This window comes from Syngnathus leptorhynchus, chromosome 15 (assembly GCF_054491065.1).
Source record: "Syngnathus leptorhynchus isolate UIUO chromosome 15, UIUO_Slep, whole genome shotgun sequence".
Lineage (NCBI taxonomy): Eukaryota > Metazoa > Chordata > Actinopteri > Syngnathiformes > Syngnathidae > Syngnathus > Syngnathus leptorhynchus.
The window spans coordinates 2,805,001-3,042,926 of NC_141209.1; the positions used below are offsets into that span (position 1 = coordinate 2,805,001).

At 46.0% G+C, this 237,926-nt stretch overlaps 28 protein-coding genes across 54 annotated transcripts; 11 read left to right on the forward strand and 17 right to left on the reverse strand.

Annotated features, from left to right (window-relative positions):
- Positions 1–3,707: 3,707 nt before the first annotated feature.
- Positions 3,708–11,920, reverse strand: paplna (papilin a, proteoglycan-like sulfated glycoprotein). 2 transcript variants are annotated; one of them, XM_085931229.1, is made up of 22 exons: positions 11,766–11,920; positions 11,152–11,215; positions 10,963–11,066; positions 10,293–10,353; positions 10,112–10,214; positions 9,869–9,999; positions 9,634–9,757; positions 9,472–9,552; positions 9,192–9,364; positions 8,918–9,041; positions 8,706–8,832; positions 8,384–8,579; positions 8,029–8,155; positions 6,586–7,954; positions 5,424–5,585; positions 5,221–5,348; positions 5,106–5,160; positions 4,882–5,028; positions 4,605–4,732; positions 4,341–4,449; positions 4,067–4,242; positions 3,708–3,976 (listed from the first exon to the last, which is right to left on the reverse strand). In XM_085931229.1, exons 2-22 carry the CDS (start codon positions 11,200–11,202, stop codon positions 3,822–3,824), a joined length of 3,831 nt encoding a protein of 1,276 aa, XP_085787355.1. In that variant the 5' UTR covers positions 11,203–11,215; positions 11,766–11,920; the 3' UTR covers positions 3,708–3,821. The 2 variants fall into 2 exon arrangements, with proteins under 2 accessions (XP_085787355.1, XP_085787356.1); XM_085931230.1 differs by lacking the exon at positions 3,708–3,976 and having other exon boundaries at positions 4,072–4,242; positions 4,361–4,449; positions 11,766–11,919.
- Positions 11,921–14,066: 2,146 nt separating this feature from the next.
- Positions 14,067–21,339, reverse strand: psen1 (presenilin 1). Of its 3 annotated transcripts, XM_085931231.1 has the most exons (11): positions 21,230–21,339; positions 20,294–20,391; positions 19,669–19,946; positions 19,296–19,437; positions 19,117–19,184; positions 18,826–19,046; positions 18,666–18,764; positions 18,101–18,196; positions 17,850–18,026; positions 17,140–17,258; positions 15,816–16,976 (listed from the first exon to the last, which is right to left on the reverse strand). In XM_085931231.1, exons 2-11 carry the CDS (start codon positions 20,327–20,329, stop codon positions 16,821–16,823), a joined length of 1,392 nt encoding a protein of 463 aa, XP_085787357.1. In that variant the 5' UTR covers positions 20,330–20,391; positions 21,230–21,339; the 3' UTR covers positions 15,816–16,820. The 3 variants fall into 3 exon arrangements, with proteins under 3 accessions (XP_085787358.1, XP_085787357.1, XP_085787359.1); XM_085931232.1 differs by lacking the exons at positions 15,816–16,976; positions 17,140–17,258 and adding an exon at positions 14,067–14,356; XM_085931233.1 differs by lacking the exon at positions 17,140–17,258 and having other exon boundaries at positions 15,816–16,066.
- A 362-nt stretch (positions 21,340–21,701) lies between these two features.
- LOC147045099 (enhancer of rudimentary homolog) lies at positions 21,702–22,836 on the forward strand. Its single transcript, XM_085932014.1, has 4 exons — positions 21,702–21,849; positions 22,225–22,312; positions 22,391–22,511; positions 22,594–22,836. The coding sequence occupies exons 1-4, from the start codon at positions 21,847–21,849 to the stop codon at positions 22,694–22,696; spliced, it is 315 nt and encodes a 104-aa protein (XP_085788140.1). The 5' UTR covers positions 21,702–21,846; the 3' UTR covers positions 22,697–22,836.
- A 1,555-nt stretch (positions 22,837–24,391) lies between these two features.
- On the forward strand, positions 24,392–29,208 carry LOC147045100 (BRD4-interacting chromatin-remodeling complex-associated protein). The gene is made up of 13 exons (XM_085932490.1): positions 24,392–24,459; positions 24,795–24,837; positions 24,916–24,981; positions 25,126–25,404; positions 25,486–26,688; positions 26,943–27,113; positions 27,172–27,577; positions 27,674–27,795; positions 27,878–27,936; positions 28,020–28,168; positions 28,239–28,333; positions 28,407–28,509; positions 28,619–29,208. The coding sequence occupies exons 1-13, from the start codon at positions 24,392–24,394 to the stop codon at positions 29,206–29,208; spliced, it is 3,354 nt and encodes a 1,117-aa protein (XP_085788616.1).
- Positions 29,209–30,802: 1,594 nt separating this feature from the next.
- On the reverse strand, positions 30,803–34,866 carry exd2 (exonuclease 3'-5' domain containing 2). Of its 3 annotated transcripts, none has more exons than XM_085931534.1 (10): positions 34,717–34,866; positions 34,288–34,352; positions 33,818–34,176; positions 33,486–33,736; positions 33,306–33,408; positions 32,880–33,217; positions 32,668–32,774; positions 32,435–32,570; positions 31,982–32,350; positions 30,803–31,920 (listed from the first exon to the last, which is right to left on the reverse strand). In XM_085931534.1, the coding sequence occupies exons 3-10, from the start codon at positions 34,157–34,159 to the stop codon at positions 31,704–31,706; spliced, it is 1,863 nt and encodes a 620-aa protein (XP_085787660.1). In that variant the 5' UTR covers positions 34,160–34,176; positions 34,288–34,352; positions 34,717–34,866; the 3' UTR covers positions 30,803–31,703. The 3 variants fall into 3 exon arrangements, with proteins under 3 accessions (XP_085787660.1, XP_085787659.1, XP_085787661.1); XM_085931533.1 differs by having other exon boundaries at positions 30,804–31,920; positions 33,282–33,408; XM_085931535.1 differs by having other exon boundaries at positions 31,778–31,920; positions 31,978–32,350; positions 33,282–33,408.
- Positions 34,867–35,006: 140 nt separating this feature from the next.
- numb (NUMB endocytic adaptor protein) lies at positions 35,007–48,667 on the reverse strand. Of its 3 annotated transcripts, XM_085931530.1 has the most exons (11): positions 48,471–48,665; positions 43,785–43,921; positions 41,349–41,423; positions 39,468–39,500; positions 38,978–39,052; positions 38,735–38,875; positions 38,464–38,668; positions 38,071–38,367; positions 37,859–38,002; positions 37,218–37,397; positions 35,007–37,105 (listed from the first exon to the last, which is right to left on the reverse strand). In XM_085931530.1, exons 2-11 carry the CDS (start codon positions 43,908–43,910, stop codon positions 36,423–36,425), a joined length of 1,959 nt encoding a protein of 652 aa, XP_085787656.1. In that variant the 5' UTR covers positions 43,911–43,921; positions 48,471–48,665; the 3' UTR covers positions 35,007–36,422. The 3 variants fall into 3 exon arrangements, with proteins under 3 accessions (XP_085787656.1, XP_085787657.1, XP_085787658.1); XM_085931531.1 differs by lacking the exon at positions 39,468–39,500 and having other exon boundaries at positions 48,471–48,667; XM_085931532.1 differs by lacking the exon at positions 37,218–37,397 and having other exon boundaries at positions 48,471–48,666.
- A 311-nt stretch (positions 48,668–48,978) lies between these two features.
- On the reverse strand, positions 48,979–57,245 carry galnt16 (UDP-N-acetyl-alpha-D-galactosamine:polypeptide N-acetylgalactosaminyltransferase 16). The gene is made up of 15 exons (XM_085931536.1): positions 57,030–57,245; positions 55,744–55,916; positions 55,371–55,469; positions 55,226–55,293; positions 53,852–53,917; positions 53,322–53,443; positions 52,676–52,763; positions 52,413–52,497; positions 52,135–52,238; positions 51,612–51,738; positions 51,446–51,538; positions 51,138–51,221; positions 50,305–50,431; positions 50,124–50,240; positions 48,979–49,457 (listed from the first exon to the last, which is right to left on the reverse strand). The coding sequence occupies exons 1-15, from the start codon at positions 57,219–57,221 to the stop codon at positions 49,314–49,316; spliced, it is 1,689 nt and encodes a 562-aa protein (XP_085787662.1). The 5' UTR covers positions 57,222–57,245; the 3' UTR covers positions 48,979–49,313.
- Positions 57,246–59,916: 2,671 nt separating this feature from the next.
- Positions 59,917–65,936, reverse strand: vps39 (VPS39 subunit of HOPS complex). 2 transcript variants are annotated; one of them, XM_085932607.1, is made up of 24 exons: positions 65,369–65,936; positions 65,238–65,303; positions 65,052–65,116; positions 64,939–64,981; positions 64,768–64,862; positions 64,595–64,693; positions 64,436–64,528; positions 64,168–64,351; positions 63,987–64,107; positions 63,803–63,923; positions 63,594–63,720; positions 63,352–63,494; positions 63,148–63,288; positions 62,938–63,079; positions 62,591–62,677; positions 62,109–62,182; positions 61,824–62,040; positions 61,616–61,744; positions 61,446–61,548; positions 61,322–61,367; positions 61,106–61,255; positions 60,912–61,046; positions 60,742–60,833; positions 59,917–60,610 (listed from the first exon to the last, which is right to left on the reverse strand). In XM_085932607.1, the coding sequence occupies exons 1-24, from the start codon at positions 65,439–65,441 to the stop codon at positions 60,532–60,534; spliced, it is 2,625 nt and encodes an 874-aa protein (XP_085788733.1). In that variant the 5' UTR covers positions 65,442–65,936; the 3' UTR covers positions 59,917–60,531. The 2 variants fall into 2 exon arrangements, with proteins under 2 accessions (XP_085788733.1, XP_085788732.1); XM_085932606.1 differs by having other exon boundaries at positions 63,594–63,723.
- Positions 65,937–66,117: 181 nt separating this feature from the next.
- On the reverse strand, positions 66,118–84,380 carry LOC147045105 (Golgi-pH regulating cation channel-like). 4 transcript variants are annotated; one of them, XM_085931217.1, is made up of 25 exons: positions 84,044–84,380; positions 83,862–83,931; positions 83,721–83,781; positions 74,646–74,691; positions 72,249–72,347; positions 70,857–71,063; positions 70,292–70,349; positions 70,102–70,199; positions 69,922–70,038; positions 69,778–69,825; positions 69,649–69,690; positions 69,447–69,573; positions 69,309–69,370; positions 69,005–69,188; positions 68,817–68,916; positions 68,637–68,730; positions 68,267–68,340; positions 68,070–68,176; positions 67,884–67,942; positions 67,701–67,804; positions 67,567–67,640; positions 67,299–67,363; positions 67,154–67,206; positions 67,023–67,053; positions 66,118–66,927 (listed from the first exon to the last, which is right to left on the reverse strand). In XM_085931217.1, the coding sequence occupies exons 6-25, from the start codon at positions 70,962–70,964 to the stop codon at positions 66,886–66,888; spliced, it is 1,647 nt and encodes a 548-aa protein (XP_085787343.1). In that variant the 5' UTR covers positions 70,965–71,063; positions 72,249–72,347; positions 74,646–74,691; positions 83,721–83,781; positions 83,862–83,931; positions 84,044–84,380; the 3' UTR covers positions 66,118–66,885. The 4 variants fall into 4 exon arrangements, with proteins under 4 accessions (XP_085787343.1, XP_085787342.1, XP_085787344.1 ...); XM_085931216.1 differs by having other exon boundaries at positions 74,470–74,691; XM_085931218.1 differs by having other exon boundaries at positions 70,857–71,082; positions 74,470–74,691.
- On the forward strand, positions 70,642–77,856 carry ganc (glucosidase, alpha; neutral C). 2 transcript variants are annotated; one of them, XM_085931212.1, is made up of 23 exons: positions 70,642–71,519; positions 71,628–71,690; positions 72,049–72,151; positions 72,415–72,542; positions 72,634–72,813; positions 72,888–72,909; positions 72,991–73,051; positions 73,177–73,273; positions 73,775–73,946; positions 74,269–74,389; positions 74,477–74,712; positions 74,967–75,173; positions 75,299–75,442; positions 75,750–75,846; positions 75,914–76,015; positions 76,127–76,301; positions 76,384–76,452; positions 76,610–76,674; positions 76,756–76,832; positions 76,897–76,971; positions 77,122–77,235; positions 77,391–77,503; positions 77,571–77,856. In XM_085931212.1, the coding sequence occupies exons 1-23, from the start codon at positions 71,491–71,493 to the stop codon at positions 77,791–77,793; spliced, it is 2,673 nt and encodes an 890-aa protein (XP_085787338.1). In that variant the 5' UTR covers positions 70,642–71,490; the 3' UTR covers positions 77,794–77,856. The 2 variants fall into 2 exon arrangements, with proteins under 2 accessions (XP_085787338.1, XP_085787339.1); XM_085931213.1 differs by having other exon boundaries at positions 77,574–77,856.
- On the forward strand, positions 78,642–85,344 carry capn3a (calpain 3a, (p94)). Of its 2 annotated transcripts, XM_085931214.1 has the most exons (22): positions 78,642–78,893; positions 79,177–79,246; positions 79,535–79,653; positions 79,725–79,858; positions 79,938–80,106; positions 80,281–80,364; positions 80,434–80,528; positions 80,603–80,680; positions 80,977–81,137; positions 81,201–81,370; positions 81,574–81,585; positions 81,683–81,891; positions 82,054–82,134; positions 82,628–82,664; positions 82,922–83,002; positions 83,127–83,188; positions 83,247–83,331; positions 83,740–83,808; positions 83,885–83,963; positions 84,098–84,214; positions 84,291–84,349; positions 84,471–85,344. In XM_085931214.1, exons 1-22 carry the CDS (start codon positions 78,642–78,644, stop codon positions 84,495–84,497), a joined length of 2,250 nt encoding a protein of 749 aa, XP_085787340.1. In that variant the 3' UTR covers positions 84,498–85,344. The 2 variants fall into 2 exon arrangements, with proteins under 2 accessions (XP_085787340.1, XP_085787341.1); XM_085931215.1 differs by lacking the exon at positions 82,054–82,134 and having other exon boundaries at positions 83,127–83,184; positions 83,258–83,331; positions 84,074–84,214.
- A 64-nt stretch (positions 85,345–85,408) lies between these two features.
- On the reverse strand, positions 85,409–95,139 carry znf106a (zinc finger protein 106a). Of its 2 annotated transcripts, none has more exons than XM_085932599.1 (21): positions 95,028–95,139; positions 94,164–94,244; positions 94,028–94,089; positions 92,644–92,841; positions 90,547–92,082; positions 90,070–90,451; positions 89,932–89,992; positions 89,700–89,857; positions 89,539–89,599; positions 88,587–89,451; positions 88,416–88,453; positions 88,200–88,315; positions 88,007–88,141; positions 87,828–87,944; positions 87,563–87,754; positions 87,443–87,505; positions 87,258–87,377; positions 87,100–87,171; positions 86,950–87,021; positions 86,731–86,871; positions 85,409–86,657 (listed from the first exon to the last, which is right to left on the reverse strand). In XM_085932599.1, exons 2-21 carry the CDS (start codon positions 94,224–94,226, stop codon positions 86,604–86,606), a joined length of 4,506 nt encoding a protein of 1,501 aa, XP_085788725.1. In that variant the 5' UTR covers positions 94,227–94,244; positions 95,028–95,139; the 3' UTR covers positions 85,409–86,603. The 2 variants fall into 2 exon arrangements, with proteins under 2 accessions (XP_085788725.1, XP_085788724.1); XM_085932598.1 differs by having other exon boundaries at positions 88,587–89,454.
- A 149-nt stretch (positions 95,140–95,288) lies between these two features.
- Positions 95,289–98,361, reverse strand: pacc1 (proton activated chloride channel 1). Of its 2 annotated transcripts, none has more exons than XM_085931958.1 (8): positions 98,078–98,361; positions 97,543–97,645; positions 97,256–97,465; positions 97,029–97,183; positions 96,824–96,963; positions 96,616–96,757; positions 96,299–96,406; positions 95,289–96,067 (listed from the first exon to the last, which is right to left on the reverse strand). In XM_085931958.1, the coding sequence occupies exons 1-8, from the start codon at positions 98,105–98,107 to the stop codon at positions 95,906–95,908; spliced, it is 1,050 nt and encodes a 349-aa protein (XP_085788084.1). In that variant the 5' UTR covers positions 98,108–98,361; the 3' UTR covers positions 95,289–95,905. The 2 variants fall into 2 exon arrangements, with proteins under 2 accessions (XP_085788084.1, XP_085788083.1); XM_085931957.1 differs by having other exon boundaries at positions 96,824–96,966; positions 98,078–98,360.
- Positions 98,362–98,788: 427 nt separating this feature from the next.
- nusap1 (nucleolar and spindle associated protein 1) lies at positions 98,789–101,740 on the reverse strand. Its single transcript, XM_085932074.1, has 10 exons — positions 101,129–101,740; positions 100,959–101,021; positions 100,559–100,874; positions 100,368–100,466; positions 100,187–100,293; positions 99,946–100,106; positions 99,720–99,850; positions 99,527–99,637; positions 99,353–99,458; positions 98,789–99,180 (listed from the first exon to the last, which is right to left on the reverse strand). The coding sequence occupies exons 1-10, from the start codon at positions 101,201–101,203 to the stop codon at positions 99,093–99,095; spliced, it is 1,257 nt and encodes a 418-aa protein (XP_085788200.1). The 5' UTR covers positions 101,204–101,740; the 3' UTR covers positions 98,789–99,092.
- A 63-nt stretch (positions 101,741–101,803) lies between these two features.
- fbxo30a (F-box protein 30a) lies at positions 101,804–106,589 on the forward strand. Of its 2 annotated transcripts, none has more exons than XM_085932072.1 (4): positions 101,804–102,018; positions 102,756–103,167; positions 103,250–104,788; positions 104,866–106,589. In XM_085932072.1, exons 2-4 carry the CDS (start codon positions 102,799–102,801, stop codon positions 105,067–105,069), a joined length of 2,112 nt encoding a protein of 703 aa, XP_085788198.1. In that variant the 5' UTR covers positions 101,804–102,018; positions 102,756–102,798; the 3' UTR covers positions 105,070–106,589. The 2 variants fall into 2 exon arrangements, with proteins under 2 accessions (XP_085788198.1, XP_085788199.1); XM_085932073.1 differs by having other exon boundaries at positions 102,771–103,167.
- Positions 105,810–108,192, reverse strand: stx11a (syntaxin 11a). Its single transcript, XM_085932075.1, has 2 exons — positions 108,148–108,192; positions 105,810–107,512 (listed from the first exon to the last, which is right to left on the reverse strand). Exon 2 carries the CDS (start codon positions 107,509–107,511, stop codon positions 106,624–106,626), a length of 888 nt encoding a protein of 295 aa, XP_085788201.1. The 5' UTR covers position 107,512; positions 108,148–108,192; the 3' UTR covers positions 105,810–106,623.
- A 412-nt stretch (positions 108,193–108,604) lies between these two features.
- On the reverse strand, positions 108,605–110,614 carry marc1 (mitochondrial amidoxime reducing component 1). The gene is made up of 7 exons (XM_085932027.1): positions 110,302–110,614; positions 109,992–110,162; positions 109,755–109,917; positions 109,539–109,682; positions 109,337–109,398; positions 109,104–109,175; positions 108,605–109,028 (listed from the first exon to the last, which is right to left on the reverse strand). The coding sequence occupies exons 1-7, from the start codon at positions 110,550–110,552 to the stop codon at positions 108,902–108,904; spliced, it is 990 nt and encodes a 329-aa protein (XP_085788153.1). The 5' UTR covers positions 110,553–110,614; the 3' UTR covers positions 108,605–108,901.
- Positions 110,615–110,772: 158 nt separating this feature from the next.
- kcnk3b (potassium channel, subfamily K, member 3b) lies at positions 110,773–113,124 on the reverse strand. The gene is made up of 2 exons (XM_085932044.1): positions 112,827–113,124; positions 110,773–112,717 (listed from the first exon to the last, which is right to left on the reverse strand). The coding sequence occupies exons 1-2, from the start codon at positions 113,107–113,109 to the stop codon at positions 111,873–111,875; spliced, it is 1,128 nt and encodes a 375-aa protein (XP_085788170.1). The 5' UTR covers positions 113,110–113,124; the 3' UTR covers positions 110,773–111,872.
- Positions 113,125–113,665: 541 nt separating this feature from the next.
- ezra (ezrin a) lies at positions 113,666–117,740 on the reverse strand. Of its 2 annotated transcripts, XM_085931527.1 has the most exons (12): positions 117,614–117,740; positions 116,570–116,653; positions 116,251–116,346; positions 115,875–116,149; positions 115,724–115,807; positions 115,487–115,633; positions 115,190–115,286; positions 114,826–115,120; positions 114,606–114,766; positions 114,434–114,526; positions 114,130–114,360; positions 113,669–114,066 (listed from the first exon to the last, which is right to left on the reverse strand). In XM_085931527.1, exons 1-12 carry the CDS (start codon positions 117,623–117,625, stop codon positions 113,902–113,904), a joined length of 1,740 nt encoding a protein of 579 aa, XP_085787653.1. In that variant the 5' UTR covers positions 117,626–117,740; the 3' UTR covers positions 113,669–113,901. The 2 variants fall into 2 exon arrangements, with proteins under 2 accessions (XP_085787654.1, XP_085787653.1); XM_085931528.1 differs by having other exon boundaries at positions 113,666–114,360; positions 117,614–117,738.
- Positions 117,741–118,038: 298 nt separating this feature from the next.
- On the reverse strand, positions 118,039–119,250 carry nenf (neudesin neurotrophic factor). Its single transcript, XM_085932237.1, has 4 exons — positions 119,101–119,250; positions 118,970–119,030; positions 118,451–118,554; positions 118,039–118,274 (listed from the first exon to the last, which is right to left on the reverse strand). The coding sequence occupies exons 1-4, from the start codon at positions 119,242–119,244 to the stop codon at positions 118,098–118,100; spliced, it is 486 nt and encodes a 161-aa protein (XP_085788363.1). The 5' UTR covers positions 119,245–119,250; the 3' UTR covers positions 118,039–118,097.
- A 285-nt stretch (positions 119,251–119,535) lies between these two features.
- On the reverse strand, positions 119,536–121,544 carry ndufaf1 (NADH:ubiquinone oxidoreductase complex assembly factor 1). 4 transcript variants are annotated; one of them, XM_085932256.1, is made up of 5 exons: positions 121,293–121,544; positions 120,360–120,872; positions 120,086–120,271; positions 119,933–120,007; positions 119,536–119,846 (listed from the first exon to the last, which is right to left on the reverse strand). In XM_085932256.1, exons 2-5 carry the CDS (start codon positions 120,846–120,848, stop codon positions 119,706–119,708), a joined length of 891 nt encoding a protein of 296 aa, XP_085788382.1. In that variant the 5' UTR covers positions 120,849–120,872; positions 121,293–121,544; the 3' UTR covers positions 119,536–119,705. The 4 variants fall into 4 exon arrangements, with proteins under 4 accessions (XP_085788382.1, XP_085788381.1, XP_085788380.1 ...); XM_085932255.1 differs by having other exon boundaries at positions 120,360–120,875; XM_085932254.1 differs by lacking the exon at positions 121,293–121,544 and adding an exon at positions 121,086–121,286.
- Positions 121,545–121,564: 20 nt separating this feature from the next.
- On the forward strand, positions 121,565–126,671 carry rtf1 (RTF1 homolog, Paf1/RNA polymerase II complex component). Its single transcript, XM_085932252.1, has 18 exons — positions 121,565–121,744; positions 122,684–122,794; positions 122,873–123,023; positions 123,095–123,293; positions 123,409–123,526; positions 123,664–123,775; positions 123,844–123,988; positions 124,069–124,246; positions 124,326–124,408; positions 124,499–124,586; positions 124,673–124,780; positions 124,865–124,942; positions 125,008–125,129; positions 125,209–125,266; positions 125,341–125,418; positions 125,500–125,601; positions 125,671–125,785; positions 125,865–126,671. Exons 1-18 carry the CDS (start codon positions 121,661–121,663, stop codon positions 125,969–125,971), a joined length of 2,037 nt encoding a protein of 678 aa, XP_085788378.1. The 5' UTR covers positions 121,565–121,660; the 3' UTR covers positions 125,972–126,671.
- A 198-nt stretch (positions 126,672–126,869) lies between these two features.
- golga5 (golgin A5) lies at positions 126,870–131,248 on the forward strand. The gene is made up of 13 exons (XM_085931845.1): positions 126,870–127,239; positions 127,791–128,408; positions 128,481–128,687; positions 128,768–128,987; positions 129,059–129,182; positions 129,256–129,459; positions 129,530–129,700; positions 129,800–129,928; positions 130,011–130,109; positions 130,282–130,504; positions 130,583–130,682; positions 130,755–130,818; positions 130,900–131,248. The coding sequence occupies exons 2-13, from the start codon at positions 127,799–127,801 to the stop codon at positions 130,978–130,980; spliced, it is 2,232 nt and encodes a 743-aa protein (XP_085787971.1). The 5' UTR covers positions 126,870–127,239; positions 127,791–127,798; the 3' UTR covers positions 130,981–131,248.
- Positions 131,249–131,376: 128 nt separating this feature from the next.
- trip11 (thyroid hormone receptor interactor 11) lies at positions 131,377–141,635 on the forward strand. Its single transcript, XM_085931844.1, has 19 exons — positions 131,377–131,828; positions 132,358–132,434; positions 132,677–132,787; positions 132,874–133,176; positions 133,291–133,359; positions 133,447–133,612; positions 133,699–134,066; positions 134,128–134,223; positions 134,303–134,500; positions 134,580–137,393; positions 137,467–137,607; positions 137,688–137,881; positions 137,953–138,116; positions 138,199–138,302; positions 138,371–138,470; positions 138,970–139,051; positions 139,124–139,238; positions 140,286–140,408; positions 140,486–141,635. Exons 1-19 carry the CDS (start codon positions 131,690–131,692, stop codon positions 140,819–140,821), a joined length of 5,700 nt encoding a protein of 1,899 aa, XP_085787970.1. The 5' UTR covers positions 131,377–131,689; the 3' UTR covers positions 140,822–141,635.
- Positions 141,636–141,773: 138 nt separating this feature from the next.
- On the forward strand, positions 141,774–146,279 carry fbln5 (fibulin 5). Its single transcript, XM_085931875.1, has 11 exons — positions 141,774–141,919; positions 142,009–142,063; positions 142,316–142,364; positions 142,480–142,803; positions 143,885–144,007; positions 144,268–144,384; positions 144,644–144,760; positions 144,880–145,002; positions 145,112–145,238; positions 145,308–145,503; positions 145,843–146,279. The coding sequence occupies exons 1-11, from the start codon at positions 141,867–141,869 to the stop codon at positions 146,002–146,004; spliced, it is 1,446 nt and encodes a 481-aa protein (XP_085788001.1). The 5' UTR covers positions 141,774–141,866; the 3' UTR covers positions 146,005–146,279.
- Positions 146,280–146,590: 311 nt separating this feature from the next.
- Positions 146,591–152,131, forward strand: tc2n (tandem C2 domains, nuclear). The gene is made up of 12 exons (XM_085932007.1): positions 146,591–146,664; positions 146,924–147,001; positions 147,482–147,661; positions 147,944–148,084; positions 148,255–148,325; positions 148,425–148,488; positions 148,688–148,782; positions 149,014–149,130; positions 149,494–149,685; positions 150,645–150,759; positions 150,834–151,036; positions 151,111–152,131. The coding sequence occupies exons 2-12, from the start codon at positions 146,926–146,928 to the stop codon at positions 151,213–151,215; spliced, it is 1,359 nt and encodes a 452-aa protein (XP_085788133.1). The 5' UTR covers positions 146,591–146,664; positions 146,924–146,925; the 3' UTR covers positions 151,216–152,131.
- A 1,190-nt stretch (positions 152,132–153,321) lies between these two features.
- uggt1 (UDP-glucose glycoprotein glucosyltransferase 1) lies at positions 153,322–236,328 on the forward strand. 6 transcript variants are annotated; one of them, XM_085932130.1, is made up of 44 exons: positions 153,322–153,816; positions 167,351–167,510; positions 195,837–195,884; positions 203,613–203,712; positions 222,685–222,765; positions 224,972–225,088; positions 225,797–225,938; positions 226,036–226,112; positions 226,226–226,359; positions 226,432–226,544; positions 226,612–226,786; positions 226,859–226,955; positions 227,017–227,095; positions 227,176–227,276; positions 228,215–228,314; positions 228,386–228,446; positions 229,222–229,313; positions 229,464–229,614; positions 229,699–229,818; positions 229,893–229,978; positions 230,363–230,498; positions 230,584–230,715; positions 230,785–230,949; positions 231,230–231,350; positions 231,436–231,534; positions 231,633–231,730; positions 231,857–232,063; positions 232,147–232,278; positions 232,344–232,474; positions 232,577–232,672; positions 232,740–232,842; positions 232,925–233,004; positions 233,112–233,301; positions 233,376–233,534; positions 233,609–233,694; positions 233,790–233,874; positions 233,972–234,063; positions 234,207–234,396; positions 234,472–234,654; positions 234,774–234,934; positions 235,006–235,120; positions 235,209–235,325; positions 235,441–235,594; positions 235,716–236,328. In XM_085932130.1, the coding sequence occupies exons 6-44, from the start codon at positions 225,058–225,060 to the stop codon at positions 235,733–235,735; spliced, it is 4,611 nt and encodes a 1,536-aa protein (XP_085788256.1). In that variant the 5' UTR covers positions 153,322–153,816; positions 167,351–167,510; positions 195,837–195,884; positions 203,613–203,712; positions 222,685–222,765; positions 224,972–225,057; the 3' UTR covers positions 235,736–236,328. The 6 variants fall into 6 exon arrangements, with proteins under 6 accessions (XP_085788256.1, XP_085788261.1, XP_085788258.1 ...); XM_085932135.1 differs by having other exon boundaries at positions 231,636–231,730; XM_085932132.1 differs by lacking the exon at positions 195,837–195,884.
- LOC147045124 (heparan-sulfate 6-O-sulfotransferase 1-A-like) lies at positions 155,503–188,949 on the reverse strand. Of its 2 annotated transcripts, none has more exons than XM_085932138.1 (4): positions 188,217–188,949; positions 159,087–159,309; positions 158,730–158,978; positions 155,503–158,654 (listed from the first exon to the last, which is right to left on the reverse strand). In XM_085932138.1, exons 1-4 carry the CDS (start codon positions 188,714–188,716, stop codon positions 158,343–158,345), a joined length of 1,284 nt encoding a protein of 427 aa, XP_085788264.1. In that variant the 5' UTR covers positions 188,717–188,949; the 3' UTR covers positions 155,503–158,342. The 2 variants fall into 2 exon arrangements, with proteins under 2 accessions (XP_085788264.1, XP_085788263.1); XM_085932137.1 differs by having other exon boundaries at positions 159,087–159,312.
- Positions 236,329–237,926: the final 1,598 nt, after the last annotated feature.

Genomic DNA, 237,926 nt, shown 5'->3' on the forward strand with positions numbered 1-237,926 from the left:
AGTTGAGCATTTTGTGATGTTTTCTTTGGGGGGGGCAGGAACAAGGTTAGCTGTTGTCATAAAAAGTAGCATAAAACTTAAATGAAACCAAAAGAGGCGATAAGGTGGAGCGTTGTTTGGTGCACTGTTCACCCGCACTGTGATTATTATTCTGATCCTGCTTACTTCGGCGCCGGAACAAAGTTAACCGTTCAAGGTAAGACATCGGAGCAATGTCAGGAATATTGAGTTTATATAAAAAGAATGTGGAGGAGAATTTATCATTACTGAGGTGCACTGTGACACTTTGGATTATACGCCACTCTTTGGTGCAGGAACAAAGTTAACAGTTCAAGGTAAGGCACAGGAACAAGCTTTTTTTTTTAAAGATTTTTTTTAATGAAACTCAAGTAGCAGAAAATGAGAAATTGTCGCAGTTTGTTTTGCATACCGGATGGTTGCGTGGCACCATCTTGGCTTTTCAGACTTTCTCTGTCGCAGGAACAAGGTTGATGTTTCTAAGTATGGCAGAGGAACAACATGTCAGGAAAGGAATTTCCCAGAAAAAAAAGTTTTTGTATGATACTAAAGCGGTGGAAAATGAGTCGCCGATTAGTTGTTGTTGTTGTGGGTCACTTTTTGTGTGCTAGACCGCAACAGTGTGGCACTCTGTTGCAGTTTTTGGCGCAGGAACAAGGTTAACACTTAAAGGTAAGCGACCCAAATGAATGTCTGTAAAGTTGGCTTGATATGAAACTAAAGTGGCAGAAAATGAGCAGTTGTGTTTTTTTTTTTTCTTTTCCACAAATTAAAGTGTTGCATTGTCACTGTTACTTCTGCGATCATTTTTTTTTTTTGTTGGCGCGGGAACAAGATTGACTAGCGTGTCAAAAGTTTTATGTTTGTCACAATAACAGCTTTAAATGAAACTAAAGTGGCATGCCGTGGTTTTGGGTGAGGGGAACTTAACAGCAGTTTTCTTGAGACAGTCAGAATTCATCATTTCCTCAAGTGAAAATTTTCCGTTATGCTGATAAAATAAATCATGAGGTTCATTTATGAAAATACGTCAGTTCATTGAGGACAAAAATTATATTTGATGTATATGTAAACGCATACAAAAGTATTTTAAATTTTGTTCAACACTTAATTGTCTTTGATATTCCCAAAAAAACGTTAATTTGAAGACTACATTGATTTTGCTGTTAATAAAAATGTACTGCAAGCAAGCCGTGTCAAACTCACCAAACTAATGAATAAATAATTTTGAAATCAGATAGCAAATATTTTAAAAAATGGATGGTGATAACATTTTTTAAATATATTTCTATTTGTAATTTTAGTATTGACACATCAAGTAGACGCACAATTTGTCTTTGTGGGCCACATAAAAAGATGTGGCGGGCCGCATCTGGCCCCCGGGCCTTGGGTTTGACACCAGTGCTTTAAGGCCTCCATCAGACTGAGGTTACTTTCTGCACGCACAAGTTAGAGATGAAAGCTGAGAGGTTTCTGTGCTAGCCCGGCATCTCTGTGCTCGTACGACAGAGCTTTTTTTGGTGCAGGAACCAAAGTCACCGTTTTAGGTAAGCAAAATACAAACTCACAGACTTTTATTGAGCAAGCGGAAGTGTTGTGTGTTTTTGAGGGCTTTTGTTTGGATGACTGTTGATTTAAATTGAATCAAGATGTTGATTTGGGTTAGGTTGGAATTGAGCTCGGTTAAATGGAGGTTTTCTTGGCTCTGAGCCTCTTTTTTTTTTTTTAATCTGCTCATGTGAGAATTTTGCAGGTGCAAAGATATTGTGAAGAAACGTCTTCCTTTAGATGTCATATCAAGTATTCCGGAAAGTTGAGTCAAAATCTTTGACTTTGTATTGGACCAAGTTTTGAAAGTAGAAAAAAATGAACGTATCAATTTTGCATTAACTCACTAATTATTGGCAACAATTATTTTATCGCCGTTGGTATTAATTCCTTTTATTGTGAAAGTCTACATATGACAATTGAGTTATATTTACATACTATAAATAATTAACTGAAAATATTTTTTGTAAAAAAAAAAAATGAACTGAATTCAAAACAGAAAAAAATGCTACATAATTTAGCAAGAATCATTCCAGGTAATTTACTTTTTCCCTGGCCATATAAAGACCACTTTTTTTTTTTTAAGTGTTATGTCATATTTTTTCATGACTCATAACAATATCAACCAATAATCATATTGATTTGTGTGTTGGCTCCATACAGAACCAAACATGATGATCACGCCGCCCAAAGTGACGTTATTCCCGCCTTCGCCTTACGAGTGCACCAACGAGAAGGACAAAGAGACCAAGAAGAAGACGCTGGTCTGCATCGCCACCGACTTCTACCCCGACCACGTCGACGTGGTCTGGATGGTGGATGGGAAGAAGAGGGTCAGCGGCGTGGCTAAAGACCCCGAGGCCCTGCGGCGAGGGGCGAGCTACAGCATCAGCAGCAGGCTCAGGGTCCCGGCGCACGAATGGCGCAGTAACAAGGAATTCACCTGCGTGGTGACGTTTTTCAATGGGATGAACTACGACAACTATACAGATTCCATCTCCGGAGAAAATGGTGACTTCATCACATTTGAGCCTTGATGATAATCAATGACCTGATTACTAATCTTGTCTTCTCTTTGTTGCTCAGCTGAAGAAGACAAACTCACCCGAGGTGATTTTATTTTTCGTATCGTCGGCGCGACTTACCATACGGTGGTGCTCAACGCTGTCCCGTCTTTTGTCTTCCAGAGAGCTTCCTGAGATTGGCGCAGAGCGCCAGGCTGTCGTACGGCGTCCTTATCGCCAAGAGCTGCGTCTACGCCGTCTTTGTGGCCTTCCTGATGTGGCGGCTCAGGATTGTCGTGCTTAGCCGGGAAAAGGAACAGGACAGGAAGGACAGGAACAAATCGTACTGAATTGTCTTCAATATTTCGAACATCTCAGTTAATGTGAATGTTTTTGGTATGTTAAAGCACTTCAGTTTGCTTCATCAAAGACCCCAAATGGCCATTGATGTGAAGACAAACATGCTGAAGTTTGATTATTTGTTGTAGGTGACATCTAAAAAAAAAAAAAAAAATCAAACTGAAGGAGAAACTTTTTTTTTCCCCCCTGTGTTTTTCTGTTTTTACTCACTTTGTCCAAAAAAAGTCTAGCAATAAGTGTGCTTTGCTTGCCTTTTTTTTAGGAATTGACTTCTTGTAACGAAGCGCTAAGAATGCATTTGAAACGCGTTTCTGTTGTTGAGCCGAATGAGGTCGCACAACAAGAGAGGATGTGGTCACATGCGCGCACAACTTTCCACTGACTTCACCGCAACCTCCATCAGGCACCTGTGTGTGCATGCACAGCCAGGAAATGAGAAACAAAGCGACACATCAAAACAACATCATGTTCATTTTTGCTCCTTTTGGAAGCATATCAAGAGAATTTAAATTCAACTCACTCCGTTTGTGTCATTCTGAAATCAACAAGAACAAATTAAATGTTTACTTCCAATTTTGACATATGGAATAGAAATGAATCAACTAATCCAATACACAACATACCAATAAAAAAAAAACTATTTCAAATAAATATTCAAATCAATTAATCCGTTATATTTTCAAGTGTGCATTGATGTGCTCATTTTCACCAATAACTCGCAGTCGCCCTCGTGTGGCGCAAGTCGGCATTGCAATCAGCACACACACTGTGACATCATTGTGAACGTATTGGTTTTATTGTGAACGTTTTAAAAATAAAACACGATGATGAAATGACAAGAAAACATCGGCACAACGTCGTAAAGGTGACGCGGCACACGGAAATGAAGTGTCACCGAGCTAACCTGTCACCGCTCCGTGCTTGGCGGGCACAACTGGCACAACAGAAGGCAGCGTAGTACTGGTTGGCGCACAGCCGGGCGTAGACCACCAGCTCGCAGTTGGCCAGTTCGGGCTGGTCCGAGCAGGGTGATGTCATAACCCCGCCTGAAATGCACAGCCAGTCATTAGGTACATTTGAATCGGAAGGATTGGTCGTGGGTGTACCTAATGAAGCGAGCGGTCGGGCTCAGCTACCTGTTTGCACGTTTTTGAGGAGGCGCACGTCAGCCGAGGCGCTGGCCGAGTAGATGCCGGCGTAGGCGTTGCACGTGTAGGTGCCCTCGTCGGATGCCTGCACATTGTTGAGGATCAGGCTCCCGTCGGAAGATACCTGGACCTTACGTCCGTCCGGACGCACTGGGACGCCGTTCCTACATCAAATGCCATGATGATGAAGATGATCACAGGAAAAAAAAATCAGTCCAAGGTTTAAGGTACCACTGCAATTTTAAGGGTGGCTTTAGATCACCTGGACCAGCCGATGCTTACGTCGACTCCCGACGCCACGCAGGGTAGCAGTGCCGTGCCGCCTTCAGGTACTTGGATGTTGTCGGGAGCTTTGGTGATCCGTAAGGCAGCTTGCCGAGAATAAAAAAAAATATATATAAGCCAGTGATTCTTGTTAAATTGTTGGTCTACATGTGTTGCTGCAGCATTTGTGTTGGAATCTCTGCTTGATAAAGAATGAGGACATTTTGACGTGGGCTGATTGCAAGTATGACAACTTGTTCACCTTGAACTCGGAGATGTACGCGTCTCTGTTCCAGCTGATGCTGCGTGGAGGCGGAGCAAGTGTACACACCGGCGTCCTCCATCCGAAGCGACTCGATGAGCAATGTGCCATCTAACTGCTGGACAAACCTTCGGCACACATCTTTCATAACTTTATGAAGGATTGAAGATTGTTTGAAGTCATTTTATATAGAATACATCCACGAAGGTCCTAAAAATGTGACTGTTTGTGGAATATCTTGAAAATGGACATCTTTTATTTCAAATGTGGAGCTCACCTGGAATCGCTGAGTGCGCGTCCGTCTCGGCTCCATTGTACGCTGACGTATCTGAGTGAGGACGCGGGTACGACGGTGCACGGCAGTCGGGCCGCCTGTCCCGCTCGGATCTCCAGCGAGGACGGGGCCGAGCGCTCCAGGGTGAACCTGACAGGAAACACAACGCACCGGTCCGTACGCTTCTTCCTCCTCGGCAAAGCTTCAAAATAAAAGTTTGTTCTCACCCCGGCGAAAGTTGATCCGTCGGCAAGGGGGTGGGCTGCGGCTGGGACGCTCCGTCTGGTCCCAGGTTATAGATTAGGAACACATCGATGACACCGGCAGGACGTAAGGCTTTACCTGAGACAGTCAGGTAAACGTAGCGGTGGTCTCTTTCCTGCTCCTTGGTGGCCACGCACAAGAACCAGCCTTCGTCCGACTTGCTGACAGGACCGAGCAGCAGCGAACCGTTGGGCTGCTGTTGATGTCTAAAGACAAATTGTGACATGTTTTGGTGCATGAAGAAAATGTCAGAGATCTGATTTTAGAGCGTCGTGATTGACCTGCGTGACGTCAATGCGGCTCCGTCCTTGCTCCACTGGAGCGCCACGGTGGAACTGGGCGGTGGGCTGACTCTACAGGGCAGCACCACCGTCTGGCCCGCCAGAGCCTCTACGGCGGACGGGTCCGACTGGTCAATCTTGACCTGGGCTGGCAAAGTCAAACTGGGGCGAGCAAGGAAAAAGGTCACTTTACGTTCCACTTTGATGTGGGTGGAAGTGGGCGTAAAGAGTGCCACACAAGCGGGTGACAAAAAAAGACGCATGCAGACGAGACAACACCAACACAAAAACAGTGCAACCTTGACTTACGATTTCTATTAGTTTTGTAAATATGCTTGTAATAAGTAGCGTTCATATCTCAAGTCAACTTTTCCCATCGAAATGAATGCAAATGCCATTATTCCGTTTCTGCTCCTCCAAAAACATTTGCCAATTTTTATAGGAAGAATGGCACCCTATAGTATTGTATGGTAAATAAAAGAATATTACAATAGAATGTAAATAATTAAATATAGAGGGTATAGCTCAACTGCAATAATTTTATGCAAAATACAAAGAATGTAGAATATGCCTATAAGTATTGTTATATTGTCTGTAAGTATCTTCATAATTTTTTTTTATAAATGCTGTGACACTGATGCTAGTTTTGTTAGCATGCAATGGCATTTTGCATTATGTGTTAGCATTTAGCTAGCAGACAAAGGTATGTGGTTTTACATGTAATTCATTTTAAGATTAGATTTGGTCAAGTTTAACAAGAAGTGACATCTGCATACGACACGCTTGTAACTCAAAACAACTCTTGAATTGAGCCGCTCGTAAGTCAAGGCAGTGCTGTATCGTTTCCTTGAGGTTTCTAGTGACCACACTCGGACGAGGACTGGTGAGCATCACAGCGTGTTTTTATTAGTTGAATGGTGGCAACACAGAGTGAGATGACAGACAAACACAAACAAGTGAAGGCGGGGGCTGGTGAGCTCATGTCGGGTTGGTTATGGGAACACAAGTGGGGTAGGACGGGGCGGTGTCTACACATGTTTTGCAATTTGGTGGTTAGAAAGGCTTTGTTACTGGGGGAAGGTGGTGACTGGCGTGGGTCATTGGTTGTGGTAAGGGGGAGTCAGGTTACTTTGGGGCGCAACCCCCCCCCAAAGGTTCTTACCTGGCCGCGGGGATGAGGTGCTTTTTCACGGTGACAAAGTAAGGCTTGCGGGCCTTCAAGAGGACGCGGGCCTTGTGGGCAGTATGGGCCACGCTGGATGCTACCTTCTTGGCGTGGCCATTGGAGCGGCCATTGCCGTTTCCGTTGTAGTGGCCGTTTCCACCGTTTTCACCGTTTCCGTTGTAGTCCTCGCCATTTCCGTTGCCGTTTCCATTTCCGTTGGCGCGCTGTGCATATCCGTTTGAGCGACCGTTTCCGTTGGAGTGGCCATTTCCGTTACCGTTTGGGTAACCATTTCCATTACCGTTTCCGTTGTAGGCTTCACCATTTCCGTTTCCGTTGGCGCGCTGTGCATATCCGTTTGAGCGACCGTTTCCGTTACCATTACCGTTTCCGTTGGAGTGGCCATTTCCGTTACCGTTTGGGTAACCATTTCCATTACCGTTTCCATTTCCGTTTCCATTACCGTTGGAGTAACCATTACCGTTGGGTCCGTTACCGTTTCCATTTCCCTTTGTGTGACCGTTGCCATTTCCGTTGGTGTGCCCGTTACCGTTGCCATTGCCGTTGGGGCGGCCGTTACCGTTACCATTTGAGTAACCGTTACCATTTCCATTGCCGTTGGTGTGGCCGTTACCATTTCCATTGCCGTTGGTGCGGCCGTTACCATTTCCATTTCCATTTGAATATCCGTTACCGTTGCCATTGCCGTTGGGGTGGCCGTTACCATTTCCATTGCCGTTGGTGCGGCCGTTACCATTTCCATTGCCGTTGGGGTGGCCGTTACCGTTTCCATTGCCATTGCCGTTGGGGTGGCCGTTACCGTTTCCATTGCCATTGCCGTTGGGGTAGCCGTTACCGTTTCCATTGCCGTTGGGGGGGCCGTTACCATTTCCATTGCCGTTGGGGCGACCGTTACCATTGCCGTTTGAGTATCCGTTACCGTTGCCATTGCCGTTGGGGCGGCCGTTACCGTTTCCATTGCCGTTAGAGTAACCATTACCATTGCCATTTCCGTTGGTGCGGCCATTACCGTTGCCATTTCCATTTGAGCGGCCGTTGCCGTTTCCGTTACCGTTACCATTGCCGTTGGTGCGGCCATTACCGTTGCCATTTCCATTGGCGTGGCCGTTACCGTTTCCATTTCCGTTTCCATTTCCATTGCCGTTTCCATTGCCGTTTGCTCTGCCATTAGGCTCGTGGCAGACCCTGTGGCACTCCTCCTGTGTTGCAAAGTGATTGCTGTTGCCGTGGCAGCCTCCGTACCAGAACTCGGTACATTTGCCGCTTAGAACATCGAAGAAGTAGCGCGCCGTCCAGCTGGCGCAGGATCCGGCAGCCTTAGGCAGTGAGCAGATGGAGCGCTCGACTGGAGAAACAAATACATTTATTTCCCGAATGACTATAGGATGAGCGGTCGGGATTGTTTTTGTTGACACTCACAAGGTGCGGGTGGGTCATGGCAGCCCTCGCCATTGGGCCCGGCAGCAGGGGTGGTGCGGTCGTAGCAGCACCCGTAAGTGGTGGTGCGGCACTGAACGGCGTTCTCAGCGGGGATGTAGGAAATGATCTGAGCACACACAAAAAAAAAAAAACATCACTCATATCAATAATTGACCCAGTTCCATAATATTAAAATTTACATTAGCAATTCAATATACAAAAAAAAGTCATTCACTAAATTCTGCACTTAAATGTTCAAGGAGGTCTGTAAATTCTACCTAGCAACAACTGACTGTGCAAAACATTTGAAACAAATAAGGTCAATTTTGTCTTGCAGGTTGAGTGGTTGGCTCACCGCACTTGCGGGGTAGTCGGGGCAGCGCTGCATGTTGCATTTCTGCTGGTCGGTGGGTGCCTGAGTGTACTGAGCGCAGTAGGCGTCCTCGACCACACGGGGTCCCGACTCGTCATTGTAGAGACAGTCCACACCGCGATACTGGAATCCGCCGCCGCATGCCACGTTGCAGTCGGTCCACTCGGCGGTTCTCCAGCTGTGGGGAACCAAAAGTCAGTTGCTTGGGAAAAAAAAAAAAAAATTGGATTGTAGAGGATGGAAAAGGAAAATGTCTATGCATGATCAAATTTCATGTTTGTTTACATTAAACTGTCTCACTCACGCATAGGTGACAGGGCAGGCCTGAGGGTTGCAGGTTCTGTTGCTCTCGGGCCGAGCATAGTACGCGCACAGGTAGTCGGCCACGGCCTCGTTGTCGATGGAGCAGTAGACGGCTCTGGACTGGTAGCCTGGTGACGGCGAACACAAAGCGACATTTTCAAACATGAAAAAAGACACGGAATGAAATCTGTGCCCGGAGTTCGGATTTCCTACCAACTCCGCACTCTTTGCTGCAGGCGGACCAAGATCCGAAGCTCCAGGCGTATCCCTCTGTGGGGTGTCCCACGGGAAGGTAGTACTCGTACTCCACACCCTGGTTGGGCTCCTGGCTGATCAGCTACGAGAAGAGCATTCAAGAAGTTAACCATCTGGACGGCCACTGGCAGAGCTAAACAGGGGGGCCCGCGGGGGCACTGATCCCCCTCCCTGAAATATGCTTGGGCATCATGTTACATGGTTGGAGACCACATCAAAGACGCATTCTCACCTCCACGATGAGGGGCTCTGTGGTGGGTCCGCGGCCGATGATGGACTCGGGAATGTTGTCGCCCTCTACGCCTCGTTGGTAGTACAACTTGGTGCCGGCAATTTGGGCAGCACTGGTGAACTCCAGAGACCAGTGACCGTTCAGGTAGTAATCTCCTTGCAGGTTCTTGACAGCTAATTGCACGGGAACAAATTGCAAGTGAGTATTTTTAACAAGAATCTTTGAAAAGGACTATTATAAGTTCTGATCGCCATTCATTTGTTGTGCAAATTCGTTTTACCGAGGTAATTGCGTGAGGGGTGTTTCTCTCTAATGCTGATGGAGGTGGCTCCAGCGGGGATGGTGAACATCTCGTTGTAACCTGCAGACATGGAAAGCGAGCTTCAGACTTTGCAGATGTTATATTGAGGGGGAAAAAAAAAAAGTGGGCCGAAGACCGTACCGTGACCAAGACGCTGTGTGCTGAAGGTGTTCCTGACCAGCGAGCAAGTCTGTCCATGGCCTCCGCACTGCAGGCAGGGGTCCTCCTGCACGTGGGAGTCCAGATTGTTGTCGCAACCCATGCGCTGAAAGATACAAAGAGGGTTTGGCATTTGTTATTTTAGTAAAGGATGTTTCATGATGCAATAACAATAACATTAATGGTTTGGGTTCTGGAGAGCATGATACTGTCCTACCCTGCAGACTCCCTCCACACAAATGTCCGGGCGTCCAGGGTGGCAAGGTGTTCCGTCCTTCACGGTGGCACTGTGGCGGTAGACAAAGTTCTCTCCCTTTGGCACGCAGTTCAGCTCGCAGGGGTTCTCGGCTGTCACCAGGAAAAATATATAGATAATGTGTTCATTCTCATATTTTTTTAATTTTCTATTCAGGGATTCCTATATGATTTCTTTATTATTAATGATTGAGTGTGCAGTTACCGCCGTAATAAGGCACCCAGCTGTAGTGCGACCCCTTGAAGTCAGTCCCATCGAACTGGGCGCACTGCTCCTCACGGTAATCCTTAGTTCCTGCTGGACACTCCTGAATAATGATATTGATCATATCATATAATCCAATCGATTGATTAATGGCTGAATTGATAAAAAGGTGTTTGTTTACCTGGGTGTTACAGGCCAGGTAAGACTTCTCAGGTCCAACGCAGTTGTAGCCTCCGTCATTTCTGTTTAAAGAAAGGGGAGACCAATATTTATTTTAGATAATCATAATCATTTCCAATTTTTTTTTTTCTGAAAACAGAAATCTATTATCAAAAATGCAATGAAATAAAATATAAAAAAAATGAATGTCTCTTAATATCAGAAGGTTCAAGCCAAAGACAAACACAATTTGATGTACCGAGAAGGCAAATGAGTTCATCAGCCACAAATAAAAATAATTGAAGAGCACAAACCAAAATGATGATGTGCGACTTTTCCATATAGCCCCTCTGAGGTTTTTATCCGGGGCCAAAACTGAAGGAGTTAGAAATAAAATCTAAAGAGACGACGCTCCAAAAAAAGACGCTTGTTGTTTGACTTGAAGGTTCTTCCTGCCAAAACGCACAACGACCGCGCCAACTCTACACGTACAGTGTGTGTGTGTGTGTGTGTGTGTGTGTGTGTGTGTGTGTGTGTGTGTGTGTGTGTAGGTGCAGAAACAAGAAAACGTCTTGTGCCCATTCAGGTATGGCCTCTTGAGACTTTTTTGTGGGTTTATCGTAAACTTTTTTTGAAAACACCAGAGTGAGCTATTGAGGCCACTTCAAAGCAAAGTGTCAGACTTCCCATACCTGTGGGTGATACAGCGTCTGCTTCTGACCATCACACCACCGCCGCAGGTCCGACTGCACGGTCCGTATGCACCCCACCTGTCCCAGTAGTCCTCAGCGGACACCTACGCACACAAACACAGACAGACACATAAAAAAAAACCCACTATTTCTACACACTTTATATGTGAGCTATCATCTAAGTGTTACCAAAAGGGCTGGAGCCAGGACCAGCTGGAGGAGCAACAGAGGCAGCATCATTGTCGTGAATTCCCTGGAGAAGGTCAAAATATGCAGTTTAAAATGTCAATTCAATAGAATCACAGTTTGAATTATAAGACTGCAATTTAAAGATAAGAAAATGTCCAATTTAATCTTCCATTTTCTACTTTTCTTCCTTAACTGTCGTTTTTTTTCAACCTTTGATTTTCGACCCTAGTGTTCTTGTTTCTATTCTTTCTTTAAACATCTTCTAGTTCCTTAAATCATTTTGTTCTTCAAACTTTATTTATTTTATTATAACTGTATTTTATTTTTCAACGTATTTTTTTTCCCTTTGAACTTTTCTAACTTTTTTTTCTAACCATTTTTACAACCATGCTTAAACGTTTCACTTTTATAACCGTTTACTTTCTTAAACTAACTTCCTGTTTATTTGTCTCTTTTACTTTGTACATTGTTGACGTTTTACTTCCGTTCGTGATGGTCACGTCGACTTGACGCCGTTAACCAAGTCGTAAATCGGCCCATTTCCTTTTCCTCCACTTTACTTTTTACAACTTCCCAAACAAGCGCTCTCCGAAGAAAACACGGTCGGTACTCACCGGGCTCGGTGCAGTCAAACTCGGTCTGGTTCCGAAAGGTTCCTTGCAGCTGGACTCAGTCCGACAGATGAGTCCCAAAAGCGCCGTGTTGCCCTCATATATACGGGGGGAGTGGGATGAAGAGGTGATGAGGAAGGACGGAGGGAGGGGAGGGGGGGGGGTGGAAGAATGGTGGGAGGACGAGGATGTTTGGTTTTGCGCATGCGCATAAAGAGCTTATTTCATTCCCCACCAATTTGGTCAGGAGTGGCAAAAGAAGTCACATTGTGTCATTAAAGTCCACTAAAACCCACGGTGTGAAGTAAAAGAGTAACAATTACTTTGTTTTTGTGATGTTTCAAAATTTTCTACTTGATTTGTGCATCGTTTTTGCTCAAATGATAATTGAGAAGGTCACATTAATGGAGAAAAAAGTAATTGAGATTCCTCTTGATTTTTTTTTTTTTTAGCTTTACAAAAATTGACATTTGACTTTTGATACCCACTACAGGTAACTGCCCTATTGAGAAACCAGAACTACTGGCTGAAAAAAATGCGTTTAAGTATTTGTACTTAGTTACTTAATGTTTTTGGGTGCTTATTATGGCCCACACGTAATAGCAGGCTGACACTACTCCAATTTGGACAGGGCCAGGATGATGAGCACATCTTATACAAGAACTGCATGTACTGTACTATCATTTATTCGCGCCCACTTTGTCATTTGATTACAAGTTGACCAAAAGCCTCACTTTCTATTTAAACGCCTGGCTTTTTATATTTCAAGTAGCGGGCTCTTTAGTTTTAAAAGGAGCGCAAACTACTAATTGGGTCGAGGCTCTCTCTCAAGGCACCAGTATTTATTTTCAGACTGGACGCAAACAAAACAATAGTTTTGGAATTGATATGCATTCATTTTCAGAAGCGCTTGTTATGTCAAATGGGTGTGGGTTGTCTAAACTTCGAAACATCGAAACTTGATACCCTACTTTGAGATGCTAACTTGATTTGAAACTGCTCTGCTCTTTCATTTTCTTTTCTTTTCGTTTTAATAAACTTTATTTATGAATGGCCTAGCCCATGTGTGATTAAAAAATAAATAAATAAAAGTTCATCATGTTGGCTGCAAACGATGGCCGCCGGGTGATTTACAATGGGAATGGTCCGAACTATAGCGGGAGGGAATTTTTTATTTACGATGCTCAGATGGTGAGGAAATGATGCATACATAAAAAAGTCACAAAATGTCTTTGTAAATTCATGACATGTAACAAACAAGTTCATAAATAAATGCCGAATGTCCACTTTCAGCGACGTCATGCACAAATATAATGACATTGTCAAAGAGATTATGGCCTCAAATTGTGATGAGCTCACGCGAGAGGCCGGGACGCCAAGACCACCAAATACTTCCCGCCCAGAGTATTGTATGTATTTTCGGGGTAAAATATATACATATGCATTCATACTGCTGTTGTACTGTACACAATTCATGGGCGGAGCTAGGAAATTTTGTTTGGGGGGGGCAAGGGGAGCTCAGTGGGTTTATAAAACAAATAAAATTGTTTTATAAATCCAAAATATTTTCCAGAAAATGCTGATAAACATGCAATACATTCCCTTGACAGGGGACAGGAGGAAATGTGGAAATAAATTCCCGGGAAATATCAGAAAACATCCAGAGGTCAAAGAGGGGCATGCCCCCCCAGAGCTCCACTAGTGGTCCACATCCTGTGATTATATTTTCCACAAGTTCTGAATTTCCTCATGTTGTCCTAATTTGTAAGACGACGTGTCGCGATGAAAAGTTTAGAATGTCGTTTATGAGTGTGTTTTTGAAAAGGCTTTCCAACGTGACAATTTAGTTTGGCTTTTTATAATCAAGCGACATTAAACCTTAAATCGGGCCTTTAATTAGCAGTATTCCATAATAAAAATCAAAGGAAGGCTAAATTTCACTGGCGACTTTGACTCAAACGTAAACAAAAATAACAGCTAAACAGGATTATTTGGGAATTTTAAAGAGGAAATGGCGAGTGTACACCCTTCACTCATTAAAAAAAAAAAAAAAAAAACAGAAAAAGAGACTCAATGAGGTATATAAATAAACATTGTCTGTAAAGTATAATTGTCACATTTTTTTTAAGGATACCGTTCTCTTGACAGGATCATTACCAGTGTGACTAGTCCAAACCACGCGTGTGTGTGCGTGTGTTTTATTTGCATGTGTATGTTTACGCCATGCACTTCTCAGCAAAATAGTTAAAACCCGCACTTTCCCCAAGAGACTTTTTTTTTTTTTCTTTCTTAGGGAGGTGACTCGGGGCCAACATTAAGCCTCCCACGCAGTAGCCAGTGGTGGCGCGTGATTATAGCACACAATGTCAAGCGGGTTTTTTTATATCCCAGCTGATTGTATAGCGCAATATCCCCTCGTCAGCTACTTTAGTTATAACGTGGAAAGAGTTCAAAGAGTTGATGATGGAAAAAAAAAAAAAAAAGATTTCCATCCATGCAGCCATGTGCTTGCAGCCACAGCATAATATTTGGGCGAGAAGCAATTTGGTGCCATCTTAACTTCATTTTTAGAACAACCAGGCTGTAACAAAGTGCTGTGGAACATAAAATATAGACATTAAAGTATTACAAAAAGTGATATTTTGGGGTAGAGTATCACAATACAGCCACAATTTGGTGTACTCTGTTTTTTTTTTTTTAATTCTTTAATTTTTTAAAAAAGATTAAAAGTGGCATTTTGATGCAAAATATCACAACATTGCATTATTTTTGGTGTGAAATATCCAAGAGTGATTTTTTTTTTTTTTTTTTAAGTGTGCAACTTTACCACACCTCCATATTTTGGTCCAAATTTGTTTTGGCAAATTTCTTTCATTTTTACATTAAAATCCCAATTTGATCACATTGCAGTGCGACGAACAATTTCACATTAAAACGTGAAAACGATCACGATACAATGTGACGTTTTCACATTATAATGTGAAATTTAAGCTAAACTGTGAAAGTACCACAAAATGTGAATTTTAAAAATTGTTAAAGCAATTTTTTTTCCAGTAAATGTGTACATTGTCATTTTTTGGGGGGCCATGTGTGCTGTAAAAGACAAAGACAAAAACCAAGCATATTGGAATTTAAGTTTATTGCCTATGACTTCCTAAACGATTCTAGACATTTCCTTCAGTCCAATCCGCTCGTCTTAACGGCCGTGCGGGACCACGTATTTTTAGCTCCGTTCCCCAAAATAGCCGACCACCAACTTCCCTTGCAGGACGGCTACAAAAAAAGTCTTTCACAAGACCCGGCCGGCGTAGCTTGTGCCATCTCCTTTCGGGTTTCCTTCATTTCTCTTTCCATCCTCAGAGTTGTCGGCTGAGCTTTTGGGCCTGGCGCTCCTTGGCATTGAAGGCGTACTTGGTATCTTGGAGCTGTTCAATGACCTCGCGGGCCTGCCGCATGTCTGCGGCCAACTGCCCGTACTTTTCCACCAGCTCTTGGTTCTCCCGCCGGAGTTCCACCACCAACTGGCTCAGCTCGTCGTTCTGCCGGCCGCAATGCGCCTTCAGTTGCTCCATCTCGGACAGAGTCTCCTCCATGCGGCGAACCAGGCTCTCCAGTTTGTCCTGTGACATGGTTGTCGTCAAAGTCCCCCCGCTTTGTCTTTCGCTCTTTCGTCTCTGAGACCGCAGGTGATTATTCTCACCTAATCCTTCTCGTTCTTCCCCTACGAGCTAATCCCATTAGTTGGTCTATCCTGGGTGATGCCAAGGCCGGGAGACGCCACATGGAATTAGTGCCTTGGTGAAATGGGTGGGTACGCTACATAAAAGGCCTTGGCGGTTAAAAGAACACAGAATAATTCAACATGTCTTGTGCAAATAGACAAAAAGCCTTCCAAAAGTCAGATTGTCTTCCATAAATCCCCAAAACGAAGTACAAAATGCCTTCAATTTTTTTAAATGGATGTATTGAACCAAAATCCTTTCAATTTCCCATTGATTGGAAGGTGAAAACAACAACCCGCATCCATTTCTTTGTTTATTAAAAAAAAAAAAAAAAAAAAAAAAAAGAAAAGAAAAAGTGAACACATTTGAACTTGCAAAAGACAAAACGCATGTTAAAAAGACACAAAAATCAAGCGGACTGTTCGTCACACAAAAAATGTGTGGAAGAAAAGAGATGACGTGGTGTCGTACTCAGTGCTAGTTATTATTCATATTCAAACCGTTTCAAAACTTTTGCATCTTTTCGTCCGGATGTGTGATGGACGCAGTGCGATCGGGCGTCCTGAGCAAGCCGTCAAGCTTCTAAAAAAAAAAAAAAAGGTCATATTGGATCCAAGAGAAAACGCAGAATTTTTTTTTTTTTTTTTTGCCTTCGATTTTTTTTTACATGGAGAAAACATCCGCTAGGCCCCATTCTATGTCGGTTTGAACAATCGAAGAAGCGATTGGACACAGCTAGACGCGTTTAACGTACAGAAATTCCCCTTTCGACTTTACCCCCTCGGTGTCGCTACGACTTCAATGAAGTTGGAATATTCCCGTGGCGAGGCAAAAGATACGTGCCAGATAGTGACAAAGGTAACACGTAGGGTCTGACATTGCAGAGGACCCTTACGTGCTCGTTTGGGTTCTGATCCTACCCCCCCGGAGTCTTGTCCATTTCGTTCAGTGAGATGTGGGAAAGTGTAAAAATGTCTTTTACAGACAGTGTGAAAGGGGCCGAAGATCCCGGCGTCGCTGGCCAGGAGCGAGTAGGAGAGCTTTATCGACTTCCCTGGTGTCCCTGAGCAAGGCACCCGCTGCCCCGGCAGTACAAGAACCGGGAAGGCTCAGTCTCGGCATAAATTAAAAAGGTGGAAAAACATTCTCGCTGAGAGTCAGAGTTTTGCGTTGCTTAGCCTGAGGCAGGAATTGGAATACCAAAAAAAGAAAAAAGAAAAGAAAAGCAAGGAACGCCCTGCCCTGCCCTCTGTTCCTCTCAGCTGGAGAAAAAAAAAAAAAAAGTCATCCCTTCCAGTCACAAGGAAGCTTTTCCCATAGGAACAAGGTGTTCCTGCTATATGTAAAACTGGTGCAGCGCCAGCTCATCCATGAAGGGGCGCACCAGGTTGTCGGTGGCAAAGTAGAAGACCAGCCCGAAGAAGATGGAGATGGGCAGTGCCGGGAGCGCCTTTTTGAAGATGGCCAGCAGCAGCAGCGTCAGACACAAGCCCTGCGGGAGGGAGAAACCACAGGCCACACGAGGGAGGAAGGGGGTGTGGTGGTGATGATGGAGGGGGGGGGGGGGGGGGGGGACGGTTACGTCAAGCTGGCAAGCGAGCGGCTTATTTACGACGGCGCCGTCGGGGGTGGAGCGCGGCTTTGCGGCGACTCACAATGAGGATGGCGACGAAGCAGGCCAACGTGGTGTTCCAGTCGCCGCTGGCGGCGGCCGAGGCTTTTCCCACCAGCATGCTGTAGAAGATGAAGTCTCCCAGTCCCAGCTTGACACCCCCTGGGGATACAGCAGGAGGGGGGCGTATGTGACCATCGCACGTGGATCCCTGCCCGCCCCTTCTTTGGGCTCATTAGTTCCCCGTGTCCTTCGTGAGCGTCCTGTTGTCCCTGTCGCCCCTTGTCCTGAGGATGGCTGACTTGCATCCAAGTGGAGACCGCAATGAAGTAGATTACGGTTTTCAAATTGCAAGTCCTGCAATTGAAGGAGGACTGGAGATACGGCCGCATACAGCTCAATTTGCATCTGGTGGGAACACGCCAACAGCGGCACCGTGTCGCTCCAGGCTTTTGCCGCTTCCTGTTCTCGGGGAACGCATTTCCCGACCGCCCCCTTGTGAACACCTTGACATGATGTCCAATGTGTTCATCCAGATCTGATCCAGATTTTGTCGCAATGTAAATACGATATGGACAATCTCATTGAACCTGTTTACCTCTGTCGCATGATATCAGAACTATTAAAGTTTTGGTGTGTTTGCGTACATCACATCGTTGAATGAGTAAAAAAAAAAAAGATCAGCGTGCATTTTTTTTCCCGTTTCCATCAACTAAAACTATTTTCGCTTCAATTAAAAGGTCAAACACTCACGCTCCTCGTCGTCATCCTCGACGAATGGCCGGTCCGAGGGCATCTGCTGGATCTCCCGTCGAGAGTCATCCGTGGACTGCAAGTGTCCCAGCTGGTGCTCCTGGTCGCTCACCCAGGACGTGGTGAAGCCTCCGTTGTCCCCCGTCGGACTGGACGACGACACCGGGGACGGCGCCGCTGCAACGTGGGAGTCGGTTAGCGCGTCAGGCTAAAACGCAGACGCTTCCGATTGGATCGGAGGCCTCGCTCACCTTCTTGAGGCTCGGGCTGAGGCGACGTGGCGTCGGCGGGGCTCCTCTTGGGCACCGTGTCCGTGTCGGCCATGTTGACCAGCCACACCATGGTCGCTGCGAGAGAAGTAAAAGTTCACATTCTTCTTGCTTTTCTATATGACGCCTATGTGGTCAGCCATGGTGGCTGACTTCAAGAATGTCTCATCTGGGGCTTTTGTGTGTTCAATCCTGTGTTAATATGGCTTCCTCCCACATGCCAAAAGCACGCATGAAATGTACCCGAGGCTGCTTCACAGAAACACATGTCCATATGTGTTTTAGCAACATCCCCAAACGATTGTTAATGTTTACAAGAACACGTCTGAGGTTACGGGAAGGCGCTATATCAAGCGGGGTGAACTTGCCAAACGCAGCTCACATATATAGCCCAGCGAGACCAATTGCATAAGATAGGTCAGGAGGTACGTTACACTTTAGCTTGAAGCGAGAAGTGATCCCAAACTTTACCATTGTCTCTTTTACAAAACTGTTGTGTTTAGTCATTGTGATATCAAAAGCAATAAAAAATAAGAACTGTCCGTACATGAATAGATGAGAGCAGGGAAAATGGGCTCGTTCCTTTCCTGAGCCGTCTCCACCAAGATCCTCAGCGGGCCTTTGGGACACAGCACCGCTAACAGATCTAAACACAGACAGGAACATGAGACAGGGGAGGGGGGGAGATGTCACAGCAGGCGTCTCACCGTAGACGGATATGACAGCGAGTATGAGCCAGGCGGTCCATTCGGGCAGGTACTTGATGAAGACCAACGCCATCAGAGCACTGATCATGATGAGGTAGGCCTGCTGGAGCCGCAGCGGGCCCTTCCAGTGGATGCACATCATTCCCACCACGCCAAAGTTCCACACGACGACTAAGAACGTGATGTAGTCCATGGCCACGTTGTAGGTCTTGAACACCTCCCTGGCAGTGCACGGAGGGATGAGATGGAAGAGGGAAAAAAGGGGTAGGGGATGGGGAGGGCGGAGCTTACTTGAGGTAGATGTAGGAGAAGAAGAAAAGCAGGAGCAAGGAGGAGATGAAAAGCCAGCCTTGAATCACCTGAACAAAAAGAAAAGTTGTTGTTGTTTTTTTTTTAAACTATTCTGATGAATCTTTGCGTGAAAGGAACAAACAACAAGAAGCAAGACGGGCGCGGCAGTCGTGACGCACCCGGTAGCAGCGATACTTGTAGAGCAGCACAAGCACCAGCGTCATGACGATGATGACGGTGATCATGATGGTGGCGTTGAGGATGGAGTTCAGCGCTCGCTGGCCCACCGTGTCCGTATCCTCTGGGAACGGCGTGTAGATCCTGACAGGTATCAAAAAGTCAAAATCATACGGTCAGCAACATGAGTTGAAGATGTCGGGCTCAACTGTTTTAAAAATATATTATTTTTAACAATGTATTGTTGAAGGAATGATTTTTTTTCCTTTAAATTCCCCCCACCTGCACCAAAAAAGGTTGGAGATGGAATAGTACTGTACATGTAAAACGACAATGGCGCCACCTAGTGGCCAAAGCAGCATTTTGTCCACTCACAGCCTCTGTCCGTCATTTTGCGTGTAGAAGCTGACCGACTTGATGGTGGCCACCACGACAACCATACACAGCGTCACGGGGACAAAGAGCATGATGACGTGCTTGGCGCCATATTTGAGCGTCAACTCTTCGTCGTCCTCCTCGTCGGCTTCCGCCACGCGAGGGGGCCTGGCGGAGGGGGGCAGGCCGTTCTGCTCCGGACCTTGGGATCCTCCTCCATCTCTGGTGGAGCCGTCTCCTTGGTGCGGCTCAGTGCTACCGTTGGCTTCCTGTTGGTCCTGGAAAAATGGTACAAGTACAAAAAGTACAAGGCAGATATGTTTGAACTTGATACTGCCGACAAATAAACACATCAAGCGAAGGTTGATCTGCGAGTGTTTATGTTCAAGACACTCAATTAGATTAGCCTAGAATGGTGGTTAGAAGGTGGACTTTGGCCAAACCTTTGTTTTACGAGACACACGGGCACAGTGTCGTGCAAACATAGCCACACAAAGACGCAGAGACACACACACACACACACACACACACACACACACACACACACACACACACACACACACACACACACACAGACACAGAGATACATGCTAACACATGCTCATTCTTTTGGTATGCAACTCACCACATTGTTTTCTACGTCTTGCGTCTCGTTGGCCATGTTGGGGCGTGCCCGCGCTGGTCCTCACATGCACGGCGAATGATGATGAAGTCGGCGTTGCCCTAATGGGAGGAGGATTGTGTCAACGATGATCAGTCATGAGAGTTTCACGAATCATTAACACTGAATATGGACAAACAAGTATGAGGAAGTAACTAGAGGAACTAACTAGAGGAAAAGACCTAAATTTAAGAGAATAATGTCGAAATTTTCTGCAGAAAAGTCAGTTTTAAATGTACAACACTGTCTAAAAAGTATTGTGAAAATGTCATAATTTTATGGAAATTGATTACATTGTAATTTACTGCAAAAAAACCTCAAATATTCACGATAAACAGGTTCAAAACAATAAACAAGATTTTTTTTAAATACATTTTTACGAGGTATAAAAAAAATCACAATTTTATGTAACGATAGTTGTAAATTTTGGACAAAATAGTATTATTTTCAGGAGGAACTTTTACACTTTTAACAACATTTTATTCTGTTGTGATACTGCTGCAACCTTTTGAAAGCAAAGGTTAATAATGCAAAAACAATGAGGAAAAAAATAAACAATATCTATTTGATTTTTTTTCTGTAAGCAATGAGGGAAAATTCGATTGTATTGGAAGCCCATTTAAAGACAAAGCCATCCCTAATTGTACTTATATCAGTATAGCACCAATACTAAAGATTCCATAAATGCAGTGTCGCTTCTGAGCTACTCATCACCATGGGGACGAAATATTTGACACAAACATCTGTTTATGTTATCATTTAGCCGAGGCGCTAATGATAGCTAGTTAGCAACAATGACATAGCGGCACAAGAACCAGCGGTCACACCCAAATATTTACATATATGCCGTCTCAGTGACAATGTAGTTGCTCAAGAAAGCATCAAATAATTCAAATTTACCGTCAACAAACGGCGAAGAACAAAAAGGGCGTTGAATGCCTACTGGAAGTGGGCAGTGAACCGGGGTACTTTCCTTTCTTTGTTCTTCCTGTTCGCTCAGCCAACTTCCGGGATGCGCTGTCGAAATCTGCCTCGTTCGCATTTAGCTTCCGTTATTTTGTTCCGCACAGATTTTTAATGCTAAAAAACAAACAACCGAATAATAATCCCCAAAATGTACTGTACATCACTAACCATCCATATGCGACTAAAATCTAAAATACAGACTCAAGAATGTTTAACTATTGTATTTGTATGTTGTTTCTTTAACAGAAATTTATGATTCCGGTTCATAGGTCAACACGTTGGTGTCCACCGATGGCATTAGGAAAAACATCCACACAAATGTTTTCTTATTCATTCATTACTGAATATATGAAATATTAAAATCGTTTGCACAGAATTAAATTTAATTTAATATTGACCAAAAATTGAATTTCAATTGTGTCGCCTTTTTCTTCCCCCTACACTATACTTCCGGTTTAAAGGTCAACTCGTCCAGGCAACAGCGGCTAAAACGCGACACGGCAAAAGCGACAGAACCTTTTTAAAACCCGACTCCAAACCACATTTCAAGCATGGTAGGTGTGATGTTCACAATGAAAGTTTTCATTTCAAGTGGTAGCCGCGAATGTGTTACCCGGTGCTTTATTTTCATTATGCTTTATGAATGAGTGAAATCGATGCCGCTTGCTAGCTATTGGCTAAAAGTTAGCATAAACATGAGCAAGTGAGGCGGAAACGGTGATGAATTAACAACAAACCACTTTCTCTTTTGAAGAAATAACCAAATAAAGAAATAATGTTCCTCACAGAAAGTCATCTTACCATTAAAGTTGATAACGTTTGCCAAGTTATTTCTTTCTTCCGTTTTGTACTTCAGATGCCAACTTACTTGGCCATTTCTGAATGTTTTGTGTACATTTGGCTGCTAAACATATTCTTAAATATTGTAGTCTCACACCATCCTGCTGGTGCAACCAACCAAGCGGCCCGAGGGAAGAACGTACGCCGACTACGAGTCTGTCAACGAGTGCATGGAAGGTAAAGCGACTCTCATGGTTGTAGCGTGCACAAAACTAATCGCGGCCACTTTTCTGTCAAATCTGTCTTGTACAAAAGGTGTGTGCAAGATGTACGAGGAGCACCTGAAGAGGATGAACCCCAACAGTCCATCCATCACGTACGACATCAGCCAGCTCTTTGACTTCATTGACGATCTGGCGGATCTCAGCTGTTTGGTGTAAGTGCCGTCATCCTTTTTTGGCTGTAATTCTAAAAGGAAACACCAAGAAAACACCATCCATCCCTATTCTGTCGGCCAGGTACCGCGCTGACACGCAGACGTACCAGCCCAACAACAAGGACTGGATCAAGGAGAAGATCTACGTGTTACTGCGCCGTCAGGCCCAACAGGCCGCCAACTGACGAGAGCCACGTCTTCCTCTTCTTTACCTATAGCCCAGTGTGCATTGTTTCCATTTGATGTTTGTTTCCCGCTTGAAGGAAGGCATATTTTGTATTTTAAGGTCTGCGTTACAAATAAAGACTTCATTTACATTATGAAAATAAAAAGTCATTCTTTTGCAATGGTTTGTTTTGTAATTGCCACTGGGTTGAAGATTGGATGTTATTTGAACCTTGGATTAACCTGGTAACCCATTTCTCATTAGCTTTAACTCATTATAGGTGATTTTTTTTTTACCCCAGTTGGATTCAAATCTTAACATGCTGGTTAATTAATTAAATGGGTGCTGTATAAATATCTCAGCACTGGCTGGGTTAACTTTTTAACTCATTTGGGTTACCTTTCCGGGACGGGATGTAAGAAGGGGGGAGTGGTCTTACTCATGCCATTCAGAAGAAATCTGAAAACAGGTTATGAGTGTAGTTACAAACAATATATACAGATAATCCATAGTTGTCATTTCTATATTTCTTTTCATTTTAAGAAAAGTTGAAAAACTATTCGTAGCTGGAGTTGTCAACAAAAGATTGCATTATTTCTCACTATTCATTGAAGTTAGTGTAAAAAAAAAAAAAAAATGGAAAGGGAGCTCACTGCCAGCGTCATCCGACTGAAGATGCTTAGGAGACGGCCGCTGTTTGCCCTGCCTCCCGCTGATGTTCACGGAGGCTACATGTACCCCCCCACACACACACACACACACACACACTCCCCCTTTCTCTCTCCCTGCACCTTTGTGTCGTGCGATCGACTCTTGCCGTCTGTTTCTCACACACGCACACACACACCCTCCACGCCCCCCTCCTCCTGCGTTTAGCATCTGAAAGGAGCCCTGAGTGAGAATCGATGGCGCAGAGACCCGCTTGACAGGACAATAAAGCACAAAGAAGGGGTGAGTCTTCTCCTTTTTTTTTTTGCCCCTTTTTTTTCCCTCCCCATCTTCACTCGCATCTTTACCAGAAGACGACGAGCGAGCGAGCGTGCACGCGTGTTTCGCTGCTCCGTGGGGGCCGCGACGCTTCCACGCGCCGCATCTTTTGTCAGCATCACTCCCTTTTCTCATATCACAACATCCCCATCACCCCCCCCCCCCCCCCCTCTCCCCAAAGTGGAAGAAAAAAAAATCTAATTTTATTCTCAAAGCCATCATTATTATTTTAAGATGAGGGGTCGTTTGGGAAAGGTGGGGGCGTGATGTCCTAATGCGGTTGTCGGTGAGGTAAACAACCCCCCCAGCAACGCCGCCGCCCCCCCCCCCCTTCCATTTTTTTTTTTAAATTCAGGGGTACATTGAACTATGTTCTATTTCCAGAGCCTCCGCAGCAGTCATGCTTCAGCAGGCGCCGTCTCCCCGCAGCCGTCACATCCTCGTCGGCCCCCCCTTCCTCCCCCTCTCCTCCCCCTCTCCATCGTTGTCCAGCAGCCACCGATTCCTTCAGACAACCAAGCCCGGCCGGCGCTCCCCATGAGGCGGCCAATAGCACTCACACCGACCGCTCTGTATGGAGCCTCTTGCCAGTGAAGTAGGTGCAGTCGTCGAATAAATATATTTGAGCTTCAAAAGTGTAATAAAAATATCAATGGGCAATCTAATAATAAAACACATAATGAAATTTAAAAAACACATTTTTACAGACCTGTTTGTTTTTTCCAATATGCGACATCTCCCTCTTGCAGTGGACATGGAGGATGAAGACGGGACTTGTCTTCTTGATGTTTTGTGGTGAGTTTGTGTCCTAAAGTGGGTCCGAAAAAAACCAAAGGGATTATTTGGTAAATAATGTAATTTTATGTGAGAAGAAGTAGCTGAAACACTAGTGGAAAAAAGTGTTCATCTTACCTGAGAAGAGAAATAATCATTTCTAAGAATGTGTTCTGTATTACAAGAACAAAGTGAAATTTTCAGGGACTAAATTTGCAGTGTAACAAAAACTGCCAGAATCAAGTTTTTAAAAATTGTAAAGTTGTCGATTTTACTTGAAATGTTGCAATTCCTCCAAAAATGTGACAGTGCCAATGAAAAGTGAGCATTCTCAGATGAAATCTTTTGCATTTCAGTGACCCCCAAGCCTTAAACGACTTCCTTCATGGGACGGCTGAGGTGACTAAAACTCTCACCTGCTGCTACTTGATGGCTTCTATTTATGCTCTAAAATATTTCCTCTTGTCCCATGGCCAGCTGCACAGCGAAGACCTGCTCATTAGCGCCTCCTCTGGAGATACGTCACTTTTCGCAGATGCCCCGGTGAGTGTCGATTGGCAGGAATCGTCGTGGGAAGTGAATATTTTTTTACGGCATCTGCAGTTACTTTAAACTCGTATTTATTTTCTAATAACAAATGTTGCCTTATATTTCTCACTGCCACGAGTGTGTCTGTGTGGCCTCCAGAGTCCCGTCTCGTTGCTGGGGGATGACGGAGGTTCCCCGAGTACGCCGCCGTCTGGCTGCGTGGATCTCTCATTCTTGGAGGAGGCCCTCCTCTCGTCACCCGAGGGTGCAGACGACCTCGGGCAGGTGGAGGTGCCGCAGGGCGAGCCCCTGGTTGAGCCCCCGGTTGAGCCCCAGGTTGAGCCCCAGGTTGAGCCCCCGGTTGAGCCCCAGGTTGAGCCCCCGGTTGAGCCCCAGGTTGAGGCCCCGGTTGAGCCCAGATGCCAGTCGAAGGAGGAGGTGAGGAGTCAGAATCTTTATCATTCTGCAAGGTGCAAACAAATGGAAAATGAAATGTGTTAATCAGGTTTGGTTTTCCAGGTGGCGGCGAAGGAAGAAGAGGAAGTGGCCTGCTGCGACATCCTGCAGCTGAGTCTGAAGGAGGCCGATATCACGGAGCAGACCGTCGCCCAAACGGGAGACTCGCTTTACCCGCCCGTGCTAACTCCCCCCGCAGTGCCGTTTGTAGCAAAGCCGGGCGTGACGGCCTTGCCCAGAGACACTCAGGCGGCGGTAGAGCCGCCGCAACCCTCCCTGCTGGCCGTGGGGCCGGGGTGCCCCTCTCTAAAACCCGCCCCACCTCCTCAGCTGATGGGGCTTCTACCTGGAAACATTTTCCCCGCCCCCTCACCCGAGACTTCCTTGGTTCAGGGTTCCGGTATGATCCTCCATAAAGCCGTGAGCTCCCGGCCTCTCGTCGCCCCGGCCCCGGGGATCGTCCTGCAGCGGGCCCGCCATCCCATCCAACCCAAGCTGCCTATCAGCATCCAACCAAGACTGGTCCAGATCAGCCCAAAGCCGCTAGGGCAAACACCCGCGCCGGGTCTTACGCTGGTTTCCGGGACGGCCTCGCCAAATATTCTCCTTTCCCAGAAGCCTTCCACGCCGGCCCCCGAGCCGCTCCCCAAACCTGTCAGCCTGCAGCTGCTCAACCAAGGCGGGTCCTTCATGCTCCAGCCTCAGGGACTCTTTCAAAGCAAAAATCAGTTCCTTCTCCCAGGTCAGCCCCAGGTTACCATCACCCAGCCCACTGGAGGACCTCTTCTGACCGCCGCCCCGCCAGTCCCGCAAGTGTCTCCCTTCAACGGGCAGCTCGTCGATGGCTCGCAGATATTAACCATGCCCCAAAGACAGCTTAACTTCAGCCCCGTGTTCACCACCACGGGGCAGATCGCCCTCGGCCAGGCTGCCATATTCTCCCCTACCGTCTTCCAAATGCCGGCGCAGCTCACCGGGAGCTATGTGAACGGCGGGCAGGGGCAGAGGGCCGCCCTGGTGCACGGACCGAGCCTGGGAAACCACATCACCTTGATCAACGGCTCCGGGATGCTCCCCTCGGACCTGGCTGCCATCTCCATTGTCAACACGCCCTCAGTGGTGCAAGGCCTGCCTTTCGCGGCTCAGCCGGCCCAGGCGGCCGTGACAGACGGCCATCTGGGCCTCCAGACGGCTTCGGTGGTGCTTTTACCCGAGAGAGGTGTCCCAGAGGAGAGGAATGCCTCGGAGGAAAGTTTCCATCAACAGGTGACTTACACAATTATGCTACAGTAGCACTTGAAATCTTTTCAAATGACCTAAATTGACTGAAATTTACATTTTGGAATATTGGTGGAATCGAGTAAGTAGTTTATGTAGTATTTGAAGAAAAAATATTTCAAATAAAAACTGTAGAATGGAATCACAATTTTGCAAAATTAATATATTTGTAATTTTATCGGGAAAACCTCACGAACATGGATTAAGTCAGAATATTACCTTGTAATTTTCCACCCATGCAGCGCTTAGGTCAGGTGATTCAGCAGCAGGTGTCGGTGCAACCCGTTGCCCCCTCGCCACCCGTCCTGCCGCCCCCACCGGAATCACCTACGACTCCCGACGTAGTCCAAGTGGTGGAGGACGTGGCCCAGTCCCTGAGTCGGAACCAAGTCTTAATGCAACAACTAAAACAGGTCAGAACTTGAGTCATTGTCTGTCGTGCAGTTGGTCATCTGTTTGTTTGTACCCCAGCAAGCGCTCGGCTCTCCTGTCACGTCCGACCTATTGGTCGGAGTGGCGCCGGCGGTCCCGATGGACTCTCTGACCCCGCCGGTGGACCACGAGCAGCAGAGGCAGCCAGAGACCACCATGTCGGACCCGTGCGGGGATGTCTCGCCGCTCCCCTCCGACTCAGAGGACACGCTGGGCTCGTCCCCTTCGCTCCAGGACTCTGCCGCATTTCCCGACCCGACCCCCCTCCCTGAACTAGAGGGCTCGGAGGCTTTGTTCATCCACGATGGAGGTCCGCTTTCCTTGCCATGCCAGGTCCTGCCCCCTGAACCTTCTTTGGCCCCCGGCCTCCCGGTGCCTCAACAGCAGCCGGAGCCCTCAGTTGGAGAGCGGGTGGACACTCCAGTCCAACAGCACACACAAAACAGTAAGTTTCTCCATCCTGCTACTTGGAAGGAATTGTTGGTTAGGAAGACAGACAGCCATTTTGTACACAAATGAAAAAAAACATCTCTCCTGCCAGCACCGACAGCTGCCTTGGTCGTCGAGAGCGACGTACCGACTCCCGATATCCGCTCGCCATCTCCCAGCATCCGGGAGCATCACCCGGACGGACTGCCAACTCCTCCGGAGGGTGGTCAGCAGGTGGGAAAATAAAAACTAGCGTGACATTTTAAAACTGCTGCCGTACTTATGATTTTTTTTTTTTCTCATTGGCGCCACACAGCTGGCAGGCGTCGAGCTGCAGCCGGAGGAAAGTTTAACACCAGCAACCCGACAACACAGGTAAGGATAGTTTCGTCAGACCACCGACAAGACCGGCCTGTGGTATTGTGTTCACGACAAAACCGCCTCGACTCCTTCCTCAGGTTCCAGCAACTGCTTTGCTCGGACCACCTGGCGGTCCAGCTCCCGTGTACCGGCCCTGCCTTCTGCACCCTGACGGATGCTGCCCGCCGCCTGTTGCCGTACCACGTCTGCGCCGGACACCCGCCCTCTCAGGAGGATTTAGCTTTAGGTTGGCCGATAACTCAATGTTGTAGTCATCCCATGCCAGACTCTGAACATCACTGTGGTTCCTCCTGTAGTGGACCAGGAGTTCGACACGGTGTCGGGGTTCCTGCTGAAGCGCACTAAGGATATGGTGAACAAATACAGGCAGCTGCTGGTCAAGGAAACATGGGTAAACAAAAAGAATACAATTTTTGAGAGTGTGCCCTGACAAAAAAAATTAATGTGTGAATTATTTCCTGAAGCTGGAGAGTCCGTCTGCTGAGATGGTCATGCTGGAGCGTCTCTTCCTCCAGGCGGAACGCTCTTCCCTGGGAGAGGACAGACGGCGGGCACACAGAGACCCGGGTTAGCCATACACAAACTTCACCAATACATAGTCAGGTTCAAAAATATTGGGATTATTCAAGTGTGGAGCCGCATAAGAAAAAAAAAAAAAATCTAAATGTTGTTTCAGAGTCTTTCCTGATGTCCTTGACGTCTTCAGCATCTTCCTCGCACTCCCCGGGGACCTCGCAGCCTCCACCGCCTTCCCAGGCCCCAACCTGGACCAGACTGTCAGAACGCCCACCTGGACTGAAGACGTACCGCTCCAGCTCGCGTGGGGCTCTCAGACTCACCATCAAACAGGAGTGCGGCTCTCGCAGTGTGGTCCACAGTTCCGTTGGAGAGTCTGGGGTCAAGCGGGACCACGCGGGGCGCCTGTCCAACGGCGGAGCGACACGGCATTCTCGCCGTGACGACAAGATCCCCAACGGAGCAGAATCCAAAAAGAAAAAGCTTCTTTCAGCGCCAACCCCGCGGGTGAAATGCCTCAGGCTGGACGCCGCACCGCCGCCGCCCCTTAGCCCGCCTCTACGGGAAGATAGCGTGCTCAGCGAACATCTGCAGAGCGCCATCGACAGCATTCTGGAGCTACAGCGCCTGCAGGGACCGCCGGCGGGCCCTCTTCCCAACATGGCCCCTGACCAGCCTGTCACCAGCGCCTCAACTTGTGAGGCTCCACGAGGACATTGGAACTCCCAGCTGAGCCAACCAAAGGCTTGACTTTTGTCTGTTGCTAGGAACAGTTTAATCCGTGTACCATTCATTTTTCATTCTAAATTGGTAATTGACTACATTTATTCAATTAAAAAAAAAAATATATATATATATATAAAAAAATAAAAAATAAAAATTAAATTATTCTAGTTCAAATTGCGCTGAAATTGAAAATTGGTGAAAATTCTAGCTCGGTTTTGATATTTAAACGAGTGACCCAGAAGTCTGGAAAAGAGCATTGAGTAATGATCCCATTCACAATATTTTTTTAATTGCCAATTGAAAATGAAAGTATGATACATGGATTGATTCAATTGCTTGTTTGGAAATGAGGAAGTATGACAAAGAAAAAGCACTATGAATAGTTAGCTTAGGCGTTAGCTACATTTTAGTGTACCTTTGTGGTGAGAAAAAAAAAAAAAAAGTCTATTTGGATAGGGGCTCTATGCTTTCCGTAGTAGTTTTAGTTTATTTATTTATTTTGAAAGAATTCTTTCCCAGCAGTGCCAAGCTTTCAGGGTATTTATTTTGATAACACGTACCAATGTTTCAAGTCAAAGTAACTCCAAAGAACTCGTTACACCCCCAAACACACCAGCAACTTTCGGGTCCTTTCGGGAAATCCGGGACCACTACGAGACTCGCCGTAGCTCAAACTGTGAAAAACAAAAAGTTCCCGCTCTTCTGTCCCAGCGAGAGAGAGGAGAACAATGTTGGATGGTTTTTGTAAAGCAATAATGTCCCCAGAAGGATGGAGAACGCAGAAGGAAAAGGAGGATCTCGCTTACTTCAGTTTTTGTAGAGATGTGGACTTGGACTTGCATGAAACAAGTAACCTGGGAATTATTACAGACTTGGACCAAACTTGAGCCGTTTAACTCCTGAGTTTCTCTGGATTAAACCATTGAGGAGACTGAACCAAATCACTCTATGCTTCTGTTGACCACTTGGGAGCTTTTGTTGACATGACAATCTTTTTTCATTCATCCATAAAATTTCCCCCAAATCAGCAATTTACTAGCAAATACATGACAGTGACTGAATAAGTTTCTCACAACCACATGAGACTTGGACTCAACCCCTTGAGGACTCCCCATGACTTCTAACATGTTTGCTCCTTGAATGGTTGCAGTAAAAAAATATGCAGTACTTTACTTTAGCACGCAAAACCTTGGGTGGAAATGTCATCCAAGGTTTTAACTGGAGGTTTTCATGGGAATGCAGTTTAAAAAAAAAAAAAAAAAAAAAAGATGTCAGAGTGACTTTTCACTCCTTGCTACCGCCACTTTTATAAAAACGAAAATGGAGTCAGATAAACGGAAGGAGCCGCCTCGTGTGCCATTGTCGCAGTCGTCCGTTTCCAAACGATCCGCCCAGTCCTCTTTGGGTACGAGTTCCAGGGACTGATCGTTCTCATGCCAAAATCGAGAGGCCTTAACCCAGCATAGCTTGGATTGTAAACAACGATACGTGTGATCGTCTCAAAACGATTGATACCATTTTTTGGGGTTTATTTTTACCGCTTTTACAGACTATTTATGAAAACTGTGATTTTGTACAAAAGAATTAAAACAAAGTGAATGTGTTTTGTTGTTTTTGAATTTCATTACAAACTTTATTAACATCATTGACATTTTACAAAGACAACCATTTTCTGTTCACTTCCGAGAGTCGTTTTCATCGCGCTAATCGAGCTCGCGGCGCATTTGGAGAATATCGAGACTAGGAGGTCCACTAAAACATGGTCCTCGGAAGGCGTCCCGCATCGGGGAAGGGATGCATTTTACGCGCCAAGTAGCTGTTAGCGTTGCTCTACCCACTGCTGTGTAAACTGCTCAATATCTCACCTTCAAATAAATTAAACGGAACCCCAAAACAGCAGATGATATTTATAACGAGCGCAACATCAACTATTGATTAAAATGAACAATAGTCGAGAAAAATAAGTGGGTGGGAGCGACAATAAATATTAAGCACTTAGCATAAGTGTCGTCAACTCTCGCCTAGCCCGTCCCACGGAAAAATTTCATCTTGGAAAAAGTTAAAAAGGATCAAAAAAAAGGTGAAATTTTTAAAGTGATCTATTGACTGAAAGGACAATAGTCAAGGGACGTGGACAGGGAGCGCGACATTAGCATGTTGCTCCGATTCATTGCGAGAGCTGGTCAAAATCTCATCTTGAAACTAATTCAGGGGGATCCAAAAAGACAAAATGTTCAAAGAGCACAAGTTAGTCTACTGAGCCAGACGGCCAATAGAAACAAAGTGGGCGAGAGCAACAAGAAAACATTAAGGACGACCCTCGTTAGCATTAACCGCTAACCTGCAACGTGTTAAGATTAAAAGGCAGGCTGCTGCGTGTCCATTTTAAAATGTTGATTTCACCAAAAAATTGCTTTCTCTCTCTCTTTTTTTTTTTTTTTTTTTTAAAAAAAGAAGAAAAAAAAAAAAAGCCAAGTCCTACCACGGCATGGTGATTGCCAAGCAGTGGTCGCCGCCGCTCAGTCGACTTTGACGGGGAGGTCATCGCCGTACTTGCGGAGCAGCTTTTGGTGGTTGTGCTGCACGCACCAGAGCTTCGGAAGGTGTTTGGGGCGCATGGAGGACAGGAAGTGCTGCCTCCAGCGCCGCTCCAGTTCCATCAGGCCGCGCGGGCCTCGCTCAGTGTAGGCGCGCACCACCTTCAGGCCGTGAGGCACGTGCGTCTCGTTTGAAATCCTGAGGAGGGAGAGGAACACCTTTGAGTGCTTGAGATCACAACCGTAAATTCCCAACTCACCTAGTCTCCAAGGAGGCAGCCTGCCGAAGTTGGTCCTCCGTCAGCTCTCGCTCCTCGCTCACGTGCAGGAAGTTGCGGAGGAGCGTCCGCAGCTCGTCCTGGCGCCACTTGGGCAGCCCGCCGCTGGCGATGAGGAGGGCGCGGGCTGCTGAGCGCACGCGGCGCCGGTCCGGGTCTTCTAATTGCCGCACGCCCTCCTCGCATCCCTGCGGGGCGGCAAATTCGTCGGCCAGCTGCTGCTTGAGCGAGGCGTCGTGCACGTTGGAGGCGGCGTGGCAACTGGTGCACAGCAGCAGGATGTCGTGAGAGTTGTGATCCTTCATCTCGTTTGGGAAGTGCCGCCGGTACTCGTGAGGGACGATGTTCTTCCTGGAGGCAGGGGGAGGGGGGGGGGGGGCGGAGAGACTAACCTTAAAAACCTTGTTCGAGCTCATTTAGGTAAAAAAATCTGACCTGATGTAAGAGTCTGCTCTCCCGCAGACCACGCAGAGGTTCTCCTTGGCCGTGAGGTAGTAGTCCTGATGGGAGTCGGGACGTCCTGACGGCTCAAACAGAAGCCTCACCACAAACGGGTCCTCACTCTGGAGCTCTGCAACGCAAGTTCCGTATTTCCAATGTGACACGAAGGTGAAAAAGAATTGGGTCACCGTTCCCTGTGTGGCAAAAAAAAAAAAGACAAATACTACCTCCTATTCCTTTGTCCAGGTACCATTTGGCTTTCTTCTTGTCACACGTGCAAAGCGGCTGACCGTCGGGGGCGTGCAGGTAGCAGTTGTCGTACAGCGGGGACTTCCTGTGACACGTTTTTAAGTTCACTTCAATGGACCTCTTGCCAGAATAGTGATGGCAGCAAAGCTAGATTGAGACACCAAAAACGGCGGCTCGGACTCCAGCTCACCTTGCAGAGTAGCCCACGCCCAGTGGCTTCCTTTTGTTGTTCTTTCTGGGGTCTGGGACTTGCTGATCTCCAGACACTGAGCTCTCGGGGCTTGAGGATGTTCCCATCAGAGTCCTGCGCGTTCGCCGTGTTTTCTCTGGGCCGCCATCATCGCTATGCTCGTCCACCCCGCCGGCCCCCCGGGCCCTGAAGGGCACGTCCAGCAACCCCTGACAGTAAGCAGCCAACGCGGCGTAGGAAAGCCGGTCGGCGCAAGTGGGGTGAGCTTTGAGGTGTGGGCTGAGCAGGTGGAAGAAGAGGGCGACGGACACTTGAGCATCCCTGGCGGCGTATGTTATCTAAAAAATATATATATATTGTCATGAATCAATTGGTAGAGATAGAAACGGAGTGTGGAAGAACCTGCTCCGGCGTCAGCTTATTTGCCTCCCAGTCGCTACAGCGCAGTTCTGCCGACTTGTCCAGCGAAACGTTCAACACGTCGGCTGCCAGCGACTTCAGGCCGAGTCCGTTACTCAGTGCAACTCGTCTAGGATACCCCCCAAAAAAAAGTCATTAACGCATGAGCGGCGGAAAAAAGAAAATAAACGACAACAGGGAACTCACTTTTGTCGGAGGGCGAGGTGGCGCAGGTCCACCGCGCAGGTCAGCGAAAGCCCGTAGTCATGAGTCAGCCTCTTGCCGTCGTCGTGGCAACCCACGCCCGCCTTCAGGACGTGCGGGTCGCGCAGGACCTCCACCAGATCCGGTGGGAGCTGCGCGTCGCTGAACGCCTGAAGCCGTACCAGCACGCACCGCCCGGAATAAGATGCCAGCTGAAGCAGAGAGACCACCTGGGCACGGCCATTGGCTGACACCTAAAAAGCATTATGTGATGTAGAGATTATTCCCCTGGCCATAGTCTCATTTAATCCTTTGTAAAATTCTTTGACGTTTACCCATTCGCAGTCGAGTCCCAGTACAGGGACCGCAGACAGGTCTTCCCGCATTGATGGCCAAAAATGGCACCATTCCTCCTCGGAGCTCACAGTCGCCGGCCTTACCGCCAGCAGCTGGTCGGAAGTCGGGATGGACACAGGAGGTGTCTTCTCGCACTCCACCACCTCAATCTCCTCACGTGTGGGGCGCCGGTCGGCTTCCGCGGCGACAGGAAGCGGCGTTTCCCTCTGAACGGAAGGCGGCCGCTTCTTTTTGATGCTAAATGCTCGCCACACGAGAAGACCGCCAAAGGTGGCGCCCAGGAGTGTGATGATGGCGACGAGTGGCCTTTGGTGAGCCATCACCAGGTGAGTAAGAACTTGAAAACACAAAATTACATCCTTGAGACATTTGTACTGCATGTAGAGTAACTCCACACATGTGCGCTGTTTGTTTTTGACAACGATGCCCAGTATATTTAAATGAATACCTGTCCTTTGTCAGTGGACTTTCAGCTGGATGCACTTTGGGAACGTGGAGCCACACTGCATTTCTCTGCAAACAGAATGAATTAAAAAAAAAAAAAAATAGACCTCAACAGATTTATATTAAAAAAAATAATAATTGATTGACAAACAACAACACCGTGGTTGATTGTTGTGGGTAATAAATGTCAAATGTTCGCCATTAAAATAAAGTTATTAAAGACACAAACTTCTAAAACGGGAGCAATATTTAGTCACATTTTTCTCAAGACAAACGCAACTTTATTCACATTTATTTAGCGTGAAATAGCATCTCTCCGTTTACGTTTGGCGACCAATGTTGCTCACGAGCTAACCAAGGCTTTTTCCAACGCAGCGATTTAGTGTCACAACAAATTAATACCAAGCGTCGCTTTAAAATCAAACTTTCTTACCTCGTTGCGTTTCGTTGAAGATTCCACCTGTTCCGGACACGCGTACATTTACCTTGTTGTTTTTTGTTTTTTTTAGTGAACGAGTCGGTTAGCTTCCAGGTGCCATTTATATCGGCGACGGAGCTGCTGCACCGCTGCGCCAGGGTCTGATTAGCGCCACCAACAGGACAGGAGGACTAATAAAAAACAACATGTATGGAAGACAAGTACCAGTACTTTTTCCTGAGAAACATTTCTCCATATCCATCCATATTCTACATGGGCACATAATAATGACAAGCAAGAACACATTTCTCTGCCACCATCATTTAATCAACCTTTTAATTTTAACTTCAACATTTCTCCAGACGAGTGGAATAAAGTCGTGAAATAATTACAAAATGGAAAAATAGATCAGACAAAAGATTATATTCACAGGTTTTGATTTCAAAATAATAATAATAATAATAAAAAAAAAAACTACGACAGCCAGGAAATAATGGAAAACGTTTCAGTTGTCATCTCCCTGTAACTCTTTACGCAGTGGGCTGATGGAGGAGATCCAATCCATCTCATGTTATTAGTGCTTGTGCAAAAGCAAAACATGAGGAATCCACTACGTTTGGAGAAAACAAAAAAAAAAGACACATCCCAAAAACACGCATACTAAAGAATAAAAATATTGCCGATCATTGCTGCCGTTGTTGCTAGGTCCTTGTTGATTGTTACTGCAGTATTTACAGTCGACCACCAAGACTAAAAATAAAATAGAATATGCAAAATAAAAATAACACAGTAAAGCAGCTGTCCCTTCACAAAATCTCTTTACATCACATTAAAAATTAGCACTGCTGTGTGTGATACTTTATATATATTTATATATGTAGTTAAAATATACATATGTATAATATACACATATGTAACACATATTACATATGTAATATATGTGTACATATATACAGTAAATATACATATTAGGGGTGTGGCAAAAAACAATCGGAATCGAAAAAACAGTTTTGATTTAAAAGGTGAGTGCATTAAATCCAACCGAATTGTTCCATTTTAAAATATATTGAGATATGATAGAAATCACCTTTGTAGAGATATATTGGAAGGAAATACCACATTTACAATCACTAAGTCCGTTCATTTCGTAAAATGACAGTCATGACATCATACTTTCTCGAATTCAGCAGTACCGCATGCATCGAGTCGATTCGTAATCCCACTGAATCGGACCGAATCAAATCGTCACACTTGAACCGTAAATGAATTGTATCGCACCAGATGTATTGGGATACATACCAAATTGTGTTTTTTTGTTTTATTGGAGAGATGCACATCCCTAATATATAATTCGTGCCTTTGGCAAGATGACGGTTGAAATCCGTAGCTATTTAAAATATACTTAATGCATAAAAATAAACATTTTGGCATTGTCTTGCTTTATTCTTCCAGTTGGGTGAGGTTGGTGGGCATGAGGTGGTTGAGAGTTGAGCGGGTAAGAAGCGGTTTACAGAGTGGCGGCGGTGGTAGGAAAAGTGGAGTTCCACAGGACGATCAAACGAGCACAGAGAATGCTGATGGAGAACAGGAGCAGGGATTTTTTTTTTTTTTTTTGGAAGTGGGGTCTTAGATGACAACGCTCCGGCTCTACCCCCATTTCCCCGCCACCGCCATTCCCCTTTGGAGATTTTCCCTTCCTACCCTTTCCTCAGGCACAGTCATCAAAGCTGGATCTCAAAAGTTTTATGCAGCTCGGTGGAAAAGGGGTTGGTGGGCGACGGCGTGGTACGTTGGTGCGAGCGCCCCTCCAGCGCCACCCACTGGGCCTCAAAGGCATCTTCCTGTGGCTCTTGCGAGGCGGCGTTAGCCGGCGAAGAGGTGGCGGGCAGGTGGGGCGGAGTAGCCCAATTGTTCGCCCCGTTGAAGCTGCCGCCTCCGTTGGCGGGGTGCGCGCGGGCAGGGCTAGCGGTGGCGGGCGATGGCGGGGGCTTGATGAAGGGGCCCGGGATGACAACACTCGGGGGCGCTACGGGCGCCGGGGCGGGATAGGGTTGGGCGACCGATCCAAAGACATTGGCTACCATTTGTGAGGGGGTGATGCCCACCACGGGCACGCTGGGCTGTGGGAAGGACAGCCCGTTGGACATGGAGTGGAAAGCAGTCTGGCGCGGGGGCAACAGGGGCACGTACGCCATCGGGGGTGAGGGTGCCACGGGGGCCACAAAGGGCAGGGCGGGCTGTGGTGCCGCCGCCAGGATGGGCTTGGCCGGAGGAGCCCGGACAGACTTGGAAACCTCCTCCAGCCATTTTTCTGCTTCGGAGGGGGTGCGCTTGTGCGAGGACAACGCCGGAGAAGACGTCGGCGGGGCGATGATGACGGGAGTGGACGACGACCAATCACCTCCTGTTTGGACAGAAAAAAGAAAAAGTGACATTGTTCAAGAGAGTCAATAAATTTGTTCTCAGCCTATTTACAACATTTGTATTGAGTTAATATTTCAAAAACATCCTCTTACCCGCCGTGGAAGGGGCCGGGACCCCAGCGGGGGTCTTGGCCCAGGGGTTAGTGTCTCGAGCGGGCAGAGCGGGGGCCAACGCTGTTGAGCTCGGAGCGGCAGCGGTAGGAAGGGAGGGAGGAGGAAGAGGATGGGAGTGAGGATGAGCGGAAAAGGAGGCGATAGCGGCAGAGCCGTTGACTAAGAGCATGAGGACAAAGGGAAGGAAGAAGAGGATGGCTTCATGTTAGACATGCCAGGCGTGCAATCGAGTGTGCAAGAAAATAAGCACATACGCGGCGGATCTAAAAAAATGTGAAAGCTTTGCATTCACCATCAGAAGGGATCGCTTTACTAAAGTCACAAAGCAAAGACGGTGTCAGATGCAAGTTACGCTGCTGCCAAACATAACGGAAGAAAGCTGAGCTCACGGTGAGATTTCATAACATCTCGGTATAGTTCATTCATTTCTTTACTTCACTTGAGTATTATTTTTGTGCCTTTTCATCTATTTGTATATTCTTCTTTATTATCAGATATTAAATATTTTCATCTAATATTTAATCATTTGTTCTGTCTAAATTTTTTTTTTTTACCATATTGGGTATTTATTTTACTTTGTGTATTTTTTTTATTATAAAACTTCATGATGGGATGGTTACCTGGCGCTGCGGGCGACTGTGGCGAGGCGAGCGCTTTGGGCATAGGCGCTGAGGAAAAGGGGTCCTCGGGAGGTCCGCTGAACGCCGTGGTGATCTGAGTACACAGCGCGCTTATGCTGTCGTTCTCTCCTTCCACCTCGGGTACTGCATGGGGGGGAATAACATCAATTAGTGTGTGTCCACGTACGTGTGGCCTTAATTCCTCGTCTCACCCGCGTTCCTGATGGGGAAGTCCGACTTGCGCTGCACGGTGGAGGGTAGCTCGTTCATGCGCAGCGACAGCTGGCGCTTGAAGGGCGACGTCTTTTGGCTGAGCACCGGGAAGCCGCGGAACGAGCCCTGCCTGGCCATCACCTCGGCGTGGGCTTGTGGGCGGGGGATGCCCAGGGTGCCCAGCGAGAGGGGCGGCGAGGACGTGGGCGACGGAGAGTTTCCCGACTGAACGGCGGAGACGTTGATCACGCCGCCACCGCAGGACGAGTTGCCCGCGGCCTTTGCGTCGCTCTCGCCTGTCGAGGATCGACATGAATGACGTCTTTTTGAGCTTTGTGATTATTTGAGAGCTTAAAATGGAACATTTCCCAAGAGTCACAAAAGTTTCTTACTTTTTTTAGAGTCCTGCAGCTGCCTCATGACTTCCTCCCGTTCGGCCGCCTCTGTGGCCGTGGTGACCCGGAAGGAGCCCTCGCGGGTGAAGGTGGTCCGGTTGGCGTCAAACGTGGCCGTGACGCCGCACTCCTTCTCCCGCTTCTGCTTGCGTTCCAGGCAGGCGGCAAAGGCGCAGCCCACGGCGTGACTGAGCCGCTCTCCCTAAACATACGGCATCGGCGGTCACGTTTGAGTCTTTGTTGACTTTTTTCTTCCTCGGGTTCTCACAGAGTCTTTGACGGCCATGAAGCAGTGGCAGATCCAGCGGCGGGTCGTCCCGTCCCGGCAGATGTAAGAAAAGGCTCTCTCGAAGTTCCGGTCCGGCGCGCAGAATGACACCTTTTCAATGGTCTGGTCGAGAATCAGGTCCTGTGGAAAAGAAGCTTCATCAACTTAAATTTGCTCAGTAAAAATAATGGCTGTTCCCCCCCCCCCAGTTATAATAATCGACATTGCGCAGTGTTTCCTTACCTTAGTTTTGTCATCAACCACGCGGAGACCGTCCGCCGACACCCATAGCACTGCTCGCACTGCCTTCTTCCCAGCCTGAGTAAAGTAAAAAAAAAAAAAAAAAAAACAACGAGAAGAAACATTTCAATCAACAGAAAAACAGCTTGCTGGTCCATCATAAAGTTGCAGTGCCATTCAAGCCAAACAGAAGGAGAGGAACAAAAAACGTTGGTACTCGGCTGCCCCCTGGTGGTTAAAACAGCAATGTGTAATAGACACTCATTCACACAATTGATTCCACTTCATTGATAAGGAAGGAGGTGTTAACGTCACTCACACACAAACAATATAGTGCCCCATCTTTATCTAAACCCTTGCCCACTTGCTCAGGCACATGCATTGAAGTTAAACGTGTGTGTTTGTGTGCGTGATCTGGCCTTCAAAAAAGGGTGACTTGTTAAACGTGACAGAGTGAAAAAAAAGTGGGAAAAACACTCGGACTGGAACTTACTTTGGAAAAGAATCCTTTGAAGAATTTCCTGTCCTGGAAGGTTGTTTTAAAAAAACAAAACAAATAAACGGGGCAGGTGAGAGGGATCGGGGTGGACAAAAGTATGACAGTGGAAGAATCGTATGAGGGGAAGGGAGGGGGGGGTTGATTGGGTTGTTTTATTATTGATTAACCATTTATGGGCGATACTGATTGGATACTAATCGTGGTCAGTGTTAGTAACACTCCATACAGTACACCCCTCCCCACACACACCCAGTTAATGCACACATTTCTCAATTACCCCAAAAAAAGACAAAAAAAACAGGAGGTTTTCAAAAATGGCGCCTCAACACAGCGCTAAAAAAATGAAACCAACCTAACCAGTTGTGACGATAAAGGTGTTTGTGCCGTTTTATTAGAGACCAGATAGACTGAGTTGGACTCTTAAGACAAAAGGGGTGTGAATCTGATTTGGAGGGGGGGAAGAGGTCAAGTTGAGGCTGCCGAAAAAGAAACCAGATGCAGGCTAGTCTTTGCTCTTAATCCCCCTTTCCCCCGCCCCTCCCGTCTCCTCCCTCCTTGTGCCCCCGCCGGTAAGCCGTGGAAAGGCGTGCCACTCTGCTCCTGTTACACGCCGGCCGGGCCGGAGACGGTTGAACGCATGAGTTAGCACGTTAGTCGACAAGTCAGTTTCGTTAGTGGCGCATGCAGGTCGACGATGGGGACGGGTTAGCAAAGCTGAGGGTGGGAAAATGATTCAGAGGAGAGGAGGACGGGGGGGGGGGACGGGGCGGTTGAATTGAAGCGTTTCAGCATGGCAACGGCACAATTAATCCTGCTTCAAAAGACAAACAAATATATGACACCGACAAAAAAAAAAAAAAAAGCAATACAATCTCTCTGTGCTTTTTTTGTTTTGTTTTCTAAGGTATGAAAGTTGGAAAGGAAAGTGGAGATTTGAGAGGCAAAGTAAACCGTTTAAGATTCTGAAAATGATTTGATCAAATTGCGAGTTCGGAGCGAGGACCAAATTTAGCTTCTCCAAACGTGAACCCTAATTACAAACCAAGTCCGGGAAGTGACATCAGAGCATCAGTCTCAGAACGCCGAGTCGTGAGAACCGTACCGGCGCTCCGGGGAATACAATGGAGTCGTTGGGAGGCCAGCTCGCAGGATAAGCAGTGATTTAAGGACTGTTAGCATATTAGCCTATTAGCGCACCAACCAGGATGATAGAATTACGCATTCGCCAACACCTCCTCTGAATACATGCCTCTTATTTTTAAACGGGTAATAGTGGCAATAACTGTAATGGCCTCAGTTACACACAACACAACACACACAAACGCACAATGCAAATGTCACGCCTGTACAGTTCATCCGCTGCTGCGCTTCGAGGCCCCCAGCGCGAGCCAAAGAAAATGTCATTAGGTTGAGGGCAGCGAGACGGTCAGTGGGCGCCGGAGGACGGGAGGCTCCGCGTTGTCAAACGACGCCGAGGCGTGTGGCCTCGGGTCCGAGTGACCTCATCAAGCGTCACGGGTTAATCTTGGGTAGAAATCATATGCCTGCCAGTGTGTGTGTGTGTGTGTGTGTTACTCGCTGGCACGCACGCACAGGATCTCTTCGGGCTACACGACTTCGTGTTTGCGCTCTGACAGTTACGGACGTTTATGTGCGCCGCTGTCCCTTTAAAGAACCGAGGTCAAGGATCTGGACCGAGCCCTTCCCCCCCCCCTATAGAATGAATGCGGCGGGCGGAGCGAGGAAAAGACACTCGGAATGTTGGAGCATCTCGCGAGTTGACGAAAAACAGCCTCTCAAAGCGGGAAACCCCAGGAAAAGGAAACCTGGAGACAAAGGCGGGATTTTTTTTTTTTCCCGGGTTGGAAAACCTACCGTCTTGAGCCGCTTGACGGCTTCCTCGCAGATGTGCATGCCTCGCGACTCTTCCACCTCCACGTGTCCCAAGTACTGCGGGAAAACAAACACACACCCAAGTGAGTGATGGTGCATAAAAAAAAAAAAAAAAATCCCAAGGCACACAGAGAGAGATTAAATAAGGTCACGATAATGAAAGTGTACCACGAGGTTGGTTATTTGAGTGAGTGCCGTATGGCCACCGGGCATCTTGGCGCTGATGATTTATACGGATCATTAAATACAATCGCGAGGTCATTCGCAGTTCAGAACCATTTCTCGCCGCGACCGGAAGTCGGCAGACTGGCCTGAGCACAATAGGTAAAAGAACACGCCGTCTCATCTTGTGTTCTCCGCCCCAAAAAAATATGATTAATCCTAATCCCAGATTAAAAGGCAATATTCTCTTTTGCATCATGGTCGGAAATCTCCGCACTCGGAAGAACGCGCCTAATACATCGTGACGTGCGCTGTCTGTTCCACTCCGCTCGTAAAGGTTGCAGTTTTTTTTTTAACCGCAGCTACATCTGCTAAATCCGTTGGGTCACTTGGCCTGCTTCGTCTCAGATTTTCACAAGTGAAAGTAAACATGGGGAATATTCCTAGATAGACTCATTTATCTGGATCTGGGACTAAATTCTGCGCCTGATGTCAAATATTTGCGAACGAGCTAAAATAACCAACAATCCAGCTGAGCAAAAACACACACACACACACACACACACACACAAAATAAAAGAGACTATTTTTGGTGTGTGTCACTCGGGGAAGGCTAGAAGCCATTGTGTGAGCCGAGAGGAAGTCCATACCCTTTCCTCGCAGATACACGACGAGTGACGCAGACCCGTGTCGGACCAACCTGCCCCGTCTGCGCTATTTGTAGAACTGGTGAGTCACGGTTTCTTTCACATTTATCACGTGAAGGGATTGCTGGCAAGTAAAAGACAGGTTCCACGCGTGACAACCAACCAGAGAACAAATATGGCAAACAAACTAAGCAACTAACCGTCAATAAACTGACGACCTACAAAGGAACGAATTAAAATGCAGACATTTCTGGCAAGTAGGGCACAATGAATAAAAGTCATCAAAGAGCTTTTCAAGCAATATGAAAGCATGTTTGAGCATTTTCAAGAACTTTAAGCGCTCCCAGGAAGCCCGATAAATGCAACAATGCCGAGTCTGTCCGGTATCGGTTCCACTTGGCAGTCAGCCCGGAGTGGGCAATTTATTAAAAAAAAAACCTGCCGCGCGGTTTGATTCTACGAAATAGTCACGAATGGATTCCGATTTCCGTTCCCCTGGGAACAGTTGATTTGAGCAGATGAGCAATTAAAAGCAATTGACTTGGAATGGCTTTCGACGAAAGACATTTTTCTTAATGGCCTCGGACGGCGAGCGAGATGTCGAGCGAGTGTCAGCGTGACTGTGACGCATGAAACACTTTTTTCTTCCCACTTCGGTGCGGCAGTCGGGAGATGATTCCGCTGCGACTATTCCGACCCCAACACACACACAGACACACACTCAGCGTCTCAGCGTGACTGAAAAGAAAATGTAAAATTTGACATTTTCATTTCTTTTCTTGAGGTTCAAAGCGACCTGCTTCACTTTCTCGTTGTGAGTCACGCGTTGTATTGTCTATTTTGTGGTTTCTGACGTGCCAGATTTCATTTCCGTGGCGTTGAGAAGAAGCGAGTTCATGCGGTCCTGTTTGACCAAGACAATTTTGTTGCCGAAATAGTCGGCGCTCACCGTCCACGCCCGTCCGTTCACCTGTGAGGGTTACGAGACTAATGAGGAGCGCTTGCTAAATTAAATGAATTTTTCTTCAACAGAAAGTAAGAGTAATTTATTCTGGCGTGTCTTTCGGCAATAAGTGTCATCATGAAGAAACAAAATGTAATATAAATCTCTGGTAATTGAAATAAAATTTTGAGAAAAATAAATGGAAACTAATGTAGCAATTACAAAAAGTCTGACGTTTTTATATAGTTCTTCAAGAATTAAAAAAAACATCTAAATAAAATAGAATAAATGTATTAGATTTTATTTCTAAGTCTAACTACATATTTTCATGTTAAAGCTTTTATTATATTTACGAAATATTATATAAACGATAACACTAAAATATATATATTTTTTAATTCTGAACAAACTCCTTCACTGACTGAGACAACAACATGAGCAAAGAGAACAGCACAAAAAAATAAAAATTAAAAACATTTTGTTTTCCCCCTTTTAGCTGCAAGCCTGCATTCATCAAGTCAAACAAAAACAGGACAATCGCATCATTGTCGTGCGCTTACACAACGCAACGTTTCTGAAGGCTCGCCATTAATCACACGTTACGTCCTCCAGCCGAAAAGCATCGCTTCCGGCCGAAGCGGGAATTTGTGTGTGAGCGAGTGTCACCTTGACCGCAAAGCTGCATTTGCCGCTGCGGACCGTCTCCTCATCCGTCTGCCACTGGTGCGGCCGGCTGGACTCGGGCACGTAGATGTCCTTCTTCCGCCGGAAACTCTGCCGTAGCTTGTTCATGGCGGCGTTCCCTGCAGGAGGTCACAAAATCGGACGCTTAGCAACGGAATGAATCACGATTATGATTTGGAGTCGATTCATATTAGTTGCGAGATGGGACAGCCGTGTTAAGGCTCATATAACTCATCTTTGTTTTTTTCGTTTGAGAAGGAGCGCTCGACGTGATTGTCATCTCAAGTTTGCCGGGAGATTAGCGGGCACCAAAGAGAGCCAATTAAAAAGCCGCTGATCCAAACGAGAAGTGAGAGGTGCGGCCATCTTTGAAGGACCGGCTCACGTCCGGCTCGGCGACTCGTAACCGAAGGAGCAGAAGTCGGCGAGCCGTAGCATTCCCGCCGCTTACTTTTGGAGCGCACGGGGGATCCGATGAGATTAAAGAGCTCTTTTAATCCGGGGCGATCCGACTGTCTGCGTCCACACTTGGTAGTAAACGACCCGACGAGTCTCTTTGTATCGTGAAACTGATTTTACCGGCCCGGGCTGTGGTCATTTGGAGAGTGCTTGAGGTGAGGCGCTCGCTCTTATCTGCTCGGACCACATTGGAGCTCGGGACAATAGAGCGTTCGGCCTTGACGCACAAACACATCAAACATCGTAATTCCAAGGTTGGACAGCGGACTAACGGTCTCGACAGACCAAATGGTGCTATTGGGTTGAAACGGGGAATTCGAAACTATCGCTGCAAAGGGAAGTCATGCGGCGGGTACGGGCACATGTTACAGTCCGGTGTTTGTAAACAAGATGGCTCCCTCGTGACACGGTTATTTGGGTCGTATCGTATTAGCGCTTTGTGCGGCGGCGGCGCTGACGAGCTGCCAACGTGCCGGGCTCAGTTTGCGAGCCGCTGCACTTAAAAATACCGCACGCCGACACTTCTAAGTATGTCTGCTAGAAACTGGATGATAGTGCAATGTGCGCTCTAGTTCTGTGGAAAAATGAAGACATGCAGGAGGACAAAAAAAAAAAAAAAAAAGATTGTGTGTGTGGGAACGTCGGCCTTGGCAGGTGGATAGGAATGAACCGCTTGAGGCGCTTTGGCTGTCGGCCATGCGGCGGGAGGACCTGTTTAGTCACACCGGATGGGGGAAAAAAAAAATGATGAAACTGAGATAAATTGTGATAAAGAGTTTCAGCTTAGGCTTAGTGTTTAATTAATAGGGGAAGATCTGACTACTTCACATTTCTTTCGAAATTGATTGTTTTTTTAACTGAAAAATTAGACAAAAGTATCAATATTTGTAACGGCAATATTTTCATTTCCAATTCTGGATGTAAGACTATTTGAATAATCTCTCTAGGAACGGAAGGCTGATTAATCCTGGCGTAAGAATGCCAGGGATGAGTGCAAGATCACGAGGTTACGGTCTTGGCCGGCCATGTTTCTTTCTTTTTTTCTTTTCTGGGCGACAAGACACAATCCACATATCAATCTTCTTGTCGTCGTGTATTTCTTCGCTCTGTAATCTGCGTGGCGTGCACAAATTGATTACAGTTTCCCGCAGTGACACTCCAGGCAAAGGGCAGCGGGGGATTTGGACCGCCGCTGTGTTGTCACTCCGACTGGGGACAAAGTACATCTCGTGAATTCTGACACGAGTTAATATAAAATTGAAATACTTCAAAATGGTGCTAGAAAATTTATATTCTGCCTCTCAAGGCCTCTGGCCAAAAACTCTCTCTCTCTCTGCTCCGTTAGCTTAGCACTGACCCAGAGGAAACGGAGCCACGGTTACATATTGACCAGGTAAAGTGCGGTTAATACGTGATCTATTGAAGCCGCGCCGGCCCGAGCGCATTTTATAGAATCTCTCAGAACGAACGGCCATGCGAGACAAAGGTTTACGATCCAGGTTAGATCGCTGACTAGCACAGGGGCTCTAAAAAGTGACTCATCGGCGCACGTGAATGGGCGAGCGGGAGGGAGACTGACACAATTTAACTTCCATGCGTCAGCATTCGAGGTTAAAATCGTGTCTCGGAGAGTAGCCATCTTTCGAGACGATATGAATGAACTGTTTTAGCTCTGATAAAGCTATTTTTTTCGGGGGGGTGTCTTTGCCGGAAGACGTTGCGGCCAGCGTGTCAAAGGCAGAGATGACGCGGCGGAAAACAAGGCCTGCGTGCATTATCTGTCTAAGCAGCGGGAGTGATGAGAAGATGGTAGAACAGGAAATTCACGCTGAGCGAACAGACTTGCAAACTCCACCCCCCCCCCCTTCCTGACCTGGCAAAGACTCATGAATACACACACATTGCGACTGTCATTTGAATCTCCGCAAACTCGTCACGACGTCAAAACGATTGCATGGATGAACGTGGAAGAGGAGGGATTTTTTTGTTGTTGTTGTTGTTGTAAGAGATGTATGGAGTGCAGCTGTTGTGCCGCTCGCTCATGTATGTCAGGAATGCCGTTCACGTAGTTGAGCTCTGCTCTGATCCCGGCCGGGCTATTTGTCAAAAGGACGACGTTTGGGGAATTTAAACGCTGCAGCAGATTTACGCCAGGCCGCCAGCGCTACCTGGCCGAGCCACGTTTTACTCCCGAGTGCAACATGGAGGAAATTCCACTGAGAGCAAAGGACTGTCTTATCTTCGCTCAAAAGCGCCGTGAAATTCAAAAAAAAAAAAAAAATCCAAGCCCGAGGAGGGGACGGTTTGGAAAACCACCAGGACGGCACAATCTGCAAGGTCACCTTTGTTCTACCACAAGCCGGCCCGCCAATTAACGAAGAAGAATGGCCGCCCCCGGGGCCCCGGTGGGCAGGAACGGTTCGGAGACCGGCAGGCACCGGGCCCGCTCATCAACACGCCTCGCCGAGCAAGAAGCCGGTGATGCCTCTTGCTGTAATGCGCCTCGAAGGCGGACAACCGGACAGTGGGCACAGCGAGGTCATTGTTCAACACTGTCACGGGCCAAACACGCCGCCTCTTTGCTCTGCTGCCAAGCAAAGTCTTTAAGAGACTGCTTTGGTGACGCGAGTGTCTCGGCGTGAGCTGTGGGCGACGGCAGCGTAACCTCGGTCATTAAAAGATACATCATTCTATAATCACTGCGTTCCCACGCAACAAGTGGCCCGGTAACACAAAAAACACAGAAGGGAACAACAACCGTGAAGCTGCCAATTGCCTAACGAACCCGACGTCCCTTGCGAGCTGACCGAGTCGTCTTAATTACAGATTGGCGGGTATGAATAAAGCATGATGAGGGCTCCGGTGTCGTTCCATGTAGGGGGGCTTGCCGAGGACCCAAAAGGAGAGACGCCTCGGCCTCCTTTTGCACACACTCTGAAAAGCATACACACACACACACACGCCTCACAGATTTAACTAGCGGCGACATAAGAGGAGCTCAAAGCCCCTTGGGCCTAATTAAGAGCTAAAGATAAAAGTCCCAAATGGGCGCTCATAAAAACGATGCACCCTCTTCTGCTGACTGGCTTTCTCGAAACGAGTACCGTCCAAAAAAAAAGTCCACAAACAACGGGAACCCGCCAATGCGTTCGAAAGCGGCGCGTTCGGAGTTGGACTCTGGCACCTGCAACGTCGATGCGTTCTCCTGCTTGATGAACTTGTATTGAAATCTGAGCAGAAAGAAGAGAAGTGCTCAGAGCGGCCTATTCTGAGCTGCTCGGAAGCGCGGCCAACAGAGTTTTACAATCAAGATGACCCCGATTGGACGCCGCCGGACCAAAATAGGCTCAGTTCAGCTGCACTTTCAATGTTTGTGTGCAGCAGATGAAATTTGAACATGGTAGCTACAGTGACCAAAAGTGAAGTATCAAAAGTATCGATATTCAAGCAGCGACATTTCAGACAGGGTCAAAAGTGAGGCCTTCTGATTGCTTCACTGCTGTTGCACAGCGAGTTTATCAACCTGTGTTGCATCACAGCTCGGGCAGCGTTCAACATGTGCTACCAACCATCGAGCCTCTCCCTTTATGCTGATTGTTTTCACCTATTTAGATGACGCTGGCTCACCGGCAGCCACACAAATAGATCTTGTATTTATAAACCTCAACATCTACACACAGCAGTGACACACACATCAATATACATATAAAAAAAACTGTATACATAATATTACGCAGTTTATTGTTTATATATAAACGCAAATGTACTGGCACATCAATTTATATCTAAACAGACACACACTCACGTACACACAACACACTTTCAAAACACACAAGATACTACAACTACCCCTTCACGCACGGCTAGTAGTGACGTCACACAACCCGGAAATCAGGTGATAAGCCTTCACTTCTTCATTTCTGCCCCATTAAAAAGCTCACCTCATCCAGGTAGATGACTTGGGGCAAACTGTGCGGCAATACACAATCACCTTCAAACCACTTGGAGATTTTAAAAGTCAAATCAGATGGTTGAGTTTGTCATACGGGCGAGTCTGAAAGCCAAATGTGTGGCGTCGTTTGTTATTAGAGGTTTGGAGTGGAGCTAACGTAGCCGCATCGGGAAAACACAAGCTTAGCTCGACGGGCTAGCGAGCTAATTGAAGAGACAGCGAGAGCAAAAGAGAGGGAGGGTAGAAATACACCTTACCTGTGACCACCAGGCCGTGCCAGACGGTATGCCGTCACGTATTCCGCCCCCTCCCCGCCGCGGAGCCGCGCGTGTCGACCCCCTCCGAGGAAAATAATTCAAATTCCACAGAAAGACCTGCGAAAGAGTCACGCAGCCCAATGGCTTCGGCCACTGCCGCTGAATGGCTGCGAGTGAGCAGCTCAACCAAACCTACTCCCTAGCAACGCACCGCCCTCTTGCCCTCCCATTGGCTGAAAACGGAGGTTGCAAGGTGATGGACAGGTAAGGGAGCAAACCTGGAATCGAACTTGATGTGCCTGTGAAAACAGTTCACACACGTGTATGTAAAGCTATACCGCCCTCTAGTGCATTTGACGCGCAATCGCATCACCGCTTGGTGCAGTAATGGCAATGGACCAAACTTCACCGACAGGGACCACTTAATTTATCCGAACCAATGAGCGAAGAGGGAAAATGACCATGGGAAATTTTCATGATGTGTATAAAATTAGACAGCTTTCTTTGTTACAACATTTTATTTGTCAGTCGACTTTACACATTCACACACATTCAACAAAATATCAAGCAAATGTACACTTTTGAGTATTTTTGCGGCATGATGACAGAACAGGAAGCAGGAAAAAAAACATTCTCTAGGTGCAAACATGCCGAACAATAAATAAAAAAAAAACATCACCCAACCAAAGCTTTATGCCCCTCTTATTAACATATACATGTAAAAAACAAATAACAAGTTTAGGTTAAAAGAGCTGCAGCCTCCTTTAAAGATGGAGCATCCTACACTGCTCTAGAAGCAAGGCCAAGACAATCCTTCTGTTTTGGGAACCTTCCTTTGGTCCTTCAGTTGATGATCTGAGGCTCCCAGGCCTGGCTGGCCACCAGGGGGCGACACTGAGCGATGACAGGCGGCCCGGGCGGGCTCTGACTATCCAGACACAAGCCACTGACTGTGTGCTGCAGGGCCGAGCCTTTGGGCTTCCATTTCTGAAGAGAAAAATATAAAATGCCATGAATCAGTTCCAGCCATTTAAAATCTTGAATTGAATTTGTAAATTTCATTGCAAAAAAAAAAAAAAAAAAAAAAGCAATGTCGCTCAAACATTACACTTCAAACCCTAATTTGAAACCTGCTAACAAAAACAAATCCAAGATTCTTCCACGTGGAGCCAAAAATGGCCGCCAACGAATGAAGGAGGACGCGAGTGGCGGCATCCCACATGTGCTTCCACTTAATTGTGACTCTGCTCTCAGAGTTGTAAATCACCAGGCAAACACGGGTCCGCGTGGAAAGACACGGTGCGGGGGGGCGCAAGGTCACGATGAACGCCGATGACCGAGCTGCACTCACGGCAGCCATTTCATGTTCATTCCACACTGACGTTAAATCCATTAAGATGATTGAGAGGAAACCCAAAGCGTTGCATTCAAAGTCTTTGAAATCACATCTTGTCTTCTGTGTATTTTCTATTCAAAGGGAATCAATCTTTGATTGATTCTGACTTTTATATCCTTGTCACTTTAAATTGGACGCATATGTAGACGAGTGCGTAAAAAATGCCATCGATGAAAGATGGATGATCTTTGCTTGAATCCGGATTTGAAACTCAAATGTTTTTGTTTGAAACCCAAACCTCGCGTTGATGCACTGACCTGTCGAGGCTCTTTGGCATTGCAGGGCTCCATGGTGACCTTTGACCCCGCAGTGAAGAGCGTGATGGCCAAGCAAAGGTCGTGCTGGCGGATCAGCGGCTCAATTAACTCCCACCTCTGAAACCCAAGCCTGGAGTTTAAGCCCCGCCCCCAGCCGGTCCCTCAATGTCCAAGCCCTGACCTGCGCTTGCGGTCTGCTGCCTCTGACCACCTTGCACTCCGACAGGCCGAGTCCGTCCGTCCCGCGGGTCTCCAGGCACAGGGTTCCCTGTCTGAGAATGCTGGACACGGCCTCCTGCTCGGGAACCCTTGAGTGAAGGATTTAGGCTGGTCAGTATTCTAATCGAGCGCCACTGCTTCGGCGGATCATTTAAGGTTGGATTTATTGGAATTCATACTTGAGTTCAGAATTGTAGTCATAATTCAGCTATTCGGTATGATTATATAAAATACTGCTCAATTATTCCAGGCAAGATGTTAAGGGGTAGGGAGGGCAGACGCCCCTTATCCCCCCCCCCCCCCCACTCTAGAGCCGCCTCTGTATTCAATTTATTTTATTCATCATTTTATTTATAATTGAATTTTATATCTTGAATTGAATTCCTCAGTGTATATTATTTCACCACGGTTTCATCTACCCTTAATTACATTTGTAAAATTCAATTTGTGAATAAAAGCCGAGCTGCCGATATATTCCAGCATGAATCATTAACTTGATCCTTTGTGATTCAGGGTGCCATGACACCACGTGTGTGTTTATTCTTGCTTGACATGCCAAGGTGGAGGGGGGGGAAATTAAATTTACAACCTGGCACCCCCTGAGTTTATCTTTTTGGTGATTCACTATTTTGGCCTCTCGACTTAATTGATCCAATGTGTGCGTCCGCGAGGGAATTGTGCGACGGTGATTCCCAGCGTGCGTCACAGCTAAACACACTCATGAAAAGCAATTATTAAAGAAGTTTGGAGAAAACCAACATGAATTTGGAGGAATTATGAAGAGAATAAAGGTACCTTAGCTCAGGGTAAACATTCTCCATGTACCAGCGGAAATGTTTGCAGTTGAGCTTCCGTCGCAGCGTCACACGGTCAGTTATGCTGCACGGGGAAACGGCGGACATTTTGTTAGGTACGAAATTGTTAAACACATTTTTTTTTTTTGTCTCAAAACTTTCCAAAGAAACATAGATATGATAAATATTACATTTAGTGCCAGCCCAGTTCAAATTAATATTTGACGTCTATAGCCGTCATTGGCAGTGAATGAGTGAAAATCTTTTATTGAATGTCAGCAAAATATATATATATTTTTTTGTACAAACCTGCCAAAAGCTTTGCCCTGCGCCGAGGGCCTAGCCGAGTAGTAGTACTGCTTGTACTCGTCCATCCACACCTCGGCGGCCCGCCGTGTGTTCCTATATACACAGGTCGGAATTTTTTTATTTTTTCAAAAGTGAAGCACTGCAAATTCTTCCGACATGAACTCACTTGATGTAGGTGAGAGCGTTGCCTTCTGGGAAGTCGTACGGGTGTCGCTTCCGGAACACGTGACCCACGCGACTGCACGGCAAAATCTCCAGGCTGCCGCCGCACATCCATACGCGGAACGACAACTCTGTCCATGATAAGAAGAAGAATATTCTTCATCCTCCTCCTCATCATCATCATCAAATGGACATTTGAAACGTGTCACTGCGCTTTATTGAATGCTCCAGCGTCACACAAATGGCAAGAACAAGATTTTTTTTTTTGCACTGTGGGATAATGTCAAGTCCAAGAGTGTCGGGAATGCGTCCAGATGATGTCATTTTAAAAAATGTGTTGAGCTGGTTATGTTACGCTCTCAAAGGTTTTCTTGTTGGCGGGGAGAATCAACTACTTGGCTGCAAAATAGATGGGAGGAAAATATATATTTTTTTGTAATTATAACTAATTTATTTACATTCAAATACAATCTGTAAAAACAAAAGAAAGTAAATGAGGAAAAAAAAAAAAAGGGCTGGTATCTCACCAAAGTTCTCCCCACCCCAAATGTCCATGTGGGTGTCGTATTGTCCAAGATGGTTGAACCAACTCTTGTCCATCGCAAAGATGCCACCCGCAATCACCGGGGTCCTTCAAAAATAATCATAATAATAATTAATAACTGCTATTGCCTTGGTAGTGAATGAGTGAAATCAACCCGGAACCCGCCCATGTTGTTTTTGACAAAATCATTTTTTTTTTCCACTAAGCATGTTTGGAAACACAAGAGTAAACATTTAGCTTCCAACAATGACCCCATTTGACCTGATTGGCTGCGTGGGGTCACTCCTGGCCATTTTCTGCTCAAGTGGAATCTGCTCCCATTTAAAATGGAGACTCCAGTCGAATCCTAGCGAGAAACACACAAACAAACGTTATGCTATCCTTTTAATTGATCATCTGGGTGTCACGGGAGGGAGGATGCGGGATAGGGGGGGGGGCTTCCCCCTCTTCTTCCTCCTCCTCGCCAGCTGTACTCGCATCTGTTCTCTTATCGCGTTTGGGGGGATTTCAACGTATTCTCTCACCTCCTCTCAAATCGGCCGACGCTGCCAAGTAAGCAAAGTTGTCCAGGCTGATGACATCGATGATGGGGCTGACCACTCGCGTATGGTCCTGCAACAACATGGGCGCTTAAATAGCTGTTCCTAATATTTGGACCCAGCGCACCCGTCTGTACTTTAGGCCTCCGCCTGTGCTATTGTTCGAAATTTGTGTTTGACGCGGATGACATGCGGCGCTCTGCTTCTCGTTAACATTCCCTTTTCAAAAGCGAAACGCGTCAAGGGGAATAGATTGACATGGGAAAGTTCTGAACGTCATCATTTGGTACCAGAAATCATTTTTCTCATTATTATTATTCCAAAACCAGATCAATTATAATTATTATATCTTTTTAATTTCATTTAACAACATGTCTATCATAAGAGGACCCACAAAAAAAAAAAAAAAAAAATCCTCCCCTCGGGATGTTTTCCATCTGACAACAGTCCCTTCAATAACTGTGTGTGTGTGTGTGTGCTGAGGGAAATGGCGTTCCCTGGCGGCTTGCCTAATCCGATTGGTGGGAATCTTTCTTCTGCATTACAGAAAGACGGAAAAGAAACAACATGCCGCCTTCACAACACAATAAAATACACCACAGCCTAATTCCATGTGTGTGTTTGTGTGTACCTCCTTGACACGTTGGATCATGGGTTGCAGCCAATCGGTGTTGACCTCGCAGTGGCTGTCCAAGAAAGTCAAGATGGGGGCCGAGGCCGCGTTGGCTCCTCGTACACGGGATCGGATAAGTCCTGAGGAGCACGATTTTCTCTCAGACAAATTTCACGTTTTGATTTTGACATAGGTGACAAAAAATCATTGACTCCAAACGATGTTGGTTAGCACCTTGAGAGTGTGAAAACTTTGTGGAGATGTCAAAAGACATTTTAAAAAAAGCTCAGCCAAAACGTACTGTCCGCTTCGGAATGTTAGGCTCGTGATGTGATGTGTGTGTGTGTGTGTGTGTTAGTACAGCGCCGAGGCCTCCGGCAGCGCTAACGCGCGCTAACACGCGCTAACACGTGCTGACATGCCGTCTCCTCTTGTTTGTTGCACGTTACAGCGGGAGGAGTTCTGACACCTTTCGCCACCTTTTTCGTATCATCACTGACAACGATGCTTTCGATTAATTACACACACACACACACACACACACTTACCCTCTCTCCGGCTGTTTCTCAAGCAGTGGACTTTGGGGATCTGAGCGAGCAGCTGGCAGTCGTCGGCTGAAGAAGACAAACAGATTGTCATGGCGGCCCACACACACACACTGGATCGAACACCACTTAAACATGTACAAACAGTCTTCCATCTTGTTTTGAAAAAAAACCCCAAAACATTTTGGCTCAGTTGTTGCACTCTAGATTTTTTTTTTTTTTTAAACCGGTCGGATTTGGCAATATAAAATTAGGTTGTCATTTTGGTTTGGAAACGAGTTTGAGAATTGTTTTTAAAAAATCTCATTTTAAAAATGCTTCACTTACAAAATGAGATTTTTTTTGTTTTGTTTTTTGTTCGGGCATAAGAACAGACACACTCACAGCAGCTCGGAGCAGCTTAACATTAAGAGCGTGAGAGTGACGCAGCTGATGCATTGTGGGTATGTCCTCACTTCCCCGCTAGCAATACATCCTTCCACATTTGTAATCCTCACTGACTAAATGAGATATACACGCTTTTTTTTTTTTTTCAATATAGTACGTTTTATATCACACACCGATGTATGAACCGTAAAGAATCCCAAATGGCCACCAGGGGGCAGAATTATACACACATACATCATAAACAAAGAAGAGTTTCACAACTAAGTGACTCAGTAATCTGTAATGATACTTGAAGCATTAAGCCAAGTGTTGCTGGAGTTAATCAACAGCGTAACGAGCTCGCTCTCATTGCCCGGTGGACGGATCACGACACTGTGCTAATTATTCCTCTCTGCGGTCGTTGAACATGAGCTAATGGTTGACACGCTCGCTAATGGCCTCTGCACGCTCGCCGAGTGTGCAGCTGAGTTACAAGCACACACGCTGAGAGCTGACACGGCCAAATACACGTTTAAACACAATTGTCTATGTCTTGCTGGCTTTATTTGGAAAAAATAATCCAGCCAAAATAGCGAGATCATGACAATAGTTGCTACTGTTGTTGTTGCTTCCAATTTGCATCAAGGACAGGTCGAGCTGGTAGCTGAGCTGATGTTGATGAGATGTGAGCAGTGGAAGGGGAAAAAAAAAGATGAGGCAACTGGATAATCCTGTTAGGTCTCCACTTAATCACCAGGCCTCCATCCAGGACATACCTTGCCCTGCCCTCATAATGTACATGCTAAGCGCTACACGCTAACTTTCTTCCATAGTGGCTTGCAGTATTGGTCTTTGCAAATTGATGTTCTTATTTATTAGATTTTCCATAAATAAAGACATTAAACATAAAGCTCGGCAGGCATAATAATAAATATAAGAATTCCATTCTATAATAATGCCTTCCCTAGTGCTCACTGAGCTGAAGTCTAGCGGGATTAGCTTCAAACTCACCGTCGGCGCTGAAGTCGTCAATCAGGATGATTTCGTGAATGAGTTGCGGAGGACTCCGCATCAGGACGCTAAAAAGAATCGAGGATTAAATGTCGGCGAACCAATTTGGTTGTGTCTAATGCTAAACGCTAGCGAGCGCTATTACCTTTTGACGGTGCGTAACAGTGTCGAGCGGGCCTCGTTGTGGAAGGTGATGATGACGCTGGTGGACGGAAGGTCCACGTCATAGTTTAACGCCGCGCACCTGAGGAGGATTCAATTCATTCATCGTTTTTGAATTCAACATCATTTACAATAGGATCAAGTTCATCCCGAATAGATGTCATCCAATTAGCATGGCTGTTGCCTGGGTTTCTGTCGCCACGGCGATGAGAAAATATTTAGTAGGCAGACACATTTCTGTCAGTCTGCCGCAGGGCAGCTGTGGCTACAAAATGTAGTTCAGCGCCAGCGTCCCAAAAAAAAAAAAACGGACAGATGATTTTTAAGGGATTTTGATGATTAAATGTGTTAATTACCTGTAGTGTCTGGTGTCCCTGAGAGGTCGCTGCGCTCCCAGACGATGGCTCTCGATGAGGTTGAAGGCGTGCTCCCTGTACGGGTCGTCTCCGACTTTGGGCTGCTTGGCGTCCAGGTATTTGTTCTCATCCAGGCCTCCCAGCAGAAGGTCGCCATGTGGGGGCTGGCTCACCTGATCATGGCAAATACACAGACGTGAAGAAAAGCTTTCAATAAAGCCACCACAACCCGAATGGAAGATAAAAATGTGTGCAGTCGATCCCAACGGGTATATCCTGCAGCTGTTTATAAGCTAAACGAAAAAAAAAAGAAGATGTGATTCATGGACATGTGTCATTGGTGGAACCTGCCCAAAAAAAAAAAAAATGCTTGGACCTTTCAACACAATGTTTTTGGGGGGGAGTGGAATTTAGCTTTGAAAATGATCCAGCTTGAAATCAGACTCGTTAAGGGACGTACGGCGATGAAGAAAGCCCGAGAGCGTCGACGAGACTTATTTTTAGGATGGATGGATGACGGATTTGTCATGGTAGTGACAAAGGTGAAGGACCTCGGCGGTGCAGAGTAAAGAAAACGCTGGCCTTCCAAAGGGCAGCTATGGTTGCATAAGGTTTTTTTGCACACATTCCAAACGGCTCTGAGCATTCGCACGGTGATTGAACCTCGCTTACTCACGTTTCGGCAATTTCGGCAATTCACATATGTTTTCCCCGATTTTTACCTGAGATGTGGGGTGGCCAGAGAGCCCGAGCCACCACTTAGCGCCGCCACTGCATTCAACCATTCGTTTTCTATCCTAAACTCAAATCAACTCGTTTCACAATCAGCAATTTGGCAATTCATGAACAACTATCGTAATCGGCATCAAGAAAATCCGTATCAATCGGGTCCATTACAAAATATATGACAAATAGAAATACATGGGTGCATCTCCTCTTGTAGCATTTTTTTGACTTTTATTTTTCCCCTACCAAGGGTCGAAGGTGCATTCACGGAGACTTGAATGCAACGCGACACGGCGGCTAAACAATCCACCAGCTGACCCTGCGTGCAACCCGAGAGGCGCCCACCGCAACGCCACAACATAACACCAGCCAAGCGGGCAGGGAGCTCCAAGACTTAGGGAAAGCCTCTTATGCAGGTGCTTGCCGGAGCCGCCACCACCACCGTGCACATGCAGGCACCGCCATCAAAAAATAAATAAAAATACAAATAAATCATCAGCACCATCATGTATTCAGCGCACACCTTCCCGCAGCATAATGCCAATAACGCACTGACTCACTATAAGCGGGATGGTCCTGTCGTCCCGGCGGATCTCCAACCGCCCACCTCCCTGGTGGTGATTCCCAGCTGACGAGGGTGCAGACGCCGCCGCAGCCGACGCCGGCTTGCTGTCCTGCCACAGGTAGTAGAAGGTGCCCAGGATCCAGGCGACGGTTAGGATCGCGATGGCGTTGGCCCGAATCCTGCGCATGGTGAGCCCATACGCAGGAACGGACCTGGGCGAAGGGGGCGCGGCGCGGTGGGGGGTTGGGGGGGGGGGCGCTCCGGGGCCCTGCTGCCGACGAGGCGGGCGTACCGCAACACCAACTCGAGAAGAGAGAGGAAGAGAGAGGAGCGTCGATGGCGATGAAGAAGAAAGGAGAAGGAGAAGAAGGAGGAGGTGGAGGACGCTCGCTGCCTCCCTTGCCCTGGATGGACGGCTGGGTAGGATGGAGGGTTACGCGGTCCTAGCGCCGACCGATACGATTTCAAAAGTCTGGACCGTGTCGAGGTTCTTTATTGCGCAACACATAATGTCTTGGCGTCTTGATGTTGGCAATCTATGATATGAATTGTGTGTTTATTACTTCTGCGTGAATTGTATAAATTAATCATGTATCACAAATTATCTACAATTAATTCAGGGGTATTGATAATCCATTGCAAAAATGCCCGATATTGTGTCACGAACATAATGATACAAGAATAATATTGCTCCAGTCGTATTGTGTCTTGCAGACATTTCGAAATGTTTTTTTTTTTTTCCCTTGTCAGGCGTATCTCATGAAGTGTCTGGTGACTGGATTACATCTTTCCACACAGCAGATGAACTCATGTCAGTGGAACACTTTATCTCCTGATTTATCACTTCCAATTATGAAATAAATAAAAACAAATGCTGATGATTTATCTGGATTCGGCGGCCAATTGCAAAGGACAAAGAGGTTGTCTGCACATGAGGATTAAACAGGCAGAAAAGTTGAAATCTACCATTTGAAACTCTGAAAGAAGGAGGGAAAAAAAAAAAAGAGAAAAGACAATAAAAGCAGCAGCAGGCAGCATGGGCGGCGACAGGAAGGAAAACCAAGACGTCCCGCTGAAGATTACTGGGTGCACGCTTGTGAGGTCAAAAGCCAGTCCACCATCCAAGTCTACTTGCACATTCTGGTCTCAACTGACGACCAGGAATTCAGACACACACACAAAAAAAATGTTTTGCATTTTTCAAAAGAATGTGGCTTGGGTTCTTACCACATTTATCCCAATGCTTGTTGCTAGGCAGAATACTTGTTCAACTCAGAGATGAGTAAAAAAAAAAAACTAAACTACAAACACATAACCGCTACTAACAACAACAAAATAGTCAGAAACAACAACTAAAAAAATGGCCAGTTATATAAAAAAACTTTTAAAAAAATGAATAAAACCAATTCAACTAATGACACCGAATGAAAAATTTCACCAAATCTTTTTTCCAAATTTATTCATTTCACTTTGCTGCAGGATAATGAACTTTTTTTTCAGTCTAACATAAAGAAATGACTCTCTGGACACACACACACACATGCAGGCATGGAATTCCTGCATGATCACAATGCAAAGTCAGCTCCACGATATTTACAAGTTCAGTCTTGTGTTCATTTGTGTGCGTGTGTGTGTGTGTCTGTTGTTACGCAAACAAGTGCAACTTGCAATATTTGGGCAGACATGATTGTGTTTTGTCTTTTTTGGTGGGCGGGTTCCCATGATGCCATGCTGTGCCGCACAGATCAGAGGGTCAACACCAACAAGACATTTATTTAGCGAGTCTACTCGAGTTGACATCAGAGTGTGAAATTTCAAGTCACACTGGAAGCAGAAACACCCCCCCCCACACACACACACACAATCTTTTTTCTCCATTGGAAACAACAGAGACCGAATTAATTTGTACAGGCCCCACTGAAGAAAGACAACAGAGAAAATATATGACTAACTACAAAAAAAAGCTTTTAAAACAAAAGCAACAACCACAAACAATTATCGGCCAAATTAATCCAATGACGATGGACTATTAAAAATCATAAATGGCAAGTGTGATGAATTTTTGCATTCTATTTTCCCCAAACATGTCGACACGGGGCTGCAGGAGGATTTTTTTTATTTTTTTTATTCTAAGAGACACACAAGGGCGTGATGTCGTTAAATGCTTGTTAGGACACATCAGAAGTTACAAACCTTGATTAAAGCGGATAAAAAAATTTTTTTTAAAGTCTACACACCCCAATCAAATTCTGTTTTGCAGAAGCCTGGCTGTTTGGATAATTGTATGGAAACTATGAACCAATTTTGGGATAGAATGAAATGAACCCGATGAATCATGAGCTGCTTTGAACAAATGTGGAAACTGTACGCACACACTCATTATCACACATACAAAGTGTGTCATACACAGACACACACAAAGACAGACACACATTTCTACTTTTCCAGCATATGACAAAATCCCTGCCAGTTTTCCCACTACTGACCATCTGAACGGCACCTGCTGCTTTTTTTACAGGACAGACGACGAGACGTCAGATTCCACAGGAAGGCACCAGTCTGCAGGAAGTGACATCATCGGTTGCCGGGGAGTCCGGTGGGTTGTTGTGCGAGCTCTCGTGTAGGTCCAGCTGGCCCGCCTCGGCGACAGCCGGGTGGTTGCCTTCCAAACCGCCGCACTATGATGATGATGATAGCAGACCATTTGAGAAAGGTGCTGACTCATGGGAAACGTTTTGCTTTTGGAGGAGCGCAAGCAAGGGTTTTAAAAAAAAAAAAAAAAGCTAACGGGATAGAAGCGATTAATATAGCACCAATTCTTGCTAAATTAGTCCACAAATCACTCATAAAAAAATTCCATTAAAATTTGCGTATGAATAACACGCCGTATGCAATCAATTTGCTCTGTTACTTTATTGAGTTAGGAGGATAACAGTCAAACATCCTGTATCCTGCTGCAAAAATATTTATTTGAAATGAAAGGCAGACAAAGACGCTTGAAAAGAAAACTACAAAAGTCGAGCAGGACGTGCGCAAACATTGACCGTAGGCGTGTTGGATGCACTGAAGCGGGTTCAAACAATTCCGTAACAGTGTTTTAAATAACAGTCACACTTAAATGCACAAATTAAACCTTGGCCATTCAAGTTCCAAATACCTCCGAGCAATAAATAAACTTTGTCCACTTTCCAAAGTGTCTGTTTCCATCGCGGGCTTTCCGAACTCAGCAGGTCAAATGTGATTTTTTTTTTTCGTGCTAGCAGACAAGAAAGCGCCTTGCATACAATCGTGAGTCAGAAAAAAAAAAAAAAAAAGGCGTTAACAGTCGAGCGTCCTCCATCGGTGGCGTCCGTTTTAAGTCGCGTTGCTTTTGTTCTACCGCTACAAATGTCCACAAAAAACAAAAACAAAAAGGCCACCGCGTTCTCAAAGAAAAAGTCTTGTTGTGACTTAGTCTGAGTGTTTGTAACGTTGTCATGGAACTCCATGTTGGGGTGTCACTCGGCGGGACACGCGTTGCGGTCTTTGCAGCAGAAATAGTGCACCACCACGCCGTTGGGATATCTGGCAAAAGCACTGTGAGACACAAAGAACCTAGTTTGGATATGTTGGAAACAGCAAAAATGGAATCAAATTCCCATCATTTTTTTTTTAGCTCCCATAATGGATACAAATTGACACATTTCTGGCATCTCCATCATGTTGACCTGTTTCCAATCTTCTTCTTGCACACTCTGCACGTCTTCTCCTCGGTGATGACGCATTTGACTTGCTGGTGGAAGATGCGCTCCTCCTGCACCTGAAAGCCCAAAATAAAATAAAAGTCCAGTTCAGTTCTCGGATGAGAGGATGTGAACAAGAACGACGCTACGCTCACCCTGAGGAACTCCGCCTGCAGTAGACTCTTGAGCACCTGGTTGCTACGTTTCCTCTGAGCCTTCTCCTCAAGGACACTCTCCAGGAAGGCTCGGATCTCGTGGATCTGCGTGTTGGCCGGCAGTAGGTCGATGGCCTGTGCGAGAACGAATGAAGTGGGGACCAAAACTTCGAGATGACGCTGGATTGTGGTACCTTGGTGGTGTTGAGCTTGCTGTGGTGCAGCTCCAGGACCTCCAGGGCGGCTTGGAGGTTGGCCTGCGGTTCCGACAGCTCCATCTTGATGGGCCCCAGGCAGTGCGCGTCCGGCGGGGACAGGTACATCCTCAGCAGGGACAGGTACACCTGGCGTGGCAATTTTGTAACGACTCTCTTTTGTCATACGAGATGACAGAATGGAAATCGACTCACGTCTTTGTCGGCTTCCACGGAGCTGCTGTAATGGCTGTGACAGTATCTGTGGAAAGGAGAGCAAATTATTATTATTTTTTTTTTATTATTTCCACGCGCTCACTCTATGTGTGTGCGTCCTCACTCCTCGGCCATGCGCGTTTCCTTCAGGATGTGCACGTAGATGAAAAGCGCCTGCTCGTGCTTTCCCATGCGACCCAGGAGCAGGGCCCGTTCCTCTAGAAGACCTTGGGAGAAACAAGAGAACTTGTTTGCTCATAGATTTGCTCTCAATCCATTTCCAAACTTGCTTACCGTCGAAGGGGAAGTCGCTGATGAGTTGCGCCGGCTCGTAACTGCTGGAAATATCCAGAAAGGAAAGCAGCTTGTTCCGGAATTCTCCTAGCTCGCCTTTTTCCGTCCCGGCCGCCACGGCTGTAACTCCTGACATGGAATTAGATTTAAAAAAAAAAAAAGTCTATTTTTGTAGTCAAATTGATTCAGCCCAGATTTCACCAGAGACCTTCCGGCAGTGAGTTGAGGTACTGCTTCATCAGTCCTTGAACCCTTTCCAGGTAGAGCTGAATGAGGGTATTGTGAAACTCGGGGCCCTTGTCGTCCCACACGTAGATGATGTGCTCCAAGTACGGGATGGCCAACTCCTTGAAACCTTCCTTCAGGAAGTTGAGCACTTTGTCCCGCGGCAACGTCTCCACCTCTGTCAGGTCCTCCGTGAAGATCTGGTCAAAGTACGGCACGGAAGGTTGAGAAGCGGAAGACAAATCTGTCCATGTCGAATAAAACCTACCTTCAGTCCGTCTTCGGGACAGATCTTCAACACCCAGGGGGAAAACTCAAAGATCATGCTGAGGTTCTCAACTCCTGTGAGACGGGAATCACAGGCTTGGTTGAATTGTAAAAATGTTGACTTTTTTGTTTGGCAGCACACTTTGATGACTCACCCGATACGAACACAATAAACTTATTCAGCTAGCTATAGGAAAGTGATCCAAGTCCAAAAACGTGCCAGCTGAAATTTGTAACATTACGCCATGCAACCTATTAGGGGCGTTAAACGCTTCCAAAGTCATGACGTGCTCTTGCCAAAGTGTAAAAAAAAATAAAATAAAAATCCCCACTCAATCACTTTCAATTGTTCCAATAACTCCACCGCAAGCAGCAGAAATAAAAAAAAAAAAGATGTCAAAGAAAATGTTAAATTTGTAAAGACGATAGAAGTGATTTCCTCAATAATAAACTGTGAGATAGACGAAATTTTGGGACGCTCACCCAGCCTCTGCAGGTACTGCACGGTGCGCTCGTGGCCCTTCAGAGGGGAGTTGGCTTTGGTGGACTGGTCCAGCAGAACCTGCAGAGCTGAAGTGAGGAGGAAGAAGAACATGTGACATTGGTCCAAAGAGAAGCCCTGCCGCCATCTGCTTCCAATTACACGGCTAACTTCGTCTAATTGTCGCAGATGCTTCGAATCACTGGCGAGGTGGAGAAGCGACTTTTCGGGGAGGGATGACGTCACACCTCCGCGGAGATTAAACGGATGCCGATGGCTTCTATTCAAAGCCAAAAGTGGGCGCGTCTATTCAACGCGGTTGACCGGAAGTTACGAAAAAGTTACGTACCTTTCTGGTGCAGGCCTTTCTTCTCGTAGAGAATAATGAGCTCGCTGTACTTGTGCGCTTTCTTCAGGACGTATTCGCTCTCCTCGATGTGACAGTGGTTGTTCTCCAAGCGTAGGAGAGGAGAAACCAAGGCCACGTTGGTCTACAACAGAAACACAAAGAGGTTTTTCATCAGCCACGGAGAGAAAATGTTGAATCGCAAGAACTTACGTGCAGGTAGCATTTCAGCAGGGTGGTGTCGATGATCTGAAGGAGCTTCTTGCGGCTCTTGATGGTGGGCGTGCCTTCCATCAGCGGCGACGTGGTGGACGGGTCCGAGTCGTTGAGTTGTTTCACCAGGTGGCTGCGTTTCTGCGAAGGGGGAGCATTTATCTCAAAGCGCCAATTTTAATTGCACACATTCAAAAGACAAACCTGGGTGAGGTAATCGATGAGCGCCAAGTGAGCTTTTTCCAGTTCGACCCCGGACATCGTCGGCAGAGGGTTGGGGTAGTGCAGCTGCCTGCGGTAGTCGGACGGCAGAAGGTCCGGGTACAGGCCGATGACGTGAGTGGGATCTGCGCAAAGCACAGAAAAAAAGGGTGTCCAAAATAAGGCTCGGGGGGGGGGGCATTTGCAACATCTACATGGGAAAGTGGAAAACCGTGCAAACCCACCTGTGCCCAGTTTGGCGAAAACCTGCATGGAGTCGTCGAATCGCTTCTGGCAGAAGAGATTGAAGGCGTACAAGTTCTGAATGTGATGGATCTGCTGTTTCTTGTCACCGTCTGAGTCGTCTTTCATCTTCTGGCGGGAAGGAGAAGGGGGGAAAAAGTGAATTCCGAGAGGGTAGCCTGCCAATCTTCCAAATGGTTTGTTCACTCACTGCCAGCTGAAGAGCCAGTTCAAACTGCTTGTCCTCGAGCAGCTGTCGGATCTGCGTGGCGATGGACACGGGCACCAGGCGCCACACAAAATGGTTGCTGGCCACGTACACCGCGTTTTGTCTAGGAAGCAAACAAACGGTGGCTTCCAACGATTCATCCAGTCATCTATCAATATGAACGTACCCGGCAGACGTGATGAAACGAGGCCTCTGCAGCTCCACGCTCTGCACCAGCAGCCGGGGTTCCAAGGTCCGGATCTCCACGTAGCGGGGCAGCACGGCGATGATGTACGGAGGCTGGTGCTCTGGAGTTGAGGGACACATGGTCACGCTGGGTCGCTCCAAGTGTGGTGATGTCTTCTTACCCATGGCGATGGGGATATCGGTCCAATTCAGGGCACACTTCTGGGTGCAGATTCCCTCCTCGTTCAGCACAACGGTGAGGTGGTCCTGCCCGACGGCGACCTTGCCGTCGGCCAGCGGGGTGACGAGCGGCTCCAGTTGTTTGCCGGTCGGGAAGAGCTCCTTAATGGTACCACGCCCGTCCATCTGGAAACAGCCAGGTATGGACACTAGGGCGGCGCCAGTCTTTTTTTTTTTTTTGCCAATGGAAGGAACATGAAGTATGCGTACCCGGATGAGGTAATAGTCTCTTTTGAAGCCGACGCAGATTGAGTTTTCACACCAGGCCATGGACTTTGGAATATCTGGTGCACCAAAGTCACCCTGACGACCAAACAAAACAATTGGAAAAAAACTCAAATATATGCAGTAAGATGTCTCACTCTCTACCTGTAGCTCGTGGAACTCTCGATCCTTCCAGTAGTACATCTGCAGCTTCTTCTTTACGGCGACACACATTCTGAGCGTCTCCTCTCCCGAGCTGCTTTGCTGGAAACCAAAAGGAATAATACGTTCAGATCCTGCCAGCAATTTCATAACCTTTCATTGATAATTGAACCAACCTGCAGGTCGCATACAAAGAGCGTGGCTCCCTTGGCTTTGGAAACCACGGTGATCTGCTGGAATGTCAGCAGGTCGTGGACGTGGATGTTATTCTCTGCGGGAAATCATCGAAAGAGGAACGAGTAAGCCATCAAAACTACACGGCAAGAAATTCAAAATGGACATCTTACCCAGAAGACTGACAAGTATTTTGTACTGCGATACGACGTAGAGCTGTGAAACGAGGGAGAGTTGCAAATGAAGACCAGGTATTATCGAGCTACGTGCATAAATGAATCACTACCTGCTGGATCTTCTTGGAAAAGTTTTTGTTGGATTTCTCTAGGGTGACTTCGAAGAGATTGGTGGCTAAGAGGAGAAATAATTGCAATTGATAAAGCATTCATCGGATAAATTGACTTCATGCGTTGAATCGACAAACATAGGCTCATGGATGAGTTCCTGTTTAAATCAGTAAATGGTTGATTACCTGGATCTTTTTTGATCCGATACAAAAGGAGATGCCCGGGCTTGGTACCGACGAGTAGCCAGTCCTCTGTGGGAAGAAATGAAAATTGATGTATTTGTTAATTCCTAGTTGATTGAGGGCTCAAAACTCACCCCAAGCCGCCATACAGTCGATCTGGAGAGGAAGCTTCTCCAAAATCGGTACCGGCTCGTAGGCGTCGTGCATCTTGACACACAACAGGACGCCCGGATGGTTTAAAGCCGGGAGTGAGGCGAGGCTCGACAGTCAAGTGCTCCCACTAAGTGGCCGTTGATCACGGTGGTATTGGTGGCGGTGCCTTCATGAACCAACCGGGGGGAAGCTTAGCGCTCACAAAAACACAGGAGTATTTTGAATGTTCACTAGGTATGCATTAATAAAAATAAAAAAAAAAGACAAAGCAAGACGAAAGAATTTCTCTTGACAGTTAACTATGTTCAGAACCAAAACAACTGTTAGCTCCCTAGCGAAGTTGCCAAAATAACAAGACCGGGTTCCACACCTATCATACCTCAACCTCCGTCCTCGAACTTATGTGCAAAACTACGATAACAAGTTAAAAACACGTAAGTTGTCAACTTAAAAATGGAGCAAGTCTAATGTTGTCGTTAGCAGGCTAGTTAGCCACGCTAGCTCGGAGCTTATTCCGCCTGGCTTCAGCTGACTGGAAGATGCACGTGACCTACGTCACATTCCGCTCATGAGTGAATTAAAGGGGCAGGTTGCACCAATGACGTCATTATGGAGTCAATTTTCACATTTGAATTGTTAACAAAGCTGAAAATATATTTGTATTTTTTAAATTTTATTTAGATTCCCAGTTTGCAACAATCCTTAGAAAAAAAAAAAAAAGTGAAGTGGAGACTTTCAATAAAAACTTTATTCGCTGGACATTTACTGCTTGAAATTACACATTGCAGACAAACATCCAAAAAGTTAGACTTTAGACAAAATAAATGATTTGAACAAGACAAATAAGCATAAATTAAGTCATTTGTGATACCCAGGCATATACAGTAGTTTGCACAGAGATGTGATCGGCTTGGACACGACAGAGAAGCTCAATGTCATGATGTGCACTACTAATCTGGATTGGAGTACCAAAAAGATTCTTTTGATATGGAGCATTTTACTTTCATTTCCTGTGATATTTGGAATTTTCTGTGAGGGAGTGAGTGCAGGGAAGGAAGGTAGAGCGAGACAGAGATAGAGAGAGAGAGAGGGTGGTGCTTAAGCCGACATTTTATGGTGCAAGTACACATAGACTGTTAAATTTAGATATTCAATAAAGGTTGAAAAGTCTTGCCATACTTCCATTCTTTAGAGGGAACATCATAGCTTGATCGCCCTCAGATTTCAGTGAGAGGCTTCAAATATGGAAATGCAGTAGTGTAATATTTATTGATTTGTCTATTAAACATTGCTTTCCTTCATTTAGCCCATATTAAATATCTAGAAAATGGCTCATTGGAGATCATATCATCTTGTGTGTTTCCCCCATCCAACTTTTTTTTTTTTATGGGTGTGGTGGGTGGGGTTGGAATGTGGGTGACGACTGTAGAGCAAAGTCACGGACACATTCCAGATGGCTTTCCGACCGCTTTGGAGGGTTACCCGTGTCCTAGGGTAGTCACTCCATTTTGGATCGCTCCATTTTAGTTTTCAGGATTTCCTGCAAGAACAGCTCATGGTGAGAGGAATGTCAACGCAGACAGAAAAAAAAAATTTTGGATTTTGGGAGGGAACATTGGAGTGGGCATGCATTACCTCTTCCTCATCTAGCATTGCTGGGAGAGCTCTGGTGGTAGAAAAACAGACAAGGACATTTAAAAAAAAAATAAAAATAAAGAAAAAAAATAATAAATCACTTTCAGTCTTGCCCTGTGCTATTAACTTACACATCAGCAACGGTTGTCGGAATGTTCTCCTCGACCCATTTCAGGTCTTCATCCTAGTGTTGAAAAGAGACACGCACAAATGTTAGGGGAATTAAAAAAATAAAAAAAAAGTCAGAACTTACTGAAACCCGAGCTAGGACGGTACCTCTTTACTCAAGAGCTTCTGAGAGCCGTTGGACTCCGGTTTGGATCCTCTCATCTTCATCCCCTCTTTGGATAGGCAGATAAAAAAAGCTGAGTGAGATCTAAAGCATCTATTTTAGATCATCTGGTGGCCACGTTTCAGCCTCGTCGGTAGCGACGAATTTGGCGGCGCCCCCCCCGAATGGCTGATTGTTTTCAGATGGGCCCGTTTGAGACCAATTTTTTTTTTTTTCAAATTGCCGATTCCAGTCTCCTGGATGACCGCTTACCAAAAGCTTCGTTCAACATGGGTTCTTTGGCCTCGTCGTCGTCTTCATCATCGATCAGAGGCGAGTGGGAGAACCTGCAAGGAAGGCACGATGATGAGATTTCATCCGTCTATGAGGATGTCTCCGATTCGGACCTCTGGTTGTTGGCGGAGGGGCGAAGCAGCACCATGATGACCAGCAGGATGGTGGAGAAGAGCAGCCGCCAGAAAGCGTCGTCCACCCATAAATCCCTCCAGCTCTGGAAAGGCAGAAGATGATAAGCCATGCTAGAACAGTACTTGGAGGGAAAAAAAAAAGTTCCAGGAACTTATACAAACCTTCTGGCAGTCCACCAGCTTGAAGACTTTAGTGGTCCAGATGATGAAAACGATGGAGGCTGGGAACACATTTGGACACAAGCGGGCGAGACGTAAAACAATTCAACTTTTTTTTAAATTGTTTACATCAAATTATGGACCACAGAACTATTTATAGCTTGGCTAAGGTCTTGAGTGGAGCCTCACCCAGCATTGAGAAGATGAGCGTGTTGGTGAAGTGCTGATACAAGGAAAGCTTGACCACATTCCGACGCAACTTCAGCAGACGAGTGGTTTGCGACAGGCTGATGAAGATGTGGACGGACGTAAGTTAAGGAATAAAAAAAAAAAAAAAGAAATATTCAAGTTGAGAGAAGAACGCTCTTGGGGTTGACTGGAAGGATATCCACCACATGACACAGGAGTCAATGAGGGAGAGACTGAGGTTGGCAACCAGAGCCACCGTTCCATAAAAGCCCTAGAGACACAAGAACAATGTAACAATACAGGGGGGAAAAAAAAACATAGAATGATATTTTTTCATATAATAAAATAGTTCCCAGGTGTCTGTGATATACTTCGATCAAAACACTAAGGGAATCCTGATATATATAAAATAAGTGGACCTTGAACAGTTACCAGAGGAACTCCAAAATTACCTAATACTATGCGGATAAAAAAATAGGACTAACTTGATTTATCAAATAATTTGATATTTAAAAAAAAAAAAAAAAAAGACTTCATCATTTCCACAAAAGGAATTTGGATACTTACGCCCGTCACTCTGAGCACGCCTTCCACCGAGGAGAAGAGCAAGTAGAGCGAGCCAACCGCAGCCAGACGGTGCACTGTGGTCCCCAACCTGGGCCTGAATGAGATGGAAAAATGCAAAGACACGCTTGTGTGTTATCTCATTTCCCTTACGTAGTGTTTGTTGTTACTACGTTCACTTACTTGACGATACCGTAACCCAAGCTGACGATCAGTACCAGGATGCGGGCCAGAGATCGTTTCAGAGCAGAGAGCAGCTCGGCAAAAATCACGGCACCCTCAACTGAAACAGGAGGGAAAACATTACGACGGGCTGGCAGCAGTCGATGGGCCCGTCGCGCAATAATTATTATTTTTTTTTTGGCAGACACCATAGTCTCCTCTGTAGCGGATGTTCTGATACTCGGAGTAGAAGACGGCCTTCTCCAGCATGCCCAGGATGATGACACCGCCAATCCAGAACTGGACCCTGAGCAGGTCCCGCCAGTAGCAAGCGCACCAGAAGAACCAGAGGGCGGCGAAGAACACGTAGATGATGCACATGATCATGAAGAACTGCCAAAGACATCAAATATGCTCGTAAAGAACCTGAGAAGTGACTGAGGACTGACAGAATCTAATTTGAATCTTATCAGAGCTGGGTCCCGTTACTTTCGGCCCAGTTGAGGGACTCACCATCATCTGAGGCCAGTCAGCGGGGGAGGAGTAGTCATGTGTTCCTTTCATCTCCACTTTCACTGGGCAAACAAAAATCAAAACATGTATTTCTTTCCTTGATTACTTTTCAAGAGCGGGACGGGTAATCCTCCTCACTGGTGAAGGCAAAGTTGGGCTGCTCGGCCACGGAGTCGTCATCTTCGGCGCCGCGGAACAGCGGCTGCACCTTGACGATGAACAAGTACGGGCTGTCCTCCCACGCCTTGGCGACAGCACCCAAGTCCTGCCGCGACAAGCACGTCGTTTTTTTTTTTTTTTACGCGGGAACAGATTTACAACAAAACGATTTGTTTCTTACCGGCTTGTCAGGCCAAACGAGGCTCTGGTTTGAAGCGTCGCTCTGAATTTGTGGAAAATGAAAAATAAGTCTCAAAAGGCAAACTGTTATTGTTTTGGATGGAATAACAAAAAGAACAAAAAGACTCACCTTTAGGCTGGTCAGCGGTTGATATGGATTAAAATCGGCATAGTACACCTTGATGGGAGGGACATGAGATGTGATTTGATTACCTCCACCAAGGAAACAATTGATGGGGGATTTGAGCACCGTCTGTCTTCATGTGTCACCAACCTTTGGCAAAAAGAGAGCCGAGCAGTTCTCAAAGTAGACGTAGCCCTGACTGTAGAAGCCGCTCCAGCCCTCCTTGAGCATGTGCTCCATGGCGAACATGTTGATGGCCTTGTTGTCCTGCAAGAGAGAAGACATACGGTGAGACAGCTGGCCTGGGTGTCCAACATGCAGGATACTTACGGGCGTGTTGAAGATCTCATTGTAGCACACGGAGGAACGCAAGTACCAGCTGATGTTGAAGGCCACATTTCGATCGCACGTGCTGACGTCACCCTGGACTGTGTCGGTGGGAGAGTAAAAAGAGTTATTCAAATAATGGTTGCAAATCCGAGTTGTTGGACAGCTCCTTTCAACACTAACTAGTACTCACACTTCATGAAGATACTGGTGTTGGCGTACAGAGTCTTCCGAAAGACGGCATGTTGCGTCTAAAAACACAAACAAGTCATTTTTTGCCGTCTAACCCGTGTTGTCAATTTTTAAGTTGTATTATTGCCTATTTTTTGATTTTTTCAAGAACGCCACTAGCAACCATAAGCAATCTAGCACCCGCAAATATCCAGAATATTCGGAGTCATAAGAACCATATTGCGCTGATGCCAACTCGTCTAAAAGTTTTCGTCGCTATTAACGTTAACTAGTCGCACGTCAAAGTTGTGTGTGCACGGTGCAGAAATGTCATACAGCAGTGGTAAAAGCGCGACTACTAGTTATAGAAGGACATTCTGCTAGTGAGCTTAACTGTCTTCTTACTACGAACAAAGGTCGTAATTGTCGATGGATAACGAGAATGCAATACGCTCAAAACGCTTCCCACACGTCAGTTTGTTTGACAGCTAGCCGGCTAACTGGCAAGCTAGCTAACGAGCTAACAGCGCTTTTTAGCCAGCAAACACTTCCGCATAATGAGGGGGTCTAACAACGGTGACACTCACCGAGTTGACGTCCACGTTCCAAACGGACACCTCCGCCGTTCTGGCGGCAGGTAACGTAGCCGCGAGGAACAAGAAAAAGCGTAACAATCGCGTTGCGTTATTTGGCATCTTGGTGGTTTCGAGGTTCTGGATGGAGCATCCGCCTCCTCCCCCCTCCAGTCACGGATCCGACTTGATGACTTGTTAGTGTAGTGTCAGATCCTCCCACTAGAGGGCGACAGATGGGCTTTAAAAAAAATATATATATATGAAAATTAAAACGTTTTGAGCGGGTGTTGGGGGGGGATTATCAGTATTTTCATTCATTTCAATGGGGAAAAGTTATTTATGATACAAAGATTTAAAATACAGAACTAATTAAACTCGTATCTTGTGTATACCAAGACATAAAATACTGTAGTCATAATCTTCAAATGTCAATAAAACACAACCGTTGATAATTTAAAAAAAAAAAAAAAAAAAAAAGGGGACAGTCACTTCCAGAAAAACGAGTCGTGGGAGTTGGAGCTTGTAACTGTCAGTATAAAGAAGCTGTCATCTCCAGTATATAAACACACATGAAGTTGTAACTTTTTCGTGAGGATCTGAGAAAACTTGACACCCTTTTTCATCTTTTGCTTGTTCTGTACTCAACATGGTGGATGTGAAGCAGCCCATTCCTGGGTATCATTTTACTATTAATGACACACGTTCAATTTAACAGCAACTCTTTTTTTTTCCTTTTCTTTTAAATTGGTTCTTGTACTCTGTTGTTTGTGTTGTTTTCCACAGTGGTGTGCCTGGCGGTGATGGCAAGGATAAGTTTATGAAAAGTCATCAGGTTGCCTTTTACAGGTATGTCACACCTGTAAAAACAAAATATATTTTCAACATGCAGTATTTTGCATTTAAATATGATTTCCCAATTTCATTTTATTTACGTTTGATAAAGTGAGATCAAATGTAATTTTCTTCTATTAATTTCTGTATGTTTGATTGAAGTTGAAGTTTTAAAACAGCATTTAATTGTATTGTATTCAAATGTTTTCTTGACCCGTTTTAATTTTCTCATAATTTGAGGGTGAATATGAATCCAGATAAGTGAATCATTTAAAAAAAATAATCATAATAACACTAAATATTTCAACAAATTTTAAAAGTGATTAATTTATATTGCTTGCTCACTCGTGTCACTTTAATTTTTTTTCCCAAGACGGCAGACAAATGGCCCCAAAATGCAGTTTGAAGCTCTTTTCCACACTCTTGCCCTCAACGAAAAGGGAGTGCGCTTTGAGCTGCTGGAACCATTCCTAAAGGTATGAAGTTCATCATCATTAAAAAAAAACAAAAAAAAACTAACAAACATAGAATATAACATTTTTAAAAGATTGACCAACTTTCAGAAACACTTACAATGTGCCAAATGTTGCGTCTGGGTTGATTTACCAGCGGCTTCTTCGTTTTTTCAGTAGATAACAATGAAGGCGTGTCCCTGCTCTATTTTCTTTTCACCTGTGTGTGGACCAAAAATAATTGATATTATAATTGTTACATAATTGGTATCATTGTTTTCTCACAGATAAAGCTGCTTGTGTGCGTGTCGCCGTGCAAAAACGACACGGTCAGGATTGTCATTGACGAACTGAATCCCATCAAAGCGCGTTACAAGGTCCAGGATGTGCTCACCCGGGAGCCGCAACGTGAAATGTGAGGTCACACATGGCATCTTTCATGGAAAAACCTTTTCGATGCGCTCCTTCACCTCTTTGATGCCGTCCTACAACTCTTCTACGGGCAGGGTGAGACTGGAGGACCGGCAGGACGACTCGGTGACAATCTCCTGGGCCTCGGGGTTCTACAAGTGCCGCGTGTGGCGTCTACCTTTCTGTGTAGAGATCCTGTGCGAGGACAAGCCGCTGGTGACGTTCAACGCGGAAAGAACGCTGTGGTTCGAGACTCTGCGGGAACGTCCACAGGGGTGAGCGTCACATTTGCGTGCCAATTAACAGTCAATTATTTACTATGACGTGGAATGCTTTTTTTTCTTCTCAGGGTCAAGGAAGGGAACACTGAGGTGAGAGTAGGATACGGCACAACAAGCTGAAACCTGTTTCAAGTTCGTTTGGTTCATAATTATTGCCTCTCTATCCTACAGCCGAAGGGAGACTGCCTTTGGAGAGAGACATTCAGGACCTTCGAGGACATCAAAGCTAACGGTTAGGTTTTGGTCAATTTGCATAAACCGGCTGCTAAATGGCATTTTTGTGTTTATATTGGATGAAGGTGAAGATATTTTGAATATTTTCTTGAGCGAGCTGAGTGTGTGTGTTTTACTGCTTAGGACCCAGTAGCATCGGGGCTGACTTGTGTCTCCATGGATTCCACGATGTGTTTGGTATACCTGAACACGCTGACAATCTCTGCTTGTCAGACACCAGGTCCGTGAATAATTGCCAAATTTGACTTGTTTTGACAGTGTCAAACTCTTTCGATATGTTGATTTCTCCAAACCAGCCAAAATACACTCAAAACGAAAAAATTTAAACATGTCAGTCATTGGTTTAAGTGCAACAAATTCTAGGAATATTGGGTCCATTAAAACATTTTATACATGTGTATGAAATATGAACTTGAGAAAAGGCGGTTTGTGCCGCTGTGGGAGTTAGACCGGCTGCCACACCTACATTTGCACTTTTAAATGGTCTGAGGATATTTAAATTAAGACAGGCTCCTCGCCACCTACTTGCATCTCTGCCCATTCCGTTTTCAGTAACACTCCCTCTGCTGCACACTATGTACGGATTCAAAACCACAGACCTCACACAAAGGTCAAATTTGAGCGCTACGATATGTGCGTGTGAAATGAACAAAATGCACCAGTCAATTGAAAAAGCCAGGTTGGTAATCGAATATCTGATTCTATGTCCCCCGCCCCTCAGACATAATGAACCGTACCGACTGTACAACCTGGATGTGTTTGCCTATGAGATCAACAGTCATCTGGGCGTGTACGGCAGCGTCCCACTCGTGGTGGCTCACAAGCAAGACCGAACTCTGGGAGTCTTTTGGCACAATGCCTCAGACTCATTTGTACACGTCAACTACAGCCAGGTACTGGTGATCCAGTCCTCGTTTTTAGTCCCACTTCTGTTTTCCTAATTCTTGAGTCCTGAATCCCTATGTCCCTATGTTTTAGCCTTCAAACTTCAATTCTTGACTTGTCTTAATTAAGTCCTCATTCAGTTTTAGTCATTAGTCCTAACTTAAGTCTATCGTCCTAACCCCCGAGTACTAGTGCTGTTATTCCTTGGTCATACCGCAGTTTTTAGTCTTAAATCCTAGTTCTTAGCGCTAGTTTGTAGTCCCGTCTTATTTCTTAGGCCTGTCTCAATTTACTTCCAAAGTAAAATTGTCACATTTTCTGGACTTCCAGGAAAACGATCTGCGGCCCCACACCAACATCCACTGGCTGTCTGAGAGCGGCGTGATAGACTGCATGGTTCTGCTGGGCCCGAGCCCAGCACAGATGTACCGCCAGTATGCTGAGCTGACAGGTGTGTGGCTGACAGATCGCAAGCACCCAGATGTAACCGTAGTGAATGAGTGAGACGCTTCTGAACACAGACTGACTTGCCTTGCAGGGTACCAGGCCCTCCCACCGCTCTTCGCACTGGGTTACCACCATTCGCGCTGGGATACCGACACCCAAGACCACATGACAGATGTGGACAACAAGTTTGACGAGCACCACATCCCGTATGATGTCATGTGGCTGGACATCGAACATACGAATGAAAAGCGCTTCTTCACCTGGAACCCCAAGCTGTTTCCTGACCCGGCCAACCTGCAGCACCAGCTGGAAAAGAAGAACAGGAAGGTCTTAGACTTAACAAGTCCTCGTCTTTAGTCCTGAAATTTGTTCTCCAGTAGAATTAATTCATTGCTAGACCTGCCTTAGCAATAAATCCTAAATCCTCATCTTAAAACCTAAGTCTGTAGTCCTAGTCCTATCTTTACTTGTAAATCTGAATTCTTGTCCAAAGTTTCAGTCCCCTCTAGTCTGGTCCCGTTTTATGCTTTAGTCCTATCTTGTGTTTTTACCAACCAAGTCATTCTGTTTTCTGATCTTAGTTGGTGGTTATCATTGATCCACCTATCATGATCGATCCAGAATGGTCGCTGTACAAGGAGGGACTGGAGGGAAAGCATTTTGTCTTGGACAGAGAGGGGCAGGTTTTCAAGGGCACTTCCTGGGCGGGCGACTCGCATTTTCCAGACTTCAGCAACCCGAACACCCGGGCCTGGTACGCCCAGTGCTTATCCTTGGATCGATACAAGGTTAGCGTGAAAATAACCTTTCATCCTACTTCTTACACCTATCATGAATATAATTGAATTTGATGACCTCAAAAAACGGTCAGGTAAGGTCATTTAATAATTTTGTGATGTTTTACTCGATGCAGGGCTCGACGCCAGTGTTGCACGGGTGGGTTGACATGAACGAGCCAACTGTGTTCTCTGGGCCCGAGTTGTCGTTGCCTAAAGATACGTTGCAATGTGACGGCTGGGAACATCGTGATTTGCATAACCTGTACGGTTTTCACCAGGTGAGGGGAAAGAAGCATGTCGGTAAATAGTTTGAGTACAATTTCAAATATTGATAGAAACGGAAAGTGGGTGGATTGTAATGATGCCTGAGGCTCTAAGCCAACATTGTCAGTCCCCTCTTTAAGGAATCAAATCGAAGATTTTATGTAATCTAACAATTGTATGTAATCCACGACTTCAAGACGTAGCCTACAATCGTGCATATTGTTATTTCCATTTTAAATGGATCATCAAACAAGTAAAAAAATGGAACAATGACTGACAGGTATGTGCGCAATTGATTTTTTCGTAATCTATCTCTCCTAGCATATGGCTACCGCGGACGGTCTTTTGACCCGCTCAGGTGGCACAGAAAGACCTTTTGTCCTGTCTCGTGCCTTCTTCGCCGGGACTCAGAGATTAGGTATGTGCATAAACTTTGGAATCCAGTACAAGAAAAGAACCATCAGCAAAGAGTTTCTGTCACGTAGGAGCGGTGTGGTCTGGAGACAACCTCGCAATTTGGTCGTTTCTGAAGATCTCCATCCCCATGTCTCTGTCCATGTGCGTAGTGGGCCTTTCGTTTACCGGAGGTGAGTTACTCCAGTCTGGATCTTATTAAAAGACAATCTGCAGCTGTTTTTTTGAAGCATATAATCTTTGTCTTGAGTGAATAGCTTGACATTTGGTCCTGTGCCTTTCAGCCGACATTGGCGGGTTCATCCCGGAGCCGACCACCGATTTGCTGATCCGCTGGTACCAAGCCGCCTGCCTGCAGCCCTTTTTTCGAGGCCACTCGTCAATGAACTCGGCGCGCCGCGAACCCTGGGTGTTCGAGAAGCATGTGACCGACTCCATCCGAGCAATCATTGAAGAGCGGTACAGTCTCGCCATCCTTCGTCTCTAATTGCATTCAGCTCATTTAAAATTCATCCAAAATGACAAGCATCTGGATTTTCAGGTACCGCTTGCTGCCTTACTGGTACACGCTCTTCTATCGGGCTCACACTGACGGCCTGCCTGTGCTCAGGTCAGTGCTGCTGTTTGCTGGATACAATTGTTGTCATTCAGCAAGTCGTTCAGTTGCACAATACATAATGAGACCCTTGTTAACTTTGTTTTCAGCAGCATATTGGGTGGATGGGTGGGTTCTTCTCAGTCAGTCATTTTCATTGCTCTATGTTCAGGCCTCTGTGGATAGAGTTCCCTCAGGAGAAGAGACTCTTCAACGTGGATCACCAGTTCATGATCGGTAGTTTCTGTTTTGTTTGTTTTTTTTCTACCCACCGCTAAAATTATTTGTTCTATTAATTAATGTTGATGTTGAACACAGGAGAAGCGCTGCTGGCGTATCCCGTCACTGACCCAGACGTTTCACAACTGGAAGTTATCTTTCCCGGAGCGGAGCAGGTAGCATAAATATTGATTCCAGAGTTCATAACTGCCAACTTTACTGGTGTTTCTTCTATTTTAGCTTTGGTATTACGTCAAATCTGGGGCAGTTTACCATGGAGGCGGGACGCAGAGTTTTCCGGTTACTTTGGAAACGGTAAATAATATTTTGGCTCTTGTCCCATTTCTGACACCTCAGTCAACTTGACGCTTTCATGGAGAAATACGATCTCATGGTTTCCTAAAGGAAGAAATAACATAGACAACATTGTAGCAAACAAACGTCTATTTTGTACAATGTGGTCAGATTCCGGTGTTCCAGCGAGGCGGTACGATGGTGATCCGCGCCATAGAGCTGGGGACTTGTACCACTGACCTTCTGAAGAGTCCCCTCTCCATCTTGGTGGCTCTGGACGCTCAGGTGAGAAGAGCAAAGCGCATAGTTGTCATTTGAAAAGCCCAGGCGGCAAAATTCCAGATCTTCTGTTATGGCTCTTGGCAGCGGTTTAGTAGTGGTGGAGGTGAAGACGCAATTGAGAATTCTGAATTCCGTTTCTGTTGCCCAATCTCCCACAGGGTGCCGCTAACGGTGAGGTGTACCTGGACGATGGCCACACCTTCTCCTACCGTGACAAGGGGGAGTTCTGCCTCCGCTCCTTCCACATGATGGCAGGACGCCTTCAGTGCCGGTGAGTCCGCCCTCCTCAACTCCATGTCGTATCTTCACAACGCGGTGACATCACAACTGTCACACAGCAGTGCCGCTGACAAAGTGGGAAGCTACAAATGTGGCACAACGGTGCGCTCGGTGGAAGTTTTGGGTTTGCAGGGAGAGCCGTCGGCGGTGCGGGTCTACGCAGCGGGTTCGGCCGAGGAGTATGTTTCAGTGGAATACGATTACAACCCGGAGTGGCGCTCTCTCAACGTCGTGAATTTAGAGCTCAGCGTAAACGAGGACTGGGACATCCAGATATGTTGACTTCCTGTCTCACCATTTACTGTATACTGATTGAGTTAAGATATACACTGCTCAAAAAATAAATCACGCATTTAAAATGAAGATGAACGTTTTCCTGTCTTTATTATACAGATACTAGGGGTTTGTATCTTGCCAAAATAATTGGGTAAATATAAACAGCAACCCAGCATTTTCTTAATGGGTAAAAATTTACTGCAGTCCAGTTTTTTAAAATGTATTCTTTTCTTGGGGTGTGGAGTTGTCAGATCTCTCAAAGACCACAGGACGGCTTCAAATGTATTTCAAGCAAAATACAGTACATTTCAATAATTGCGAGTCTCCTATAAACGCCTTTGCGGTCCTGTTTTTTGAGATACTTTTTCCCAGTTTTTGTCCCTCTCGTGGACTATCTGACACGGATTGGCGTGCTCCAAATGGGTTCTTGCTGAGACCGCTGTACGCAGAGCTCCATTGAGAAGCGCTTGAATGCCTTCTGCTGAGGCAGGGCATCCAGCGGCCATGCTTTGGATAGCCTCCGGCATGGCCCTCTGGCCTTTGTATCACCCAACAATGACCAACGCCGCATTGTGTGTCAGCCCAATGGTCACCGCACACACACGCGCAATGTATGTGTGCCTTGTGTGCCGGTCTGTGCATGTATGTTGGCTGAATTTACTTTTTCCCAGCGGTCAGAGGGGAAGGCTGCGTCACTAACGCGGCGAGCCAATCAGGCACTTTTTCTTTGGATTTATGCAAGCGCGTCCTGCTTGGCAACTTTAGTCCAGGTGGCAATATTGGTAAAAAAAACACCAATCGTACACACAAGCCGCACCATAGAAGGTGAGCGAGAGAGAACGAGTGGGGACGAGATGCCCTACACACCGTCTGGCTTTTTCTGCGACCGGCTCATCCGGGAGCGAGAGCGGCGCGACGGCGAAGGCACTCTCAACAAGCCGCTGCGCCTCAACAGCCAGGACTTTGGCGCCCTGCGGCAAGAGTACGTTCAGCGTGGGACTCTCTTTGATGACGACTCTTTCCAGGCCAGCGTTGAGTCGCTGGGCTTCAAAGAGCTTGGACACAAGTCCAACAAGGTCAAGAACATTGTTTGGAAGAGGCCCAAGGTAGGAGGGAGGGAGGATGGATGTTTGATTGACGGGCAGGGGGGGGATAGAATGCACTATGATCATTAATGGAAATCCATATTCATATTTACATTTCTTATTCTGATTACACATTGGAAACAGACAGATTTGAAAGTGGATCCATGCAGTTCAGTTTGATGCACTTATTAAATGAAATTGTTTTTTTCTACAAACTTGGCCAATAAAACCTGATTGATTGATTGATGAAGTTCGAACCAAGGCGTGTTTAATTTTTATGAAGGTAATCCGTTGTTTTGTCCAGGAAATTAGTGAGAACCCACAGTTCATCGTGGGCGGGGCCAGTCGTACTGACATCTGCCAGGGAGATCTCGGTGAGGTTATACTTAAATTTGTTGTCAAATCTTTCAGTACATTCAGTCTAATTTTGGGGGGAAAAAAACTGAGGGCATTCCCTTCAACGCTGCCTACCCATCACCACACTGCATGTGGCCTCCCCCCGCATTGTGGTTACTCTTTTGGAAGAGAATCCAGTCAGCAGTATTTCTTATTGTTGAGCCAGTCAATGAAGGCTTGAAAAGGCTAAAAACAAATAAATAAGTGGAAAAAAACCTGTAACATTGCGTCAGATGACGGAATGTGCTAACATTGCTAATACACAGGTGACTGTTGGTTGCTGGCCGCCATCGCCTGCCTGACTCTCAACGAAAAGCTGCTCTACCGCGTGGTTCCTCCAGACCAGAGTTTCACGCAGGACTATGCCGGGATCTTCCACTTCCAGGTAGGCCAAGGAGCTTCTGAGACTCAAGCGACCCTGATCTTGGTGATCACAGTCCTCGCTCTCTTCCGCAGTTCTGGCGCTATGGCGACTGGGTGGACGTGGTCATCGATGACCGTATCCCCACCTTCAACAACCAGCTGGTGTTCACCAAGTCAGCAGAGAGAAACGAATTCTGGAGTGCCCTCCTGGAAAAGGCCTACGCAAAGTGAGTCGCCTGATTGGTTTGAGTTATTTGAATCATTCAAGAACAAAAAGTATGAAGTACAAGTCCTGTTTGTGTTCAGACTGCACGGCTCCTATGAAGCCCTAAAGGGTGGCAACACTACTGAGGCCATGGAGGACTTCACCGGCGGGGTGACAGAGTTCTACGAGATGAAGGAGGCTCCTAAAGAGCTCTACAAGATCATGAAGAAAGCTCTCGAGCGAGGCTCCCTCATGGGCTGCTCCATTGATGTGAGTTTCAGTTTTCCTAACCAACTTGCTAGGTAGCTGGGGACTTTGACCAGATTGGAAGCTGGAGTAAATTGAGTCAGATCTTTTACTTAGACCTTACAAATTGACTTTAGAAACAACATTGATGTCATCGCGAATGTAAACAAAAATAAGACACACATTTGCATCCCACAGTCTCTCGTCCCTGCTCGCTATGAGACCCGGACCGCCACGGGATTGGTGAAGGGGCACGCATATTCCGTGACGGGGGTGGAGGAGGTAAAAGACTACCAGCGTCACTTGCAAAATTTGATCAGAAGAAGTGACAGTATGTTTTGTCTTTGTCAGTGTCGGCCCTCGCAGCACAGAGAGACCAAAGTGCGCCTAGTGCGTCTCAGGAACCCTTGGGGCCAGGTGGAGTGGAACGGACCATGGAGCGATAAGTCTGTATCACTACCGAAGAAATTCTAGTTCATCCTCTGGAATATTGGCTCAAGTTTGGTGTGTTCGCTTTCAGCTCAAAGGAGTGGAACGCGTTATCCAAGGCTGAGAAGGACAAGCTTCAACACCAGAGCGCGGAAGACGGAGAGTTCTGGTAAAGTGCTTTGAGACCAGAGTAAATCTTATTGTTGTCATTTTAGTCTCTCAAGAGGAGGTTGAATACACTCTGTGGATTTTCTTTTGATACATTTTTGTTAAGATGATGAAAACAAAGTCAGACATTTCTTCAGAAAACTTTTATTTTTTCCAGAACAATCAGTTTGGAGGAAAAAAACTTTTTTTAGATGAGATGTGGAAATATCTGTTTTGTTCGTCCATCAGTCTAAGCATCCTTAAAAACCCAACTCCGCTTCATCTGGTACCTGTTCCACTCGTGTTCCCCCGCCGCAGGATGTCCTTTGAGGACTTCAAAAAGAATTACACAAAGCTCGAGATCTGCAACCTGACCCCCGATGCCCTGGAGGACGACAAGATCCACAAGTGGACCGTCTCTGTGAACGAGGGCCGTTGGGTGCGAGGTTGCTCGGCCGGAGGCTGCAGAAACTACCTTGGTAGGAGACACTGTCGCCGAAATCCTTTTCTGCTGATATAACTCTTGTTTTGATCCCTCGCAGACACTTTCTGGACAAATCCTCAGTACCGCCTTCGCTTACTGGAGGAGGACGACGACCCCGAGGACAACGAGGTTGGCTGCACCTTCGTGGTGGCTCTGATGCAGAAGAACAGGCGGAAAGAGCGCAAGATGGGCGCCAACCTGTTCACCATTGGCTTTGCCATCTACGAGGTTTCTAAGCCAGCTTCTGGTTGAATTATTTATTGTGGAAATGAGTGGTAGATGCTAAAAAATGGAGACTATAGTTGGTCAGGGGCTTCCTGTGGTCTAGAACTCTCGGTTTCTGGGAGGATTCAGAGTAGACCTTAGAACCGTGGTTGATTTCCAAGCAGGACACCAGTTACTGATTGTTAACCATCTCTGTCTGTCCACAGGTGCCAAAGGAGGTAAGTACGTCCCCAATCAGGATCCGAGCTCTGGGGTGACTCCTTCGTCATGGTATCGGGAAGGGTTCCCACCAGAATGTTCTGTGTCTACTTCCAGATGCACGGCAACAAGCAGCACATGCCAAAGGACTTTTTTCTGGTCAGTTCGTCAAAGGCGCGCTGCAAGTCGTACATCAATCTTCGCGAGGTCACCCAGCGCTTCCGGCTGAGCCCCGGAGAGTACGTTATCGTCCCGTCCACGTACGAACCCCATCAAGAGGGCGAATTCATCTTGCGCGTCTTCTCCGAAAAGAGGAATACGTCAGAGTGAGTGGCCGCTGGTTTACGGGTTCCTTTTTGGGGGGGGTGTTGGAAGAACTATTCATATATTAAAGTGCACTTGTGGGTTTGTGAGTCATGGTTAGTGGGGTACTGCTGATGAGGTGCACCGCCAAGAACGAACCATTTTAACGGAGATTTGATTTGTAGAGCTGGAAGAAAGCGGCCCCAGTTCGAGGCTGTTATGGAATCTTTTTTAGGACAAGCCACACCCAGCTGGGGCAATCTGCGGTAAACGTTCAAATATGTCTTCACTGAACCGCCGCTGACCACCACCAGCCCCCTCCACCATGGGCCGGGACAACCAAACGTCTGCCCGACGGACTGTGGGAGCCTGCGCAGGAGTCCACAGTCAACGTTCTCCAACTGGGATACTCACACATGCTACAAGTTATTATTGATGATTATAACTAGGGATGGGCATGGTATGCATGGATGTATTGATCATCAGGAATGATCGATTAATCAGGTCTGTCTGCCATGGGAAGTTCATCATTCAAGCACAATACAACATTCCCAGATATTCATAGATTGTTTATTATTCAAGCAAAAATTCATAGCATCAAACGCCCATCCCTAATTATACTCAGCGGTATGGCTCAAATAGCTTTTTCTTAGCACGCGGCGTCCAGCGAGCAAGCTGATTGGGTCAATGTTCCGCACGTGAAATGTTATTGTTGTTGTCAGTAACCATGGTGACCGCTTTTTCTTGGTCTTCTTTCAGGGAAATAGAGAACAGGATTGAGGCCGACCATCCCGTGGTAGGTGATTTTTATTTTTTTTTTTACACTTTTACAACCAATTTGCGTCTTTTAGTGGCTTAAAATTAAACAATTCATTTTATTCATACATTTCATTAGATTTACCGAAATAAAACATAAATGGCTGTATACAAGGCGAAAAGGGAAGTGTGTACTTTATAGATCAACTGTACTGGATATATGTGAAATTTCTCACCAACTCATTGTCCACACTTCCACACTAACCTCCACCTCAACCTCCACCTCCACGTCACCAGCCAGCACCGGCCTCAGTGGGGGAGGAGAGTGAGGAGGAGGACCAGCAGTTCCGGACTATTTTTCAGGAGATTGCTGGCGATGTGAGTACAAACATCCATAGGAGCCTATTTAGGAGCCTTGTTACTTCTCACCACTGCAAAACTATAATTGTGCCAAGTCTAACATCTGGAATAAAATGACAAATTTGAGTTTCCCCTCATGCAGGACATGGAGATCACTGCCAATGAGCTGAGAAAGGTTCTTAACAGAGTCATCATCAAACGTGAGTAGCGACGGTAAATCTTTTCACTGTTACCTCACACGTACTTCTGAGTGGTCTTTATCACGTGCTACAGACAAGAACTTGAGTACAGAGGGCTTCAGCCTGGAGAGCTGCAGGAGCATGATAGCTCTGATGGACGTATCCTTCGTATCGAGTGCACAACAGGCCGACACCTGGGCCACATCGCTTTTATTATAATTGTTGAGCCTCTACTGACTGTTCTCCTACGAAGAACAATCTCCAAAGAATAATAATATACAATAATAAAGTAAACTCAAGTATTCATTATATTTAATACAGTAGGGCCTTCCTATTTTGTAAACTCAAAGTGAAATGTTAGTTTTCGCATAGTTTAGCCATGCTACCACTAATTAGCATCTCTATTGTATTGTTGTAACCATTTAACTAATTAACTGAACTGATGCCGCAAAAACACGTATTCACTTAATTTAGCAATACTCATACATATATCCGTTATCCTCTGCGAAGAATTAAAACACTGATGAGCTGATTTTAAAATAAGGTTTTAGGCCTACCTTAACTGCGCGGGCTAAGATGGACGGGACGAGTCGCCTTAACCTTCAAGAGTTCCGCCACCTGTGGAATAAAATCAAACAATGGCAGGTCAGGAAGTGTGAAAACGTCCCTGACTATTCTTTAACTTCTCCCACACTCACTTTTGAACATTCTTCCATTCCAGGGAATCTTTAAACAATACAACCCCGACCAGTCGGGCAGCATCGATAGCTACGAGATGAGGAACGCAGTTAATGACGCAGGTATGGCAGCCATTTTGTTCACCGCCTTTTCGACCTATGTCGCCTCCACTCTCGCTCGTACCGACGTTGAACGAACTCACCCTGTTGTGAATGTTCTTGTCACTGTGCAGTCATGTGTCTTGTGTCCCGTTCAGGCTTCCGCCTCAACAACCAGCTGTACGACATCATCACCATGCGTTATGCCAACGAGAGCATGAACATTGATTTCGACAGTTTCATCAGCTGCCTAGTCCGCCTCGAGGCCATGTTCCGTAAGTCGGCTTTCCTCCCACCCTAAGGTTTCTGATTTTCAGTTTCATTTAACGTCTTTATTTTACCTCCCTAAAGGGGCGTTTCAGGCCTTCGACCAAGACGGAGATGGCACGATCCGACTCAGCGTATTGGAAGTGCGACATTTTTAAGTCTTATCTGTATAGAATGAATGGAACGAATACATTTCTTAACTCTGCTGCCTCCTGCTGGCCACGGTGAGACTTGCATGACTTTAAATTGATCTCATCCCTGCAGTGGCTCCAGTTGACCATGTACGCCTAAAGAAGAGGGACTGCACGAAAACCAGACCTGCCAAGACTTTACCTCATGACTTCCTGTGCCGCTTCTCATCTTCCTCCTCAGTTCAGGCCATTTGCATCGATTCTGTACTTTTGTCACCAAAGCCGCTTCAAGAAATCATTTGATGAGTCTTTCCTCCCATCTTGCCAACACTCCTCAGTTTCTATTCCGTACTTTTCTTTCTCCTCATCCCGCCACAAAGTTTTTCTTGTCATTTTCATTCATGGACACCTTTTCTGAGTTTTTTTTTTTCTAAGTACAGGCTTTTTTGCATTTATTCTGTGCTTTTGTCCACCTGAAGAATTCAAACACTCTTTGTTTTTTCAGTCATGGAGACACCTAACGTTCTTTCCCCGCCAACACTATCTCCTCAGCTCAGGCCGTTTTGCGTCACCTAAAGAAATGACTCTTGATCGTTCCTTCCTTTTTTCACTCAGGCATCACACACACAACCTCTTGACGTCGCTCATCATACCTCACAGAGCCTCACCACCTCACACATAAACACAAACCGCAGGTGAGGACTCAACTGTGGACAACTTGTCGATCCAATTATTATTATTTTTTTGTTCACACCAACGTTTGAGGTTCCAATCAGGAATTGAAGAAGAGTATATGGCTAGAAAAGGTTGGACTGCTGCTTTTTTCCTTTTTTTAGCTAGCTTTGGTCAAATGAGTGTAATACATTTTTTCGAAGCATTTTATCCCCACCTACAAAACGTGTTTTGACTTGCTCGCTTGACGTTGTTCACCAAGAGTTTCAAGCAGTCAACCTCTGCAAAGGCCATTTTAATGTTTAAAAATGTAATAAAACGATAAATCAACCCTACGACTGACAAGTGGATGTTTGATTACTTCAAAAAAACAAAATGAACAAAAGATAGTGTTGCATATTTTTTTATTATCATTAAATGTCTGACTGCAAGGTAAAAAAAAAAAAAAAAAAAAGTTGAAGTAGAAAGAAAGTCAGTGTTGCCTGGCCGGAGGTGAACGCCGTGTTTTGCTTCCTTTCGACTTATCGCTGAAAACGTCGTAAAGAACATAAGCCACCAAGGCACTAAAGTTAAAAAATTAATGGTGACATACATTTTTAATACTATTAAAAAACTGGGACTTTTATGAGTAAGAGATGTGTGGGTAGGGGTACGGCATGGGAGATCATCCCTCATCTTCCTACTGCTCCATCAAACACCTCCCTTCGCCACGTGCCTCGTCAACTCCTCGCGTCACCATACCGTTAATATATTAATCATTTGGAAGCATGAAAAAATGCAATGCTGCAATGTATCCCATCCTCTGGGATGGATCACAAAATCAGCCGGAATCCAAAAATAAGATCAGCTAAAAAGACGTCACAACCTTTTGAGCCCGTTCATGCCATAACCTTTTGTTTTCACCGCAAAAAAAAAAAATGACACGACCACACCACACTGCAACAAAAACCTTCAAATCTCTTCAAAAAAAAAATGCAGAGCAACGACTCCACCAACCCCTCCCCCCACAAAAAAAACAAAAAACACGCAAAAGGAAATAAAGGCACCACTTACAAACATCATGGCATAACCAATATAGCAAAACTTGGGGACAATTATTTGGCAAGACAGATGCCACTATGGCAATAGATTTAAACGTTACTCAAAGTTTTGAAACGGTTAGTAGTTAAAAAACATGATTGTGAAGTGGTACCAAAATAAAAGTGAAAAAAAAAAAAAAAATGTTAATTAGGCGAAAAAGACATCCCCGTTTTTTAACTCAAAGGTAAAACAATTCAAAATAATGTTGGGGGGGTGCTCAGAAAAACATGTCAACAACGAACAAAAGAAAAAAAATTCCCATGCCATACAGCGTGGCCGCAGGATTCAGAAACACGGCGTTCCCATTCTCGGCGGCGCAGACGAAAAATAAAAATCGAAGGACCTTCTGGGTTTTTTTTTGGTCAGTGCAAAATGACAGCGGGCGGCGGTGCGTGAGGTTGTCGCAGCCGCCGCCGCATTCTTCAAGGACGTAGGAAAAAAAAATGGACAGTGTTGGATTCCAACATAGAACGCCAAGGTTCCAAACTTCCGCCCAATATGGGAGATGGGAACCTCAAGGTTCCGGTTGGGCCTCGTCGGCGTGCTTCTGCACGTGTGCGAGCATCGCCTGAACACACAGCAGAGCCACGTTGGTCATTTCCAGCGCCGATAGCTAATGATGACAACGGGGAAACCTTTACCTGCTTGCCGTTGCGAGCCGAGAAAATTTCCTCGCAGTTTTTCCAGCGACATCGGAGCGTCTGCTGGTTGGCGGCGTGGTCGGCGAGCGCGTGCTGCTGCAGGTGGGCCGCCACGCCGAAAACCAACGAGCAGCCGTGCCACTGTGGAAAAACGACACCTTTAATCGGGTTCACGGTAAAACTCGGATTCCAAATACATTTTAAAACATTTCAAGATACCCTGCAGCGGTAGTTCTGCGACAGATTGAGTTCAACGGCCTTCACGCTGCCGTCGTAGCAGCCGGTATAGATCTGGAGGACAAAAAAAAAAAAAACAGGACATGTACTCAACAACTTTCAAAAGTCCCGCAGCCGACAACACCGACTCACCTTGTTCTGGTGGACCACCATGCTGGTCACCATGTCCGAATGTCCGGCGTACACCTGCAGCAATTCTTGGGACTGCAGAGAGGGGAGAAAGAAAAAAAAAAATCAATCTGGGGGAATGTTAGAGATTTGTGATAGCGGATGTCGAAAATGGGCCTCACCTGTAGGTCGTAGACGCGAACCATTTTGTCCAAGCAGGCGGTCACCATCACCTTCCCCACCACCGTCACCACGGTAACGGCGTGACTGTGGCCCTTGTAGACGCGTTGCGGCTCGCCGCTCTAAACGCCAAAATATTAGCGGTGAGACGACTTTATCGACTTCCTATTTTGTCAAGTGGACTCACGTGGATGTTGTGAGCGTAGACGCATTGGTCGCTGGACCCGCTGAACACCAAATCATTCACAACCTGAAAGCACAAAACGTTCAGGCTCTGTGCCTTAGCGAGAAGATTGTGCTGGCGTACCTTCATGGAGAGGACGTTCTTGGCGTGTCCCGCCAGCGTACGCAGCAGTAGTCCGGTCTTGGCGTCCCGTACGCTGATGGTGCTGTCGTAGGAGCCCACCAGCAGGATGCGCCGTAGGCCCTCCTGCGACGTGGCTAGGCAGCTGACTGCCCGTGGCGTGTGGCATTCAAACGTCTCCTGCGGCTGATTGGTCTGGGGCGGTGGAGGAAAAAGTACTCGTGATACTTGTTCCAAAAAAAATAATTCAGCCACCGACGTTTCTCACCGTAAGATCAAACGTAACCACGGTACCGTTGGCCAGACCGGCGTACAGAAACTTCCATCGGTTGTGCAAGCACAGAACTCGATCCGCCAGAGTGAACTGCTGCTCTAATTCCTGCGTCTGCAAGCGAGCGCGAAAAAACGTCGAAATCTTTCGGAAACATCTGGAAATATTTGGATTACCTTAAGACTGTAGCAGCGTATGGTCTGATCGGTGGAACCCGAATACAGGCGGCGCTGAAGGCAGGGGGCGGACGACACCAACAGGCAGCTCACTTTAGACGTGTGGCCGGAAAAGACGGCGACGCAGTTGCGAGTCTGCGGAAGACAGGAGGGTCATGGGCGTTCGGAAAGACTGGATTTCATCGGAACCCACCATCAGGTCGAAGGCTTTGACCGTGCGGTCTCCCGAGCAGGTGTACAGCAGTCCGTTGTGGACCTGCATGCCGTTCACCGCTTCCAGGTGGCCCTCAAAGGTGCCGGGCGACGCGTCTGCCAAACAAAACCACATTCTGTTGTCAAGACCACAAGAGGATGATAAAAAAATGATAAAAATCAATCCAGTGTATATATAAAAAAAAAAAAAACTTACAAGAAGGATTCCATGTTATCTTTGGAAAAGACATTTCACTGCAAAAGAAATGGAGGACAGCAGTTTTAAATGATGTGAAGAACTTCGGCCACGTTGTACAAAATAGGCAAAAAATAAAAAATAAAAGCATTGTGATATAATTGTGAAGAGCTAGAGATGTCAAGGCTTCACCTCTCAGATGATTTACAAATGTCCATGTCGCTGGTGGAGGTGACCTCATTGCAGGCCAGGCTTGGCTGCTCGCTTCTGGATGACTCTGGTTTGGGGGCCGCTGAAAAGCTCGAGGTGGTCCAGAGAGGTTCCTCGAAGATTGTGTCCGTCTCCACCTTAACCTCCACTTCCGTCTTCGCGTCGCCTCCTTGTGGTAGCAAGGAGGTGCTGACCTGCGTGCTGCCGCTGCCACTGCTGGCTCTCCTCTGATGTCGCGGCCACCTGGGCTTGGAGGTCTCGGCGTCCATCTCGGTGTCGCTGCTCTCCAGCACCACGTGGCTGTGAGCCTTTTCCAACACCTTCCTCTTCTTCAGCTTCCTGACTCGCTTGCCACCGCGCAACTCTGAGGGGGAACCCGGCGAGGCGTTTGGCACTTGGGGCACCTCGAACGGCGGGGAGCGCGGGCCATCGGTGGTGCTTCCCGTCTCGGAGCGCCTCCTGCTGGCCAACAACGGCTTGAGATCATTTTTGGAATCCAGGACTTGGGTGACCTGAGTGGCTTTTTCGGTGGACCCCGTCAATCCCGACGGACTGTAGGCGTCCCCTTTGGCTGTAGTCGAGGGCTCAGACTTGACCCCCGCAGTGGCTATTACCTCGGGGCATGATACATTCCCCAAGTGGTCCGACTCGCTGCAGATTCGTACGGGGGACAGTGGCTCCTCCTTAACGGCGTTGGAGACGGGCGTTGGCGGCGAAGAGCTTCTAGCGAGAGCCGCCGTGCTCGGAAGAGAGCTGAACGGGGTCACGGGGGGCGCTTCTCTTTCCGTGGGGTTGGTCTTCTCTTGTTTCAGACGGATGGGAGCTACTTCAGCCACTTCCGTGTTCCCTGCTTTAAAAAGCACAAATGTTGAGCGAGTGTTAAACTGCAGAAAACAGAAGGTTTTGTGGAACATGCTCAGAAATCAAGGCTTACCTTGCATTCCTTTTAATAGTCCAATACGTTTTTCTCGGAGTGTGCTGATCTCTGTGGAAATCTGAAATGATCGAAAATATTCAAATATGGGAGAAAAAAAAAAAAAAAACAACAACAACATATGCTTGACACTAAAATATATTCAACATTTGAATGTGTACCTGCTGTTTGGCCAGCATGGCTCGTTGCACCTCCATGTAGGCGGCCTCCAGCGCCACCTGCGCTTGGACCAGATTGGTCTCCGCCGTTTGCAGCGAGCGACTCAGCTCCTCCTCTCGCAGCGACACGGCCAGGAGCTGGTCGATCTGTAGGCGCTCCGCTTCGCCGCCAAAAACAAAATTGTGCGTTTTACTCATCAATGATTCTGCATATATTTCCATCAAAGACACAAACCTGTTTTGGATTTGGTCTTTCTTCTTTTGGTATCTTGTTCCGCACCTGAAGCCTCTTGGCTCTGAACATCCCAAAGGAAAAAAATAAATAAAAAAATCTCATTTTAAGCAGACAATGCTAAAAACGTGCTGAACTCACCCCAGGTGTTCTTCGCTTCTTCGCTGTTCCCTGTACGTCAATCAGCTCGACCCCGGAGCTGTTCTCCTCCAGCTCGCGGTCGGTTCTCTGGAGAGCCTTGACCTTCTCCGACATTAGCTTATCTGTTCGCTTTTGAGCTTCCTCCGCAGCCAGGTTCAGAATCTGCTCGACGTCGGGCCGGCCGCCGGACCTCCGCGGCGGCGCCTCCTTGGATTGTTGGTGCTCGGACGTGGGAGCCAGGCTGCTCTCGGAGAGGGAGCGCTTGCGGGATGTGGCAGGAGGAGAGGTCTCCATCAATGACTCCCAAGGGAACTTTTCCAACATTGCCAGGTCTTCCTCCTCCTGACTCTGGTCTTCATTTGGTACCATTTCAATGCCGAACCTAGAGGGGAGACACAGAGTAGTTGTGAGACTCCATGAGAGCGTGGAAAAGTTGTGGCGCTAGGCAAGGAGTGGATAAAGTTCTTTCAAATTTACCTGGGCATCCCTTTCCCCTTGTCCTGCTTCTTGCGCACCTCCTGGTACACCTGCTCCCAGTTGACTTTTTTAGAGCCGGAGGAGCTGATGAGGTGGCGCACGGTCGGTTTCAGCCCGGAGTCCTTTTCGCTGTCGGTCCGCCGCGATTCGCTCAGGTTGCGGACGCGCCTGGCGTGGAGGAGGTTGGGCTCGTGGCAGCCCGTCTTGGTCTTGGTACTGATGTGCTTGGTCAGGTCGCGTTTCAGGACAGGAGGCAGTTCGAGTTTGGACAAGCCGGACGCCTTGGTGCATGTTTTGTCCGAACCGGAGGTCTCTCCCGTGGAACTATGATCTTCTGCCGCTTGCAGCGAGGCTCGGAGAGGCGGCGAGGCGAGAGCTTCCTTCGCCTTCTCCGGCTCGTCACGTTTGGAGGCTGGGGGTGGCGGCTTCTTGGCGCTGGAGGTGCTGACCTGCAGGGACTGGAGGCTCTCAGAAGAGGATGCTGAGAACCTTTCTTTGGCCGCACGAGACGAAGAACTCCGGGCCGGGTGGCTTGATTTTGGTTTAGCTGCATTCTGGTAGCTGTTGGTATCCTTGTTCTCTCCAATTGGACCCTGCACCGAATCCTTGGGCAGCTCCCCTTTGCTGGTGTGCCGAGGCGTTTCTATCCGAGGGCTGTCCAAAGAGCTCCTCCTTTCCGAGAAGGCCAAAGCCTTCCTGAAGGTTTCTGGTAGCTTTGGTGCTTGTTGTGATGGCAAGGATCCAACCGACGGGTTTCTGATTCCTTGGGGTTTTGGCTGGGCTTCGGCTTGACTGTTGGAAGGACCCTCTTTGCTCTGTTCGAGGTGTTGTTCCGCTGGTTTGGTCGCGGCGTCCTTGCTGGGTAGCAAGTCCATCGTCTTGCCGACTGTATAAGGAGACCAGCGGAAGGTCTTGTCCAGCTTTGGGTTGCTGCCAAAATTCGGTTTGCCAGAGGGCGGCTCCCGGTTGGCTGTTGGCATCCCATTACTCTGAGGCCCTGCGCTCTCATCGGCCCTGTTTTGAGGATTGCTAACGGGACGGGCAAAAAACTGCGGCGGCGGAGGGTACCTTGGAGAGCAGTTGTAGCTCATTTGCCGATTATTCGGCGGGAACTGGGATATGTTATTCCTGCCGTACATGCCGTAGCTGCTACCTTGGTTACTGAGCCAGGGCTGACGACCGGGGTTACAAAATGCGCCGTCCTGCGAATAGCAACGACCGCCTTGCAAGTCGCCCGACCCCCACCTCTGGAAGTTGGAGGGTGGCTGAGCATGCCAGGTGGCGCTCTTTCCTTGCATGGTGTTCTGGCATGGCGAAGTCGCTCGGAAGCCTCTCTGATGCTGCTGCTGCTGCTGCTGCCCGCTCCTCCAATTGTATTGGGGGCAGTTCCAAGCGAAGCCGTAGTGCAAAGGTTGAGCACCTTTTGCCGACTGATAGCGTTCCTTGGCTTCTTTTATTCTCTGCTGGATCTCCCTTTGCTTTGCTTCCGCCGCCTCCTGGGCCAGTTTAGCAGCAGCCGCCGCCTGCTGTTCTTTGCTGTCGATACAGACCGGATTAAAGTCAACCAGCAAATTTATCAGCTTTCATCATCACCTTTTTTTTTTTTTTTTTTACAACTGGGTGTCCCATCCGAGTAAGTCTGAAAGGAACAAGTGACTAAATTCGACTTCTCCAATTACACCGGCATTAATACGCCAATTTGGCAAAGGGCCAGTATAAAGGGGAGGGGGGTCTTTAAAAAAAAAAACCTCACCCCAGCAATAAATCCCCCTTCTGTTTTAGGCTACAGACGTGAAATTGGAGTCTGGCTCGCAGTGGACTGGGGCAGCAGCTGAAAGCAGCCTGTGAGTGCTCATGATAAGAATGCGACTATAGATAGCACGCAAACATGCGGTTGACGAGCTTAACAATCACACATACAGTACCAATCGGCATTTTACTCAAAGTAGAGATTGGGAAATAATTTAGACGTGGTAAACCGCACATGAATCCATTTTTCCCCCCCCTTTCTCTCTCTCTTGACGTTTGTGCAACAATATTTATCTTAAGTGTGAATTTGTCTTAATGTATCATAAATGCATTTCTCGCTTTACTTACCGTATTTGCTCTTTCCTCTTGAGAACGAGCTCCACCAGCGTTTGGTCGAAGTAGTCCTCGTCGCGGTTGCCGCCGCCGCCGGGCAAGGTTTTCTCCTTCTCCAGGTTTTGCTTGTGGCCAGGGCTGGAGATGTGGCCGGCGTAGTCGGTCAGGCTTACCACCGAAACCTTGCACACCCGGCACTCGTGGCCGCAATCCCTATCGGGAAGGAGAGGCGACAAAGGGCGCTCAATGCTTCCTTCGGGCATGGTGGCGATGAGCTTCTTGTCGTCTCGGGAGAGGAGTGTACTCAACAATCCCTTGTTTTATCACCAAATTCGCTATTTGTTGTAGATCAGGAGGTAACTAACTTAAAAATTTTCCCCGTGTCAAAGTCAAAACAAAAAGTGTCTTCCTGATCCCCCCCCAGAAAAAAGTGTGCGGTTCCCCAGCGGCTCATTAATGACAAGGAAGCAGGAGCAAGCGGGAAGCGAGCTGGGCTCGGGCGGCGCGCTAATGGAGCTTGCCGGCCACGCAGCTCAGAACGCTCGGCCTAGCGTGCGGTCATGATGGCGCCCGCTGCACTCTGAGACCTCGCTCAGGCGTCTCTTTTGGAAATATACCAACCCCCCCCCGCTTCCGACCCTCCTCCCTCCACCACTGCAGACATGTGTCCTCTTCATCTCGCTGACCAATCAAAAGCGGCGTAACCGAAGCCGGCAATCGCTCACCACCCACCTTTGACTCCTAACCTACCAAATGTGTCCCACCTTGGCCTTCTGTCTTTTTTTTGGGGCTGTTCGCGACACACATTTTCCTCCCCCGTTGACAAAAGTCGCAACCCACTTTTATAAAAACCAAGAATAAGAAAACGATTTATTGGATATAGAGATATTTAAGAACGTACACTACTCACAAACAGACACATTACGAATATTCCGCTTTCTACCCTTTTGAAAAAATAATCAACAGACTAATCGAATCATAACATATTCATTTTGTGTAGCCTTAATTGATGATGACCCACTTTTTGTCTCACCAAAAGTCCCTTTCATGCACTTTGAACTTATCACTTTTTATCAGTCAGGAAGGGTAAAAATATTCAACATTGACCCCTGGCAGACTTTCAAAGAGTCACGAGCCAGCCAGATGCCTTCTATTGGGCATCCGGCAAGCTTGTGTCTAAATTTACCCCGTAACAGTTGGAACAGCTGCACAAAGCTGAAGCCATTCTGAGCCACGCCTGACCGGCACGTGCCAATTGGCAAGTGTACTTCACAGTGACCCACATAAAATAAAACAAATACGCTGAGTGAGTTGGTTTGCTGTTCTGCAGTTTTGTGCCACCCTGAGATGATATTTTTTTCTAAACAACACACTTGGGGGACCTTTCCAATTGACGTACCTCCCTTTGAGTTTCTCCAACTCGCGGTGGTGCAGCATGCTTCTCATGTGCTCTTCCATTTCCTATGATGAGACAAAATCGAATACATAGTCATGGTAAGTCCATCTTTTAAATTCAAAAAAAAAAAATCAGTTACCTGCTTGGAGGCGTGGACCGTCTCGCAGAGGATGCACTTCCTGTCTCTTGACATCTTGACCATTAGCAAATTTGCCCGTAACTGACAACACAGGATGAGGGAATATATAGTTATTATATATATATATAAAAGCATGTCGATACTTTGCTTCTCAAAATGCTTTGAGGTCAATCAACGTTGAGAAATGGGAGAATTAATATTGTGCTGAGAATGATGTCACGGCATCCATGTTTAAAGGGGCATGGAGGGAAAGAGAATGGAAAAACTTTGAAGTGTTGTCCACCAGCCTCATTTTAGGAAAGAAAAAAGAAAATGTTGGAAAATCTTAAATCACCTTAAACTGAGGAACAGCCATAAAAACAACGGGGGAAAAAATCGCATCTTGGCTGTGTTGTTCTTTTTGTTTGCTAAAAGCTTCATTTTGGGACGAATTTGTTCAGATTATGATGTTATTATGATTATTATTATTTTAAATGTGGATGTTTATCCTGCCACGGAGCACATTGTTCGTCACATACTCCTCATTATGGCTGTTTGTTAGCACACATTATGCTAACTACAGTGTTTTTGTTACCAAACACTGGCTGCATCCTTCTGAAATACACAAAAAGCACATAAACTAATCTAGCAAGTGAACCGAATGTCTCCGGAGCTCATATAATAAACCTTGCGACATGCAATATTTTAATATTTGTCACAACATTGAGCAAAACTAGGCTTGTAGCAGCAAGCTATCATGTTAGCAACCGTAACTAAGGTAACGCCAGGTTTTCTTGAACGCAACAGTGGTCAAATTGCGACGCAACCAAGCTACGCCGAAACGTTCTTGTACATTCAAAACGTTAGAAGTGGTTTATTTGCTACCTTTATTACATTCAAGAGTGTCCAGGGTTCCACATTTGGTCCTCCATCGCGGTCGCAGATAACAACATCCTCCTCCCGCGAAGAACGAACGAACCAGCGTGCTGTACGGGAACCGAAGCTACGTTCAAGTACACTGCTGCAATCGGAAAGTACAAAATTTTGTACTGAAAATGGAGAATCTGGGTAAAAAAATTATTGAGTTTTGAAAAATTCTCACTTAATTTCATTTGAATTTATTTCTGAAAAATATGTGATTATAAGAAAGCAGTATTTTGGGGTATGATTGCCCGAATGATGGTTTTAATCACTTTCAGAAATGCAGATGGGTAAGAAGGATTAAAAAGCAGTGTAAATCTGAGGTTTAGGCATATAAAAATATTTTATCCACTCATAATTTTGAAAGCATAAGACGTACACATAATTTCATAAAATCAGAGACTTCTATTCAAGTCATTTTGACACAATTAGACACAACAGCAGGACTACATAAGCATTAAACCCTGTTAGCCATTTAAAGATGATGATTGGAGATAAGCGTATTTGGGACATAATATTTTCTTTAAATAAGTCTGGATATCATCAGCAACACAACACGTTCAACAGGTTTGACATTGACATCAACTTTAAAAAATACATTAAATTGTTTTAAGTGTCATCTAAGTGTTCATTTATGTGCACGAGACGTATACGCAGCAATGTTTGTGTAGCACAGAGGTCAGATCTGAAATATTTGACTCAGAATAATGAAATTCATCTCTCTTGGAGATGTTACGATGACTAAAAGAAACACAGCTTTAGAGTCTAACAGACAAATTTGAGATATTTGCAGACTTGGCTTCACTTTTTGAAAAAGTTGTTTTGATCACCATCCCCAGTGATCAGTTTATGATGCCTTGTTGGCGAGCTTTGTTCCTCAGGTGACGTTTGCGCATCCTGATGATCCACTGGACGGTCAGCTTGGCAAAGTTAGCCGCCTTGAAGAGAGCCATGAAGACGCCGCAAAGAATGGCCGCCGACGACCACGGGTTTGCTGTCACGATCTGTTTGAATTCCAAGAGAAAGAAAAGCTTCTGTTTACACTGAGTGAGACAATTCGGCTTAGCACAGTGACCGATTAATCGAAAAAAAAACAAAAAGGCAACTTAAGAAGCTTCTGTCTCCATACAAAATATTGCTTTGGCGCCATCTGGAGGCAACTTGGTGCCAAGCAACTGTGCTGAGTTGACCAGAGGTTGTTTCATTGAGTCAAATAGGAACTTTGCTGAACGTACCAGTTGGATTTCTTGTATAAAGGGATCGCGCCACTCAAAGACAGCAAAGAAAAGCTGGTTGCTCCTTTCGGTTTCTGGCCTCTTGTCATTGAATTTGACCACAGTGGACTGAAAGACAAATCAGTGATCATCAAAACCCCAAATTAGCTGGTCATTCTTACCACTTGGACCCACCGATATGGACTTTATTGAAATTAATTTAGTCAGGGCGCCGTCTAGTGGACACAAGGCGCAAGGACATCTTTTAGTGACTTCAACACATTGAGAAATGTATATCCACGTTTAATTGGCTGAGTAATCTGTTGTCCCCAACTTACCTCTTGGCGAAACTCCACCGACTGGTCACTTTTCCCTGACGTGGTCACCAAGGACATTTTGACCCACGTGCGGAAGCCCCCGGAGAAGGTCCATGTGGAGTAGTTCCTCTCACAGTCCCTCATGAATTCAGATTGATTGAAACTGTAAAGTCACATTTGAAAGAGTCAATAATGGGGGTAACGTCGCTCTACAAAAATCTGGCATTACCTGTTGTCCAAATCGCTAAACTTGGCAAATAGCATGTACGTGATTGCGCTGAAGTCCTCCTCCGTTTCGTTCTGACTGAATTGCATAAAGATCAACTCTCTGCTGTGGACATCCGATGGTCCTCGCACCACCAGCGCCTTCTTCTGCGACACAGGCGCTAATAACGCTTAGCTTGTTTACAACAGAACAAATATTTACCACGCACCTTTGTTTGGTTAGTGAAGAACCCGTTGTAGGTCACTTCCTTGATGACGCAATCGCTATATTGAGGCTTCCCGGGATTCACCAAGGGTGGGATGTGGTCGTGGTAGTGATGCCGGCAACTCAGCAGCCGGGCGTTGTCGGGATACAGAGCGATACCTATGATCACATCTTATCAAAACAAATCCGAGGCAGTGATAGTCAAAGTCAAAATCTCAAACTAAGACACACCGGGCGGAGAGAACGTGTCAACCTCCTTGTAGGTGACAGACATGACCGGATGGTTGAGCTTCTCCAGGAAGTCGGAGATGGTTTGGTAGGCCAGGAAGGCTGCCACTGTCGTCAGCAGCAGGTAGATGAAGATGAGCACCACCGTGAACACATTTTTCAGGCACGCCTTGCTGACCCGCATGGACGGCGTGCTGCCTCGAGCGTCATCCTCTGAAATAGCCAGAAAGAAACACAACGGCTAATAAAAAGAATGCCGAAAAAAAAAAAAAGAAACAACCAGGTTGTACCTGGCGAACGACGCTCATCACGCTCCTCCCCATCGGCCTCCACGACATCTCGGAAAAAGTCCGGAGACTGCATTTCTTCGCTGTGGTCTTCGTCATCGTTGAACTGTGACATCAAACAACAGCGAGGACAAACACATTTATGGGATGACAATTACACAACATATATTGGAAATAATAGTGGAGTAAGATTATCCTGAGTTCCATAGACTGTATATAACATTTTGAGAAAAACGCAATTTGCATAATAATTTGGAATTTGTGCGTATCTGTGTCTCTATATGTCTGAATAAATGATGTATACAACAATTGAATAAATAAAGAACTTTCAGACAGTTTTTAAAGTTTGCTCGTTCACTCAGGAAGCTGCTTTTCCTGCACTGTGCATGCGGATCACATGACGTCAGGGTGTAGGACACACACACGGTAAATGAGTTACTATAAGTCGTAAGGCGCGTAAGAAAACTTACGATTAAGCATCTTTCTTCATTTATTGTGACTTTGTTGACAACAACAAGTCATACATAAAGCAACCTACCTCTCGATAAGTACTGTCCTTTCCGAGCATTTCGTAAACTATCCTCCTCTTCCCAAACAGCAGTTCTGCCAAACGTCCCTTCCCGCCACCTTCAACTTTTAGTCAACATATTAAAGTAGTAGACGCAAACAAGATAAAGTTTTCAGCTGACAATAAAGGACCATCTCACCACACCGAGACCCAAAACGATCATTTAAAAAAAAAAAAAGCAAACGTCTGGAGTTGCCGTCAGTCCTTGTACCACCTCGCTGCCTGATGTTGTGTTCGGGACCCTTGGGAAAAAAATTCTAAACTACTTTTGTCTATGAGAATGACGTAATGGCTGGGCGAGGCTGTTTAAATTTGGTTCTAATACATCAAATTGTGGCAACAATATACTACTTTGTGGACACAAAATTCTAATTTGTAATTTTAATAACGTCCAGATGAAAACCTGGAGGTCTTGGTTCACAAATGGAGCGCCTCTTTGCCATACAACGCAACGGTGATTTCCTTTCCCAGGACGCTTCAAGAGAAGGTGCGCTCGATTTGTTATTATATCTACTTTGTGGTCACGTAGTATTTTATAGACGTGTAATCACAATTTAATTGATATAATTGCTCAGTTATGATTTAACAATATAATATTGTTATATTAATATGGGTGCCAATTGTTTCAAATCAGTAAAGGAGATTGTATGGGCCAACGAAGGCCAACTCATGGCACCAGTCTTCAGAATAACACTTTAATGAGCAAAGACACAGTTTACATATGAAAACTCCACTAAACAAAAATGATCTGATCATTTTTTTTTTTTTTAGAGAAGGTAATTTTCTTCTGCCTTTTTATTTTAGAAACAACAATAAAAGAAACAAATATGGAAGTTAATCCAGAGCGCTTAGAATAAAAACTAAAACTGATTGACAAAGCTGCAGACCAAAATGCTAACAAACGCCAACCAGGAGAAGCTAAAAATAAGATAGCGACAGTTAATATATTTACAAGGAAAAAAAAAAAAAAAAGCAGTGCAGCAGTTTAATCCATCACCAGGCCTCGTCGTGCACACATTAAGTTGGACTTCTTTGCTTTGCGATCTTCTACTTGTTTGGCTTGCCTCTCCTCCCTGGAAACGCCATAAAGCATAATTGGCACATTAAGACTATTCAGTTCGCTGTTATTCTGGAAACACACAAAGAACTTGTGTGTGGAGAACCACAAGCAACATAAAATACAGTAACATATTTGGGACTGAAAAGAAAAAGAACAAAACATCATGGTTAATAATAATAACACACCTGGTCTGCACTCTGTGCTGTTTGTAATTTTTTATCCGAGAATCAGCAACCAAAGACTTGTCGGCGACTTTGTTATCTTTGCAATCGCCCAATGGCTTCAACTTGCCTACGAGAGGGAAAGCAAGATGTGGTTAACATGATGTCGTGGCAACTACAAGGCAGAGGTTATTTGACCTGTGTGAGGCTTGTAAGTGAGCGGGCGGGACAGGCTGGCCTTCAGGTCAAAAACGGGTTTCTTCTGCGTTCCCGGGGTGACGCTCGTGTTGCCGGTGAACACAAATGATGCTTTTGTGGGTGGGGACAAAAAGGTTTTTAAAGTTTATTGATCCATTGATGTTCCAATTCAAGGACATAATGGATCACCAACCTGCAGTGGAGGTTTTCCTTCCTCCGGGCGTCTGCTTGCTGGGTGTGCTAGTGGCCAAGGCGAGCGACTTGCGTGCTGGCGTCTTCACCAGTGATCGCTTGTACTCGTTGTCCGGCATCAACTCGGAAAACCTGCGTAGAACATAACAAAAAATATAAGCGCAAAAAAGGCTTTGAGCCTTGTGAGACATTGTGCAATCAGATAGCGAAACTAAGCCTGGATTCACCTGACGTTGATCCTTCTTGTGGAAAGCACAGAGGGCTTGAAGACAGCATCTTTATTTTTTTCCGCCACCTTGCTTTGAGGACCTGGTTTGTTCGAAGTCAGCGGATTCTTGTTCCTGTAAGGCGCCGGGCTGAACAAGGACACGCGAGAAGGCTTCGCCACCTGTTTCACGCCACAACACAAATGTTACATTGGCCTCACTCGATTGACATATTGTTAATTAGCTTTAAATGAGAGTTTACCTTAGGTTCTTGAATAGGCTCCATCTTGTTGTTGTTGTTCCGTCTATGCATATAGGCGTCGATGGACTCCATCTTGTTGAATTGGGCCTCATGCAGTTTTTGGAAGTCTGCACGAGAAAAGGATGATGTTGGGAATGTTCACTTATGATCCTTGAGTGTTTTGTGGAAAAGAAATACTTACTAGGCGTGACTGGTTTCAGGGCTGCCCTGTTCACCTGCCGCCGCCCTTTGTAGCGAGGGATCTTAGCGGCTTTGATCACAAGGGGAACATTACCATTATCTGTAGTTGTAAATAAAGATCCAACATTGAACAGATTATTATTATTTTTTAATTCTATCATGATGTTGTTGATGAATTTTTGCATCACTGACCTTCATCATTGGCATTGCTCTGGACTTGACTACATGTGTCTGAAGGCTCGACCACAGGTTTATTCGCTTCCTTCTCAGTCTTGGATAGAGTGGACAATCGACGTCTCTTGTTTTCAGGGTGGACTTGTGGATCCACTTCACTTGGAGGGACGTTCACGGACGTGGCTTCGGGGCACGACGTGAATGTCTCATCCCCCAACCTTTTCTTCTGCACTTTTCCTCGACGTGTGTTGACAAACACTGAGGAACTCCAAACCGCATCCGTGGATTCGTTTGTCTTCACCTCAGCAGTGACATTGGCCACCGTAGCTTCTACCTGATTAACACAGAAGCGTATATAGTTAATAAAAGCTCCGCTCTCCTTTTTGAAGAAGAAATAAATGCTAGTGCAAAAGCTCACCTTGTTTTCGGTGTCCTTTTCTCGCTCGTAATGCTTCTTAATGGCTTTTAACAACTTGTCCGCCTATATTACAAGTATATAATGGTTAGGCGGTAATTTCTGAACAAAAATATGGAGTTCATCGTCGTTTGGCTAAATGTTAGCGTACGAAAAATCGTCCTTCTCCTTACCTTCACATTGGCCTTGAGACCTAGCTGCTTCGCTACGTCGCGGAGCTCAGCATATTTCATTGACTCCAAATCCATAGTTTAGTATGTTAGTAAATTGTGAAAACGAGAGGAACAACACAAACTCTCAACGTTTTCTCAGGAGGGTGAAACGTGTTTGATTCAAACAGGGGACACATAGCTTATAATTGGCTGTCGATGCGAGAGGAAACGCTCTCGCCCAATCGCAAACGCGGACATTCGGAACCTCTCAGCCAATCACATAGGACATTTTTATGCGCGCGCACCATACACACACGGAGTTTGTTTTTCTTTCTATATTTTTTTAAATTATTATTTAACTTCAATATTGTTTTTGTATATATTCAGTACATATTTTAAATGGTCATCTCAAAGTTAGTATGCCACTTTACCCCATCCGGACCAGAGACTTCAGATTTGTTCGTTCCTCTGTGCTCACTGCTCGACAACCTGATAGAAAGACAGAAAATACAAAAACGTTTTTTAAAAAAACGAGTTTTAGAGATTACCAAAGAGAGGATTGCCCTAAAACATTCAATACATGAGGTATGTTTGAAGATAACTGCTGATAACGTGTAAAAACTGAGACCGACGTATAGGGGTCCGGGCAATATGATTGGTGGAAAACACCTACACGTAAGTATGCGTGTTGACGTCATAGCGCAGCGCCCCAAAGAAGTCGTGCATCCCCGGCGAAGAAGAACTGACTGTGCGGCTACATTTAGCGCACTCACTCGGTAGTTACAGGGGGGCTTTAAATACACCCCCCGGATATGTGCGCCTAGCTGTCGGCGTCGCATTATATGTACACGAGGCTGACATATATCCACTAAAAAGTTTTTACGATCCCAGACGACGCGTCGAAATTCCGGGTAAGCTGTTTGAACGGCTAACCTCGGGAGGCTAACAGCTAGCCGTGTTGTTGTTCTTTTGTCCGGCAAACTCTACGAACTTGTCTTTTTATAGCCGCGTGTTTTGTCCTAACATTGGAATGTTAATTAGCATAGGAAAAACATCTAAGTGTTGTCTCGCTTTGTTTTGTTAATTGGATGACATTGTTGTTTTAGTTGATACGACTGGCTGTTTTTTTTTAGTTTGCTGCCTTTTGCTACACAAATATGATCAGCAGCTCTCATGTGATGGATTATGGAAATAATCTTGAGCCGTTCATCCATCAAAAGCTGTTGTTGTTTTTTTCCTGATAAATAAATACATTAAAAAAAAAAACCCTGCCTCAACAGGTGGAGGAGGGTCAGTTTGGAAGAACCGGCGAGTTTCCATGTAACCAAATAGCGTCGTTGCGACACATAACCACGGTTGCTTTAGTAAACACTCGCAGGCACTCTGTTTATGGAACACACGTGTACGTATGTGCAATATGTTGACAAGGCGTGTTATTGAAATCACATCTGTACAAGTATTGGCTAAGGACGCAAATGTGGTGATTTGTGCCAGAATTCCCACCAAATTTTAAAAACTAAATGTAAACTTGACGTAACTAACCGTGTCTGATTTATAATTCATCACGGCGTCTAAAAATTACCCTTTATTTTATTTAATGGAAAAGTATTATTGTCATTTTTTCAAATACACTTTTTTTTTTTAAAAGAAAATCTGATTCCAGGGTTGTTCCCCATCTCCTTTCAAAGAAGATGGAAGGTCTCCACCCGCACTGCCTTAAATGCATCAACCGGAGGTGCATGGTGCGGCCGGAGGCGGGTCTGTCCTGTGACCTCATAGGCTGCCCGCTGGTGTGCGGCGCCGTCTTCCACGCGTGCAAGCTGCCCGAGCACCGTCTGCTGTGTCCGTACGAGCGCCTGCCGTGCCTCAACAGCGGCTTCGGCTGCCCCTTCGCCGTGGCCCGGGCCAAGATGGCGCAGCACCTGGAGACCTGCCCTGCCAGCATCGTGTGCTGCACCATGGAGTGGAACCGCTGGCCCGTCAGCTACGCGGACCGCAAGTCTTACGAGAACCTGAGCCGGGACTTTGATGAGGTGGAGCAGCTGGACATGGCACTGGCCCTGCAGGTACGGTTGTAAAATTCAATTTCGCAGAAACCTTCAGGGAGTTTGCCGGAAAATGTCCACCCCTTCCCAACTGTACCTGCAGGACCAGCGCATGCTCCTGGAGTCCCTGAAGGTCACAACCACTGTCTCCAAGGACGGCAAAGGAGACAACGACAAGATGGCCACGCCTCCCTGCGGCGAGGCTACCAACGGGGCAGTGGAGATGGAGGAAGAGCCTTACGGCGACTTGTACCGAGCCTCGGTGGAGACCAGTCGGAGCTTGGCGGCCGCCTTGGACATCCTCACGCACTCCAAGGGCGTCGTCGGTCTGAACGGGGAAAACGGCGCGGCGGGGAAGAACGTGGACATGCGCGAGAGCGACTCGGACTCTGAGTGCGAGCTGGGGGCAGTGGGCGGCGCCGTCGAGAACAACGGCGCTATAGCTTGGCCGGAGGAGGACGAGGATTTCGTGGAGTTGTTCTTCGAGGGCAAGGAGGATGCCATCGAAGACCCGGCGGAGGAGGAGGCGCTGGAGCCTGTGTGGCCCGAGGCACCAAGGGACTATGTGCCTGCCGTCTTGCCGCACCCTCAGGCGGAACCGCTGGCCGCGCCTATCCCCTTCCTCCTCTCAGACCAGGTGAGGAGCAACTTTTTGCACCAGCTACCCAGCGAGCTCAGGTATCGGTGCCTGGAGCGCAAACTCCACAACGTGGAGGTTCTGCGTGGCATCAGCATGTTTACTTTCAACGGGCGCCGCGCGCTGTTCTCGGACCCCTACCTCTTCCGCGCCAAGATGGAAGACAAGGCGGTGGACACGTCGGACCTGGAGGTGGCCGACGACCCCATGGGTCTGCACGGGATCGACCTGATCACAGCCGCCTTGCTCTTCTGCCTGGGCGACTCGCCAGGCGGGCGCGGCATCTCCGACAGCCGCTTCGTGGACGGCTACCACATCGACTTCGGCACGCAGACCTTCTCCTTCCCCTCCGCCATCCTGGCCACCAACACCATGGTGGGCGACATCGCCTCGGCGTCTGCGTGCGACCACGCCAGTCCGCAGCTGTCCAACCCCAGCCCCTTCCACACGCTGCGCCTGGACCTGGTGCTGGAATGCGTGGCCCGCTACCAAACCAAGCAGCGCTCCATGTTCACCTTTGTGTGCGGCCAGCTCTTCCGCCGTGACGAGTTCTCCTCGCACTTCAAGAACGTGCACGGCGACATCCACGCCGGGCTCAACGGCTGGATGGAGCAACGCTGCCCCCTAGCGTACTACGGCTGCACCTACTCGCAGAGACGCTTCTGCCCGTCGGTGCAGGGTTTCCGCATCATCCACGACCGCCACCTGGGCTCCTTCGGCGTGCAGCCGGGCCTCCCCGCCAAAAGCTCGGACAAGCCGCCGAGAGGCCTCCGCCCGCGCTCGAGCTCCAAATGCGACCAGCTCAGCGGTCTGCCCTTCGAGGTGCTTCAGCACATGGCCAGCTTCCTGGACAGCTTCAGCCTGTGTCAGCTGTCCAGGACCTCACGCACCATGAGGGACGTGTGCGCCAGCCTCCTCCAGATGCGTGGCATGGTCGTCCTGCTGTGGAAGAAGAAGCGGAAGGAGGACGGCTCGCTCTCGTGGCAGATCACAGACAAGGTTGGCATTTCTCCTCAAGCATCGAATCTGAAGTTCTCATTCCAGTTCGATAAGTTCCCCCGTCCGTCCCTTCACAGGTGTGGCGCTTCAGCACCGCCTTCGGCACGGTGAACGAGTGGAAGTTCGCCAACATCACCAGCATGGCGGACCACCTGAAGAAGTGCAAGTTCAACACGGTGGCGCGGCGCGAGGAGGCCATCCCGCTGCCCTGCATGTGTTTCACCCGCGAGCTAACCAAGGAGGGCCGCTGTTTACGCTCCGTGCTTAAGCCCGTGGCCTAAACTCCTCCTCGTTAAGATCCTTCTCCCCATGGAAAGCCCTTTGACAATTTATTCCATGTTTTCGAGATCCGCCACATGGTTTGATAATTTTTTTTTTTTTCTTCAAACCATCCAGATTAAAACCGGAAAATGGAATCGAGGCTCAAATGGCTTCCCATACTCAAGTGTTTACAGAGAAACATCCTGAACCACTCCCCGAAATATGAGCACATCCACAACTACGTTACACTGTTGTTTAAATAATCTCACGCTCCGATGTTTATTTTTTATAGCAAACTGAAACAAAACCGCGCGGAGGACGTAACCGTCGCGGCTTTATTTCTATACGGCGACACCGACCAAATATCTGCGTGAGCAAAATATTTGACGGCATCACACTTCTGCGACGTTACCTCGAAAGCTAATTGCGCTGGCACGCTAAGCTGAAGACGAGGCGAGGCCACCGTCGGTCGTCTTCAATCTGATAATGTAGCAGGGAATTAGAAAAAAGAAAAAAAAAAAAACAAGCGTGAATGTAAAGCATCAGAGTGTTTTCAAATGGTAAGCCTCGGAAGTAAACAAAAGCACCCGCTGGCACGGGGACTTGAATAAAAGCGAACCACGAGAGAGCGCGACGTTTCACACGTGGAACGAGAACGAAGGGTAAAGTGAGATTGAGATTATGCGTCACCGTGGTTGATCAATGAAAAGATGAATTCAAAAATTAGGACGAGTGTTAAAATTATTTTGGTAGCCAAAAGAATGTATGATGAGACAGGGCTAAAAGAAATATCCTATGTTCGATTTTTTTTATGCTCAATGATTTTTGTTTAAATTACACAGACTTTTTGGAATTTTGGCCCCTTTGGGAAAATAATTGCTAAAGTTAAAACAACAATGCTAATCTCACTTTACGTCTTGCGAGAAGGTGTAACGAAAGAATAGGTAAGGCCATTTTTGCTTTTAACTACGAGGCCTCAGTATTAAAGTAGCGTAGCGGTGTTTTGCAGTGTTGACATGAACAGATTTACTGTATGATTTTAATATCAACTTTTTGGAGTGAGAAATGAGTGTCACATTCATAGGTCACTGAAAGTGTTTTTGTTTTTTTTAACTTTTCTTGGTACTCTGAAAGCTGCCTCTGTAACATCCAGATGAATATTTTTATTTTTGTGAATTTTGAATTTGCACTTGAAGCATGTACTGTAAAATGTTTTGTTATTATTATGCATGTGGGTTTTTGACTTTTTTTTTTTTTTTTGTAGACCGTCGGGTGGAAGCGGCACATTTTCTAAAACAACATTTCAGGAAATTGTGGCTTTCTGTCCGACGGTGACAAATCCATTAATAGTGTTCAGTTCTCAGGCACAGTCATTTTGTTTTTAAGTGTGAAACTACATTTTGTTTGTATTTCTACGTGTTCTCACAAAAAAAGCCTTTTGTTTTCACTCCAGCTGTGAAGTGTGCGTTCACCACAGGTTGCCAGCTTTTCAAGCGTTTTAATAACAATAAAGAGGCTTCACGATGCAGCTTTGAATTTATTTTACCTGTTTGTGTCTGAAATTATAGTTCACCTCAATGGCAGCAGGGGAAACAACAGCAGAAGATCTTCTTGCAAGGGTTCGCCTTCTTGTATTTGACCGCCCGGCGCACGTGGTTACCGGCGGCGACCACGTAGTCCCGGGCGCCGTACACGTGCGCTTCGATTTGGTCCGCCTTGCATCCCTGCTCCTCGACCAGCAGCGCCACCTGGAAGAAGAGATCTCGCACGTCTCGTATGCGGCCCTCCAGTTCCATCAGCTGCCGCCGGCGGCTATCGATTTCGCTCAGCGCCGAACGGGCGCCTCGCACGTCCGCCGTCATCAGCAGCCCGTCCCCCACGAACATGTCCCACTTGCCCGTCTCCATCATCTCCTCGATCTGACACCGGGTCACCTCCTTCCCCACGATGGCCGCCTGCCGCTGGATACGCGCCGTGCAGTTCTCCCGCTGCTCCATCTCGGCCCGGTTGTACTCCGTCATGGCTTGGTGGAAGTTCCCGGTCAGTGCTGCGTGCTGGCATCGGGCCACGCGGGCCACAACCGAGGAGTCGCCGTGCACCCGGGCCAGTTCTTCGCTCAGCCCTCCCAGCATCTCCAACCGGGCCATGAGCGCCTCCCCGCGGGTTTTGATGGCGCGCCCCAAGGCGTTAGCATCTCGCTTGATACTGCTAAAGCGCCGCACTGAGGTGAGGAACCGACTGCTCTCCTTGCCCAGTCGCTTGACATCCATGTTGAGGAGCTGGATCTCCTTCCTGATGCCCTGAACCTCCCTGTGGATGCCCTCCATAGCTTCCTGGCCGCTGAAAATCGGCACAGTACACTCATTCTGCTCCGGGTCGCCCTCGTTGACCCCCAGGTTGTACTCCACCACCTCCGGAGGCTTGGATGCAACGGCGCGGAGCTTGCTCAGTCTGTCGATCATCCTGAATGATAATTCAGCAAAGATGTATTAAGAGAGAAATGCATGCTCAATCGGGTGAAGGTCAGGTGATTGACATAACTCAAAAATGCTAGCTTAATTTTAAAATGCTAGAGTTGATAACAGAGCAAAATGAAACTTTATGTATACGGCAACACATTGATTGCGCGGCTCTTGTTCATGTCAACGTTTCTATATATGAATATATCGAATTGACACATTGTTTCCAGTGACAAGTGCTGAGTAATTGTGAGCATTATCTGAAAAGGAAACTGACGTGTTCCTTGATGACTTGATTACTGCACTGAACTTCCCCAATTTTCTCCTACAGACACTTCTATCCGTCTATCCGTCTATCTATCCGTCTATCCGTCTATCTATCTGTATCTGTCTATCTATCTATCTATCTATCTATCTATCTATCTATCTGTCTGTCTGTCTGTCTGTCTGTCTGTCTGTCTGTCTGTCTATCTATCTATACCACCCATCTCTATTCTATCCATCCATCCATCCATCCATCCATCCATCCATCCATCCAGTGTGAATCACGTGTAGTCATATTTCAGAAGAGTTTCTTTTTAGTCGCCAATGGAATAGAACGGATCATGACAATAAAAATGAATTGAATTGTTCTCTTACCTTGCTTGTCTTCGGCCGGAGCAAGTCACTCGGTGTTGGTTTCCTCTTTTTGTAGATTCCGTTACACGCGAGCACGTTTCAACATGCGCGCACTGAACGAGGATGCGGAAGATAAACCCAGAGTTTTATTTTTAGATTATTTCTATTTCTGAGCGCTTTATTTGAATTATACGGGATTCGTGACAACAGCGACCGGTGACGTCATCATCGAATTGAATCAATATTTTCTAAATAAAATGAAGTAAAAATAAAGTAGCCGTCAAAAAAAAAAAAAAAATTGTTGAACTTCTCTTCTTTTAACGGCCAGCAGGGGGAGACAAATCCTGCGATGTTCATAGTTAATGGACGTTATTTTAGGTACAATCTACACGTCGACGAAACAATACAACCATGACCGAGTTAGAATATTGAGTTTTTTTCCCACCCAAAAAAAACAAGGCAATTTATTTGTCATGAATCCAGTTTTCCTGGATTTATTTGTGGATTCTTTGGAGAATTTACACCGTTTGCAAATACCTCGCAGCGTTCAAGATAAAGTGGGAGCAAACAAACACATTTTATCCACTTCCTTTTTTTGCGACGCAGTAATCAGAGACAGAAAAATAACATTTATGGAAGATGTGAATTTTTTTTAATTATTTTACTCTGTTTTAACTATACACTATATTACATTGGACACATTTTCTAAAGTGGATTCTACCTTTTTAGTACTGAGTGTCATTGGATTGTTGAGGTTCTAGTTGTCTCCTCTTTTTCATCGACTGATTTTGTAGACAAGATCGCCCACCTGGATCACGCCCGTCTTCTCCACGCTAAGCAGCTGTCCAAACAGCGGCGCCGACTTGTAGATGTGCTTCTCGTCGGGTTTGCACAGGCGGTAGCTGAACGGCCAACACCAGACAACCATCGTCCAAAAAAAAAAAAAACACACACAAAATGTGTCTCGAGTTTCTTACCTCTTCAGCGTTTCAAGAGGCTCCTTTCTGTCGATGATTCCAGTTTCGGGGTCTACTGTTGTGAAAATGCACCTGACAAAAAAAACCACACTTAGCAGGTTAGCTATAAATGAATTAAAAATGCATCAGTTTCACAAGTGAGTCACATTTGAACAAATAGTGGTGCAACACATGTAGACAGGCAGAATGGAGTAAATATATTTGTTGTCAACTTGAAAGCAAAATAACATTACCTCCCGCATGACATCACCCGCCGCAGACGAACGCTACCAATCTGGATCTCTTCCCATGAATCCTGCACGTGCACACCCACACACAGAAGAAAAAAAAAACAAAAACATTTTGCCAGTTGAGTCCTGAGTAAAATTAGTTCTCCGCCTCCATAGCACATGATGACTTTTCCCATTTCGGGCACAGAAAACAGGCTTGTCGTACTTCGGCAAACGCCTCGCAGTCGCCGATGACGATGTTGGGCCGGAAGCGTTCCACCGTCAGGTCCTTGTTTAGCTTCCCGCTCAGGTTCTTGACGGACGCTTCGGACAGGAGCATAACCGGGCCGCAATCGGGGTACGCCACCTCCTGGACCACAACGGCAAAAAAGAAAGTAAAAAAAAAAGGCTCCATATTGTCTCTGATGGTTATCAACTGGACCTCATGGGGGGAGAAGAGCGATTCTGCATCCACCGACTTCCTGGCCCTCATGTGGGCTTCAAAATGCACCAAGCGGAAGGTCTTTTCCACCTTCAGATATCGGACCAACCAACGGGACGCTTGGTCGCCGCAGTCCCGCCCCTGAATGTCAGCACCAAACACTCTGACATCACAAAAAAAAATCGGCGTTGAGTCATCAAAGTAGCGACGATGCTCTTCAAACATTTGGCGCCGAACCTGCAGTCCATGACGGCGTTATCGGGCTGCTCGATGGGGAAACGTAGCTCAGCCATCTCGGGCCCGTTCAGGACCACGTCACCTCCCTCGCATGTTAAAGACACCAGAACCAGACGAGGTTCCTGGCGGCCCGTCACCATGTGGCCGTCCTCCGTCACTACCATCCAGTGGCTGCAGCAAAAAGACAGTTTTGAGTAAATTAAGAATTTAAAGAGACTTTTTTTTTTTAATTCCCAAAATAAATAACTTTTTTTGTGGTTTTCCATTCGAGCAGCAGCCAGCCAGCCTCTGGAGGGTGACACCCACTCACCGATCTTGCATCTCCCCGCACTTGAGGCCTATATTGAGGCACTCGACGAGAGGAACCGACGCCGCTTTGCCGGATTTGAGCGGGTGGACAAGGAGCTGCGACACGACGCCCACTCGCACACGCGTCACCGGCCTCCGCAGGTATTTATATCCGACACCTAAAGCCACCAACACCGCGGTGGCTGCACCGCCGACTAGTAGCGTCGACTTATTGTTGCACAAAAAAACTTTCACGGACGCCGTCGGCTCCATTTTGGAAGTTCGCTCGGACTTTGGACTTCCGCGGCGAACCAAAATATGTAACGTTCACGGACAGTCGGTTTTATCAATGTTCCTTGATGAAGGTTCGTGTTACTCAAAACACTTTTTTTTTAAGGTCATAGGAGCATTTATTAATCAAAATCAAATCATAATCATAAATTGTTATGAGTCTAAAAAAATATAAGCATTATTCAAATAACATCCAGTTGAATATTTGCAATATATATTGTATAATAATACAGTCATCAATAACACGCCCAAAATGATGAGCTATTGGCTGTGGAAGAAGAAAAAAATGTCACGTGGAAGCTACACAAGAAGGTGTGCTGGTTCAGCAAAGTCTTGCCAGGTACATTTAAAATAGCTCCACTGTTTTGGGGACCCGATGGTGCATTCAATGTGGAGACTGACCTTCTCAGGGGGTACTATTTTTGGGCTCTGACATCGAAAAGTGACATCGGCTGCCAAAGCAACAAACAGCAGATGCTCGGCCGGCGGGGGTTCAATACAGGGATTTGTCCAACGGATGCTCCTTCTGTCGATGGTTTAATGGCCGAAGGCGGCCTTGGCGGGCATCCTGCCAGGCCTTCGCGAGCCTCCATGTGGCGGAGAGCCGTCGTTTGAGTCCGATGAGTTCTTAACCCTCGAGGGTATTTCCGAGTCATTGTGGCGTGTTCTTTATAGCACCAGAACTAGACCTGGGTCAGAATTCCGAATGGATCATCCAGTAGGTTCTATACATTGGGTCGATTACGAAAGAAAGTGACAACAAGACTCTTTATCAATATGGTTTCCACTTACTGATGATTAATATTTTTGGTAATAAACAATGATGTTGAGTGTCCCTTATGCTTACAGTGGACTTTTCTAATTACGGTCTATTGGCGCCATTGATTGACAGCTTGATAATTATCCTTTGTGCTAACATGGCAAAGCCCCTCCCCATCTGCCAATGCAGCCGACGCTAAAGATAGTCGCTAAAAATAGTGCCCTTAGCATCTACTACTTCCACCCCTTCTATTTTTCTTTTGGAGAATGATGATTACTTTGTGATTTAACTTCAGCGCAACTATGTGGCTCATTTTCAGTTGTTTGTTTTTCAGTTGAGATGATTGAAAAAAGTGCATCACTGCATCTTGGATGTTTATTTTGAGTCCTTTTTTTTTTTTTTTTTTGGGAGGCCCTGTTTGTCGTATCGTTTTGCAACTTCTATGCTTGTTTCAAGTTGGTTGGCCAGATGTTAAGTTCACTCCCTGTTAGTTTGTTGACTCAGCACCACAAGTTGAAGTCATCCACTTTCACTTTCGTCTGCTACACGGAACTGCGCCTAATAAATAGTCGTAACGGCGAGAGAATGTCCAGGCGCTTCTTGGAGCGTCTGCGCGGCGTACACACGCAACCCGTGGTCGCCGTCTTGATGTAACGCGTCCTGTCCCGTGGCGGGTAAGCGTTAGAAAAGCCTAGTTCCTGGGGGGCGGCGTGGGAGCGTCCTTGTGGTATGTCCTCGCTGCGGTACCACAGGCACGAGCAGATGGTCTGGAAGTGCAGCACCTCTCTGTAGACGTCTTTAGCTTTAGGCGTGGACGGCGCGGAGGCGGCGGGCGGTACCAGGCACGCCATCTCCGAAGCGGACTTGCCAACGTTCCTCGGGGCCCCTTGCCTCAGGGCGTCCCTTCGCTCGTCCTCGGCGTTCATAGTGAGGAACCTTAGCACCACCAAGTTGAGGAAGGCGCCGATAACCGTCAGGCCCGTCAAGATGTAAACGAAACAGAAGGCCACGTAGCGCGGTTCCTTCTGCAACGCGTCGTCCCGCTGCAACGCCACGTAGTCGCCGAAGCCGATGGTGGTGAGCGTGATGAAGCAATAATAGAAAGCGTGCAAGAAGCTCCAGCCCTCGCTACGAGAAAAAGCGGCTGCCCCCATGCACAGGGTGCCCACGCAGGAGAGAAAGCCCACCGCCACCATGTTGGCCATGGAGACCTCGGTGTGGCGTAAGGCCAGGCACTTCTTGACTCGGTGCAGCAGGTGGCGTACCAACGTGTTGATGCGCTCGCCCAGACTCTGGAACATGACGAGGGTGAGCGGGATGCCCAGTAGAGCGTAGAACATGCAGAAGACTTTTCCCGAGTCGGTACTCGGGGCTGCGTGGCCGTAGCCTGTGGGAAGTCGACACAAAACATATAGCTCGACTTAAAACTTGAAACCCGACCATGCAATTCCAAAACCCGGTTCACCCCCTCCCCCCCCCTTCTCCTCCTCACTTACCTATGGTGGTGATCACAGTGATGGCGAAGTAGAAGGAACCAGCGAAGCGCCACTGCACGCCCGCTTTGTGCGCGCGCAGCTGGGCGACAACCTGCTCCAGTTCGTCGAAGTTGACCCGGCTCAGGTTGAATTTACGCATCATATCTTGGCGCCGTACTTCCAGCCGTCGCTTGTGTCCACGCTCCTCACGGGACTCCAGTGTCTCGAAAACGGCGGCGCCCACCACCAGGTAGGTGAGGATGCTGACGATGAGCGCCAAAGTGCGGGCGTTTTGACGCTTCATGGTTGAGGAGGGGAGGGGGGACCGAGGGGAGGGCGAAGGGCTCTGCAATTCGGGGTGAGCGTCCGGGCAGCACCGCCGCCGCGCCACCGGAGCTCTCCTTCTTCTCCTTCTCTCTCCGATACACGTCACCGGACTGTTTGTCATCAGCGTCTATTTTGGTGGATGACACGTAGAGTGGGCAACCCCACACGAGGAGACGAAGAGGAAGAGGAGGAGGAGAGCAAGAGCAAATATTGACGCCGCAGGTTGTCTGACAAGTTGCGCGCTACTTACCGGATAGTCAAAGTCAATATTGAAGGACACTCCCTTTTGATTTTTCACAACAGCTAATGTTTGTATTTATTTTTTTATATTTGACTTTCATGCTTCTTAGTGGTTCAATTTGAGTCGTCGAATTTCCTTGCCGTGACGTAACCTTTAGTGCGCAACGTCCTGCTTGGTGCGCAACGTCCACTTTCAAAACATTCCAAAACGGCGCGCGATAGAGACAATCATTTGTTTCATTCAAAATGAAACACAATTTGAAATCATGAGTTCTGAAAAAATTCAGCAGTTTGAGTGAGTCAGGGTGTTGTTGTTGTTTTTTATTCCGGTAACAAAAGCAACGACAAATAAAAGAAGCTGGAACAAGTTTAATTTCAATGTGAGGAGATTCAAAAAATTAAGCTGTTCATAAAAATAAAATAAGAATTTCAATTCATTTTTTTTTTTTTTTTTTAGACACGCATGCACGCTCATAAGTGTGTGCGCTGTACAGTACGGCCGTTTTGAGTGCTTGGGTGAGTTTCGGCGTTACAAGGCCTCAAATTCGTCGATCCTCTGCTTGGTGTTTCCCATACGGATCTGCCTGAGCGTCTTGTACTTGTCTCGGCCGGCGCGCATGTTCTCGGCATGGAGAAGGTCACTGGCCGTCTTCTTGTTGTGGTCGCGGGATTCCTCCAGCTCGGAGCTCAGCGCCTGGAAGAGGTCAAAGAGCGTCAGGAGGTCAAGAGGACGACGAGCGAGGAACCTGTAACTCACCCTGAGCTTAGCCTGCAGGCGTTCGTTCTTCTCGGCCTCGGTGAGCCTGTCCTCTTCACGGCGGTGGTCGTTGATGCCCTGCGAGTGCAGCTCGGCGCTGTAGCTGCTGTTCTCCTCGCTGTGCTCGTGGTCGCTCTCGCTATCCGAGGAGGACGAGGCGGCCGCGGGGGCGGTCATCACGCTACGCAGCTCCTCCTGCGTCTTCATCAGGTTCTCCTCCACCTCTTTAGCCTGGGGACGGGGAACTTGGGCTTGAAGTTCTGCAATGAAGTCTTCGTCCTTCCCACAACTGTTGGTGTCTCACCTTGCAGTGCCACGTGTCCGCTTCCTCCTCCTTCACCCTCTTGGCCTCCTCCAGCAGCAGAATCTTGGCGCTGTACTCGGCCAGCTCGGTGGCCTTGAGAAAACAGACACGGGAAGGTTTCCAACTGCTGGCTGAAGGCAACCTAAAGTGACAGGAGCTAGCGGGAACTCACCAGTTGCTCCTGGCTCTTCATCTGCTCCTCAGCCTGCCTGGCCAGCTCCTCCTTGGCGATGATGGCTTCCATCCTCTCGGCTTCCAGCCGGGCCGCCTCCTGCTCCACTCTCCTCCGTTCCTCCTCCAGCCGCACGGCTCGGTCAAGCTGCTCCTGGAGCTCTGCGAGGTGCAATTATCGTTGACACGAGGGACTTTTTCCAAAACGGGAACGCACGAACCTCTCTCGGCTCTTTTGGTGGTCTCCTCGTATTGCTGGAGCTTGGTCATGAGGTCGCTCTTCTCCCGTTCCATCTGCTCCTTTTCGATCTCGATGGCTTCTCTTCGCTTCTTCTCGCTTTCCAGCAGGTCACGCTCCATCTTCCTCTGGAGCCGCTCCTCCCTCGCCTGGGCTTTCATCTGCTGCACCTCGATGGTGTCCGTCTTGCGGCGGCGCATGTAGAGTTCGTGGTTCCCCATGCACAGCTGCAGGATGCGTTTGTTGACGCGCAGGCGAGGCGCGTAGAAGATGAAGTCCTTAACGGGAAGACGACATTTAAGTCAGGTGATCACGTTGTGACGGTTCCTCCAGCGTCAAATACTTACAGGAGCTTTCTTGTCGATGGGCTTGATGCTGAACTTTTTATCGTTAAAGGAAATGTTCCTGATTTCACTCCAGGGAAATCCGATCTTAGGAGTCATTCTGAAATGAAAAAAAAAATACTATAAAACTGCTCAGGCCATCATAAGGTTGCACGTTGGGGTGTAGAGTCACAACAAATAGTTCAACGACCTCGCCAAACGAACGCAGTCGGCAAGAGGAGGTCGATAACCGTCTGTGCGATGACGGCGTTTGTGTGTGTGTTAGCGCGACAATTTGTCGACACACACAAAGGAACCCACTTGTCGTCCTTCTCGTAGATGTTAAGGCCCAGGGCGTCCACGCCCAACCACAAGTCGGTGCCTTTCTTGTTCTTGATCTCAAAGTAGTTGACGCCGTACATCTCCAGGTCCTGGGCGATCTTCAGGTACTCGATAATGGCCTCGTCCCTGCAAACGGGATGTCAAAATATTTTTGGGGAAATGAGTCATTTTAGGAACATGCATGACGTGATACCAAAAAATGGAGAGTTGACCTACTTGAGCATGCATCCGTGCTCCTCGTGCCAGACCTGGATCTTACCCTCCCATTGCTCCTTGGACAAGCTGTGCTGCTCCAGGATTCTGAGGGAGTTAACGGGTTAGGATTTGGTACGCTCGTGTTCTTCAAGCGTTCCCCGTATTCCCTAACCTGCGCGACAAGAGACGCTCCGAGGACATGTAGCCAGTGCGGTGCGTCGACTTCTTGTACTCGCCGTATTTGGCCTGGACGGCGTAGGAGGCCAGGAGCACGGCCGACTCGGCCGGGCAGTAGACGTCGTCGTTGAGGATGTCCTCCTTCACCTGGAGGTAGAAGAGCCGGCGCGTCACGTCCTGGATCAGCTCCTCCGCCACGTCCTCCGGGTAGTACTTGGCACGCAGTTTGAATTGCAGCGGCGTCTCCTTGCGCACGTTCTGCGACATCACCTGAGGACGGACGTAGACATTTGTCGTCTCCGTCGGCTTCCGAAATGATTACAAATGGTGAAATGATTTTGATACAGCAAAAAAAAATAAACAAAGAGGACCTTCTTGTCGATGTTGAGCCAGGTCAGGAAACCTTTTTCATCGACAAACTGAAGGCCAAAGTACCAAATCTCACGCAGTCCAATTGTCCTTGCCACCTAAAAAAAAAAACAATATATATAATATATAAATAATTTAATATTAGCCTCCCCTCAGCAGTTATAAAAAGTCATATTGTAGTCCATGTAAATTAATTTCTTTACAATCCATAATATTAATATTAATATCAGTATGAATAATAATAATGATAATAATAATAAATAAATTAATAATATTTTGGGATTTTTTCTGGATATTTTCTTTTATTGGAGACCTCCAAACCTGGTCAAAGAGCTGCTTCCCAGTAGTGTTGGGGTGGAAGGAAAACTCCAGCTCAGCATCCATGGTGGTGACGCGAACGTTGACCTGCAGAGGAAAGGTCGTTCGGTCATGTGACTTAGTGACACTCTTCGCCAATCGTCTTTTCATACGCGGCTCCCGATGTCAATATTCAAATCGGGCGGCTTCCTCAAAGGCCAAAACACACAAGTCATTGACCTCAACTTTGAATATTGATGAAAATCAAGAAAAACGGTGTACTTATTTGCCTTTTAACTCGGAAGTTGATTACTCATATGCCATAATTTCTCGTTATCTCATTCGACTTTGGACTGCGGTCACTGAGCGAAAATAGCGCAGCGGAAGCTAATAACAACCCGCCGCTATTTGTGTTAGCCTCTTTTTCCTTTCTCCTCTCCTTTTACTTGTGTCACAAAGTAAGGAGTTTAAAAACACTTACAAATAACAAATAATGAAGATAAGAAAGATCATGTGATTAACCCCGCCTCCGTTTGGCTTACACAATGATTTTATGAACTTGCACGCCCCAGGCAGGCTGTCATAAAGATAAACCCAGTGGAAGTTGGGCAACAAAAAGTGGAACTCTTTCCATCTTCACCTCAGCTCTGCATATATACCTTTAGATTCCTTCGAGTTAATCATTCCCAAAAAAAAAAAATCCATCTTTAAGCGACATTTTATCCAAGGTGATTAATTCCTGCAAGGTGACTCATAACTTGACATGAACGTGACCTCTTGGGCAAGACATTCTCTCCGAGGAGCGTCACAATGAATAAATATCTAAGCGAAACTTATGGTTAACTATTTGATTTTATCGAATGTGACAAATGAGTGACAAAACTATTTGACATTCACAAATTGTATACAGACTGGAAAGTGTGTGGCAAGCGGTCAAGTCCTACTTGAGGTTAATAAGTAAAAAAAAAACAAGAAGGGGGGAAAAAAATGCTTGAGCACAGAGCAAACTTTTTTTTTGTTGTATTTGAATTAATAATATAATTTGAATTATAAAAGTTCCGTTCTTACCGTTTTGGGCATCTTGGCGGCGGTGATGGTTGTCCGGTAGTAGAAGAAGGAAGTCGGGTGTTTCCCGGGAGGACTGAGGAAGCAACGGAGCGTCCACCTGCTAAAGAAGAAGGCTGGGTTGTGGTTAGTTGGCTCGCCCCCAATGTAGGAGGGTTAGGGCGTGTAGCCTTTGAACCGCGGGGCCTCTGACGTAGCGCCTTTGACTTAGTTACCATCGCGCAAACAAGTGGGAGACGTCCGCCCAAAACGTAGCTCGGAAGGTGACCTTCGATCAGAGCTGCGGTACGTAAACCTGACGAGCTGATTATATGTGCTGAAGCTTCACAATGACGGACGCTTATCGAGGGATAACGTCTCTCGTCAGTAAATCTGCTGAGTATGGGAAATTCAAACAAAATGAATGACAATTTAAAGAACTTGTTTATTCAATCAATATCATATGAGCATCAACCTAACAATGCCAAAGTAGAAAGATGAGATGAGGTCAAAATTCATCTTTGATGTGAAAGTGCGGCTGGTCCTCGGGCTTGAACTCCTCGTTGGGACTCCCGTCTCGGTTGAGGATGCGTGCGGCCGTGTAGCCCACGATGGGGTACTTGGCTTTGTACGTGCCCTCGAAGATGCTTTCCAAGGATTGAAGCTGCTCTGTCGTCAGGCCCGACTGATGAAGAAAAAGATGAGATATATTTTGTCTAAGGGTGGGGTGCAAACTGAGTCTCGCTCCTAAGTGCTGTTGTCTGAGTCATGAAGTGCTAACAAATATTGAATAAAGCCTCCTTGGCAGAGGTGAGCAAAACTGGACAATGGAGCAACAATGGGTGAAGTTGTGCAACTCACAATATCCGATGTCAGGTCTTGTACTTCGAGTGACATTTTGGCCACGGCTCGAGTGGAGTCTTTACCCACCAGACCATTGTATGGAGCGTTTTTGCCGTAAAACTCTGAAACAAGAGAAAATTCAACATGTTTCGGTTTCTTCCCTACTTCAAAGTTATTCTAATGAATGAAAACACAATATCAAGAAAGTAAACCAAAAATTGAAAACAAATATTCATGCCTTGCAGAATCTCCAGCTTTCAAAGTAGTATCAGTCGTATAATATTTCAGTTTTTTTTTGGAACATACAATTTCAAAAAATATTCAGAAAAGAGACAAAAGCTTTTGGAAAAAAAAGTCCAATAAATAAATACATAAATGACTTAGATTTTTTTTTTATTAGTATTTGGTATTGTTTTTCTTTTCTTCTTTTTGCAAACTAACCTTTTATAAATAACGAAAAATATGACAAGATGTATGTTTTATTGGACTGTGACGTGATATAAAAACGGAGTCCTTCCAGTGTGGACTTTTCCACACCTTTTCCTTTGGTGACATCGAACACCACCCCTTTTATCGCCATGTAGATGGGCTCGCCCTCCTGTGACAGTGACATACATTTGAGTGGCTGGAGATTTTCTTATTCCTTTGCTCATTTAAGTTGTACGTACGCGGTTGCCATCGTACCGCCGAAGCTCCTCCTCGGTGAATAACCTGACGGGTTTGGTAGAGCCTTTGTACTTTAACTTGTCTGCTAATGACAAATGTAATAGCGCCATAAGCAGTACGAAAACGGAGTTTGTTGCTGTTGCCATGGCGATTGTTTGTTTGTTTCCTTTGGCCGGATCCGGAAATACTTCACTTCCTGTTTGCTTCTATATATGGTCAATATTGCGTTCACAGGTCATGAAAATGTAGGAAATGTGAGTACTTCTTTACGAAGTGGTCAATATCGTAATCTTCGATATTTTACTTTCTTAGCTTTTCAAATATAAGTGTAATTATTGTAAATAGGCGTATGAACATGACAGACATTAACAGTACTATTTTACAATAGTATTCAATCAATTTTCAAAAGTATTCAACAAGGACATATCAGCCTGAAAGTCAAGACATTATTTTATTACTGTTGAAAGATCAAATGGACAAATACAATCCATGACATCTGGATTTCAGTTGACAACAATAAATATATTAAAGCATTTTCAGTGACATGTCTCCAGTGCCAAGTCACCATCCTGAAAACGTAACTGAATAACAATCGAGGCGTGTGGTGTCAAACGTTCGGATTCCTCTTATACAGCTCGTAGGCAAACTCCTCGGTGTGCGCATAGTCTTTGCTGACGCCAATGTAGTCGATCTCCAGCTGGAAGGGACCGTCCGCTTTGTCTCCCAGGGTAAATCCTATCGTGTTAATCTATACGACAAGAGAAATGTTTTTACCACATAGTATGTTCATATTGGTCATGACTGTGATCTATTGTGATAAATAGTAACGAATACCTTGTCCAGCCAGAGAGGATGCTGATCATCCTGAATTCTTCCACGATGTGTGAGGAAAAACTTGGAAAAGGGAATCTGCAACGAAAGATACATTTTTTTTTAATACTACAAATGACATCTGAGCTATTGCTTATATTTCCAGCCATCACCTACCTTAACTTCCTGCCAGTAGGGGCCTCCTCGGGTGTACAGGAAGTAGTTATAAATGTCGTCTTTCTGGTGAGAGAAGTATGTCTCGGTACCGATGTTGATCATCCAAGGCCGGCCATCGCCGCGCACACGCAGATGAAGAGTGTTGAAGCTACTCCAGTCGTGATGCTTTTTTCGGTCAAACGCCGCCTTAGGGGAGGTTGGAGATGTAAGTGCAGAATACTAATAATGACACTTTCTAGTTTTGCACAAAGTAGGAAAAACAAAAGGCGCTAACCAGTGGCTGCTTGGAGCGCATGCTGCAGTAGCCGCTGTAGCGCGTCTCTCCGTCCCTTGGGGGCGTCGATCTCAGCGTCCCATATAGAAAACAAGTGGTATTGTTTCTCCCTAGCTTCAAGTAGACCTCACTCTGACCTCCTATCTCACGATCCGACGACACCGTCCACTGTTTCAGACTCTCAGGCCCCCGGAACTCCCAAACTACCCGATTCTGCTCCAGCATGTGTTCCAAAATGGGCTTCCCCTCGGGGCCGACAAAGCGTTCAAAGAATTCCCTTTTCAGCAGCGTCAAGTGCTTGCGGATGCCGTCCAAGCCTTTTGAGAAGCTGAAGTCGATCTTCTGCCATGGAAGCTTGTTGTCTCTGGGCTTGCCAGGCCGCCTGTACTCGCCCTGGGTGACGCTTCGGCTGAGCAAGGGACAGAAATGGTGCTGATGGTGAAGGCATCTCAGGAGCCTCATCGAAGGAGGTCGAAGGATGATTGACATTGTGTTAGCGATGTGGACAGTTTACTGCTGGGAAGAGAAACAAATAAGTTGAGGGTGCAATAGCATACATATACATAGCATGCAAATATTCTCGAAAGTTTGACAAATGTAAAATTGCTGCACTGAAAAATAAGGAAATTTTACATGAACAAATTGATCCAATAAAAATTCCGTCATATATAAACATGATGACTAGCTTACAATATTTGTTCCGATTTGACATTATATTGTACTGACCATTCTGAAGCTTGTATAACACAGGATTACGCGTGTCAGGTTGTCTTTTGATTATTTTAAATCATTTTTGTACGTCCATGAGCCATTCCTCAAATTATATAAATACCGGATAATTTAAAACGAACAAATAAAGCTCGTGAAATTCAAAAGGGACGATGAAAAGGTTCGGTGACTTCGATAGAATGACAACTTGTGTGCACCACCTACTTGTGTCCGGAAGGATGCATTCATCAAAGGCAAGAGTTCCTGCGTCCATGTATATGGCTTATTCAGGACATAAATTCATCAAATTAACGACCTAATACACTTTAAAAAATTATAGTTATTTTTCTGATGTTGGGCTACATTGGTAAACGCTTATGTGGACGACATGCGCGGGGGAAAGATTTGTGTTCGGAATTAGGTCACGCAAAACGTGCAAAACTCCATTCTCGCGATAACTGTGACGTCCCATTGGCGCGCATGCCCGATGGCGCCTGCTTATTGCCCCCCCCCTCGAAAGTAACATAAGGCGAATCCACCGCGGTAGTGGTGGTTTTAGCAGCTTAGCTTGGCCCACATTACACGGCGTAACCATGGTGAACGTCAAGAAGCGGAAAGGTCGTGTCGTTATCGACTCGGACTCTGAAGACAGCGCCAGCGACGACAATTTAGATCAGGTGACGCGCCTTGCAAGTTGTCAACACTTTGGTCACGGCAAAACAATGTATGCTAAGTAGTTAGCTCATTTTGGCCTCGCTCTGGGAAGAGGGGAGGACCGAAAGTAGGCTCATCTTGTGAAAATTCGTCTACCATGGCGCCACAAAGTCAACTCAATTGTTTTTTTGACAAGTTTCCCTCACTTTGTCCACATTAGAACAAATAGACTGTGCATGTCAACAGAAGAACAGTGCTAGCTCCGTAATGCTAACGCTAAGGTGAAATTTTAAGCGGCTGCACCGGACTGCTAATAATGTCAATATTTTTAGTGTGGTATTTAGTTTAATTGCATGTTTATCTGGCCTGTCTAAATATTATGAGCGAACTGGCTTGACTATGACATGTCCGCCGTGATGTTTTCTGCTACTACGACTGGTGCTGCTGATGGCGGCGCTTCGTCTTAAATAGCAAACCTTATCGCCCCGGTGACGTCACCGACGTGCTATTTTGGTGCGTTGTTGTCAAACAAGAGTGAGCGAGTTGATCGAGTCGTAATCTGTCACAGCACCGTTTGCAGCAATGGCTCCGTTTTTTGTATTTGTCAGCCTGTTGGAATAAATAGCAATGATGGAGAGCAATTTGAACATTTATTCGATACCCCTGATGGGAGATGGGATCAAGTCACACTTGTGCAAGTCTCAAGTAAGTCGTAAACTTCCAAGTTCCAAATGATTTTGGTTAGGGCAAGTCAGGCCATTCAATTCCACTCTTATTTATAGAGCAGGTAGAAAATAACATGTACCACAATGTTGTGCATGTAGCAAAACTCAAATAAACCATATTTATACAGCACTTTTTTGTACCAGTGGGTAAAAAAGCAAAATTCTTTAGCACAGCGCCCTGCCCTTGGTTATAATTGTAATTTACTCCTTACCCATCCTCACTATTCTCCCTCTCAGGAGCTGCTGTCATTGGCAAAGAGGAAACGGGTGGATTCTGGCGAGCAGGAGGAGCCGATGAGCAAACCGACAGCCTCTACTGATTCAGAGACGTCAGACAGCGATGATGAGGTAGGGCAACCCACGTTTGTTTGGCGTGACAATGGATAGCTCTGGACGTGAAAGGGTTATTCTATTGCTTTGGTCTAGTGGACCGTTGGGGGCACCAAAGGCAAAAAGAAGGTAAAACAAGGCAAAGGTCATGAGAAAAAGAATGCCAGCAAGAAGAAGCTTCATAAGGCGACAGCGTCGGGAAGCTCAAATGGAGACAGCTCAGGCGAAAGCTCTGCGCCGGAGGAGGGTATGTAAGATTTAAAACGTTTTAACTACTCATTGACTTAAATATGATCGAATGATCGACGTCTCTCTCAGGCGAGGTGTCCGACTCAGACAGCAACAGCTCTTCCAGCTCCGACTCGGACTCGTCAGAGGACGACGTTTTCCGGGACGGCTACGACGACGACCTGATGGGCGACGCTGAGGACAGAGCGCGGTTGGAGCAGATGACGGAGAAGGAGCGCGAGCAGGAGCTCTTCAACAGGATCGAGAAGAGAGAGGTCCTCAAGAGACGGTGAGATGCCCTGTCTTGTTTTTCCGGTTGATTTTATGTCACTGCATGTTTTTAAAAAAAATAAAAATAAATCGTGCATATGTGACATCATGCTTACTTGACGTGTTTCGAAAAGCTTTGAAATCAAGAAGAAGCTGAAGACGGCAAAGAAGAAGGAGAAAGAGGAGAAGAAGAAGAAGCACGAAGAAGAGCAGGAAAAACGCAAGCTATCTCAGGTTCCAGACACACAAGTGGTGAGGACCCAACCAAAGTGCTTTTCCATTTATGGCCGATCCTGAACTTGAATTTGACCCTAATGTGTTAAGCGGCGTTATGGATGATAAGCACCAAGTTTTGAAGCGCTCATGTTCCGTCTGCTTGACGTCCGTAGGTGATGTCACATAACAAGGAACGGCGATCCAAGCGCGACGAGAAACTCGACAAAAAGTCTCAGGCCATGGAAGAGCTGAAAGCCGAGCGAGAAAAGAAGAAAACCAAAACAGGTCCGTGGCAACTCTCTGTCCGCAGATTTTTTTTGGGGGGGTGTAATTTATTTTGTTTCACCGAGCAGCAGAACTCTTGGCCAAGCGCGAGCCCCTGAAGACCAGCGAGGTGTACTCGGACGACGAAGAGGAGGAAGAAGAGGAAGATGACGACAAGTCATCCGTCAAGAGCGACAGGAGTTCACGCTCGTCCTCCTTCGACGACGACGACGAGTGAGTTGAACTCCGGACCACCCTGCCGAGCAAATTCCTCTTTGCGTGGCGACTCAGCACGACTCGACTTTATTTGACAGAAAAGAAGAAACGCCGCCCAAATCGCAACCCGTGTCTCTGCCCGATGAGCTCAACCGGATCCGCCTGTCACGACACAAGCTGGAGCGCTGGTGCCACATGCCCTTCTTTGCCAAAACCGTCACCGGCTGCTTCGTCAGGATCGGCATCGGGAACAGCAGCAGTAAACCAGTCTACAGGGTAAAACCCCCCCCCCAAAAAAAACGTCAGTTCTTGTCACGCAAATTTTGGCAGAATTCTGATGTACTTTTCATACAAGGTCGCTGAAATTACGGACGTGGTGGAGACGGCAAAAGTTTACCAACTGGGCACGACGCGGACCAACAAAGGATTGCAATTAAGGTAGGTAAAGCATGATGCCGATGCGAAATTCCGTTTTAATTGTTCAACCTGTATTTGGTTTTAATATCATCCTGCCATTGTGTTCCTCAGGCACGGCGGCGACATGAGAGTCTTCCGCCTGGAGTTTGTGTCCAATCAGGAGTTTACAGAGAACGAGTTCATGAAATGGAAAGAGGCGGTGAGCGGATGGCCGTGTAATCGATTTCCCCCCCCCTCCCCGTTGCCACCGCCGCTTCATTCACGCTCCGTCCGCTTTGTATGCAGATGATTATGGCCGGCATGCAAGTGCCCACACTGGACGAGATCACCAAAAAGGAGCAGACCATCAAAGAAGCCATGAATTACAAGTTCAACGACAAAGACATAGAAGATGTCAGTCTCCCCCCCCCCCCCCCCCCCCCCATTCCCTCGATCGATTTCAAGTCGACTAAAACCATCATCGCTCTTTTGCTGCAGATCGTCAAAGAGAAGGACAGATTCCGAAAAGCGCCACCGAACTACGCCATGAAGAAAACTCAGTTGCTTAAAGATAAGGTAAAAAAGTCACATGACATGCGACTCAAATGACTCAATAATTTATTTTATTTTTTTCCCTGAAGGCCATGGCGGAAGAAAGCGGTGATGGTGACAAAGTGAAGGTCATCCAGGATGAGTTGAATGAACTGGAGGAGCGAGCAGAGGCGCTGGACAGGCAGAGAACCAAGAACATCTCCGCCATCAGGTCTGAAGACTTTTGCATATTTGTTCATCTTGCTGCTTTCTCTGCATATTTGACACCGTTGTGTATTTTGATGCTGCAGCTACATTAATCAGAGGAACAGAAGCTGGAACATTGTGGAATCAGAAAAAGCTCTGGTGGTAGGTGACCTCGTCGCGTAGGAGAAAATGTGTTCCAGCAACAGAGCGGCATCATTTCAAGTGTGTTCTTACAGGCTGAGGGACAAAATGCCAGAAACCAGCAAATGGACCCGTTCACTCGGAGACAGTGCAAACCCACCATGGTGTCCAACGTAAGGCTTCTTTGCTGATGCGACACTGCGGCTGGAATATCCAATTCCATATTTACATTTGTGCTCGTGTGGTTCTCATAGGCCAGAGACCCGTCGGTGCACGCCGCCATTCTGGCTCACCTGAACCAGAAGTATGGCTCCGGATCCACGCCGGACCCTTCTCCTCTTGAGAAGAACAAACAGGCCTGACACCTAGTCTTTTTTTTTTTTTTTTTTTTTTTCTTCACATTTATAACACGCTGTTCACTACAGGGGCCAATGGACCCAAAGGAGAAAGACGTAACCAAGCCAAACACAGACCTCTCCGAAGATTTATTCAAAGTTCATGATTTTGATGTAAAAATTGACCTTCAAGTCCCTAATGCAGGTCAGTGGTTGTAAATAAAAAAATAAAAAAATACTTTGCTAATTGCTACAATACTAACATTGACTGACCCTTACTCCAGAAGCAAATTCTCTGTCGGTGAGTTCCAACGCGCTCCCGGTAAAAGACGGCGCCCCCCGGCGATCGCTCAACCTGGAGGACTACAAGAAGAGGAGGGGGCTCATCTGAAGATCACTGCACTGCATGAGGAACAGGCTGTGAAAGAGCGTGTGTGTGAGTTCATCGGATCTGTGCGAGTGAGTGTGTGTGTGTGTGACAAAAGACTTTTTATCAGAGGAAACTGATCCAGACATGTTATTCTGTCTTTTTTTTTTGCAATGTTTATTTTTTAAACGGTTTATCCTCTGAGGGTTTTTTTTTTTGTCTCCCCCTGTTTTCCAGGAGAACTCAATGGCGCTGGAATACACTAATTACCACTTTGTTGTTTGACGTTACTGGACACTTAAGTCTTGACCAGCAGTTTAAAACAAAAAACAAAAACAAAAAAAACCTCTCACAATGCCCCGTCCATGTTTGTCAAGTATCTCCCCAAATTTTGATGGAGCGGGTACTTTCGGGGACATTCTGCCATGATGTCACTTTGTAAATGCTTTGAAATTGGCCAGAAGTTGAAAAGAAATTTAGGTTTTTTGTTGTTTTTGTTTGTTTGTTTTTTCAATGAATGTTGCTTCATTCCTCTTGTATATGGTAGGTTACGTTAAAGGATTAAGAAAACAAGACAAAAACACCCTTGTCCTTAACTCCCAGAGCAGATTCTATTTGTTATTGATTGTCAATAGTTGGTTCCTGTATTGTTGTGGCATGCCATGTAAATATGCATTTTGGAGTGAGTTGAGGAGGAAAAAATAAAAGAGGCACTGTTTCATAATTTTGCTCATTTCTTTTCTACCGTGTTCAAACTTTGCTATGCTCAACCGGGAAATTTTATGTGAAACACATAATAAACATTCTTTATTTACTGTTTCCACAAATATGATTGATGACTTCTATGTGTTTTGACTTGTAAAACTAGTTTAAAAAGAATCCGGCATTGTTTTGGCCACACGTTTGGGGTCTTTCCAGTTGCTAACTTTCATGTCAACTGAGAGGAGCTCTTTGCTTATTATTTTTTCTTTCCGTCTAATGGTCTTTTTTCTTACATTGCATCAGACTTTAAGATTCTATTCGAACGATATTCCGCTGTAAATCTTGTTAAAAATTCGCTCTCTTATTATGATCAGGCAATTTTGTAGCTACCCTTGTTTGTTGTGGGGTCCTTGGAGTTTGCTTCCTGGTCCACGTATGGGAGATTTGTTATTTTGTCGATTTTTGTTATCATACGATGTCATTTGCTTATTTTTACCCAAACGACATTACGTTAGCTTGTTCAGCAATTCAATCTCGCAGATAACAAGGTAGCAGGAGACATTTTTGGACATTGGGGCTCGTTTTAAAGGGTAAGTAACGTAGCTTGAACTCGGCAGCTCAATCTCTTAGCATTAGAAAAACTCGGTATTAAGGGCAACTTTTGGTTTATTATTATAATCACCCCATTGTGGGATTAAAACCAAAACAAAATTTGTACAAATTGAAGTAACTACACCATTGTCAGAGTCTCAAACTGCCTGTTTTGGCTTTGCTAGGTAGTTTTCACCCAACAACTCTTATTGACAGACAGTGGTTTCTCTGCAAGGCATCCTAATTAATGTCATTCCAAAAGATTACGTGGTTTGGGGTGTGCCTCCATCTCGGAGCATAGTCGAGTTTACCCAGCAAATACCATAAGATAATGCTGTGCTACCTAGCCTTTTTGCAAAAAGCATCCTTGGATGCGGATGCTAAATTTCTTAAGACAACCAGAACAATGCAGTTGCGATAGTTTCAATGTCCAGAGAATGTTATGGCATCATACTATGGTGTAAATATAAAATATGTTTTTAAATAAATAATAATTTCAGTGAAAAATCTGTCCTTCTCATGGTGGCATTTACTTTGTCTTTACCATCAGCAATTAGAATGTCCTGGTTTGCCGAGTTTGCCGGCAAAGCAGAAAGCTTCCTGAATCAAGTCGACCAGGGGGCTGCCAGCGCCTTGAACAAAAGTCAAAGCAAAACATCGTCCCTTGCCTCGTACTACGATGAAGGCGGCGCGGCCGTCCATCCTGAATACAGCGCAGTCCAATCGGAGACCAGCGCTGTTTCTCAATATGCGTCAAGCTTCATCTCGTCAGCGGCGGACAACATTAAGAAAGCTGCGTCTGCTCCGATCATTTCGGTCAACAAGCAAGCATCGGGGAAAACGTCCAAGGCCCCCCACTCTGCCTCGTCTTCATCCTCTGGCTTTGTGAAGCGCAAAAAGAGTGCACCTGACGTGGATGATGATGTGCTCTTTGACTTTTTGAACAGCTCTGACCCGCCAGTTAGTACCCGGCACGATTCTAAGAGAGATGCCGGCGTTAAAGCGATGGTCACAGAGGCCAACAGCTCGACTCCGACACCTCCTGCTGGCGATTTATCGACGCATGACGTGTCCCGGGCGTCCAGCCTTGGCTCTCTCTCCGCTCACAGCATGAAAGGGTCAGAGGAGAGTCAGTCAGAGGAGAGCTCAACGAAAGAGCAAAGCCAAGGTGAGGCACGCATTTGATAGGAATCAAATAAGGGTGAACAATTTGACATGACTTTTTTTTTTGTCATCTCAGCCAGTCCTGACTCAGCTGAGACTGGCAACTCGGGCTTGCCTGCCCCTCAGGAGTCCGGCCGACCGGAGTCATGCGGTCCCCCGGAGGAGCCGCAGGGCCAGGTTCTGTCCAGCCTGCGTCTGGAGAACCAACTCCTGCGTAGTGAGGTGGCCTCACTTAATCAGGAGATGGCGTCGGTCATCCAACGATCAAAAGACATGCAAGAAGGTGGCACTCATTTTTATCGAATGAAGACGTATGAATCAAAAGGTGAATCCGATTACTGACCCCTGTCGTCACTTACGCAGAACTGAACAACGCCCGGCTGCGGGTTGACAAACGTAACGCCGAGCAGTCTCAGAGCGACCGCGCGCTGCGGGGCCTGCGCTCACAGGTGGATGACTTAAACGAGGCGCTGGCCGCCAAAGACGGACAGCTGGCCGTGCTTAAGGTCCGACTGGAAGAGGCCGACCAGCTGCTGAGTAGCCGCAGCGTGGCGCTGGACGAGGCTCAAAAGGAAAAGACCAGGTACGAGCTTTCCTTTTTGCTCAGGTGCATTTCGACAAGAGAAGTGCCTAGGACGCCGTTGTGGTGTGTAGGATCTTGGAGGACCACACGGAAGGCAGCAGCATGCACTCACAGGCTCTGGAGAGCATGCACGAAAGGCTGCGAGAGGCCGAGCAGGCCGTCAGGAGGGAACAAGACCATTTTCGACAAATGCAGGTGATGCTTTTTCATCCATTTGTTTGATCGAACAACCTTTTGCCAATGAAATATTCCCGATTTGTTTGTTTAGAGCGAACACACCGCCCGTCAGTCACGGTTGGAGTCGGAGCGGCAGAGCCTGGCCGAGGCATTGACCGCGGCGGAGAAGCGCGCCGCGGATGAGAAGCTCAGCGTGGACAACCTCCAGCAGCAGCTGAGGAGCGCCAAGAGCGCCGCCGAGGCCGCCAAGCACGAGCTGCAGGACTACAAGCAGAAGGCCTCGCGCATCCTACAAGTAACCACCTGGCAAAAGAAAAATATTGTCGAGGACCACTCATTCATACGGATGTATGTTTCATGTCAAGTCCAAAGAGAAACTGATCAGCAGCCTGAAAGAGGGCTCCGGTTTAGACTCGCTGGACGGGAGCGGCGCGTCAACACTGGAAATAGAAGAGCTCCGCCATGACAAGGAAATGCAGAAGGAGGAGATCCAGAACCTTCAAGGCCAAGTGCACTCGCTCCGGACTGAATTACAGGTGAGAGGAGAAAGGAGTTACAATGTTCTATCAGCCAAATCTAGTCGGGTGTGATTCACTCCTCTTCCGGGGAACTTGATGTGTGGTTTCGACGCGCAGGATCTGGAAAGTCAGTCCCTCGCCGAGGCGGAAACGTGGCGACAGCAGGCGGCGCAGTCTGAGGAGGCGCAGGCGGCGCTGAACCGCATCAAACAGGAGCTGGAAGCTGAGGTGGAGCGGCACAAGCAGGTGGGAAAAGGGGTTGAGGACACAATGTTGTCTCAAAATGGCGCCTTTGGGGTTTTTGTCAAACTCTTCGTGTTGTTCGCAGGAGCTACAATATGTGGAGGAGGAGCAGAAACGTGCCAAAAGTACCCTGCAGAGCCGAGTCAAGGACAGAGAAGATGAAATTCAGAAACTCAGGAATCAGGTCGGTCTGACCACATGTCAGTCACGGTGCAATTTATTTTATTTTTTTTCACAAAAAGATGTTAGGTCATCATTAGTTTTATTCATTTCTTTTTTGAATGGTAAAACAAACAAAAAAAACAACCCAATTTTGATTGCACGGATTTGTGCATCCTTCATTTCTTTCCTTCCAGTTGACCAACAAGACGCTGAGCAGCAGCCAAACGGAGCTGGAGAACCGTCTGCACCAGTTGACTGAAACGCTGATCCAGAAGCAGACCATGCTTGAGGCTCTGGGCACGGAGAAAAGCTCGCTTGTCTTCCAGCTCGAGCGCCTGGAGCAGCAGCTCAAAAACACGCAGGGCGGTCCGGCCACCGGGGGGGCCGCTATCAACATGAGTGGCGTCGAGGGGCCGGGTAATCTGTTGCGCTCGCTCGTTTTCCCCGACCATTAAAATTGTTTTATCTTCAACCTTTTTTTTTTTTTATCTTCAGGGGCCAGACAAAGAAATATTCCGGTACTTTTCAGCAATGAAGAAAGTCCTGGTGTGTACGGGAAAGTGCAAAAAGCAGCCAGCACCATTGACCGTTTCAGGTAAAAGTCCTGAACACTGGACTACATTACCCACAAGCCACTTGGGTATAATTTTTCTTTTTCTCATTCCAGCATCAGACTGGGGATCTTCTTGAGGCGCTACCCCATGGCCAGGGTTTTTGTCATTTTGTATATGGCGAGTATTTAAGCTTTTCTCTCAAATTGTGAGGAACTCGGCGTAGTTTCCACGTGCTAACGTTTTGACCGATTTCTGCAGGCGGTGCTGCATCTGTGGGTGATGATTGTTCTTCTGACATACTCTCCGGAAATGCACAACAGCCATCCCGACGGAAGCTAGGTGAAAATGTCCTCGGCAGCCGAACTGTATAGGGCTCCGGGATCTGATTTTTGTTGTTGTTGTTGTTGCACATATATACACTTGCAGATTTCTTCCCTACTGAAAATGGCATTACGTTTGAAGAGAATTACTGAAAGGTATTAAAATTTTGCGGGAATGGATAAAAGCTGTCTTGCGTCAGGGCTTTCAGACTGCTGTCGGACTTCTGACAGATTGTATTTAACAATGTAAAAAGATTATTTTAATAAATGACCTAAATATTACAAAATCTCGTGTTAGCTTTTTATTTATATGATACATCGGTATAGAAAATGGATAAAGACGTAATTGACAAATTAATGACACCGTTTTGCGTCACATGTGCTGGCCCTTTAAAAATGGTTGGCCTCCGAGGCGAATCCCACAATGCACCGCGGCGGATGTGTCCACGTCACAGCTGACAGCCAGCCGGCCCCGTAATGGCTGCCGGAGCCTAGTTGGCAGTCTAATGAAGCAAACGCGTAAAAGCTGTTTTCTTATTAAACTATCGACTTGACGATTTATATCCGCCTATATTTTTTTGTATTAACGGTTCAGCTTAATGTCCTAGGTCGCTGGCTAGTTGAAGCTAGGCTAAGCTAGCACCCCCCCCCCCCCCTCCTCCTCCTCGGTCGCTCTCACCGATCTTCTGTTTTGGTTCGACCGTGTTGTTGTTGAGCTACCCCAAAACATGTCATCTTGGCTCGGCGGGATCGGCTCTGGCCTTGGCCAGTCGCTGGGCCAGGTCGGCGGGAGCTTGTCGTCCTTCACTGGTCAGATCTCAAACTTTACCAAAGATATGTTGCTGGAGGGAGTGGAAGAAGTCGGAGGTAAGTCGCCACATCACCAGCAGTCCTTATCTCTCTGTAGATATCCAATTTGTCAAGTCATACATTATTTCTTGGATGATTTACGTCAAGAATAAAATCACATGCATATGCAGTGATTTATTTCACTTGTAGACAAAAACATTTAGTTGTTTATCAAAACTATGCAAAATGATTGAGTCACGTGACCACCCAATGAGTTTTTCAATTGCCAATTGTTTTCCAAAACAACGTGATATTGATCGTTTTTATTTAGGAGCAATTGTAAGATTTCCAACCTCGAACTATATGTGGTGTCCTCTTTTGTGGTTCAAATTGACCAATGTGCTTGCTGGTGTAAATTGTTAAATGTGTTTATTTATTTTGATGATTCAGTGTGTTGTTTGCTTGTGTGTCATGTGTTAAAGCAGATCTCACGTGCCCGATACAAACACGTGCAGGATGGAAATTCATGACATCACGAGACATATGTAGATGTTTTTATTTCTGAAAGGAAAAAAAAAAGATAAGAGTTTTTCCTATTTCCCCGCAGACGCCGCCACGGAGCTGCAGTTGTCAAATTCCAAACTTGCGGACGTGGAGGCTACCTTGTCCTCTCAGAGATTTGAGGTTGGAATATCGTTATTTTATTTGTTTACCTCCTCCTCGTGTCCTGGTGCGACGTTTGTGTTTTACGATAAGGTTATCATCAGGATGTTGACATGGGGGGAATATTTAACGCCTCGTTTGTTTTACTAGTCAATTTGCTAACAGCCCGCGGACGTCTGACAAACACTTTTGTTGACTTTTTTTTTTTGTGATTCAACGCTCAGAGGACATATTCGTAAGTAACTGTCTTTTTTTTTTTGCAGTGTGAAAGGTTGAAAAAGCTCCACGCCGAGCTGGAAGAGAAGCTGGAAGCTTCAGAGATCCAAAACAAGCAGCAGTCGGCCGAGTACAGGAAGCTTCTGCAACAGAAAGATGTAAGAGTATTAATTTCAGTTGATTGGAATCAAACAATATTTACTGTATAAGTGCATAAAAAAAAAACTCATCGTCTGTCATCAAGGTGGAGATCAGTCACCTGAAGGCTCGACAAAGCGGGCTCCAGGAGGAGGTCCAGAATCTTCAGAGTTCTGTCCAGTCCGCTTCTGCCGCTCCCGTGCTACCCGTCACCCTGGCATCTTCCAGCGTCGTCACCACGGCGACCTCCTTTCTTTCCCAGTCGTCTGCGTCCCACCACCATCACGGTTTCCACGGCGACGACATGGACCTCGGCGAAGTCATCTCGTCCCAGCACGAGATCAACCGGCTGGCCGCCGAAGTGTTGCGACTGGAGGCGGAGGTGGCGCACTGGAGGCGCATGTCGCAGGTGAGGAGGATGAAGAAGTTCAGTAGATGCTTAGCTAGGAAAAATATTAAAAAATTTAAGTTTAAGTTGAAACATTAAACTTCTGAAGTTAAAATTTTTGAATTGCTCCTTTAGGCATCGACATCAGCGGCGGCAGGCAATTCCGACCAGAGTGACATTGTCAAACTTCAAAGAACCGTTAAGGTAAATTACCTTTTTTTTTTTTCATCTCAGTGAACTGCAAAGCTGGCCCAACCCTTTAAGATTCGACATTTTCTTGTGTGTCTATAGGAACTGCGAGACAAGATAAGCCACGAAGTGGATGAACACCAACACGAGCTCGCCGCCCTGCAGGACGCCCAGCGTCAGAAGATATCCGACCTCAGCCGGCGACACCGGGAGGAGCTGGCCGAGTATGAGGAAAGGATCGAGGAGCTGGAGGAGCAGCTACAGAATGGTCTGCAGATGTTTCTACATGTATATGAAAAGAGTGGATAGCAAATGTGATCAAACTGTTTCCTGTGGTCTGTGGTCTTTCTCCAGGCTCTTCTCCAACCAGCTCCCCATCAAACCCCTCCAAAGAGCTAGAACTGCAGAGCACTGTCGCCACTCTGCGCCAGACCGCAGAGGAGCGGGAGGCGCGTCTGTCCGAGCTGTCCGTCGACCTGGAGGAGGCGCAGAGGCTCCGGGCCTCTCTGCAGTCCGAGAGGGACGACGCCCAGGAAGAGAACGCCGCGCTGCTGCAGAACTACGCCCGTCTTCAGGCCTCCGTGGACGAGCTCCAGGGGCGGGTCCGGGAGCAAGAGGGCAAAGGTGTGCAGAAAGCTCAGCTGGAGCATGAGATCCAAGTGCTGAGGGACAACCTCGCCAGTGCCGAAAAGGAAACGGAGCGGCTAAAAAGTCTGCGTGAGGTAAGCTAGTCCCTTGTTGTCTCTGCTCACGATGAGTTTTAAATTTGCTCTCACAAATTAGGCAGAACCTGAGGAGGTCGAACATGCCGATATCTTAGAACTGAATACAGTCATCGGCACATTAAGAGAAGAGAAGGAGGCCCTGGAGCAGGAAAAGGTGTGAAGATGTCATTTTTGTGTCAAGGGCATTCGTGCCATTCCTTGAAATGAACGGAACAACTTTTCCCCTCTCAAAGCTCACTCTGCAGCAAAAACTAAGCGCAGCCGAGGAGAAAGCGGATAGCGCGGCTCGACCACCCGAAGCCGAGTCGACGGAAGGCCTGAAGGAGGCGCTAGAACGTCTCGAGAGGACTCTGAAGGCCACGCAGGAGGAGCGTGACACCCTGCTGACGGAGCTAGAGGAACTCGACCGGCAAAACCAGGAGGCAACGCAGGTCTGACCAAATTTGTCCAACTTCGAAAATATGAACTTATCGCTGAACTGTAATTTGTCATTTTTCCTTCCTTTCCCAGCATCTGATCTCGGTGAAAGAGCAGCTGAAGAAGGCCGAGATCGAGCATAGCGCCACCAAAGACAGGACTAGATTGCTTGAGCAGGAGCTGGCGGCCCAGAAAGAGAAGACCAGCCAGAGTGCGTTCACGCTCAACGACTTGCACATGAGCAAGCAGCAGCTAGAGGGCGCTGTCCGGGACCTGAAGGACAAACTGAAACAAGCTCGGGAACACGACAAGGAGACTCGCAGAGAACTGTCAGAGCTGAAGAAGAGCTTGCAGGAAAAAGAGGAGGACCTGTTGACGGCAAAAGAAGAGCTCAGTCAGACCCAAAGGAGAAAAACAGATGAAGCCGAGCTGGCGGTGAAGGAGAGAGAACTTTCGGACCTTGGACGAGAGCTGGAGAAAGTGACGTCGAATAACTTTGAGCTGAAGATGGACAACAGTAAGTTGAAAGAGGCTGTGAGGAAAACGGAGGACTTGTTGAAGGAGAACCAGACGGCGGCGAGCAGGACGTTGCTGGAGAAAGATACGCGCATCGAAGCCCTCAAGCTGGAGAAAGAGCAGCTGGAACGTGAGCTGCAGCGGACCGAGCGCTCGCTTGCGGAAGGGGCCAAGCAATACCAGCGCACCGTCGACGAACTGAGCCGGGCGCACTCCATGGACGACTCGGCGTTGCAGAAAGAACACGAGCGCGCCGTCAAGCTCAACCAGGAGAAGGACGCGGAGATCGCTCAGCTGCGCTCGGACGCCGAGCAGATGGCGGCCGACCACCGCGACACCAACGAGATGCTCGCCATCACTGTCGCCGGGCAGAATCAGCTGACCGACTTGCTCCAGGAGAAAGACGAGTTTGCCGAGACGCTGAAGCGGAACGCGGCGGACGAGCGGGCCGAGCTGGAGACGAGCGTCGCGGCGGCGAGGAGGGAAGCCGACGCGCTCAGACAGGCGTTGGAGGAGAAGGACAGACAGCTGGCGGGCATGAAGGAGGACAACAGTCACTTGAAGGAGGAGATGGACCGCGTGCAGGATCAGCAGAGCAGATCTCCGCGCACGCTGGACATCATCACAGAGCTGGAGGCCGAAATCACCCAGCTCAAGTCGTCCAGAGGCGGCCTGGAGGAGGAGGTGCGTAGTCTACGGCGGAGGCTGGAGGAGCAACAGGTGTCGCTCCTCGGCTCTCAAAGCGAATTGGAGCGGGCCACGCTCGATTTCGACAGGCTCCTCCAGGCCAGGGACCAGGAGCTGGCCGAACTACGGCGGACCTTGGAGAGTCGAGGTCCCGCCGAGTCGCCAATGGAGCAAGGCGACATCATCCTGCAGGAAGACAAGACGGGGTCACTGAACCAGGAGAACGGGAACGAGAAGCACGACCTCTCCAAGGTGGAGCTGGAGCGCTTGGTGAAGGGCATGAAGGAGAAGGAGACGGAAATCAGCCAGCTGAACGAGAAGAACCTGTCTCTGACCAGGCAGCTGGACCAGATGGCGCTGTCTCGTGACGAAGTGGGTAAGCTGTCCCAGGTGATCTTGCAGAAGGACCTGGAGATCCAGACCCTTCACGCCCGAGTCACCATGGGCGGTGGCGGTCAGGACATCCTCTTCCTCCAGCAGCAGCTTCAGGCCTACGCCGTTGAGAGGGAGCAGGTCCTCGCCGTGCTCAACGAGAAGACCCGGGAGAACAGCCAGCTCCGCTCCGACTACCACCGCCTCATGGACATCGTGTCCGGCAAGGAAGCGGCGCTTCTTAAGCTACAGCAGGAGAACCAGCGGCTCTCCAACGCCGGCGACCCCTCGGGGAGCCAGGAGATGTTTAAGGAGACCATTCAGAATCTGTCGCGCATCATCCGGGAGAAGGACATTGAGATCGACGCGCTGACGCAAAAGTGCCAGACGCTGGTGACGGTGCTGCAGTCGTCGGGCGGAGACGCCGGCGGGGGCGTGGTCAGCAGCAACCAGTTCGAGGAGCTGCTGAAGGAGCGCGACACGCTCAAGCAGCAGGTGAAGAAGATGGAGGAGTGGAAGCAGCAGGTGATCACCACCGTCAAGAACATGCAGCACGAGTCTGCGCAGCTTCAGGAGGAGCTGATCAACCTCCAGGCCCGGGTGACCGCCGACGGCGACGCCGGCTCCAAACTCTCAGTGGACTACGCCAGGCTCATCCAAAGCTACGAGCACAAGGAGCAGCGGCTGGGCAGCTTGAGTGTGGAGCTGGTCCAGGTCCAGCAGACCCTCAGCCAGCTCAGCACCACCAAGGATCTCCTGCTGGGCCGTCTAGACCACGCGGCTCCCGAAAGCACACCTCAGTTAAGTGCGGTCGACGCCGCCAGCCAAGACTTGACCTCGCTTCAAGCTCGGCTGGCCGAGCGAGAAAACCTGATCCGGACCCTCCAGGAGAACAACCACCGACTCTCCTGCTCCGCCTCAACTTCCGAGAGTGACCAGAAGAACCACGCCGCCGAGCTCCAGCAGGTCCGAGCCAGCCTGGAGGCGCTGCAGAGGTCAGTCCGTGACAAGGATCTGCTCATCAAGACCAAAGGGGATCAGCTTACCCGGGTGGGCGAGACGCTGCGCAACCGCGAGAGCGACAACGAGGTGCTGAAGCAAGCCGTCACCAACCTGAAGGAGCGCGCCCTCATCCTGGAGTTGGACGCCAAGACGCTGAAGGAGGAGAACGAGCGGGTGGCGGCGCGCTCGCGGGAGAAGGAGTCCGAGTTCCGGGCTCTACAAGAGACCAACATGCAGGTGTCCATGCTTCTGCGCGAGCGGGAATTTGAGCTCAACGCCATGAGGGACAAAGCCACCACCGTGGAGAAGATGCTCAAGGACAAAGAACAGGTCAGCCCACTCACCTTCCACCAGAGAAGATGGTGAATTGTGTTGAAATATCTTTTTTTTTTTTTTGGCGCAGGGTAAATCGAGTGAGCTCAACCAACTCCTGAACGAAATCAAGTCCATGCAGGACAAAGCGGTGGCTTTCCAACATGAGCGGGACCAGGTCATGATGGCGCTCAAGCAGAAGCAAATGGAGACCACCGCCTTACAAACCGAGGTGTGGATGTTTCACTGTACTTGAGTAGCACACAATAATTCGAATAATAAAAATAATACGTTGTTTGCGTGTTGGCACAGCTTCAGCACGTGCGGGACAAAGAGCAACGTCTCAACCTGGAGCTGGAGAGGTTGCGCAACCACCTGTTGGAGATCGAGGACTCGTACACACGAGAGGCTCTTGCCGCCGAGGACCGCGAGACGGAGCTGCGGCGGCGCGTGGCCCTCCTGGACGAGCGGCTGGCCACGTCCTCCAACGCCGTGGAGAGCGCCAGGTCGGGGCCCATCTGACGCGACGCCAATCGATCGAAGCGAAACGAGCTTTTTTTTTTTTTTGTGCTTGTAGCCAGCAAGCCAGCATGCAGGTGGAGTCTCTGCAGGAGCAACTTAGCGGCGTGCTGAAGCAGCGGGACGACGCCCTCCTACAGCTTGGGACCTCCCAGGAGCAGGTCAAGCAGTATGCAGTTTCACTCTCCAACCTGCAGATGGTGCTAGAGCAGTTCCAACAAGGTAAGAATCAGCTTGGTGGAAACGAATAATATGCCTTTTATCAAAATAATATGGAAAGATTGAATCCTTTTCTTCCTGTTAGAGGAGAAAGCCATGTACTCGACCGAGCTGGACAAGCTCAGGAAGGAGAAGGAGGAGTATCGGAAGAAGGCGGACAAGCTGGAAGATCAAGCGTCTGCCCTTCAGGTGCTTTCGATGGCTTCACGGGAAAACCTCAAGGTGAAGTTAAAGTAAAACAACGCTCAACGTTGCAGATGAATCTGGACGAGGCCAACGCAGCTCTGGATTCGGCATCCCGACTCACCGACCAGCTGGACTACAAAGAGGAGCAGATTGAGGAGCTGAAACGGCAAGGTGAGGTCACGGGATTGGACCACAAAGAACCATCTTTGTTGTCCCTTCACCGCTTGAGGGCGCATTTCATTTCACACACGTTAGCAGCCAATTTCCATAATTTGGTGTTTGGTCCACCTTCAGAACCAAACCTCACCCCTATTTCCTACTACCAACAATAAAGTTATTTTCTTCTGGCTCGGAATAAAACAAACGACCCATTTTCCAATGTCACATTTGAAGCCCTTCTTGTGTCAAGCGCAACTTTCGCTCTCGTCATTTGTTTTGAAACAAATCAAGGATTTCCTCCGACATCACTCATGAAAGTCTACTTGCGCTAGGGCCAATTTTTTTTTCCCCACGCTTTTGTTTCGTCTTGAATGCAACATCTGATAAGCCTCCGTCTTGATTGGTCGTGTTATTGTAGACCAGCTCATTTATTTACGTTTCTTATCCACCTATGGAACATTTATAGAATGTCGCCGTCTGCTTCTCAGCTAACGTGCTTGTGCGTTTGTAGTGGACGTGAGACAAGAAATGTTGGAGGAGGTCCAGAAGAAACTCATGAACCTGTTGAACAGCACCGAGGGCAAGATCGACAAGTAGGCCAAAGAAATAACGCAAATATGAAATTGATAATCAATTTATACAAATTCAATTTTGTGTCCCCCAAGGGCCTTGATGCGTAACCTGCTTCAAGGTTACTTCCACACGCCCAAGAAAAAGCGAATGGACGTACTGAGGCTCATGGGTAGCGTGCTGGGACTGAACCCAGAGGACGTGGACAAGGTTAGCGGCCAATTGAAAGCGCTTTCGGCTTCAAGTGAATGACATCGTTGTGGTACGCGTCGCCCGGCGGGATAACGCCGCTCCTGTTGCGCCTCGTAAACTCGTGAGCGCGCGCGTGCGTGTGTGTTCAAACGTCCCTTTTTATTAATGTTCCCTTAATTAACACAGTATATATGAAATATGTTGTTTTTGGGTGTTAATGTGCTTAAAGGGGTTGGGGGGGGGGGGGGGGGGGTTCAGTCAGTTTGAACAGGATTTTGTTGTTTCACTACTACAAATTAAGAGAAGATTTTGTATGCACACGGTCAAAAAAAAAAAAGAAGCTTAAATTGGGTAACGAGAGGGTCATAAAATCAAACAAGGCCTGAAGGTTTGGAAAATCGCTGCAGCAAGCTTGAAACACGCATTTAGAAATGTAAATGAGCTTTTTGCGGACGACAAGAAAGCCCCAAAACTTTTAAGAAAGTTTCTTTCTCCACCACGAAGGTCTGGCAGCTGCCCCGAAGAACTCTTCCAAGTCTCCTAAAGGGAAACAGATACGGCAAATTGGATTACTGTGCCCCCAAAGACAAAGAACATTTTTATGGTCTTGCACTTATGTCATCGTGGGTCCCTCGCCTCTTTTTTTTTTATTTTTTTTTTTACGCCAATGTCCCTTTCCGCTCGTGTTTACATCCCTCTTACGGAATCACAGAGCGCTTTAAGTGCATCCAGCTGCGAGCGAGCTAGCTTGCGACGACGGCCAGGGAGAATGACAGCGTGGTGAGACCGCTTCCTCTTGCGGCGACGTGCCGAGTCAGCAAAAAAAAAATACCCCGCGGATTTAATTATGCGGACGGGGAGGGGGGTGAGGTCCATTATGTCTTCGGCAACTTGTCTGAGCCACAAAATTGCCGCAACATAGCTGCTAGATTTTAGCCCTGTGACCTCACAGTGCTACCAAATGCTAGCTTTGTACTAACCCACAATGCAAAGCACCATTGACATGCTAATATCGCCTATTCTTAGTTATTGCTGATTTTTGCCGTATTGCTTTTTGTGGTGCAGATGGTGGAGGAGGACACGGCACACGGCGTGACCGGCTGGGTGTCGAGCTGGCTCGGTGGCCGAGGCCACCAGAGCGTCCCCAACACTCCCCAGAGGCCCACGAGTGGGCAGAGCTTCAATACGGTAAGAAGAAACCACGCATGCTACAGTGATGTCATTGGGCATCTTCTTAATTATTATTATTATTTTTTTTATCACAGTCCTTCTCAGAGATGTTTGTCAAGTTCCTGGAGATTGAGTCAACGCCGTCTCTACCTCCACCCAAGCTTCCCATCATGGATATCAAGCCTCTGAGCGTCCCGCCCTCCAGAAAAACACAGACGAGCGGCGCGGCGGCCAGCAAGACCAGCAATCCCTTCCTTGCTCCGCGCTCGGCCGCCGTGCCTTTGCTAGGCACCGGCGCTGCCCACTCCGGCGGGCCGGGCGGGCATCTGTTGATGAAGTCCATCTCGGACACGTTGCCCACCTTCACCCCCGTGCCCGTGTCGGCCGAGGCAAGCGGCGGCGCTGTGCTCAAGGACTTGTTGAAGCAGTGAAGCGGAAGAAGATGACATTTGTTCTATGCAGAATGAATCAAAGTGCTTCCCTATAAAAATCTGAGACACGAGAGAGAATTTAGAAACCTTGATGAGACATTTTTGCCAGCAAAGACTTTCGGGGCTGAATAAAAAAAAAAAAATAGAGAGAGAGAGACTGCGCAACACTTGTTAAAACCAAAATGGCAATTTCTTTTTCAAGGCTTTTTCAGATGCGACAAATTCCTCCCCAAATAATACTTCTGAAGGATTAATGATTTTCTGTCGAATGAAATTTTGAAAACTGGCTTATTCGAATGAACCCACAATAGCCACATTCACAATCGTGAACGTTTGAAAGGGAAGAAAAGCACCTTTAGGTTTCTTGAACAGCATTGTTTCTCAACCCAAGTGACCTTGTGAACATCTCAACCCCCCTTTTTCTTTTTTCTTTTCTTTTTTTTAATGACAGTGATGCCAAGCATGCTGTGGCTGCGGTAACCCACGCAGACTATACAACACGTGTCCGACTCATAAAGGGCGTATGAAAGCAGTGCTACTCTTGCACAGTTAAACATGTTTATTGGGTGGGATTGTTTTTCTTTTTTTAATTTATGGGCACTGGTTATGAAGTGGGACATCCAAGTGCCTGTTACTTTGTGCAAACAACTTTGCAAATAATCAGGAGTGTACATGCTTGATAGGAATATTTATATTTACAGACTTGTTTGTACATTTATCTTCATGTAAATCCGTGATATTTTTATTGTAAATTGGAGTCATAAGAAAGATTAAATAAATGTTGGTCTGCCCCCTAGTGGTGGCGCAGCATAATGTGAGCAATGTGAGGGGGGGCGTCTCTTCTTGGTCTGATGGGAACCAGCTGTGGACCGAAGCAGGGGGCGGGAGCCAGAGCAAAATCAACTTTTTTTTTTTTTTTTTTAAAGAAGTGGCGACATTAGTAGCGACTCGGTCCACTTTGGGGAGGGGGGGCAGTGGTCTTAGCTGACTGAGGGGGGGGTCAACGTTTTAAGGGTCGTCGAAGTGAAGGAAAGCTTGGGAGGAAATGAGAAACGCATTCGGTGACATACGTGGCTTCACGCTTTGCTCCTCTACAAGGTTAGCATTTTTTTTTTTAGATAAATGGATATTTGCGCAATGCACCCTAAAAGTAAAGTCAACCAAATTGGATTCCTCTTCTCTTGCAGGATGGTGGCAGCGCTGCTATTTATTTTGCTTTGTATGCAGTCAGCTCACAGCCAGGTAAGAACTTTGAAGAACGTCACTCAACAAGTCAACCAATTGTCAACCACTGTCAGTCGGCAAGACTTTTGAAATTGCTATATTTTTATTTATTTTTTTAAAGCCACTTTCAAAGCTACTTCTTATCTACTTTTCATTCATTAGAGCTTAACAATATAAAGAGTTGTATAAGTTGCTAAAATGAGTTTTGTGCATTATGTGTGCGACGACGTTGATCGCAAAAGTCACATAACTACAACTGTGTCCACACAGACGTGCACAACTGGCTTCCGATATGACCGCAGGTCAAGACAGTGCATGGGTAAGTCTTCCTTGCGTTGTTAAAGCTCTGGGGACAATTAACAATGTCCGTCTCACCGCAAACATCAAATACAAATAAAGCCGAAGCGCCAGTAAAATATGTGTCCTTCTCCCAGATGTGGATGAGTGTCGGAGTCTTCCGGACCCCTGCAGGGGGGACATGAATTGCGTCAACCAGAACGGGGGTTACCTGTGCCTGCCCCACGGCCTCTACAGCCAACCCTTTGGGCCCGAAACCCCGCGGCAACAACCCGACCCAGTGTACCCGGGGCGTGGGGCTGCAGGCGCCGCGGATGCCGCCGGCACCGGGACAACCGGCGGCCAGCCGGACAGCTACGTGCCGGCCCCCCCGAGGCAGGCCGAACCCAGCTACCCGCAGCTGGGCTTCCCGGTGCCGTGCATCCTGGGCTACACGCTGGCGGATGACGGAACCTGCAATGGTGAGTGCTTTCAGTTTTAAAACAAAGTGTTGCAAACCACAACAGCAAAAACTTTGTTGCACTGATTCCCTATTTAGACAAGTGCACTGTTTTGTTTTTGTTGGATGTTCTTCAGGGAGTCCAGGTGTGTCTTTTAACATGTGACTGAAAAGCACGCCTTGTTTTGTGCCAGCCTCAAACATGAAGTCATGTTGCCGTATTTGTATTGCATAGAACAGGTCCCGCTTGTGTATGTGTGTGTAATGAGCCAATCAACATTGCCACCGCCCCGCCGCCGGTGTGTTATGATGTCATGACGCCACCTACAGATTTCCTGTCTGGACGTGGAACAAATGCGGCTTTGACGGGAGCGGCGGTGGAATTTGAGTGGCTCGTTATCGTGCTAATGTGGATGTGAAGAAATGAAAGGAGATTGTTGCTACATTTAGGACAGACGCAGCCATTACTTGCCAGAAATTCCTGCAGTTGCTTTTATTTTCGGGCTTCGCTTCAAAGTTGTAATGACTTAATATTAGCCGTGGGACACTTCTATTTGTACATCACGTGTTATAGCTACTCCTGTAATTCTTCTCGACTCCTGAAGGGCAGCACGAGGTCCCGCTTATCTTAGGGGCAAGCCGCCTGAGCAAACAAGAAGCCCTCTCGGACCCCTCCCTTCGCTTCCCTCCGGCCCGGTAGATTTTTGTCATTGCCTCTTAAGGAAGTCGCAGGAATTGTGCACGTAATCGGAGCGATCTGTTAATGCGGAGGAAAAACAATATGGGACTTAATAGCTGACAGCTCCGACTTGGAATGTTGTTGAAACAAAGGCCGGAGGGGGGTGGCTGGGGTATAAGAAAGTGAAACAACTCCTACGATACTACTATGGAATTTTGTCTAAATAAAAATCATCATGCACAGCACTAGGTATCTTTTTTTTAAGAACATCTCTGATTTATTTGCTATTTGAATTAAATTTAAGCCTCTCAGACACGAAATGCTGCCCTCTGCTGGTCAGTGTTAGACATTGCACGTCTTCTACGCCATATTGTGTACTACTACTACTTTTTACCCCATCTTGTGTTTTGTCCTGTTTTTTTAGACATTGACGAATGCGAGAGCAACTCCCACCATTGCAACCCCACCCAGGTGTGCATCAACACAGCGGGGGGCTACACTTGCTCCTGCACTGAAGGCTTCTGGCTCATTGGGGGCCAGTGTCAAGGTGAGTTGCTCTTCATTGCTCAAGCAGAGAAGGTCCATGAGGATGACATTGAAAACATATTTTTTTCAAGCTGCCAAAATTGAAAAAGAAAAAAAAAACGGCGCTAAACCTCCAAGGTACGTTTAAAAAAGGGAAACGGCTCCCTCTTGTGGTTACTTAATGCAAAATCTGATTTCTTGCCAACTTCATGATTACACTTTGAAACAACAGGATGATTAATTCACACCATGAGTCCTTATTGTGTTTTTTTTTTTTAACAGATATTGACGAATGTCGCTACGGTTACTGCCAGCAACTGTGCGCCAACGTGCCAGGCTCGTATTCCTGCTCGTGTAACCCGGGCTTCGTCCTCAACCCGGACAACCGCAGCTGCCAAGGTGCGTCTGCTGACATCACATATCTCAGAGTCTAAGCCAACATATGATGTTTTATAATAGCTTAAAAAAAAAGATACTTTATTCACAATCACACATAAAGTCAAAGATTGCAATGTTTCCTGGAGGTCTCCAGAGAATCTTGCGTAACTTTAACGACATGCAAATGCACATCATCTGTTTGGAAACATCTCCAGATAAACGAGAGTTCCCGGAATTGTTGCACAAACTGTGTGTGTGTGTGTGTGTGTGTGTGTGTTAGATGTGGACGAGTGTGCGGATGAGCCATGCAGTCACGGCTGCTTGAACAACCACGGCTCTTTTATGTGCAATTGTGATGAAGGCTTTGAGCTAGCGGCCGACGGGACCTCCTGCAACGGTAAGTCAAAATGCATCATAAAAAAAATAAATAAAAATAAATAAAAAATCATAACTAAATAAATAAATAATACAAAATAAATACAAAATTAAAAAAAAAAACGTCATAACTTTCCGCAGACGTAGATGAGTGCAGCTTCTCCGAGTTCCTGTGCCAACACCGATGCTTGAACACGCCGGGCTCCTTCAACTGCATCTGCCCGCCCGGCTACTACGTCTACGAGGACGGTCGGAGCTGCGAAGGTAGCGTCCAAAGTCTCCGCATCCCCCAAAAAAAAAAAAAACAACGCTCTTGTGCACTCCGATGTTTGAACTGACCCCGAGTGGTGTTGTCGTGTGCTTGATTTTGAAGATATCAATGAATGTGAGAGTGGTAACAACACCTGTACAACAGAACGAGTCTGTTTCAATTTCCAGGGAGGCCACACATGCCTGGCTCCTTTACAGTGTCCGCCTCCTTACGTTGAAGTGGGCGACAAGTGAGTGCGGCGCCCGCGGCTCTTAAAGTAACCCGGCGGCGCCGTCGCCTTCACACTCTCCTCTGTCAGTCAGTGCATGTGCACGGCGGGCAACCCCGCGTGCAGGGACCAGCCTTTCACCGTCCTGTACCGACACATGGACCTGTCGTCCGGACGTAGCGTGCCTGCCGACATCTTCCAGATGCAGGCCACCACGCGCTACCCGGGTGCCTTCTACATCTTCCAGATCAAATCGGGAAATGAAGGACAAGAGTTCTACATGAGGGTGAGGAATACGCAGCAAATGCCCATGTCTTTAAAAAAACATTGCGCTACGGAAAACTACCAGCAGATGGTGCCAAAGTCACTCATTCACCGTTTGACTTACTATATTGTACTTTTTTTTTTTTTTTTATGGCCATCTTTATTTCACGTAGTTCATCCAATTCGTATCTGTCCAAATTGAACAGATTTTTAAAAATCCATACCATCATTGGTATTATTTTTCTCATTTGCCAAATTGACAGTTCTGCCACAATGACACCTTTTTCATTGTTATCCAAAAAGATTCACTATTTAGGTAGACATACATGTGATACTTTGCAAATTTGGATTTGTTCAATAGCAAACCAGCAACATGAGCGCCACGCTGGTGCTGTCGCGGCCCATCAAGGGCCCGAGAGAGGTGGTCCTGGACCTGGAGATGGTGACTGTCAACAACGTCATCAACTTCCGCGGCAGCTCCATTATCCGGCTGACCGTCTTTGTGTCGGAGCACCCCTTCTGACGCGCCCGCCGTCACGGTCGGGAAGCAGCCTGATGGAACGCGCCCTGCCCTGCCCCGCCCCGCCTTAATGGGCTCTTAAGGCGGCAAGATGGACGCTCTAGCGGGACGCGTCCGGTGTACAATTTCTGCCATCCTCTTCTTCGAAGCACCGCAAACGTTGTATTCTCAGCACTGCGTCTTTTTCACTTCAGATCAGCTGTGAACAAGACCTTTATTGTGTATCATCAAATATGAATTATTGATTACAATAAACGTCCGTATGAGCCGGCCACTGAAACCACCGCCGCGCCTTTTTGCTTTAATTCCTTTTCCAATACTGCTCAAGTGTGATTACATCAACGTAGAGGAAACAGAACTAAGTTTTGCGTAAAGAACATTTTTAAAATGCTAGTATATCATCGGGTGTACAAAAAAAAAAATGTGAGCAGGATTTCTAATTACTTTTCCAGGGAAGAGATTAAAAAGATGCTCGTAAGGGAAGGAGGCAGGATGGAGGAAGCAGGAGGTTTAGTGAGGTAGAGAAGAAGGAGGAGGAGCCTAAACATGAGTCAACTGGCATTTCTCGTCACTCTTGTGTTGACTCGACAGGCTTGGAGGTGCACCAGAGCCCCTCACAAAAAAAAGAAAAACTTTTCTTCAATGAAAGCACACACAATCCGGGTGAGACTTGACTTTTTCTTTTAATTGTGAACTGTATTTATACTTGATGTTTGATTAGGTTTTAACCTGATAAAAACTTTTGCTGTGATTTGACAAACCCAATGAAGTATTTGTATTTTAAAATCGTTGCACGCTTGAATCGTATCAAACTCGTAAATTAAGATCCGTATCGTCTTTTATGAAAGATCAACACAAAGTTTGAGGTTGGAATTTGGAATATTGCTGATAGTTGTGCAAACTTTTTGTTTACTTGTTTCAGGCATGGAGTGCATCAAAAACTGCTGCAAGAGGTTCAGTAAAAAGCCAGGGAAGGAGACAGAGCCAGAGGAGACTGAAGGTAAAGTGAAATATAACAGAGCGGTGACTGCAAACTTTGTGATAGAGGGCGCCACTTAACTTTATTTTTTATTTTTTATGGATTACGGAAATTCTTTTTGTGGTTGATTCTGAGTCAGGGTGCGTTAGGGAATGTGCCATCGAACAATGCGCTAATAAGCAGTCTGCTAGTAGGCGTGGCTTGATCTATTTTTGCCTGACTTTTACTTTTGATCTCACAATTCATAGAACACAAATGTCTCTAAGAAAATGGCTGATTGTGATGGGGCGCTTTGCAGCTTGCCCCTGATGCAAATTGTCATTTTTATTTTTTCTATTTTTCATTTTATTTTGCTAGCCACATCACATTTGTGTTGTTGCTAGGCAGAAGTCATGATGCACTCAGTAGGACATTTTATATGGAATGGGGCACATCCTCATTTGCCCCTGATACACAAAACAAAAACAGAGAAATAATTGAGCACTGTTTTATCCACCAAAGACATTGCAATGCAGCTACCCGTGACCTCGACCTCCAAACGATGGGGGGTTCAAGAAGACTACCTCCTGTCCAAGATGCCCCCTGGTGGCAGGGAAGTCCCGTTCGTCCTGCCCACCTTGAAGGCATTGTACGTGCAGCCCGGAGCTTCCACTTTCCCTAACCTCGAATACGGAATGCCAGGTACGTAGAATAAAAATAGAATTCGATTTTAAAAAAGATAGACAGAGAAATTAGTCAAACCGAAGACATTTTTATCTATTTTATACCCCAAAATTGGATCTTCACGATCCAACAAAGGCCTCATGGGTCTGACTTCATTAAAATGTGCTCAGAAGTCATTGAGGCGTGGACTCAATGGTGCGAGCAGGATGTCCTGTTTAGACAAGAATTGGACATTTACTTTCTCTTCATGAGGTTGTCGGGTCAGCGCGCTGACCTCCTTTGCTGCTCTTTGTGCTCAAGGTCCGGCCCGTTGCACGTACGCTCAGAGGAAAGCTGAGCTGCTGACCCCCGTTGCGTGTAAATCCGCATCCAATCTACATGTTGTCGCACTAGCCGCGAGTCCCAACCTCCAAGACGTTGGCACCAACAAAAGCCACCCAGGTACCAAGACCTCCACCCAGTCAGTTTTGTAATGTTTAGTCTTGTCAGTTACTGTTTGTTTGACATCATTAGTCATGTTGAGTCACCTTTTTGGGCACTTGACCGCTCTCCCCTAATGCAAATGAACTTTTTTTCAGCAAAATGGAAATAATATTTTGATTTTTGACTAGCTGCAGATGCTGGTGAGCGGCTAAGTCGGTCCATGTCTGAGCTCGATAATTTTCACAGTCCTCAAATGAAGGTCAGATTGCTTTCCCTATTAAATCGCAACCATCACACACTAATTACACATTTCCATGTTTTTGTTGTTGTTTTTCCATCCACACTTTGTCTCCTACAGAGTAATGATTCCATGTTCAGTGTCTTCAGCACTCCGACCTCGGACTCGATTCAACGCAGCACAGGTGTTGTGTAAATCTTATTGACCCACTTTTGTCGTTTTTAGTAATCCATGTGCCTCTTTAGTTTGGTGACTTTTTTTCCTTTGCATTTCTTGACTCTATTCCGGGGCCCGACTATGTTGCTAGGAAACTTTTATGAGCAAGTATTTCTTCTCCCCCGAGTCGCACAAATGCACGACATTGTATTCCCGTTGCCTTGCAGAGTCTTTCTCACCGTCTGGTGACGACCTGGGGAGCTTGTGTGTACGACTGAGCTACCAGGAGGAGATGGAGCAGGTGTGGATCACACTGGTCCAGGTAAGGTTTCGTTCTTTGGGTCCTCACCGGGACAATAGCATCCTTTGTGCGCCCCCTTCAATGAACCCTCTGTGTTGACCCTCACAATGATACATGATGTGGCCTTACCTGAAATCTGTGGAGGAGCCAGCTCAAAATGAAAGTTGTTGCAGAGCAGATGAAAGGACAGAAACAGGAAGTTACAAAATGTAAAAACAGCTGAATAACTGCAGCCTGTTTTGTCCTTATCAGTGTTCACAACTCAACCTGATAGCCAACGATGCAAAAAAGCCAAAGATCCGAATCAAAGGTGTCATCACGCTTCCAAAACCGGTCAAATTCCAGACCTCCATCAAGGAATACTCTCAGGTACGGGAAACGTTTTGAAATTTCAGGGGTGTTTTGCTCGATTAAAATCATTTTGTTTGAATCACTATTGAGCTTTTTCCAAGAAAGTCTTTTTTTATGTTTTTCATTTTGGCATTTACCGGTACTTTAAAGCTACACAGGCAGAGATTTTTATTATTATTTTTTTTTTTAAATAGCACTTCAGTCACACACTTTTTTGTGACCCTGTACTGGTAAAAAATATTTGTTTTAGAAATTCCAGCATACGTAGCTTTCCCCGCAAAATGTTTACTCAGCGAACCCGCGATGTGCACTCAGCTGTTGCGACTATTGTTACGTGACCTTTTCCCCTCATCTTTGCTTTTTTTTTTGGTGGCCACACAGGACACATCCTTCATGGAGACGTTTGTGTTTGCACTGAGCCTCCAGAGCCTCCGTTGCAGCGCCTTGCTGCTGAAGCTGCAAACGCAGGGAGGAAAGAAGCGCACAAGGGCCGAGTGCGTTCTGTCGCTCCGATCGCTCGGCCCGCAAGAAACTGAGCATTGGCTGCCTCTCAAAGTCCCGTGCAAGTCGCCCGTGAGTATAAACAGGGCAAAACCGGGGGAAAACGCAACGGGTCAAACCAAATTGAATCCAGATTTGATCCATACTTGATTTTGCCGCAGTGTAAAAACAATGTGGCAAACCTCTTTAAATGGAACCAAATATTGAAATCTCAAGTAGGTTTTAATTTTGGTTCGTTGAACAATCGAGTTGAATCCAGATCGCATCTGGATTGCTAAAACGCAAACCGGGAAATTCCATTGTACATTGCCCCATAATATTCCTCTTGTCTTCTAAAACATTGCAGGCAGATTATTACGGCCGAATGTTTGCACAGCGTGTTACTTAATCATCACCGATGATGGCTCCTTCTCGTAAACCAGTTTTATCCTGGGTTGTGGCAAAATGCCGTCCGACTCGCTGTGCAGCTGTTGCTGCTAAACACTTCTTCCTGGTTCTTTAATCATGAGAAGGAACATTCCGGATTGACTGGTTGTTAATAATTGTGCGACGTCGCCATCCCGTATTCCGACGAAAAGGTTTGTTGTGATTCCAACTCCAAACACCACAAGAGCACTTGAGTATTTTCTTTTGGGTTGTTATTGTAAACGGGTCAATTTATGGCGAGTGGAGGTAAAACGTGAGTCGCTTGTGCGTTTATCTACTCGGACAAAGAGTTTTTTTTTTTTCTTCTCCCCATCAGCCCCCATTCTTCAACACACACAAAAGGTCCAATTTCTTGCAATCATTGCAGTCATCTACTTGGAATGGCTCGGACAATGCAAGAGGACTGCTTCTTACAAAAAGTGACCCAGAAAGTCAAAACAAGAGTAGAAGACCTCCACCAAGGCTTCAAACTGCATATGCACACACAAATGATCAAACCTGTCTCCTGTCCTGTTTACATTATGACCAATTTGGATCAGATCTGGTTTTAATTTGGTTTAGATATATGTCTAAGTCAAGTCAAGATTGCACTCATTGTTTTCCAGGGACGAGGATGCGAGCTGCATCTGGCAACCTGCTTCCAGCCCGTATGCCGACGAATGCAAGTCCGAGTCCTCGCCGCCCAAAACCTGCCTGCCGGCTCCTCTCCTCTCTTACCGGGTAACTTGCAACATTATTTTCATATTCCACAAAAATCACCGATATGATGATGATGATGATCATTTCTTCCACAGCGTACACAGTGACTGTGGAGATGTATGGAGCCGCCGGTCCTCCGACCAAGAAGAAGACACGAGCGCTCAAGGCCACCAGGGGGCAGTGTCAGTGGAACGACACATTTTACCTGGAGCTGGACACCCTGGACGCTGCTTCATGCACGCTGTCAGTGAAACTCTTCAGCTGGTGCTCAATCAAGAGAAAGAATTGTATCGGACAGGTCAGTCATACACTTGCTATTGAGCGCTTTGTGTTTTTCAATCGAATACACTTGAGTCGTTGCCGATTGCGCAGGTCCATCTGGGACTGGACACCCCGACTCAAGAAGCTGCGGAGCATTGGAAGGACACCGTGGAGCATCCTGAGAAAGTGGTGGAGGCGTGGCACACAGTGACCTGAAATAACCTCTTCCCCTTTGCACATGCGGAATGTGACACAGGAACAGCGCCACAGCACACATTTTGTCACTTGGACTGACAGCTGGAACACTCAAAACCTGCTCACATTCCTCACATTGACAGAATGTTCACTGACCGAGACTGACTTGTGGTACGCTTACTAATTCATTGCTTAATTGAATACCTTACACACTAAGAGGTTCACTTTATTGATCACTTTTATAACTAATCAGATGAAGATATTGATTAGTTGAACACTTTGATATCTTAGAGTTACTTGTTGCTGTAGGTCACTTACTCACAGGTCTAGCACACTGATTTTGAAACATTTCATTCCATTGTCGATTGAATATCGTGTGTAAGTTTTGTTGTTACTTATCGTAGATCGTTTACATTCATGTTTGAGTAGAACTTTAGCTGACGTAAGCGCTTGTATTATTTATAGTGTATTTATTGTTTGTATTAGTTTAGTGCAATTAATCATAGTCGTCATATGTTTACTTCTCAATGTGTTTGAACCGTAAGAGAGGATACGGCACGCCTTTATCGGGATATTGACGGGAAGCGTTAGTCACGCGTTGAAGGCCATAAAGGGAACAGGACGCTTTGTCGTAAAGTAGCTCACCAATGGCAAATTGAGAAATCTCCAGGTGAAAGACAAAAATGATCCATGATTCACTAACTCGCCAAGTTCAGCAACATTTGATGTTGTGGAAAATGGCTACCAATCATTGCACAAGATCGCTGTTTTGCACCAGTTACAACAGGACCACCAGAGAGACTCACTCACACTCTTCTGTTCCACTCTTGTTTGAACTCATTCACTTGTTTTTTTTTTTTTTAAATCATGATTTGGATTCTGAACCAGAACTTGTATATCTTGACTAGGATTAGTTTGTTTAGTAAAGGGAAAAAAGTGAAAAGCACCAGCATCCTAAATTTGTGCGTGTCAAAAGTCCCTCTCATTGGTAGTCTGGTGTTAGAGCACCCTCTTGTGGTCAAAAGCTGAAGGTTCAACCTGGACAAATTCACTCACTTGGCGCAAGTGTTGAGTGACAGATAGAAGTGGATGCTTTTTCTGATTCATCCATATTCTCCAAACAGAATATTATTGCGAATACCATGCTTGTAGGGGCACATACGACACATTAGTGTAAAGAAAACTTGACTTGCATTTTAAAAGTGAGGTGAGGGATGGAAATGAGAGAGAGAGAGGGGGGGGGGGGGGTCATTCAGTTGGGTTTGTGCACTGAAAGAAGGATGACAGTGATCGAGGGAGAGAAGTGAGCACAGTGGCAGCTCATCCATCACAGATGTTAGTATCATTATTCAATTACCGGCCATCCTTAACATCATACACAATGTGTGTGTGTGCTTTTAGAGACAGGACCCTCCAATCCTACTTATGTCCACCCTATGACCCCCCTCTCGCTTCTGACCTCAATTGTTTTCGAGGTGGGCCTTTTTAAAAAAAAATGATACACTTTGAGAAAACATTTGAAATCAGTATTTAGATTCATATTCACTTGATGGAGTTCTACTCGTGACAACGTTCCAGCTCATCTGTCCTGCTCTTGTCTGACTTCACCTTTGCAGACGCTCCGCTTGACATTTGTCTCTCATTTTTCTCAGTGTGTCTGTTTCTCTTTCTCCTCTGTGAGGTTGTTAGAACAAGCGCTCATTAATAACCTACAATGTCTTTGCAGGTAGAGCGTGACTCCCTTTGCTTGTGCTCAGGCAGGGGGCAATGGGAACGCATCAAGTGCGTGGGCGTGGGTGTGCAATAGCCAAAGGCGAAGCTTCTCACCAGGGTCAAACTCAAGGACGTGTCATTTGAAGTAGAGGCCCCCAACCACCGGGCTGCGGACTGGTACCGGTCCGTGTGTCACTTGGTACCGGGCCGCCAAGCTGCACAGGATTTTTTTAAAATTTTTTATTAACGATCAATTAATTCAGGTCAACACGCTCGCATGTTTCCCCCAGTCGAGCCCGTAAAGCTAGCAAAAATTAGTACGATTTTATTTTGAAGATATAAAACATTTGGCGAGTCTCTCCTAATTACATCCGTCGGTGCATCTGTGTCTCTTGACGCTCGTCCCGGTCAAGTGACGTCACCGCTGTCGAGCCCGCGAAGTTAGCAAAAATTAGCAAGAAGCTGATTTTCGGAAAGTTTCTTCGGAAAAGGGAAAAAAACCAATGAGGAGACGAAAAAAGAAGAAACTACGACTTCTACGAAAAGGAAAGCTGCGTTTAAAAGAAAATTTCTGGAGTCCTACTTGAAATATGGATTTATCGCCACAGGTGACTGACACGTCAAGCTCACTGTGGCGTCAGGCTAGCTAACGAGACGATGAAGCCTTCAAAAAACTGCTTTGGCTCATGGAAACCAAGCATTCAAAGACAAACCTTTGGAATTTTCTTCAAGAAAAAACGTGAATAAGAAGGACAGAAACAATTACTGAAGGCCACCACAACCACATCAACAAATGTGAGTCCACTGAGAGCATCGATCTTCGTGGCTAACCTTATTGCTAAGGGGCAGAAACCTTTGACTATTGGTGACGATTTTTGAGAAACAAGCTTCCACTAATTCAACGTAAAGGTAAGTTTTATTTTATGTGGTTTATATTTGTTTGTTATATTTGTTATAAAGGCCGGTCTGCTCAAATATTTCTGACACGTAACCGGTCCGTGGCGCCAAAAAGTTCGAGGACCGCTGATTTGAAGTACTTCACACATACAGAGTGGAAAATTAGTCCTGTTTCATCTCATTTAAAGATTTTGAAAGAACAACAAACTACTGTCTTGCTCCACTAAAACTAAGCAAAGCAAAAACAGAGTGAAAAAGAGAATGAGTCAGACACAGAGTCCTAATTGGGTCGGGTTGCTTTTCCCAATTTCCCGTTTTCTCTCGTTCCCGCCTTATGCAAGATTTAACAAGCTGCCATTGAACATTTGTGGGAAAAATGGGGCGGAAGAAACAGCACCAGCCATCTCACACACACAAATGTCGTGAATGTGATATCAGCAGCAAATCAGTCCAAGTATGCCACACGGGAAGCGGAACACTCCTTATGAATATTACAACTCTCTCTGTATGTGTGTTAAAAGCTTTTCCATCTGCATGATATCAGCTGTGCACTTGCTCCACAACTGTCAAAATCTGCCACATATATATTCTAATCATATATGACTAACATACGAGAGCGCTGATGTGAAGTGATTGAATGAAAATGCCTTTTGCGTCATCCGTCGCATTTAAATGATCACGTACGTACATAAAGAAAATGAGATGTTCCTTCATGCAAATCATGCTATATTGTACAGTTGGAAGTAAATCAAGTGCAGCAGGAAACAAATATAATGACTATAAGTCCCGACGACAAATAAATAATTCTCTGAAGTTTTTACCGAAGACATGTAAACATCAGTGTTGGGTAGGAATAATACAAGCCAATGTTTTTTTTTTTTTTGTTTAATGAGAAAAGTCAGCTTTAACCACAAATCTCGTTATCTTGCTAGCCATCTAGTTTAGCTGATACCTGATTCCGTTTATCAATAAACCCCTTTCCCTACGTTGGGAAAATTTTACATAGTTTTTTTTTTTTTTTTTTTAGTGTAGCATTGTTTGAATCTAAATGGACAAAGGGTCAAATTATTCTTAATTTCAAGAAGAAACTGAATACACAAATTGGGTTTGGCGGACTTCATCACGTTTGTGGTGCTCTTTTCATATCTGGCAAGGTATTCTTCCCTTTTGTTTGAACTTCTCGTCACTGGTAGCTAACTCATTCAGTTATAATGAGCTTGTGTGCACAGATTATTTTCATAACTAATTCCAAATAACTTCCTCTGCAGTTTTCATTAAATTTTATATTAAGGGAGAGAAAAGACAAGAAAAAGCAACCTCATTTTGACATTTTCCAATTTAAAAGTCATCCTGGCGACATGACACATTTGGGTAGTTATTAATCATACAAGTGACAACTCCTCGAGCCAATAGTGTCGCACATTCCCCAAACATCTGTTCATAAGTCAAGGATATTTACTTATAAAACGCTCAGGTTCGCACTCATCGTTAAGTCTAAGCAGCTTTTTAGAACGCTGATGAGCATTTGCCAAAGTAAAATGGAAGGAAACAACCGACGATGTTTTTTAAAGCTCAAACTAGCACCAAAAATCTGCATTTGTTATTTGTATTGGCTTTAGATGGACAGTGATTCGAAAGTAAAAAAAAAAAGTGGACTCAAGAAGTGAATGGAAAAATTGCAAGTACGACACAATCAAGTCTGTAAAAATGAAATATTTTAATCGGTGGCTTGATGATTCATGGTTGCAATCAGAGGAACCAGAGCCAGAATCAAGATGCGTACAGGAAGAGCCTGAGACAAACTGCCAATTTGAACCAAGTCTCAATCACTCGCTTTGAAATCATCTCCACATAAAAAACAAAAAACAAACAGGTTAACAACACTTATATTTGTTTTGCTGTCACCATGGAAACTTGTTAAGACATCATTCTGGAATCATTTGAGTGAAATTAATTTTGCAATTTTGGCATCAGATTAAACAATTATACAATGGCGATACAAATGACCATTGTATATTTTGTACAATAAAAAAAAAAATCTTTCATGGGACATAAAAATGAAAACATAACAAAAACAAGATTAATTTTTTTTTTCCATGTTCATTCAGTGTGACGACGGCTCGTCAATCATACATTCGCGTCTCCCTTTTGCCCTCTTATTGGTCGTCACGCCTCAACACTTGATGCCGAGGTTGGATTTTGACAGCTTGTATTGGATGTAATAGGAATCCTCTCATTAGGGTTAGTCAGAAATATGTAAATGATGGATTGAATTTGCAACATCTAGTTATAATGTTACTTCTGGTTAAAATCAACATGACATTATTTTCAGGCGCAGAATTCAATCTGTTACTTTCATTTCAGTTTATCCAGTGATTTTTTTTTTTCTCCATAACCCAAAATAATTAATCATAAAAAAGTTACTCTAAATTGTTGAGGCTCTATTTTTTGTATTGGGGAAAAACGTGCAAAAATAGTAATCAATACCTCAATAATGCCGTCAAAATCCAACCCTGTCATTTTCTCCGAGTGAACGCATGCAAACTGGGGGGCAGATTTACTAAATCTAAATAATGATATAAATAAGTATTATAGCAGTACAATCACCTGACAGGGGACGTGTGAGTGGAGGATTGGTCGCTATGGCAGCGAGGTTGACCACCGATTAAACAACAAAAAAGTTATTATTAGTCATGAAAGTCGTCGCTCATTCAGTCAAGCACACCATTTACAAAGGCATACACAGCAGAAGGCGTAATGTACATATTATTTACACGCACATACAACACACACGCACACAACGCATCCACGCCAGAAGGAGTCAAGAAAAATGACTTTCAAATGTTAACTGGCAATTGTAATGTAGCAACAAAGGGTGGGAAGCTAGCGCAGTGATTCCCAACCACTGTGCCACGGGAAATGATTCATTTCACTCGAATGGCAGCAAAATAATATACAATTTACTACAAATAATGTAGTGTTTGTTTAGTGCCATACCTGTGATTTAGTTTTTCAGTTTTGTTTTTTGGGTCGGGGGTACCAATTTACTATTTCCCGAAAAGCTGCTCACGTATCTTTGTGCTCTTTCTGTAACGCTCACAAGATGGCGCCAGAGCGCAGGCGAACAGAGAAACATCTTTTATAGAACGTGCCATTTTAAAAGCAAATAATGGACGTTGTATAAATCACCAAATAGGCAAATCCATGAGTAGTGTATTACAAATACGCAGAAGAACACCAAATACTTTTTATAGTAATGTTTGGTGGTGTACGGCAAATCGACTTTGTGGCTTGATTCAGTTAAGATTGGGAATGACTGAGCTAGATGAGGAGTGGCTTCCTTTCTTTTGGCAGATCGGGAGCTCAGCGAGGGTCCGCGAAAGGCCCACGCACCGCAGGTTCCCTGCAACATGGAGGCACTGCGGCCCCTTACGTTAAAAACTGTCAAAGAGCTAATGAACCACCTTTTGGCCTGCAGAGAAAAACGTAGAAGAAATAGGAAACATAAAAACAGAAAAATGCCAGGCGCTAAATTAAAGGCTCCGGCCGCCATGGTGACCGCTTCTTTCCTCCTCGTGTCTGCAGTTTAAGGCCTTTGCTGTGACTTTGACAGCTTGCCCCCGACCGGCGTGAGCCATGCTAATTGGCTGTCAGGAGTTTGCAGGTGAAAGCACACAGAGAGAAAGCGAGAGAGAAAGAGCTCCCTCAACGCCGACGCGAGGCAAGGCTACGCTCCGCTGGACACGACAGCTCGGACGCTAACTAAAACAAAACAAACCCCACCTCCGAAACAGAAGCGGCGTATGGAAAGCCCTCTGAGCATTTATTCCATATCCAGTAGAACAATTCGGCCCTCTAGTAGAACAACCGTGTCTTAGATAGTAAATAAGCTTTGTGTGACTTTTTTTTGGACACAAGTAGTACAACGGCGCACTAGTAGAATAACTAATGTTTCACTTTTGACCCATTAGTACGGTCATTCTACTAGTTGGCTGGATTGTCAAGGATAGCGAAGATCTGCTCCAACGGCTTTCCGAAAAGTTTTCAGCTTAGATTTTGGACCAGCGTTCTGTCGTTAAAAAAAACCAAACAAAATCAGGCAGCCATGTTGGTCTCAGTGTTATTACAATTCTGCTTTTGAAAAAGCATAAACCCACACAGGGGGAAAAAAATGGGGGCACGATGAGCTAAAAGGATCCTAAGGGTGATGAGCGTTGTGGCTTTAGAGGACACTGTCCAGGAATTAGACGGATCCCTCGCCATCCCGTCCAATGAATTCACACGTTTGAGGAAGAGAAAGTTGCATGTCAGCGCGTTCAAAAATACCCCTCGATTGCCAACGATGGCAGGAGATGTGGAGGAACTCGACGAGGGGGGGGGGGGGGGGTTACCAGGCGAGCGCTAATAATTGGGCAAACCCCAGCCAGCCAGTCTCTGGTCGCCATAGCAACGGCGCAGCCCGACTCTGCCTTTAAATTTATTTATTTTTTTAAATGTTCACTTGAAATGAGCAGTCTGAGGAGCGGTGCTTCAGTTTGCTACCAGCGGTTGATGATTTGGCTCATGTAGTCCTCGGTGGGGAGCCGGTTGCCCCCGGCCGCCTCCTCCGTCCGGCCGCCCTCTTCCTCGTCGACGACGTCGTCCCGCTCCTCTCCTCTATTGGGGGGGCGGCGTCGGGCCGAGGGCCACAGACTGAGGCCCAGGCCGAGCCCTTGGTGGCTCATGTGATTCTTGATGCGCTGGAGCCGGCGCTCCTGCTGCCGTGTGTACTGGTAGCGCTGCTGGAACAGGTCCCGGGCGTAGTCGTACAGCTCCATGTCCAGCTCGTTCAGCTCTTCGATGCGCTGCACCTGCGGCAGCGAGATGATGGGAAATTTAGATCGGGATTGTGATATTCAGCAAAATGAAATTCGGAAAGTACAAACCGTAGCGTTGTCCAGGTCCACCCCGGCGGCGCGAGTGCTGTTGTACTGCATGAAGGGTCGGATGAAGCGCAGTCTGAAGGTGCGCTCGAACAGGAACTGCGTTTTCCTCTGGTACTCCGTCAGCCCGAAGAAGGCCATGTCTCGAAGGTTCTTCTTGGCCGACTCCAGGAGGAGCTGCGCCCGCTTCTTCTCTGGCACGGTGGACATGTTGTAGCAACCCACCAGACTCAGGTCGGCCAACATGCGCACCTGCCGGATGGCAAGTCGTTACAAATGAACTCGTTCACTCCCATTGACGGATATAGACGTCATATATCTGGCTTGAGTAAATCGCCCTGGGCGTAGTGTCAAGTTCACCTGTCTGTTGTTGGCCAGGTTGTAGGGACAGTCCATGAACTGCTGCAGGGTGCAGCCCGACCAGTCGGCACCCTCGTAGCAGGAGGGCAGCTCCTCGGGCGTGGGCGTGCGTCCGTCGCACATGTGCAACGAGGTCTTCCACGTGGCCCCCCGCTGCACGTGACGCCACTCGCTGAGGTAGCGCGACACCGGGTCCCTCAGCAGCGTGATGTAATAGAACTTCCTGCTGGAGGAAAGGGGGGCGACAAGGGAGAGAGGGTGAGAGCGAGAGGTGAGCAAATTGCACTGAAAATTGCGCGTGACAAAAAGGTTAATCAATAAGCTAACGGCCGCGTTTAAGAGAGAGTCAAAACAAGAGGACGCTATTTAAATTAATGACTTTGCTCGCACGGGGGGGGGGGGGGGGAGCAAGTGGCGATATGATAATAAGATTGAGTGCAGTGCTGCTTTTGGCCGAGTTGTGGCGGCGTTTGCTGCACAACAAGCTCTGGGATGCTTCAACGTGATTAAAAAAAAAAAAAAAAAAGAGGCTGGATGATGATGATGCTTTTAACAAATGTGAGCAGCAGACAGGAAAACAACATTGGAGAGGCGGCTGCTCTGTCTTAAGGTCACAAAGCAAAAAAAAAAAAGAGAGAGACAAAAGAAATGAAAAATGCTGGTGCAATCATATTTCACTGCATTTTTGGTGGTAAAAGCATTTGGACTGCCCCACAGAGAGATGACTCATGCTGCATCCCACTTTTTTTTTTCAGCGTGTGTGGTTTTATTTGTGTCCATTCGTTTTTTTGTTAGATTTTTGTTGTTATTGTTGATTAATGCACATCACACGCCTCAGGAAGAGACCCTCCCACCACAGCGGATACCTTGCCATGCCTTCAAACTTTACCTAATTACTGCAGTCTCATCAATCAACACGTCCTCATTAGTGTGTGTGTGTGTGTGTGTGTGTGTGTGTATGGATTAATCTTTGAACACACACTCTTTCCGTTTGCATGCATCCATCAGTACAGCTTTGATTTTTTTTTTTTTTTTTTTTTTAGAAACACAGTCATCATCGACTAGACACCAAAGCGCCACGCTAAAAAAAAAAAAACGAAATCGGGGAGATCCCAGACAACAAAATAGGCGGCAAAATAAAAAGTTCTCACAGACTATAATGAGTGAACCCTAAATCCAGTGAGGAGGAACAAAACGCACTCGAGTGGCAGAATGACTCAACAAGAGCAAGATCAAAACTCCAAATGCCATCAATCTTGTCCTTTTCTCTAATGAAGGGGGGGAAAAAAGGCACTGAGTGGAGGGAGGCACGATCAAAACGGGAGCTGGGCGCATTGGCGAGATTCCTGTGATGACATTATCACCATTCCTGACGCTCCCCAGAGTGCACCTCGTGCACGTGCGTGTGCGTGACTACGCCCATTAAATCAGCGATGACATTTCCCTTCCCATTCTCTGCCTGCATACCCCTGCAGAACCTGGCACGATTTGGCAAAGAAGAGGAGGAAGGTTAGCAGGGGAGATGGGGGGGGTAAATTGAGGGGCCGGATGCGAATTTCAATTAGTTTTTTTTCTTTCTAATAGTGTGAAAGCAACGAGGGCCCAGAGCCCAAGTGATTTGTCAAAGTTATGGCTGCGGCTATAATGAAGGCAGGAGCGTATTAGCAGGCACAAATAAATAAAACACACACACACACATGATTGGACTCACTTGTTCTCACTCACTCACTCACTCACTCACTCACTCACTCACTCACTCACTCACTCACTCACTCACTCACTCACTCACTCACTCACTCACTCACTCATCAGTTGGCTCGGGCCTGCAGGTGACGAGGGTTATCATGCGCAATAAAAACATTAGCTGGTCTCAATACGACATCTGACTCGTTGTCACGGTCGGGGTGAGTCATTGAGCAGCTGCTTAATGCTCTTATGTAATATACACTCACGAGACGTAACATTAGATCCACTATTTTGCGAGATGCCGTATGGAAAATTGGAGAGAATATTTCCGGATCTCGTGATCTGCGTTTGCCCCCCCCCCACCCCTCTCGTAGACATAATAAGTTCCAAACAGCTGTCACAACAATAAGACAATTCATACAATGATAATTCATATAATTATACGACTTGTTGCGCCACATCTCGGGCGTCATTCATGTGACTTTTTTTTTTTTTTTCTGGCATAAATGTGTACATGCATGTGCGAGGTGTGAAGCAAATCCGCCGACACTTAACAGTATTGATTCATCTCCTTTTTTTTTTCCCTCAGAGTGCTAGTGTTGCGCAGCGCGCCGGTAATAAAGTAGGTGTTTGGCACGGACGAGTGCGATGCGGCTATTGTCTGAGCCACTCTACTACTCTGGCCCACTTATTCCTTGTCCCTTCTTTTTTGGGTCTTTTGTTCGCACCGGCTGAAAAGACTCGAGCCTACGAACGTAGGCTTGAATCGTAGTAGCAGAGTGAAAATAATAGACATAGGCTACATGCTAGGCCATGACCGCTTGTCTATAAGTCCGGATTAGGACCCTATAAGTATGATATATTTTTTTTTTTTGGAGGCCGCTTGGATACAGTATGCGTGGAAACTGAAAAGAATCTAAGTGGATTGCTCACCTGGGAGCCATTTGCCTTCAGGAGTCCATAGCCGGCCGAAAATGCAGCTGCCAGGGTCACTGGAAACATCTCCATAAAGGTCGTGAGTGTTGCCGGGGGAGGCTAACGGCAACGCTGTACATAATTTCATGCACTGGAGGACGCAATCACGGGTACGGCGGGTTAGAAAATAATAATTAAAAAAAATGCGGAGTACGTTTTGGTCTATAATGTTGCCGCAAATAATTTACAATTTACCTACTGATAAAGACGATTAAATGGACTTGTTTTTAAAATGACGTGTTGGGGGAAAGCCCACAGACTGCCCTGCCCGCTCACTCCCCTTAGCTTCCCGGGAATAGCCTTATGGAATGTGGTGGCTGCAAGTACAGATGATATCACCCCTGTGTTTGTGCATGCGTGACTATGTGTGTTTTGAAAAGAGAGTGAGAAACAACACGTCTGGACTTGATTGCGAACAGTGGCTTCACAGACACGTCGACATCTTTTTTTCTTTCAACCGTAAAATGACTCATTGCTATGTCAACAATATTCACGCACACAAAGCCAAAGTCCCCACAAAGTGAAATTAAATGACTTTTGAATTTGGCACACCAAAGGGAAGAGCATTGTCAACAACTCTGCCAAATTGGAACAATTTAAAAAAAATCACTGTACATTAAACGAGGCGCTAGTTGCTAGCTAGCTAACGAGCTAACAGGGTTCCTCTCTCCTCTCGATTTGAAATAACAATGAGCTTTTCTTTGAGCTATATAAAATAAATAACTGAAATTGTATAATGCCCAATTTAATACGACATTAATGCCCCGAGCGACCGAGTAGGGTGATAACAACTTATATGAATAAATGTAGTCTGCTGTCCAATAATGAGCCACTGAAACAGACAGAAATAGACACCTCCGCCTCAGACAAGCTCCAGGGTCATCTTTTCTTCCTCCCGTGTAGCGCTCCGACTCTCTCTCCGCCTCCGAGTCGATCGATGGCAGCCTGCAGGCTCCGACAACTCGCTCACTTCAGAGAATTTTTTTCTTAAACATACAGACGAGTGTGAAAAGGAAAGCGGAGACGAAACGGAAGGCCCTAGGCGATGTGAAGCTTTTGCAGTACAGATGTTGGAATTTTCTTTCCATTATGAAAATCTCGACAGAGTCGGATTCTCAGACAGAATCCGAGGAAATGTTAAAGGGTACAAGGGACTGACCTCCCTCTCCATCCCCGACTGGAATGTGCTCAGGCTTGTTGGCGCATGTAATTCGACTGGCAACAACCCAGTTGTGGGGTGGGACATTACATTTGGGAAAGAATTTTGAAACACAGTAAACACGGAGTTAGGGATCAGGTCGTAACCTGAAAAGCAAAAAATCCATGAATAATTGAGCCCCTCAAAATGTTTATATAATTACCAATATGAATCATTTAAACACAGTCATCATTTCTACTCTAACATTTTGCTTTTTTAAAATTATTTTTTTATTAAACAACTTATTCCTCCCACTTTTTTGACACCTAACTACTCCCACATGCTTTAACCGATTCACCCCATTCCAACTTTCACACGTTCCAAAAATTCACGGCATGTTTACTACCATTTTTTTTGTTCATAACATTTACCATTTTTGCGTAATTAACAAATGTGTTCCTTAAAATCCCCCATTCATTCTCAATGGCACATTCAACACGAGCCATTTTCCCGAGTGGGTTCGAATCTCACTTGGTCGTTATTTTTTATTTATTCATTTATTTATTTAATTTTAAAACATCATTTTAATAATTTATTTCATTCAACATCATCATCATAATTAATTTACCATTTTTATTTCATTTAATCATTTTATTTCTCATGATTTAGCATCATTCCACCGCTTCAATAGTACATCACTGTTTACTCAGTAAGTAGAGAATGGCACATTCAACACGAACGATTTTCTCGAGTGGGTTCGAATCTCGCATGGCCGTTATTTTTTCTTTATTCATTTAATTTTAACACATGATTTTAATAATTTATTTTATTCAACATCATCATCATAATTAATTTACCATTTGTATTTCATTTAATCAGCAGGTAGAGCATCAGACTTCCGCCCTCAACGTTGTGAGTTCGAGTCCCGTAATAACAATAGTGTGAAGTGTCTTCGCCTTCACACGCAATTTCTCCAGAAATTGCTAATTCTAGTTTTATTTGTGATTTCGATCTGAGGAAAAATTGGGGGAAAAAGAAGCATTGTTGCCCAAGTGTTTGGGGCTTCATCCTTGGTTTGAAGCCAGCAGACGATAAATAATAACGACCATTGTGCGCTAAGCTTGCCTTTGAGAAGTGGCGGGAAGCCCAAGATCATAACTTCATTCATTGTTTTATGGAGGAGCAACATTGGCAACAAATAGGCAGTATGCCGACCAACTTTGAGAAGTAACTGCTTTGAGCACACATCGTGGACACGTTTATCAAATGGGCACGGTGTAAATACATCTGTGAGTTTAAAGGTCAAGCAATGGATGCACCTGCAGAGTATGACCTCATCTTCCACTGTGATGATGTCACTTACTGCCAGGTCCTCAAAGCTCACTTTTAGCTGAGAAGAGGAGGAGATAATGAGCTGAAAATAAGCAGCAAGTAGGAAGGGTGGCTATCCAGAGCTCGGGGGGGCCATTAAATTCTGGGTAAAAAGGGGGCTAATGAGGAGGAGACCGGGGTGGGTGCTCGTGCAAAGGAGGAGCGCACACACACACCCTCTTGTCCTCTGGCTAAGATTAAAATGTGCGACACCCATTTACCCCCGCAAATCAGTCGGCGCATACTAGACTGCAGGCAACAACGTGTGTGCAATGTGTGTTTGGGTAACTGCAGGACAGAGTGTGAAATTAGACTGATAAGGTAGGTAACAGTCAAACATTTGTTTATTGTAAAAAAAAAAAAAAAAAAAAACAACGGTCGTAACCTGAACCCTTAGCGACTGTGGCGTCAGTTTCAGTCGACAGTAAGTACCAGTACAAGACAAAATGGCCGCCCTGAGATTGATTTTTATGCTTAATTCTTATTCCACAAACATTATACTAATTCTAATTAAATATTTGGACTAGTGGGAGCGCCGAGAACATATTTCAAGAAAATATTTGGACTTAGCTTCCCCATTAAATTCATGTTTTGTGTTTGAAACATTGCCAGTGCTAATGCTAACAAGCTATGTAAAATCCCATTGGGAAGCTAACAGAAAATTTGCATTGTGTTCTCGGAGACACAATGTAGCACTTTGCGTGACAATTTCTTTTCACGGAGAGATAAGCGGCAGTCTTGACAGATCCCCAGCAACATGGCCAAACAAACAAAGTGGAGTCATATGAGGATTCTTGTCTGTGGCAGGGTATCCTTGTAAAGTAAAAGAAATGGAAGGAGGAAAAAGATAAAGTGCCACAAAAGCAAGCAAAGACGTTGTGACATTTAACTGTCAGCACAATAACGGAAACACTGTGTTTCTTTGTTATTGTTATTCCACTCTATTATGTTTTCATCGCCAGCCCAGAGATGCCACAAAGTTAGCGAGACAATTTAGACACTACAGTCCAAATAGCATGCGCATTTCACAGTGTCACGGTATCATTATAAAAGTACGTTTTCTAATATTTGTAGCTTTTATATCATTTTTCCCCATTGAATCGTTTTTTGTGATCATTTTCAGGCAATTTTTCTGACACTCGCCAGGGAATGATACATGAATCCCGAAGGCAAAGCTCAAACGTGTAATATGCTGGCGCAAGCTATAATGTACACTCTTCTGTCTGTAGCATTCTCGTTAGAAAGGGAAAAGGAATGTGGCAGCATGTCACTGATCCCCGTCCCTGCGGCGACCATTTCCACTGACCAACCCACCAACCACAAATTCACCCTAGGGAATCGGAAGGGAGGAGGACAATTGGCTCTTTAAGAACTGAGGCAAAAGTGTGAAGCCAGGCAGAAGTGGGTGAAGGGGGGTTGGCGGGGGGTTGTTTTATGTCTATGTGTATGGATAGTGTGTGGGCTAAGCAGAGCTTCCAAGTCCAATTTAGGCTTCTGGCTTGTTGGAAGGACTGCGCCAACCATGTAGCCTGTAGAGTGAATCCATAGATATATTTATAAATACAAGTTTGAAGTTTGTCCAAAGACTGAGAACTATTTAGATTGTGAAGACAGAGCATTGAAATGCGCTTAGCTCGCGAGATAGCTATTGGATATCCGTTGCGACGAGCCTGTTAGCTTGCGAGCTAGCAGATTGATATAGTGCCTGTCGTCGAGTTATGAAGCCTTTGAGAGGACATTTTTAGGGCTAGTGAGAAGATTAAAAAAAAGATGCTAGCACGCTGTCACGCAATCAGCGACACGATTTTGATGCTTCGTATATACAGTGCTTGCCAATGGTTAATTACACCCAGTTCTCTATGGTGTGTCAAATTTGCGAGATATCCACTTTCACTTCACAGGGACTTTAAGACAAGGCCAAGGGGCTAATGAGCACTGCTTTCAGAGAAGGTGGGGGACGGCACCAGCAAAGAAAGTTCCAGGGAAGCAAAGCATGAAGACAACATCCTCCGCTTCATTAGGCAGCTGCACCATGTCGAAGCATTTTCCGGAACAATTAAAAGCAGAAATATAAAGATGAGGAACGAGAAATGGGGAAATACTGACATCTAAATATTGTGCACCAGGCACGACAAGAATTGAAGGGTGGGGGCACAACAATGGGTCCGTGTTGCGTGCATACGAGTGCTGCTGAAAGAAGCACATTGTCTGAAAAGCCCTTCAAGACACCTCCATTCTCTGAGTTCCTGGCTGCAGACCCCACATATTTGCAGTTTATGCTTCACGTTCAATACAGTTAGCTTACTAATAATAATACTAATAGCTCTCGCTCGCATGCAAACTAACGCGCGCTCCCAATTGGCAGCTGCTAACCTCGGGATTAAGTCCAGTGTGACGGACACGATTTCAGAGCGCATCTGTGACGGGGCAGAACAAACGCACGCAGCAAAAACGAAGCGCCGAGCGGCAGCATTTTGTCACTGGCTTGTGAAGTGGGAGGAGGATGGGAAAAAAAAAACCCAACACAGAGCAAAAGAAGAAAAACTAGCAGAGCCTGGGCACCATCTGCCAGGTGCACATTCCCTACAACGCTTGCAGATTTAAAAGCCTACTTTGAATTCTACACAGATCTGAAAATACTATGTTTAAAAAAATAAAACATGAGAGAGAGATGGAACCACCTGGGGAAGAGGAGAGTTTGGCGGTGGTCTCCCTCTTTGGTTGAGGACAAGAAAGGGATTCACTTAAGGGATGTGATGTTTGCATTTGATCAAAAGACACTTAGGAAAAAAAATCCCGGCCTCGCTTGGTGCGAGGATCGTATATGATCCCGCCTTCCTGTCTCTCGTACCATTACGTATGACGGCTATAAGAATTGAAAAGCCTTCTTGGCCTCGCCACACAACTTTGAGATTGTGACGCCGGTCGCTCTTTGATATGACACTTTGATTTTCCGCAACATCTTCGAAGAGGGCATCCCTCGATTGTAAGGCTCGTGACATCTGGCCTCCACGGAGCATCAGCTCCCACCCTCCATGTGTGTGTGTGCCTTTAAAAACATGTGTTCCGCTCTTTGTATGCGTGCCCATCCCAGGCATCGTCTCCCCGCGCTCGCTAATCCCGGATGACACGCGGAGGAATGCCGAGTGGCAGCAGCTGTTGGCCCGGCCGACGTTCCCCGACGACCGGCAAGAAACAACTTGCCAACGTTCTGCTCGTCATCTTGCGGTTGGGCCTTGGCGCCGCTCTGAATGGTGAGTTCACAAAACGGTTATGAGAACAAGAAGCGTAAATTGGAGTCGCGTGATTGGCGCACTCGCATGGCTACCGTCATGACTTGCTTGTTTTATTTGTTCCATCGCCATAGTGAAAATTTGCAAATAACTGAAACCCAATAGAATACATTGGTATGAATAAACAAATAAATAAATAAATAAATAAATAAATAAATAAATACATAAATACATAAATAAATAAATGTACATATCCAAAATTCCTTCAATCTGAGGTTAAAAATAAAAAAAAATTATTTCTGAATATGTGAATCTCTATTTTGAATTTCTGTGCAATTTAACTGTTTAACACTGTTTACAATTGAAAGAATAAGACTTAAAACAGGAAGTAAGCCAACAGTAGTTTGCGCTAAAAATTACTTGACACTTGTTTTATAATGTACATTTATGGGCATGATTATTGATGTATATTGTGAGGTAAGTTTGTCATTCGGAATAAAAATGGGATGTTTGCTCTAAACACAGATGTACACTCAAACACTGTATGATTTGTCTTACCAATTGCTCTCTCAATGTATCACATGCTTGTAAATGTGTTTGGATGAGTTCAAATAGTCAGTAATGTTGTAAAAACATGCCTAAACAGTATCTAGCACAGATTTAAGTTCTTGCGGATGATGTGGAAGACGGTTTACAGTATTAGGGCGGGAATGCAGAATAGCAACAGCTGTGCTTCTTGTAGATGCACCCCAACGGGATAAAAAAAACCCAAAAAAAAAACGCCAACTATTATCAACATGTCGTCATTGAGGCGGAGGACCCCTCCAACTGGAACGGCATTACTTCGCAATTCAAAAGCGGAAAGGATCTAAAAGCGGGAACCCGGAATTGGCATCGAGCGCATTTGCCATCTGCTTCCATTGGCAAACTGTGGACTTGTTTGGCTTTTAAAAACAAAAAAGGCATAAAAGTTTTCTTTAGGCCAAGACAAATTAAGCTAACACTTTTCTACTTTCTAGACACAGGTTAATGTGAAATCATAAATATATCGAAGTCATTTTGTAAAAGAACATTATGGTCTTAAGATCTCTTCTGTACAGCATTTGATGTTGGTGTTAAACCAACAGATTGAGGCCTTAAAGGACTTTGGAACCGCAACTGAAGGGAGTGAATACATTAAGTGAAATGTCTTGTCTCTACGAGACTAACAATAGCAGATTTTGTCTCCTCGGAAGCTATCAAAGGCGGCGTGGGCGGAGGCTGATATGTAATTAAATGAATGCGCCTAGACGAAGGAAACAAGTCCAGGGAAGCGTGTGCGAAGCTCCGACAAATCCAGAAATGGGATCGAGCGAGAGGAGCTTCCCTTGGCGTTAGCGTGTTTAATGAAGTCGAAGAATGTCAAAGTGGCTCTTTCATCCTTCGATATTTCTGTATGCTGTGAGGGGGGAAAAAAAAAAGGTTTGCGGATGAAGGGCCGGGGAAGCCAGAGATAAGCTGGCCACTGACGATATTGCGGCTGAAGCTCACAACGGAGCGAGCGCCGGGGGAACAATACGCCGCCACGCAAATGAGGCTCCTCCATATGGCGAGCAAAGCAAACACACACCGTAACGGAGTCCCCAGCGGAGGCTTGAGCGCTTTTGCACATTTTTTAGTCTGATGTAGGAGACGGTGGAGGAAAAACAGGATGCGAGGACAGGATGAGGATGGATGGTTGGAGGAAGCGGCTTAACGGAGGAAATTAGAAAAATGTGCGCATTTACAATCTGCGAGTAGCAGAGCAAACTTTTTTTTTCTTTTTTCTGACCGGACGGCCTAACTCCCACACGCCGGGTCGCCGTCGAGTTCCTTTCTCTCGTCTTTTTATCGGATCGACCGCCCACGTCGGTGCATCCCTAAAAGACACTATTAACTGCTGACCTCCAGACGCGCCGCGGTCCAAAATGCCTCGCAGAAGCCGTCTGCTTTTTCAATCCGCCGCCTTTTCATCTTGCGCTCGGCCTTGACGAGGCTGCGGGTGGCGAACTTGCGCGGTTCGCGAAACCGAGAGGAAGCGTTGCATTAAGCGAAAGGTTAGATTTTCTCAATCGAGTATTCTCAAGGCCACTCCAGGGGAGCAAAGTCAAAACGTTATTTCTTTTCGAAACATGACATCCTGTGTATCGGTATGCAAACTCACGATGCCTTTGAGTGATTATCGGAAAGCGTTGCGCAAGTCTGACGAGTCCCTCGGCAGCGCTGGAATTCCTTCCAGAAGGGAACACATGGCGGCTTCCAACTTGCAAATGTAAATAACAAAAGGTCTGAGATAACGACCTGGGGGTTAAATCTCACTTTTAAGCCCCGCCTCCCTTGATGGTTATACATGTGTATCCAACAGCAGGGATGATAAGCCTGTGATTTCTATCTTTATCTGCCCTGGTTGAGGAAGAGGCCTAAAAGAAAAAAAAAGCCCTTTCCCAGCATTCCAAGAGCATTCCAGTGACATTCATCATTGGCTCTGTGAACCCCCTCCCCTCACTTCTGGTTCCCTTCTTTCCGCCACTCGACACTCTGAACCAGAGAAGTGTTTAGAATGTTTTGCAGAGAGACTTGCCAGAGTCGTAGAGTCCTGTGGTGGGACTCGGGGTTGGCCTTGATGCTTTGACTCACTTTCGTTTCTTGTCGCCCTGGTTTTTCTTTCCCCGGCCGTTGCTCATTTCTCTATCCCACCTCTGCGGGGATTTGTGACGCTCTAATAGACGCATCAAGTACGTCAGAACAGCTGGAGCCGGGATGCGTGCGGCGCTGGAGACCATTACGCGTGCCTGCGTGCGTTGGGATCAGGTGAAAACATCTGCGTCGCGAGGAGCCACGGGAAATATCATGTCGCCAAAGGCGGGCCGGGGATATCCATCACGCTTTGTCACATCATCTCGTCCGGTCGCATGGCGAGCACGCAAGGACTCGCGCTGACCCGTCCCGCCGAGCCCAGGGCGGCTTTTTATCGCCCGACGTAAATCAAACATCTTCTAATTGTCCCTGACTCGCCTGCTCTCTGACAATCTGCTTCTTGACAAGCGGCCCATATTGTTGACAAATGGCGCCTTGGACAACAAGCAGTCGGGGTAATTGAGTGTTTATCAGGGAGGGGAAGTCCATTTTCTAACAGTTTTTTCCTGCTTGGCACATCCCGTAAAGTTTGATAAGACCGCCGCCAGATGTAACCGGCGCCAAACTGAACACTTATCGTTAAACCTGATTATCAAAGAGTAAATCGTTAGCAATCATCTTGTGGTGTGGGATGATTTTTTTTATTCTTGGGTGGATAACAGTCGACAATCTCACCCCCCCCCCCGCACACACCCCGTCGGCATAGAAACAATTCAAACACTGGCGTCAAAGCAAGAGTAATGGATCCTAGCGGGAAACCTAAGCCAGATAGTCGGCGAAACAAAAGCGCTCATTGTAATCGCCGGCTCTCTTGTGCATTCATCCCGCCGCTAATCCCCTTTCATATTACTCTACCTCCACCATTAGATGAGAAGAATTAGGATTCTACTGTCGATCTCTAATCTCCTTCCATTCTTTTCTGACCCCCCCCCCCCCCCCCCCTCTCTATAAATCGGCACAATAGACAACACACGGGATATAATATGCAAGAGCCACGGAAAACAAACAGCAGCCTAGTTTTCCTTGAACGCTGAAAGCCTGACGGGCCAGGATGGTGGGAATCAAAAGATTTCTCAAATTTTTTGAGATGGAGACTGATCTGAAAATGGCAGCTGATTAAACAAACGTGAGGTCTTTGGAAGCCAGTTCCAGGACTTTGCTATGATTGGACTTGATCTACGCCTTGTTCTTCTACAACGGTGCGTTCCAAGGGCGAGGATGAACTTTTACACCAGAGACCTGAGCCAAAGCACATGTGATGGAAAAGAGGAATATTGATCATCGCAAAAACATTGCCATCAGATGTTTTGCATTAAGACGGAGACTAAAGCCTTTGAGCCTCTCGGGCCTCCATATGTGAACATTGAGGGGATTGTTTCTTCTCCAGGTCCAGGTATCTGCCCCGAGGTATTTAGATGAGGGCAATTTGTGACATTCCTCGCCAAGCATTTGATTACGGAGACAATCTGCAAGTCCTTCTTCTCCTCGGTCACATGCTCCAGTCCACCTGTAGCTGAATAAACAATGGAACTGGATTCTGGAGGACCTCAAGGACCACACATTCTTGCTCAGGGATATGATGTCAGGCTTGGATTTAATTTGCCGCTGGCTCCAATGTGTTTACAAGGTACTTTTGAAGGGAGTGATGTCATAAGTCATGATGTCCAGCCGTTATTAGTCAGATGGGACGGAGGACCCGAGAAGAAGCAATTTTACCGCCACGGTAAACTAGATGAGACCTTTTATAAGCTCTTGCTAACTCAATTTGATAAATGTAATTATTTTGGATGAGTCGATAGTCAAAGGAGAACAAAATTCCAGATTCCCCCTCGAGCAGCAGGTGGCGCCACTGATTTTTATTAGATGACTCTCTCAAATGTTTTTACATCTCCTGCCAAAATGTGGACATGAAATACCTGCCAATTTCCGTCTTTTATTGGAAGCCACCAGCTGCCATTCAAATGAAAACCAACTTCCAGGCCAGGATGAAGTGTGCGTAGGGCCACATGAAGTTTTCATTGGCTTTTGCCAGCGTCTTCTGCAAGTTCTTGTTATTGCAGGCCCGCCTGGACGCAGGACAGCTGCATTCCTTTCTGCTGCTTCAGCGTCAATCACTTGACATTCCTACGAATCCCGGAACGTTTGCCAGGAGTGAGGCATGCACGCTGCAAACCATGTGTTCTTATTTGGAAAGACGAGAGAGTGGGGGGGGGGTTAAGTCTCAAACTGGGCTCGGCACCAAAAAGCTGTATTTTGAACAAATTAGCTCTGGCTTGTGTAGCTCCTCGCCCCTTTCATTTAGCCTCGGCTTGGATTTTGGGACTGAGGATTGGTCGATTAAATTCTCATGTCTGAAACCACTGAAAAAAGCATTAAGTCAATTAAGTGTGGCAAAATTGTTCGTTTCAAAGGAATATCAATGCAAAAGTCTGATTAAGTAAACCGAAGATGTTCAATTTTCCGCCATGGGCTACAGAACAGAAAAATCAAAGGATGCAAGGGCCATTGGGATTTTACTTAGTGTACCAAGTCCTGATACCGAAAATCATTTGACAAAATTGTTCTTCTGGAATTAACAGAAATAAAAACAGCCCAGCCTTCTCTAGTATCAACAAAAGAAACGTAGCTGGCCGGATGAATCACTGTTGCTCGAATAAGTCGACTGCCAAGAGTCGCGGAACTCCAGCAAAATCCTCCCTCGATACCCGCAGCTCCCGGGACGACGCAGTCTCAGGGTGATTGGTTCTGATCTGGCCTGATCCAGCCTCGCAACAGGCTGCCGCGCGACGGTGCTCAAGGACAACCCGGCCCAGCCTCCCCACCTGTCAACGCCGGACCACAGGGGAGGGATTAAGCGCACTCGGAGCAAGGGGGAAGGGTGGATAAATTAAAGGCCGAAGCAGAAAAGAGATCTGGAGCGCCAATCCGCTGAGCAGCAGGGATCCCGCCTGCCCCGCCTTCCGCCCGGGGTCGGCGCAGGAGACCGTGTCACATTCTTTCAATTTCCCCAGGTCTCGCTGTTGAGAGCGATCACGTCTACACGGGAAAAAAAAAAGGCTAGTTGCATAATTTTTCTTCCTGTACCATCCCAAGCCTCTGCAAAAACAGCCTTGAGTCATGACACAACAAATCACCGGGGAAGTTGAAATCAAACTTTTGCTATCTCAACTCGTGGTTTGAAAGCTTGCGCAGGCTCAGGATCGGATGTTATGCCTTGGTTTCGTTTTCAAATGCCATTTTTGCCGTTCGTTATCATCGCTTCCTGATTCGTTTTCCAGTCTTGATTCGTTTTCCAGGCCTCGGAAGCAACTTTGACCGACACTTGTTTTTTTTTTCTTTCTTTTTTTTTGGACCGGGCTCACAACTCAGCCATTGAATCCCCCTGCAGAAGGCTTGGCAGAGGTACACACTCTCCATGAGTGCTCCTCTTCATATTTTGACTCCAGCTGCTTCTCACTTAATATTCGCCGCTTTTAAGCCACTGCCAAGTCATTTTAGCCCCAATCCCAGCTTCTCCTTTTCCCTTCCATTTAGTGGAACCTCACTGTGTTCTGACACCAAGCATGAAAGTCATTCAAATAATTATCATCTAATTGTTTGGATTGGTATTCATGCGGAGTAGAAGTAACATTTTCGCTTGATTCCAACAGTGTCTGGCAGCTCGGATGTGGCGGCTAATGCAACTATCATGCAAATTGTTTCACGCGAAAAGCATTCCGCCCTCGCCACGTTCCAAAGACGGCCATTTGGCATCCCAACGCTGACATCAGTGGAAAATATGCACCACGCTCGTTTATAATTTGCCACTTGGGGAATGCGACGCTGTTGATGTTGGAAAACGTTTCAAGTCACTCAGGAATAAGAGAGAAGGAGAACGCAATCCAAATGACTTCATAAAGTCTGAATAAGCACAAGTTTGGGAAAAAAAAAAGACTTTTTCTCGTCTTATCGTTCGCACATCCGCTTAAATCTTCCCCTCCCGCCGCCCGTGAATAAAATTGAGAAAAACACCCCCGCCTCCAAACAATGATTTAATTAGCTGATTTAATTAACTGATTAACAAACTTCCATTTCGATGCTACAAATAGCGGCCAGCGTTTCTAATCGTTGTGGCAACGTGGCTGCACTTGGCGCCGAGCGCTGCCCTACTTACGCAACATTTTATATTTATACAAACGTACACACACACATAGAACGGAAACGCATCAAGCCCGATGTGACAGATACCGTTAAACAAATAAATTAGTAAAATTGTGAGTTGAAATGAACAGACACGCGTGCCGCCCGCCCAACTTGGGAGGCACTGGAGGATTTGATGCCAGGGTCCGCGACTTTGGGGGAAAATTGTAAAGTCGGAAACGTAGTTAGATGTTTGCCACTAGGGGGCGCCTATTATTCCCTTCAGGGTGATATTTGCCACCATGTTCAAACTTGCCCCACTCATCAATGACTAAAAAGACTTCCTGTGTCTTGGTCGTGTCTTTGAGTCTTTTTGGACTATCCTGACTATCGTTCATGTTGTGGCATGTGCAATAAAAAAAAAAAAACTAATTCCATATTTTTCTCAATCTATCCCGACATAACTCTGTGTGTGTGCGCAGCCAAGTCTCCGATTTTTGTTCTCCAACAAAGGAAGGAGTACGTCCCCGGTTAAATTAGCAAGTTTCATTCCATCAATGTTCATAATTATTTCATGGGCTTGAATATTTCATGTGCTGTGAGTGAGTGTCTGTGTGTGCGCATGTGTATATCTCTGCCGCAGCGTTGGTGTGTGCGATTGTGTTTAGAATGTCTGCTCATGTGTGTGTGTGTCAAGACATTAAGTATTAACCGAGCTAGGGGGCTCAGAGATGAACGTCCGGGTCCTCTTCTTCTCTCCCAGCATGCTCCGCCGCACACTTGTCTCCCCATTTCCAGGATCGGAGCCTGGGGAGCTGTCAAGGCGCACTACGCTGCTTTGTGTGTGTGTGCGCATGTGTATTAAAAGTGCATTGTCTGACAACATAGGGGAGACGAGTCATGCAAAACCCAGATGAGTTAATAATGCCATTTGAGGTTCCCTCTTGTAAAGGCGCACACGTAGAAAAAGTGACGGGACGGCCCTACCTCTCCGGCGCGTTCCATCTGTCCCTTCCCGTTCCCTTGTCCTTTTGTTCCGAGCGAGCGAGCGGAAAAGACAAATTGAGGTGGCGCGGCGAAGAATGTTTTGATGGAGCGCCGGCACCAAACAGGTGTCAGCCCGTAAATCTATCGACCTGTCAGCCCTCCTTCTCATTCTCTCGCCGCATTCATTTGTTCCTTCTATCTGGGTCATCCTTTCTTCTCCTTCCCGGCGGCCGGTATACAGGAGGCACGACAAAAAAGAAGAGTGAGGGAGGGAAATAATGATAAAAGAGGGGGGGGAGTAGAAAAAAGGACCTTGGGATATTTGTCAAAGGGCAGCCACAAGTGTCCGTAGCTCCTATTAGCTTGTTTAGCCCCGTTTCCCAATAGGCGCTATCTGCGGGGCTAGCTAGTATTAGCGACGCAGGAAAGTAGCGAGCGGTATGAAAGCGTAGCAATCAAAATGACACTTCGAAATAATGGAACTGAACTCATTTAAAATAATATGTGAAAGAGGAAAAACATTGTCCGTTCAGGTGTTGGTACAAAAGGGACGTAAACAACCGGAAGGATGGAAGATGACAGATGAATTAAGAAAATGACAAACTAGGCCTAGGAGCAGAATAAAAGGGAGGAAGGAAGGAAAAGGGCCAAATCCCGCCTGGAATAACACAAAAGTCTCGACTGGGGGGAGCGTAAACGCACACAAACACCCAGCTGGGGAGAACAAATAAAGACCTTCGGCCTGTCGAAATGTCGAGCTAACGTTTAACTAGTTAAGCAAATCGACACTTACATAGTGACTGTGTGCCAAATCTCAAAGCGTCATTGCGAAACCAACAAAGCGTGTAGCACCTCAAAAGTGTGTGAAAACAAAACAAAACATAAAGACCAATTCGGCAGAAACAACAACAAAAAAAGTCTTACCTGTTGTGAAAGAAGTTCATGTAAAAGGCGTCGGTGGTGGGCGACCATGTAAGAGAGAGGGAAAAAAAACTGAGGGTAAATAAGGAGACGTGTTGATGAGGAGGCGGGCAAAACACGTTGAAAGTAAAGGGCCTGCTTTTTAAATGCAAATCCGTGACGAGGAATGCTCATACATACTGTATGAGAGGAATTGGCTTAGAAAATAAACAACGAGCGCTTACTCACCCCCGCCCGTGCTGATATATTAAGATCCCAAATAGGAGGCGCTAAATTCCCCAATTTCAAATTGCATCGTGAATTCCTTGCAAATGGCCGATGGAATGATAGACAGGACTGAAAAGATGACCTATTTAGTAGACAAAAGAAATGACGGGGAGGACAGAAAACAGACAGGTGAGGTGAACATGACACCCCGGGACCGATTTGGAGACAACGTGCCAAAATCCATGACTATGTTTAAAAAAAAAAAAAAAAAAGTGTGGTGGTGTTGTTGGTGGTGAGGATGGCTTGACACCTCATTATAAATGAATGAGAGCTCTGGGGAGAAAGAGACAAACACACAGCTTCCCTTGGACGAGCCCGCCAGATGGACGGACAGGTAGAAAAGAGGAGTGATTCCCAAACGCCCCTTTCGTCTCTTTCCAAATCGTCCGCCAGGCTTCTCAGATGGCGATCCAAGTGGAAGCGGGCAGGAAGGGAGGGATTGATGAAATTGAACAGAGTGGTGACAAACGGAGGGGAGGCGTGAAAAAGAAAGCGAGCGGGTGATAGAAGCCCCCTGGCGTCTGTCGTCGTTTTAGAACGAGACGGATTTCAATGTCGCCGATGCTAGCTAAAGCTGCTATCTCGTTAGCGCTAATACAAAAACACCAATATATTCTGCCAGATCGTCAACTTTGGTGCCAGTTCGATTGCCACAGTCGAATCTTTCGTCAGGTGGCTGGCACTTGCTTTTCGAGTCAAACTGATGGGGAGGAGGGATGAAAAGAATTGCGCTGAGAGGCGACAAATGAAGGAGAGGCGCGAGCGGGTGCGCGCCATGCCTGATAGAAGGCTGCTGGCATCTGTCGGCTTCCATCAGATAGACGGCCAAAGACGCAATGGAGATGACGAGTGGGAAGGGGCAAAGGTAAAACAAGGGGACACACAGAGAGGGATGTTGAGATCCGAGATGGCATCAAGAATTCCGTGGGACCGGCGTTCCCGCGAGACGCCCGCAGCGGCTCAAAGCTGTCAGGAAGCATATTTCCTTCATGTTCGCATGCGTGTACGCTGCAAGGTGAGCATGCGGCAGGGGGCCTTTATTCTCTCCCACCAACCATAAATTAATCAAAAGACAGGCCGACAGCCGAGCGCACAGCGCCGTGCATATGCAGTCATGCATTCCAATGCGACCGTGCCGTCGAGCTAAGGCGGGGTCGGGGGTCAGGCAGGAACAGAAACCCTTCCATTGTGACCAAAACACCCTTAAATTTAAAATATTTTCTCCGTTTTAATTGACCCAGCACTTTTTTTTTTTTTTTTTTAACTCTGACTGGCACGTCAAATAGCAATAGCAATTTTTTACAATGGGTTGTTTGTCAGATCATGTTCCGAGCCTTCGTAAAGATGACTGGAAATGTTTTTTTTTAAAGAGCAATCCAGCTAACTAACAAACAAAGAATAATAAAACATTTCTTCCCAGAATTGGCACACAATTGAACAAACACAAAAGGAGCATTCTTGTGTTCTTCCCAATAAGCAAAAACAGGTCGAGCTTATGCAATTAATAGCTCAGTGGGCCATAATTTATGACATCCCGTTTGTCTCTGTGGCTTTCTCTGCCTTTAAAAGGCAAATTTAACGAGAAAGCGGCATACTGCAAATGGGCCCGGTGCCCAATTCCCCCAAAAACAAATGTTAATTTTGTGCAAACGCCATGCGGGGCGTCCCTTTCTCTCGAACCTCTCGCAGATTGCGTTCATAGAAGTGTATTCTAAATATTTGACGCTTTTTGACTTTTTGCCTGTTGTGTGATCTAAAAAGCCCTTTGTCTGCATGCCAAAGCCAGCCTCCAGGAACTAACCCCCCACCCACCCCGCCCCCAAAAAGTCTGTGGGGAAAAAAAGAACCGGGAAATAGAAGAAGAAAAAAAAAAAAAGCCTGGAATTGCTGAAAGCATAAATTAATGGCAGAACGGGGAAAAAGAGGACAACTGCAAAGTCGAGATGAGTAGACCTAGTTATGATGATAATACCGTGAAGAAGTGGAAGTGTGTGATTTACTCTCAGGCTCCAAAAAGAGCATTCCACTTTGGTCTTGGAATATATTATTGTCGCATCATTAAAAGGTCAGAGGTCAGTGGCAGTGGCCACACCAAAATAGCATGGCACTCACTTCCCAGGGTGTCACGTTTACAAGTAGGGAAGCGCCACTTTGCTACACTTGCGCAATAAAAAGCCACACGATTATAAAAAAGAATCCACAAAGTCCTCCCAAAGTCAAAAATGTGATTTTGCTGAATAAGACACAAACAATCCTTGAAATAGTACACCAAGTTAAAAAAATAATGCCGATGAATCTGTCCTTGAAATAATCGTTCGCGCGACTTGTTGAATGCTAAGTTGCTAACATGCTAATCTTGTATCTTTCTCTGCCCTTCTGCATTTTGTGTGCCCGCTAGAGGACAATTCACACATCCCGCCACGTTTTCTTTTATTGGGTAGCCTCTGCATATTTTTCCCGGCTTATGTTAAGGTTAATATGTCCCGCGTGTGTCGTGCAGGCAAGCAGTGGCAGCTTAGTATTTTTTCCCCCCCAACCAGAACTCGCGTGGGCCCGATCTGCTTGCATAATTGACACCTTCAGATAATTATTAATTACATGTGCAGCTGAAAAAGAGAAGAAAAAAAAACCTGTCAACTGAATTTAAAAAAACAACAACCTCTAAACTTAGTTAGAACATCTCTATATTCTGGTCACAACTCGAATAACGTACGTGTGTTTTGTCACAGGCAATAATAATCCAAAACCAAGTGTTTCATCACACCTCGGCAGCTCAATTAAAATCTGTGATTCACACGCAGCCACCCCGTGTCAGTTTTTCTCGTGGCCGCTGGCGTGTGGTGGCACATGGCCAGAGTCGCTGAACTCGAAAAAGGCTCTAAATAATCCAACATAGCACGTTTTGGTATGAATGTGTGTGAGATAGATATAGAATATCAAATTGTGAGCCCTAAAAAATTTCTGACAATATCAAATGATCGTAAAAGGCCCCGGTCAATGTGAGAAAGCGATATTAATTTGATTTTTTTTTTTACTCTCAAAGATTAGAATCTGTATTCATTGCGCAGAAATTCCCTCCGGTTAGGCAGAAGCTGGGTGAAAGGTTCCAAAACCCGCTCGCTCTCCGACGCACCGGTGAGTCATTGAGCAACGCTTTTCTCCGGCAAAATAACGAGCGTGACGAGACTCCAGCTTAGCGCTTATTAGCAAAGGGAGGGAAACATATCAACAAGAGCATAATAAAAGCCCAGAGAATGTGATGCAGATGCAAAGTAAGCATCTTTTGTGAACTGGCCGTCTCCAACAAAGCCGAGGAGACGTTTTCTGTTTTATTTTGCCGAGTATGAGCAAGACTCCAGCTGAGAAGGGACATAATAGCGATTCCTAGTGACCTGAAAACAACTCAGCCACCTGAGAAAAACAGCGAGATGCGGCAAAGGGGTGATGAAAAAAAAAAAGAGTGAGAATGTCAGTGAACACAAAAGGTGAGATTTTCCAAGGCGCGGCCAACAACAACAAGCAGGTGACGATTACTGGAAGGCTTTGTACTGAGAGAAAAAAAGAAGGGAAAGATGAGATGGAAAGATGGAGGATGGGCTGAAAAAGGGAGCGGCATCCGTAAACACCTGCCAAAAACTTTCCATCGTTGAATAAGTGCTTCAGAAAATGGATGAATGGATTATCTTGGAATCAACTTGGCCTCAAGCCCCCAAAAGTATTTTGTATGTTCTTGGTCTCAAAGCCTTCAAGTCTGAAGTTTCACCTTGTCAAACCTTTGGACTTAAAATTTCAAAGTCTTGGTCTTCGCACCACAGCGTCTTGGTCTCGTCAAAGTTTGATCTCGACATCTTGGTCTCTCTCTCTGTCTCTCTCGCCTGCCCCATTTTCATACCCCACCCCACTCCCCTACACCATGTCTTTTAATACACTCAATCTCCATCCCCTCCCTCTCTTTTAGCGCCCACCTCTTTCTCTAATGAGTGACTGATGAATAAAATGGCTCTTTGAAGTCAAGAGTCGAGGCACGGTCGGTCAAGCGTTAAGAGATGTCTCACAAAAGACGGCGGAGACAGAGAGTCAGAGAGAAAGGACGGAAAGGGGACGATGCGATAAAGGCCAGAAGGGAGGGGTGAGGGTGGGGGGGCTGTGTATATTCAACAAAATGTCAAACAGCGAGCATCCATAAAGTCAGTGAAGGGACTGCGGAAAGTGTGTGTGGGAGGAAAATGCGATTTTTGCAAGAGTGCCTCTGAGTATTTGCATTGTGCCGCTCAACATGCAAAAAGGGAAGCACGAGGGGGGGGGGGTGACTTTCTGGAATGGGACCTTGGAGGTCTGGAGGGACCACCTGGAGATTTTAGGGGGTCACCCAAAGATGGAGTGAAGCATATGAATGCATTAGTATATTAGCGTTTAGCATTAGCGTGCTTGCGCTAGCATACGCATTAGCTCAAGATAATACAATAGACACGACACTGGCTATAAAAATAGCCAATTCTTCGCGGGATGGTCTTTCTTGTCAAAATCCTACATTGACAATCTTGTTAGGGCAACCCAGGGCAAATTTGAAAAGATTTATATAATCTTTATCGATTCCGTAGACTTGTCCTGTGATTTATCAAAAGAGTTTCATCTTTTGTCAGAAACCGGGAGCAGTGGAGAATTGTTTTTTTTTTTCTTAGAGATGCTTCGGTCGATAAAACAACTGGCGGCACACATACAAATTTATGATACGGATAATAGTCTATCTAAAATATTGACAGTAGATAAGTAAATAAGGGCCAGTTTTTTTATTCAGTATCGCTTTACTAATTTGGCAGTCACCAGAAGGCTGCCATATTTGTTTTTGTCTGTTGGACAACCTCTTAAAAAAAGCGGGGGTGGAGTGGGGTGGATTCTCGCCATCATGCACATCCCCGAGGGCAAACTGGAGGAGACTTCACTCCCTCGCTCTTCTCAATCTCACATCGGATCAGATCACTGGCGGATAAAAGCACTTCCTGGCACATCACTTCCTCTCTCTCTGGAGGAACCAGACACACACTGGGAACCCAAAAGTGACAGCGGCGGCGGATGAGGCGGTTTTTGACAGCGGTTAAAAAAAGAAGGAAGCGGCGGGGGAGAAAGTGAGAGGAAAGTCTTAGTAGAGGTGAAGGATGAAGGTAAATAAAAATATAATCTGAACCCCAAAAAAGGGTGGAGGCCGTCGTTTATAGTCATTGACTGGCTATCAGCATAACACTTTGGGAAATTCGAGAGTCAATTGAAAAAAATAAAAAACATTTAAAGTAGAACTGCAAAAACATGAGTTTTTTTTTTTTTTTACTATAAATAGGAACAATAGACCAAGCTGCTCCATCATTTTGTGGTTGCTGTAAAAAAACCCTGCACTCTTCAATTAGTCTCTTTTCTGAATCAAAACTTTGGACAGCGATATTGCGCAAGCAAAGCGGCCGCAGCGGCTACATTTAGCCTGGCGGTTGACCGGAAAACGCCTGCGTCAAAACATGCTAGCGACTTGCGGACAACATGACAGCGCCGCGGCGCATGCGACCACCGCTTGACTCCACAACTTCAAAAAGGCAAATTTGAGAGGAAGACCAAAGCTGTGGTGAGCTAAGCAGACAAGTGTAGGAGAATCAAAATCTCCACACCCATTGTTGTCTTTCTGAGAATGACCGCTTCACGAAATCTTTGCGAAAGAAACAAAAAATAAATAGGGTAAAAGTTAGCATCTCCTACTAGTCAAAAGTCCTCCCACTATTTTAAAAAGGCGCTACAACATTAGCATTTTCCCCCCCACAATTCAATTAACACGCTTGTCAGCCTTTCCTTAGTTCACATACCTTCTTTGACCATCTTGGAAAAAATCACGAATAGACACTTAGGTTCATAAATACCCGCAAGCCTTTACATTTTATCGGGAAAAGTGAACGGATGAATATTATCTGCGCCGTCTTTGAAGAGGATGACAGGAAAGGACAAGAAAGTGGCGTCAAAAAATGAGGCACCACAGGCTCGGGTATTAAAAGACTTTCATGAGCGATTTCTAGCATGAGAGCGGACGACGACAACAAGGCCAAACCCAATTTAGAATGCCGGAATCATCCCGCAGACGCACTGACATTGCCGCCGGGTCGGCTAATGACTTGTGCGAGCCTCTTGTCTGATTAATAGCCCCTAATCCCATTCTCATGGCATAGCGTAGCATTCCGCAGCACTACTCATTAGCCATTTATAGAAATGCCCCCCCACACACACACACACCCGACCTCCACTCTTTGCTTAAACGGCCGATGCTAGGCTAGCCTAATCAATGGAGGCTAATCCTGTTGGAAGAGCCGCGTAGCACCCCCTCATTACGGAACAGAGAAATGTCTGCTAATCATGTGTTATTTGTCCACGGGGCCGCGAACGAGCGAGGCAGGGGGGGGGCGGGGCGTTTGACAGCCGACAGGGTGACACACAGAGTCAGGGATGCTGGGTAATGATTTTTAAAAAAATGTCACTCTCACTTCAGACATTCGCCCTGGGCTTTGTTGAGCACATCAGTCCACGAGTAAGACTCGACTCGGTGTCATTCAAGACTTATCAATCAATGAAAAAGCCACGCCGCTTCGTAATGACTAATCAATAGCGAAAGCTGGCAGGCCGACCGGAGATAACCACGCCAACGGCTGAGCGGATTCTTGGCTTTGACCAGTCGTTACAGTGACGGCGGACGAAAATCAATGGTGACCTTATCTTAAGTTCGAGGTGTAGTTCAACATTAAAAAGCTCTGCAACCGTTTCTCTTTTTCCAGTACTGGTAAGTTTTAATCACTCCACTTGACAATGTCACGGGCTGTAAAATGGCCGGCGGCTTAAAATAATGCCAGGAATGTTAAGCGAGAAGAGAGGGGGGCCCCCTCACACGGGGCAGCCGTTCTTGAGCTTTTTACTCGCTCCCAAATGCAAGTATGCGCGTTGCGGTGACCCGAGGCTGAACCAGAGTTGAACTCCCGGAGACGAAGCAACAGCGATGTTGACTGTCAACGCTCGCCTCCAGCAATAGACGGGTGCAGGAACACGGGAGGCCTTATCTCACCCTTTCATGTCACCACCATTTTTTTTCACTACAATGTGACAACATGGCACTTGTAGCGCTAGTGGCTAAGTGCTGGTAGCCTCAACGACCAATTAGCCATTGATTAAAAAAAAAAGTAAAAACAAAAACGTATTCTTTTTTTTGCCCAGTTCACACTACAGCCATGCTTGAAAATTTTGCTTTGGCAAAACTTGTTGAACAAAACTTTATTTCGTGAAGCCGTAGCTTTATCTAACGGTGAAAATGATCTTTGTCGCCCTCTTGCGGCTTCTATAAACACAATCCTTTGGGGTTTATGGATGCGATAATTCTTTAAATCAACATAGCACTGATTATTCCCCCCTGCAGATTTTAAACTGGCGGGGCTTTCCCGTCCGGCTAAGCCTCTATTGATTAGCCCGAGCATCGGCCCTGACCGATTAGTGGGAATTTCTATAATGGGAAAGTAGAATTACTCTGGAATGTGATGCCATGAGACCGGGATTAGCGGCCCGTGTTATCTCCGTGCAATGGCTGCAAAAAGCAGGTTCTGGTGGCGAGACCAATCAATCCCAACCTGGTTGCGCCAAAACCTGCAAGGGATTGACTGCTTGACCGGTTGCGTTAGGATCGGGCGGCTCGCGGGATGAGTGGACGTAAACCGGCTTTGGAAGCGGCCGGGCCGCCGGCGCTTATACGCGGCTAATCTGATTGGATTAACACCGACCCGCCCGGATACACGTGAGCGCGCACACGCACTCCAGACACACATGTACGACGTGGCGATCAGCCGCGGCCTCTTTTCCTGGAGTTCATCTGGATTCCGAGATACGCCGTCGGAACCGTGCGCACAAACGCGGTGCTGAGAATCCAAAAGAGACCCATTGAAAGAAGAGTAATGCCCGCTGCTTGACAAGCGTGCTAATTGACTAGCCCCCTCCCCGCCAATGAAACTAAACATTTTCACCCCTCCGGCTTTTATGTTCAATCATTCCCTGACAGCCCTCCTCTTCCTCATTTTCTTCAGCGCCGTCTCCGTCCTCCTCCCACGCCGCACGCTCGCACATGTAATCGTTCATTAGAAGCGAGTCGGTTGTCCATTAGGCAACGCGGCCATTTTGGAAATTGCTGCAAATCTTCCATGAAAAAAGACATTTCCTCTAATGCGCTAGCCACGCTCGGGAGGAAGAGGAAGATGAGAAGGGAAGAAGAGATGGAGAGGGACAAATGTGAAAGGAGGAGATAGAGAAGAAAAAAAAAAAAAAAAGCCCCCTCCCGGCCATGAAGCCACCGAGCGGAAAGCAGGCCTGCTGTTTGATTAGGAAGTGACACCACCATGGAGGGATGGAGGCAGCGGGGAAGAGCGCTTAGGCGGGAAGCAAAAAAAGGATGGGGGGGAGTAAAGATGAAGAGGAGGAGGAGGAACAGGCGGTGATTGAAGAATGAAGAGGAGAAAAATTTGCTTCGCCCTATCTTTACGTAGACGTGGCGAGATTAAAGACAGACGGGCGTGAGATGCTCAGGACAGATGGTAGTCGTTGCTAAAGTCTGGCTTTGCTTTCATGGAAATTCCAGAAGCAAAAAAAATAAAATCTGAATTAGGTTGTCAGAATCTGGTACTTGCCCAGGCATGATCTCACGGGATCAGAGATGAGAGCGAGAGAGCGAGATGTCGTGAGCGATCAATAAATAATAAAACCCTTAAGGTCGTCAGTGTAACAACTTCAATATGGTACCGATCGATGGCGGCTTTGGACAATCTCGCAAATGTCACGGCGCCCGTCTTCGGCTGTCATTCGAAGGGCAACTTGGTGAGCCCGTGAGGGCTATTACCACATCGAGTCCAAATGCACTGCCGCAGACAGTAGCTTTTGCAACAACAAAAAAATCGCTATTAAGATGCAACGATTAATCAACAACTAATCGATTCTCAAACTAATCAGTTATTTTTTATAATCGATTAATCATTTAGATGCTATCTTTCTTTAAAATCAGCTTCTCAACGGTGATTATTGTTCGATTTTTGTAAGCGCTGTGATCTTTGTGTCGAGTCAAAATCAAAACATTTGATTTTAGTTTAGAAATGAATGACAATAACAATTTTGTTACAGAGCAAATCAATAACTGTCTTTTCAATTTTACATAATAGGATAAAAAAATAAAACGTTTAAAAAATCTCATTCATTCAATAATCCGCCAAAGTAATTGACCGATTAATCGATTAATGACATCACCGCTAGTTGCAGTGCTAGCTCAGCATGTTCCTTGCTGCCCTCAAGACATTTTCATCTAGTCGCTTGCATCGTCAAACGAAAACACAAAACATTAACAGCTTCAGCGTGCCCAGCATTGATCTTTTTTTTTTTTTTTTCCTAGAGGGCCTTTTACGTAAACATTGAAGTTGGCCCCTTTAGGGCGCCCCCGTCCGACTAATGCAGATGGCTGCCATCCTCGTTATTTCTGCAGCGTCTGAAAGGTTTTGTGTAAAATCCACACTGACAGCCAGATGAGAACGCGGCGTTGGCTAAAAAAAAAAATACAAATAAAAGAGCTGCGGCTTCTTCTGCCTCGCTCTGGCACTCCCAGAGCGGCAGCTCCCAATGATGAGAAGTAACTAAGTACAAATACTTTAGTGGAAGGCGTCAAATCACTTTAGTAACTACCTCGAGTGAGCAGGTAAATCATCTTAAAAAGACATAGGGGGGGGGGGGGGCAGGGGGGACAGTGTCCCGCACATCCGCCTGAGGGGTTTAGCAGCTGCTTAGCACCCGCCACGGTGAACATAAGCACAGCTGACCCAAGAACTATGCGGACACTGGCGAGAAATCTCTGTAAACAAGCTCCATCTTTGTCGTACTTTCAAGCCGAGCTTCCACCGCACGGTCGCGACGGCGAGACTGCAAACACGCATACGTGGACCAACGCACGTGAGGGCAACTAGCCACTGACTCACCTGCAAATAAACTTTGATGATAAAAGTTCAATTAAAAGCGTGACAAATCACAATCATGATGGCTTTTCATTGCCGTATTATTCTTAACAAAATGACGCTAGCTATGGGAAGTTAAGCTAATTTATTGATGTTAGCCTGCTTGACATTCAATAAGAACAAAAGTACAGTAGCTTGGAGCATTTTAAATCAAATCAATAACTGACTGAAAACTGTCCTGACCCCAACTTTGAGGGAGAGTATCATTTTATTAACCATGAAAGGGGAAGCTGGGGTTGCCATAGCATGTGACTTATGATCCATCCTTACTCACGAATACATCCAGGGGTGAAATTCTAAATGTGGCAACATAACTTCCTCAATGAATATGAAAAATAAAAAAGTGGAAGCGGAAACACTGCGAGTGCCGTTCTTGCCAGAATTAGCTTCTCGTTAAACTGGAGTCGTGCGTAGTACTTCTCATTGGGTTAAATAGTTCTCAAGCAGAAACAACAAAATAAAAAATAATAATTTTGAGTACATTTATGATACATCATAACACACCCAACACCAGCTAGGGTTTGGTCTCACCTCCAGCATCTCCCCCCCCAAAAAAAGAAGAGCCCAATTACCCTGCATCCACGCTGATAGCTCAGCTTGGACGTGTTATCACCTCCAACCGGCGTGGGTGTGGGGGGTGCGAAAAGACCGACGCCAGCAGCGAATAGCAGCATTAGTGTGTGCGTGTTGTGTGTCCCAGCAGTAATAATCACTCGGATTAGAGCAGAGCCAAACCCCTGCGGGGGCAACAACCCCGCCATCCCTCGCTGTATTGCGCCCCTGTCTGCCTCGCCCATGCAAGGCCGATCCCCCACTTTTTTTTTGGGGGGGGGGGGCTTGGGAAGCGCAGCAGCCGTGTTGCTTTAGTTTGTCCGCGAGGTACACAGACACGGACACTCCCACAGGTTCGCCTTTGTCCGATTTCACGCCACCAAATAAATGAGGAAAAACAAGTCCCCGCTCCACATGTGCGCTGACATGGAAGTTGATATGAGCGTCAATATGTCTGCATTAAATCGGGATTATTTTATCAGCACGAAGGGATGCGAATGGTTAGTTTGGGGGGGGGGGGGTACATACACAGCCCCCCCCCCCCCTTGCCCTGTTAAAATGCCAATCATAATTTGTCTCTCAAGAGGTCCATTATCAAACAAACGCACCATATTCTCACTGCTCCTTTGTCATAACAGTTGTCTGATTCAATTGAATTCAATTTGCAACACGTACGCGGAGCTTTTGTAGCGGTCTCGTACAGTTAAGCTTTTCAAACGCGCGACAGGATGAAGCTGAAAAAAAAAAAAAAAAAAAGCAACAACCGTGCAATGCATATTTGTCCGATATCAAGCACTTAAATCACCATCAGTTCCACTTGTTTACTTGAAATGATGCCACCAAGCAAACAGTGACTTCATTTGCATCGCAGCGTGTTTGATAACATTGGAATTCAATCACCATGTCCTCACCACTCCTTTAATTAAATTTAAATGAAGCCACCACACCCATAACACCGCATTTGAATCCCAGCACACATGTAAGACGCTTTGTATCAGTTCTCTTTTTTTTTTTTTTGATTGGAAGGGAGGGAAACAAGCTTAAAAAATGCAACGAATACCGTTTCAAACAAATCCGTCCAGGTCGATATTGGTAAATGATCAACATAAAGCCTATTAGGTTCAAAAGTTGCAGTGATGCAATCACGGTAAATGCCACTCTTTGCGTTTACCTCAAATTCTTTTGCTTGCTCTCCTTCTTGTTGAGAACCCCGGGCACGCAGTTCGTAAGCTCGGTCCAGTCGGCGTGCAAGCCGCAGCTCCAGCCGGTAGAGAAGCGCGAGAAGAGCCAGGTCTCCTTGCGGTTGGGCCGGTAGCAGGTACACTTCTTCTGGCCCGGCCGGCAGTCGCACGGCACCTCCAGGCGGACATTCTGCACCAGGTGGCGGCCGAACGTAGTCCCGCCGGTCTTTTGGATATGCAAGAACACGATCACGTCCTCTCCCTTGATTTGGAAGTCGACGGTCCGCTCCAGGTCTCGCACCGGGAAGAAGTACTTCTTGACGTAGTGGGGGTCCGGCGTGGGGAAGATGTCCCCCTCGTCCTCCTCGGCAAAGTAGCCGTGCGGCGAGCCGAAATTGATGACCCCGGGCGCCACGTACTGATAGAGAATCAGCATAAAACACACGGATCCGACCACGATCAACAAGAATTTGCTGCTCCTCTCCACCATGTTCCTGCCCAGTTGCGGTGCCCGCAGTACGCTACCATTTCCCGGTGAGCGGGGCGCTCGGCTTCTTCATGCCCGCCACGGCTACCAGGACCGTTCCCCGTGAATCAAGAGCGGCTCGCAACCCAGAGGCGAACTTGTCTCATCGTTCGCGGCGTGGTGCGTGTGAAAGACGCATTGTAAACTCCTGCAAGAGGAGAGGAAAAAAAAAAAAAAAAAAAAAGCTGAGCCCACCCCCAGCCTCCTCCTAGGCAAGCGACCCTCCTCAGGTTTACTTTACTTTGCTTTGCCGTCCGACACAGCGGGATCGCCGCATCACCATGGAGCTGTGGTCCCCGGATGAAGCGAGGACTCCCTTGGCTTTTTCAATCTCTCTCGCTCTCTCTCGCTCGCGCGCTCTCTCTCGCGCGCTGTCGCTCGCTCTCTCTCTCTCGCGCGCTGTCGCTCTCTCTCTCTCTCTCTCTCTCTCTCGCGCGCTGTCGCTCTCTCTCTCTCTCGCTCGCTCCATTTCATTGGCTCACATGCAGCCCGCCCCTTTTACGTGGCCAACCTGGAAAGACGCTTAAAAGGACCCCCCCAGTCACGCACAAACATACAATGGACCGCAACTATTAAAACGCGTTGTTAGAAATAAATTTCTTGCGAGTTGACAAAAACATGTTTACAGCATTGTTTAATACACAGCGGCTGTCATCTAATAATACAATCGAAAAATCCAAATACCCCACTAAATAAGGAACAAAAAAAATCCTTAAATGACTGGCATCTTCTCAGACCAAACCACAGTGACCTTTCCCGTTGCAGTTGGCCTCACAGGTCGCTGCCGAGTCACTTAATTTGCCCCATTATTGAGTGATCCGACATGCACGCTCCCCCTCTTTCATCACCTGACATGTTTCTCACGATGCTCAGACAATGTTGACTTGACAGTCACCTGAAGCTCTTTATCAGCCTTTTATTTGCATATAATGCAAATGTATTAGTGTTTAAAAAGACAATGGCGGCATGACAATCAAATGTGGGCCACTGTGTTTAATAAAGGTGCAATGTCTGATTTTCAAGCTGTGTCACTGAAGATTTTTCAGCGTATCGGGAAGACACCGAAAAGGCGGCTGGGAATATTAAGCGTGTGGGAGTTTGTTTTTTGTGCGCTCGTGTTTACGCTTTGTTCAGCAGCACGTGTGGAGCCATAATGAGGCGCGTTGCTTAAAGAAGACGGATGTCACAGGATGCTCCGCCCCCCCTCTGGCTCGGCTATAGAGAAACATCAGTTAGTGTATCAAGCGTAGCACTTTATTATTTTCTCTGCATAATGATGTTTTTCATCCGGTTTGCGGCGGCTTTGGGCTGCTTAGTATCTTCTGCCTCTTCTTGCTATATTTATCTGTCTCTCTTTCCAACGAGTGGTATTTTTTTTTTTAATGAGGGATAAGCGTGATCATCGATTAGTAGATTAATTTGATGGCGTGGAATTGATTAATTGCGTCTTGAAGCAATTGAGGCAAGAGGAAGCGCTTGGCTGCAACCGCTGAAGCCATCTGTACTCATTTGCCGTCTACTAGAGCACAGTGGTGGAGGAACAAGTCAGCATATGTGTAGCTATCTCAAATCATATTTCCCTACTGAAATGAATGCAAATGTCATTAATTCGTTCAAGCCCCTTCCAAAAAACTATTAGTAAGGTGTTTAAAAAAAAAATCTGTTGTACTTTCCAAAAAATGTATAATAATGACATCACAATGTATTTTTTTATTTTTGCTTCAATTCACTGGGCATTGTGCTGCTCCTCTTGTTGTGCATGCTTTGTCCACCTGAGGGCAGTATAACACAAACAAACACAGTACAACAGTAATATCAGATGTTCTATGCGGAGGATGAAGAATGTTTGCATGCTATTTGTTTGAATGCATTGAGCAGGTTGCAACAGAAAGTTTAATTTTTAGTTTGAGAGCAAAAAATACGATAACATTGAACAGTTGAAGGTCAAACTAAGTTTCCCTGGAAGGATTATGATGCAATTTGGGGTCATCCTGACATTTTACCTGAAAGCAGAATTATTCTATTTTTTCTTATGCTTATTCAGTATAGAAGTGAACGTGAACGGCGCCCAGAATAGTCAGCAGGAATGTAAAGTGTGCAGCAAAAACATCGCTAGTCCACATTTAATAAGAAAATGTGAGTATAAACAAACCACACCTATTTTTAATGATTACCAAAATAGACGTGAATTATTCAGTGCACGCAACAGTTTTCTTGCCGCCATCGGCTTGACTGCTTGGAAGCTACTCGGCGGCACCGCGTTTCTTTGTTTGTTCCCCGTAAACACGCGACGCTTACGTCAAAAGAATTAGCAATCTGTTTTCATCAGTCCCCCCTGAAAATGAAATTCCCACAAGCCCTCGCTGCCGTTTCAGACGTCAATATTTTCTTTGGATGAGCCTAGGGGGGGGGGGGGGGGGGGGTGCCATGTATATCTGACATTCCACAGTCAATTCTGAATTTAGGTGATCAGTGTTCTACCCCCCCAAGTTTGTTTTCTTATCCAAGTGGAAGCGATTCATTCCATTTGGGACTTTTGAACTTTTTCACCCGTCTATCATGTTGCATTTGAACTGTTCGCAGCAAAGTTCATTGCAAAAATCATCCCCTCGGGGTCGACCCCTCCCCTCCTCCCTTGTTGCATTTGTGTAACGTTGCCCGGAACATTCCTCCGCGTTGCTGTACTTTTCCCCTCCTGCCTGGTTATTTTTCTTGTGACAACGTGACCTTTGAACTTGTTCCTGCCGGAGGACATATGTTTTCATCGGGCGTGCCGGCTTTTGCATTTAATTCTCTCTCACACAGACAAGAGGGATTAAAAAGCCATCGGCCGCCGGCCGTCGGGGAATTGGATTATGGTGTGTTGCTAATGATGAAGGTGGGACTGTATATTTAAAATGCTGCTGCTGCTGCTGCTGCTCTTGTTGGCGGGGCTGCTTGGACGCGATTGATTTGTGGGGATTACGCCGGCTTGATGAATATGTTGGAAACATTTTTGGAATGTAAAATTGGCATTCAAACATCATAGAGGGAGAACAACGAGCAAATACCTGTGTAGAGAGCGACTTTAAAGAGGCCTGAAGTATGCAAAAATGACTTTCTCAAGAGGATTACAGGATAATGGCAAATTGACTTTTTGGTCTTTTCAAGTGAGGAATAGAAACCAAGACAAGTCATATGTGTATGTATATATATATATATATATATATATATATATATATATATATATATATATATATATATATATATATTTATTTATTTATATTTATTTTTCATTTTTATTTATTTACTTTTATATATTTATTTATATTTTTTCTAAAGACAGCAGTAGTAACATGGAGTGTTTTGCAAGTGCTTATTTACTGCAGCCGCATTATAAATAAATAAAATGTATTGTAAAAAAAAAAGTATCAATATATATATGTTGTTTTAGAAATGTGAAGTCGTCAAATAAATGTGGTAAACGCAGCGTGGCATTATGCAGTGTGCTCCGTATCAATTTTCTTGGTCGGCATTTGCCTGGGGAAGCGCAAGCCGCAACAAACGCAAACGGACTCGAATAACCAAAGCTCTTTGTTTGAACAGCGTGCAATCGGATCTCGCCGCTCCTCGCACGGCCAAGACGGGCTAATGGTAGTAACCTCGCATTCTCTTTCTTGCCTGTCCTCTGTTTTTATTTTCACTTGTCTTCTTTGCCATTCACGGCAAGCCCGGAGGCATCCGCTTCTGCCGCTGAGAAATCCGCGCCTGACAGTCCAAGAAGACCTCATAATTACGGCTCTGTTGTGGCTCTGGCCTGGGATTTTCAGCTTCTTGTTTCATCCCGCCACCCTTTTTTTTGCCCTCTGGCTCAACTTCCGCTTCATGTAGCTTGCACCCTATTGACGTGACTCGTTGGAAAATACAATATTGTTCCATCGATAGCTTTGGGAGCTGGCTCGACGACGGCCACCTTGCCATTAGCGGATAGAAGCATGACAGTAGCTTCGTGTTACACCTGAGCCCAGATAAGATGTATCTTAAACATGTTTTTTTCCCCCCACCTCTGGGATTTATTCCAAGGTAACCTTGGAGAAGTGTTCATTTCGAGTGCAGCAGTTGGCCACAATTGTTTTCAAGAACTAAGAAATGAATGTTCATATTAGACGTTTTTATATTGGACACAAACAAATAATCGTTTTTAAAATATTTAACGTTACGCCAGAAAACAAAAAACTTGTTTGCGTTGTGTTCACAGGCCACTTGGACTGATGGATGGCCATACGTGACTAATCTATCTCCTTAATGTATCATTTTGTCAGCAACTTTTACGCTCCCGCTCATTCATTTTTCTCGAGATACATCCACTCGGATATGTTTTTATATGAAATCCATAATTCAATTTGTATCTACCTGAGCAAGTTTTGAGATTACCCCAAAAAGTTTCTTCCATTTGGTTTTCTTGGGCCACACAAAAACAACCAAATATGTCCAGTAAGCATTTAACTTTGCGAGATTTATTTTCAGAAATGTGTTTGTGATAGTTCACATGAAGTGTGGTCTCCATTCAAGAATGTTTTTTTGTGGGTTTTTTTTTTTGGAACAAAACAAAAACAGAAGCAGATGGAGAGAAAAGATTTCATAAAGGATATTGCTCCATTTTGACTCAATCAATTAAAAAAAAAATATTGCAATAGATAATAAAAGACGAAATCCTGGAATCCCCGTTCCGCCCCCTCCGCTATCCTCCTCTGCCTCCTAAGTATAAGCAGATTAAAGTTAATGATCTAAAGTGAATTAGATATTTAATCATCTTATCATTTGAGTCGAGTCGGGTCATAACTCTGCGCTGATGTGAAATCCCATCTGTTTGAACCAAGCCGTACAATAAGCTCCATTCAAAGGTCGACTCGTCAAGCCTCCGGGCTCGGAAAGTTCTACTCTAGCAATTTGGAGATTGAATTGAATTTACAAGCGATTATTATTAGAATGGGGAAAAAAAAAACGGTTTATACAATCGTCAAATTAAAGAAGAGAAAATATCTCTGCACCGATTCATTTCTTTGCTGCATTTTAAAACTCTTCATCCCCCACTGACAAGTAAACACGCCAAGTAAAATGCATGCCAAGTAAAAAAGCACTTTAATTTCTCTTGCCGCACACACAGACTGAAATGCCTCTGGTTGTGGTTAAAGGTCTTCTTTAGTCTTCGCTCCATTCTCGTCTGGCTAAATGAATGACAATCTATTTGGAGCCATCTCGCCCACTTTACAGCCCCACGCTTGGGTCAGGTGTGTCATCGCGTCGACATTTTCCAGAAAAGCTCTTGCGCAAAAAAGAAAATTGGCTGCCTGTCGCGCGACTCATTTCTACCAATTTGCCGTGACCGTCTACCGTGGGCTGACAGGGCCGCTAGAGATGATGGCGGAGACGGTTCATGTCGGGTGACACTTGAGAAATGCTTGGCGGGATCGTGACCGAGAGATCGTGGCGGTTGGTCTGCCAACAGTTGATTTAAAAAAAAAAAAAATTGGGGGGTGGAAAATGTTGATTTTAATTGCATTTCTATCATCATCTTAATTATTTCAAATGCTTTACAATTTTAGGGTGACTAACATCATTTTAACCTGGACAACCTTGTGTTTAACCTGTCGTCTTTATTCATGTATTTTTATTTACTCATTTATTTATTTATCTATTTATTTTTATATATTTAGTTATTCATTCATTTATTTTACCTGCGCAAAAATTCTCATAACTTCAATAATCTTACTTTCACTAGCATACTTTTTTTAAACGGTACAACAATAAATAAAGAAATGACAATCTGTGTTTGTCATCCGTCACTATTGTAACCTTGCTGCTCCAAAACCAAATTATATATTTTTTTCTAATGCAGTGACAAAAGGAAGGTGCCTAGACGGTGTTCTATTTTTAGCATTGTGTGTGTGTTTCTACAGTCTGTAAAAGATCACGTTATTAAACAGCAAGTAGCTTGACTTTTTCATTAAAGCAATCGGGAAATAATCAAAATGCCTCCGTTGATGATGCAAATGGACCTCTTCATTACCACTGAGGAAACTTCAGTGCATAACGTGATTAGCAGCTTTATGCTTGACATTTTGCACGTGATGGAGGGCGCTAAGGTTCGATCAATGTCTAACAATCCTATTTTTTTCTTTGAAGAAAATAAAGAGTATGCTCAATTTATGAACTAAAAAAAAAAAGGTCTCATTCCTGTAATGTAAACACTTTGAGTAATTATACAGAATGTTGGCTGGTCTCTGCTTGAAAATGCTTCATTAAACGTCCGGAAAATGCACAACCTGCTCTGGATACATAAACTCCGAGCACCGCAATCACATTTATTGCTCACATGTCACACATGTGTGTGCGTGTGTATGGTTCTCTGTTTGGAGCAATGTTCGTTTTGTACCAAAAAAAAAAAACCCAAACAAACGTCAAAGCATCTGGCAATTTGCTGTTGAAGCTCTTTTGTCTATTGTTGTTCCAAAACACATTTTATAACCAATTCCGGGAAAATCGAGGTAAGAAATACGAGACAAACAGCTGCTCCAGAAAAACGGCACCCTTGATAAAACAGAAGAAAACTTGAGAAAGCTCGTCCTATTAATTCTTTATGAAGTTGGAATAAAAGTGACATTGAAATAAATGCGGGGCTTTAATTAGGTTTAGGCTTAACATTTGGAATGTTTGTCAAAGTCAATCAGAAGAAGCGTGTTAAAGCTGCGAAATCTGAGGAGTGCAATTTTCCAAACGGTTGTGACGTTACATGACGGCTAGCTAACTGCTAGCTAACCTTCTGTGATGTCATTGATAGAATGACTTTTGTGACTTGTGCTTAGATTGTTCAAATATTACTGCGGTTGGAATTTGGAACTAGCCTGCATCATACTGAGATATCATGAACTCATTCCCTGCCAATCCAGTTAATCTTTGACGTTTATAACCGTCCATGGTAGTGAATGAGTTCAAGCATTACCAAATTGCTCCTCAATATTCTATAAGAAAAACTGCAATAGGGGAATTGTTTTTCTCGCAGTATGTGTGCAAATGTGCCTAATATTGCGCCGTCTTTTCTCAGTTCCACGCGACAAGCGGGGGAAGCCTCGTAAACATCAATCAACGCTCGGTGAGTCGGCCGTGACAACTGCATTACTCTCATTTTATGTTTCCGTCATTAATACTCATGACTCGCTACTCATGTCGGTAAATTGCCGGAGAGTGATGTATGTGCGGCACGCTGGCGCGATAATAAACGCGGGACGGCGAGTTGAAATGTAGTCTACGTTTCAGACATTCTCCATCGGTAAAACGATGAAACTACTTTAGGTGGTCGTTTCAAACTATTGTTTTTGTAAAATACAAAATGGCGTCCGTACTTTCCCTCATTGTATAAGTGATCATATCATCAGTATGCCATTACGTGTCTCCCTTTGTTCAATGACACCGAATTAAGAGGAGATTCGCCAACTTCATCAGCTCATTTGTTTCTTTCTACGGAATTCCCATTGTGTCGGCACTTTTCTCCCCCTCGCAGACCTTTTCTAATTATCCCGTTCCCCTTCCTTTCAATAAATATTTATAATAAAGGCTATCAATCATGAGGGAAACATTGATAACCGAAGAGAAAGTCCAATATCCTTTTGGCACGCCCATCCTGTCATAAATATGGTGTGTGAGTGAGAGCTGAACTGGCTCGCTCATAAAGGCAAATCCTAAGGGGAAGGGGGCGGGGCTTCTGGAGAAACAGGAAGGGGAGGGGCAATGTAGTACTTCAATACAATTTCATCAGGTTTTTTTTTCTTAAACTACTATTAAAATGGAAGCAAGAAATACCCAATTATTATGAAACCAAATGATTATTTACATTCTACTTTTTTTAAATTACCCAACTGAGTACTTCGTACTTCTCTAGTACATCATGAGTATGTACTTTTAACCCTCTCGGCCAAAACGAGATTGCGCGCAAATCAGTTGCAAGCACCTGCTCGGCCACTTGTACGAGAAAATGAGAACATCTGAGAGGGAACGCCGTCTGCCGGAAGAGTAAACAGTTTGTGGCGTTTGAAGGCGGGAGCCCGAATGCATTCATTATTTCGTCGTCGTCGCCGCACTTTACACTCAACCGCCGCCCCCGTCGCACTCATCACCATGCAAAGCTGATCTCACGCGCAGAAGAAGGCCCCGATGACTCCAGAATGAGAAAATGGCTTTCACTGGACTTTTGAAATATTCAGATCCTTTTTTTCTTTTTGCCACCTTCTAACAACGCCGCCAACGTCTCTCCGGGCGTCTCCGCTTATTTGCCATCTAATTGGCGCCACAACATGCCGCCGGGAGGGCCGCAAATGTAAATGAGTCGTTGCCAGGGTGCAATTTCACCTGGATTCGAGCGGGACGAGTGTCTCGCAAAGTAGAGCCGCGGGGAAATTTCATGGAATTTGCTGGAAAAACATGTAGAAAGTAGTGTTATTTATATTTTCATTTTTGAAAACATTTTGGTTGGAGCTATTTTGTTAAATTTGATTTGTTATTTATTACATTAGTAGCTTAAAATGTGATAGATATACTTTTTAGGAATAACATCTCTTCCTTGTTTTTGATGAGGACATCAGTATTTTTATGTCGGCCATGTTTTTTTTTTCGAGGCAGTACGTACACCATCCTAGAAAATTGGCTTTTTTAAAATTGTTTACACGCTGTCACATTCACAGTAAGCAATCTACCTATTCAATAACCGCGTTTATGCAGGAGCCAGGCGCTTTTCATTGAAATCCTGCAAAGGTGCCAAGTGACTTGCAAAGTGTAGCGCAGCACTTTTTTGAACGAGCGAGCTTTTGTGGGATTTGCTTTTCTGTAAAAGTGCGAGCCAGAGCCAAGCGTGTGACGGTGGGGGGGGGGGGCAGGGGGGTGTCCGAGGCATCGTTGAAGAGACAGCGCGTGAAACGCTTTTCCAGGCAGAGGCGGCGACAGGAGACGGCTGGTGGGTGGCAAAGCGGCTCTTGTTGCTGCATTTTAAACAGGTTAAAAATGCTCTGTGTTTGATGATGATGATGCATCATTACATCATCAGCCCATCACGGAGACCTTATTTTTCAGAAAGCGCCACACTCGCCCGCCTGTGTCTGCAAATTATTCTGTGCCCTGCATCACTGGGCATTTGGTATATGTCATCAGAATGTGAGACTTATTTTTTTCCACTTGAAATATTGGACAGGCAGGGGATCAAACCCGGCATATTTGTTTACAAGGCATCTTATTGCCCACTCCTCCACAGCTCTGACATATCTGAACCAAACAAAAACAGAGCTAGCTAAGCTAGCCTTAACATTAGCTTGAATTTAATGGTGTAGTAAAGACGCCCAAAATGAGACTATTAAAGTATTTTTATGTGGCTCCATTTTGTTTCGAGACGTTCCCATTTGAAATGGATTTTTAATCCATTTCCGCCAACATGATTCATCGCTGTGTTTTAAAATTCGCAGCACTAGAACAAACTTGTGATTGTCAATAAAAGACAAGCTAGCTAGCGTTACTCATCATGTTCTCTCATTTCTTGCTAAGTGGCAAATATGTCTGAGTGCGGAAGCAAAGTCGACTTCAATTAACTTCACTTTCGACCAACCAGTAATACTTGAATCTGTATGTGTCCAGTGTTTCTCGTTTGATTGTTGACCTTTGCTTGTAATTATTTTGGCTCGGAGTTTGGTAGCCGATTGTGGACAGTTTGCGTTCGCAACAGTGTGTTTTGGTTTCATTAGTAATCCATCCACTCGCCAAGCCTTTTTCTGCTCATTTTGCGTGCGTCTCGATAGATATTGACTCAGCAGCGGTATTTGGACTACGGGGACTGTACATTTCGATAATTTCTAATTACACGCACGTGAGCTTCAATAAATCTTATCGCGAGGGACCAACAAATTGCGTCTGTAATCTTGCACTGTCGATAAAATACGACGATGCCTGGTTGAATTTGATTTTGTTTTGCCAGATGAAAGACGCAAATATCACGGAGGTCTTTAATTGCTTTTGCCGTCATTTATCTCGATGTGGCTTCTGTTTGAGTTCCCCCAACTGTCTCGTTCGCACAGCCCGCCTTTCTTCTGTCTCCTCTTTGTTCGAGCCGTTGGTTCGGCATCAATCAGGACGGGAATCTAATTTGTCAAAAGGTGGCTGTTGCGAGGCCGCGCTTTCTGGAAGGGAGAGATGTGCGATAAGGCAAGCGAGGGGGACTTGGGCTTCGACTGCTGCCAGGAATAAAAACCAGACTTTGGCACTTTGAAGCCAATGCGGATAAAAAAAAACAACAGAGGGGCCTTTGAGCTACAGAAGGAAACACTTCCCCCCTTCTCCTCTGCCTTTGCCGTATTCCACCACCTTTTGTTAGCAACCCGCTTGTCACTCTGAGCCCCCACATATTCGGCACAGCCTCTACGAGAATGTTTGTTCGACTACTGCGGGGAAGTGATGTGACGCGTGCGCTTCGGTGTGATTGTGCGTCCCTTGAGGCTTTGGAGCTGGCAGTGCAATTTCGTGATATCCAGCTGATCTATGGGATGTATTTTGCTGTTACTAGTAGCTACCTGGATAAAGAGAAGGTAGATTTAAAAAAAAAAAAACCCTAAACCCAAGTTGTCATAACTTTGTTATATTTGATCGACAAAATAGTCACCCTTCATTCCTGTACTCACTGATATCACTCGAACTTTGGTTACATAACATTTGAAGTAACAGATAGTCGTGCTGCACTTTAGCGCCACCTACTGGTTGCTATCTGTTTTAATACAGTATTTGTGTATTTGATCATTAAAGGAATATAGCTCCCGTAACTTTCTGCTATTTTTTTATTTTTTATTAGCCTGTCAATGGGATTTCTCATTGACTGCTAGCATTAGCATTGGGGATGTCTTGAATCCTTGTTGTGTGATTATTTTTCAGTTTTACTTTTAACTCAAACTAGGGTGTCATTAACCTGCTTTAATTATGTTCAGGTAGTTTATAGTCACACATGTAACACGGTCCAGCCGGGGTGCGATCACAACGCCAGAACTTGCAAACACACGCGGCGCTGTTCAGCGCATTTATGGTTTTTCTTAGATTGTAATGTCTTTATGATCGAGAGAAGCCAAAATCGAAATACAATGACATTTCTATTACTTATCCGCTGGACTGCAATAAAAAAAATAAAAATGAATTTTGCCATCATGTTCCCATTTCAGATGTACTTTTAATAGTCTGTATTTTTTGACACATCTGCAGGCTGATCTTCTCCGCCTTTCTCTGAAGGATCTTTAGTACAAATTGGATTTTTTTTGTCTCACTCTCCAGCCCGTCACGTGCCAAAAGACACTGTCACTGTCAACGCTAATATTAGCAGCGTACAGTACATCTTGTGTCCCCATCACCCTCCAATTCCGCCGGTCCACCCCCGGCACCTGTGTTCCCCGACACAGTAGTCATTTGTCTTCTCCGTGTCCGCCGCAATGATGCGGGATAACATCGGGGGCCAGCGGAGCAGACAAGGGACTATTGGAATATCGATTCCGCTCCATTCTCCCTCTCCTCTTTTGCTCCAGACTTTTTTTTTCCTCCTTTCCTTGGCTTGTGAGATAAAGTGACTGCTGCTGATGGGTTTTTCTCTCCTTTGCTTCCGTGTGTAGGCAATTTATTTGGAACAGCTTTGTGGCCATAAAGGAACGCTCGTGTACAAGTTGCTCTCTGGCAATTCATATCTATTTGATTGTGTGTTGAATCTATTTGTTTGCCAATGGCTGCACAGGTCCGCTGGACACCTCTTAGCATTTGGGGAGACATACATTTATCTGCGGTGATAATAATGTGCTGCCGAAATCCCTTGGACAGCATATTTTTGGAGTAGAAATCTTTTTTTCTTTTAAAAAGCTAACTGCTCAACGCTGCTTTTGTTGATTCAAAATATGCCTTGTTTTTTTTCCAGCACATCAGATTTTCATAATAATAATAATGATGACAATGATGTTTTTAAATTAGTTGGCGTAATTATTTTTTGCTGTCCGTACATGTGCGTGTGTGCCACCCTTCTAAGTCTATTTGTTTATTTTTAACAAACTTGCCATATAAAACAAAAAATACTGCTGTGTAAGTGCTTACTTTTCATTTCCCCAACTAGCCCATATTATGAAATTGTCTGTGAGTCCTGCTTGCTTTTGGAACTCAGCAACACACCCGCACGGAAACAAATATGGAATCAGATATGCACACATACGCATAAATAAATACAGATCTTAGCAAAGGTGAAGGTTCTAAAGAGGTCATGAATAAGTGCGGTGGAAAAACACATGCGACACACCTGGATTGGTGTGTGTTAGCATTAAGCTAATGGACAAAGTTATGTCATTACATGAAATTATTTGTTTAGTTTTCCTCAACATATGTCGGTAACTAAGCTCCAGCAACATTTGTCTGCCATTTAATTATTCTTTCGAGCAAAATGTCTCCCCTAAAGTAGGCAAAGTCACGCGCATGCACACGCACACGCACTCGAGCGTCCGAGCACTCCGGTCCTCAACAGCACCCGGAGTAATTTGTCATGTTCATGATGAATTACACCCTCTCCAGTTCATAGCCTACAGAGAGTGAGAGCACATTTTCCCAGCTGTTTATACAAATGTGTGTTCATTGCTCACAGCAAACAAATGAAAGTGACAAAGTGTGACAAGATGAAAAAGTTTGGGCTGCAAAGTGTGGATTGTCCATTCATCTGGATTACATAGCAAAAAACAGAGCCATCGCTCTTTTTCACACTCGGAAATCTGCACGGAGTGGTCCAAAAGATACTTTATTACTTGATTTTTTTCAGAATAAGGACAAAATATCGGTGATGAATTATATGATCCGAATAATTGAGTCAGTGAGGTAGATCGAGATAGTTGGATGGGAAACTTTTTTTTTTGTGCGAGTGAAATAAAAAGACGTCCCGAGAGCACCTTGTGGCGATATTGTCTCAACTGTATTCACAAAAGGAATTTTATTGCCCGCATGCTCGCCCATGGCTGTTTGAATCGAGATGTGCAGCCCGGGGTGGGTTGGGGGGGGGGTCAGGCGGAGGCGAGCGTTCTCATCAGTCCCTCGGCCCTTGGCCGATCCAACACTTAGAATGCCTCCCTCCCCCCGGGTAGCATTGCTTCTATAATAGCCTGAAACTATTCAGCATTGGGGAAAGAGCAGGGAGAAAAATAATTCTCACACAGGTCAGGCCACATTGTGTTGTGAACTAGTCAACAAAAAAGGAGAGCGAGGCGTGAAAAAAGAGGCGGAGCTCTACAGGACTGCAATGGTGTATTTCCAGCAATAAATCAGCTTATTCTTTATTGGCCCTATTGTGCAAAGCTCATACTGCTGACCTCTTTTGCTGACGCCTCCAGATGTGATGTGTTGTTCTAATAAGCTGAGAGTCACTGAACGGACTGGAATAACATCTTTCATATGCGGGCGGGGAGAACGCAACCAAAAGATGGGAAAATGGGTTCTAACCAGCATAACCTGAGCTGGGAATACATAGCATGAATTGTGAGGCCTCTGAAGAATCTGCTTAGAATTGATGTCAAATCGAAAAGCAAAAATATCCTCTCCCAAAATTCTTGAAAAAGTCTTTTTTGTGAGAACAACCCAAAGTTTCGAAGATGTTAAAAGTTTCTTTGGAAATGGGAAATGCATTCCTTGGCAATTGCCTTGTAACATTCTGCCAAAAAATGCTTCCCAGTTGAGAAATTATTCACAGGGTCTCTATTAATAAGAGTGCTGTCAGCATGTACTATGGCCAAATTTGGTGATGAGCCAATTTTGTACAGATGAATGAAGCAATGCTACAAAAAAAGCTAATTGCATTCAACAAAAAAAAAAAAATCTAATTTGGTTTGTGATTAATTTTTCTCGTTCATTTCTGACCAGTTTAGTATTTTCAGTTTGTGTGCCCCCTACTGGCCAAGTTTGTCTTCTGCACTAAAAGGTGTGCACTCAAAGGTCAAAGGTCAAAAGTAAACCTGCCACCTCCAGTGTGTGTGTGTGGGGAGACGAGCGACAGATGGAAGCAGGCTCAATGCGAAAGCGATATGTTTTGACATTCAGCCATGTTTTGACATTTTAAATGATCTTCAAACGCTAAAGCTCACTATCGTTGGTATTTTATCAACTCATCAACATGCTCGCCTTCCTTCTCGTCTGAGCAAAGAAATGGTGAGTGAACTGCATTCAAGCCATCTAAACTGCAAGACTGTGTATGTGTGCTAACACTTTCATAATTACACAACCGTTTTTTTTTTTTTACCATGTGAAATAGGCGCCTTTCAGGAAAGCGTCTATTTACCATTTCAAAGCCAACTCGCTGAGGTTCGAACCTTACGTTGGGTCACACCAACCATGGCCGTCTCACTTCTTATTTACAGCAGAGAGCAGGAAACATGTCAGTCTTAAATCGGACATAAAGTCTATGTGATTGATCCAGATGGCGCACAGATAAAAGCCAAGTGGGATCTCGAGGTCCCAGCGTGTGCGTGTGCGTGTGTGTGTGCGTGTGTGTGTGTGATCGCATCACCGTTGCACAACACAAGTGCTGAAATGCTGTGTCGGAAGGCGAGCCATTGATCGATGATAATGAGCGGTCGTTTAAGATCACATGTCGACCCGGGAAAGGAAGAAGGGCTGGAAAGCCTCCTCTGATGAAAAACGCCAAGCCAAGTTAAACATGAGGGAATTTCTTTTTTTTTGAAGAATGATGCAGAAGAAGAGAAGCGAGAGTGCAGGAGTTAGGAGGGATGAGGGAGCGGATAAGCTCCAAAAAATAATAAATGTCGGATTTTTTCTTTCTTTTCTTCTGCAGAAAAGCTGGGCCATCTGGTGAAGTGGAATTACATTATCCATGCACATATACGCTCCTCCTGCTTCTCCCATCTTGGCGGACTGCTCAAGCTGACAGCAAGGTGAGCCAGTCGCCATGGGGACAACACACATGCGTGGACAAATTTTTCATTTTCCCTGCGTCTTACTGCAACTTGGTAGGTGTTAATTAATAGGTTGTCATCAAAAAATACAATTCAGATAACGTAGACGGCAGTGGATTGAAATTAATACTAAGTATACCCTATTGAGATTCTCGCGTTGAGCATTGGTAGTCCTCCCTGACGCTAGGGGGCGCTGCGGTGGCAATGATTCACATGAGAATGAGAAAAGTTAGTTGTTTTTTTACTTTTTTCTCCATTCCTACTTTGTTGACTATATGCATGTGTTCAACATAAACTAAGAAGCAAAAGTAAATTCAGTACACGATATATATACGTTTTAGTTCGCAATAAGTTCCAAATGGGGCCGGTTCAAAAAATATATATATAATCCTCAAAAGGTGGTTGTTAAAACTCCTCCCTAAAAAATGTAAACAAGCACCTTTTTACTCCAATTAGTTCCTGTACTCAAAACAATATTACCCCACATTCATCTTGACTGCTGCGAAGAAAAAGAAATGCAAACAAACTTTTCAAGTGGTTTCCCTCTAAAGTTGTGTTTGTGCATGTGTGAGTGTGTGCGTGTTGCACACTAAGAAAAAAATCTTAGTTTCTATAGCAACGCACTCTTATCTCTCCATCAGGCTGTATATACATAGCTCGTCTCCGGGGTGTTCCTTCTCCGGCTCGGCAAAGATATGAGCAATTATGTGCTTGTTAGGAGCGGGCCGCAGATAAGGAAGATGTGTTTTGCGTCTGATTACCTTTGTAGAGAGTTCCGAGGGAGAAAGTCTGGGAGCCCCCCGTGAGGATGCCGCCACCCCCAGCTCATTTAGAACCGGGTCCTTGTGGAAAACATGACCCTTTGGCATGCGCTGGATTATTCCAGAATGAAATATGGAATTAACGGGAGTTTATTAGTTTTACTCACCAATCACAGCGCGACATCGTTAGCTAGCTTGCTATTTGACCAGCTCGCGTTCTAGCTCGCTATCATGAACCCAAGTTCTTAAAGTTAATGATACTTACCCCATCATTAAAACTAACACAGAAAATAAACATTTGTTAAGGAAATACACTAAAATCGAGTGTGCTTTTAAAACAAGTTCAAGAAACTACGGTAGAACCTCAAACTAAGCAAAATCTGATAAGTGCATAGGCAGTTGAATGCATAAAAAAAAAATCTAAAGGCTGCTTCAAGCTGAGCAAAAGTACGTTTTTATCTTCTTATTGAATAAAATATGATCCACAGAAGCCATTTATCTGCCCAGTCATCGAAATCTGACGCTACTAAGGTGAGGACTAGTTACTAGCTACGGCCTTGTTATTGCTGCAGTCCAATAAATATAACAGAAAACGTAGCCGAAGAATCCATCACGCTATAGCGTGAAGTCCATTTCCGTTTCGTACAGAATCCACAAAGCCAGACAGTTATAGTTTGTTGTTATGTAACCATTGTGAGTGGATGAGTCAAGTTGTGTGTGTGTATGTGTGTGTGTGTGTGTGTGTGTGTGTGTGCAGCATCAGTTTAGCAGCTTTCTAATAAAACGTCGACCCTCAACCCCCAGCCCCCGTCCTCTTCCTTCCGCCCCTGTGCCGTTCTCATTTTACTTTCCACGGTAATACACAACCTCTTTATTGCTTTACTTCACAAACTTTTCCATGTACTGGATGTTCTTTTTTTTCTTCTTCTTTTTATAATTTGTCAAAAGCCAAAAAAAAAAAAAAAAGCACAGCTTGTCCTTTGATGCGATCACTAGATCACCCGATCATTTCCTCCAGGCTCGGATTTTTTTTTCATCAAATCCCTCGAATTCACCTTGAATTTTTTTCATATCATAACTTTGAATATTTTGTGGTCTTCTTTGTCAACCGCCGTGCTCAATCGCAGATACATTCAAACTACCCGTGACTCTATTTGCTGCATAACGGTGAGAAAATTAACATCTTCACCTGGCTGCAGGTTTGTTCCTGTTAAAAAGCCTAATTAATCACGGCGACAACGTTGGAAGTGGAGTCGGTTCTGCCGAGCGTGAAATTACCTTTCTCTCACAGGCTGAGCTTGCGTGTCCATAAACTGTGATCCTGGCAGCCCGGCCGGCCGGCCGGCCCACCCACCCCTCTCCACTTGACTGGACTATTTGTTATCTCCCATACTGAATGAAAGACCTTGAAAAGGGGACCAAGTGCAAAAAAAAAAAAAATGGCATCAGAGGGTGAGGAAACACCCGATGATGAACAAGGTTGGGGATTTTATCAAGGCCACATATAGTTTTTTAACCGAAACTTGAATGGCTGGAACTTTGAGAGAGAGTCAAGATCTTCTTTAATATGCCACTCAATAAAATAAAATAAGTGAGGGGGGGGGGGCAATGAGTTGGAGCAGGTAAGCGAGAGCCTCCTCCGAGTTAGCATTTCCAAATCGATAACTTTTTGAACTCCCCGTTGAGAGATGCTCTTGACATCTGTAGACTTATCCTGGAAAGCGAGACCGGCTCGCATGAATCACTGGAAACACCCACTCGCCCCCCCCCACCTCGCAGCCGCCCACCTTCCAGGCACGGCCCGGCGTCGACCGTCTTTGTAGTTAACCTCGTGAATGGCAGTTGAGACGCCACCGAACGGGATGCTGGACTATTCGTGGATCAGTGGTGGGAGTGGATGATGGCTGCCGAGACTGTCGAACTGATAGAAATTTGTTTTCTGGGAATGAGCTGACACATCCTTCCGTTAACCGTTTGGGTCGACCTCATTTCTTATTACAACTGAAAAATAGCATGAAACATGAAAATGTAGCAAAAAGTGGACCTGAGGCTGAAACTTTTTGTGCCGTTGCTAGTTGGTACGCTTTTTTTTGTGCAGTATTCCAAAATAGCACAGTGACATTTAAAAGTGACAGGCAAATAGTAAACGGATCAACGGCACCATAAGAGCGATTGCCTGTTTCAGCAGCTTCACCATTGGGCTTTTTTCTGCTTTTTCTGTTTTTTTGTTTTTTTTCCCCTTACCTTGTTTGTTTGTGTTTCTGAATCATGTGTTCTTTTCTACTTTAGAAAACACGGATGTGCAATTTGCAAACTCAAAATTGACTTCCATGTGACACACACACTTGCACACAGATGAAGACAGTGTGTCACATGGGACCAATGTTCCAATCTCCCGTACAAATCTGCGACGAGGCGTTTGTGTTTTTTTTTGTTTCTGTGCTGTCCCGTGGGAACTGGCAGATAATTAATTTGGTTTCATAAACGTCTGTCGCGACACACACACACACACACACAAGAACCGGAAGTTCCCTTTTAAACAAATAATTACATTTCCACACCATTCCTAGGTAGGCCACGTGGAATAATCGGGTTCATGCGTGCGTGTTTAGATGGAGATGCGTAAAGTTGGGATCAAGTCCACAGCTGCTGCTCGGTTTCCTGGGAAATCACATTGACTGAGGACATGGAGGCAGGGGAGAAACAAAACAAATAAGTACATTTGTCGGGATTGGGAATGGGGGAATAATTAAGAGATAGAGGAATACTGAGATGGGGGGAAAATGGATGAATTCTGAAGAGGCAGAGGGAGTAAAATGTCGATGCTAGCTGGCAGCCTGAGAATGCAACCTGCTTTTCGGGCTGCAATCAAATCCCTATAAACCGAGTCATCATTCACACGTGCGCTGCTGCGTCACTCGGAGCAAGCGAAGGAAGCGCGAACCGGACGCAACATTAGGTACATTTACATTACTTCTTATTGTCTGATTTAAAAATGTCAATATTTGTATGTTTTTCCAGGTGACATTTAACCTCGGTTAAACCCTCGTCGCAATCACGCAGGGCAAGTTTTAGTGCTGAACTTAAAGCTGAGAGTGCGAAGCCACGACGGGAAAAGCCAATCAATGAGCGGCACGCCCGAGTCGATCTGGAACCTCTTCCATCACGGTCCGCAGCAATAAGACGGACGCTTACCTGTGCACTTACTCGGATGGCGGGCACAGTCAGCGAGCGCGGAAACACCAAGTCAGGAAAAAGAAAAAGTGCCTCTCGCTCGCTCCTTCCCCGTGCTTGCTAATGCATCTTCTGCCGCGTCCTGCTGGGCTCACCCAGCTGCTCTCTGCACCAGAAATAGGAATAGCACCTTCTCGATTTGTTTTCACAATCGTAGTAGTGTGTGCTTTATTATTCCAATTTAGGAGACACGTGTAGAATAAAAGCTGAATGTGGAAAACAACTCCCTGAAAAATCTTTAAAAAAAAAAAAAGTTGATTATCTGGCTTGGAATTTGGCAAGTCCAAGCATATTTACTGGGAGAGGGCAGTGAAACCAGTTAAAAGTTAACGCCGCCGCCTAAAAATGCAATTACGTCTCATCAAATTGGCGTAAAATCTGATTCACCCCGACGCCCTGCTTCCCTCGCCTCGCCTTTGAGTCGCTTTGGAGTGGCGAGTGTCATTGTTTATGTATTTATTCATTGATAAGCGGGGATTACCGACTTTACAAGGTCACTCAAACACACGAGTGAATCGCCTATTGACTGGAATGTAAATACGGACTCGCCGTCCTTTCTTGTCAATCCTGCTGGGTTAAAAATGTGGGGGGGGTTTCCCCTCCTAAAGTGCTGATGAAGTCGCATCTTGGAGGGAAGGGGGGCGAAAGGAAAAGTGGACAGAAGCGGAAAATGAGATGCCGGTTAATATCGATTTGACAATCTAATAACAGAGGGCACCTTTCACTCATGATTATCGAGCCGATAAATGTACAATAACTCACCGGGAGCGTAAATAATTGACACTTTTTTTCAAAATTCCCAAATTTTAATCCCCTCGTTTGTCATTTCGACATTCCGTGACACGAAGAAACCCAAGTGGGCTCATCTGTCCGTCTGTCAGCAGCAAAGGTCATTTGCGGGTTGTGTGTGTGTGTGTGTGTGTGTGGCCGACGGGAGATCAAGGGCGTGAGGGTGAGGTAATTATCATGTGACCTCGCACACCTCATGTTCAAATGAGGCCTCGTAAACAATCGAATGGCGAGGCTGCGCTCTTATTTTAGCAGCAGTCACAATATTTCGGTGTAGTTTTATTTTTGTCTGCCCCATTTGTATTCTATCAAGCGTCTCTCTAGGCGCCTGGCTGCTGATGTCACCTATTTATTTAGTTGGGCTGCTTAGACAAACCTCATCCAAATGCATTTAAAAAATAAATAACTAAAAACACGGCCGGCGGCTCACTCGGTCTCACAGCGGCCGATCCTGCTCGCACCTGATAAAAGTTTGACTTGGCTTCTCCCGCAAATAGGATCAGTACGATTCCTTTGAGACGGAGGATGTTCAGTACAGCCCCGACATGCGGATAAACGTAAGAGCGGAGAGCAGTATCTGTCGGAGGGAAAAGAAAGGATGAATACCACGACGGTGTGCTCATCGATTGAATTAAGAAACTGCATCTCTCGTCAATTTGGGTTGTTTGGATAAGCGGCCGGCTTGTTTGGTTGATTGTGTGGCTTGACGGATTTAGAAATTTTCCACGTGATTTTCTTTAATTGCAGGAAAATTGTACTTGATCATTTCACACTTTTGCCATATGAGCACACACACACACACACACACACACACACACACACACACACACACACACACACACACACACACACACACACACACACACACACACACAAATAATCCCCCACATCCAAACAGGTCTTTGGGGTGTATTTAGCCCCGAGGTTGCCATCTGTTCCCGCCTGCTTGCTATGCAGCATTTTCCATCCATTCCTTCTTGGCTGCTGCGGTGGCACTTGTTTGATTTGCCGCGCGTGACATTAGCATGTTGTCCTATAGTGCCATTCCGCGTCAAGCTAGCGCTAATCCTTCGGTATCGCCCAGCGGATCTTATAAGGATTCGCCTGCCTGCCGGCTTCCGAAAACATGTTTGCCTTGATATGTTGTCGCTCTTCTTACTTGGTCAGTCCGAATTTCAAAAATTCAACATAATGGCAACGATTTGTACGATTTGGTCGAATTGTATTCCGAACGCAAACCACTTAATAGTCAAGAATTTCAAATATATTTAAGGATACAAAAACTAGAAATCTTCCCCCTCTTCGTCTGCTCGTAACTACTCCGAATTTTTAAGCACTCCATCATACCTGCCCCGAAAAAAAAAAATTGGCAAGAAATGTCAAACCCGCTCGGTTGTTTGATAACCAAACAGCACGATGGCACAAAGTGGGACACATTGACGAAGCCGTATCAATCCTGCAGCTGCTCTGTATTAAATATAAAATACATTCGGGAAAGGAATGTCCCTAATGCAAACACGCCACGGGCTGTTTATTGGCTCAGCTCAGCGCTATTCTTTTCGAACGACTTGAGCATGAATGGAATCTCCACATTTGCCTCACATGCAAAACAACACGCACACAAACATCAATGAAAAAGTTTATTAAGGGAAGATCAATACCGTTTACAATACAGCGAGACCCGGAACGGATTCTAATTCAAACATCCATACATTATTAATTACGTTAGCAAGACCTGAAATTAAAAGAAGACAACTGGAGCGAATAGTTTGAAGCAATCCGGCCTTGAGCTGCTGATTGCTTTAGCAAATTCACGTCATTTAATGCACACTTGTAAAAAGCTAATTTGGAAATTGCTGTGAAATAAAAGGTATTGTATCTTTTCTTCTTAATAGTCCTGTTGAGTCCTCCATATCTTACTTAATATTCTCCACTCTGAGCAATTAACCTGCTGAATAACACGGATAATGTTTAAATCCTTAATAATAGGGATTAGCTGGTAATCAACCACAAGAATCCTCCGGCGACGTCATTGCAAAGACATTTTTACTTGATTTTTTTTTTTTTTTTTTTATGTGGACGCTGAGACGAGACGTAGGCATGAAAGCAAGCCATCGTCCGAGTTCATCTAGGTTCAGCAGCGGGGGGACTCAGAAACTTCCGAGAATGAAGCCGAAGAGTTGGCTAATTACAAAGCGGCTTAAAACGTTCATAATTTGCCTCTTTTTTTTTTTTTTTTTTGTAGCTCGGGTTATCGACGAGTCACAGCGGTATAATTTCAAAGACAAGCCGAGTTGAGCTTGTAAAAGCCCAATTATTATTTGAAAATGGAGGAAATGAGCAACAATTCATAAACATGTCTTTTTCTTCCCGGGGTCCTTTGACACCTTGGCTTTGATATTCTATATCATCTTTATGCAGCGAGCATCCTCACAATATGGCGAGTCGGTCTTGGCGTGCAGGTAGGTGCGCGCCGCTTGTATTTGCCGCTTGTATGCGGGTGGGATGAAACGGCTTTGACGACATCCTCCACACAGCAGATAAGGATCAGAGCCGTCTTGATGGAAGGAATTAGGAGCAGAGATTGCATTGATCTCTAATAGAGCGCTACAAACCTTGGAAGCGTATCCGGGGAAACGCCTCCCAGACGGATACCGACGCATGTTTATGCACAACGCGTACACCGCTTTACAAATGTGCAAGATCTTTTGTCGAGCACACGGCGTCTGAAGTTTTTTCCATGTCTGGGTATTGAGACACCTGAGGCCGAATTTATTTTTTTCAGTACTAGGTTTTTATATCTAATTGCCTTGTACCTGATTTGAATTGTTGTTGTTTTTTTGAGGGGGGGCTCTTAAAATGGTTCTTGAACGGCTAGAATTGCAAATAGACTTGGCAGTGTAACCACATATTATGGACATCATCATTATATTCTAAAGCTTGAAGGTGTTCGCACACACGGGCTGTAGCCCGTGTACTGTGTCGAGCTATCCTTCTCAACCGTGTAACTCGAAGAGCTGTGCGAGAGTAAAGCGATACGACGGGAAGTGAAGCCATAACGAAGCGGGCTAGATTTCACAAGACGTTATCGGCCATTATCTGCTCAAACCGTAATGACGACATCCTTTCTCACGTCCCGCTGTTTCATTGCTCTGTCAGAACGTACTCTTGGAAAAGTTTTGCTGGGTAGTCATTAAAATCATTGAACAGTTTGCACATGATTCTACACTGAGAGAAGAGCTAGCTATTGTGCTTGCTAGCTAGCTGAATGGGTGGATGGATGTCAAACTGGTCTTGCAGTTATAGTGAAGACAGAGAAAAACGTGAAGGCTTACGCCGTTCCGATTTTTTTGGTCCCACATTTGAGACGTTTAGTCGGTAGAGAGATTTTCCACAATAAAAGTCCTGGAAGTTGGCGATTAATTCCTTTTTTTTTCTTTTTTTCCCAGTCGATCGCATTTAAGACAGCACAGAAGAAAAAAAAAAAAACCCTCATCGCTTCATCAACTAATGAGCTTCAGAACATTCCCCCCAACGCTGCGAAACGCCGACACGCACACTACTCTTATCATCGTAGGGTCTTGTTTCACTTCCGTCACAGACTAAATAGTCCGTTCGGCCTCTTAAAATAGATTTTCCAGTTTCACTTTGAAGGAGGGCCAAAAACGTACTTCCATTAAAAGAGCCATTCTAAACTTTGATGACTGCCGATGTTGTTTGGTACTTTGGGGTCAAAGGCGGAATGCCCGTTCAAGTTCGCACGCACAATTGGCTGATGTTTACCCCCCCCCCTCGTCCACCACCGCAGCTTTCACATAGGCCGATAAGAGTGAAACAAGCCATTCATTTTTTTAAATAGCTGAAGCATGGGAAAGACGGCAGAAGATATGCGATGGGAAAAAATGTCTGAGAAAAAAAGGAGCGAGAGTTTATATGAAAGCCATTTAATTAAAAATGGACTCCTGATAGGATTACGTCGCTTAAGTCTCAGTTTTCGTGATGACCTTGACTCACAGAGACATGATGACGGTCAAACAGTGAATGAAATGATTTTTTTTTTTTCAACACCTGTGATGAGAATTTCCACACGCTGATGTGATCCTGGAATTTGGAAGTGGCCTTCACTAACAACGGCAGTCACGGAAATGGTGTTGTGCTTTTACACCAATTGAAATGATAGCGAAATGAGACAGTACCCGATTACATGGCTTCATTCTCCTCTCCCGTTTTGTCCTTGACATACCATCCCGCCACCTTCTTGTCCTTTTTCGTCCTTTCCCTGCAGCTATGTCTCCATCTGGCCTTCTCACCCCTCCCTGTCATTCATGACACCACACCCCCTCCCACCATCCTCATCCCGTTCGCCTTTGAGCGAGGCTGATGAAAAGAACGACCGATTCTTTATCTCATCGCATGTCGCTCGACACCATTCAGCTTCGCTTCCTCCCTTTGTGTGTGTGTGTGTGTGTGTGTGTGTGAGGGGGGGGGGGGGGGGGGGTGTCCAGGTTCAGATTGCCAGAATGATTAGATGGCTTCCTGTTTAGCAATGGTCCTCAACGGGCTTTGAGTGCTCTTTGGTGTGTGTGTGTGAAGCAGCATGTTGCTCATTACCCAAGGTTATCTTAGCATCACAAGTCACAATTCTATGTTTGTGATGACGAGGCAGCTGTAACGTTTTTCCACGTGACAGCCTTATTCCTATTCATTTATTTCTTTATTTTCTAAAGAACAGACCCTGTCCATCCGTTTCCAAAGACCCCCAGAAGTAGCAAAGAATCTCCATAAATTCCACTGACAACCCAGGCTAAACTTAGCTGCTAACCGCTATCAAACCCCTCAGTCGTGGTGGATGACTCCCAAGACACATTAGTATTTACGAGTTTAGACAAGACTTTAGCGGCACATTGTGGTATTAGCTCGTTCATTCAGTGACGTGAAGTCGGTGTTGGCTTCTTGCATCCTACAAATGATTACAGTCCAATAAAAGCTCAGTGGCGGTTAGCGCTTACAAAATTGTCGCGCATGAGTGTGTGTTTTCTTCCCTTAGCTAATCAATGTATTGACCAAAACATAATGAGGCACGTGTGTGTGTGTGTGTGTGTGTGTGTGTGTGTGTGTGTGTGTGTGTGTGTGTGTGTGTGTGTGTGTGTGTGTGTGTGTGTGTGTGTGTGTGTGTGTGTGTGCGGGAACCTGCCAACGTCTGGCGGTCAACAGGAATTATTTAGGTAGCATCATGGCACGGGGGTTGGGGGGGGGGCTAATGTTTACCGTTGAGCCCTCATTTACGCAGCATCCAATTTGAGTAAACTAGCGTTCGTCAATCTGTCAAACGCACGGGCGCATCCGTCCGCTTTGTTGATTTTTAACAATATCCATTTCAGCAGGCAAACAGCAAACCAGCACCGAGGTGCATTAGCTATTTATTAGCAAACATTACCCGAGTGGCACCCGCCGGATATAAATGGCTGTGAATAGAGGTTTGTTGTTGTTTTAACTAAGGCTCAAATGAAACTGGGAATAACTCCCGTGACTGCTCAAGAGGGCCATCGACCCCCCAGGTACCCCACCGCACCGCATCCCTCCAATAAACTTTTGACTTCCATACTGTGGTGGTGCAAATGATTCAGCTGGCAGATGGTTGATGCAGCAATCTGCATTCAAGTCAGCAGCCTGGTAAAAGCGCCTGAAAGGCTCCCCTATGCTTGCGCACGGCAAACACCGCATTTGTCTTCTGCGCGCGTGTGCGTGCGTGCGTTTGTGTTAACACGTACGGCGCCACTTGCAAATCTGCCCCTTGAAGGATTCATACGCACGTGCCAGTGCGTTTCGCCGTGTTTACCGGGTACACGGCGGAATGAGAATAAGTGCCGCTTTGCCATGGCAACCGATGGGGGGGGGGGCAAGAAGTCTGGCTGGCGGGTGGGATTGCAACCCGGTTCTCATCACGCAGCGGGGGGGATTTGGGCGCACCTTCCTGGAGCGCACCTTCCTCATCAGTAGTCTTCACTATCCTTCACTCTTTTCTGTATCAGTCGCCGTTGATTCTGTCATTGGTCATCGTCACTTACTGGCCGTCACTCATTCTTCATGTCGTCATTGAGCGGGCTTACGTAGTCATCGGTCCTCGTGTCACTCAGCATCACTGGCAGCCTTCCCATTCCATTCTGCTCTTTTTTTTCATTTTTTTTTTTTCTGGCCCTTCTTTCCGTTGTACTCAAGAGCATGAAAGAAACGCGGGCCCCCTGAGGGCGAGCCTGCCTTTGTACAATCGTTTTAGCGGAGAAAATGGGCGAATGTCTTGAAATTAAAAAAATATATATAAGCTTACGCTCTGACCTTGTAAAGACAATTATAGTCCGCCTGGTGAGGCCCTGGCGCCGTTTTAATATAATTGACGGTGACGTGCGTGATGTAGTGACCGCGGCAAGTCAGCGGCAGCGATGTCCGCTCCCTCGTCCCCTCCCCATTTTTGGATCCTGTCAAAAAAATTATTCACGGCATTTTCTTTCATCATGACTATTTTTAGCTGTAGCGCTGATGGAATATTCTGGCAATTACATGTGCCGCTGATTCATCTCCTCCTTTTCCTCCTTCACTTACTCATGCAAAAGTTGTGTAACAGACTGTTTTATATACGTGTCAGAAAAACAGTGCTCACTCACATACAAACGTCCATTTTATTTTATTTTAGAATTGTCTAGCCACAGAACCTTTTTGGCAATGACAAAGATGTTCTGTTCTTCTTACAAACCGCCTCTCTGCCCCGATGATTTTGCGAGCTGTCATTTCAAGGTACAATTGCGACGTATTGCCGCTTTAAATGAAACTCCAGAGGCCGCCTAGAGCTCAGATGCGTTTACTGTCGTCGTATAGTCAGATATTAAGGAAATATACTTTGTTTACTTTCTCCGTACATCTTGGTCCCGATTTGATATTGACAAAGAGTCTATTCTTGGCCAGGGTCAAAACTGATCCGGAACGTACGACGTGTGTTTGCACACGAGCAGCATGTCCGGGTTAAAGCGTGTCCTCTGGACTGCCGCCAATTCTTCCTCTCTTTATCTTTTTCTTACAATAACATCCTCATTCCTAATAACACGCACAGGTCAGCCTGTCTCACTACCCGAGTTATTTCTCAGCGTTGCTCCCGGGAGAGCTTCTAACAGACAGTGGCGGCACCTCAGCGAGGTCACGCCCGACGTGCGCCTCATTTGTCACCCGGCTAGCCCTCGTTCTTCAATACGGGAGCCAAATCAAGACGCATGAGTTGCAAACGCGCAGCCCATTTTGTGTCTTTACCGTGCACGCTGAATAAAACATGTATGCTGGTAATGAACGGCCCTCGTATACGGCACTTTGTGTGCGATTAGTGAGCTGAGTAACTCAGGAGTACTTCAAAGAACAAGAAGCCGCCGGCGCTCGTTTGGATTTATACGCTTGTACCATATTATATCATGTTGTATGGGTTTATAAGTATTCGGGAAAAAATGGCCTACGTCCGCCCTCCCCTTAAAACAAAAACGGTACCCTTTGCAGTCCTCACTCCCTATTTTGAAGACCCTTCTAAAAACACATTTTTATTCCGTGACCTTACTGTTTTTGGTGAAAAATGTATTGTTTGAGCTGTCTTTGTTTTGATGTCATATTTTTACTTTATGTGTGTGTGAGAGTTTTGTCGTAACTGTATTGTATGTTTTCTAGTATACAAACACAAACAGCAGCTGTTGGGTGTTTGTTCGAGTTGTGTGTTTCTTGTATATGGTGTGGACATTTTGCCCGGTGGACACATTACAACAAGAAGAAATTCCTGGAAATAGATCCAAGCGGTTTCAGCTAAATCCCGTGTTTACATGGAGGATGTATGCGCGTGTGTCCGAGCGCGTGTACGCTTCTTGCCTATCTATTCCTCTTGATTGGTTGCCAGCGTTTGCCTTGTGAATACGACACAATGGCATCGTTTCATCTGGCAGCAGTTGAGATGGTTGACACCAATGCATTCAGAGCACAAGCATGAAGCCATCATCTAAAGACCCTTTGTGTGCTTTATTTTTTGCTTCTTTCAGCAGCATTAATGAAATATCAATGGCACTTTTTGTTTCATTCATGAGCCCGCTTTGGTTTGTTTTTTTTTTTGGTTTTTTTCCCTATCCCATTGATTTGTGGCCCGCAGCACAGACACTGGAGAAAAGTTCTTTTTAAAACAAGCCTTGAAACTTTTACCAATTGTTTACTCGATATGAAAAAGCGGGAGGCGGCAAGAGCATATTGCAGGTATCAATTATTGAATGCCCTGGCAAACGTGTATGGCTGCGAGTCTTCCCACTTGCTCAAACAATTATCTATTTGGGGATAAAGTGACAGAATCCAATATAAATTCTTTCACTTTTAGTTTGGTTTCCAACAACTGTCATTGTTTTTTTAGGCTCTTTCTGCAAATTATTAACTTTTTGCTAATTGCTTTATCATTAAAAAGATTATACTATCAATCATAGATTACCGAGGGAGGGGTCCAAGCATATTTTGGAGGGGGGCAGTCCCCTCACGCCCCCCCCCTCTAGCTCCGCCATTGAATAGTGTTTAAATTTAAAACTATTACATTTTAATGTCTTTGACTTTATTCGACAAAATTGCAGATGACAATCACCACGTGCCAACTGATTGTAAACATGTCTGCTGGATCTCATTCAATTGTGAGTGAATGATGAATTCCACCGCCAGGTAAATAAAGCAAGTGAGTGACAGTCACAGTGAGGAGGAGGAGGCATCTCTTGCTTCCGTGTCTATCCCCAAAGACTCTACAGCAGACAGCAAAGTGGAAGCCAGCCAGTCTCCCATAAATTGCCACCATGAAGAAGGCGATGATGACACTCCATTTCACTTCTCGTCTACCTGCGATTCCCCCCCCCCCCCCCCCCCAACCTCTGTGCCACTGAACTCTGCTTGGCCCGACAAGACAGCCGGCTTTAACCCGGCGTTAACCCCGTGCATCCACTTCCCACCTCCTCCTCCCCTCTAACTCGTCCCGCCATCTTCACTTTCCCCCCCCTCAAAAAAAACCCCACGCTCATTCATTGCGGCAGCTCCTCGCTTGACTGGCAGAGTGAATTGCCTCGCGCCATACAAACTTTTCATCCATTTTTAATCGCGGTCGCAAAGCGGTTAAGGGAAAGATACGGAAAATCAAACTATCAGGATATATGCAAGCTTGAGAATACGGACCACGCTCGCAAACAAACACGAAAGCGTGTATGTCCGCTCGCAAAGGCCTCGTAGCCTCGAGAAGTGGCTCAATACGCTGGCTTCAAGTTCGTGACACAGTGAGGAAACAATGCAAATGTTATCTTATCATCCAGCACTTCAAACTGGTCCAAGAAGAGTTTGCTTAGCTAAACCAGTATGCTAATTTCGTGACACTCCTCACATAAAACAATTAGCTCAACTATCTAAAACTAGCTAAATAAAATAGCTCAACTCATTTGATAATTTGCTAGCTAATTTGTGACACTCCTTTCATTTTTGTGGAATCTATTTTATCTTTATTAGACGACCTTGAAGAAATTAAACCTGGTGCTAATGTAAACTACCGTAGTTCGCATAGTTTTGTAGTTTATTTACATTTGATGGCAATCTGATCAAATCTCCTGGAGACTTTTTTGGTGGGTCTACTTATCTTGGAAATGCCTAACAAATTCCATTTTTCAAACTAAAACTGGCTTCATGTGTTGAATTTCCAAGGTGTTCATGGTGTCTATACACTCACATTCAAGTCAGTTGGAATCAAATAGTGTGTACGTGTGTTTGTTTCTGTGAGATAGTATTGTACGCGAGTGCGTGTGTTGAACCTAAAAGCATCACATGGTTGAACGCTCTGTTGAATCCCAGCTGGGCTTTTAGACAACTTTGATCGTCCACCTTTTTGCCTGAAAATCTTTTTTCTTGCACCAGTAAACACGTGTAAACAACACTGCCTTTGCTAGCATACAGCGAGGCTATCATTTTTCAGATTTGGAATCCAAAAAGCTTTATTGTCATTTTACCTCAAAGTGGAACAAAATGAAACAGAAAGGCAGTCTGCCAGGGTTGCCGTTGACAGCGACCTGTTTTCACAGAAGGAAAAAAAGGAACATACGGAAGACGAGCACAGGTGAAAGTGAGATGTCAGGCGGGGGAACATTACAGCGCAGATGCACGTCGGCGTTGACGATGGGGTCGTGTACTGCGTCATTTGAGTCTGTGGCTGCCACGTCAAAACACGTCTCGTTTCCTTGGAGATGACTTGCTGGCTCCTAAGCAGGAACACGAAGCACGGAAGAATGAGAAGGGAGGTGTAGGGAGATAACAGGGCAGCGGGAGGGCTCAAGCGTCTGTTGGAACCAACATTCAGGAGATAAGAGTCTAAAATAATTCTGCTTTGGAAACAGGCCGAGAATAATTTCTGTCTTCCGCTGGAGCTCTCAATGGCTTTCATTTGGCCCAATGGGCGATAGATTCTTCGAGGCGAGCCGCCAACTTCTCCATGTTGCTATCCAATATCCAAAGTTTGGACATTTAGGTGCATTGTTATCATAAGTCCAATTGTCTATCCATCACTCCACTCCAGCCATCTGTCAATTCACCATTCAAGTCAATGAGTTTGTGGAACATTATTTAGTGCAAGACAAATGCAAATAGCCTCTGCAAATGGAGAAGATGGAGAGAGAGAGAGAGAGAGAGAGAGAGAGAGAGAGGAAGAAGGAGGTGAGGACAGACTGTCAGCAGCCAGAAGGAGATAGATTGCATGATGGATAAAAGGCAGAGACCAATGAAATATGCATCAGGGGGCTCTTGTGAAATTTTAATCCACACTGTTGACTGGAGGTTGACCCCGGCGTGACCCAACACTTGCAGGAGGGGAAATGTGTGCCGCGGGGAGTGGTGAGCGGGCCAAGGCGAGGTCAGGGGAGGGCGGTAAAGTGGTGGAATGGCCGGGAGGATAGGGTGTAATGAGCCTGGCGGCAGGTGGACACATGTCATCTTGTCTGAGTGGCTTCACTCGTAACTACTTCATTTTATACAACTGCGTGTGATTTATTATTTAATTTAAAATCTCTTATTTAATAATTATTTTTTATTAATTATTGAATTTATTTATGATTTAATTTGTTTATTATTTAGTTGATTTTATAATGTATGTATTTATCATTTGATTGATTAATGATTTAATTTATCATTTATTAACCGGCTTTCCGTTGCTTGGACACGCCAGTGATTCCGGCGAGATGGCAAAATGATAAATCTCCCGTACAGCTTATTCACGGAGCCAAGCTGACCTTTAGCGCGAGAGCCAGAACGCCACAACGACAAGAGAAGACAGAGCGAGAGGAAGCGGAAGGGGATGAAAAAGCAAAGAAGTCACGTGTGATGGGCTTAAAGGGAGCAGATGGGATAGATGATGAGAATGAGAATGAGGACGAGGTGATAGAAGAGGGGGGTGGGTGTATGTCCATGATGACTAGATGGAGCTGGCTGCCTGGGTGTGAATTGAGAGGGAAATTATGATGGAGACAGAAAAACCCAGACATTGACAGCGAGAGGGACCGAGAGCTTGTTTCCACACCAAAGCAATCAAGAGGTGAGAAGAGAAAGTGGACAAGTCGTCAACGGTGGTCTTCAAGAACATTTATAACAGTCCCACGTGCGGCACCTGTCGCGTCTTTAATAAAGTCTTCGTGCTGATGGGGGGGGGCACTTGGCTCTCGGATGGCGACGACACCAGCGGCAACGACGCCCTCTGGCACTTAACGAGACAAAAAAAGACATTTGGGTTGATTGGCACAAAGTTTCTCCATCCTCCTCCCCTTGCCCTCATCTTCCCCCTTTCCCATCCCATATCTTCTGCCTTCCGTCTTTGTCACTCTTGAAAGCGCTGTCGCAGCACCGACATCTGACAAAACATCGTCTGCGCCGTGGAAGTTCACCGGTGGAAGCTTCCTGTTATCCCCGCGTAGCGCTCACCTGCACTTTGACAATTGTCATTACATCCAATCCATCGTGTCGGGGGGCCTCCCGGTGGGACGGCGACAACCCAACAGTTTGTTACTCCCAACAAAGCACTCTCTCTGTTTTTTTTTTTTTTCCCCTCAGACAATCCCGCTCTGCATTAAGTGCATGGGAGTGACTCGGGAACAGTAGCGGGCGTTGGGGGGGGGGGCTTTTATCGTTGTAATTTGCAGCCACGCGTCGGGCAAGGCGAGCGGTCGGCGGCGACACCGAAGTGCACTTTCCTCGGGTTGAAATTGACAAGCCAATCACGGATGAATAAATAAAACAAAACAACTCAGCTCTCGGTAGATGCAAAATGAGTGAGGGAGGGGGTGATGTATTTCTCACGCCCAGACGTGGGAGTCAGTGCGGTTTGCCATTTTGGATGGTGAGTTGGCAAATATGCACATTTTTGGGGGGCAAGAGAAGAAAATGGCGGAGGATAAAATGTCACAGTTGATGGACGGTAAAGGTCCATCCTCCGGCGAAAGATGGAGATGAAGGAGAAGACGGAGGGAAAAAGTCACCGGGAGAAAGGCGAGGGATTATGGAGGAGAGGAGAATAAAAGGGGGCTGGAGATGGAGGGAATATTTGGTGAAAGGTGAAGAGGGTCAGGTAGATTTCAATAGCAGATGGAAGGAGAGAGGAATGAGGAAAGGTTAAGGGAGATTTTGTTAGATGTGATTTTATTTATTCCTTCCCGACTCTCTTTCTAATGGGGACTTAAAGTCGCCGTGAGGCTACCTTGGGAACCGAAATGTGCAGTTGGACTTGTAGCGGGTTGTTGTTATTCGTGCACAATTATCCCTCTGTGATTATTTGGCTGCAACAGATTAATGGCGTTTCCATTCATTTCAATGGGGAAAGATATTTTGAGTTACAAAGTTAGGTTTTTCGCTTGTACTTGTTTTTGTGCCCAACTGACCTATATAGGGTTTTTTTTGTTCTGATGCCAATATTACACATAAAATCACGATATATATATGTTTTATTTTAATGAATATATTTTTGTCCCTTAATGCCTACAATCAATATAATAACATCAGATTTTTTTCAGATTTGAAAAGACCCAATATTGAAAGACACCTCCGCTGTAGAGAATGAAATCTTCTGCTGTGGATTTGCACGTGTAGATTGGATTGTGAGTGTGTGAGGCCATGAATCTGTCCTTCGAACCGCCGCCGTCTCCATGGCTGTACGCCGCGTGTGAATCACGGACGGCAAGCGAGCCCATAAAGCCCCGTGAGCTGTTAGCGGCGATGGCTGTTAGGAATGATCACAGCCTGCATCTCCCCACCTCCCTTCCCCGTAGGCCCATCTTGACGACTTGGCCGGGCGCACGGTCACGGCTGACGGCGGTCCCGATGGCCATCACGTCAGCGGCAATGATGGAATATATGAAATATGGGCTCTTTGTCTGTGCTGTTGGACGGGGTGGAGGTTAGAGGAAGAGGTCAGGGAAAGGGTGAAGGCAAAAGGAAAATTGCCTGTTTGGAAAGAAAGCCTCGCTCTGCCTACATCTTTTTTATCCTCGCCCCCCCCCCCCCCCCCGTACAGTGAAAGACATTTGTCAGAGCTGATGCGAGGCTGTTAATAATGCATGGTGGTCGATATTATCAAAGCCGATGCCGGCGTCGTATTTAAAAGCTACGACTTGAGGATGGATGAGGCAGCACGTTAGAGTGCAAGGGTCTGCAACCTGTGGCGCTTTTATCCTTGGCTCGATAAATATTTAATTCTAAATTACTTTGTTGTGTCTCTAATGCAAGTTTGCATTTGAAGGTTATTTTGGAACCATATTAAAAACATCACTCGGGCATCACAAATGACAGTGTGAAAATGAAGGTGACGTCAGCGCCGCCGATGTGGCTGAGGTTCAGTCACAGATAACACTTTAATCGTGTGAAATACAGATTTTAATAGGCTGTTTGGTTCAAAGAGTAAAAAAAAAAATGTGTTAAGTGACTAGTGCAACGTAAGCACACTGCAAAAGAAGCTCAACAGTGCCCCCGACAGGTGATATGGTATTACCGTCACTTTTTTATCTAGTCCCTTTGTGAGTCCTCTTTTTTGGGGGTGTAATGGTGGAAATTTATCAGAAGTATGATCGGCTCATAAAAATGAAATGTTCCGCCGCCTCTACAGGATCTGCTGAAGGATATACGAGGCTGAGGGGGTTTAAGGTGAACTCCAAGCTGGCTCCTGTCCAAACTATTCTTTGCCAAGGTTAGACTATCCGTTGGCCTTTTATGCACACACACACACCTTGGCATTATCTTGCCATAAGCAAGGTTAAGGTTAGATTACATGTCTCTTTTTATGTGACTTGGGAATTTATTTATTTATTTATGTCTTGTTTTATTTATTTATTTTGGGAAAGCTCCGTATTTTCAAGAAATCCATCAAATATTTTCGAGATGAAAAGTTACATATCTTCCAGGGGGGAAAAGTCAAAACCTTCTGGAAATTAAGAAGACACACCATAAATGCAAACATAGCAGACAGTCAGCACCATCCATCAGTGGAGGGGCTCACGGGGCCCCTGGGTGCCCCCTGGCAAGTTCAAACCAGCAATCCCCTCACTGGTGGAGCACAAAGAAGGTGACCCCGAGCTACGGCAAGGAGAAGGGTAATAATAATAATCATCATCATCATCATCCCTCTGGGTGTATCCAAGCGCTTGGATGGAGATGGCAAGGGCGGGCGGCGGCGGCGGCATTAAAGGTGTCCTCTTTTTGCCGATTGGATTTCTCTTTCGGCATTTTAAAACATCTGTGCATGTGTGTGTGTGAGTGGGCAAATATAGAATGCGTCATCGAATGTCTGAGATCATCACTGTTACAGGACGATGATTATCACGTTTGTTGTCACCTACAAACATCGGGTTCTCGCCCTGTAGGTGTCAGTAGTCCAAAGTTTATGGCTTGGCTGACATTTCTAGAACCAGTCAGTCCGGGTAAAAAGTTTCAGACCCCCTGCCGTAGAGTGCTTTCTAACTTCAATGGCTGATTTGTGATTTCACGGAACGAACTAAAATGGAATGTTTTTTCCCTGCATTTGCTTTGTTGATCCTGGCATTTTCCAAATAAACAATTCCGTCTTTGACGGAAGCCATTCTTAGCCGGGAGCATGGCGGCGGCTGTGTCGCGAGTGACAGAAGTGGCTCATCGCCGTCAGGTCGTCTTTGTCTCGGCAGACTAATTACGGAGTAATGGCTGTCAATGATGTCAGGGAATTGATGCAGCGCGACACATGCTAACGGCGCTCAGGGGTCTCACGGAGCCTCGCTAACTCAATGCGCTGCTTATTTATAGAGCACGTGAACGGGCCCGAGAGCGCTGAGATTTATGTTACCCTGTAAAAAAAAAAAAAAAAAAGAACGAAAGAAAATGTGATTAGTCTCAAGCGCTTGTCGGATAGGAAGGATAAAAGACAAACATACATCTGCGGCCGATGCATGCCTCCATGGGACCCCGTGCAATATTTGATTTTAGGGCCCTCTGCCAATAACATTGAATGACTTACTCCTAAAGTAATTCGATCTAGATATGAACACTCAATATATTAATACTTCAGCCAATCACAAGTCCCTAACCACTAGCTTATTCCCCTTTTTTTTTTTTACGATTTGTCTGGTGTTTGCAGTTTCACGACAGGGGGACCCCGAGATGACCCCCATTAAACAGTCCGGTACATTTTTTTAATTAGTGAGAACTGGCGCGAAACGACGTGACGCCTTCATATTAATGGGACTTTAATTGAGGTCGTTGGCGGGTCCCCCGTTGAGGCTTTCAACCTCTAAAATGGCTGACGTGCCCGTAAGGGTGGCGGGAGCGGTAAGACGACCCAGTGACCCCCAAAGTGCACTATTTAAATGATGACAGCCATCTCTGTTATTCATGTGAGGATGTCACCTTGTTGACAATGACAATCCCCCGCAGTGTGTGTGTGTGCGCGTTTTCTACATCATGCTTAATTACACTTGTGCTAACTGACTTGTGGGGACACAGCAGCCTGCCCGTGAATGCGGATCCATCTGATTGTTTTGTGTGTAAAGAAGGTGGCTTGCACATGCACTTTAAAAGTGAAGGTCAACGCCGTCAGGATAATTAATGTCGGCCGCTTTTCACAAAATGTTGAATCACAGGCTGGAACCGCTCCCTCCAGAGGATCTCTTGTTCAATTTCATTTAAGCCGCAGAGCAAGGAAATGGAAAAGAGAAACGCAAAAAGCCGTGATGTCTTATTATTATTATTATTATTATTATTATTATTATTATTATTATTATTATTATTATTACATCAAGCCTTAAAAAAATACCTGAAATGAAATATGTACGCTTGTGTAATTTTGAGAGACTGATATTCGGGATCATGATTGTGATTCGCTACTTTATTTTTGTCTTTTTTTTCTTTTCTTTTTTTTACGGCAGGGTCCACCCACCTCATTTTTGATCAGGCTAATGTAATGGCTACCTAAACTGTCCTCTGACAAAGACCCCACCTACTCCGGCAAATCATGATTCCAGGAAGCTCCGAAGCCGGCTTCGGTGAGGAAAACAAGACCTTTCTTTTGCCTTCAAAACGTTGCCTGCCTGGTGCTTTTAAAGGAAATTGTCTTAATCGTGCTGCGTGCTGACGAGACCTTTCCAAATGATGATTTACTGTTAGCCGATAGCGCTAGCTTCTGCAGCTAGCATTAACATTCAAGCTGCTGTGAACTCGCCGCCATTGCTTTTTCTTGAACAACAACATAAACGTCTGTAGTTCGTATTCACTGAATGTTTGATTGTGGCGTCTGTCAACGTATTCGCACTAATAATGTGACAGCTCTGGCGCATCTAAGCAGTGACAAAATGTACAAACTGCGGTCATTGGACTAAGCGGCCACGCTCAGAGTTCCTATTGGTTAGAAGCTGTAGCGGCTTTCTGTTTACAAGCGAAGCTGCTGGTGCACTCACTCATCTTCCTGCTACAGGAAATGTAGGCACACTAAATGCTATCAATGAGTCGTTAAGGAACCTAAATTGCCTGTTTTTGCAATGTGGGAGTTGACTGGAGCAAGCATGAGGAGAACATGCAAACTCCAGGAAGGGAGAATTCAAAAACATTCAATTGTGGTTGTAAATGGCATTCTACTAATACTTTCAATATCTATTTGAATTGGATTTATTGTTCAGTCCTAATCTTGACAGTTAATTATGACATTGCTATCTCCTATATTATGCCCTAATGTTTCTTCTAATGTCTGCTGCCAGGTGCAGGCCGGACGATGTGGCTTCTGTGGATCTTACTATTGTCGCCGATCGCCGCAGCTTCTGGTGCCGGGGCAGACTCCAAGGCCGTCACCACTACCCTCACCACTAAGTGGGCTGACACGCCTCTGCTCCTGGAGGCCAGGTGGGAATAAAAAAAAAAAAAAAAACACTGCTTAAATTGTCCATTTAAACATTTACTAAAGCGCAATCACAACTTTCTCTTGCTTCATCGTCTTCAGTGAGTTCCTGGCAGAGGAGAGCCAGGATAAATTTTGGGACTTTGTTGAAGTCAGTCAGAACATAGAGGACCACGATGGTGAGCGGTGATGTTCGCAATTTCTGTCAAAATAGCTGTCCCTTTTAATGGTTAAAAATGGATTCATTTGATTGATTCTTATTCCAATGCCTCGTTTGCTTCTCGCTCTCCAGCCAACACAGACCAGGCCTATTACGAGCTGATAGTGCAGACAGCAAGCACCTTGCTCAGCTCTGTCCAAGTTAACATGCTCAAGTTCGCCCTGTCACTCAGAGCCTACTCGGCAACAGTGCACTCCTTCCAGCAGGTATTGTCAATTTAACCTTTTGGTGTGATTGTTTTTTTTATCCGGCGTTTAATGATCCTGCTGTGCCTCTAGATTGCGTCCAATGAGCCTCCTCCTGTCGACTGTTCAGCCTTTTTCAGCGTCCACGGAGAGAAGACGTGCGATCCCAACAACTTGGAAGCGCTCCTGAAAACGGCGTCAGAAAGGTAGCGACAAACTGCAACAAATCGCCAAGACTCCTGATAATAATTGACCTCTCTGTCACCCTCCCAGGCCCAAGCCTTATCTTTTTAAAGGCGACCATAAATATCCCGGATCAAAGTCGGACGCTCCCGTCGTCATCCTGTACGCCGAGTTGGGGAAAGCGCAATTCCGGGAACTTCACCTGGCCGTCGTGGACAAAGTCGGCAAAGGCCTGGCCACTTACGTGCTCCGTCATTATGTTGCTGTAGGTGTTATATTCAGTTTGTCCTTTTTAAATTGTCATGAATCGTCCTTCACGGCTCATTTTTCCTGGTAGAAACCAAGCGCAAAGAGGGTCTCTCTCTCCGGATATGGAGTGGAGTTGGCCATCAAAAACCAAGAGTACAAGGCAAAGGATGACACACAAGTCCAAGGTACACACGCGTGCACACAAGACCACACTCTATGTGGTTAATTAATTGATTGCGGTTTTAGGGGCTGAGGGGAACGCCACGATGATCAGAGAGAACGATCCGGTGGATGAGGTCCAGGGATTCCTTTTTGGCCGACTCAAGTGAGCCAAGCACACTTTTTTATTTTTTCCCTCACCACAGAATAAGAACTTGTTATCAGAGGAGCATTGTGTATCTCCAGAACACTTTACCCAGAATTGAAAGAACAGCTGAAGGAGCTGAGGAAACATTTAGTGGAAAGCACCAATGAAATGGCGCCACTCAAAGTCTGGGAAATGCAAGGTGAGTTTCGGGGTGTTCCAAAATGATTTTGAATCCTTTTGAAATGCAGCCATATAAGTAACAAGTACAAGTAAGAGACTCCGAAGAGTCGGCAGGGATGAAACACATCCTCAGCTTACAGTTTAACACCAGCCGGCATTATATCTGTCACTTGCCATTTTGAAGGAATCTATTTTATGACGTTGTAAAGACCCCCCATGCGGCTCTGCGTCCATTAGTTTGTCGCCAAAGTTGACAAATGGCGCCTTTGCGGTGGCAAAGTCCCGCGTCGCTGTCTCATCATAAAATACTGCCTTGTTCATTCACCTCGGTTGTATTGTGATTTCCCGAGCCGTATCACATCAAGTACATCTCCATATCATCAGTTGAGTTGATAATGCGCTAATAGGATGGATGAAATGACTAAATTAAAAAAAAAAGTTATGAATAAAATGAGAATGAATGTAAAGTGGAGTTAATATTGCTTCGTGCCAGTTTTGCCTCTGAGCTGGTGTCATCATGCAGGCCAAGTCGCAACCTGTCAACAGACTCGCCAATCAATAATCGGGGTCGATTGTCAAGAGGTCACATCTTCGGGGAGATGCTGCAGCATTAAAGCCGCATTGATTCACATTTTACAGCACCCTTGAAATAATCTACTTTCACACACTTTCTTTCCACTCCCGCCAATTCGTATGCATTCCGGCGTACTTGGGAAGTGTCTCCTCAAGGCCGCACAGGGGTGTGTGTGTGGGGGGCGGGGGGCTGAGCTGCGTGTTCAAAGTATCAGGTGGGCATCGGTCAGGTCTTTATCTGCAACCCTGCCTGGGCTGGTTCAAGCTGACCTCGAGGTCCATGATACAGCAGGACATCTAAAATAGATGCTTAGAAAATTTAAAAGGACAATTATCGTAAAATGCTGATTCAATAAAAAAAAATTTGCACCTCCTATTTTACAGACTTGAGTTTCCAGACAGCTGCCCGCATCCTGGCTGCCCCAGCAGCCGAAGCCCTTAATGTTATGAAGGACCTCAGTCAGAACTTCCCCAACAAGGCCAGGTAAACGCGCACATAGAAGCACCTGCGTGATGAAGTTCCACTCATTTAAATATGTCCATCTCCCCTCGTAGGTCCATCACCAAAACAGTGGTCAGCGCCGAGATACGCAAAGAGATTGGCGAAAACCAGAAGGTACCACTTGAGTTTCTCACCTATGTCACAAGCCGTTTCAAATTTTGAATAACGTCAATCGAATCGCTTTTCATTGTGCTGGTGTCGTTTTATTTTCGACGCTTGTCTTTAAATGCAACAGATAAAAAAAAAATTGTGAAAGTGTGGGGGGAAAAAAGATAAGTACCACAAATCAATATTGCACAAAGCCCTCAAACCACCTCCTCGTCTTTAGGGTCCAAGGGGAAATATCTCAAAATGAGGACCACTTCCACTTTTTTTTTTTTTTTTAATATTACTTAAAGTGTGGACGAAAGCACCCGCGTGACATTTTCTCTGTCTGTTTGTTTGAGCGAGATGCACAATATTTATTTCCTCTGCGTCCTGTTGTAATTGCGGCGCTCCCAAGTTTGATTAAACTGACATCTTTGTCTCTCCCTAATGAAATTGAACGGGCGCCAGGCAGCGACTTCCAGCAATGTCACGCAGGCAATAATTAGCTTGTTTAGCTCGGGCTTGGAATTGCTCAACTAACGGACTCTTGAGCAATGCTGACAGGGCTTGTTTGTGTTGACCATCTAATAGCGTTAGACGGTTTCAGAAACTGGGGAATGGCTCCCTCAAGTGGTACACCAAATCACTTAGACCGACTACTCTACTGTATATTAATCTCAGACATGATGGTGGACCTTGGTTTAAAGGGTTTGACAACCACTGAAGTAACAAACAAAATGAAAGATGGATGGATTCAACCGTGGGATTCTGATGAATTTTGGGTTCATTTGTCCTCTTTCAGTTCTTCAAAGGAACGCTGGGGCTGCACCCGGGCGACTCTGCCTTGTTCATCAACGGCCTGCACATCGATCTGGACTCACAAGACATTTTCAGGTACTCGCACTTGAGTATTTAGCAAACCAACCAGCTGTTTTGTCCTTCTGCTGCTGTGATTATTATTTTTATTTTCTGGCATTATTTGTCATTTGTATACAAATATGCTTAACTCGGGCAAACTCTGAGCTGTTTTATGTTGTCTCCTAGTGTGTTTGAGGTGCTGCGCAGCGAGGCGCAAGTGATGGACGGTCTCCGCTCGCTGCTCATCGAAACGCCCTACATCCACGACATCCTCAAGCTCAACGTGCAGCCGACAGACTCCGACTACGCCGTCGACATCCGCAACCCCGCCATTAGCGTGAGAGATAGAGCATCGACTCCTCCACTCATCACGTTGATCATTTCAGATCATCACCTTGTGTCGTGTGTGTGTGTGTTTTAGTGGATTAACAACTTGGAGATAGACCACAAGTACAGCTCGTGGCCTTATAATGTTCAGGAGTTGCTCAGGCCCACCTTCCCCGGAGTGATCAGGCAGATCCGCAAGAACTTCCACAATCTGGTAGGACGCCACCCGCCAAACCAAGCCAGAATGAAGAGCAAGACTTGAACTTTATTTGGTACGTTTGTGTGTAGGTGATCATTCTGGATCCGACTCAGGAGAGCGCCGTGGAGCTGCTAAGTGTCGCCGAGATGTTCTATTCCAACAACATCCCGCTCAGGTAGCTGCTTTCGAGACCACCAAACATTTACATATTTTACAGCACAATATTTGACTCAATAATCACTATAATCACATTTAGCATGATGACAATAATTATGATTAAGCGGCCATTTTTTTGTAAAAATGTAAATATTTGACAGGAAAAAGGTGAAATATTTGATTGTTTTGATCATATTTCTTGTCCTATAATTACGATGACATTTTAAAGAGATGAGCACAACACTACTGGACTTTTTGGCATCAATTTCGTTTTTTTATGCATGGTTGGGAGGACCTTTAAAATGTCTGCACCTGACATCTTTGGTGAATGCTGATGAAGTGAGCAGCACACGCTCCGCATCCAAATAAGAAAGCCACCTATGTGTGTGTGTGTGTTTTGTAGGATCGGGCTTGTGTTTGTGGTGTCTGATGAAGACAACATCAACGGAATGGAGGACGCGGGCGTGGCCCTGCTGCGCGCTTACAACTACATCAGCGACGAGGTGGACAGCCACAGCGCTTTCGACGCAGTCGTCTCGGTGAGTCCAAGCCGCCGATACACCACAACTTTGTTGTCCTTGTCACCTCATCTTTTTTTTTGTTTCCTCCAATTTCCTCCTTAAGATGTTCAACCATGTCCCTCCTGGAGGGCGACTGACGGTCAGCAATGTGATTAAAGTTTTGGAGAAGAGGTTCCCCTACGTAGAGGTCAGCAGCGTCCTGGGAGCTGACTCCACCTACGACAATAACAGAAAGGTGAAGCGGCCCGCTCAAATCTGGTTTGCGCGGACGTTCGCTGGAATTGTCTTTTGTGCACATTTTTAGGAAGGACGGGCCTACTATGAGCAAACCGGGGTGGGCCCACTGCCGGTGGTCATGTACAACGGAATACCCTTTCCGCGCGAGCACCTTGAGCCGGACGAACTGGAGACGGTCACCATGCAGAAGATCCTGGAGACCACTTCTTTCTACCAGAGGGCCGTCTACTTGGTCAGTTGGAGCGCAAATGATGCTCGCTTCTCCACACCCACTCGAATCCACTGATTTGCGCTGTTTGCTAATGACTTGTTTTAATCTCTGCTGTGCTGACTTGCGCTAAACTAATGAGATCGAATGCTGAGCTAACAGTCGAGGGAGAGAGCCCGCTGCCGATTGGCTGACGACAAAAGGAACAAAACAATTCGTTTTCTCGTTTGGAAGCAATTTGAATCGAAGGGAATGGGTCTTTGTTTCTCTTTTTGAATTCATCATAAGCGACGTTCATTCATAGGGCGAGCTGGCCAGCGATCACGACGTGGTGGACTTCATCATGAACCAGCCCAACGTCGTCCCTCGCATCAACTCCCGAGTGCTGTCCACCACCAGAACCTACCTGGACCTCTCCGACACCAGTCAGTCCATTTTTGATAACGGCCCTAAAGTGTCATAGGGGAGCCTCTTATCCAAATCCCCTTTTTTTTATTTTTTTATTCTTAGACAACCATTTTGTGGACGATTACGCTCGCTTCTCCACTTTGAACATGCGGGAGAAGAGCACCGCCGTGGCCAACAGCATCAATTACATGACCAAGAAAGGTCAGCACTTTAAAACGGGACTTCTTAGTGGCCTTCACTTGTGAGCAAAACGCACGATAACACATCAACCCAGCGTGAAACTTTCTTGTCTCGCTCAGCAGATGATGGCTACATTCGGCCTGTGACTTTCTGGGTGGTGGGAGACTTTGACATGCCTTCGGGACGCCGCCTCCTCTACGATGCCATCAGACACATGGTGACGACATTTTCTTTTTTTATCCCATTTTTGCTGGACTTTCCTTTCTTTTATAATTCACATAAAACAGAAAAGCGCAAGCGTTTTCCCAGCCAAGTCTCAGCTGACGTTTCTGGTCACCGACAGAAAACGAGCAACAACGTACGCCTCGGCATGATCAGCAACCCGTCGGCCGAGCTGTCGGCTGAGTCCAGCCGCGTGACGCGCGCCATCTGGGCCGCCATGCAGACGCAGTCCGCCAACAACGCCAAGAACTTTATCACCAAATTGGCCAAAGAAGAAACGGCAGCGGCACTGCACAAAGGAACCGACATTACAGAGTTCGCTGTTGGGGTGAGGTTCAACTCGCCTCTTCGTCTATGTTCATGTTGTGGCAAAAAATTAACAGTTTCATGTGTTTTTTTTCCCCCCATTAGGGGATGGACTTGTCGTTGTTCAAGAGTGCGTACGAGAGTCACAAATTTGACTTCCTGCTTTCCCATGCCGCCTATTGCCGAGACGTCCTCAAGCTAAAGAAGGGCCAGCGAGCCGTCATCAGCAACGGACGAGTGAGTTCTTATTTTCTTTGCTGGCTTTCTTCCTCACTTGACGCGTTCCCTTCTTCACGCCGCAGATTATCGGGCCACTGGAGGAGGACGAGGTCTTCAACCAGGATGACTTCCTCTTGCTGGAAAGCATCATCCTCAAAACTTCAGGCCAGCGCATCAAAAGCAAAGTGCAGCAGTTTGGCATCGAGGAGGACAGGTATTTTTTTTTAACACTCCTGTTATCTACGTGTCTTGTTCGAGCGTTCACAGGCATATATTCTTTATCCTCTGCAAAAATGGTGCCCCTTGTTTCTGCCAGGGCCAGCGACTTGGTGATGAAGGTGGACGCTCTGCTCTCGTCTCAGCCCAAAGGGGAGGCGCGTATCGAGTATAGCTTTGCCGACGACCGCCACAGGTGTGACCTTGTGACCGGAAAACGCAAGCAAACGCGAGCGGATCGATAACTTTGCGCTTGTCGGCAGTGCTGTGAAGATCCGCCCCAAGGAGGGAGACGTATACTTTGACGTCATCGCCGTGGTAGATCCTGTGACGCGGGATACTCAGAAACTGGCTCCTTTCCTGATGGTAAGTCCATGTGTGCTAAGACTTAACCAACTTCATCTTCCGCTCGTCTCCTGTCTTCTTCGACACTGTCGTTTGCTTTCAGGTTCTGAAGCAACTCGTCAACGTCAATCTGCGTGTCTTCATGAACTGCCAGTCCAAACTTTCTGACATGCCTCTCAAGAGGTACCTAGGATAAAATGTTTTTAAATGTTTTTAGCGTAACGTTAGCATTTTAGGAAGTTGTGCCCGTTCATATTTGAGGCTAATTTATTTCCCCGCCTCCTCTCCAGTTTTTACCGCTATGTGCTGGAGGCCGAGGTGGCGTTCCAGGCGGACGGCAGCTTTTCTCCCGGCCCGATGGCGCAGTTCCTGGACATGCCCCAGTCGCCGCTTTTCACGCTGAATCTCAACACTCCGGAGAGCTGGATGGTGGAGTCCGTGCGCACGCGCTACGACTTAGACAACATCTACCTGGAGGAGGTAACCTTCATACTGTGACCGTGAGATTTTTTTTATTCTGCTTATTTGACGCCGATTGTCTTGCGATGCGGCAGGTGGAGAACGTCGTCGCGGCGCAGTACGAGCTGGAGCACCTTCTCCTGGAGGGTCACTGTTTCGACGTCAGCTCAGGCCAGCCGCCGCGCGGCCTCCAGTTCACGCTGGGCACCACCTCCGAGCCCGTCATTGTGGACACCATCGTCATGGCAAACCTTGTACGCTGCTTCCCGTCGGACGTCGTCACAAATGCTTTGACTTGGCCGTCAATGTGGTGAAATGTGCTCCGCAGGGTTATTTCCAGCTCAAGGCCAATCCGGGTGCCTGGAACCTGAAGCTGAGGAAAGGCAGATCTGATGAAATCTATAAGATTTACAGGTGATGACAGTGACAATCGCCCTTGGGCAGGAATTCTTTAGGCATCCTTATTTTTGGGCCCAATACTGGCCAGTAAAAGTGTTTGCCCTTTGCAGTCACGACGGGACGGACTCTCCGACAGACTCGGACGACATCATCGTGGTCCTGAACAACTTCAAGAGCCGAATCATTAAGGTCAAGGTGAGTTGGCGTGCAAAGTTAACCCGGCGTGGTTTCTTCCGCCTGAGTTTCCGCCTTCATCCGATAACCCGCGCATGCACACGCGTGTGTCCGTCAGGTCCAGAAGAAAGCAGACAAGTTCAACGAGGAGCTGCTGAGCGACAGCAGCGCCGAGGAAAACGACACCGGCTTCTGGAAGTCTCTGACAAGGTAAGCTCAAACTTTTTGAACAAAAGTAAGAGTAATTTTAAATGTCAAAATGTCTGTCTTTGTCAACAACAACAACAAAAAAAATATATATATATTAAAAAAAAGATATCTCGACCTTGAAAGCCTTCTCCTCTCCCCCACAGAGGTTTCACGGGCGGCAAGAAGACAGAGGAGGCCAAGCAAGATAAAGAGGATGTCATCAACATCTTCTCTGTGGCCTCAGGTCACCTGTACGAGCGCTTCCTCAGGATCATGATGCTGTCTGTCCTGAAGAACACCAAGACGCCCGTCAAGTTCTGGTTCCTCAAGAACTACCTGTCGCCAACCTTCAAGGTGAGGCCTTGTCCATCGCTACTTGCCTTTAATATCACACGCTATGCTTGAAAGCTTGTTTTTGATTATCCGTAGGAATTCATCCCCCACATGGCCAAGAAGTACGGCTTCCAGTACGAACTGGTGCAGTACAAGTGGCCCCGCTGGCTCCACCAGCAGACAGAGAAGCAGAGGATCATCTGGGGCTACAAGATCCTTTTCCTGGATGTCCTGTTCCCGCTCGCTGTCGACAAGATCCTCTTTGTGGATGCTGACCAGGTCCATGAAAAAAAAAAAAAAAAAAATCACATTTCTGACAAACATTTCTTTGTTTGTAAATGTTACTTTTCTTTTGCTCTCCCTCGTGTGTATAATTTGTTGTTCTTGTGGGCGTTCAGATCGTGCGTACTGACCTGAAGGAGCTGCGGGACTTTGATCTGGAAGGGGCGCCGTACGGCTACACGCCTTTCTGCGAGAGCAGACGCGAGATGGACGGATATCGATTCTGGAAGTCCGGATACTGGGCCAGTCATTTGGCAGGACGCAAGTACCACATCAGGTACATGAGACACACAAAAAAAAAAAAAACAGGTCGGTGATGTGGCCTCATGTGTGCTGCGTTCCCTCCAGCGCCCTCTACGTTGTGGACCTGAAGAAGTTCAGGAAGATCGCAGCCGGGGATCGACTACGTGGTCAGTACCAAGGCCTCAGCCAGGACCCCAACAGTCTGTCCAACCTGGACCAGGTAGATGCACGGCACACACCTCCAAGTTGCATGCAACTCTTTTGAATGACTCTCTTTTTTTTCCTCTTTTTTTTTTTTTCCCTGAAAGGATCTTCCAAACAACATGATCCACCAAGTGCCCATCAAGTCTCTGCCTCAGGAGTGGTTGTGGTGTGAGACGTGGTGCGACAACGCCTCCAAGAAAAAGGCCAAAACTATAGACTTGGTAAACAACATGCACCACAAATCAGAAAAATAAACTCATAGTTTCAAATAACTGAAAGTAAAATTGAAAAGATCAATCAAGTGTCACATTGATTTGCTTCTGCTTGTTTTTGTAGTGTAACAACCCAATGACGAAGGAGCCCAAGCTTCAGGCGGCCGTGCGGATCGTGACCGAGTGGAGCGACTACGACCAGGAAGTCAAACGGCTGCAGATGCTCGTCCAACAGGAAGTGACGCAGAAGAACACCACAGCAGAGTCGTCCAGCACAGGTACAACATTAGAAATTGACACCCACTAACCCACGCACAGACACACACACATAGAAGGCCGACTAGATGAAGCTACTCCTCAAACTTCAACATAGATCTCTTTAACGTTTGCCTCTTTCAGACAAACACACAGAGCTGTGAGGACCCATATCTTATCAGGACGGACGCCAAAGCCAGCTCTGTTTCAAGAGTGCACATAACGACTGTCCACAAGATGGCTACTCCCATAATCAAGGCGTGTTTGTTTCACGGCACAGCCGCCTCACACTTTTGAGCTTCTGGGTTCCTTCAGGGTTTTTGGCCTTCTGTGGGGAGTTTTCCGGAGTACCCGGACTTTGGTGATTTTCTCCAGCAAACACCCCACCGCCCTGATGCATGTTAGTTTCATTCAACAATGAACACAATTGGCAATAGTGATTGTTTCCTCTATCTGTTCCCTGCGATCGGCTGGCGACCGGTCCAAGGTGGACCCCCGCCTCTTTCCCAGTCAACTGGGATGGGCTCCAATTTATGAGAGTATGTGTGAGAAAATGTTAGTTGTGAAAGATAGTCTATCCAATTCCATTTTTGTGATCACTATGATGTCCATGCTTGGTAACTTTGTTTTCAATGGCACAATGTGGTGTGGTTAGAACTTCTTACCTTTTTTTAAACTGCATTATTGTCACTGACTTGGTGAATGAAGAATTTTCTTGAGTGCTGGCACAGAGGGCAATAAATTTGTGGAATAATTCCTGTATGACTGTGTTTTTGTTGTCATATTTTTGTTTAATAAAAAATGCCTACAATGGTTGACTTTGACATTTGGCATTCTTTTTCTTTCAAACCTTTTCTCTGAAAATTATAAATAAATGTTTCTCGCTTTTAATATAGGTCATAATAGAGAATCATGCATACATATAATGTAATATAATGTAATATATAATAAATGTAATATATAATCTAATATAAAATATAATACAAAATATATAATGTAGCCATGCTGTGGGGCAAAAATACACATCCACGTAAGACACTGAACCGAAACCTTCCAATTTGAGGGTTAGCAGAGGTTTTGAATTGGTATGTCGCCCCCTCGTGGTAAAGGTTGGAAACACATTCTTAAACCAGTTAGATATATTTTGATATTAATGAATCTTCGCGAACGAACCTGAAACTTGGTGTACCTAATGGAGTGTCCGTGTGACGTCACAGATCAACCAGCCAATCAGAAAGTGGGGGGTTGTTTGGGTGTGGCACTTTTCACTTTTTGTTAACTTCTGACCATGATTTTTCCCTAATGAAGTGGCCTGTGATTAGGTACACCTGAAAATGGCGGTGTACCTAATGGAGTGTCCGTGTTACGTCACAGATCAACCAGCCAATCAGAAAGTGGGGGGTTGTTTGGGTGTGGCACTTTTCACTTTTTGTTAACTTCTGACCATGATTTTTCCCTAATGAAGTGGCCTGTGATTAGGTACACCTGAAAATGGCGGTGTACCTAATGGAGTGTCCGTGTGACGTCACAGATCAACCAGCCAATCAGAAAGTGGGGGGTTGTTTGGGTGTGGCACTTTTCACTTTTTGTTAACTTCTGACCATGATTTTTCCCTAATGAAGTGGCCTGTGATTAGGTACACCTGAAAATGGCGGTGTACCTAATGGAGTGTCCGTGTGACGTCACAGATCAACCAGCCAATCAGAAAGTGGGGGGTTGTTTGGGTGTGGCACTTTTCACTTTTTGTTAACTTTTGACCATGATTTTTCCCTAATGAAGTGGCCTGTGATTAGGTACACCTGAAAATGGCGGTGTACCTAATGGAGTGTCCGTGTGACGTCACAGATCAACCAGCCAATCAGAAAGTGGGGGGTTGTTTGGGTGTGGCACTTTTCACTTTTTGTTAACTTCTGACCATGATTTTTCCCTAATGAAGTGGCCTGTGATTAGGTACACCTGAAAATGGCGGTGTACCTAATGGAGTGTCCGTGTGACGTCACAGATCAACCAGCCAATCAGAAAGTGGGGGGTTGTTTGGGTGTGGCACTTTTCACTTTTTGTTAACTTCTGACCATGATTTTTCCCTAATGAAGTGGCCTGTGATTAGGTACACCTGAAAATGGCGGTGTACCTAATGGAGTGTCCGTGTGACGTCACAGATCAACCAGCCAATCAGAAAGTGGGGGGTTGTTTGGGTGTGGCACTTTTCACTTTTTGTTAACTTCTGACCATGATTTTTCCCTAATGAAGTGGCCTGTGATTAGGTACACCTGAAAATGGCGGTGTACCTAATGGAGTGTCCGTGTGACGTCACAGATCAACCAGCCAATCAGAAAGTGGGGGGTTGTTTGGGTG

Coding starts and splice junctions, on each gene's coding strand:
- golga5 (XM_085931845.1), top strand. CDS start 127,799: ATGTCCTGGTTTGCCGAGTTTGCCGGCAAAGCAGAAAGCTTCCTGAAT. Junction 130,110..130,281: donor TTCAGAAACTCAGGAATCAG/GTCGGTCTGACC, acceptor CTTTCCTTCCAG/TTGACCAACAAGACGCTGAG. Junction 130,819..130,899: donor TTTTTGTCATTTTGTATATG/GCGAGTATTTAA, acceptor CGATTTCTGCAG/GCGGTGCTGCATCTGTGGGT.
- galnt16 (XM_085931536.1), bottom strand. CDS start 57,221: ATGCGCAGGATTCGGGCCAACGCCATCGCGATCCTAACCGTCGCCTGG. Junction 53,918..55,225: donor TGACGACTTCAGCGCCGACG/GTGAGTTTGAAG, acceptor TGTCTTCTTCAG/CCGACGACTGCCAGCTGCTC. Junction 51,222..51,445: donor CAGGGCAAAGCTTTTGGCAG/GTTTGTACAAAA, acceptor TTCCCCGTGCAG/CATAACTGACCGTGTGACGC.
- psen1 (XM_085931231.1), bottom strand. CDS start 20,329: ATGGCCAACGAGACGCAAGACGTAGAAAACAATGTG. Junction 19,047..19,116: donor TTCTCCTACATCTACCTCAA/GTAAGCTCCGCC, acceptor GTGCACTGCCAG/GGAGGTGTTCAAGACCTACA. Junction 18,197..18,665: donor CCCTGCTCTCATCTATTCAT/GTACGGACAGTT, acceptor CTTCTCTCGCAG/CGACCATGGTGTGGCTGGTC.
- trip11 (XM_085931844.1), top strand. CDS start 131,690: ATGTCATCTTGGCTCGGCGGGATCGGCTCTGGCCTTGGCCAGTCGCTG. Junction 138,117..138,198: donor GCTAGAGCAGTTCCAACAAG/GTAAGAATCAGC, acceptor TCTTCCTGTTAG/AGGAGAAAGCCATGTACTCG. Junction 140,409..140,485: donor GTGGGCAGAGCTTCAATACG/GTAAGAAGAAAC, acceptor TTTTTATCACAG/TCCTTCTCAGAGATGTTTGT.
- uggt1 (XM_085932130.1), top strand. CDS start 225,058: ATGATTCCAGGAAGCTCCGAAGCCGGCTTCG. Junction 225,089..225,796: donor AAGCTCCGAAGCCGGCTTCG/GTGAGGAAAACA, acceptor GTCTGCTGCCAG/GTGCAGGCCGGACGATGTGG. Junction 234,064..234,206: donor TTCTGGAAGTCTCTGACAAG/GTAAGCTCAAAC, acceptor TCTCCCCCACAG/AGGTTTCACGGGCGGCAAGA.
- znf106a (XM_085932598.1), bottom strand. CDS start 94,226: ATGGTCAAGATGTCAAGAGACAGGAAGTGCATCCTCTGCGAGACGGTC. Junction 89,600..89,699: donor CCATGCTGGCCAAACAGCAG/GTACACATTCAA, acceptor CGATCATTTCAG/ATTTCCACAGAGATCAGCAC. Junction 89,455..89,538: donor ACTATTAAAAGGAATGCAAG/GTAAGCCTTGAT, acceptor TGCTTTTTAAAG/CAGGGAACACGGAAGTGGCT.
- tc2n (XM_085932007.1), top strand. CDS start 146,926: ATGGAGTGCATCAAAAACTGCTGCAAGAGGTTCAGTAAAAAGCCAGGG. Junction 148,085..148,254: donor CACCAACAAAAGCCACCCAG/GTACCAAGACCT, acceptor ATTTTTGACTAG/CTGCAGATGCTGGTGAGCGG. Junction 148,326..148,424: donor TTCACAGTCCTCAAATGAAG/GTCAGATTGCTT, acceptor TGTCTCCTACAG/AGTAATGATTCCATGTTCAG.
- vps39 (XM_085932606.1), bottom strand. CDS start 65,441: ATGCACGACGCCTACGAGCCGGTACCGATTTTGGAGAAGCTTCCTCTC. Junction 64,982..65,051: donor TTTCCAAGAAGATCCAGCAG/GTAGTGATTCAT, acceptor CTCGTTTCACAG/CTCTACGTCGTATCGCAGTA. Junction 63,080..63,147: donor TGCTGAAATGCTACCTGCAC/GTAAGTTCTTGC, acceptor TTTCTGTTGTAG/ACCAACGTGGCCTTGGTTTC.
- LOC147045105 (XM_085931219.1), bottom strand. CDS start 70,964: ATGCCAAATAACGCAACGCGATTGTTACGCTTTTTCTTGTTCCTCGCG. Junction 69,574..69,648: donor TCGTTTGGCCTGACAAGCCG/GTAAGAAACAAA, acceptor TTGTCGCGGCAG/GACTTGGGTGCTGTCGCCAA. Junction 67,943..68,069: donor GCTCATCTTCTCAATGCTGG/GTGAGGCTCCAC, acceptor ATGTGTTCCCAG/CCTCCATCGTTTTCATCATC.
- paplna (XM_085931229.1), bottom strand. CDS start 11,202: ATGATGCTGCCTCTGTTGCTCCTCCAGCTGGTCCTGGCTCCAGCCCTT. Junction 10,354..10,962: donor AGACGCTGTATCACCCACAG/GTATGGGAAGTC, acceptor TTCTTTAAACAG/AAATGACGGAGGCTACAACT. Junction 9,042..9,191: donor CAGAGCCCCTCATCGTGGAG/GTGAGAATGCGT, acceptor CTCTTCTCGTAG/CTGATCAGCCAGGAGCCCAA.
- stx11a (XM_085932075.1), bottom strand. CDS start 107,511: ATGATCGACAGACTGAGCAAGCTCCGCGCCGTTGCATCCAAGCCTCCG.
- kcnk3b (XM_085932044.1), bottom strand. CDS start 113,109: ATGAAGCGTCAAAACGCCCGCACTTTGGCGCTCATCGTCAGCATCCTC. Junction 112,718..112,826: donor CACTGTGATCACCACCATAG/GTAAGTGAGGAG, acceptor GACTTCCCACAG/GCTACGGCCACGCAGCCCCG.
- nenf (XM_085932237.1), bottom strand. CDS start 119,244: ATGGCAACAGCAACAAACTCCGTTTTCGTACTGCTTATGGCGCTATTA. Junction 118,555..118,969: donor CGATGTCACCAAAGGAAAAG/GTGTGGAAAAGT, acceptor CTCTTGTTTCAG/AGTTTTACGGCAAAAACGCT. Junction 118,275..118,450: donor AAGACCTGACATCGGATATT/GTGAGTTGCACA, acceptor TTTCTTCATCAG/TCGGGCCTGACGACAGAGCA.
- nusap1 (XM_085932074.1), bottom strand. CDS start 101,203: ATGGATTTGGAGTCAATGAAATATGCTGAGCTCCGCGACGTAGCGAAG. Junction 100,467..100,558: donor GAGCAATGCCAATGATGAAG/GTCAGTGATGCA, acceptor TTACAACTACAG/ATAATGGTAATGTTCCCCTT. Junction 100,294..100,367: donor CCTGAAACCAGTCACGCCTA/GTAAGTATTTCT, acceptor TTTCTCGTGCAG/ACTTCCAAAAACTGCATGAG.
- exd2 (XM_085931533.1), bottom strand. CDS start 34,159: ATGGCTCACCAAAGGCCACTCGTCGCCATCATCACACTCCTGGGCGCC. Junction 33,218..33,281: donor ATAAGCTGACGCCGGAGCAG/GTTCTTCCACAC, acceptor TATATTTTTTAG/ATAACATACGCCGCCAGGGA. Junction 32,351..32,434: donor AGAGCAGACTCTTACATCAG/GTCAGATTTTTT, acceptor CCCTGCCTCCAG/GAAGAACATCGTCCCTCACG.
- pacc1 (XM_085931957.1), bottom strand. CDS start 98,107: ATGCTCGGAAAGGACAGTACTTATCGAGAG. Junction 97,646..98,077: donor AGGACAGTACTTATCGAGAG/GTAGGTTGCTTT, acceptor TTGATGTCACAG/TTCAACGATGACGAAGACCA. Junction 96,758..96,823: donor TTTAGCGATTTGGACAACAG/GTAATGCCAGAT, acceptor GTGACTTTACAG/TTTCAATCAATCTGAATTCA.
- fbln5 (XM_085931875.1), top strand. CDS start 141,867: ATGAGAAACGCATTCGGTGACATACGTGGCTTCACGCTTTGCTCCTCT. Junction 141,920..142,008: donor ACGCTTTGCTCCTCTACAAG/GTTAGCATTTTT, acceptor CTTCTCTTGCAG/GATGGTGGCAGCGCTGCTAT. Junction 142,064..142,315: donor TGCAGTCAGCTCACAGCCAG/GTAAGAACTTTG, acceptor GTGTCCACACAG/ACGTGCACAACTGGCTTCCG.
- fbxo30a (XM_085932072.1), top strand. CDS start 102,799: ATGGAAGGTCTCCACCCGCACTGCCTTAAATGCATCAACCGGAGGTGC. Junction 103,168..103,249: donor AGCTGGACATGGCACTGGCC/CTGCAGGTACGG, acceptor TCCCAACTGTAC/CTGCAGGACCAGCGCATGCT. Junction 104,789..104,865: donor CGTGGCAGATCACAGACAAG/GTTGGCATTTCT, acceptor GTCCCTTCACAG/GTGTGGCGCTTCAGCACCGC.
- LOC147045100 (XM_085932490.1), top strand. CDS start 24,392: ATGCGACATCTCCCTCTTGCAGTGGACATGGAGGATGAAGACGGGACT. Junction 24,838..24,915: donor TCCTTCATGGGACGGCTGAG/GTGACTAAAACT, acceptor TCCCATGGCCAG/CTGCACAGCGAAGACCTGCT. Junction 25,405..25,485: donor GATGCCAGTCGAAGGAGGAG/GTGAGGAGTCAG, acceptor TTGGTTTTCCAG/GTGGCGGCGAAGGAAGAAGA.
- ezra (XM_085931528.1), bottom strand. Junction 114,767..114,825: donor CACCAAAAGAGCCGAGAGAG/GTTCGTGCGTTC, acceptor TGCACCTCGCAG/AGCTCCAGGAGCAGCTTGAC. Junction 114,527..114,605: donor TGAAGAGCCAGGAGCAACTG/GTGAGTTCCCGC, acceptor TGTTTTCTCAAG/GCCACCGAGCTGGCCGAGTA.
- marc1 (XM_085932027.1), bottom strand. CDS start 110,552: ATGGAGCCGACGGCGTCCGTGAAAGTTTTTTTGTGCAACAATAAGTCG. Junction 109,176..109,336: donor CGGGTGATGTCATGCGGGAG/GTAATGTTATTT, acceptor TTTTTTTGTCAG/GTGCATTTTCACAACAGTAG. Junction 109,029..109,103: donor CCTCTTGAAACGCTGAAGAG/GTAAGAAACTCG, acceptor TTGGCCGTTCAG/CTACCGCCTGTGCAAACCCG.
- LOC147045099 (XM_085932014.1), top strand. Junction 22,313..22,390: donor TGTCAACGAGTGCATGGAAG/GTAAAGCGACTC, acceptor CTTGTACAAAAG/GTGTGTGCAAGATGTACGAG. Junction 22,512..22,593: donor GCGGATCTCAGCTGTTTGGT/GTAAGTGCCGTC, acceptor TCTGTCGGCCAG/GTACCGCGCTGACACGCAGA.
- ndufaf1 (XM_085932256.1), bottom strand. CDS start 120,848: ATGTCAATCATCCTTCGACCTCCTTCGATGAGGCTCCTGAGATGCCTT. Junction 120,272..120,359: donor TGCGCTCCAAGCAGCCACTG/GTTAGCGCCTTT, acceptor ACCTCCCCTAAG/GCGGCGTTTGACCGAAAAAA. Junction 119,847..119,932: donor ATCCTCTCTGGCTGGACAAG/GTATTCGTTACT, acceptor CTTGTCGTATAG/ATTAACACGATAGGATTTAC.
- rtf1 (XM_085932252.1), top strand. CDS start 121,661: ATGGTGAACGTCAAGAAGCGGAAAGGTCGTGTCGTTATCGACTCGGAC. Junction 121,745..122,683: donor GCGACGACAATTTAGATCAG/GTGACGCGCCTT, acceptor TCTCCCTCTCAG/GAGCTGCTGTCATTGGCAAA. Junction 125,419..125,499: donor AACCCACCATGGTGTCCAAC/GTAAGGCTTCTT, acceptor TGGTTCTCATAG/GCCAGAGACCCGTCGGTGCA.
- LOC147045124 (XM_085932137.1), bottom strand. CDS start 188,716: ATGGTGGAGAGGAGCAGCAAATTCTTGTTGATCGTGGTCGGATCCGTG. Junction 158,979..159,086: donor ACCTGGCCAACAACAGACAG/GTGAACTTGACA, acceptor GCCATCCGGCAG/GTGCGCATGTTGGCCGACCT. Junction 158,655..158,729: donor TGGACCTGGACAACGCTACG/GTTTGTACTTTC, acceptor TCGCTGCCGCAG/GTGCAGCGCATCGAAGAGCT.
- capn3a (XM_085931214.1), top strand. CDS start 78,642: ATGCCCTACACACCGTCTGGCTTTTTCTGCGACCGGCTCATCCGGGAG. Junction 78,894..79,176: donor TTGTTTGGAAGAGGCCCAAG/GTAGGAGGGAGG, acceptor TGTTTTGTCCAG/GAAATTAGTGAGAACCCACA. Junction 84,215..84,290: donor CCGCCTCGAGGCCATGTTCC/GTAAGTCGGCTT, acceptor ACCTCCCTAAAG/GGGCGTTTCAGGCCTTCGAC.
- numb (XM_085931530.1), bottom strand. CDS start 43,910: ATGAACAAGCTACGGCAGAGTTTCCGGCGGAAGAAGGACATCTACGTG. Junction 41,424..43,784: donor AATGCAGCTTTGCGGTCAAG/GTGACACTCGCT, acceptor GTTTTCCCGCAG/TACTTGGGACACGTGGAGGT. Junction 38,669..38,734: donor TCATGGCCGTCAAAGACTCT/GTGAGAACCCGA, acceptor CCGTATGTTTAG/GGAGAGCGGCTCAGTCACGC.
- ganc (XM_085931212.1), top strand. CDS start 71,491: ATGGTGGATGTGAAGCAGCCCATTCCTGG. Junction 73,274..73,774: donor CTCTGCTTGTCAGACACCAG/GTCCGTGAATAA, acceptor CCCGCCCCTCAG/ACATAATGAACCGTACCGAC. Junction 76,016..76,126: donor GGGCCTTTCGTTTACCGGAG/GTGAGTTACTCC, acceptor TGTGCCTTTCAG/CCGACATTGGCGGGTTCATC.